Source organism: Bombina bombina, chromosome 6 (assembly GCF_027579735.1).
Source record: "Bombina bombina isolate aBomBom1 chromosome 6, aBomBom1.pri, whole genome shotgun sequence".
Taxonomy (NCBI): domain Eukaryota; kingdom Metazoa; phylum Chordata; class Amphibia; order Anura; family Bombinatoridae; genus Bombina; species Bombina bombina.
Window position 1 is genome coordinate 259,661,067 of NC_069504.1, and position 283,677 is coordinate 259,944,743.

Here is a 283,677-nt window from a genome sequence, read left to right on the forward strand (position 1 = left end):
ACATGTATGTCCAAAACACATCATACCTTGTCTAGGATTGACTACTTCTTAACGTCCCCAGGAGCCTCACACCCCTTATTCCCCTGAGCACAATACATCCCATCACTATCTCAGATCATGCAAAAATCTCCCTGTTGCTCAATCCCAATCCCGCAGATAGTACACGCAGAGCATGGAGATTTCCCTCTTACCTTTACAACAATGCTGACTTTCGTCAGCAATTACTTTCTAACTGGCTTGACTATACTGTGGAAAATGCACAGCATCTACACAAACCTAATCTCTTTTGGCATGCATCAGAAGCTGTACTGAGAGGTAGGATCACAGTATACATTGTCCACCACAAATTCCAGGCCAAACAAATAACTATAGACAAATGGTTGTTCCACTGGCTTGTGAGTATCCGTGCTGCTATCGGTCACTGAAAGAAATCAAGATATTTCCTCTCACCTCTGTTCGTCTCATCCGTCTTACCCCTCCCGTTGAATCTCTCCGCTCTGCGCTCTGTCCCTCCGCTCCGTGGCGGTTGCGGGATTCTTCCGTTGGCGTCTGACGTCACTCCCTCGTGACCGATCCTAACCAATGGGGGGGGCAGACTCGGCGAACAGTCGTCCAGGCAACTATCAGTTTACATCGGTCTTGGCAGCAGAAAAAATGCAAGTGAGTGCCCGTAGCTCCCTCGAGCAAACCCGGGCCCTGTAGCAGCACACAAAAGGCCCTCTCCTTGGCCGAAATTTTCAAAAAATATGCAAGAGTTGCCGCTTGGGTAAAAATGTGAAAGCTTTATTCAATCAATAAAATCCTTATTGCTAACGTGCAGTATACTTTAAATGGAATAAATCATTACCTAATACAAGTGTTAACAAGCACTCTAACAATTGCTAACATTCGGGACAGAACTGTGAGTAGGCATTGAGTAACCAAATTAAATTTGCACAGATTAATAAAGGTGCAGCTCAGTAAATAGAGTGGTTTCTATAGCCTAATACGCAGTATTTGTCCCGAAACTAATCAATAATTATTGCTTTATGCAGCATTCTGGATGCAAGAGGCAACATACTAAAATGAGTGCAAAGAGTTAACATACAGCTGAGATACTCAGCTGTTGTTCAGATGAGACCGGGAAGGGGAATGTGTCAGGAGGTGTGTTGGTGGAGACATATAACAACCAATGATAGACAAGTAGGAGGGAGGAGAATAGAAATTCACAGCAGTAGGCAACCAATGAGATTGTGAGGGGGCATTTAAAGCCCCACAGGAAGATTGAGCAAATGTAGTCTATGAATAAGGCATAAGAACCGAAACGCGTCAGACTCACCTAATTCTGAGATGATTTATTCCATTTAAAGTATACTGCACGTTAGCAATAAGGATTTTATTGATTGAATAAAGCTTTCACATTTTTACCCAAGCGGCAACTCTTGCATATTTTTTGAAAATTTCGGCCAAGGAGAGGGCCTTTTGTGTGCTGCTACAGGGCGTTCGGCCCGGGTTTGCTCGAGGGAGCTACGGGCACTCACTTGCATTTTTTCTGCTGCCAAGACCGGAGTAATCTGATAGTTGCCTGGACGACTGTTCGCCGAGTCTGCCCCCCCCATTGGTTAGGATCGGTCACGAGGGAGTGACGTCAGACGCCAACGGAAGAATCCCGCAACCGCCACGGAGCGGAGGGACAGAGCGCAGAGCGGAGAGATTCAACGGGAGGGGTAAGACGGATGAGACGAACAGAGGTGAGAGGAAATATCTTGATTTCTTTCAGTGACCGATAGCAGCACGGATACTCACAAGCCAGTGGAACAACCATTTGTCTATATTACACAGTCTCTTCAGGTTCACAGGCTGAGAGTCCAGATATTCGAAAGTTAATCACACTAGAACGGCAAGTACCTTACTCTTATCATAGAAGGTTGCTCTACATATATGTGTGACATAATTCGTACAATGCAAGTGTAAAGTTAAATGAGCTCCATAAATATACAAATGTGTACATACGTTAATGTTACAAAGTGACAAAGTAACAGCTGATAGCTTTATTCATTCTGTTGTTGCACTATAAAAGTTGACAATAAAATAAGTGTATTCAACAGCTGCAATTATGGATGACAGATTAGCTACGTGCAGTAACTTTTACTCCCTGACAAGTCTAGAAGACATTGAGAGACATAGACCAGCACTCAAAGACATCTTTAATCCTGAGACCCAGACCAAAGATATTTCAGATGTATTTTTACTAATGGAAAAGACACTCACAAAAGAATATCAGATTTGGTGGGATAAAAGATCTTTAGAGAAATACATAGATATGAAAATGGTACCAAGGGGTCTAAGGATCAGGAAGTATCCCTCTTTTCATGTAACAGAAGAATGGTTTATAAGTGAATGGAATGAGATTCTAACCGAATGTTCTATCAGGTTGATGAATGTAATAATAAAGTACAAAGATCAGAAATTAGAGGAAACCAGGAAATTCATTAAAAACATTCAGAAAGACCTTAACAGATTTACTGATCATGAACAATATGAACAATTAGATTCTATGCTGAGGATGACGATAGATGACCTGAAAAAAGAGGTGGATAAATTGAAGTATCGCAAATACTTAAGGGATACTGAGGACTATACTAACAATAGGGTATACCAGTGGAACTCACAGAACTCTAGGAGAATGAGGCAGTCAAGGAAGAATAACAACAAGAGAGGGACTGTAACAGGAGCAAAGGGACAAACATTGGAGCAAGGAAAGAGACAAGTGACTTTCATTGACACTGATTCGAGTGAAGATAATGACTTAAGAGACTTTGTTGATTATGCCATAAGTGGGGGTTCCTCTGAAGAAGAGGGACCCCAACATACATTTAATGAGAGTTCAGCTCCAAATACATCTTTTGGCAGTGATAGTACCCCACATCAACCTACATATAGTAATCTCTCCACAGGGGTAGTGGGTATTCTAAAGAACAGAGGTAGAGGAGGTAATAGAGTAAATAAATATTCACTACCAGCAGATGCACCATCTATGTCCAATCCATCTTCTTCAGAATCTCAGGTTTTTCAGGAGGACAGAGGACAAGGTGGAGGGACAGTAGGAGGAAGGGGAAGAGGAAAAGGCAAAGATCAACAGGCCAGGCAGGAGCACTATTCTCTAAGGAAAGGCAAACAAAACAAATACAAAATATGAGAGTCATTAATTTAACAAGTCTAGAATTGAGCTCTGAAGAAATGAAAGTTTTAGAACTAGGCTTAAACTTTGTTCCTGCTACTGACTTTAAGGTATTTGATACACTCTTGGACGTTAACAGGTTTGTACGGAAGTTAACCATCAAGAAATTTTATCATAGTGAAGAAATCCAAGAGTGTACGGATACATTAGAGACCGAGAAAAGAGAGGTGTCCAATGACTGTTTCCTCTATAAAGATACTGTAGATTTCCTAACATTGAGCCATCTGGAAAGAGAGAGTATGGGGGTTAATTCTGGTAAAGGCAGCCATACAGGATTTAAGAATAAATCCAAATTTTATCCCATCCATTTCAGAGGGGAAGTGTTGGAAAGCTTCCATAGGAGGGTAGAGGAAGATCTGGTCAAATTAAAAGTAGACTGCAGTTCCCAAAGGCATAATCTCACACATGCCGAACAGAAAGGCCTGAGGAGCCTAAAAGATAGGAAAGGCATAGTGATAAAAAATGCCGATAAGGGAGGCACAATAGTGGTCATGGAGGAGTCCATGTACATACAGGAGGCTAATAGACAATTAAGTGAGGAAGAGGTATATAAGAGATTGCCGTATGATCCGACTAATAGGTTCCAGAAGGAGCTGAAGGATCTACTTGATGACGGAATGGAGGAGGGCCTGTTGGACTTGTGCACCTTTGAGTATTTATATGTGAAGGATCCAGTAACACCTATTTTCCATCACTTACCAAAGGTGCACAAGTCCATCAAGGACGTTCGGGGGAGACCGATCGTGTCCGGGATCGGATCTCTCTTAGAAAATCTGTCAAATTGGGTAGAATCTCTGTTACAACCACTAGTGTGGAAACTGCCAACTTTCCTCCGTGACATGAAACATCTATTGAATATTGTGGAAAAAGTCACTTGGTTACCTGAGTATTGTTGGCTAACAGTAGATGTGGTGGGATTATATTCCGCCATACCACACGATAAAGGATTGCAGGCCGTGCAACACCTTTTGGACTATCTGAGTGATTATACGCAGGAGCTAAAGGACTACATTTTGCGAGTCATTGAATTCCTGCTAACTCACAATTTGTTTTAGCTTCAGTGGACAATTCTATCTGCAGAGGCGTGGGACAGCGATGGGAGCTAAATTTGCACCAGCCTATGCGAATTTGTTCATGGGCTGGTGGGAGCTGTCCCACGTCTTTGCGGATGGTAATCCTTATGGGGAGCAGATAGTAGGTTATAAGCACTATATAGATGACCTGCTGTTCATATGGATGGGCAGCGGGGAATCTAGCGAAAAGTTTGTGTCATACCTTAATAGCAATGAAGTAGGCCTGTCCTTCACTTCTTGTTTTGATAAAAATCAGGTGGACTACCTGGATATAACATTAATTGGTGATGTCATTGCCAGTGGGGTCAAAACTAAACTTTATACAAAACCCATCTCAGCTAACTCTCTAATCCATGCAAGGAGTAGCCATCCACACCATTTGCATTATGGTGTGGCAAAAGGTCAACTAATCAGAGCAAAATGTAATTGTACAGAAGACTCTGATTGTGTGACCGAAAGTACAAAACTGGTTCAGAAACTGAGAGAGAGGGGCTATCCGGAGGGCCCAATAAATAAAGCTTTAAAGGAAGTCAATGGCATACCGAGAGGTATGCTGTTAAAACCCAAATCCCCCAAACAAAAAGATAAAAGTGAAATCACATTTGTAACAACTTACACCAGTCAGTTTAATGAAATCTGCAATATTATAAAAAAGAATTTGCGGATACTGAGAGGTGATGATGTATTGAAAAATGTGGTTGATAAGGGGTGTAGATTTGTCTCAAGAAGGAATGTCACAATTGGCAACATGATATCACCCAGTATGTTGAAAAAACCTAAGAAGGAAAGTAGCTGGCTAAGTTGTAAAGGGCACTATAGATGTGGCACAGGGAGTTGCACGGCTTGTAAATATACAACAGTCAGTAAGGTATTTCAATCCTCAAAGACGCATAAAGTTTATGAATGTCAAAAGTGTACAAACTGTAGAACTGAATATGCAGTGTATTTGGTGACATGCCAGCAGTGCAGATTACAGTACATAGGGTGCACCTCTAGGGAGGTACGAGCGAGAATTAGGGAGCACCTTAACGACATTGATAAAGAGAGGACCCCTACTGGGGTGGCTAAACATTTTTTAAGTGTCCATCAGGGAGATGTTAGTGCCCTTAAATGGACCGTAATAGATGTGATAGACAAAAAACCCAGAGGAGGTAATATGACAAATGAATTGTTCCGTAGAGAGGCATACTGGATTTTCACCTTAAGTACACGCAGACCAGCAGGTCTCAATATTAAAGATGATGTAATAAATTTCTGGCAATAATCATATTGGACATGGATACAGGCACATACCTGACCACAGTATATCAACTATCATAAGTTAAACACTGATATATATACTTCGATATGTGGTGGGTTGCTTCTGGTTCCATGACCAATTAAAATCAAAAAATGAATAATTTTGTACGAAAACATGATGTCCATTTACACTTAAGAAAATCATTACCTAATACAAGTGTTAACAAGCACTCTAACAATTGCTAACATTCGGGACAGAACTGTGAGTAGGCATTGAGTAACCAAATTAAATTTGCACAGATTAATAAAGGTGCAGCTCAGTAAATAGAGTGGTTTCTATAGCCTAATATGCAGTATTTGTCCCGAAACTAGTCAATAATTATTGCTTTATGCAGCATTCTGGATGCAAGAGGCAACATACTAAAATGAGTGCAAAGAGTTAACATACAGCTGAGATACTCAGCTGTTGTTCAGATGAGACCGGGAAGGGGAATGTGTCAGGAGGTGTGTTGGTGGAGACATATAACAACCAATGATAGACAAGTAGGAGGGAGGAGAATAGAAATTCACAGCAGTAGGAAACCAAAGAGATTGTGAGGGGGCATTTAAAGCCCCACAAGAAGATTGAGCAAATGTAGTCTATGAATAAGGCATAAGAGCCGAAACGCGTCAGACTGGCCTAATTCTGAGATGATTTATTCCATTTAAAGTATACTGCACGTTAGCAATAAGGATTTTATTGATTAAATAAAGCTTTCACATTTTTACCCAAGCGGCAACTCTTGCATATTTTTTCAAACAAATAACTAACCAACTACTCCAAAAACTTTCGGAAGCGTACAATAATTATCTGAGTCACCCCACACCCCAGACTCGACAACCCTACTATAACCTGAAACAAGAAAGGGACACCCATATACAAATGGTAGACAACACACGCGCAGCACATTGACAGGGCAGGTTCTACAGGTATGACAAAAAAGCTGGTAAGCTGATGGCCAACATGGTCAGTACTATTGCACCTAAATCTACCGTCCCAGCGATTATGTCAGAGGGGGGTTTGAGTTCAGACACCCCTACAATCATGAAAGGGTTTATGTCTTTCTACACTAAGCTATACTCCAAACAAGATATCTCAGAACCTGACAAGCACTCTTTCTGGAACAATGTAGCCATCCCTACATTAACACAGGATCAGCAATCCTCCCTCAATGCCCCCATTCACGCGCAAGACGTAGTGAATGCCATTAAGCATGCCAAACTGGGCAAAGCGGCGGGACCTGATGGTCTCCCTGCAGAGCACTACAAACTTTTATGCACTGAAATAGCGCCCACCCTAGCGACACTATTCTTTGAATACCTCTCAGGCCTGTCAATGCCCGATCCCAGATTCACAGATGCCTGCATTTGTGTCATACCGAAACCGGATAGGGATCCCACTCTGCCCTCGTCTTACAGGCCAACCTTGCTATTAAATGGAGACTATAAACTGTTTACACAAATATTTGCTGATAGACTAGCAGGGGACCTCCCATTGTTGGTGCACCAGGATCAGACTGGGTTTGTTAAGCAGAGCTCCTCAGTTGTTAATTTGTTTAAAATGTTTGCAGTTATTTCACATTATCACCATGTTTGCTGCAGCTCATCCGATTATCCCTTGGCGGACGCATGCTTGCTCCCTGTCGATGCCGAAAAGGCATCCGACAGGGTGGAGTGGGATCACTTGTATACCTCCCTGCTAAAATTTGGTATCACGGGCCACTTCTTTGACGCAATACAACAACTCTATTCCATGCCCTCAGCATCCTTAATCATCAATAATGGCCTATCCTCCCCCTTCAAGCTAGAGAGAGGAACGAGGCAGTGTTGCCCGCTGTCCCCTCTACTATTGACCTGGCCATTGAGCCGCTAGCATGCTACATACATCAGCATTGTGCTGGCCTTCAGATCCATACACAAACACTGCACCTTTCCCTGTTCGCGGACGACCTGTTGTTGTACATTGGCGAGCCTGCTCTAAATGTTCCAAAACTACTAGATATCTTGGCACGATTCAGAAGATTCACTGTATACAAAATAAATGTAGATAAGTCGGAGGTGATGTGGCTCCAAAACAAAAGAGGCACAAACCTCTCTGATACCACTCTTAAAATAACGTCTGGCTCTTTTAAATATTTGTGCAGATTTGTTAAGATGCTTCCCCTCCTCCTTCATAGCAAAGATATACAAACTCTCTCATCCATCTTCGCCTCATTTGTATAGAACAAAAAAAGCATAGAATCAACATGACAAAATTGTCTATGCCGCTAAACGCGGGTGGTCTCAGGTTCCCTAATATATAATGGTATAACTGGGCAACACTTGCTAACATAGTCCTGGGATGGTTGATTGGCTCTGAGTACTTCTGCCCCTTAGTGGAACTAGATATTACTGCACAAATACATCTAGCCTACCTCCCACATGCCAACCTATCTGCTCTCCCCCGCCATGTCTCCCAAAACATACTGTTTCGGGACCCCTTGAGAGCTTGGCATAAGCTATTTAGATTCTGAGGTTTAGATAGGACGGTAACCAGATACTTGTCCATACAAGGCAATCCAAAATTCATCCCTGGCTACACCCGACCCTTTCAACATTGGAAGGCCCAAGGTTTTACCTTTATCACTCAACTATTTAACCCCATTACATTTCAAATCCTTCCCTTCCACAGCCTGCGAGATACCTACCATATACCTGCTGGCTCCATATTTTCCTATTTCCAATCCAGACACTACGTCCAGGCCCTCATCTCATCTGACATGCTGAGAAACACAAACTCCAACATTGACAAACTATGCCAAATCATGAAACAGGGGTCTCATTCTATCACTCACACCTATAATCGGATCTTAGCCCACCTAGAACAATCTGTTATGCAAACGATACACGTTAAGTGGCAGGGGATGAGGGACATCTCAATTAATTCACTTAGTTTTTCTAAGGTCCACAGGGCTACACTCTCTGCTTATTCGAGATAGTCACACACTAAGCTACTCCACCAGGCATATATTTTACCAAAATCAAGAACGAAATGGGTTCCACAAGCACTAGAAGTATGCAACAAATGTTCAGCAGAGTCTCCTGATCTTATTCACCTTATGTGGGATTGCCATAAATTGAAGAGATTATGGGGCAAGGTCAACTATTGGCTCCAGAAAATTCTGCAAGAGACTGTGACTATGACGGCCTCCAATGTTATTTTTTTGCATGACATGGGTATTGCACCGCAGCGCCAGAAATTCTTACATTCTGTCATTCTGCTTACCAGAAGGCTCATCCTATAATATTGGATATCTACTAGAGCCCCTCCCTTCAAGAAACTTACGAACACAGTGAAAGCCCAAATTCTTATAGAACAGGCTGACGTGCAGGGTGATTTAGACAAGAGATTTAAAGCTTTTGTTCACAAATGGGAACCTTACCTATTGTACATCCCTCCCAGCTTGAGACATAGAATACTCCACCCCTTCTGCAAATCATTATTTATTCTTGAGGAAAATTTGGCTGGCAGATGGTGCCCCCCTTCCCCCTCCCCCCCACTCGCATACTTAGACTATACATGATTCAGACTATGATCCACTATTTACTATCCATGCATTTGTGCCGGTAGGTCTCCGACCCCCCGGAGCAGAAGACCCTAACGGTGTGGTTCTTGTTAGGGCGCTATGCTATGTCATGTTGTTTATGTTTATTATGTTTTTTTGTTTTTTTATGTTTATGTAGTTTAAGAAAAAGATAAAACCAGATTTTCATCTAGGTGTGGAGATGGCCTACTTTTGGCTATACTCCTCTGCCCTGCGGGGTAGGAGATGTGTCGCATCCACTGTACTTTTATATGTGAACATGCTACTTCTGTAAATGTTTCTTCCATGCCATGATGTATCTGGACTCAAAATAAAGTTAAAAAAAAGGAAAACCTAGAGTCACTCACTTTCAGACTAGGTCTATGACAGACAATGAGTCACCCGGCCTGCGCGGGTATGATGATGTTACCATATGCACACCCTGAAATATAGGTAACTCTGAACACTGCTACTGAAACTAGTACACTGAGCAAACGTCATGTTGGAGACTATTACATAAACGTGTGCGCAGCACATTATGATTACATGTTAAACATGGTGAAGGCATTCTAGTTTGCAAACAAGCAACTGTATATACAGCAATTATGTGGGCAATACTTTAGAATAATTTGATTACATTGCAGATGCAAATATTACAAAATTAACATCAATTATATGCGGAAATAACTTCATGCACACATTAAAAAAAAACACGTTTATAGAGATTTCTTTTGAGCGCGTGAACAATGTTCCAAACATATTCACATTGCGCGCACACAAATATTTTTGCTATAAAGCACAAAGAAATCACCTCTATGTAAATACATAGGTCACTACTTGGGAAGGTTCTGTTTAAAGGGAACGTGTAATAGAATAACTGCACACATCCTATTATAAATTTTCATTCAGTAATATTACATTGAATTGGATTATTTTAAATATTTAAACATTATCATAGTGTTATATGTTATTACTAAAATATTTTATTCAAATTGCAAGATATAGCCAAATATTTTTCTTTTATTAAAAAACTAGTTGGTAACCCTGCCCAGGCTTATGTTAAAAATGTAACCCCCCCCCAAGCTACAGAAAATAAAAAAGTAAAAATACAGAAAAAAATAAACAAAGCTATCCAAAATAATAAAATTAAACCTAAACTAATACCCCTATAAAATAAAAAATCCCCCCAAAATAAAAACAAACCCTAATCTAATACTAAACTACATTAAAAGGGCATTCAGCTCTTTTTGAAATTTTAATTTAAAAAAATATCTAAAAAAAAAACAAAACTAACACTAAAGCCCCAAATAGGTACTCACGGTTTCAGAAGTCCAGCGGAGAAGGTTTTCTTCCAGACGGGTCCATTATCTTCATCCACAGTGGGGAAGCGGAGCGGAGGTCCGGAGCGGTCTTCCCAGATGTGACGATCCTTGGCGGTGGTCATCTGTGGTGGCGGCGGAGGTGGTCCTCGGCGGCATGGAGGCACCTCTTCATCCGATGTCCGTTTATACTAAATATTGAATGCAAGGTACCGCAATCAATTTGGGGTACCTTGCATTTCTATTGGCTGAATTTTTCAAAACAGCCAATAGGATTAGAGCTACTGAAATCCTATTGTCTGTTCAAATCAGTCAATAAGATTTCAGTAGCTCTCATCCTATTTGCTGATTTTGAAAATTTTAGCCAATAGGAATGCAAAGTACCCCAAATTGATTTAGTGTGCAGCAGACGATCGCATGAAGAGGAAGGTCCAAGCCTTCACCGAGGACCGCCACCACCAAGGAGCGCCGCCATAGAGGATCGCTACATCTGGGAAGACCTCTCTGGACCTCCGCTCCGCGCCGCCGTCGCTCTGTGCACATCTGGGAAGACCGCCACATCTGGGAAGAACACTCCGGACCTCCTCTCCATGCCGCCTTCGCTGTGGATGAAGATGATAAACCCGCCTGAAAGAAGACCTTCTTCGCCGAACTTCTGAAACCGTGAGTACCTATTTGGGGCTTTAGTGTTAGTTTTTTTTTAATTTTTGGGGGGGTTTTGTTTTTTTAGATTAGGGTTTATATAATTTCTAAGCCCTTGATGGCCGCCTCTAATCACATGCTTTTTTATTTGCTTTTCACAACAGGGGAGAGCTAGTTCATGTAAACCATATAGATAACATTGGGGTCACGCCCGTGGATTGTGGCAGACACTGCACTAATTAGCTAAAATGAAAGTCAATAGATAATAAATAAAATTTCATGTGATCAAGGGCTGTCAGAAGATGCTTAGATACAAGTTAATCACAGAGGTAAAAAGTATATTAATATAACTTTGATGGTTATGCAAAACTGGGAAATGGGTAATAAAGGAATTATCTATCTTTTAAAACATCAAACATTCTGGTGTTGACTGACCCTTTAACTTCAACTAGGCCTCTTCTAGAATTATTGGATGCAAGGATATCTCAAGATACTCCCAATTGCTAGTGATCATGATTTAATTAAAGGGACAGTCTACACCAATATTGTTATTGTTTAGAAAGATAGATAACGTCTTTCCTACCCATTCCCCAGTTTTGCACAAATAACATTGTTATATTAATATACTTTATAACATTTTAACCTCTAAATTTCTGCCTGTTTCTAAGCCACTACAGACAGCCTCTTATCACATGCTTTTTTTTTAGCTTTTCACAACAAAAGACTGCTAATGCATGTGGGTCATATAGATAACATTGTGCTCTCTCCCATGGAGTTGTGCATGACTCTGCACTAATTGACTAAAATGCAAGTCAATAGATAATAAATATAGATAACATTGTGCTCTCTCCCATGGAGTTGTGCATGACTCTGCACTAATTGACTAAAATGCAAGTCAGTAGATAATAAATAAATAGCCATGTGATAAGTAAGAAGAGGCTTTTATACAAGGTAATCACAAAGGTAAAAAGTATATTAATGTAACCGTGTTGGTTATGCAAAATTGAGGAATGGGTAATGAAGGGATTATCTATCTTTTTAAACAATAACAATTTTGAAGTAGACTGTATTTGTGTGCATCCCCCCCCCTGGTTTTTGATGTGCTTGGTAATTGTCTGTTGCTCTTATTTTGTGGTTTTATAATCCATAAGCGACATTTGTATAGAGTCGTTTGTTGTCTTCACTAATAAAATATATGGTCAGTCTATAGGTATCTGGCATTAGCATAATGAAATATAATTCATTTGCCGTTCTAACTGCGCCACTCTTTTCAAACAATCACAAATTGTTAACAAAACACACGTCAACCATCATTCAGTGCAAAGTTTATTTCAACACAAACACAATTATCATCTGTATTAACAGCCAATGAGAATTTATAACACATTTTATTAATTGCATGACAAAAAAATATATAAATTGTACCATTTAAATCTAATTAGTCTTGAAAAATATTGTCATGGTGGCATCACAAATTTACCCTTGAAGAAAATAAAGTGCTTGTGGCTGCCTTACAGCCACCATGAGGCCCATTTATCAAGCTCCGTATGGAGCTTGAAGGGCCGTGTTTCTGGCGAGCCTTCAGACTCGCCAGAAACACCAGTTATGAAGCAGCGGTCTAAAGACCACTGCTCCATAACCTGTCCGCCTGCTCTGAGGAGGTGGACAGAGATTGCGTGAAATCAACCTGATCGAATATAATCAAGTTGATTGACACCCCCCTGCTAGCGATTGGCCGCAAATCTTCAGGGAGCGGCGTTGCACCAGCAGTTCACAAGAGCTGCTGGTGCAATGCTGAATGCGGAGAGCGTATTGCTCTCTGCATTTAGCGATGTCTGTCGGACATGATCCGCTGATCGGATCATGTCGGGCAGACATTTCATAATTAGGCCCCCATATATCTACCTAATGGGATTGCGAAGGAGGGAGAAGAGCCCACATGAAAGGGATATTGTCAACTTGACTGCGCAGAATGAGAAATCTGTTCCGCAATGTCGGAAAATAATTTCTGACATCAAAAGAAAGGTTTTAAGGAAGAAAAAACAATTACCGGTAGACAAATTTAAAAAACTAAAAGCCAAAAACGTAATTGGAAAATTCAGCAAACAAAATGTATACAGTATGAAAAACAATTCCTGATCAGAAATTCCAGTTTCCGACATTTCGCAACAGATTAATATTTGTTCTGAAGACCCCTCACATCCCTTTCATGTTGGTTCTATGTTGCCTTCCCATTACGCGAATAATGGAAAAAATGTACACGGCGAAGATGAGCGTTCAACAGGTAAAATGTCCATTGTCAAATGATGTACAAATCATTTGGCTTCAAAAAAATCTTTAAGTTATATTTCAGACACTCTGGATTATGTAAAATATTTTTCAGGACTCATTTGTGCCAGAAATGCCAGATTTCACTATACTGATATCTAAATCCTCAGGTAACTTTATATTTAATGAACTATTTGCAATGTAAAATTTAAAACATTAACAAATAAAAATATAAATGTATTTAAAGATTTAGACATATATTTATATTTTTATTTGTGAATGGGAATCTTTGGTAATGAACACTTTGTTTAAAAAATTATATTTCCATAGATGAAAAATCTGAGCAGAAAGAAATAACAAAGGATGAAGGTATGCAAAATATTAACTATTAACAACTATATCATACTACCTATGAACTACTTACTATTAACTATTTACAAATCTAACTCATAGCTATGAACTATTTCTTATTAACTATGAACTACTTACTTTTAACTCTTAACTATTTACTAATATATATGGACCACTAACTAATCTATACTACCAATATCCTTCTACCAACAAATAATTTAGGGTACTTTTCCATTACCAGACCGCTACTGCCAACAAATTGCACTATATATTTTATGTCCGTTATTGCCAAAGTACAGAAGCTGAAATTCCCCTGTCTCCACCCTGGGGATTCAAGGGGGGCAAAGCGTCAAGCCACAAGTTTCACTTGGGGTCGATGCCAAAGGATTGGTGCATTCTAAATTCATGTCACTCATTTGCAAAACAACTATGCATGAGGTTATTATTAATCCTTTTAAAGTCAGAACTGCAATGTATAATAAAGAGTAATATTATTTGCAAACATCATTTTTGCAAACGTCATAAATTTATCGTTACAGATAATCCTTCAGATTTAACTTTTTTTGAGAAAATTTGCAAATTAATAGACGGAAGAGCGACCTTTTGATAAGGCACACGTTTTTGCTATGAAAGGTAAATTTAAAGACTTTTAAAAGTCTTTAAAATTATTACATATATAGCATTAACCCATTTTTTAACATTTGCAGATGTTGTGAAAAAGGATGAGATTGTTGACATTCAAGTGGCGCCTACAAAATCTGATGCGTGTATAGAAACTGAATTAAAAAAAAAGGCTGGTATAAAAGAGACTCTGGGTTTAAGTTTGAAGTGGCAGGCATCTACTATGTGATTATCCGGGTACCAGGAATCAGAGACATTAAATGCTAAATTAATCACACCTTTATTACAAAATAACAAAATTATAACGAGTCCAAAATCCAAATGACAAGCCAGAAATCAAAGCCAGAGCGGATAGTCATATGAGCCGGGTTAGGAACCAAAGCGAGTAGTCAAACGAGCCGGGGTCAGGAACACGAAGATCAGCAAAGTCAGGAACAAGCCAGGGATCAGGAACCAGCAAGGGCAATAGCAAACAAGACTGAGGCAGTTAAATAGAAGTGATGACATCATTATGGGACTGCAACCTGTCTCTCTTTGATGATGTTCTCCAGTTTGGCCATAAGATGGAGCCTGGGAGTAGTGAGCAGCGTTACAAACTCTGCTACAGACAAGGAGAAAAACAGGTGAGTCTAAAATGACAGCCAAGATAAAAAGTTGCACATAACTAGTGAAACCCTGACAGTCATATTGGTTTAGGAACAATACCCCTATTGATTTTCCTATTACAGTTAATATTAAAGGGACAGTCAAGTTAAAAAAAACTTTCATGTTTCAAATAGGGCATGTAATTTTAAATATCTTTCCAATTTACTTTTATCACCAATTTTACCTTGTTCTCATGGTATTCTTAGTTGAATGCTAAACCTAGGACTCATATGATAATTTATAAGCCCTTGAAGGCCGCCTTTTATCACATGCTTTTTATTTGCTTTTCACAATAGGGGAAAGCTAGTTCATGTAAACCATATAGATAATGTGATCATGCCCGTGGATTGTGGCAGACACTATACTAATTGGCTAAAATGAAAGTCAATAGATAATAATTAAAATTTCATGTGATCAGGGGGCTTAGATACAAGTTAAAGGGACACTGAACCCAAATTTTTTATTTTGTGATTCAGATAGAGCATGCAATTTTAAGCAACTTTCTAATTTACTTCTATTATCACATTTTCTTCATTCTCTTGGTATCTTTATTTGAAAAGCAAGGATGTAAGTTTAGATGCCGGCCCATTTTTTGTGAACCTGGGTTGTCCTTGCTGATTGTACAGCACAAATAAACAAGTGCTGTCCAGTGTACTGAACCAAAAATTGGCTGGCTCCTTAGCTTAGATGCCTTATTTTTTAAGTAAAGATAGCAAGAGAACGAAGAAAAATTGATAATAGGAGTAAATTAGAAAGTTGCTTAATATTGCATGCTCTATGAATCACGGAAAAAAAATTGGGTTCAGTGTCCCTTTAATCACAGAGGTAAAAAGAATTTTAATTTAACAGTGTTGGTTATGCAACACTGGGGAATGGGTAGTAAAGGGATTATTGATCTTTTAAAACAAGAAAAAATTCTCGTGTTGACTGTCCCTTTAAGGAGGTTCATATGGAAGAGTTGTCTAAATCTGAGAAATAGCTGCATGTTATGTAAAAAAAAAATTGATATTTTCCTCTACCAAAATATATAAATTATTTTTTAATCCTCTTAACCCCTTAGTGACCAGAGCACTTTTCCATTTTCTGTCCGTTTGGGACCAAGGCTATTTTTACATTTTTGCGGTGTTTGTGTTTAGCTGTAATTTTCTTCTTACTCATTTACTGTACCCACACATATTATATACCGTTTTTCTCGCCATTAAATGGACTTTCTAAAGATACCATTATTTTCATCATATCTTATAATTTACTATAAAAAAAATGATAAAATATGAGGAAAAATGGAAAAAACACACTTTTTCTAACTTTGACCCCCAAAATCTGTTACATATCTAAAACCACCAAAAAACACCCATGCTAAATAGTTTCTAAATTTTGTCCTGAGTTTAGAAATACCCAATGTTTACATGTTCTTTGCTTTTTTTGCAAGTTATAGGGCCATAAATACAAGTAGCACTTTGCTATTTCCAAACCATTTTTTTCCAAAATTAGCGCTAGTTACATTAGAACACTGATATCTTTCAGGAATACCTGAATATCCCTTGACATTTATATATTTTTTTTTAGTAGACATCCCAAAGTATTGATCTAGGCCAATTTTGGTATATTTCATACCACCATTTCACCGCCAAATGCGATCAAATACAAAAAATTGTTCACTTTTTCACAATTTTTTTCACAAACTTTAGGTTTCTCACTGAAATTATTTACAAACAACTTGTGCAATTATGGCATAAATGGTTGTAAATTCTTCTCTGGGATCCCCTTTGTTCAGAAATAGCACACATATATGGCTTCGGCGTTGCTTTTTGGTAATTAGAAGGCCGCTAAATGCCACTGCGCACCACAAGTGTATCATGCCCAGCAGTTAAGGGGTTAATTAGGGAACTTTTAGGGAGCTTGTAGGGTTAATTTTAGCTTTAGTGTAGTGTAGTAGACAACCCCAAGTATTGATCTAGGCACATTTTGGTATATTTCATGCCACCATTTCACCGCCAAATGCGATCAAATTAAAAAAAACGTAAAATTTTTCACAATTTTAGGTTTCTCACTGAAATCATTTACAAACAGCTTGTGCAATTATGGCACAAATGGTTGTAAATGCTTGTCTGGGATCCCCTTTGTTCAGAAATAGCAGACATATATGACTTTGGCGTTGCTTTCTGGTAATTAGAAGGCCACTAAATCCTGTTGCGCCTCACACGTGTATTATGGCTAGCAGTGAAAGGGTTAATTAGGGAGTTTGTAGTGAGCTTGCAGGGTTAATTTTAGCTTTAGTGTAGAGATCAGCCTCCCATCTGACACATCCCACCCCCTGATCCCTCCCAAACAGCTCCCTTCCCTCCCCCACCCCACAATTGTCCCCGCCAACATAAGTACTGGCAGAAAGTCTGCCAGTACTAAAATAAAAGGGTTTTAAAAAAAAAATGAATTTTTTTTTTAGCATATTTACATATGCTACTGTGTAGGATCCCCTCCTTAGCCCCCAACCTCCCTGATCCCCCCCAAAACCGCTCTCTAACCCTCCCCTCTGCCTTATTGGGGGCCATCTTGGGTACTGGCAGCTGTCTGCCAGTACCCAGTTTACAATAAAAAGTGCTTTTTTTTTCTTTTCTTTTTTTTTTCTGTAGTGTAGCTTCCCCCACCCCCCACAGACAAACCCCCACCACCTTGCTGATTATTTTAATTTTCACTTTTTTTTATCTTTTTTATTTGCACATTTTCTGCAGTGTAGCGGTTCCCACCCGCTCCCTCCCCGTGCACGCGCCCGCCCCCACCCTCCCGTGCACGCGCGCGCGCCCGTGCGCGCCCCCAGCCACCCCCGCCCACGATCCCGCCCCCCTTCACATCCACAGGGCCATCGATGGCCGCCACCCGCCTCCCGGTCCGGCTCCCACCCACCAACACAGGGAGCAACCGATCTCCGGTGCAGAGAGGGCCACAGAGTGGCTCTCTCTGCACCGGATTACTTAAAAAGGTTATTGCAAGATGCCTCCATATCGAGGCATCACTGCAATAACCGTAAAGCAGCTGGAAGCGAGCAGGATCGCTTCCAGCTGCTTTCCACACTGAGGACGTGCAGGGTACGTTCTCAGGCATTAACTGCCTTTTTTCTGAGGACGTACCCTGCACGTCCTCAGTCGTTAAGGGGTTAAAGTAGATGCTGCTATTACATGTCTTTCCAATAAAATGATTTTTTCTCACAGATTATTCTGTGACTTTCAGAGATGTTTAAAAAGAAAAATATAGAACAACATTTAAAAGCCTTTTTCAACAAGATAGAATGTTCTATTCCATTCTGACTATGTTTTAAGTTATTACTACTACTCACATTTAGCCTTCTGTATTAGAAAGTAATCCTCCTAAAATGCCAGAAGTGCAAAAAGTTATTGCATTTCAGATTTTGTTTCAAGTGAACAGAAGCAGCTATAGAACTGTTAAACCTGAACGACAGGAATACGGTGACACCAAATCTAAATATATAGGGCTAGATTACTAGCGCAATCATGTTTTTGCAAGCCATTTTCATTTTGCTAATATTACAAGTGGATCGAGCGCAATCGCCCTTTTCACTTCAATCCTTTCCACAATCTCAGAGCTGTGGTTAACTGTTTTCCGAAACTAAAAAGTTGCACAAAACACTTCAAAAATACATTTCAAAGTACACTCATATTTACACTGTCTAATAAAAATTATTTAAAAACCAAATTGCACAAAAAAACTATAAGGGCTCAAAGATATGAGATCTCGGGTGTTAGTAAAAAAAGGCAGGCAAATTGCTTTAAAGGGACAGTCAAGTTAAAAAAAAACTTTCATGTTTCAAATAGGGCATGTAAATTTTAAACAACTTTCCAATTTACTTTTATCACCAATTTTGCTTTGTTCTCTTGGTATTCTTAGTTGAAAGCTAAACCTAGGAGGTTTATATGCTAATTTCTTAGACCTTGAAGGCCGCCTCTAATCTAAATGCATTTTGATAGTTTTGTTACCACTAGAGGGCATTAGTTCACGTGTTTCATATAGACAACATTGAGCTTATGCATGTGAATTTACCATGGAGTTAGCTCTGATTGGCTAAAATGCAAGTCTGTCAAAAGAAGGGCAGTCTGCTGAGGCTTAGATACAAGGTAATAATTATAACTGTGTTGGTTATGCAAAACTGGGGAATTGGTAATTAAGGGATTATCTATCTTTTAAAACAACAAAAATTCAGGTGTTGACTGTCCCTTTAACATTGAGACACATACATACATACATATACATGTCTAAATATGTATTTGTATGTATATATATATATATATATATATATATATATATATATATATATTTATGTGTACATATATATTAAAGTATTTATATTTGTATATATGTATTTGCAGTCATATATACACATATAAAAACATTAATATATATGTACACACATATAAACATATATAAGTGCATTAGAACCCTTGCCATTAAAGGGCCATGATACCCAAATGTTGAAGCACTTGAAAGTGATGCAGCATAGCTGTAAAAAGTTGACTAGAAAATATCACCTGAACATCTCTATGTAAAAAAGAAAGATATTTTTCCTCAAAAATTCCTCAGTAGCCACATCCCATTGTAAAGCACTTTAAGCAGCAAATCAGTATGTCTGTCCCGGGACAGCTAAGGGAGTGAGCTTACGTGCACACTCATCTTATTTCCCTATTCAGTTTAAGGAAGTTTACTATGAAATCTCATGAGAGTTAAGTCAAATCTTAAGAGATCACAGTAAAAGAGTTCATGACCTCAGCACTGCTGATGCTGATTGGCTGCTGTTCATTTCTTCATTTTTTTTTTACCTGCAGCTGAGCAACAGCTGACTATAACTTTTTACACAGAACTTACTCTGCTGAGCTGAGGAAATTGTGAGGTAAAATATCTTCTTTTTTATACATAGAGATGCTCAGGTGATATTTTCCTGTCAGCTTTTTACAGTTACAGTATACTGCATCAGTTTCAAGTGATTTAGCATATGAGTATTATGTCCCTTTAAGCAGATAAAAATATGATAAAACAAATTTATGCAAAATTCATATTTAATAAAGATTTTAACTATGTATTTACTGTAAATATTTCACATTTACTAATGCGAATATGCTACGTTGTTTGCGTGATGGGTGTTTGTTTTTTTAAATAATTTTTTTTATTGACTTCTATGGGGAATGTTAAAAGGTGATGGAGTTTGCGCGATCTCGGGTGTCCCCCCCCCCCCCACTTTTTTCTCTTTTGATCTCTATGGGGGAATGCATGCACGGGAAAACTTAAGTTTGGTTTTTCAAGCTATTCAGGTTAACGCTAGCACAAAATATGTTTTTTTGGAACTTGTAATTCAAACGCAACCCAAAAAGCGCAAAAATGAAAATCTTAGCAGAGATTTCGCTTACGCAAAAAAAAAAAATACAGCACCACTTAATATAGTCCATATATATTATCATATATACAATCTATGCTATCTGTTTCTTGAAACATAGAATTTCTTAGTAAAGAAAGTCACTGCTCTTTCAGTTATTACAGGAATTAAGTGGCTGCAAGAGGCTTTGGTCATACAGTTTATTGAGGCATTACCTTATATCCCTAGTACAAAGAGGTCTGTTACATCTCCTTGGGATTCCAGAATTTTTATCTAAGGTTGTTTCAGATTTATTTGATTTATTTACATCAATCTACACTCCATAAACCATAATCATAAAGCAAAAGTCAGATTTTTAATAACTGCAAATTTATTAAAATGGGGAAAAAAAGGAAATATCACATTGCCATCAGTATTCTTTTGTCAGCGATTACAGCCTCAAGTCTTTTTGGATATGATGCAACAAGCTTTGCACACCTGAATTTTGGGACTTTTTGCCATTTTTCTATGCAAATCCTCTTAAGCTCTGTCAAGTTGGATCTGGATTGTCGCTGGACAGCCATTTTCAGGTTTCTCCAGAGATGCAATGCTTGATTGTGTTCAATTCCAGGCTCTGGCTGGGCCACTCAAAAACATTCCTAGAGTTGTCCCTAAGCCACTTTTAAATTGTCTTAGCTGTTTTCATTATCTTGTTGGAATTGGAAACTTCGGCCCAGTCAGAGGTCCTGAGCACTCTGGGCCAGGTTTTCATTAAGGATATCTCTGTATTTTTCTGCGTTCAGCCTTTCCTCATCTCTGATCAGTCCCCCAGTCCCTGCAGCTGAACCCCCCCCACAGCATGATGCTACCACCACCATGCTTCACCGTATTCCATAGGTGATGAGCAGTGCATGGTTTCCTTCAGAATTGAGGCCAAACAGTTCAATCCTTGTTTCTCACAGTCTTTAGGTGCTTTCTTGCAAATTCCAAGGAGATGCTTCCATCTGGCCACTAATATAAAGCCTAGATCGGTGGAGTGTTTTGCAGTGAAGGTTATCCTTCTGCAAGTTTTTCCCATCTCCACACATGATCTCTGGAGCTCAACCAGAGTTGGGTTCCTGGTCATCTCTCTTACCAGGGCCCTTCTCCCCTGATTGCTCAGTTTGGGCGGCGGCCAGCTTAACAATTATGGAGGCCACTGTACTCTTGGGAAGCTTTAAAGCAGCAAAAAAAATTGTATTCTTTCTCAGATCTGCGCCTCGAGACAATCCTGACTCTGAGCTTTGCAGGCAATTTCTTTTGACCTAGTGACTTAGTTTTTGCTCTGATATGCATTTCCAGACGTAAGACCTTATATAGACAGGTGTGTGCCTTTCCAAATCATGTCTCATCAATTGAATTTCCAACATGGGGACTCAAATCAAAGTGCAGAAACAGCTCAAAGATGATCCAGAAAAATGGGATGCACCAGAGCTAAATTTCAATTGTCATAGCATGTAATACTTACTTGGATACAATGGCATAAGTTGCTGTTCCTTTAAATCACCTTACCCAAGACAGCATAATGGATTCCACAGCTGAGTAGGAACTGGGATGTCAGAACTGCTATTTAACCCTCCCACTTTGCTTTAACTTTGCTTATTTCTTTAGCAAAGGTGGTGGTTATAGCTCTTAGCCACTGAAGCTCATTACAGTTACATAAATCAACATAATGTTAATTATCCTCTGAGTCCCAGCACCTTTATCCTGCCTACTCATTCAACGTCTGATTCATAAATTGCACCCTTACGTCATCAGAGATACAATTAGCAAGCGGCATTCAACGGACACAGCTGCCTCCACACCTCAACGGGTTACTCTGTGTCAGCTGGATTAAGCACCACTTTTGAGTTCAAGTCAGCTACTCTGCTGCTACTGTGGCTATATACTTAAGTCCTCCGTCATCAACTGCATACTGAAAACCACTACTTATCATGGCGCTGCCAGAACAACATCAAGTTATCTGCAGAACTTGAGTTCAGCCTATACCAAGCACAGTCAGGCACAGGTAGAAGGGGTTTATTCCGTGTCCAGCTCAGGATCCACTACAATTTGCGGACTTGTGTAACTCCTTCCCCCTCTACATGCTGCATATTTTGGAGCTAGAACTCTGTTTAAAGGGACAAAGTGTATTGCTCTCTCGCTTATATAATCTGTATTTGCTGAAGATAAACCTCCCTATTAAAGAGGTCTTGCAATAAGAGACTTAAGGGAATATTCATTCCTAAAACTATACCATAATTAACAAGTCTTTATTTTTTTATTTATAAGTTAAAAATCTAAAAGTTATAAAATATATTACTAAATTCATGAACTTCCATAAGCTATACCTGAGATGTTATCAGGGTTATTTGAATTGCTACTTCATGTCTACCTGAGACGCCATCAGGAACCTTATCATCATTTTTCTTATTAGTAACTACATAAGACAACATTTATTTTATCGGTTAATTTGTTTTGTGATATATACTTCAAAAAGAAACTTATTTACTACATAATAGTTACAAGTCTTTCAACTTTGGAATTACGTTCAGTTGTGTTAGCTACCTTATCACAAAATTAAGGAACTGATCCTTGCATCCTGCAGTTGTGGTTCACCTATAATAATACTCCTAAAAGCCTGACATAGCAAAGGGTCTGAATACTTACAGTATCTCACAAAAGTGAGTACACCCCTCACATTTTTGTAAATATTTTATTATATATTTTCATGTGACAACACTGAAGAAATGACACTTTGCTACAATGTAATGTAGTGAGTGCATAGCCTGTATATAACAGTGTAAATTTGCTGTCCCCTAAAAATAACTCAACACACAGCCATTTATGTCTAAACCACTGGCAACAAAAGTGAGTACACCCCTAAGTGGAAATGTCCAAATTGGGCCCAAAGTGTCAATATTTTGTGTGGCCAGCATTATTTTCTAGTACTGCCTTAACCCTCTTGGGCATGGAGTTCACCAGAGCTTCACAGGTTGCCACTGGAGTCCTCTTCCACTCCTCCATGATGACATCAAGGAGCTGGTGGATTTTAGAGACCTTGAGCTCCCCCACCTTTCATTTGAGGATGCCCCACAGATGCTCAATAGGGTTTAGGTCTGGAGACATGCTTGGCCAGTCCATCACCTTTACCCTCAGCTTCTTTAGCAAGACAGTGGAAGTCTTGGAGGTGTGTTTGGGGTCGTTATCATGTTGGAATACTAACCTGCGGCCCAGTCTCCAAAGGGAGGGGATCATGCTCTGCTTCAGTATGTCACAGTACATGTTGGCATTCATGGTTCCCTCAATGAACTGTAGCTCCCCAGTGCCGGCAGCACTCATACAGGACCAGACCATGACACTCCCACCACCATGCTTGACTGTAGGCAAGACACACTTGTCTTTGTACTCCTCACCTGGTTGCCGCCACACATGCTTGACACCATCTGAACCAAAAAAGTTTATCTTAGTCTCATCAGACCACAGGACATGGTTCCAGTAATCTATGTCCTTAGTCTGCTTGTCTTCAGCAAACTGTTTGCAGGCTTTCTTGTGCATCATCTTTAGAAGAGGCTTCATTATGGGACGACAGCCATGCAGACCAATTTGATGCAGTGTGCGACGTAGGGTCTGAGCACTGACAGGCTAACCCCCCCCACCCCTTCAATCTCTGCAGCAATGCTGGCAGCACTCATACGTATATTTCCCAAAGACAATCTCTGGATATGATGCTGAGCACGTGCACTCACCTTCTTTGGTCGACCATGGCGAGGCCTATTCTGAGTGGAATCTGTCCTGTGAAACCGCTGTATGGTCTTGCCCACCATGCTGCAGCTCAGTTTCAGGGTCTTAGCAATCGTCATATAGCATAGGCCATCTTTATGTAGAGCAACAATTCTTTTTTCAGATCCTCAGAGAGTTCTTTGCCATGAGGTGCAATGTTGAACTTCCAGTGACCAGTAAGAGAGTGTGAGAGCGATAACACCAAATTTAACACACCTGCTCCCCATTCACACCTGAGACCTTGTAACACTAACGAATTACATGACACCGGGGAGGGAAAATGGCTAATTGGGCCCAATTTGGACATTTCCACTTAGGGGTGTACTCACTTTTGTTGCCAACGGTTTAGACATTAATGGCTGTGTGTTATTTTTGTGAGTTATTTTGATTGGACAGCAAATTTACACTGTTATACAGGCTGTACACTCACTACTTTACATTGTAGCAAAGTGTCATTTCTTCAGTGTTGTCACATGAAAAGATATAATAAAATATTTACAAAAATGTGAGGGGTGTACTCACTTTTGAGGGATACTGTATGTCAATGTGATATTACATTTTTTTCATTTTAATACATTTTCAAACGGCTAGATTACGAGTTGTGCGTTAAGGTAAAAAAGCAGCTGCTTTTTTACGCCCGCTGCTATTACGAGTCTTGCAGGTACCTACCTACATTTATTAATTTATGTCATTTAGTGTTTGTTTGTTTTTTGTAATTTAGCTAATTGTATTTTATTTATTTAATTGTATTTAATTTAGGTAATTTATTTAATTGTAGTGTAGTGTTAGGTGTTTGTGTAACTTAGGTTAGGTTTTAAATACAAACTTGCCTGTAAAATAAAAATAAACCCTAAGCTAGATACAATGTAACTATTAGTTATATTGTAGCTAGCTTAGTTTTTTTTTTTTATAGGTAAGTATTTAGTTGTAAATAGGAATTATTTAGGTAATGATAGTAATTTTATTTAGATTTATTTAAATTATATTTAAGTTAGGGGGTGTTAGGGTTAGGGTTAAACTTAGGTTTTGGGGTTAATACATTTTGAATAGTGGCGGCGACGTTGGGGGCGGCAGATTAGGGGTTAATAAATGTAGGTAGGTTGCGGCGACATTGGGGGAAGGAGATTAGGGGTTAATAAATATAATGTAGGTGTCGGTGATGTTGGGTGCAGCAGATTAGGGGTTAATAAGTATAATGTAGGTGTCGGTGATGTTGGGGGCGGCAGATTAGGGGTTAATAAGTGTAAGATTAGGGGTGTTTAGACTCAGGGTTCATGTTAGGGTGTTAGGTGTAAACATAACTTTAGTTTCCCTATAGGAATCAATGGGGCTGCGTTACTGAGTTTTACGCTGCTTTTTTTCAGGTGTTAGACTTTTTCTCAGCTGGCTCTCCCCATTGATGTCTATGGGGAAATTGTGCACGAGCACGTATAACCAGCTCACCGCTCACTTAAGCAGCGCTGGTATTGGAGTGCAGTGTGGAGCGCAATTTTGCTCTACGCTCACGTCTTGCCTGTTAACGCCGGGTTGATAAAAACCCGTAATACCAGCGCTGTAGGAAAGTGAGCGGTGAGAATAAACTGCAAGTTAGCACCGCACCCTGTGACCACACAACTCGTAATCTAGGCGAAGGGTATTCAAAAAGCTGACTAAATAAAATAAAAATAAAAAAATCTTTTTTTTTTGCATTATGGGGTTTGCAGTGTAGATTGATGTAAAAAAAAAAAAAAAGCCATTTTAGCATAAGGCTGCAACAATATGTGAAAAAAGTGAATACTTTTTGAATGCACTGTAGATTGAATGTCATTGGATGTTTGTATGTTTGTGTCAAGAGAAAAAAATAACTAGTAGGGAGGGCTCTTTCTCCATCTCCAGCCTAGGCTTACCATTTAAAGGGACAGGAAACTCAAAAATGTTCTTTCATGATTTGGATGGAACATACAATTTTAACACCTTAATGACCACAGCACTTTTCCATTTTCTGTCCGTTTGGGACCAAGGCTATTTTTACATTTTTGCAGTGTTTATGTTTAGCTGTAATTTTCCTCTTACTCATTTACTGTACCCACACATATTATATACCGTTTTTCTCACCATTAAATGGACTTTCTAAAGATACCATTATTTTCATCATATCTTATAATGTACTATAACAAAATTATAAAAAAGGAAAAAATGGAAAAAAAACACACTTTTTCTAACTTTGACCCCCAAAATCTGTTACACATCTACAACCACCAAAAAACACCCATGCTAAAAAGTTTCTAAATTTTGTCCTGAGTTTAGAACTACCCAATGTTTACATGTTCTTTGCTTTTTTTGCAAGTTATAGGGCCATAAATACAAGTAGCACTTTGCTATTTCCAAACCACTTTTTTTCAAAATTAGCGCTAGTTACATTGGAACACTGATATACCAAAGTATTAATCTAGGCACATTTTGGTATATTTCATGCCACCATTTCGCCGCCAAATGCGATAAAAAATTTGTTCACTTTTTCACAAATTTTTTCACAAACTTTCGGTTTCTCACTTAAATTATTTACAAACAGCTTGTGCAATTATGGCATAAATGGTTGTAAATTCTTCTCTGGCATCCCCTTTGTTCAGAAATAGCAGACATATATGGCTTTGGCGTTGCTTTTTGGTAATTAGAAGGCCGCTAAATGCAGCTGTGCACCACACGTGTATTATGCCCAGCAGTGCAGGGGTTAATTAGGGAGCTTGTAGGGTTAATTTTAGCTGTAGTGTAGTAGACAACCCAAGGTATTGATCTAGGCCCATTTTGGTATATTTCATGCCACCCATTTACCGCCAAATGCGATCAAATAAAAAAAATCATTCCCTTTTTCACCAACTTTTTCACAAATTTTAGGTTTCTCACTGAAATTATTTACAAACAGCTTGTGCAATTATGGCACAAATGGTTGTAAATGCTTCCCTGGGATCCCCTTTGTTCAGAAACAGCAGACATATATGGCTTTGGCGTTGCTTTTTGGTATTTCGAAGGCCGCTAAATGCCGCTGCGCATCACACGTGTATTATGGCTAGCAGTGAAGGGGTTAATTAGGTAGCTTGTAGGGAGCTTGCAGGGCTAATTTTAGCTTTAGTGTAGAGATCAGCCTCCCACCTGAAACATCAGACCCCCTGATCCCTCCCAAACAGCTCTCTTCCCTCCCCCACCCCACAATTGTCCCTGCCATCTTAAGTACTGGCAGATAGTCTGCCAGTACTAAAATAAAAGGTATATTTGGGGATTTTTGGTGGGGTTTTTTTTAAGCATATTTACATATGCTGCTGTGTAGGATCCCCCCCTTAGCCCCCAACCTCTCTGATCCCCCCAACAGCTCTCTAACCCTCCCCCTCTTCCATAATGGGCGCCATCTTGTTGTCATCTAGCTGTCTGCCAGTACCCAGTTTAGAAAAAAATTGTGGTTTCCCCCCCCTTTTCTGTAGTGTAGCTTCCCCCCCAAAGACCAACCCCCCACCCCTCCCAGATCCCTTAGATTGTGTTTTAAATAGTAAATACCCCCTTTCTCCCACTTATATTATGCTTTTTTTTCCTGTAGTGTAGCGGTTCCCACCCGTCCTGTGCACGCGCCCACATCCGTGCGCGCGTCTGTCGGTCCCGCCCCCCTCCACATCACACGGCCCATCGATGGCCGCCCACCCACCTCCCACATCGGCTCCCACCCACCAACGATACCGGCCATCGCTGTCCGGTGCAGAGAGGGCCACAGAGTGGCTCTCTCTGCATCGGATGGCCATGCAGGGTTATTGCAGGACGCCTTGATATCAAGGCATCACTGCAATAACCGGAAAGCATCTGGAAGCGAGCAGGATCGCTTCCAGCTGCTTTCCAGACCGACGATATGCAGGGTACATCCTCAGTCGTTAACTGTATTTATTTTAGAGCACGTACCCTGCACGTCGTCGGTCATTAAGGGGTTAAACAACTTTCCAATCTACTTCTGTTATCAAATTTGCTCCATTATCTTGTTATCCTTTACTGAAGAAACAGCTTTGCTAAACACATCTAGTTAGCCAATCTCAAGAGACAAATGTGTGCAGGCACCAATCAGCAACTAGTTTGACTAGTGTAGGATATGTGTGTATTCTTTTTCAACAAGGGATACCAAAAGAAAGAAGCACAATTAAAAATAGTAGTGAATTTAAAAGTGTGTTTTTAAATTACATGATCAAACTGAATCATGTAAGTTTCATTTTGACCTTCCTTTCCCTTTAAAGAGAGTTCCAGTTTCAGAAGGGCTTGCGCAATACTCATTCTTCAAGAGCAGTTTCAACCTTTTGGAGGCAGCTGCATTACTTTCTGAGTTTTGGAAAGTGCCTAACTTTCTCTTTGGGTATTCCACAGAAAATACTTAATTATGTTATTTCCCATTTAAAATGTTTTGCAGTATCTTTTTCTTTTCTTATTCCTTTTTCTACAAAACTTTGTATTACTTTTGTATCTGTTTCACCGGTGAGTATTTGTCTAGGTGAGCCAAGATAACTAAAAATTAAACCCAAACTACAGAAATGTATATATATCAGCTTTTTTCTTTCCTTGTTTGCCCATGCACTAACATTGGCAGTATACATTTCTGCCCATTCCGTCCTAAATAGAGGCAACTTTTACTAGTGAGCATTGTCTAGGAATACAGGTGGCCCTCGTTTTACAACGCTTCAATTTACACCGTTTCAGAATAACAACCTTTTTTTCCAGTCATGTGACTGCTATTGAAAAGCATTGAGAAGCAGTGCATTTATTAAAATAGCCAGTAGGTGGAGCCGTCTGCTTGTGTTGCAGCAAAGCCAAGCAAGCTGAAATTAATTTAACCAGACCTGAGCTATCGAGCAGATTTCAAAGGAACAAGATCTTCCTGTCTATAACTCAGTCCAGATTGGAATGCATAGAAAGAACTGTTTGCAGAAAAATGCAAGTGAAGTCTGTGTTGTGTGATTACTGTATTAGGTTTATAATGCTGTTTAGCAAATGTTTTTGTTCATTTAACTTAGTTTAATTATATATTCTGTGTTGTGTGATTATTTTATTAGGTTTATAATGCTGTCTAGCATTTAAAGTCTTCATTTCAAAGCTTTTAAAATAATGTATTAGGTGTTACTTATGACAATTTTGAGAGGGGCCTGGAACCTATCTCCCTCACTTCCCATTGACTTACATTATAAACTGGGTTTCAATTTACAACGGTTTTGATTTACAACCATTCCTTCTGGAACCTAACCCCGGCGTAAACTGAGGGCTACCTGTATATAGAAATGTCTGTGTTTTAGATTTAATTAAGTCAACTAATAGTATGTTTTTAAATAATGTATATGAAGCTGGAAAAAATGGTAGTGAACACTCAGGTGTATTGGTTTCTTACAGTTTGGAAATTTTATACTTTAAATGTTTGGTTCAGAATTTAAACTCTAATTTATATATAATTATTATTATTATCATTATTATTATTAATAATATTAATAGCATTTTTTTGAGGCTGGTAAATTCCACTAGCTCCAGACTAGTAAAACAAATTGTAGTGGACAATCAGAAAACACATCTGACCTATATGTATTGGTATCTTACATCTCATCTATTTAAGGTACAGCACTTATCCAGGTAGTCATTATTTCTAGAATCTATGACATTATGTTCTTCTGAGCAGAAGCTGTGGCCAAGTGTTTATAAAAGAAAATGCAGACAGACCATCATTAAGGTTTTAGTGACCTCTAGTTGCCTACTGAGATATCTTGGTCAATGGTGTTCTTTGGATGGCAGGTGGCTATATAAATATAGAATAAGAAAGAGAAGGATCAGCAGCTGTTGAGTGTTTTTCCCAGCACAGTCTCTGATGTAACTGACAGTGTACATTTGCACAAACAAGCTACAAGAGAGAGTCTAGCTACCCCTGTGCCTGTCAGTCTGGTCACCAGGGACTCCTCCATGTGCAATAAGAAAAGTCCTTGATTTCCAGAACCATATGCTATGAACAACCAGTCCTGAACTGTTACCGAGTTCCATCACCCTGAGAGCTTTCTAAGGATTTATTTTCGTTCTATCAGGTTGGTTAATCATTGTGATGTCAGTATCTACAAACTCTTTATTGTTTACTTACAATTTAAAACTCTGTCAAAGTTTGCTTTTTTAATTTTTTAAGAAAAGCAAACAAAAATCTTTAAATATAAATGTTTTGCACTATAATACATTTACCTGGATGAAACAATTTCATATACTATCAGTTTAAGTTAGACATTTTTGTAACTTAGACCTCCTTGTAATATAAATGTATACAATTACAGGGTGTAATTACATTAATAGTGTCAATAAAATATTTATCTGACTCTTTTTTTTAAATTCAGTACAGCAGTAATTACAATAGTCTCTAAAATATTTAAATCATTATTATAATTTCATAAGATCACAGGAAAATGTATATTTGTATACAATGTAAGGTCAGTATAACCTTCATTGTTCTAGTCTGACCTTTATGTGCCAAAAATTGTTTTGTTTCAGTCTGTAAAAACAGCAACAGAAACTTATAAACTTATTTATGTTTTAAAAACTGTATAAGGTCCCTAAAAGTGATGACATGGAATGATGAATGAACAGTATGATGAATAAATATTCTTTTAGAAGTTTAAAAAAAAAAACCTGTTGATTACAAAAAGATAATGACTGACATTTTAAAAAGTCCAGGGGATGTTTTTACTAACAGAATAGAAAGAGAGTAAATATATTTCAGAAAGATTGGCAAACACATAAGGTTATACTTAGTATGAATTAAGTTGTAGTTTTTTATGTAGATATTAACTTGTGTAAATGTACAATATAGCTATAGGTTTCGTGGCTACACATCATACTCCATCCCAGTATATTGTGCATACGTTGCAAAGGGATAACTTTGTACTTTTCAGTGGCATGTTCAGATCTGCACCAGCTTTGAGAAAATGGAGCATCTTGGTGTCAATCTGATTTCTATATTTAATGTTCCCTATAGTCAATAGATGTTGTTTGCTGTACAGTTTTTTTTTTAACTTTAAAGGGACACTACAGTCAAAATGAATATGATCTCAAACAAATTATTTTGTGATTCCGACAGAGCATATAATTTAAAAAAATGTTTCTAATTTACTTCTATTATCAAATTTGTTTAATTCCCGTGATATTCTGTGTTGAAGAGATACCTAGGTAGGCATCTGGAGCACTAGATGGAAGGAAATAGTGCTGCCACCTAGTGTTCCTGCAAATGGATAACATCTTTGCTGCAATATAGTGCTCCAGTAATGGGCTGTTTCCTGGGCATATGTCCCTGTTTTTCAAGAAATGATACCAAGAGAACAGAGAAAATATGATAATAGAAGTAAATTAGAAAGTTGTTTAGAATTGCACAATCAATTTGAATCATGAAAAAACAATGGGTTTCCTGTCCCTTTAAGCTTTCAAGATTCAGATAGACCATTCAGTTTTTAACAAACTTTCCAATTGACTACCATTATCTAATTGAGCACAGTCTTTTCATATGTACACTTTATTAGGCAGCAGCTCTGAGCATGTGCAGGAGTTCACAGTGTCTATATGAGTCTGTGATGTATTGATGCTCAGAGCCGTCATGAGCACTCTCCCACCTTGAGGGAGATCTGGGGGCTCCTTACTGCTCCTACCCCGGCGATCGTGCCTGTAGAGTGACAGGCATCGCCGGGGCTTCACGTGATGCACGGTGACGTCACGCGCAATTACATGATGACGTCACCACGCAACTTTATTTATACTTAACAATGTTAAGTATAGGAGGAGGGGGCATGCTGCTTAGAAGCCTGTATCTCAGGCATCTAAGCAGCTACAGACCCCCAAGACCCATTGTTGGAAAGGTAATCGCTTAACCTTTCCAACAGTGTAAGTATTGGGGGTCTGTAAAAAAACAATAAAACAAAAGTTAAAAAACATGTTTTCAAACATTTCAAAAATAAAAAAAATAAAATAAAATATTAGCACAGAGGTGAGAAATGGCTTAGCAGCCAAAAGGTTAAAGGGACACTGAACCCATTTTTTTTCTTTCATGATTCAGATAGAGCATGCAATTTTAAGCAACTTTCTAATTTACTCCTATTATCAAATTTTCTTCATTCTCTTGCTATCTTTAATTGAAAAGCAAGAATGTAAGTTTAGAAGCCGGCCCATTTTTGGTTCACAACCTGGGTTGTCCTTGCTGATTGGACAGCACCAAAAAAAACAACAACAAAAAAAACAAGTGCTGTCCAGAGTCCTGAACCAAAAATTGTCTGGCTCCTTAGCTTAGATGCCTTCTTTTTCAAATAAAGAAAGCAAGAAAAAATACGATAATAGGAGTAAATTAGAAAGTTGCTTAAAATTGCATGCTCTATCTGAATCATGAAAGAAAACAATTGGGTTTAGTGTCCCTTTGAGCGTTTTACTACTCTTGAAGTTGGGCACTTTCTGAGATTTACAAAGATTAATACATTTTTCTTATCAAGTTTACATGCCTGCTTCTGCTTGCTTTCATTTATGTATGGAAGCATAGTTTTAGTACATTTATATTACATAAAAAAGTATTCTATATATGTTTCCTTTTTAGTTTGCACTCGTCACCAATGGCTCTTTGTATTAACAAGTGTAAATGTGAGTAAACAATGTCAAATGGTAATCATGACTAAACATATTTCATTTTAAGCCAAGTCTTACAGGACTAGACTGTTGGGGTAGTGGGAAAGTTTACAATAGGCCTACCTTACTAGACCCAGGTATAGCCTTTGGGATTAATAGCAGACCTTGGAATTCATCTTTCATTTGTATAAACAAATGCTGAATATGGCAGCAGGTAGTGGCATTTTGCTCTTTTCGGAGCCAGATTTATTTGTATAATAGTGCAACAAACAAAGATCTGTGCAAATCCAGATGTTTGTGTGTTGCTATATAAAACAAATGAATCTGTTTCTAAAAAGGGCCTAATGCCGCTACCCATAATCATATTTGTAAAAACAAATGCCGAATTTACGTCTAATCAATCATTTTTTCTTTTTTTTTTATCTCTTTTCAATGATTTCCATATCCCCCAGCAGGCCCGGATTGGCCATAGCGCATACACGCCGAATGCTCAGTGTGCCGGGCTCTTACGTGTGCCTTGCTGCTAAATAGAAGCCCCATCCTCTCTTAATATGGGTAACAATAGGAACGCTGTTACAGTCTGCCTATTTTGTAAAGCAGAAAGTACATTTTCTGTCTGGTTGTTAAGCAGAGGCGATGCATGACGAGAGAGCTGGTGTATTATGGCTACCTAGCTGACGGAGGTCTAACTAATGTGGGCTTCTTCTCCATTAAATGTTCTGGCCTATTTATGGTCCCAGTCCAGTCCTGCCCCCCAGAATAAAAGGACCCTTGCTAACACATAACAAACTAATGCACATATACAGGTTTTGTGCAGTTAAAGAAAGAGATTCGGGCTGTCCTATCCTAGGGTCTGATCATCAATAACTTGCTGAGTAAAATTGTGCATAATCTTAGGGATTTTTTTTACACTTTTATCATAATGTAGACGTCTGTGCTTCATATTCAAAACTCTGTGTAGTGAAAATAGCATCTCTCAAACTAAAATTTGTATTTCTAAAATGCTTTGAGAGACTTCTTGAATCAATCATCTCGCCTGAATGAATAGCTTTAGATCATCAGGCCCCTATTTTCTTTCTTTTAAAGGGACATGACACCCAACATTTTTGTTTATTATATTTCTTCATTCTCTTTGTATCCTTTGTTGATGGAGCAGCTATGAACTTCTGTAAGCTAGCTGAATACATAGTATGAGCCAATGGCAAGAAGCATACTGTAAATATACAGTAATGCATTGCTGCTCCGGAGTCTACTTAGGTATGCTTTTAAATAAAGGATACAAAGCAAATTAGATAATAGAAGTAAATGGTAAATTTCTTTAAAATTGTATGCTCTATCTGAATCATAAAATAAAAATGTTGGGTTTCATGTCCCTCTAACGTGGTTTAGCGCCAATAAATTGTTAACAATAAATTAAGATTAATCAAGCAGGTATTTAAACAAACAGGCATACATTTCTTTCTAATCACAATCTATTAATACACAATACACAAATAAACCCAAAAATGCAATTTCTCATGCATTTTAGGCTCTGCAGCTGGTATAACAAGTCAATGAAAATACATTAAGGGAAAAAAATTTACATTATACTGTCCCTTTAATAGAGCAAATGACTAGAGATAGTATTTGAGGTAGAGGAAGAAAACAATAGTTTACAGAAGATAACAGTAGATAACAGTATTAACCCAAGCCTCCCTGGGAGAAAGTGGAACAACCACTATTTTGAAATCTTTTTTACAGCAAAGTAAATGATAAATGTATATTGCAATAATGTTATACTTTTAATAATGAAACATTGTATGCATTGTAAAGTGTAAGCTTAATGGCCCTGTAACTGTGCTACTCACTTTGTGTTATGTGGGGGCAATCTGAAGGCAGCAATACAAATGTATGCAGCTGTGTACAGTTTCTATGGTATAGGTATCAGAAGTGGCCACAGCTTTATAAGTTAGGTATGTTAATTGCATATATTCACTATATGTTATCAGTTTAACGTGTTAGCATCGGGCAGTTTTTGAAGGAAGACCTTGTAGACTTTCATTTTTGCCCCATCCTATCTTATGTGTAGTTTTGTTTTATAGCCCACTAGTACCGGAATACTATGTGGCCACAAGTGTATTAAAGAAACAAGATTTACACTTATTAATAAGTCAATTTCTTCACATGCAAAATAGTGACATATGAAGACACCACCAGCCACTTTGTTTATTTTGTATGACTTGAGTCTTGTATTTCCTTCAAAGAATTTGACTTTGAGCACAACTCTTGGCACTTGTGCTATACGTAGGTGTCTGAAAGTAAGTGGTGGACTTTGTATACAATAAGTAAAATTACAGTAGTTGCCAACGGGATATTAATTTTCTCTAAGAAAGAGCCAATACATGAACAATAAAACATAGTGTACAGTTCAGCACTGCCAATGTGGATGATGTCATGTGTGACATTACTGATCACGTGTGGCTAAACTGGCACGTTCACTTACCTTACTTGGCTAAGGCCTAGATTACAAGTGTAGCATTATTCATAGTGCAGGGTGCGCTATCAATATCGCTGGTGCGTTCTAGGATTAGTGTGCAATGTGGTATTTAAAATCCTTGGTAAAACAGGATAACCAGAGGAATGTTTATTGCGGCTGATATTCCTTTAGTGCAACCTATACTTTCAATAGATATCGCTCATAGAAAGTGCAACACGTAACAGCGCTAAAAAAATGCAACTTGAGATGTGAAGTAAAGTGTTAGGGCTACAAGAAAAGTATAATTCATATGCATATTAAAATAAAGTATTATATATATATATATATATATATATATATATATATATATATATTAAATATAAAATATGTTTATTATAAAAAAAAAAAGTGTTTAAAAGGGATATGGTATATGTCAATGTGTTCGACTGGGAAGGGATGAAAGGTGTATATAAATGGGTATATATTTGTATGTGTGTATTTATATCTGTGTATATATGTGTTTATATGTGCACACATACATACTGTATGTATGTATATATATATATATATATATATATATATATATATATATATATATATATATATACACATATACACATTTATGTACACCTTTCCGCCCTGTCAAACATCTTGACATATATAATATCCTTTTTAAACAATGTAAATATTTTTTTATAGAAATATTTCAAATATATTGTTCTTCACTTATGTTATTGTTATGTTTAAATATTTATATATTCGATAGATAGATCGATAGATAAATAGATAGATAGATAGATAGACGGACAAGGTATTTGAAGATTTGGCTTTAGCGCAGTTGTTGTAAGGCACCTTTGGTTCGGCACGCTAGCAAAACCCAGAGGAGGCTTTTGTATAGTGCTTCAGAAGTCTATGGGGAAAGGTAGTTAGCGCAACCTTTAGATGTTAGATGTTGGGGAGCCTGAGTCTTTTGCTTGTGCAGACTTTTTACTTTCAAACTGTAATGCAAGAGCAAGAATAGGAGCGCTATTGATTTAACTTGAGTGCTAATTATTTTGCACTCCACTTCTAGGCCTATATCAGCAATTTGTATTGTGTTAAATAGGATGTTTAGTTACAATACCTTATTGTGAGATACTGCTTGGTTTTAGGGCATTTCGGACAATCTTTCTTTTGTTTGTTAAAATCTTATAATAAGCAACATAAATACATAATAATGCATTTAAATGTGTCAAACAATTAAACCATCACAATGCTTAGCAGGCCAAAGAAATCCCTGACTTGCCTCTGCTTTTTGTGCAAACATTCATTATTTTATTGTATGATGTTAAAATCCTTTTGGATCAATATTGGGACATTTTAACCAAAGCAATTAAAGTGACATAAAAGTGCAAACAGAAAATGCTCTAATGTTTTAGTATTGCACTGTTGCTTGCATTTAACTATATAGCTATGAGTTTACCCCTACAAAAGGGATTAAACAGCTCCACACCCCTCTGAGGAAGCGTTTTTTGTGAAACGTACGTCAGGGGTCCTGGGGATAAGCTTTGTCTTTCCCCTTCCTTTTAACTGGCTCACCTTAGTTGATCTGGTAAAAATGCAGCTTTAATAAATTGTTAAAGTTAAAATTTAAAATAGCCCTCGGATTGTAAGGGCTTAGCTTACTACTATAATCTCTGCTGCTTGATACCAGTGATACTGATTTCAGATTAAAATTTAAAAATCTTAGTTCAACTTAGGTGCAGTGTTTTTAATCTTTAGCTTCTGCTAAGTGTATGTGTGGTTAAACTTTGATTTAATAAACTTTAGTGTGTGAATGATGGAACATTTTTTTCTAAAGTAAAACTACTTAGCTTTGATTCAGTTAGGGCAATAGTGGAAATTTTCCTTCACAGATTTAAGTTACCTACCTCTACTTGTAAGCCTATTTACAATTATTTATTAGTTGTGTTCTGTCCTTAACTTCAAATCTGTGGCAGGAGATCTCTGTGGTTAGGAGACTATAAAACTCAAATTGGGCCACCTGCCCTTAACCACTGAATCTCTTGTTATACTATACTTTGCCCTACCCCCACCCTCTCACTCTAAACTGTTCTAAACAAGGAGAATATACCCAGATTCTTATTCTGGGTTTAGCCTTTTTTCTAGGGGGTTTTTTCTTTCTACATTTAATTATGAATATTCAAGGCGATATAGCTAATCGCCAACAAAAAAGGTTACAGGAATTAAATTCACTGTTTAATACAACTAATAGTGATAACATACAAATTAATGAAGAAGAGTTGAATAATGTACTGTGCAAACTACATCAGACTTTACATAAGCAGTCCAAAAGGTGGTGGAACTGGCACTTTTTCGAAAAGTATGCCGAAAAAAACCTAATACCCAGGGGTCTAAGAATGAAAGTGTTCCCTGCATTCACTTTAAACAATGAAGATCTAGTAAAACAATGGGAAACTGCATTAACTGAGTGTTCGCTTAAATTAATCCAAATTCTAATAAAACACGACAAATTAGAGCTCACTAAACTGGACACTGAAATAGAGGAATATAACACCCAGTTGTCAAAGTTTGATGAAAAATTTGATTACAAAGCAAAATATGATAAATACCAACATGAACTAGACAAATTAGAAATGGAAGTAGTAGCGAACAAAAAACAGAAACTCCAAAGAGATATAGAGGACTTTCAAAATCAGAGAATATACCGTTGGCGCAGTAACCATACATCTAGACATAGATCCAACAGATATATAATACAACAATCTGACAGCAGTGCTGATAGTGAATCTGATATCTCTGACAATGAAACAGAGATAGGTAATTCTAACCAACACACCAATCAGAGAAGCAATAACAGTGATAATGCTTCCCAATCCACCAGACCTAAGACACATAGTGCAGCACAGTCACTAAATACATCCTCCTCTTCTTTTTTAGTTCAAACTCCACACAATCCAACTCCTCCAACATTGCAGACCAATCACACAATACCCAATTCACGGGGGAACAAAAGGAAATTTACTTGTCCAACACGTCAATCCACCAGGAGGAGGGAACTAAGTCCCTTCTCCAAAATCAGGATGACAAACTAAGGGTCATCAATCTGTCAGATCACACACTGAACCAAGATCATATAGATGTATTATCTAAGGGATTATCTTTTTGTCCTGTTAATTCTCTCAATAAATTTGAATTAATAAAAGACATACATTTATTTTCACGCAAGTTGATGCTGAAAAAAATATATGCCTATAATCCCAATATATTAGACGCAGAAGATCTAAGTACAGTTGATCTATTAGAACAACTCAGTGACGGGAATATGACTGATACTAATGATGTTACCCCACCTGATTCCAGTACATGGAAATCCACACTGAAACCTAAATCCAAATATGTTCCCTCTATGTCAAATTCACCTGAAATTCAGGTATTCTGTAAAATGGTCTGTAATCAAATTGAGCAATTGCCTGTTACTCGAAAGAATCACAATTTGACAATATCAGAATTTAAAGCTCTGAATGAGATTGAATCTTGGAAAGACATCACTATAAAGCCGTCTGACAAGGGTGGGAACGTGGTATTGTGGCCATCCAAAATGTATATAGACGAAGCCTCCAGACAGCTATCCAATTCTACCTGCTATAAACAATTGATCTTTAATCCTCAAAGCTCATATCTGACACAATATAACAACTTAGTCAAACAAGCCTGGACAGACAATATTATTACCAATACTGAGAAAAAGTATTTAACTGTAGATCACCCTAAAGTCGCTACGTTATATTTCTTACCAAAGGTGCACAAGAACTCCCAAATACCCCCAGGCAGACCTATCGTTTCTGGGAATGAAAATCTAACAGAAAAGGCCAGCAGATATGTCGACCAAAGATTAAGAGAGTACTTAAACACATTACCTTCATATGTCCGTGATACCATGGAGGTATTGCAAATATTACAAAATATTCAGCTCTCTGATGACATGTGGCTTGTAACTGCAGATGTAGAATCACTCTACACTAATATCAGACACACAGATGGAATAGCAGCCATCAAGTATTTCTTGTCAACAAATACAAATGACAATGATGATCATAATAATTTTGTAATCCAACTACTGCAGTTTATCTTGACACACAATTTCTTCACCTTTAACGATAGGTACTATTTACAGACGCAGGGTACCGCGATGGGTACGGCCTGCGCACCTACATATGCCAATCTGTTTTTGGGGTACTGGGAGCTCTTTAATGTATTCTCAACTGAACTACAACATCATACTGATCACATTCCGCTATGGATAAGATATATAGATGATGTCTTATTCATATGGCAAGGAACATCTGTGGAATTAGATCAATTCATGAACAAAATAAACATGAATAATAAAAATATCAAATTAACATATTCAGCCGATCAACATAAAATTTCCTTTCTGGATATAACCATATTCAAGAAAGAAGATGGTTACATTAACACCACCATTTACCGAAAAGAAACAGCGACTAACACTCTATTACACAGGTCTAGTGCTCATCCACCATGTACCCTTAAGGCTATCCCCTTCGGGGAATTTCTGCGCCTAAGACGTAACTGTTCCAGCACTGACATATATCTCACGGAAAGCAACAATTTAATGGACAGACTTATGGCACGAGGCTATAGCAAAAAAGCAGTCAAACGAGCCAAATATAAGGCCCTAAATACCCACAGAGAAAATTTACTCATTCCCAAGGTCAAAAATACTAGTGAGTCTAATCCAAGATTAATCACTACATATAACCCACAAATGTCAGAAATAACTAAAATAATTAACCAACACTGGAAAATTCTGCAAAATGATCCCTCTCTGAAGGAAAACATTGGTGACAGAATTTCAATTGGGTACAAAAGACCCACAAATCTCAGGGATAGACTCGTCTCTAGCCACTATGTAAGAGCCTTTAAGAAAAAGGACACTGATCCAGGGATGTTCCCATGTGGGACTTGCTCAGCATGCCCATACGTAATGAAGTCAAAAACCATTCAAGACAAAGATGGCCAGTTATATAATTTAGCTTCCCATTTCTCCTGTAGAACTATTGCGGTTGTGTATGCTCTTTTTTGCCAATGCAAAATGATCTATGTTGGCATGACAACCCGGGAGATCAGAGTACGTATTCTTGAACATGCTAACAACATAAAAAATGCCAACAAGGATGAAGCCCGTGGCAAAAAGTTAACTTCTGTAGCAAAACACTTCCAAATACATCACAAGTGTTCCACTAGCAATCTGAAATATATGGTCATTCAGAAAGCCTCACTGGGAATACGAGGAGGCAATCTGGAAAAGACATTACTCAAACTTGAATGTAAATGGATTTACCGTTTAAACTCTGTAAAACCTAATGGCATGAATGACTTCAACAATTACTTTGTATATTTATAAATGAAATGGGGTATCACTTTTCATCACTGCTGTATCTTATCACGTTCTCAAAAATTTTCTGGCTTATTCCAGATTTCACTTATAATGATCTAACAATCACCACACTACCCTAATGTCTAGGCTAAGGGTACTACTCTTTAACTCACATAAAGGTACACTTGTCACTCTGTACACTTCGTATAAGCTAAATTCATTTAGAGTTATAATCGACTTGTTTACTTATTCACACACGGTACACAGGTTAGTCTATACATCTTGGATAAGCAGATTTTATCCAGTGAATATATACACATTAGATTAGGCATGTCTCAACTTTGTCTCTCCCCTCCCTTGTTATGTTAACTTTATTTTGTAACTTTATTTTTTCACACACTATAGCACTCTTCACATAATTTTTGTTTTATTCTCACGTCTATTTTTGTTTATGATAATTTTTTCACCTAGTAATGATAAAGTGATCTGACCTGAACATTATATACAAAATTAGCATTTGTATTACTGAGAACAATAATATCCCTTTATAATTAAGTATACTATTCACTTTTAATAAACCCAAGTATACCATTCCACTTTGGAAATATAACCGAATAGGTAACTAATATGAACTAACTGAATAGGTAACTAATATGAACTAAAGGCTATTTCGGATATAGATGTTCCAATAAGAGGCATCATACCATATTTGTGCCTACAATAATAATAACATCTCCATAATTCATCCCTGGTATCTGTTCATTCTCCAACAAATAGTGGTGCCTTTTATGTAACCTTTCTTTTCTTTTTAGAATTCTACATGGGAATTAAAAGTATAAGCAGTTCACCCAGATTAGACTAAGTAATTGGTTTTCGTGTAGATATATCTTATTCCTATATATCACTCACATAAGCCTACAGCGGACTAAAACAAAATCAAATCTCATAGATCATAATACACGCTTAGATTTGTCAACAACTACTCCATGTACTAGATTCATGTGTCAACATATGTTATAAGTGATCAGCCAATAAGATCGTTACTACAGAAGTGAATATAAACAAACACGCCCACTCCAGACATAACACTAATGTTAGCGTATATAGCAGTGCACTTGTATACACGGAATAAATGCTATTGAGCAGATTCATCACATCCATCAATAATAACCACCGCTGCATACTGTGTAGTAATATCTAATAGGAGATATGATATGCCGATTTTCATTTATATGCATTTATATGCACTATCTCCCGTATCCAGATATGATTATTCCGGACAGCAATTTCACTAAACGTATTCCCTAAGTGCAATGTTTGTTTATATATAAGGGATATATTAACATGATCTATCCATTTATGGTAAGCGATCTAACTTGTTAAGTTACTGCGGTATACCTCGCATTGACATGTCAGTTAAGCAACGACAGACATCAGCATAACATACCATGTACTAGATTCATGTGTCAACATATGTTATAAGTGATCAGCCAATAAGATCGTTACTACAGAAGTGAATATAAACAAACACGCCCACTCCAGACATAACACTAATGTTAGCGTATATAGCAGTGCACTTGTATACACGGAATAAATGCTATTGAGCAGATTCATCACATCCATCAATAATAACCACCGCTGCATACTGTGTAGTAATATCTAATAGGAGATATGATATGCCGATTTTCATTTATATGCATTTATATGCACTATCTCCCGTATCCAGATATGATTATTCCGGACAGCAATTTCACTAAACGTATTCCCTAGGTGCAATGTTTGTTTATATATAAGGGATATATTAACATGATCTATCCATTTATGGTAAGCGATCTAACTTGTTAAGTTACTGCGGTATACCTCGCATTGACATGTCAGTTAAGCAACGACAGACATCAGCATAACATATGGTGGATCAATCCTCCAATGAGATTTGTTCAATAAATGTCAATGTAAACAACAACGCCCACTTTTGGACGCAGCGTGACGTTTTGAATTCCAATCCTTTTATGCACCCTATCACCAGTTACTTCTGTGACTGACATTTGTATGAGCCAATGAAAATGTAACTCTGGCAATCAAGGGACATCCACTCCAACACCGGAGGAGAGTCTTAATGACTCATAAATAGAGCATTTTGCAGCAGCTCCACACCCCTCTGAGGAAGCGTTTTTTGTGAAACGTACGTCAGGGGTCCTGGGGATAAGCTTTGTCTTTCCCCTTCCTTTTAACTGGCTCACCTTAGTTGATCTGGTAAAAATGCAGCTTTAATAAATTGTTAAAGTTAAAATTTAAAATAGCCCTCGGATTGTAAGGGCTTAGCTTACTACTATAATCTCTGCTGCTTGATACCAGTGATACTGATTTCAGATTAAAATTTAAAAATCTTAGTTCAACTTAGGTGCAGTGTTTTTAATCTTTAGCTTCTGCTAAGTGTATGTGTGGTTAAACTTTGATTTAATAAACTTTAGTGTGTGAATGATGGAACATTTTTTCTAAAGTAAAACTACTTAGCTTTGATTCAGTTAGGGCAATAGTGGAAATTTTCCTTCACAGATTTAAGTTACCTACCTCTACTTGTAAGCCTATTTACAATTATTTATTAGTTTTAAACATCTTGACATATATAATATCCTTTTTAAACAATGTAAATATTTTTTATAGAAATATTTCAAATATATTGTTCTTCACTTATGTTATTGTTATGTTTAAATATTTATATATTCGATAGATAGATCGATAGATAAATAGATAGATAGATAGATAGACGGACAAGGTATTTGAAGATTTGGCTTTAGCGCAGTTGTTGTAAGGCACCTTTGGTTCGGCACGCTAGCAAAACCCAGAGGAGGCTTTTGTATAGTGCTTCAGAAGTCTATGGGGAAAGGTAGTTAGCGCAACCTTTAGATGTTAGATGTTGGGGAGCCTGAGTCTTTTGCTTGTGCAGACTTTTTACTTTCAAACTGTAATGCAAGAGCAAGAATAGGAGCGCTATTGATTTAACTTGAGTGCTAATTATTTTGCACTCCACTTCTAGGCCTATATCAGCAATTTGTATTGTGTTAAATAGGATGTTTAGTTACAATACCTTATTGTGAGATACTGCTTGGTTTTAGGGCATTTCGGACAATCTTTCTTTTGTTTGTTAAAATCTTATAATAAGCAACATAAATACATAATAATGCATTTAAATGTGTCAAACAATTAAACCATCACAATGCTTAGCAGGCCAAAGAAATCCCTGACTTGCCTCTGCTTTTTGTGCAAACATTCATTATTTTATTGTATGATGTTAAAATCCTTTTGGATCAATATTGGGACATTTTAACCAAAGCAATTAAAGTGACATAAAAGTGCAAACAGAAAATGCTCTAATGTTTTAGTATTGCACTGTTGCTTGCATTTAACTATATAGCTATGAGTTTACCCCTACAAAAGGGATTAAACACCTAGTTAAAGCAAAGCCCTACTGGGAGCTAGCTGAACACATCAGGCAGGCGTGCTAATGACAATAGTGATGTGTGTGGAAGTTTATCACAAAAGCTCCCAGTAGTGCAGCTCAACATTGGATAAGAGAACAAATTAAATTTGATAATAGAAGTAAATGTAAAGTCTCTTGAAATTCTGAAAATCTAAGCTATCAAAGTTTTCCTTTGATTTTCATGTTCCTTATATACATTATATTAATAGAATAAATAATATTAGATTTTTACCTATAATACTTGATTAAAGTAATATTAAAGTATTTTTTTCTATATCTGCTCAAAAGCCAAAGGGACAGTAAAGTAAACATTAAACTTTCATGATTCAGATACAGCATGTAAACAACTTTCCAATTTACTTCTATTATCAATTTGCCTTGTTCTTTTGATATCCTTTGTTAAGGAGTAATTCTGGCTAGACTCATATAAGCTCAGGAGCATGCATGTGTCTTTAGTACTCTATAACAGCAGTGTTTTGCTACATTGTATGAAGCAGTGTTATAAATTGTTACAATCACTTCTGCTATAGAATACTAAAGACCTGCGGCTCCTATGGCGAAATAACAAAATGTGCCCTCCCTTCTAATTCTAAAGTACAACTCTCTCATGACTAGGTGACCACCTAAGGGCACCCCTGCAAATTTGGTGCATGATATAATTTTTTTTTATGTGTATATTAATTTTTTTTGCTGCCTAACTTGGGCTTTATAATAGGGGCCATATGTGGTAGCAAAATGGCTAGAATGAGAGGGGACTCCCCTGAAACATAGGGATGTAGAGAGTGCAGGTCAACCAGAACAGTTAGAAGCATCTGGCTGAAATATTTCACTGCATAGCCCCTGCAGTCTCTTGGTGGAACTGGTAACAGCAGTGGGACTTGCCTCCACCCACAGCCTAATTGGTTTTACTTGGGCTTATGGGCACTTGTAGGACCACTGACAATACTTCAACTTTTGATGTACTGCAAGACAAAAGTACACTATCTTTTCCTGCAATATGTCTGATATATATATTTATTTATTTATTTATTTATATATATATATATATATATATATATATATATATATATATATATATATATATATATATATATATGGGACAAGAGACGAGGGAAGGGCGCACAGAGACAAAGATACCCTCTGGTCTAGTATGTCAGGAAGAAATCATAAAAATGCAGAAAAAAAGCCAAATTCACACTCACATGTACAGACCTCCACATATATGAGGTATGGTAGCAGCAGAAGTGGCGTTAAGCCTGTTCTTCTCTCAAAAGTTTCCTGGTGTTTTCAGTAGATGTTGAACCGGTGTGCAAGTCCGGTCCTCAGTCCTGGTATGAACCGCAAATCTTTGGCTGGGGGAGGAGCAAAAACAGGGCAGACAGCCGGTGCCAGTACAAAAGAAACTTTAATAAAAAGTATAGTAAAAAAACAGCACCTGTACAACAGAACAAGCTGGTGCCTAAAACAGTTGTTTAAAACTCTCACACAGGAGAGAATACAAGCTAGAGCATGCCGTAGCACTGCACAGTAACACACTCGAGTGAGGGGGCGTGGCCTGATCGTATATACATATATATATATATATATACACATACACAATTTAATGTTGTCTGTTTATTGAAAGGGCTGCTTGCCCCCCAAACAATAATAATAATAAAAAAAAAATCTTAAAAGGTAGAGTCTTTGATTTATGAAGCTAGACATTGGCCAAGATTGATCAAAGTCCCACAGACAGGGGCGTATACACCACATAACAGGTCAGTTAAGAATCTGCAATCTAATTACCAATGCTTCTTAATGAGACAGTCTAGTCAGAATTAAACTTTCGTGAATCGGATAGGGCATGCAATTTTATACAACTTTCCAATTTACTTTTATCATAAAATTTGATTTGTTCTCTTGGTATTCATTTTTGAAAGCTAAACCTAGGTAGGTTCGAACAGTTTTCTAAACAGTTGAAAACCGCCTCTTATGCCAGTGCATTTTGACAGTTGTTGTCAGTTAGACAGTGCTGTGTGTGTCATTTAGATAACATTGTGCTCACTCCCATGGAGTTATTTAGGAGTTACCATTGATTGGCTAAACTGCATGTCTGTCAAAGCACTGAGATAAGGGGGAAGTCTGCAGAGGCTTAGAAAACAAGGTAATCACAGAGGTAAAAAGTATATTAATAAAATCGTGTTAGTTATGCAAAACTGGTAAATGGGTAATAAACGGATTATCTATCTTTTTAAACTATAAACATTTTCAAGTAGGCTGTCCCTTTAACTCTAGGCTGCAAGTTCACTCATGCGAGCCTGCAGCTGGATCTTTTGATAAATCTGGCCTATTGTGTATGTTAATGTGTATCTATATTTTAGTGTGTGTGTATATATGTGTATATATATATATATATATATATATATATATATATATATATATATATATATATATATATATATATATGGTTGTGTGTTTGTCATTTTATGTATTTGTGTATATGTGAGAGAGTGTGTTTGTGTGTTAGACTGAGTGTGTGTGTGTGTGCCCACCCATGCATGTAGAACACATGAAAGTCACAATATCAGATCAAACATGTGTGTACCATCTCCTGCAAAGATTAACTGTTTTCCGGTGCTATTCCACCATGTTTGGATATGTAATTGTAGTAGACTGTTAAATAGACTCTGTATTTTCTGTGATGATTTTTGTATTGTCTTGCAATTTGCTATGTGATGTTCAGGCCTTGTCAATACTTGCTATAATTACTAAATGTATAAGTTGACTAGTGGCATAACTTCAGCCGCCTCCAAATTCTATTGTCTGTTTATTTTAACTTATCTCACCCTGACATGGCCTGAACCAGACTTCTCCAATTGGCCTTTTTGAATGTCTGGGATCCTGTTGTTAGATTATTTAGTAGACCAAGCTGACTGCTCAGCCCTATAAATGTAACACTAGTTTGGGGAATGCATTGCAAGAGGTTTGCATTGCAGGGTAGTTTCTTTATTCTTAATATCAGATGCTCTCATTTCTGAAGTGAGCATTTTATAAGTGATGCATTACAAATTAGGCAAAATAATTATACAAGACTTGGAGACAGAAGGCAAGTGCTGTTGTAATTACTGTATTTTGTGTGTTTCACTGTTTACCTCTTTGTAAAAATGCTCAATTTCTTCATATTTATTTACTCCTTTCCCCTTACCACCTGCTATATTCATTGGCCCATCCCTTTTATCCTCACCTCACTTTTGATCTCATGAGCTTCACACATTCCTAAACACTCTCTCTCCTCCCTGCACCTCATCCTAAAGACATTCTCCATACTACAAATCTGTATCTCATCTTATGTCACTCTCCCTCTTGCTCATACTAGCTACTGATGATATCTCTCCCAATCTTGGTCCTAACAACTACCCAGTCTTTCCATAGACCTGGAAACCAGAACCCTGGAAACCTTACTCAAATCCCACTTATATCTAAAGCATTCACCCCCCCCCCCCTTACTTGTACACTCTGGAACTCTCACTCTGTGTGTAACAAGCTCACTTCTTTCCATGATCTCTTCATCACCGATTCCCAACACCTTTTGACTCTCACAGAAACCTGGCTTTCTCCTTCAGACACAGCCTCAACTGCTTCATTGTCACATGGGGATCTTCACTTCAGCCACATCCATAGGTCTCAAAACCTACAAGGAGGTGATGTAGGTATTTTACTTTTCCTCTCATTGCACCTTTCAGCAAATACAACCAATCTTTTCCCTCACATTCTCTTCCTTTGAAACCACATGATTAGCTTATTCTCTCCTCTCTCTATTCATGTTGCGGTTATATATCGCCCCCTGGCTCTTCAACTTAATTTCTTGATCATTTTGTTGCCTGGCTACTTTATTTACTTTCCTCAGAAACCCCTGCCCTCATTCATGGAAATTTCAACCTTGACAATCGAACTGCCTATGCTGCAACAAGATTATCCAGCTCACTACTTCTAACGGTCTGTCACAAGGGACCAAATTTCCCTCTAACAAAGATTGACACTCCCTTGATCTGATTTTCAGTTATCTATGCAGCTCTCAAACGTCAAAAATTCCCCTTTTCCCTCTTCCTGACCACCATCTCCTCACGTGCAACATCACAGCACTTCCTACTTCCTCCACAGAATCTTAAAGTCACTAGATCAGCAATATCTCTCAAACTCTCTCAAAGCACTGCTCTCTTCCATCTCCTCTTTTTCCTGCCCTGACCAATCTATCCATCACTACATCGCCACTCTGACATCAGTCCTTGACAATTTGACCCCTCTCACCATAGCTCGTAATTCACACTCATCCTCAGTCCTGGCATACTCTTCTGACATGCTACCTATGCTGATGTTCAGGATGAACTTGTAGTAAAGAAAGTCAGCTGAACACATTTTCTCCAATATTGCTCAGCAGTGAACTTCTATTACTGGGCCCTTAACCTCTCTAAACAGGATTACTTCTCTACTCTTATCTTTATTATTTTTTCAAACCCAAAACATCTGTTCTTCACTTTCAATACCCTTCTCTACCCACCCCCACCACCCCACCTCCTACTACCTCTTCTCTCTCAGCTCAAGATTTTGCCAGCTACTTCAAAAACAAAATTACCCCATCAGAAACAAAATAATCCCTCAACACATTAGCAGTCTCCAATCCCCTCAATCGCTTGCTATCATCGAAAACCCACACAGCCAAAAATTGAGTTATTTTGCCCATGTTACTGAGGAAGAAGTTTCTGCCCTTATATCTTCCTCTCACCTCACATTAAAATCCCTCCTTGATCAATTGCAATTTGGATTTTGCCCCCAACACTCCACAGAGACAGAAATAGTTAAGGTTACTAATGACTTACAGCAAAATCAAAAGGCCACTTCTCTATATTAATCCTTCTCGGTCTGTCTGCAGCATTTGATACTGTTGACCACCCTCTATCGGTCCAAACCTTCAAATCCTATGGCATTTGTGACAAAGCCCTCTTGTGGCTCTCCTACTACCTGTCTAACTGTACCTTTAGTGTAGCCTTCTCTGGCTCATCCTCTGCCCCTTTTCCACTTTCTGTTGGGGTACCACAAATCTCTGTCATTGGTCCCCTTCTCTTCTCAAGCTATACGTCATCTTTAGGTTCCTCAATGAAATTCTATGGTTTTCAGTATCATTTGCATGCTGATGACACCTAAATCTACCTCTCTGCACTGAACCTATCCCCTTCATTGCTAACTTGTGCCTCTAACTGTATTTATAATATTTCATCCTGAATGTCCTCTCACTACCTTAAGCTAAATTTCTAAAACTGAGCTCCTTATTTTACCCTCCTTCCAAAATCTACAACCCCCCCATTTTCTCTAATTTTTCAATAATAACCTCATTACCCCAACCTTGTATGCCAAGTGTGTTGGGGGTCACACTTTACTCAGATCTTTCTTTACGCCTCACATCCAGTATTTAGACAATTCCTGCCATTTACACCACATTTTCACACAAGACAAGATTTCTCTCATCATTTCCTGCCTTGAATATTGCAGCTCCATCCTCTCTAGTCTCCCTAGCTGCCATCTATCTCTTTTACATTCCATAATGAATTTCTCCACCAGGCTGATCTTCCTCACACTTTGCTCTTCATCTGCTGCACCTCTCTGCCACTCTAGCCTCCAGAATTAAACACAAAATGCTGACCCCGACATTCGGTCAAATATGGATTACAATCAAGTGCAATTTACTCTGTTCCACTTATAATATAGGCCTTTATGGGGATGCAAATTTTTTATTTAATGTCCCCTTAACTGCCATTAACAAGGAATAAATCATTATTAAGTGTTAGCAAACACTACTAGAATATATATTTCAATTTAACTAATTTGTTAACAGATTATTCCAACCATACCATAAAATATTTAAAAACAGTTAAAAGAATGTAAATACTTGATTTATGACATCCACCTCATTAACAATATATATTTTATTCAGTTGCGTGTGTTTTCTTTCCCATGCTTTTAATGAGGTATATACACAAGATTGCCCATGTTTCCACTGGCAAACACAAATATACATTTTCCATACAAGACAAGGTGCTCTCACTTTGTAGCCATTAGTGGTAAGTCCTTGAGACACTTAGGAAAAAGATCGTTCAACCTCTGAATCTATTTGCTCCACAGGGACACTTTTTTTTAAATATAAGAATGATTTATCTTGTTACAAAACTAATTTTAACCAAATTGCCACTTTTAAATCTTCACAGACATCTATATGTTTAATAAGGTACAACAAGAACTGTAAGTTACAAGATTTTTACATCATGAAACATATTTTGCTATATTTTTTTGCAATCAGAGACATTTGCAGTTTTGAAACTAGTGAAGCTGAAGAGGCTGGGTAGACTTCTTAGTGAAAGCAGTTTTTTACTGTATTGTATTAAGTAGTTTTAGGGTACAGCTGCATCTAAGAAGAGTATTATCACTCATCTCACCTGACCATTAGAAGGCAGTATGTTTTTTTGGGTTTTTTTTCAGGTTACCTTCCATACTTTCTACTCTTGATTCAGAAGGGATTAGCTTGTCTTGGCAAGGCTCCTTTACAAAGATGAGTGTCCCTTTTATAATAGGTGTCATCAGAAAGAAGGGACACTGCACTGATTGGCCTTGTAACACATACACTATCACATCATTCTGGTGGTGGAAAAGTCACTGTCATGTTTCTAAATTAAGAAGCCATTGTTGGTGAGCAAGAAGAATAGAAATATGTGTGTGGGGTTTTCTGGGAACTTTTGCAACTGAACAGTATTCCAGAGTAAAGAAAACTCTCCAACAACTTTATCAACTTTAAAGGGCCCATGTGCCTGTTTATTGTATGAAGATACCAATACTGCAGCAAAGTGAGCAACCAGATCATTTTCAAGCAAGGCACTTCCTGTAAACAAAAAAGACTGTACATACATCTGTTCAATGGTGCTGCCTGTGTTATCCCACATGTTTAGGGTATTGACTATGCAGAATCCTGGGTACTAAAAATACACCATTTATGACTTGCCACTCTGTTAAAAATACTTTAAACCCCTCCCACTTTTGTTCCCTTGCTGACCACTAAAATACTAAATATGCTCTCAATTTTTGTTGTCAAACAAGGACTTTCAATATCTATTGCAGCATTATCACAAATGTGTCTTATATTGTACTAAATACTTAATACCTAAAATATGCTATAAATGCACCATTTAATCTGTTAAATCTGTTGAAATATTATGCGGTAAACTTCCACCCTGACTTTAATGCATAGTGAGAATTTTCCTAAAATAGATCCTGATTAATAGACAAAATGAAAACAACATAACAAATACACGCTAACAGCTTTCCTCCATTTATACCACAATCTGATGAATAGGCAAATATTCATTTTTTTTATAAATGATCTTTGTTTTGGATAAAACACTAAGGGTTAGGTTACAAGTGGATTGGTATTTAGCGCTCCCGTGCAAGCGTAAACACAGATAAAAATATAATTTATGTGTGCGCGGGTTAGCGCGTGTATTACAAGTTAAAACTAAAAGGTTAGCGTGTGAGCGAAATCTGTCACTCGCTAACTTCAGGACTTCAGATATCGCAACTGTGCAAACTTTTTCTCCACATAGACCTCAATTGAAAGTGCAGAAGAAAAAAAACTTGCATCCTAACCGACAGGAGTTATTAATATTTCACATTCAAATGTTCGTCACATACAGGAAAAATGTATTTTTATTTTAAATACATATTTCTATATATATATCTATATATCTATATCTGTACATCTGTTCCTATAGATATATAGGTATAGATATATATTTCACATTAACATTATCATATATATAGAAATATATATTTAATTTAAAAATGTGAAAAACATTGGAATATAAAATATGCCTAATGCGCTTCAGGTTTCGCACTTTAGATCTAACGTGGTGTTGGGTTAGCACACATGCAGAATTAGTTATTTTAAGGCGCTTTATTGAAATATTAAATTTGAAATATTGATAAAAAACCAAATTTATGCTTACCTGATGAATTTCTTTCTCTTGTGGTGTATCCAGTCCACGGGTTCATCCATTACTTGTGGGATATTCTCCTTCCCAACAGGAAGTTGCAAGAGGACACCCACAGCAGAGCTGTCTATATAGCTCCTCCCCTAACTGCCACCCCCAGTCATTTGACCAAAGAAAAGCAAGAAAAAGGATAAACTATAGGGTACAGTGGTGACTGTAGTTTAAAAATAAAAAACACCTGCCTTAAAGTGACAGGGCGGGCCGTGGACTGGATACACCACAAGAGAAAGAAATTTATCACGTAAGCATAAGTTTTGTTTTCTCTTGTAAGGTGTATACAGTCCACGGGTTCATCCATTACTTGTGGGATACCAATACCAAAGCTTTAGGACACGGATGAAGGGAGGGACAAGGCAGGAACTTAAATGGAAGGCACCACTGCCTGCAAGACCTTTCTCCGAAAAATAGCCTCCGAGGAAGCAAAAGTATAAAATTTGTAGAATTTAGAAAAAGTATGAAGTGAAGACCAAGTCGCCGCCTTACAAATCTGTTCAACAGAGGCCTCATTTTTAAAAGCTCATGTGGAAACTACCGCTCTAGTGGAATGAGCTGAAATTCTTTCAGGAGGCTGCTGGCCAGCAGTCTCATAAGCTAAACAGATTATGCTTCTCAGCCAAAAAGAAAGAGAAGATGCCGAAGCCTTTTGGCCTCTCCTCTGTCCAGAGTAGACAACAAACAACGCAGATGTTTGACGGAAATCCTTAGTAGCTTGTAAATAAAACTTTAAAGCACGAACCACGTCAAGATTGTGTAATAGATGTTCCTTCTTTGAAGAAGGATTAGGACACAGTGACGGAACAACAATCTCCTGATTGATATTCTTATTAGATACCACCTTAGGAAGAAACCCAGGTTTGGTATGCAAAACTACCTTATCTGCATGGAAGATCAGATAAGGGGAATCACACTGTAAGGCAGATAACTCTGAAACTCTTCGAGCCGAAGAGATAGCTACCAAAAACAGAACTTTCCAAGATAAAAGCTTGATATCTATGGAATGCAGAGGTTCAAACGGAACCCCTTGAAGAACTTTAACAACTACATTTAAACTCCATGGCGGAGCAACAGGTTTAAACATAGGCTTGATTCTAACTAAACAGTGGAGTGAGCTGAAATTCTTTCAGGAGGCTGCTGGCCAGCAGTCTCATAAGCTAAACGGATTATGCTTCTCAGCCAAAAAGAAAGAGAAGATGCCGAAGCCTTTTGGCCTCTCCTCTGTCCAGAGTAGACAACAAACAACGCAGATGTTTGACGGAAATCCTTAGTAGCTTGTAAATAAAACTTTAAAGCACGAACCACGTCAAGATTGTGTAATAGATGTTCCTTCTTTGAAGAAGGATTAGGACACAGTGACGGAACAACAATCTCCTGATTGATATTCTTATTAGATACCACCTTAGGAAGAAACCCAGGTTTGGTATGCAAAACTACCTTATCTGCATGGAAGATCAGATAAGGGGAATCACACTGTAAGGCAGATAACTCTGAAACTTTTCGAGCCGAAGAGATAGCTACCAAAAACATAACTTTCCAAGATAAAAGCTTGATATCTATGGAATGCAGAGGTTAAAACGGAACCCCTTGAAGAACTTTAACAACTACATTTAAACTCCATGGCGGAGCAACAGGTTTAAACATAGGCTTGATTCTAACTAAACAGTGGAATGAGCTGAAATTCTTTCAGGAGGCTGCTGGCCAGCAGTCGCATAAGCTAAACGGATTATGCTTCTCAGCCAAAAAAAAAGAGAAGATGCCGAAGCCTTTTGGCCTCTCCTCTGTCCAGAGTAGACAACAAACAACGCAGATGTTTGACGGAAATCCTTAGTAGCTTGTAAATAAAACTTTAAAGCATGAACCACGTCAAGATTGTGTAATAGATGTTCCTTCTTTGAAAAAGGATTAGGACACAGTGACGGAACAACAATCTCCTGATTGATATTCTTATTAGATACCACCTTAGGAAGAAACCCAGGTTTGGTACGCAAAACTACCTTATCTGCATGGAAGATCAGATAAGGGGAATCACACTGTAAGACAGATAACTCTGAAACTCTTCGAGCCGAAGAGATAGCTACCAAAAACAGAACTTTCCAAGATAAAAGCTTGATATCTATGGAATGCAGAGGTTCAAACGGAACCCCTTGAAGAACTTTAACAACTACATTTAAACTCCATGGCGGAGCAACAGGTTTAAACACAGGCTTGATTCTAACTAAACAAAACGCCTGAACACCTGGAACATCCGCTAGACGCTTGTGCAAAAGAACAGACAGAGCAGAAATCTGTTCCTTTAAGGAACTAGCTGACAATCCCTTCTCCAATCCTTCTTGGAGAAAAGATAATATCCTAGGAATCCTGACTTTACTCCATGAGTAACCCTTGGATTCACACCAATGAAGATATTTACACCATATCTTATGATAGATTTTCCTGGTGACAGGCTTTCGAGCCTGAATTAAGGTATCAATGACCGACTCGGAGAAACCACGTTTTGATAAAATCAAGCGTTCAATCTCCAAGCAGTCAGCCGCAGAGAAATTAGATTTGGATGTTTGAATGGACCCTGGAGTAGAAGGTCCTGTCTCAGCAGCAGAGTCCATGGTGGAAAGGATGACATGTCCACCAGATCTGCATACCAAGTCCTGCGTGGCCTCGCAGGTGCTATCAAAATCACCGAAGCTCTCTCCTGCTTGATCTTGGCAATCAGACGAGGGAGGAGAGGAAATGGTGGGAATACATAAGCCAGGCTGAAGGACCAGGGCACTGCTAGAGCATCTATCAGCGTTGCCTGGGGATCCCTGGGGATCCCTTGACCTGGACCCGTAACAAGGAAGTATGGCGTTCTGACGAGACACCATCAGATCCAGTTCTGGTTTACCCCATAGTTGAATCAGCTGGGCAAATACCTCCGGATGGAGCTCCCACTCCCCCGGATGAAAAGTCTGCCGACTTAGAAAATCCGCCTCCCATTTCTCTACTCCTGGGATATGGATAGCTGAGAGATGACAAGAGTGAACCTCTGCCCATAGAATTATCTTTGAAACCTCCAACATTGCCAGGGGGCTTCTTGTTCCCCCTGATGGTTGATATAGGCTACAGTCGTGATATTGTCCGACTGAAATCTGATGAACCTAACCACAGCTAGCTGAGGCCAAGCCTGAAGAGTATTGAATATCGCTCTCAGTTCCAGAATGTTTATCGGAAGGAGGGCTTCCTCCTGAGTCCACGAACCCTGAGCCTTTAGGGAGTTCCAGACCGCGCCCCAGCCCAGAAGGCTGGCATCTGTCATCACTATAGTCCACTCTGGCCTGCGGAAACTCATTCCCCTGGACAGATGGACCCGAGATAACCACCAGAGATGAGAATCCCTGGTCTCTTGATCCAGATTTAGCAGAGGGTTGAGCATGCAAAGTTGTAGTGGTCTGAGATGTAGGCGGGCAAATGGAACTATGTCCATTGCCGCTACCATTAGGCCAATTACTTCCATACACTGAGGCACTGACGGCCGAGAAGTGGAATGAAGAGCACGGCAGGAAGTTAGAAGCTTTTATTACCTGACCTCTGTCAGAAAAATTTTCATTTCTACTGAATCTATCAGTGTTCCTAGGAAGGAAACTCTTGTGAGAGGGGAGAGAGAACTCTTTTCTTCATTCACCTTCCACCCGTGAGACCTCAGAAAGGCCAGAACAATGTCCGTATGGGACTTGGCGATTTGAAAAGTCTACGCCTGTATCAGAATGTCGTCTAGGTAAGGAGCCACTGCTATGCCCCGTGGCCTTAGAACTGCCAGTAGGGACCCTAGAACCTTCGTAAAGATTCTTGGTGCCGTGGCTAACCCAAAGAGTCACAAACTGGTAATGCCTGTTTAAGAAGGCGAACCTGAGGAACTGATGATGATCTCTGTGAATCGGAATGTGGAGATAAGCATCCTTTAAGTCCACGGTAGTCATATATTGACCCTCCTGGATCATAGGAAGGATGGTTTGGATAGTCTCCATCTTGAAGGATGGGACCCTGAGAAATTTGTTTAGGATCTTGAGATCCAAGATTGGTCTGAAAGTTCCCTCTTTTTTGGGAACCATAAACAGATTTGAATAGAAGCCCTGCCCCTGTTCCTCCTTTGGAACTGGGTGGATCACTCCCATAACCAGTAGGTCTTGAACACAATGCAAGAATGCCTCTCTCTTTCTCTGGTTTACAGATAATTGTGAAAGATGAAATCTCATCTTTTGGAGATAAAGCTTTGAAGTCCAGAAGATATCCCTGGGAAACAATCTCTAATGCCCAGGGATCCTGGACGTCTCTTGCCCAAGCCTGGGCGAAGAGAGAAAGTCTGCCCCCTACTAGATCCGGCCCTGGATCGGGTGCTACTCCTTCATGCTGTCTTAGAGGCAGCCACAGGTTTCTTGGCCTGCTTCCCCTTGTTCCAAGCCTGGTTAGGTCTCCAGACTGGTTTGGACTGGGCAAGATTTCCCTCTTGTTTTGCATTAGAGTAAACTGAAGCTGCGCCACTCTTGAAGTTTCGAAAGGAACGAAAATTATTCTTTTTGGTCCTTAACTTATTGGACCTATCCTGAGGAAGGGCATGACCTTTTCCTCCAGTAATATCAGAAATGATCTCCTTCAGGCCAGGCCCGAATAGGGTCTGTCCCTTGAAGGAGATGTTAAGAAGCTTAGACTTTGAAGTAACGTCTGCTGACCAGGACTTAAGCCATAGCGCCCTACGCGCCAAAATGGCAAAACCTGAATTTTTAGCCGTTAGCTTGGCTAAATTAAAAATGGCGTCAGAACTAAAGGAGTTAGCTAACTTAAGAGCTTTAATCCTGTCTAGAATATTGTCTAGCGGGTTTTCCACCTGTAGAGCCTCCTCAAGAGATTCAAACCAAAAATCCGCTGCAGCAGTAACTGGGGCAATGCATGCAAGAGGCTGGAGAATAAAACCTTGATGTATAAAAATTTTCTGAAGGAGACCCTCCAATTTTTTATCCATAGGATCTAGGAAAGCACAACTGTCCTCGACGGGGATAGTTATACGCTTAGCTAGGGTAGAGACTGCTCCCTCCACCTTAGGGACCGTCTGCCACGAGTCCCGTATGGCAGCATCTATGGGAAACATCTTTTTGAAAGCAGGAGGGGGAGAGAACGGCACACCTGGTCTATCCCATTCCTTAGTAATAATTTCCGAAAACCTCTTAGGGACTGGAAAAACATCAGTGTAAACAGGTACTGCAAATAATTTGTCCATTTTACACAATTTCTCTGGAACCACAATGGGGTCACAGTCATCCAGAGTCGCTAAAACCTTCCTAAGCAATAAGCAGAGGTGTTCAAGCTTAAATTTAAACGCTGTCATTTCAGAATCAGACTGAAGTAACGTCTTCCCTGAGTATGAAAAATCACCCACCGATAGAAGCTCACCTGCCTCGGCTTCTTAGCATTGTGAGGGTATATCGGACACAGGCATTAAAGCGTCAGAAAGCTCTGTATTAGTTCTAGCCCCAGAGCTGTCTCGCTTTCCTTGTAGCCCTGGCAGTTTGGAGAATACCTCTGAGAGGGTAGCATTCATAACTGCCGCCATGTCCTGTAAGGTAAAAGAATTAGACGCGCTAGATGTACTTGGCGTCACTTGAGCGGGGGTTATAGGTTCTGACACATGGGGAGAGTTAGATGGCATTATCTCCCTCTTTTCCGTCAGAGAATCCCCTGGAGATAAATTTTTAAGCGCCATAATATGGTCTTTATAGTTTATAGAAATTTCAGTACATTTGATACACATTCTAAGAGGGGGTTCCACCATGGCTTCCAAGCATATTGAACAAGGAGTTTCCTCTATGCCAGACATGTTTAACAGACTAGTAATGAGACAAGCAAGCTTGGAAAACACTTTAATAAATGTGAAACAATAATTAAACAAAAACGTTACTGTGCCTTTAAGAGAAAAAAACTAGCACTTAAACTGCAAAACAGTGTAAAAATACAGTAAAGTCTTTGAAATTTTTACAGTGTGTGTAAGGGACTAAAGCAACATTGCACCCACTTGCAAATGGATGATTAACCCCTTAGGCCCCAAACCGGATTGAAAAACGTTAAAAAACGTTAAAAGTCAATTGAGCACCTTGCCACAGCTCTGCTGAGGCTCCTATCTGCCCTTAAATACGATTTTGTGCAGAAATAACCCCTTTGAAATGGTCCTCAGATGCCAGAGGACTCCTATATGGAAGCTGAATGTCTCAGTCTGAATTAAAACTGCGCAGTTAGAGTGCTAAAATAGGCCCCTCCCACCATGTGCTGGATGTCAGAGGGGCCTTAAGAAAATACTCCTGGGAGTATCTGACTAGCCATGTGGAAACTAGGCCCCAAATAAAGACTTATCTCCCTCAGAGAAAAAACGTCCTATTTATGAAGTCATGTAAACGCTTTGCCACTAAGTAATATGAATATTAACATGAGTATTACCCTGTTTTGTAAGCATGATCCCAGTCACTGTTAAATCACTGCATCAGGCTTACTTCAAATACACAGGCTCTGTCAGCATTTTCTAGAACTTCTCTCTAGAAATAAAAATACTGAACATACCTCAAAGCAGGTAAACTGCAGGCCGTTCCCCCAACTGAAGTTTTCCCATATTCATCAGTTATGTGGGAGAACAGCAATGGACCTTAGTTACAAACCGCTAAGATCATCAAACCTCCAGGCAGAATTCTTCTTCTAATTTCTGCCTGAGAGTAAAACAGTACAACGCCGGTACCGTTTAAAAATAACAAACTTTTGATTGAAGGTAAAACTACACTAAGTCACCACATATCTCTTGATACTTCCTTTCTTGCCGAGAGTTGCAAGAGAATGACTGGGGGTGGCAGTTAGGGGAGGAGCTATATAGACAGCTCTGCTGTGGGTGTCCTCTTGCAACTTCCTGTTGGGAAGGACAATATCCCACAAGTAATGGATGAACCCGTGGACTGGATACACCTTACAAGAGAAATAATAATTCTAAATAATTATACATATTGTAATATATATATATATATATATATATATATATATATATATATATATATATATATATATATATATATATATATATATATATATATTCAAAGTATGTTTTAGAATATTTTATTATGTCTATAATAATTATTTACATTAATTATTAATATTCTTCAATATTTTATATTTAATAAATACATAACGCACCTTAAGATAACTCATGACAGGTTAGCGCACATGAATAATTAGTGTACTCCTGTTGGGTTTAGGTGCACATTAAATGTGATTGCGCTCTAGCGAACGCGTTTACTTTTCACTTGTAATACGTGTGCAAATGAACGTGCCCCCGACAATTCTGATATTGTTTGCACGCCACATTAGCCCTACATATCTGTTCTCTGTAACTGACATTATTGACTATAAATTGTCTCTTTCTGTAAATAAAATTACAATTAAATTATATACATTTTCTTATCTTGCCGGATTATATGCTATATCAACTTCAGCTTTCACCAGGTGCCACTGGATATTATTGTACATGATTAATGCACTTTAACTTCATTGATAAAAACAATTCTTTTAATGTATTATTGTACTCCATTGCACTGTTTATGCAAGTTAATAAAGACAAGTTTATAGCTTTAGTTCTGGCACAGTCTTGGATCTTTTTGTGTATAACGCCTATCTATTAAAATTAAGCATACAATTTAAGTGAATGTTGTACTTTAATATTTAACCACCCACCTCGCTGTACTCTCTGTAGTGTATTCAGTTATTCTGACATAACAACACTTGGATTTCTTTTTAGTAATTCACATTGTTTTACTCTTGTCTTTTAGAAAGAACCAATAAGATGACAGTCACTTATTCCAGTAAAGTAGCCAATGCCACTTTTTTTGGGTTTCATCGACTACTCCTCAAGTGGAGAGGAAGCATCTACAAATTGCTATACAGAGAGTTTTTTCTGTTTGTAAGTTTGTATACTGCGCTCAGCATTACATACAGGTAATAGTCAAAGACTTTAATATGCTTATCCCCATGTTACATAAAAATGGTACAGTAAAACAAAGGCAGCTAGATTTTATGCTTGGGAAGCAATATTTTTGTGTGCTATACTATTTTTATTTCTAGTAGCAATTGTACTGCCCTTCTATGTGATTACAATTTTAATAGACATCATATAAAAAGCAGAAAAAGTTTTTGGAATTGTACTCCATGAAAGTATTCTTACTGCTTCAATATGACCCTCAGATCAAATTATTTCTGTTAATTAAACACACTGAAACATAACTGGAATTTGAGAAATTTTTATATTGACAAATCATAGATTGGGTGAAATTTAGAGCCCTTGGCCTAGATTATGTGAAGATCCCTACCAGTATCCACAGTTATCTAACAATGGTACAAAATTGTTGCTAAAAGCTGGTTGTAATTTATTATATTTAGGCCACTATAATAGTATGAGGTAGACGCGTCACAACAGTTTGTGACAACTGATTGCTTACACCAAGCCTGGACTGGCCATAGGGCATATAGTGCATTTGCAAGGTGGGTCGGGCCTGCTAGCCGTAGCTCCTCCCAGTCACCAGGATTATTATTTGTGCACAATACAGGACCAGCCATGGCCTGCCTCTAGCTGCTTTGCTGTGCCTGGGATCCAGTCAAAGAAATGCCTGTGGGTGCAAGTTTTTGTGTGATTGTGGATGTCTGAGGTACTTTGTATGTGCATGTGGGTGCTGACTGCCTGTCTGCTAAAAATCATTAGATATGTTTTTCTAAAGGATTGTGTCTGTGGTCAAACCCTGAAACATGACAGAAACATCTTGGGTTTCATCTCCCTTTAAAGTCTATGGGAACTTTTGTAGGTTTATCATTTGATGGGCTAAAGGATCAGAATATACACCATAGTTAGAGGCATGCATTTTAGCAATAATAAAATACTGTAATGCTTTAGTTCTTCTGATAGAAATGCCTTTCTTTCTAAGTGAAATATTCATGAAAATGCTAAGACCTGTGGAAGTATTTAAGGAAGTTTTGTCTTATAGGGACATTAAACCCAAAATGTTTATTTCATGATTCAGATAGAGAATACAGTTTTAAACAACATTCCAAATTACTTCTATTATCTAATTTGCTTTATTCTTTAGATATCCTTTGTTGAAGAAATAGCAATGCACATGGGTGAGCCAATCACACAAGGCATCTATGTGCAGTCCCCAATCAACAGCTACTGAGCCTATCTAGATATGCTTTTCAGCAAAGGATATCAAGAGAATGAAGCAAATTCAAATTAAATAATAGAAGTAAATAATACAGTTGTTTAAAATTACATGATCTTTCTAAATCATGAAAGAACAAATTTGTGTTTCATGTCCCTTTAAATAAACACATTTGGGTGTGACAGAGTGACCAACAAAAATGATAAGTAGCTCAGTTGTGCTCGTTTGTGTGCGAGCAATAAGGGGTTTATTGCGGGTGTTTGCGTGTGACGGGTTTAGCACTCTAATTACAAGTTGAAATTAAACGCGATCGATTAAGCGCAATTCAAGCTAAATGCGCGTCGGTTTAGCATGTCCCCATAGGTCAGGTTAACTGTTTTGCAAAACAAAATAGTGGCACAAAACACATCAAAAATAAATTACAAAGTACAGTTACACTCATAATAACACCAGCTAATAAAAATTCTTAAAACAAATATTGCACATAAAAGTTATAAGGGCTAAAATATATAAGATCTCAGGTGTTAGGAAAAAAAGCAGCCAATGGGCTTTAACATTGAGATACATACATATACACCTCTAAAGATATATATTATATATATGTGTGTCTATATATGTCTATATATATATATATATGTGTGTGTGTGTGTACATATGTATTTATATGTGTATATACACATACAGATATATAGAAATATTTATAAGTGCATTGGAGCCCTTTACAGTTCAATAGATAAAAACTTGTCTTGGCCACTCACTTCTTCTTTGGCATATGAGTTGGTAGAGGACTAACTCAGTGACTTTGTTAGGTGGACTCATCATAAATTTGAACTCTTTGGCAGAGTAGAGTAATAACTGGACATACCAATGTACAGATCAATATATCTCAGGCGATTTACCTCAACTACCTCTTCCAATGCTATGTACCACCCTCTCAAGACAAGTGAATGTAAACAAAATATATATTGTGTACTATTTGTTGTTGTAATAATTGTTATGACAATTCCAACATAATAACAATAAAAAAACATAAAAATATATATATATTTATGCAATATTCATATTTAATAAAGGTTTTAATAACATATTTACTGTAAATATTTCACATTCCAATGTTTTGCACATACCAGAATATGCTGTAAGTACAGTATATATATATATACAAACCCAGAAGCAGAATTTTTTTTTTTCTGCAATGAGATTTTTTTAGTGAAAATTTGTCTGCAGTGTCTCACTGCGCACGCACACACACACACATATATATATATATATATATATATATATATATATATATATATATATATATATATATATATATATATATATGTCAATTCTAAGAAAAAAATGTAAACCTTAGCCAGCACTACACATATATCAATACTGTTTGAATTCGGAAGAAACTGTGAGGTTCTAAAAGCTAAACATATTATCACAGTAGTCAAAAGGTAAAGCAACACAATTTATTACTATATAAGTGCAAAGTTATTGTGCAACTAATAGAAACAAAATAGATACAAATCGTCTATCCTAATATCAATATAAGTAATTCATTCATTACCTCACAAACATACTAATAGAGCTCTTTAAGGTTAACATACAGTGCGTCCACTGTTAAAGAAAAAAATGGAAATCCTCAATATAAATTGGTACCATCAAGGTTTGAAAAAAATATCCCTCTATTAGAATGCAGCTTGACTGGACAGTAATTGAAAAGCAGTCCTACGTGGTATCGAGCGTGTTAAACTGTTACACTGTCGGGGCAGACTTGTATGTAAAGTTCTTCTACCGGGTCCCCCACCACTTACTCTAATTTGGAGCAAGCTGAACTAAAGCCAAAGGGAGCCCGGTGTATAACACAGTGTTGATATAAAAGTCCTTGTCAGTTCTCAATGCAAAGTCACTCTGTATTACTTGTTTAGCCTGCGGCAGATATGCATCTTATGCCGGGTCCCCCACCACTTACTCTGTTGGTACGTAAGCTGAGCTAATGCCAGAGGGGGATATACGTTATTTGCATTACCTGATACAGGACTGTATGTTAACCTTAAAGAGCTCTATTAGCATGTTTGTGGGGTAATGAATGAATTACTTATATTGATATTAGGATAGACGATTTGTATCTATTTTGTTTCTATTAGTTGCACAATAACTTTGCACTTATATAGTAATAAATTGTGTTGCTTTACCTTTTGACTACTGTGATAATATGTTTAGCTTTTAGAACCTCACAGTTTCTTCCGAATTCAGACAGTATTGATATATGTGTAGTGCTGGCTAAGGTTTACGTTTTTTTCTTAGAATTGACATATTAATTATTAAACCTCCTTGCACCTGTAGCCTCATCTGACATTGCTAATATATATATATATATATATATATATATATATATATATATATACACACACATATATATACACATATGTACAGACACACACACATATACACACACACATATATATATATATATACATATACACACATATATATATACATATGTACAGACACACACACATATATACACACATATACACACACACATATACATACATACACACACACATACACAGACATACACACACACACATTTATTAAAGGAAAATAAATCTGGCTCCTAAAAGTATTTTGGTTCTCTCCTAGACTTAAAATTAATTTGTTACGCCCTGACTTACCTTTTCTGCAATGTGCTATTACCTGTACCACACTGGATTTCAGGAAGGGGGAGGAAATTGACACACATACACACACACACACAGATACATACACAAATACACACACACAGATAAATACGCAAACACACAGATACATACACACACAGAGATACATACACACACAGAGATACATACACAGACACAGATACTTACACGTACACACAGAGATATACACACACACAGAGCTACATACACACACACAGATACATACACACACACACAGATACATACACATACACACAGATACATACACACACACAGATACATACACAAATACACACATACACAGATAGACACACACAGATACATACACACACACACACAGATACAGACACACACATATACACACACACAGATACATACACACACAGAGATACATACGATACACACACACACACACACACAGATACATACACACACAGAGATACATACGATACACACACACAGATACATACACACACAGAGATACATACGATACACACACACACACAGATACATACACAAATACACACATACATACATACATACACGCAGATACACACACACACACAAATACATACACACATACAGATACATACATACACACAGATACACACACACATACATACACACAGATACACACACACACAGATACATACACACACAGAGATACATACACACACAAAGATACATACACACAGAGATACACACACACACACACACACACACAGATACATACATACACAGATACATACACACACAGAGCTACATACACACACACACACACACACACACACAGATACATACACACACAGATACATACACACAGATATACATTCACACACACAGATACATACAGATATACATACACACACAGAGATACATACACACAAAGATACATACACATACACACAGAGATTATACACACACACAGATACATACAGAGATACATACACACACACAGATTAGGGCTGGGCGATATGGGCAAAAAAAAATTGTGATTGCGATTTAATCGCGATTTTCTTATAAATGACTAAAACACCTTCATTTTGCATTATAAAGTTTATTTAACACTACAGAATCTTAATGTACATGTTTCTCAATGTCCAATACACTATTGGAGCATAAAAATACAAACCACAAAATAGTTAAAATAAAATTTGCTGCCTGTGATGTGATTAAATAGTAGCCACTAGCCAGTTATTAGATCTTATGACACACAACATTGTCATGTTTTCTTGGACAGTCATTCTAACTGTGGACAGTGGTATGATTAACAAATGAAGCAGTGTAAGCCACATACACACACACACACACACACATATATATATATATATATATATATATATATATATATATATATATAATATTTTTTTTTCTTCTTTTTTAAAATTTTTAATTTGACTGAAAATGAGCCCTGCTCCTGTCCAGGAATCCATTACAGGCATATAGCAGTAGGGGTGGGGGGCTGCTCCTTTCAGAAATGCTGTGCCTTGCTGATATAAAATACATTGTAGATGCAGTTAAGTTAACCCAGCAGCAGAGGGGACTGCAGTTTTAGCCTTTTTGGGAGCCGTGGGGTTAACTGCATCTGCTATGTATTTAAGCCGTTTCTCAGAGAGTGGGAGATTGTGTGGGAGGTTCCATAATGTTTACATACCCTAAGTTTTAGACTGCAGACGTCCCTAGGGGGAAATATAAGTAAGTGGCTTTCTCTGCTCTTCATTCCTGCATGGGCTCTGCTTTTAGATTTCTAGATTGATCGGATGCTTATGAGAACAGAAAATGAAAGTAAAAGAGCCATTTTACAAATGTGTGCTAAAAGCAACCACCAGATGAAGCTGGTTTGCAAGAAATCACAAATAAATTAATGCATTACAGCAATTTCTAAAGGATTTTTTTATGTAGGAAGAAATTGCGACTCCTTGCGGTTTTAAAATTGCACGATTAATCGCGGCTTTAAATCGCATATGCGATTAATCGTGCAGCCCTTACATAGATACATACACAAATACACACACAGAGATACACACACACAGATACATACACACACACATATACACACACACACAGAGATACATACATACACACAGATACACACACACACAGATACATACACAAATACACACATAGATACACAAATACACACACACATACATACATACATACATACATACACGCAGATACTTACACCCACAAACACACACACAGATACATACACACACACACAGATACATACACACACAGATACACACACACATACATACACACACACACAGATACATACACACAGAGATATACACACACAGACACAGATACATACACATACACACAGAGATACACACACATACACACAGAGATACATACACACACACAGATACATACAGAGATACATACACACACAGAGATACATACACACACAGATACATACACATACACACAGAGATACACACACACAGATACATACAGAGATACATACACACACAGATACATACACACACACACAGATACATACACACTCAGATACATACACATACACACATAGATATACACACACACAGATACATACAGAGATACATACACACACACAGACACAGATACATACAGAGATACACACACACACACACACACACACAGATACATACACAAATACACACACATACAGATACATACAGATACATACACACACAGATACACACACATACAGATACATACACAGATACATACAGAGTACATACACACACACACACACACACAGACATACACAAATACACACCCACACAGATACATACACATACACACACACACACAGAGATACATACACACACACAGATACATATATATGTACACACGCATATACACACACACATAAAAGAACAACAAAAAAAAATCTAGCTCCTAAGTATTTTGGTTGGATCCTAGACTCCTAGAGTAAATTTGTTAAGCCCTGACTTACCTTTTCTGCAATGTGCTGTTACCCTGTACCGCACTGAAGTTCAGGAAAATTAACCTTTTAACACCATTATGCCATTCTATTCCGTCATAATTACACTAGGCTTTAGAGCCGTTATGACAGAATAGAACGCCATAGCCAACGGCTGTCCTGAAGCCTTCTGTGCTTCCTGGATTTGATCGCTGTCTGGAGGGCGATCCTAGGGTTATAGGGACGCCCCCAGACGCGATCCAATAATTTAAATTGTTCCGATGTAAACACTTTAACCCAGTCATGAAAGGGTTAAAGAGATAGTAAATATTTACATTGAGAGAGAATGGAACAGTGACACCTGCAGGCAGAAATTAATAATTGCAGGCAAAAAAATGTTCTGCAGAAACTGTACATTTTCTGTGATGAGATCGCACATCGCAGTATATTCTGCCTTGGGATATATATATATATATATATATATATATATATATATATATATATATATATATATATATATACATATATATATACCGTATATATATATATATATATATATATATATATATATATATATATATATATATATGTATATAATGTACCAAAATACCATCAGATATATGTAGAAATATTTATTTATGAATTAATAGAATATATTCTGTTATGTAAAGAACATTAAAATGTGAAATATTAATATTTTCATTTCGGTTTAGCGCACATGAGAATATGTGAACGAGTTTGCGCCCGAGTAAGGTGTTAGATTTTTTCCCCACTTTTTTTTCTCCATTGACTTCTGTGGGGGAATACGTGAACGTGCATGCAATATCCTATGTTTGCCTTTTTATGCTCGTCGGGTTAGCACAAGAACGAAAACAGTGGCCCTTAATACCTTTAAATGTTTGTTAATTTAAAGGAATACTGAACACATTTTTATCTTTCATGATTCAGATAAAGCAATTTTAAGCAAATTTCTCATGATCTCCTATTATCAATTTCTCTTCGTTCTCTTGCTATCTTTATTTAAAAAAGCAGAAATCTAAGCTAAGGAGCCAGCCCATTTTTGGTTCAGAAACCCTGGATAGCGCTTGTTGATTGGTGGGTACATTTAGCCACCAATCAGCAAGCGCACCCAGGTGTTGAACCAAAAATGGTCCGGTCTCTTAGCTTAGATTCCTACTTTTTTTTTAGCAAGAGAACGAAGAAAAAATGATAATAGGAGAAAATTAAAAAGTTGCTTAAAATTGCATGCTCTATTTGAATCGTGAAAGAAAATAATTTGGGTTAAGTGTCCCTTTAACATTTAATAAAATCAATTCTCCTTTACCACCACTTATCCTACACGTTATACTCCTAGCTTGGAAGCCATTTTTATTTTCTCTCAAAACACATGAAAAACCACATTTAGCCTTGCAGGGACGTTCTTGGTGCAAAATATAAAAGAAAATTGTCTGTCTCTTTGAATGGCGAGATGTCTCCCATAGAAATAATAAGAGCTCTCTGCCATGTAAACGTTTGCAATGGAGGATGAAGTAAACTGGAAGAAACCGGCGCATGTTTAAACTTTAATATTACGCCTAATACAAATCAGTGAACTGTACCTTAAATTTGCTGTTCTTTTCATATGCATAAGTTTCCCTTTCCCAGTAATATTTTCCTTTTATTTATTTAGCAGGGAGCAGGGACCAGTGTTAATTTTGTCGACTAAAACTAGACTAAAATGACTATAAAACTAAAGAAATTCTGATGACTAAAATACAAATAAAACTAAAATGACATTTTAGTCAAAAGACTATGACTAAAACTAAATCAAAATGACATTTTAGTCAAAAGACTATGACTAAAACTAAATCAAAATTTGCTGACAAAAAACATTTTATGCAAGGTGTTATAATCAATCCATATCCAATTACTTCTCTTTTGTAAAATTTACGAAACTTCATTTTATTAAATTTTAAGATAAATAAAGACATGTTATATACCACAACAGCTAAATCTGTTATATCTGTATTGCATGTTCAAACCTTAAAGGGACATTAAACACTTTGAGATGGTAATATAAAATGATAAATTGTATATATAAAACAACTCTGCAATACACTTTCATTATTTATTTTTTCCTATTTGCCTGTAATTCCATTCTGAAATTGTGAACTTGTCAGTTCCTAGAAATGGAAGTGCAGAACACTGTTAAATCCAGCACAACCATTGGCTGCACACTCTAATGACCTATGTATAACTGTCCCTAATTGGCCACAGCAGAGAAGGTAACACAAGTTACAACATGGCAGCTCCCAGTGTTTTATAGACACTAAAACTTTACACTTATTTTGTCACTTGTTAAACAACTAATGAAACTTTAAAAAATACATCTACATGTTAGTCATGGACTAATCTTTTCTTTGAATGCATCATTCTATCTAGCATGTATTTAGTGTTTAATGTCCCTTTAATACCACAAATAAAAACAGGTTAATAAACCTTTACTCCAGGAGTATATAATGAGTTTGGAAGTTCTAGAGCAGTGCTAATATCTTTGCCGAAAATTTTATGAATCTGTGAACAATCAATTGATTCTTCCTATAGAAATAAGCATAAACCACAAATATGGGTTTGTTATGCTGTGCCTGTGCTAACTGCAGAAACTTTTTGTTGTGTTGAGTTACTTGATACTTGTTTTAATTATTAACAGAGAACTGTTAAAGTTTTTATATTAGGTAATATGTGCAATACAGCCAATACAGTTTACAGTTTTGTTTTTTTATATTTTAAAGTTGCACTTCTGTTTGTTTATGAAACTTGGTTTTATTTATTTTAAGTTTAATAAAGATGTTGCATATCACAACGGCTAAATCTGTGTCTGTATTGCAAGTTTAAACCTTAATACCATAAATAATAACAGGTGTTATGTTTACTCCTGGAGTATATAATCAGTTTGCAAATGATAGAGAAATGCTTAAATAATGCATTACACTTTAACTAAACCCCTTAGATTTTAGTCGACTAAAATCTACTGGAGATTCAGTCGACTAAAACTAGACTAAAACAATTCAGATGACTAAAATACGACTAAAACTAAAATGGCATTTTAGTCAAAAGACTAAAACTAAGACTAAATTGAAATTTGCCGTCAAAATTAACACTGGCAGGGACCACACTAAAAATTAAATACTGTAGCCAATAAAAATGAGATTACCCAATTTTTATCATATACTTTATTATTTTACAATCTCCTCTATTTTTGTATGCGTGTGTTCTTTCTATTAGGGTAATAAGAATTTTGCAAATTTTCACATAATCTCACCAACTTTCAGTTTGTGAGGTAAACCTGAGATTGAAATATGCCAGTCCTGAGAGAACTGTCAGGTACGCCCATGGGACGCCCTTGTTCAGTCCACTAGCAGAGGTGGAGAAACTTATTTTACAACAATGAACATTATATTGTACTTATAAGTACTAATTTCACAGTTTAATTATATCTACTGTGTATATTAGTTTTTTTCCTTTGTAATTTCAATACAAATTTTCATTATTCCCTAATATACGATTTTTGCAGAACAATTTTGCTTTGGCTTTGAATTCAATGTAACAATGCAATTTTCACATACTGATTATTTATACATTTAAAATCAGTCTGTCTTGCATTTATTTAGTTTTGAATGTCCCTTTAACAACTTACAGTTATGTTAGGTAAGTATAAAATACTTTCAAAATCTCACTGCATCTTTACAAAACAATACTATTTAAAGGACTATTGAATTCTGTAGAATTGCATAACCAACAAGTATGTAATAAAAAGACAATGCAATAGCACTTACTCTGAATTTAAAATGAGCAGTAGATTTTTTTCTGGCTCATTTCAAAATCTACTTCCTTTTGCCGGCCTCTTGTGTCATGTGACAGCCATCATCCAATAACAAACATATATTTGTATATACTGTGAACTTTTGCACATGCTGGTGAATTTAAAAGGGAGCATATCAAAAGACTGTTCACAATTTGATAATGGAAGTAAATTGGAAAGTATCTTAAAACTGAATGCTCTATCTGAATCATGAAAGTTTAATTTTGACTTTAGTGTCCCTTTAAATATGTAATATATTTACCTTTAGAATATTTTACTATAAGTAGTACATTTAAAGTGCTATGTTGAAGCAAATGTACATTTTCAGATTTATTTTTATAGCCTGCGTGCCAGTGTAGTAAAATGCTTTACATAATAACCTTTGGTCATGTAACTTTCCCTCATGCACAGAATGTACTCTAGCACATATAGGATTTCTTGCTGATGCATGGTTCCTCCCCCAGCATTCCTCAGCAGTGTTTATGCTAAGCAACTGCTAAGCTAAGCGTCATGTGCTTATTTACCTTCATCATACATCAGTCATCTGATCTTCCCCCTGTTTGATTCAGTGCCACTTGCCTATAAAATGCATGTCATCTTTTATAGTTACGTTAACACAGAAAGACAAATATTTATTGACTTTTCATTTCTTTTCACTTGCTATGTTTCCTTATGTTTTCCATATGATATATATATATATATATATATATATATATATATATATATATATATATATATATATATATATATATATATATATATATATATATCAATGTAAATATTTGCATAGGAAATTAGCACATCTAGGCAAGTATCCCCGCCTAGATGTGCTAATTTCCTATGCAAATATTTACATTGATTTAATTTTGAGACATGGAGGATTTTAATTTCAGTTTTTTATCTCCCCCCCATAATTTTAATGAATTTTGGTGTATATATATATATCAATCAAAATAACAAGAGTATTGCATTGAGCAATGATACTTTTTTATTGGACTAACTATACATTTATAAGTTGACAAGCTTTCGGAAGAGTTCCTTCCTTTATCAAGTCTGAAGCAATACTGACCAATTCAATGGAATTTATATCTTAAAACACAGAATAGCTAAGAAGACAGAAAGTGCAGGGAGAGGAGGAGGTGTCGTAAAAATGATGAGGGGGGCTTAGGTAACAGGCAGACAGTGTCCAGTGTAGGAGAACAGACAGGGGAAATATATAGCTATACATAGAGCATATACTGACATAAAGTTATATATCAACATTGAATCAATATCTATAAAGATGTGAAATTGTATATACAGGGGGAATGCAAAAGTTAAAAAAAGACAAAAGTGTGGACATAGGTTTACCAGTGTATCTATGTATAAAGAATGTGGAATATACAATGTAATTGACTAAATTAAAATTTTTGAGAATGTGTTAAGAATCTAGAGTCCACATTTAGTCCAGAATTAAACAAGTTGAAGTGCATTATCATTTTCATTTCAACAGGTTTTCCTTTCCATGGTGTTTTTGAAGTTGCCTCTGATAATTTTGATTTTGAGGTTTTGGATGGAGTGGTCAGGTTGGGTGAAATGGTGACCAACAGGGGTGCAGTATTTTGTTTCACAGTGGTTTTTGAGTGTCTGTGTAAGTTCATCCAAAGGTGCAGTTTTTGGCTTGTTTCTCCAATATAGCATCCCACTTCACATGCAGTGCAATGTATCATGTATACCACATTTGCAGATATACATGAATATGCCCCTTTAATGTTATAGGATTTATTATTGTGATTTGCTGTGCTGCTTTCACAAATGTGTTGACACAGTTGCAGAGAGCTTTATAGCAGCACTTGGTTCCATTCTGAGTGTTCTTTATCTCAATATCTCAAGGGGTAGCTTCCTATGACCAGTTTCTGCTTTAGGTTAGGTGGTTGTCTGTATGCCAGGATTGGGGTTTTTGAAAAGATCTTTTTGAGTGTGGGATCCTCTAGGAGCAGTGGCTGTAAGTCTTTTATGATTTTTCGTATCCCATCCACACCAGTGTTGTATTTGACTACCAGTGGGATACGTGATATGTTTTTCTTCTCCCTGTATTGTAGTGTAAGTGTTCACGTGGAGTATTGAGGGCAGAGTTAATTTTTTTTATTTATAATCCTTGTTTTGTAACCTTTTTCTCTGAATCATTGGGACAGTGTGATGAGGTGTTTGTCACGGTCCTTGGTATCTGAGCAAATTCTGTGGTATCTTGTAGCCTGACTGTAGATTATGGATTTTTTAATGTGATTGGGATGGGAGCTGGAGCTGTGGAGGTAGCTGCATCTATCTGTTGGTTTCCTGTATACAGATGAGTTCAGTTTGCCATTTGTGATGGATATCGTTGTATCCAGGAAGCTGACACAGTCTCTAGAAAAATTCACTTTAAGCTTGATTGATGCATGAAATAGATTAAATGATTTATGAAAATGTTCAAGGTTTTTTTCTCCTTCTGTCCATATGATGAAAATATCATCTATGTACCGATAGTATTTGAAGGGTTTGTTAGGGTGAGTGGCTAGTAATCTCTGTTCTAAGTCAGCCATGAAGAGGTTTGCGTACTGTGTTGCCATTTTGGTGCCCATGGCTGTTCCCATGGTTTGTACGTAGATGGAGTGGTTGAAGATGAAATAATTGTGAGTAAGTATAAATTCTGTAAGTTGATTGACTGTAGAAGCACTATATGTCTGGTTAGGGATGTCGGAGGAAAGAAAGTTTAAGCAGGCATCAATACCATCTTTATGTGGAATATTGCTGTACAGGGATTTCACATTCAATGTCACACATATAGTATACTCTGGCAATTCTGTTATAAAAAAATCTGTTAAAAAATCAGTGGTGTCTTTTATAAAGCTAGTGGTGTTAATAACTAAAGGCTTAAGAATATTCTCCACTAGGCCCGATATTTGCTCAGTCAGAGTGTCCATGCCTGTTATTATTGGTCTTCCTGGGTTCCCTGGTTTGTGGATTTTTGGGAGCATGTAGAATGTACCTATGCTAGGGTTAGAGGGCACCAGTTTGTCCAGTTTATGTTGCGTGTGTTTAGGGAATGTTAATTAGTTTTCTAAGTTGCAAAGTGTAATCCTGGGTGGGGTCCTTTTCCAGTTTTTTGTAATAAGTTTGATCTGCTCCTCCCTTGTCCGCAGGCTTAATGGTAATATTTTCATTATTTATAGTGTATAGGTTATACATTATTTTTTTCTGCTGTGTGTTGAGCAGAGATGCAGTTCTCAACCGGAAGCTTTCAATATAGCTGTCCAATTTTGTGTTGCGTCCTGGTGCAGGTGTGAAGATTGTGTTCTTTTTCCTTCCATTGTAGTCCTCCATAGTGCTGGTATTTTCTTTGTCATAGAAGAATTATTTTAGCCGCAATCTACTAAAGAATTCTTCTAAGTCTGAGTACAGTTGGATTTTGTCTAGATTTGTACTTGGACAGAATGATAATCCTTTAGACAGTACTGATATCTCTGGTTCTGGTAGGTGGTAGTTTGAAAGGTTCACAATCCCTGAGTTTTCTGTGTGGTTTTCTTGGTTGGTGACAGTTTGTGTTTTGAATGATGTGCTGTTATTGTCTGTGGACGTTTGGTCATTTGTTGTTGAAGTTGTAGTTGATCTGTCACCTGGAGCTCTGGTTTCTTGCATTTGGTGTTTTATTCTGTTTTGTGACATGCATACAAGTTTCTTCTTTTTCTGCTTGATACAACTTTGTTGTTGTGCTTTCTGGAAGTGTTGCATTTCTTTTTTAATTTCTTCATTGTACCCATTATTTTCTTGTAGTTTTTGTAGTAGGAGCTGCTTTTGGTCTTTTATTATTTGCTTTTTGCTGTATAGTTGATGAATTAGGTTATTTCTCAGTTTTTCACTGGTACGTATGCAAAGTTTTTCAGCATACTCACAGTTTTGAGTGGTTGCAAGTGGATTCTTAATTTTCAGTCCATTTGGAATGAGATTCATTTTTTGGCAGGATGATAGGAAGTATATATCACTGTTGATCTGTGTTTCTTTTGTGATCAGTTTCATGATTTGCTTCTTATTTTGGCTATATTCAGTATCTTCCATAGTCACGTTGATTGGAGTAGCCGTGTTAGTCCAGAGATTTAGATATCAAAATAACAAGAGTATTGCATTGAGCAATGATACTTTTTTTTATTGGACTAACTATATATTTATAAGTTGACAAGCTTTTGGAAGAGTTCCTTCCTTTATAAAGTCTGAAGCAATACTGACCAATTTAATGGAATTTACAGATTATATCTTAAAACACAGAATAGCTAAGAAGACAGAAAGTGCAGGGAGAGGAGGAGGTGTCGTAAAAATCATGAGGGGGACTTAGGTAACAGGCAGACAGGGAGAAGAAAAACATATCACGTATCCCACTGGTAGTCAAATACAACCCTGCTGTGGAAGGGATACGAAAAATCATAAAAGACTTACAGCCACTACTCCTAGAGGATCCCACACTCATAAAAATCTTTGCAAAACCCCCAATCCTGGCATACAGACAACCACCTAACCTAAAGCAGAAACTGGTACATAGGAAGCTACCTCTTGAGAAAAAGAACACTCAGAATGGAACCATGTGCTGCTATAAAGCTCTCTGCAAACTGTGTCAACACATTTGTGAAAGCAGCACAGCAAATCACAATAATAAATCCTATAACATTAAAGGGGCATATTCATGTATATCTGCAAATGTGGTATACATGATACATTGCTCTGCATGTGAAGTGGGATGCTATATTGGAGAAACAAGCCGAAAACTGCACCTTCGGTTGAACTTACACAGACACTCAATCAAAAACCACTGTGAAACAAAATACTGTACCCCTGTTGGTCACCATTTCACCCAACCTGACCACTCCATCCAAAACCTCAAAATCAAAATTCTCAGAGGCAACTTCAAGAACACCATGGAAGAAAAACCTTTGAAATTAAAATGATAATGCACTTCAACTTGTTTAATTCTGGACTAAATGTGGACTCTGGATTCTTAACACATTATCAAATTTTTTTTTATTGTACTTTCATTTAGTCAATTACATTGTATATTCCACATTCTTTATACATAGGTACACAGGTAAACCTATGTCCACACTTTTGTCTTTTTTTAACTTTTGTATTCCCCCTGTATATACAATTTCACATCTTTATAGATATTGAGTCAATGTTGATATATAACTTTATGTCAGTATATGCTCTATGTATAGCTATATATTTCCCCTGTCTGTTCTCCTACACTGGACACTGTCTGCCTGTTACCTAAGCACCCCTCATGATTTTTACGACACCTCCTCCTCTCCCTGCACTTTCTGTCTACTTAGCTATTCTGTGGTTTAAGATATAATCTGTAAATTCCATTGAATTGGTCAGTATTGCTTCAGACTTGATAAAGGAAGGAACTCTTCCGAAAGCTTGTCATCTTATAAATGTATAGTTAGTCCAATAAAAAAAGTATCATTGCTCAATGCAATACTTTTGTTATTTTGATATCTAAATATCTGGACTAACACGGCTACTCCAATCAATGTGACAAAGGAAGATACTGAATATAGCCAAAATAAGAAGCAAATCATGAAACTCATCACAAAAGAAACACAGATCAACAGTGATATATACTTCCTATCATCCTGCAAAAAAATGAATCTCATTCCAAATGGACTGAAAATTAAGAATCCACTTGCAACCACTCATAACTGTGAGTATGCTGAAAAACTTTGCAGACGTACCAGTGAGAAACTGAGAAATAACCTAATTCATCAACTTTACAGCAAAAAGCAAATAATAAAAGACCAAAAGCAGTCTCTGGACTAACACTGCTACTCCAATCAACATATATATATATCTCCACCAGCTTTACTTTAAGTCCTCTTTATTTTTTTTAAATTTTATATTAGAGATTCCATAATTGAATTTGTTTTACACTTGAAAAGCTGGCATTTTAGAAGCCGTATTGATTGAAGCAAATATATATACCTCCATAAAAAAGCTAACTTTAAACATAAACAATCCATATACTGTACATAAAAAGTACCCGAAATATATCCACACAGAAATGATGGGAAGCTCGCAGGAAGCACAGGAGTAAGCAAGATGTGCAAATGAGTTGTCAATGAGAAAATACAGGAGAGTAGTTTGACATAAAGAATGTGATGGACAGTTGAAAATTGCTAGAGGGTCTCATTGTGGTCATGTTTATTTAGGTTAAATATTCCTGATTTAGAAATATGAATGCTTTTTATACCAAATACCATAGCAGTATCTATGGTCACCAAATAAAACAATATAGGCTAGATAACAAGTGAGACGCAAATCGTGTTTTTGCAAGCAATTTTATTTTCGCTGATATTACAAGTGGAGTGAAATCGTGATTGGGCTAGAGCAATCCCTTTAACGCTTCAATTCTTTCCGTGATCTCAGAACTGTGGTTAACTGTTTTCCGAAACTAAAAGTTGCACAAAACACTTCAAAAATACATTACAGAGTACAGTTACACTCATATTAACACCATCTAATAATACTTATTTTTTTTAAAAAAAATGGCTCAAAAAAGTTATAAGGGCTCAAAAATGTGAGATCTCGGGTTTTAGAAAAAAAAAAAGGCAGGCAAATGGCTTTAACATTGAGACACATACATATACATGTCTAAAGATATATTTATATGTATGTATATATATATATATATATATATATATATATATGTGTGTGTGTGTGTGTGTGTGTACATATATATTAATTTATTTATATATGTATCTATGTATTTACAGTCATATATACTCATATAAAAACATTAATATATATTTACACACATATAAACATATATATAAGTGCATAACAGCCCTTTGCCATTAAGCAGATAAAACATATTTATGCAATATTCATATTTAAAGGGATATTAAACACTTTGAGATCGTAAAATTAAATGATACATTGTATATATATATATATATATATATATATATATAAAAAACTCTACAATATACTTTTAATAATTAATTTTGTCCTCTTTTCTTGTAATTCCATTCTGAAATTGTGAGCATTTCTGTTCCTATTAGAAATTGAAGTGCAGAACACTGTTATATCCCACACAGCCATTGGCTGCACACTCTAGCAAACTATTTGTAACTGTCCCTAATTGGCCACAGCAGGGAAGGTAACACAAGTTACACCATGGCAGTTCCCATTGTTTTATAGATATTGAAACTTTACACTTATTTTGTCACTATTTAAACAACTAATGAAACTTTAAAAAATACATATTTATGTTATTCTCAGACTAATCTTTTCTTTGAATGCATCATTCTATCTATCATTTATTTAGTGTTTAATGTGTTTTTAATAAACATTTTAATTATGTATTTATGTAAATATTTCACATTTACTAATGTGAATATGCTATGTTGTTTGCGCGATGTTTATTTATTTATTTATTTTTTTCAACAATTTTTGTTTTCCATTTACTTCTATGCGGAATGCGAAAAGACGATGAAGTTTGCTTGATCTCAGGTGTAAGGTTTTTTCCCCCACTTTTTTTTCTTTATTGATGTCAATGGGGCAAATACATGAATGCACACGCAAACTTTCTGCGCTATTCGGGTTAACGCTAGCACAAAATACGTTTTTTGGGAACTTGTAATACGAACGCAACCGGAAAAGCGCAAAAATAAAAATCCAAGCAAAGTTTTTGCTTATGCAAAAAAAAAAACAAATACAGCGACACGTGTAATCTAGCCCTATGTTCCTTTAAACATTTTAAACAAAAAGTGTGGCTTAATTTCATAACCTCTCTAGAACTATAAAGACAAAGGGCCAGATTACAAATGGTGTGCTAATGATATCACGGACATGATAACCAATATCGCTTGACCATGCGACCATTAGTGCGCAACTTTGATATTACAAGTCTATTGAAAAGCTTGTTAATCAGAGAAACGATATATGGTGTATGGCAAAGTGTTTGACTGGGAAGGGCTCCAATGTGTGTGTATATATGTATATACACCTGTGTGTGTGTATGTGTATATATATATATATATATATATATATATATATATATATATATAAACTTAGGAATTTAAAGTTTTTCTATTTCACTTCAGTTTTAGTGAAGTTTGTTTAACGTGGTGACGGGTTAGTGCGTGATTGCGCCCCCTTGAAGTCTATGGGGAGAAGCTATTGCTGTAGTGGGTTTCAAAGTCCTTAAAGGGACAGTCTACTCCAGAATTGTTATTGTTTAAAAGATAGATAATCCCTTTATTACCCATTCCCCTGTTTTGCATAACCAATACGGTTATATTAACATATTTTTTACCTCTGTGATTACATTGCATCTAAGCCTTTGCAGATTGTCCCCTTATTTCGGTTCTTTTGACAGACTTGCATTTAGCCAATCAGTGCCCTCTCATTTGTAACTCTACAGGCATGGTCACAATGTTATCTGTATGGCTCACATCAACTAATGCCCTCTAGCTATGAACAACTGCCAAATGCATTGAAATAAGGGGTGGCCTTCAAGGGCTAAGAAAAGTGAATTGGAAACTTGTTTAAAATTGCATTCCCTATCTGAATTATGAAAGTTTAATTTTGACTAGACTGTCCCTTTAAGTTAGTGCGCATCAGTGTTTCGCTTGCTCTCTAACTCTTTACTTTCAACTTGTAATACGAGTGCTAACCCAGTCGCTATCAAGCAAAAAAGTTATTTAGCGTGCCACTTGTAATCTGGCACAAAGCCATTTATATAGCAGATCTGATTTAGACTAATTTCTACAATTATTAGTTAAACAAATAATGAAACTGTAAACCTTAATCAACTGGAATATTTGTAAATAGAGTATCAGCATATTACTAGTGCATTTCATGTCTTCAAGCATAATTTTTGTAATGATTTTCTATATGGAGCTAAACCTTTGTTTTTGTTTTTCCTTAAAAAAAATGTTTAAAATAGTTTTCAATGAAACAGGCTGCATTACAACTAGAGCACAGTTTTTATTTTTACACTCAAATCACAAGTTGAACGTTATATTTTAGCATTCTTGCGAAAGTCTAGGGCAGTGATGACGAACCTTGTCACTCCAGATGTTTCAGAACTACATTTCCCATGATGCTCGACTGGACTGCAGAGAGCCTAAGCATCATGGGAAATGTAGTTTTGAAACACCTGGCATGCCAAGGTTTGCCATCACTGGTCTAGGGCGTCCTAGCATCTTAATTTGGGATAGAGCAGATGCGCTTAATCCCTCAGATAATAGGGTTTTATAGAAGTGCACTGAAAAACTAACGTGCTAAATTGCCTAAGTGCTAAGCCCAAGGGCAAATAGTGGAGTTCTTCACTTTTTTTTTTTAAACTATGGTTTTCTATTGAAATATAAGTTTAAACCACTGCACACATACAAAATCCTCCCAAATGTCCCTATTTAAGAGGTACAGTCCCTGATCCTGAGCTCTGTCCCACTGTAACTCTGAGACAGCCATATGTCCCCATTTGCAGACTTTTTCTTAGCCCCACCCACAGAGCACCCAGCCACACTCACTGACCACACTCACACTCCCTTAATCCCACCCACTAACCACCCACTATCCCGCCCCACCCAACATGGCTGCTCCCACAAAACGGCAACAGGTCCCAACAACCTGATACATATCCACAAATTTTGGGTATGCACACATAAATCTACACACATGCAAATACTCACAAGGATATACACATTTGGGCCCTTCTCAGTCCAACACCTGATCATAGACCATATCCCTTTAAATCACTGTTAAAATATATATATTTAATATATATATAAATATGAGTGAAATACTTTACCTGGATATATTTGACATGTTTTGTTATGTATATTTTTAAAAGTTAACACTTTATTTCAAGTCTCCAAAAGTGCTAAATTTCCCAGTGCTATTTTGTGCTGTTCTCAAGCTTAAAACTTAACTCACCACTTGTAATATGAAGAATGGCAGCACACTCTATCCAGTAAAAAGTATAGCGCACACTAAAAAATGTCAGCCACATTAAGTTTCTCTGTTAAATCTTTTTTTATCATGCACTTCTAACACCAGTATTGTACACTATTCTTTGTACAAAATTATTATTATTATCGGTTATTTGTAGAGCGCCAACAGATTCCGCAGCGCTAAAATTGCACTAAAGATAACGCACACTGTGCTATTAGTTGCGCTCCAGTTATAATCTAGCCCATAGTAGGGAGCAATATTAAAGGGTTATTCTAGTGAAAACAATTAATGCTTTAATTCACTAATTTTAGCCCTAGTGATGCTGCAAGTCTATGGGATCAATTTATTAAATGCCGGGTGGACATGATTTGCTGTTGGCATTTAACATTGCACAAGCACAATCGGCCGCTAGGTGGTGGACAAGTTAAGAAGAAGCAGCGGTCTTATGGCCGCTGCTTCTTAACTTAAATTTCAGGCGGATCTAAAACTTCAGGGGTAGAAAGCAGCATGCGCTGCTTGTTAAATCTACCCCTATGTGTTTAATTCATGCAAATTGGTTAAACAAACATTTAAAATACCACTGCTTTTCCTGAGCAGAAATGGCTCACCAGCTGTTTCCACTTTGGCAGTAGTCCAAAGTGGCTCCAGAGTAGTATTTTAATTATGTATTTACCCCATTTTTGTTGGTTCTACACAACGGGGGTCACTTGTCCTAAAGTTACATGCTGTAAGAATTGTAGTTTTCTCACTAGAATGATCCTTTAACTTTAACTTGTTGATATGCATCAACACCCATTATTTTTTCTTCATGTAGGCAAATATTATTGATAAATGCACCTCTGGTACACTGAGAATCCCTAAGCTGAATTCTAACCTGTAAATGTCAATTAACAACTGCTACTATAACTGCCATGACAGCAGAGAATACTTCAGTAAAGGTTCCAGAGCAAGGGTTATGGGCATGGGCGTCCACAGACATTACAGAAAAATAGACAAAAATCCCCTAAGTATAATAATATTAGTGGCAACATGTGTAGCAGAGTTGCTTGTTGTATTCATGAGATGCACAATTTCAAATTTAAATATAAATATATTTAACCCCTTAACGACCGCAGCGTCAGTCATGAAACCCCAAATTTTTCTTTTTTGTTATCAAATTTCCTTCATTCTCTTGGTATCATTTGAATTTGAGTTTTAACAAAGGGATTGGAACAGTGCTAGTGCAGCAAGAAAAATCAACCAGCGGGAAAAAAGAGTTTAAAACAAACTCGCCTAGATTTAGAGTTCTGCGTTAGCCGTCAAAAGCAGTGTTTAGGGGTCCCAATGCTGCTTTTGGCCGCCCGCTGGTATTTAGAGTCAGGCAGGAAAGGGTCTAACGCTCACTTTCAAGCTGCGACTTTTCCATACCGCAGATCCCCTTACGCCAATTGCGTGTCCTATCTTTTCAATGGGATCTTCCTAACGCTGGTGTTTAGAGTCTTGGCTGAAGTGAGCGGTAGACCCTCTACCGACAAGACTCCTAACGCCCATGGAAAGGCTGTAGTTAAGAGCTTTATGGACTAATGCCGGTATATAAAGCTCTTAACTACAGTGCTCTAAAGTACACTAACACCAAAAAAACTACCTATGTACCCCTAAACCGAGGTCCCCCCACATCGCCGCCACTATAATAAATATTTTTAACCCCTAATCTGCCGACCGCACATCGCCGCCACCTACATTATCCTTATGAACCCCTAATCTGCTGCCCCTAACATCGCCGACCCCTACATAATATTTATTAACCCCTAATCTGCCCCCCCAACGTCGCCGCCACCTAACTTCAAGTATTAACCCCTAATCTGCCGACCGGACCTCGCTGCTACTATAATAAATAATAATTTTTATCTAACAAAATAAATTAACTCTTATTAACTAAAGTATTCCTATTTAAAACTAAATACTTACCTGTAAAATAAATCCTAATATAGCTACAATATAACGAATAATTATATTGTAGCTATTTTTGGATTTATATTTATTTTACAGGCAATTTTGTATTTATTTTAACTAGGTACAATAGCTATTAAATAGTTATTAACTATTTAATAGCTACCTAGTTAAAATAATTACAAAATTACCTGTAAAATAAATATTAACCTAAGTTACAATTAAACCTAACACTACACTAACATTAAATTAATTAAATAAATTAACTAGCAATAACAACAATTAAATACAATTAAATAAACTAAACTAAATTACAAAAACAAACACTAAATTACAGAAAATAAAAAAATATTACAAGAATTTTAAACTAATTACACCTAATCTAAGCCCCCTAATAAAAAAAAAAAACAAAATAATAAAAGTCCCTACCCTATTCTACATTACAAAGTAATCAGCTCTTTTACCAGCCCTTAAAAGGGCTTTTTGCGGGGCATGCCCCAAAGTAATCAGCTCTTTTGCCTGTAAAAAAAAATACAACCCCCCCAACATTAAAACCCACCACCCACATACCCCACCCAAACCTCCCTTAAATAAACTATACCCCCCTGAAGATCTCCCTACCTTGAGTCGTCTTCACCCAACCGGGCCGAAGTCTTCATCCGATGGGGCAGAAGAGGACATCCAGACCGGCAGAAGTCTTCATCCTATCCGGGCAGAAGAGGACATCCGGACCGGCAGACATCTTCATCCAAGCAGCATCTTCTATCTTCATCCATCCGACGAGAAGCGGCTCCATCTTCAAGACCTCCGGCACGGAACATCCTTCTTCACCGACGACTACCCGACGAATGAAGGTTCCTTTAAGGGACGTCATCCAAGATGGCGTCGGTTGAAATCCGATTGGCTGATAGGATTCTATCAGCCAATCGGAATTAAAGTAGGAAAAAATCCGAATTCGAGGGACTCCATCTTGGATGACGTCACTTAAAGGAACCTTCATTCGTCGGGTAGTCGTCAGTGAAGAAGGATGTTCCGCGCCGGAGGTCTTGAAGATGGAGCCGCTCCTCGTCGGATGGATGAAGATAGAAGATGCCGCTTGGATGAAGATGTCTGCTGGTCCGGATGTCCTCTTCTGCCCGGATAGGATGAAGACTTCTGCCAGTCTGGATGTCCTCTTCTGCCCCATCGGATGAAGACTTCGGCCCGGCTGGGTGAAGACGACTCAAGGTAGGGAGATCTTCAGGGGGGTAGTGTTAGGTTTATTTAAGGGGGGTTTGGGTGGGTTAGAGTAGGGGTATGTGGGTGGTGGGTTTTAATGTTTGGGGGGTTGTATCTTTTTTTACAGGCAAAAGAGCTGATTACTTTGGGGCATGCCCCGCAAAAAGCCCTTTTAAGGGCTGGTAAAAGAGCTGATTACTTTGTAATGTACAATAGGGTAGTGACTTTTATTATTTTGTTTTGTTTTTAATTTTATTAGGGGGCTTAGATTAGGTGTAATTAGGTTAAAATTCTTGTAATATTTTTTATTTTCTGTAATTTAGTGTTTGTTTGTTTTTGTAATTTAGTTTAGTTTATTTAATTGTATTTAATTGTTGTTATTGCTAGTTAATTTATTTAATTAATTTAATGATAGTGTAGTGTTAGGTTTAATTGTAACTTAGGTTAGGATTTATTTTACAGGTAATATTGTAATTATTTTAACTAGGTAGCTATTAAATAGTTAATAACTATTTAATAGCTATTGTACCTAGTTAAAATAAATACAAAATTGCCTGTAAAATAAATATAAATCCTAAAATAGCTACAATATAATTATTTGTTATATTGTAGCTATATTAGGGTTTATTTTACAGGTAAGTATTTAGTTTTAAATAGGAATACTTTAGTTAATAAGAGTTAATTTATTTCGTTAGATTAAAATTATATTTAATTTAGGGGGGTGTTAGGGTTAGACTTAGCTTTAGGGGTTAATACATTTATTATAGTAGCGGCAAGGTCCGGTCGGCAGATTAGGGGTTAATACTTGAAGTTAGGTGGCGGCGACGTTGGGGGGGGCAGATTAGGGGTTAATACTATTTTTTCTAGTGTTTGCGAGGCAGGAATGCGGCGGTTTAGGGGTTAATACATTTATTATAGTGGCGGCGAGGTCTGGTTGGCAGATTAGGGGTTAATAAATCTAGGTAAGGTAGCGGCGACATTGGGGGGCAGATTAGGGGTTAATAAATATAATATAGGGGTCGGCGGTGTTAGGGGCAGCAGATTAGGGGTTCATAGGGATAATGTAGGTGGCAGCGAGGTCCGGTCGGTAGATTAGGGGTTAATACTTGAAGTTAGGTGGCGACGACGTTGGGGGGGGCAGATTAGGGGTTAATAAATATAATATAGGTGTCGGCGATGTTAGGGGCAGCAGATTAGGGGTTCATAGCTATAATGTAGGTTGCGGCGGTGTCCGGAGCGGCAGATTAGGGGTTAATAATATAATGCAGGTGTCAGCGATAGCGGGGGCGGCAGATTAGGGGTTAATAAGTGTAAGGTTAGGGGTGTTTAGACTCGGGGTTCATGTTAGGGTTTTAGGTGCAGACTTAGAAACTGTTTCCACATAGGAAACAATGGGGCTGCGTTGGGAGCTTAACGCTGCTTTTTGCAGGTGTTAGGTATTTTTTCAGCCCAAACTGCCCCATTGTTTCCTATGGGGGAATCGTGCACGAGCACATTTTGCCAGCTTACCGCTACCGTAAGCAACGCTGGTATTGAGGGTTGAAGTTGCGGTAAATTCGGCTCAACGCACCCTTTTTGGAGCCTAACGCAGCCCTTCAGACAACTCTAAATACCAGCGTTGTTTGGAAGCAGTGGTAGGAAAAAAAGCTGCGTTAGCTACGGGGGTCTTTACCGACAAAACTCTAAATCTAGGCCACTATATCTTAAGTTACAGTAATTTATTAATAAACACAATATTTAAATACAATATGTGACCGGTCGCTATAAAATCTCATATAAAATCTCATATAAATCCTTAAAAATCTTTAACAGGTAAAGTGCATAGATCGTTCTCTAATTTGAATTAAAACATCAAGTCTTCTATGTAGAGCAATAAATAAACCAGTAAACACTGTGTAAAAAGACTCTAAGTTAGGATGTATAATCCTGGTGACACAGTTTAGACTGATTATACAGTCCGTATAAAGTTAATAAGTCTCTCCTCTTCACAGACCTGGTAGCTGTGTTAATACCCTGCTACTTAGGCCTCCCACATTGGTGGATGAAGGGGGAAATGAAGCTCCGTTTTGTTGGTAACGATATCAGGTATACAAATCCTCACCTTAATTTTCCTCTGGAGTAACGGTTCTTTAGACGCTTCCGCATCACGTGTTCTGTGAGGTCGGTTTGTAGTGATTACCTGTTCTGTTTACTCCTGCGTCACATGTGGCACTCCAGCCATTAGTTGCTGTTTCTGTTTCCTCCGTGTCACATGTGACGGTCCAGGCAATGGCTGCTTCTCAAAGTCGGCTTGTAGAAATGAGCCCACGTAGGGTATTTAGGTTAAATTATACTTTGCGCAGAGGTTCTAAGTCACTTAGACAGACACAGTTCTTCAATCGATGTGTTTCACCTTATTACAAGGCTTTTTCAAGATGAGTGACTAGTGTCTGTTTGATCTTTAAATACCCCACCTCCTGGCTCTGATTGGTCAGTTCATTCCTTCATCTCATCTTAAGGTGGACTTATCTTTAAAGGTGGAATAGTCTCAATGTGTTTCAATGATTGTTATTCTTCCTTCTTTTGGGTATCGTTTTTTTTTTAAATTTGGACAACACTCCCCATTCACCTTGTGTTGTTAATTGCATTGGACATTACATCCACTGTTTTCCATTGCTTATATATGCACGAATATATAAATAATTAAAATCCTATAAATCTATATATCTAACACAGTCTTAACTGTAAAAAGTGCCATAATATATAAAAAAAAATAAAAAATAACACACCCTTAAAAAAGATATATGTATTTTAATAGGAGCTATAGTACAGTTCTAGGGGAACTTCTTCAATTTATAATATTTACATTAATCTAGAATGAAGGGGGTCAAGTCAAATTCAGAATTTAGACCTGGAGGGTATAGTGTTCCTAATTCATGTATGAGTTCTGCTTCTTTTCTAAAGATTAGTTTCTCATAATTCCCACCTCTCCAATTATTTTTTACTTTTCTCACAGCCCAGCAAGTGATGTCTTTCGTGCTGTTTTTGTGTACTATTTTAAAGTGATCATACAGGCGGGATTCCAACTTGCCTTTCTCTATATTGTACAGATGTTCTCTTATTCTGTGTCTGTATGGTCTTGTTGTTTCACCTAAGTATTGTAATTTACACGGACACTGTAGGATATATAGTATACCCTTATCTCTACATCAAATATATCTAGATAAACCAATCAGCAAAGGATAACAAGAAAAGGAAACAAATTAAATAATAGAAGTAAATTGGGAAGTTGTTTAAAATTGTATGCTTTGTCTGAATCAAGAATGTCTAATTATGATTTTATTGTCCGTTTAAAGGACCAGTTAACACAGTAGATTTTGCCTGAAGAAACAGTCTGAGACTGAGAAACGCGTTGCAATTTTTTATTATTTTATTAAAGTGATTTTAACTTTTACTAAAAACACTTGCTGCCTTTGAATTGGTTTTTATCTGAGGATATAACTGACCTATAGACCACCAAGAGGATTATTGCATGCTGTATGCCACGAGTTAAGTCTGTTGGGTGACCGAATTAATCCCAGCCTGTCTCTATAGCATCATTGGGGATGCTTCACCAAATGTGAGTTCAAAATCTTATACTACTATTTGGTGTGGAATCACTCTAGTCATACAATACTAGGCCATATAGGCTTTTTTGTGTTTTCTATTTTACACAGACCCTGCAATAACTCGAGAGGCCGGTCTGCTGGGTGACTGTTATAGATCCCAGACTGTGTCATTTGCACCAATTGAGGTGCTCCAATACATGTGAGTGCAACTATATAGTAAAATCTACATACATTTGGAAACTACAATATTGGGCCATGTGGCGCATCTGTTTCTGTTTGATAACACAGTAGATTTGCATAACCAACAAATGCAAGATAACAAGACAATACGATAGCATTTACTCTGAATTTCAAATGAGTAATAGATTTTTTTCTAACAAATTTTAAAGTTATGTATATTTCCACTCCCCCTGTACCATGTGATAGCAATCAGCCAATCACAAATGCATATACGTATAGTCTGTGAATTCTTGCACATGCTCAGTAGGAGCTGGTGACTCAAAAAGTGTAAATATAAAAGACGCACCACCCAACTAACCCCCAAAATAAAACCCCTAAAATTTTAAAGTTATGTATATTTCCACTCCCCCTGTACCATGTGATAGCAATCAGCCAATCACAAATGCATATACGTATAGTCTGTGAATTCTTGCACATGCTCAGTAGGAGCTGGTGACTCAAAAAGTGTAAATATAAAAGACGCACCACCCGGGAGCGAGCGGCCGACCATGATGGCCGCAATACACTGAAGCTCTCAAAGACACACTGGGCTTATACAGCATTCACTCTGACCCATTCAGCCCAACCTCTAGTTATGAAGCGGTTCTGATCTAGTGATAAGGATCGGAACCTGAAACTACCGAAGGAGAGGTGCCTAAGATATGCGCATTGGGAGCTTGCCTGCTAGAGCCGATTCTGAGGCTTGCAGATGATAGCGCATAGTGGAATAACAGCGGACATGCTGATTACCACTCACTTACACTGACTCACACCCGGAGAGGAGAACAAACCTGCTAGTGATCAGGGAGGAGGTGTAGAGGAGCCAGTACCAGGTCAGTGTCCTGAAAGATCCGTGTAACACAGAGAGACACTACACTACAGATCCGGTAAGCCCAGCGTTTCCATCCCTGTCACCAATGTTGTAGAACTGTGTAAGCCACATAGGATGTAGCATCAACATGGCGCCATAAAACTGCTGCGCAGTTATTAATCTAAAAGACAGTGAATAACTTCCTCAATCAGAGACTTAAGTACTGGAAGCTGGAAAGGCATAAATTGCTCTACTGATATTAAGGGGCCGCAATATATTAGGAAGTGACATTTTCATGGATCGTTACATACACATCTGAACCCTTTTGTTTTTTTGCTTTTTCCTTTCCTTCTCTGCTAACTCCCTATTTACATGATTAAATAGACAGGGCCTATACTGAGGAGGAGTGTGACGCAGCATACTATTTCTGTGTCAGCAGTATCATGAGAGAATCCTATTAAGGACATTATTTCTTAAAGGCCCAGGGAGTACAAAGAGAAGTCAACTTATTCTAGATATTGCTGAAGGGAGTGTGGCAGCTTATAATTTGTCACATTTGCTCAGAGACCCTCTCAGGCCCATTTGCTATTGGAGTGGTGAATTTCCGTATTTCTGTTTTTCTGTTGTCCTGCTAGTGCTTCTCTTGCTTGACAGCTCTGAAACCAAGAGAATTACACAGGGCTAGCCCGGGCTTAGCCAGACACCTATAATCATACTGCAGGAGGAGTGGAGGCCCTGAAGCCTATATCTGAAAGTACCTGAGTCTATATATAACATTTGTTATAGCGCCTTATTCTACCCCGCTCCACCCCCTTTTCCCGCTGCACTTAGTGGCAGTGGGTCATACCCACCTCCCCTTTCCCGTGATCGCTCTGTGGGAGCACAAGTCCTGGGGAGTGGGGACTATCAAGTTGAAGTGAAGCTGTCTGTAATAATTTGATCACAGCAGGGAAAATTAAGATGTCACAGAGGAAGGCGACAAAATCCGACAAGATGCACAAAATGCCACAAAAATCCCATGAGGGGGTCAAGGCCTTCTTTAAGCAGACGGAAAAGAATAAATATAAAATAAGTGCTACACCCCCACAATCTAATACTACTGCAGATAAGAATGATAGCCCGGATAACTCTAGAAGCTCATCTCCAGAGATAAATTACATAGAAGAAGAACCTCCAATAACTTATAGAGCTATGGAAGCCTTAATTGATCAGGTCAAGTCATGCATCAAAAAGGAATGTGCAGATCTGAAAAAGGACATTACTGATTTAGGTCGCAGAGTTGACTCCTTAGAGGAGCATGAATTTGTCTTTTCCCAAAAAATGGCAGACATGTCCACTAGGGTGTCCCATCAGCAACAACACTTCACCGAACTTGAGGACAAGATAGACGACCTCGAAAATCGCACTAGACGCAATAACTTGCGATTTCGAGGAATACCAGAAACCGTTCAGAACAACGAGATACGAGACTTCTTGCAAGGCTTATTTTCTGAAATGGCTAATGATGATGACATGGAGTTAGATAATGTTGTATTGGACAGGGCCCACAGAGCTCTGCGCCCAAGACCGGATGCGGACTCACCACCCAGAGATATTATAGTCCGATTCCAATCCTATCAGCAGAGGGAGGAAATATATAATCTGGCTAGGAAGCAGCAAAATGTGATGTACCAAGGTAATCGAATTCAGGTCTTTCAAGATCTATCGGCAAGAACTTTGCAAAAAAGGAGAGACTTTCTGATTCTAACTCTTCATTTATGTCAGTTAAAGATCCCTTATAGATGGGGATTTCCCACCTCAGTAATATCTGTAAAAAATGGAAGCCGATGTGAATGCAAATCTCTTAACGATATTGAGAAATTTTGCAACCTACTGGGAATCTCCACTCCAAGCAAGGAACCTGCACAACCACCGCAAAATCATCCCAAGAGCAAAGTGGCTACGAGGCCACCGAAGACAATTGGATCAGAAAAGGCGATCAACCAGCTCAAACGAAAGCAGCCTGGTCTCCTAGATCCAGTCATGACGCATCCAGGCTGAACAAGTTGGCATCTTTTTTCTATCTATTTTTTTTTTAACACCATTTCTACTTCCTTGAAACGGACATTTTCTTTGTGGCTTGCATTTGTAGAGCCATCTTGGGACAGATTTGGACAACATGCTGTGACATTGGTGCTTGCCTGAATCCCGCAGGAATTGTAAGGTCGCTGGGCAAGTATATAAAATGATACTGAGATGCTAAGATTGTGTGAATTTAATGTTAATTACGTTCAGTTATTTCAAACTGTTATTTTCATGTCTAGTGTAGAAGTCATTTATAGTATGTTATGCAGATTCAAGGATGTGACTTCTTATGTATTAATATATGTCACCCCCATGTACGAGTTCTCTCTAACTGGACGCCTGGGCCCCCAAGACGCACGGTCCTCCACTACTAGATCCAGCTCATGTGTTCCTCTGGCTGTTCCTCAGAGGTGGGCCGTGTGGGGTGGGGGACACAGGATCCAGAGACCCCTGTTTGCTGGGATGAACCTACAAGTTCTATTAGTTATTTGAAATTTAGGTCCCTTTTCTTATTTTCTCCCTTTTCTGTTTTTTTTTGTTTTTATTTTTGCATGTGGCATCCGATCATGGGAGACTTAGTACAAAAGGTTATGTATTAATAGTTTATGGTTTAGGGTTATGTATGTCATCTGAGAGACTCAACCATAGATAATGCTGAAAATGTGTAAAACTGATTTATGTATTGAAATGTTTATTTTATTTTCTTCATATAGATAGTTACTGCATGCTCCTGAAAGTATGAGATATTGTACCCACCGTTAAATACTAATACTTTAGATTGAATCGTCTAGAGGGCATTTACACTATTCGGACTAAGCTAAAAATCTCTTCCTAGATGTAGGTAAAATCTGGGTATATCACCCCTTAATAGAAGAACGGACACATAATACCTCAGATTGTAAGTTATGATGAGGTGGTAAGATTAGAGTCCCCACGAGACTTGGTTGAATGTTTATTAACGGCATACAGTAAAAGCCCGGTGTGTTATTATGCCTCACTAGTTGTAAGTTTATTGCTTTGTTCTTATTTGATTTTTTTCACTGTGTCCTGCTACCTAGTTGGGTAGTTGGATTTTTCTGAGATAATATATATTGCCTAATAACAAATAGTCTATTACACTCTTTTCCCCTACTTTCTTTCTTCCCACTTTCCTTTTAACACTACAACTTGCTATTGCAAATCCTGAGCCTCTTGACGTTCGAGACATACTACGGACTCTCATAAGTTTTAATCTGACTCTCGGTGACTGACACTGCAGTTAGGGATGAGTACACTTACATTGGCCACTCAGAATGTTAAAGGGTTTCTGTCAGCTGAAAAGCGCTCTATCGCGTACTGTGACTTCCACAAAAAAAACATAGATATAGTGATGCTACAGGAGACCCATTTTAAAAAACGTCACGAACCTCAACTAGCCACACGGTATTTTGACAAACATTATCTTAGTTCAGGCACGGGCAGGAAAAATGGTGTCTGCATTTCAGTCAGACGAAATGTCCCTTTTGAGCTCCTCCAGAAATACACAGACAAAGAGGGCAGACTCCTGATTGTAGTTGGGTTATATTATGGCTCACCGGTCACTCTGGCCAACGTCTATGCCCCAAACAGGCCGACAGCTCTTTTTTTTAAGTCAGTTGTAAATGCTATACTAGACATATCCAAGGGCCCTATCATTTTGGGGGGTGATCTTAACTTTACTATGCACCCTTCACTTGACAACTCGACAGGGAAAACATATATTAATACCAAAACACTAAAAGCTAATTGTACGGTCTTAGACACTTTAACCCTATTTGATACTTGGAGAATAGCACACCCCACGCAGAAAGATTTTATATTTTTCTCGCATCCACAACGCTCTTATTCTCGGCTGGATTATGTTATGTGTAGCCAAATGCTCTTAACTCAGTTGAAACAGTCTAAAATCACCCACACACCATGGTCTGATCACAGCATGGTATTGACAGTATTTAATTGGCCTACTAGACCCAAGAACACACTGAATTGGAGACTTGATGAGTCCATCTTGACTAACCAGACAACATTAGAAGGACTGATTAAAGCATCTAATGAATTTTTCTCGCTGAATAAACCAGAAGACACTTCAGTGGTAAATAATTGGGAGGCGTATAAGTGCTTTATTAGGGGCCACTTGATACAACACACCGCAGCGCTTAGAAAGATGGGAGCGGCTACACTCCTATCCTTGACTGATACTTTAAATATTGCAGATAGAAGACATAAAGGGGACCCGACTTCCGAGCATGCACTTGCAGATCTTACCTTAGCAAGGGAGTGCCTGAATAACTACCTGACCCAGAAAGCACACTTGAGAGCTCTCACCACTAAGGCAAAGTTTTTTGCCGAGGGCAACAAAGCAGGGAAGCTATTGGCTAGGACGCTTAAAAAACAAAAATATACTTCCTTTATCAAGTCCATTATGCACCCCTCGGGTAAACTAGTTAGTACACATGAGGATATAGCAGACACCTTTGTTTCCTACTATTCCAAACTCTATACTCTTCACCCTAACATATCCCAGGAGAAAGTCACTAATATAACGAATTATCTCTCTACCGTTAAAATCCCGAGAATTTCGGAAGACGATAGGCACAAGTTAGACTCACCAATAACATTACAAGAAATCCAGAACATTATTAAAGAACTCCCCAGTGGCAAATCGCCCGGACCAGATGGTCTAACAGCCAAATTCTACCAATTATTACAGCCTCAATTGAGTACACCATTGCATAAGTTATTCATTTCGATAGATGAGGGTGGGAGCTTTTCTAGCTCATTATTAGAGGCTGTTATTACAGTCATACCTAAGGCTGATAAATCGGGCACTCTGGCGGGTAACTATAGACCTATTTCGCTCTTAAATCTAGATGTGAAAATATATGCTAAAATATTATCTAATCGTTTAAACACCATTCTACCTAAAATTATACACCCAGATCAGGTGGGGTTTGTCAAAGGACGGGAAGCGAAAGATAATACAATTAGAGTCCTACATTCTTTACAAGCAGTGCATAATAATAAGACACCTCTAACGCTCTTGTCAACTGACGCCGAGAAGGCTTTTGACAGGGTCAACTGGCATTTTATGTGGGAGACCCTGTCGAAATTCGGCTTTCCCACTGCGTTCATATCCAAAATTCAAGCACTGTACTCAAGCCCGCAAGCTAGGGTCCGGGTAAATGGGACTATCTCACAGCCGTTCCACATAACTAACGGTACCCGCCAGGGTTGCCCATTGTCGCCACTCTTATTTGCAATCACTATTGAGATTCTTGCTACTAAAATCAGGGATAACATGGATATAGTAGGTTTACAATATAATCATATAACCCAAAAATGCTTGCTGTTTGCAGAGGATATCATCTTTACGCTGCAATCACCTTCCTCTACTATCCCTGCTCTAATACAGACTCTGGACGGGTACGGACAGGTCTCTGACTTCTCTGTTAATATGGAGAAATCAGGACTACTACTGGTAAACACACCTCAACAGGATATTGACTACATAAGATCACACACAAAATTTCAAATTACGGATAAGCTTAAATATCTAGGTCTGACAATCCCATGCAATTATCTGGATCTATTTAAAGTTAACTATACTAGTCTCCAAGGCTCGGTGAAAAATCTTTTAGAGGGTTGGCATAGACAAGGCCATTTATCTTGGAGAGGGAGGATAAATACAGCTAAAATGATGGTGATACCAAAGTATTTGTTTCTGTTTCAGACGCTACCAATGGCTGTGCCTAACTCCTACTTAAGATCCCAACAAAGAATGATTAATTCATTCATCTGGTCGTATAAGAGACCCAGGGTCTCTCAGAGCACTCTCTACTTGCGGAGGGAGGATGGAGGACTGGGCGCATCAGATATTATGAACTACTACAGAGCTGTTCATATGACTAGAGTGATCTCCTGGTCTCATGCTTGTCATTCGGCTTTATGGGTGCAAATTGAAAGTTCGCTGCTCCAGATTGACTACATGAGAGATCTTGCTTGGTTGCCCAAAAATCATAGACCTATACTTGCTTACCAAAATAGCTATATTAAGGCCACATTGGATGTGTGGGACTATGTGATCACACATTTTTCAGGAATTTCCTCTCCGGTCTCACCCTTGACCCCATTATTGGGTAATCAGATTTTTTTTCAAGACACGACTCTGGATCATACTAAGGACAAGAAGCATTTAGGTAGTTTACCCGTATACTTAGTGTTGGAGTCAGGTGAGATCAAAGATAGATCAGTATTATGTGAGGAGCTGGGAACTCCCTTTCAGAAATGGTACGCGTACTTTCAAATACGACACGCACTTTACAAAAGTACGCATAGAAATAATGTGTCAAGACAATTGACGGCATTTGAACGACTATGTGTAAACCCAGAACTTAAAAAAGCACATCTTTCAATATCCTACAAATCACTTAGAGGCTCCTTTCCAGGCAAACAACCCGCTTTTGTAGAGAGATGGTCTTCGGAGCTATCAGAGACTATTACTGATGATGATTGGAAGCTTTGCTTCAAGATGACACACTCAGCCTCTCCATCTTTGTCCCTGTCTGAACTGAACTATAAAATCCTTGCACGTTGGTACCTGACACCTCACCGTCTTAGGTGCATTTTCCCCTCTGCTTCTTCTGCATGTTGGAGGCGGTGCGGTGGGACGGGTACTATGCTACACGTATGGTGGGAGTGCCCCCTGTTGACTGCTTACTGGACACAAATAGAACACAGCATTTATAAGATCATAGGCCTCCACGTAGTTCTTAGCCCCAAACTTATCTTACTAAATATCCCACCACCTATATTTTGCTCCTACCGCAAGAAACTGCTTCAATTAATGCTTACATGCGCGAAGAGACTAATCCCAAGGCTTTGGAAGACACAAAAGATCCCCACTCACTCACAATGGATCGCTGACATTAAACACATCTTGACCCTAGAAAAACAACACTACTGCTACTTAGGCAAACAGAATTATTTTGCGGACCTACTCTTTATCTGGGAGCAAGGTCTTATACATCTCGAATAATTGGACTTGACTATAAAATTAGAGCCTGAGATCTACCCTATATACCCTCCTCTTTTTCTACTTTTTCTCCCCCCCCCCCCTTTTCTTCTCTTCTTCTCTTCTTTACTTCCTTTTTCTCTTCTTTTCAAATCTTGATTGAAAATTTTTGGGCAATATATTAGGGAATTAGTTATTAGTTTAAACTGAATAAAAATAAAACTGTTTGGGATCATTTGAAATATTCATACACTTATAATGTCATTTTCTGACCATATTGTTAATGACTATGGATGTTTTACTGTTATATCTTGCAATTGAAACCCAATAAAAATTATTGAATAAAAAAAAAAAAAAGACGCACCACCCAACTAACCCCCAAAATAAAAAACCTAACTCTAACAAAAACCTAAGCTGCCCATTGCCCTGAAAAGGACATTTGTATGGTCATTGCCCTTAAAAGGGCATTCAGCTCTTTTTCTTTTAAGAAAAGCCCAAACCCTAATCTAAAAAAGAACCCACCTAAAAAAAGTTTAAAAAAACCTAACACTAACCCCTGACGATCCACTTACAGTTTCTGAAGTCTGGACATCCAGGCAGTGAGAAGTCTTCATCCAGACGGTGAGGTCTTCATCCATGCAGGCGGCGTTTTCTATCTTCATCCAGGCGGCATCTTCTATCTTCATCCTGGCAGCACGGAGCGGGTGCATCTTAAACATATCTGGCGCGGAGCATCCTCTTCATACGGTCGCCGCCATATACTGTATCTTCAATGCAAGGGAGCCTTTCCCAAATGGCGTCCCTTGCATTCCTATTGGCTGATTTGATTTTTGAAATTCAAATCAGCCAATAGGATGAGAGCTACTGAAATTCTATTGACTGGTTTGAATAGCCAATAGAATTTCAGTAGCTCTCATACTATTGGCTACAGGTGTGCTACGGAAAAGTACTATTTGTACTGACTGTGTTGTGTGTAACATGAATGTATAGGTTAAGGGCTAGATTACAAGTGGAGCACTAAATTATTGCTGGCCTGCAAACGGGAGCATTATAGTTTTTTTTATTAAAAAAAGTAGCATTTAAAAAAAACAAAAAACAACTGCACTAGGTAGTTTTTGGGGTCTAAAGTTGGTGGGAGTGGAATTTAAATGTCTTTACATTGCGGACTAAGGGAACTGTGTGTTCTCAGTAAATATAGAAATGACTATATACATATATATTTACAAATGCTGCAATTGCTGCGCTACTTACCCCATTCTGACGACATCAGAACGAGGCTCCCATTGGAGCCTATGGAAGTGCACTCTCATGAGCGCAATGCTTCCCAGCAATACAAACGCAAGTTCGCATTTGCATTGCTGACAACTTGTAATACCAGTGCACATTAGCGTGCGCTGGTATTACACAGTGGAGCGCAAATATTGCTTTCTTGATAGCGATATTTAGCGCTCCACTTGTAATCTGGCCCTAAGTGTGGCACCTATGGTGGTTTGTGCATATTCAAGACTCAAGCATTTTAAATGACAGGTTGAAAATTATGTTAGTCAAAACAATATTTAGCGTTAGGGTTGGATACATAGAGGCCTACAGTGCTTTGTAATGCTACAGCCTGTTTGGAAACCAAGGCCTTAATTATAGCAACTTCCCTACCCTAACCATGCGCACTGTTTTGATGTTATTTTCAAACTATCATTCATATCTTTTATTTAACATTGTACTCTTTTGATTGGTGCCATTTCACCACCATTATTTATTTAGGGCTAGATTACGAGTGGAGCGCTGTTTTGCACTCCTGCTCGTGTGTTATCTTCACTAGACAGAGGCTTTTTGCGCGTGGAGTTGAAAGTAAAAAGTTTGTGAATGAGCGCAAACCAACGCTAACACAAAGCCTTTGTCTAGCAAAGTCCCGTTTGCGTTACTGTACTCCCCCATAGACTCCAATGGATATCGCAAACTTAAAATAATTAACACCTATACTCGCACGCTAACCTGCATCACAATAAGCTCCCTACACTATTTACCCCTAAACTGCCACATAGCCCACCACAAATTACCCCGTTAAACTATTAACCCCTAAACTGACACATAGCCCACCACAAATTACCCCTCTACATTATTAACCCCTAAACCATTGTTTATCAACTGTGGTCCTCAAGTACCCCAAACAGGCCAGGTTTTCATTATAGCTGAACCAGTGCACAGGTGAAATAATCAGCTGATGGGTGAGAGCAGGTTAGTAACCTTAGTGTTATGATCAGCTGATTACTTCACTTGTGCACTGGTTCAGCTATAATGAAAACCTGGCCTTTTGGGGGTACTTGAGGACCGCAGTTGAGATACACTGCCCTAAATGACCACATATCCAACCGCTATAAACGCCCTAACCTATTAATCCCCTAACCAAACCTCCATAGCAAAATACCCCCTAAACTATTAATCCCCTAACCAAACCTCCATTGCAAAATACCCCCTAACCTATTAACCCCCTAACCGCCACAACCCCCATTGCAAAATACCTCCTAACATCTAACCCCCCAACACCCCTAACCTAACACCCCCTAAGTTACAAAAAAATAAAAAAGTTACCATAACAAAAATAAAAAACTACTATTACAGAAAATAAAAAAATTACAAAAAAAACAACCAGTAAAGACCTATCCTAAAACTAAATAAGGAACCACAAAATATTGGAAAGACTACACAAAAAAGCAGTATGGGTGACAATGCCCTTCAGTAATCACTGACAATGTTTAGGGATATAGTGCAGCAGCCTGCAATGTGTAATCAACAGCCCTGTGTGCTAGAGTTGCACTTATCTGACAACATTCTGATTCTAACAGTTGCAAGGTAAAAAACAGAAGTTTTACGATTTATGTTTCCTAACCTATCCTCCACCCCAGAGATGGCAGTTAAATCATACCTCACACTTCATCTATCACTTACCCTCTCTGTCCTACTATATCTCCATCTAGTACTCTACTGCTCTCTCATCCTCTCACTAAACCCCTCTTATCATAATTAGGGATGGGCGAATGTGTTTATATTTGAATTTGAATGTTAGAACGAATGTTATTGTAGAAATTTGCATAATAGAATGTTGATAAGAACGAATATTCTTAAAAATTCTATTATCGAATGTTATTTACAGTTTTCGAATGAATGTCACTTTCGAATTCGAATGTGACATTCAAATTCGAATATGACATTCAAATTTGAATGTGACATTCAAATTCGAAAATTACATTTATAAAACACAGTTGTAGACTAGAAATACTATTTTGAATTTGAATGTCACATTCGAATTCGAATATTACATTTATAAAACACAGTATTAGACTAGAAATACTATTTTGAATTTGAATGTGACATTTGAATTTAAATATTACATTTATAAAACACAGTTGTAGACTAGAAATACTATTTTGAATTTGAATGTCACATTCGAATTCGAATATTACATTTATAAAACACAGTATTAGACTAGAAATACTATTTTGAATTTGAATGTGACATTCGACTTTAGCATTCGAATATTACATTTATTGAACACAGTTGTAGACTAGAAATACTATTTTGAATTTTAATGTTAAATTTGAATTCGAATGTAGCATTCAAATTCAAATATTACATTTAAAAAACAGTATTAGACTAGAAATACTATTTTGAATTTGAATGTGACATTTGAACTTAGCATTCAAATTCGAATATTACATTTATTAAACACAGTTGTAGACTATAAATACTATTTCAAATTCGAATGTTACATTCAAATTCGAATATTACATTTTCGGAATTGAATGAATACATAGCTAAACATTCTATTATTCGAATGAATATTTTTGAATTTTATTATAAAATTTGAAAACGAAAATGTGAAAATATAATGTTAGAATGTTATATAAACATTTGAAATTCGATTAGAACGAACAAATGTATCAAAATTCATTTTAAATTTCGAATTTTTAGAAACATTCGCCCATCCCTAATCATAATGCAAAATTCTAAAAATAAATTAAACATTCACAGCTATTTTTTTCTTTAGAAAGCTAGCTAGCTTCTCTCATTCATAACTTCATAGCTAAAATGCATCTAATTACCATGAGAGTATAAACATTTGTCAGATTTGATGATGCAGATATTTCCTATTGGCTTGTCCTAGCAACAAAAAAGCCATGAAGATTCACATTAAGATTCACATTAAAGGGACATGACACCCACATTTTTTCTTTCAAGATTTAGAAAGAGAATGCAATTTTAAACATCTTTCTAATTTACTTATATTATCTAATTTGTTTTATTCTCTTGATATTCTTTGCAGGAAAGCATTTCTAGATATGCTCAGCAGCTGCTGATTGGTTGCTGCACATAGAAGCCTCGTGTGATTGGCTCACCATGTGCATTGCTTTTTCTTCAACTAAGGATATCTAAAATATGAAGCAAAATAAAAAATAGAAGTAGATTGTAATGTTGTTTAAATTTCTATTCTCTATCTGAATCATGAAAGAAAGATTTTGGGTTTAGTGGCCCTTTAAGCATGCAGTAATGTCATGCAGTAATGTCATTAACTCACACACATTCATGTGTGGTTTTACTAATTCAAATGATGACTCTTCTAATGGATTGGAATGACATAGAAAAATCATTAAACAGCATAATAGTGGGATTTGAGCTATATTTACCTTCAAATTAAACAAAATAAATCTGGTTTATTAACATTTGAATTGAGCCTGTGTAAGAAATGTAACATTATTATTATTATCATGTATTTACATAGCACCACAAAATCCCATAGCTCTGAGTATAGAGATAGGAGTATACAATGCAAGGATTTGTGATAAGATAAAAAAAGATAACAGACTAAACAAATCTACTACAGGAGCAAAAGGGCCTTGCTCCAAAGAGCTTACAGTCTACAGGTTGAGAGTGCAGATACATAAGGTTTGGTGTTGCTTGTCACATGGATAGATTTTTTTTGGGGTAAGATGAAAAACAGAAGATAGATGGTAAGCCTCTCTAAATAGGTGGGATTTCAAAGAGCTTCTGGAGCTATACAAGGTTGGAGACAGACTTATGCAGCAGGGTATAGAGTTCCATAGCACAGGAGCAGAATGTGAGATGTCTTGGAGGGGGAAGAGGGACATAGATTTAATAGGAGTAGAGATACATAGGTCACAGATTGATTGAAGTGGACTGGTCAGGGAGTATTTGGAGATGAGAGAGGAAATATAGTTGGAAGTGAGGCTGTTGAGTGCTTTATAGGTTTGGGTTAATACTTTGAATTGTATTCTGGAGCCGAGTGTAGGGGAGCCAGTGTAGAGACAAGCTGAGCGGAGCAGCTGATGTAAACCAGCTACTTAGGTGGATGAGAATAATAGATTGGAGGGGGCAGAGGTGGTGTTTAGGAAGGTCATTTAGAAGTAGTTTGCAGTAGTCAATGTGTGACAAAATGAGGGACTGAATTTGTATGTTTTTAGTTTCTTGAGTAAGGGAAGGTTAAGAAAATGTTCCGTAGGTGTGCACAGCAGGATTTGGTGAGCGCTTGTATATGTGGAGGGAATGTGAGTTCAGAGTCAAGTCTTGACACCAAGACAACGGACCTGGGATGAGGTGTTGAAAATAGATTCTCCAACTGTAAGAGAAATATCAGGTGTTGGATTTCTTGAATGGGGGGGGGGGGGGATAAGAAGCAGCTCAGTTTTAGACAGATTGAGTTGGAGGTAGTGCAAGGACATCCAAGAGGAAATTGCAGAGAGGCAGTTGATAATCTGGTTGAGTAAAGAGGGAGAGATATCAGGAGGAGAAAGATAGATTTGGGTATCATCAGCATATAAGTAGTACTGGAATCCAAAGGAGGCAATTTGGCATATCTTTCAAGTTCCGTATGGAGCTTGAAGCCCTGTGCACCAGTTATGAAGCAGCGGTCTAAAGTCCGCTGCTCCATAACCTGTCCACCTGCTCTAAAGAGGCAGGAAAAGAGATTTCCGCAATTCAACCAGATCGAATAAGATCGGGTTGATTGACACCCCCTTGCTAGCGGCCGATTGGCCGCAAATCTGCACGGGGTGGCGTTGCACCAGCAGCTCACAAGAGCTGCTGGTGCAATACTGAATACGGAGAGCGTATTGCTCTCCACATTCAGCGAGGTCTGTCGGACCTGATCCGCACTGTTGGATCAGGTCCGACAGACCTTTGATAAATATCCCCCTATATGTTTTCCAAGGGAGCATGTATAGAGAGAAAAAATCAAGGGACCCAAGACAGAGTCTTGTGGTACTCCAGCTGTGAGACGCAAACAATAAGAGGATCTGCTGTTAAAGGAAACTGTAAGCGAGCGGTTTGAGAGATATAAAGCAAATCAGGAGAGGACTGTGACTCGATTGCCAAATGAATGTAGGATTTCTAATAGGAGAGGATGATTAACTTTGTCAAAAGCAGCAGACAGATCCAAAAGAATTAGTAAGGAGTAGTATCCATTTGCTTTAGCTGATAGCAGATAATTTAAACATAAAAAACAAACAGCCAAGAATATTAGTTATAATAAGTTTCCTGTAAGTCACAAGTGTAGAATTTGAAAAGGAAAAGAATGTTTGGAAAAACAGAGGAAAACAAGTTATCTGACTGATTGGAATAGTGGTATCAGATTGTCTTAATAATAGATTAATAAGAGTGTTTTAACCTGGGCCAAATGCATTTGATAAACATTACATAAAAGGAGTTCACAAGTGGATTGAAATGGGCTAATTCAAAAACTAATTTAATAAATGTGGTGCTGCCATTTGGATGGATTGAAATCCAGACCAACTTTTTTTCACAAGGCAAACTGCAATGGGTTTGATTGTGGAGCACAGATGAACCAACTTAAAGGAAGAATTGGTTAAAATATATATTATGCCATTGTTTTATTGTGGGTTAAAAACTGACAAAGTACATTGATACATTATACAGAATATGGATTTAATGAAAACATGAAATATAATTTCATTTTATAAAAGTTAAAGTTTAAAAAAGAAAAAAATTGTTTTTTATTGTTAGTTGTAAAAAGCCAGTGGCTACTTTAAATAGTTTGTTTTAAGAACTTTTGTTCAATTTAGCAACAATTTAGCAAACATATTTGCATTTTAACAACTAGTCATTGAAAGCATCTTTAGCATAATGTCGAGGTAATTTCAGTGTCCCACCTCAGGGCTTTAAACAAAAATACAATTAAAGCAATCTGGTACACTGACTTTATTTCTGCCACAGATTCTTTCTTGCAGATGCACAAAAACGTTACTTTGAGAAAATTTCAATATACTGTGACAGATATGCTGAGCAAATCCCAGTAACATTTGTGCTAGGTAAGTAGCAACTATTTCTGAGATTTAGCCACAAAGCAGTATGCATGCAGCTGGTTCCGAGCACGTAATGCTGGGCTCTGAATAGCCACTAACCTTTCTTGCATAGAAGTTGTTTATACTTAACATATTAATGCAATGTATTTCTATAAATAGTTTTGGTGTCCAATTTGTAGTATTAAAAATGACCTTGTTTTTAGTTGCTGACACTTTAAACACTTTTGTATCAGTTTGAAGCAAATGTGATTAATATTTTACTTCTGTTGCACTTTGTACTACATAAAATAAATATAACACTTTTTTTCTATTTCTTAATAATAAACTTTCCCTCTAGCTGGAATTGGCCTGCCCTCAACTATTATCTACACTTATTATTTTAATAAACTGAGTAAGGCTAATGTCTATAAAAATTTTTTTGCTGGGCTGTAGTGTCACAAGCTTATATCCAGTAATTCTTTATTTTGTCCCTATTCCCAAAAACAGGCATTTGAATACAATTGCTGCTGCTGGCAGGCTGCATCTGCTTTAAAACTTTATTTAAAAAAAAAACAAACAAATTAGTTAACTGTATATCTTTTTAAAAAAAAAAAAAAAAAAAAAAGTAAGTGAAATGGAGATGTATCGATGTCAGTGCATATTTTTTTTTTCCTTTTAAAGAGTCATAAAACTGTAATAATAACCTATAATTAATTATTAGACAAATGTTTATGTTTAACCTCTGCAATACCAATTTGGTTCCCAGGAGTACTTGCTTGTATCTATCTAAAGCTATCTATCTATCTATCTATCTATCTATCTATCTATCTATCTATCTATCTATATATATATAAATTGAGGATTAATCAAGGCATACGAACAAGAGATTTTAATAAATACAGTTTCATCACTATATCATAAGCTGAATACATTCCACATTATGCAACGTAACAAAAAGGACACATTTGGAAACTATATCAATAACATTTGAATAATATATGGTCATGGCCCAAAAAATTGGAACCCCTGCATTTCTGTCAGATAATGCACCACTTCACCCAGAAAATTATTTATTTTGTTTGTATTGGTACGACACAAAAAAGTAGAGAAAAAAAGCCAAATCTGACACAAAATTATTGACACTTTCTCAAAAATGTAAGAAATAATTGCATTTCAAGTTTGGGATGCTCCTGTAATTTGTAATTAAACTCACCTGTATCAATTAACAGGTGCTAACAATATAGAAATCATACCGGCAACCAGCTAAAATGATGAAAAATTGACTCAACCTTGCTGTTGTGTGTCTCTGTGTGCCATACTGAGCATGGAGAAGAGAAAGGGCAACAAAGTCTGAGGATTTGAGAACAAAAATTGTGAAAAAGCATGGACAATCTCAATGTTACAAGTCCATCTCCAGAGATCTTAATGTTCCTGTGTCCACTATGCGAAGACATTTACAGCCCATGGCACTGTAGCTAATCTCCCTGGACATGGACAAAAGTTTGCAGCAACGGATTGTTCGAGTTGTGGATAAAGAACCTCGATAAACTTCCAGACAAATTCAAGCTGACCTTCAGGTTCAGGGTACAAATGTGTCAGCTTGCACTATATGTCGCCATCTGAATGAAAATGGACACTATGGTAGGAGACCCAGGAGGACCCCACTGCTAACACAGAAACATTAAAAAAGCCTGATTGGAGTTTGCCAAAACTTACATGAGGAAGCCAAAATCCTTTAAGGAGAATGTGCTGTAGACAGACAAAACAAAATTACAGCTTTTTGGTAAAGTCCATCATTCTACTGTTTTCAGAAAAAGAAATTAGACTTTTAAAGAAAGGAATACAGTCCCTATAGTCTAACATGGTGGATGTTCACTGATGTCTTGGGGTTGCTTTGCTGCTTCAGGCACTGGATGTCTTGACTGTGTGCATGGCATTATGAAATCTGAAGACTACCAAATCCAATCTGAGAGACCTGGAGCAGTTGGCGAAAAAAGAGTGGTCCAAAATTCCAGTAGAGAGGTGTAAGAAACTCATTGATGGTTACAGGAAGCAAGTGATTTCAGTTATTTTTTCCAAGGGGTGTGCTACCAAATATTAAATTGAGGTGCCAATAATTTTGTCCAGTCCATTCTTGAAGTTTTGCGTGGAATGTGTCAGATTTGGCTTTTTTTCTCCACTTTTTTGAGTCATACCAATGCAAACAAAAGAAATAAACATGAGAATGCCCAAACATTTGTAATTGCAACAATGTTTTGGGCAAAGTAGTGCATTATCTGACAGAAAATCAAGGGGTGCCAACAGTGCCAATATCTTTGGCCATGACTCTATATTGTAAACCTTCTGAAATATTCAGGAGGTCACTTTTGGACCTTAACATCTAAAGCAAGAAATATAACTGAAGGTATCCTGAACAGGGCCGGACTGAGAATAAAAATCAGCCCTGAAAAAATATGAAGACCAGCCCTATTTTCTGTTGAATCAGTAGGGGATTACTGGGATACTTGTTCTCCAAATATTTTTTTCAGAATTAAATTATATTACTTTGTATTAAATAAAAGTGCCAAATTGTTGTTATATAGGCACACAACAACCCAATTCCATCAGTTAATCACCCCTTTAAATTGTAGCTTTCCAGCCCCAGTTGCTGCAGCCCACCAATCTCCTGGTATCCTGGTAGGCCAATCCGGCCTTGATCCTGAAACAAAGGAGACCACTTGTGAATCTCATTCAATAACCCTCATTTTTATATTTAATTCCCTTTTAGTGTCTGAAAAAATAACATATAATATCCTGTTACTAATTATAGTGGCCACACTAGGGGGAGAGAACATAGGGGGCACTTATGGACACAGGAGAAAGAATTGTATATAAATTATATATAACAATACAACAACTATAAACTGAATATATATGTGAGCAGGAAGTCTTTATTTTTTGAAATGTGTAACATATAGTAAGCACCACATAAATACATAAGTAAAGCTCTAATGGTCAAAACTACACAAGACCTTTAATTACATCATAGGGACATAAAATACTAAAACTCAACTATAAAATGTAATTTGAAACTGAAATTGTTGTGCAAACTATGAGCCAATCTTCTTGTTTATTTTTTGTTCTTCATATGAGATTAAAATCAATATTTATTGCAAAGAAATTGTAACCTGCAGTCAGATAGTGGTATGGTTTTATAGCAATAATCAGTCATTTTTACTGAAGGGAATAAGAGATCTGAGATAATTTTACATTAACATTAGAATAATATGTAAAGTATGCAGTAAAACTTTATCTGTACATGATTTCACAATATTTCACCCTGACTGCAAAACAATTTTTTGTTGTTTTACTATTAAATGTTGTGTCAGACTTGCAGTAAATATCTGTTTATGTAGGGGACACAGAACCTGAGTAATGGTACAAGCACTATCCTAAAAAACACAGGACTGGACCCAAGATGTGACTCACTAGAATTGATATAAGAGGGAAATCACAAAAACGCAAACCTAGTCAGACAGGGAGGATCAGCAACAGTCAGGCAGCACAGGTCAAAGAGAGGTCCAGAAGAAGGATCAGGGGCAGGCAAAGGTCAGACAACTCACAAGAAGAATCAGAAGGCAATGTAGATAGTAAGGAAGACTGCAAGGATCAGAAAACAGAAATTAATCATTAACAATACAAGTGTACAGAGGAAAACAATTCAACAAATAGACAACAATGGCCACCAGGTTTAAATAATGCCAGTGGGGGTAAAGGGCCACCAATTATATGCAGTGTAGTATGACACAGATCAATGATGTGGGAGATGAAAACAACAGACAAGTTTCCAAGCAGAATGGCAGACCCCTGAAAGGGACTCATCTCTTGGCCTAACGATGCTTACAGGCACAGTGATAGGCAGAAATTAAAGCAGGGGCATGTAGATTATGAGCAGACACACAAGGGCACTGTGTAATTAGATACAGACCATCCAACAGGAGACAAATAACAAAACTGTGGCGTTGCCTTTGGCATTGTCAGGATCAGTAACAAAGTCCATAACAAGGTGTGTCCAGGGATTTTAAGGAAATGGGTTAAGAGGGCCTGAAGGTTGTTTCCTAGGGACTTTATTTGAAGCTCAGATTATATGTGCTGCCACATACTCCTCTGTATCTTTAGACCACCATAAATGAACAACCATAATTGTTTCTTTAAATGTTTAATACATACCTTGATGTTTAATACTTACCTTGATCTCGGAGTTCAGCAGATTTTCTTCATTACAAATTCATCTTGAACGCCTACTATTCTGCCCTTAATCTCCATAAGCAACACTACTTCTCTACTCTTATCTCTAATCTTTCTTCAAACCCAAAACGTCTGTTCTCCACTTTCAATACTCTCCTTCGCCCTGCCCCACCTCATAATACAACTTCTCTGTCAGCTCAGGAATTTGCCAGCCACTTCAATAACAAAATTGACTCCATCAGAAATGAAATCAGCTCTCAACATAATTCCATTCTCTCACCCCCTCAAATGCTCTCACTCAACCACAATCCACATAACCTTAAACTTAGCTCATTCTCCCCTGTTACTGAGGAAGAAGTTTCGGCACTTATACTGCGCTCTCACCTCACTACCTGTCCCCTTGACCCTATCCCCTCAAAGCTACTCCCCTCCCTCTCTGATACCCTTACCTCACCCCTATACTTACACACATTTTCAACCTCTCCCTCAGCACCGGTATATTTCCCTCATTGCTGAAACATGCACTGGTCACACCTATCCTCAAAAAACCTTCCCTTGATCCTACCTCCCCATCCAACCACCACCCTATTTCCCTCCTCCCTCTTGCCTCAAAGCTTCTCAAAAAACTAGTATATGCACGCCTATCCCATTTCCTTACGTTAAACTCCCTTCTTGACCCATTGCAATCTGGATTTTGTCCCCATCACTCCACAGAGACAGCTCTTGTTAAGGTTACCAACGACCTACCTACAGCAAAATCAAAAGGCTGCTTCTCTCTGCTCATCCTCCTTGATCTGTCCACAGCCTTTGACACTGTTGACCACCCTCTCTTGCTCCAAACCCTCCAATCCTTCGGCATCTGTGACACAGCCCATTCGTGGCTCTCTTCCTACCTGTCAAACCGTACCTTTAGTGTAGCCTTCTCTGGGGCCTTCTCTGCCCCGTCACCACTTTCTGTCAGAGTACCGCAAGGCTCTGTCCTCTGTCCCCTTCTCTTCTCAATCTACACGTCATCACTAGATTCCCTAATAAAGTCCCATGGTTTCCAATATCATTTGTATGCCGATGACACCCAAATCTACTTCTCTGCACCAGACCTATCTCCTTCCTTGCTAACCCGTGTCACTAACTGTCTTTCTCACATCTCTTCCTGGATGTCCTCTCACTACCTCAAGCTAAATCTCTCCAAAACTGAGCTCCTCATTTTCCCCCTTCTTCCAAAATCTCCACCCCCAATCTCTCTATAACTGTAGACAACTCCATCATTACCCCTACCCCGCATGCCCGATGTCTAGGGGTCACAATTGACTCAGATCTTTCTTTCACTCCTCACATTCAGTCCTTGGCTAAAGCCTGCCACTTCCTTACACATGACACAACTAAGATCTTAATCCACTCTCTCATTCTTTCCCGCCTCGATTACTGCAACTCTGTCCTCTCTGTCTCCCCACCTGCCACCTAGCTCCTTTACAATCCATATTAAATGCCTCTGCCAGGCTCATCTTCCTTACACGTCGCTCTTCATCTGCTGCACCTCTCTGCCAATCCCTTCACTGGCTTCCTCTTGCCTCTAGGATCAAACACAAAATTCTCACTCTGACATACAAAGCCCTCAACTGCACTGCTCCCCCCTATATCTCATACCTTGTCTCATACCTTGTCTCCAGATACTCTCCCTCCCGTCCCCTTCGCTCTGCTCATGACCTCCTATTCTCCTCCTCTCTGGTTACCTCATCGCACTCCCATTTACAGGACTTCTCCAGACTGGCTCCCATCTTGTGGAACTCTCTGCCTCGCTCCACAAGACTCTCCCCTAGTTTTTAAAGCTTCAAGCTAAAGACTAAAGACTCTACTGTTCAGGGATGCTTACAACCTATGCTAACCTTACTTTATACCAGTTCCATTCATCCATCGCTATCCCCTGAACCCCATTAGCATGTAAGCCTAAGAGTCCAGCTGTTTGTAGATCAACTTCTTAAGAGCTGACTACAATAGTGCAACTCTTGGCAGGGCCCTCTACCCATTGATCTCTATATTTGTTTGTTGTACTCCCCCTTTGTTTATAGAGCTGTGGAATCTGTTGGCGCTGTACAAATAACCAGTAATAATAATGCCAGGATGCCCATAGTAAAGGCTGTCCTTGTGCAAAAGATATGGCAACAAATAGGTGGTTTACTGCACATTCTACTATTTTTGGAGAATGGATATCTTAATTTGAGCCACCACTTAATGTGCAGTCATTTTTTGTTTTATGTCCTCTGGGGGAATTAGTAGCATGATAGAAAGTTAATCTTGGAGAGGAGCACAATGATTTTGCCTGGAGTAAAACCTTCTTGCAGACTGGATATAAAATAGGTTTTATGGTCTATGGGGACCAGGAAGTGGATAGTAGTGCCTTTAAAAAGATGACTCCATTCTGGGGGGGGGGGGGGGGGGTTATCAAACAACATTTTAGTGGCTAATAGTTATTTGTTGTCAACATCATGGTTTAACTCAAGTTTATATTATATATTTTTTTTTACTTGGGTGAACTTTCAGAGACAGGGTTTTACGGACACGGACAAACCATTTTCTGAATATATTTTTTTTCCCCAGGTTATTAAAATAGCAAACATGAATACTTCTCATTTCACTTTCGGTATGATAAATTGTACTTTAGTCACTCTTTGTGAATATATTTGATGATTAGATTTTACACTGCTGATTATATATGTTTGTTGATACCTTTGCACCAATTGTATAGTTGTCTTATTTTATACTTGGTGAATAAATACATACATATGATGCGTTAATATACTAAAATTCAGGATCAGGTTGCAAGAAAATGGGTGCTGAACAAAAGGCTTCCTTTAGTATTTGAAATGCATTATTGTAATCCTCAAGCCAGACACTGTAGAACTAATATTTCACATGATGTTGATGTTCAGACATAGAGCTAGATTACGAGTGGTGCGCTAATAGTTGCACATTTGTGATATTAAAAGTTCACTTTTTTATAAGGGGAGGCGTGGGGCGCTGTCTTGTAAATTTCTTTAGAGGGGAGGCCCACTGACTAAGACTTTGGAAACCACCTAATCTACAGGAATAGATCTGCAAGTATAGGTATATAAAGATATATTTAGAAATATTTATTTACAATAAAAAATGACATTATCCTGTATTTGAAGAACATTGAAATGGGAAATATTCATAACTTTTCTCGGGTTAGCGCATGTGTGATAGGTGTTAGGTTTTTTTCTTCTGCGCTCTCTATTAAAGACTATTGGGGACGATATGTTAACACGGCCGTGATATTTTAAGTCCTTTGGTTAGCGTGCGCCAGGTTTTGCTTTCGCTAAAACTTTTTACTTTAAACTTGCGAGCTACCAGACGTGTACAAAATGCTTACTTCTAGAGAAAGCACTAAATAAATCTAGCCCAAAGTAACAATGTCAAAGTGCAATATTTCTGCAAATTCCAACTGTGAAATGTAATAGAAGTGGTTTCAAAATCATTAATATCTGAGCCAAGGGATTGCATGTTCTTGGTAGAAACTCTGAGAGGGTTTTTCTTCCTCTGTAGATGAAAGTCATAATGCTTGGCAAATGTAATGTCTATGAATATTCCAAGGACAACAGAATCAATAAGAGCTTCAGAGTGGACAGACTGAGCACTAACAGAGAGATTGAAGCAAGTTTTTTTTTACTGAAGATTGGGAATGGAGGGCTCTGGCTTCATTCAATATTCCCTAACAGACACCTAGATTACAAGTTTTGCTTTACGGTTTTAACACTGAAAAAAATGTCAATTTCAGCGTAAAAAATGTAACGCAGCCATTACGATTCTTGTCGGTATAGCTATATATGCGTAAGCATTTTAGCCTGTAACGCAACTTCAATCCCGCACTCAAAACAATGACGTTTTTGCGTGGGATTTCCATAGCGCTGGTATAACAGGTTGTGCGGTCTGGCTAAAATGCTTGCGCTCTAGCCTATACCGACAAGATCCGTTCCACCACCTGAGACTAGTAGTTATGAGTTTTGCGCAACAAAACTGTTACACAAAACTCATAACCCCTATTCCGCTGCCCTCCCACATCACAAACACTATATTAAACTTATTAACCAATAATCTGCCGATCCCGACATCGCTGCCACTAATAAAAGTTATTAACCCCTATTCCACCGCTCCCCAACATCACCACCACTATAATAAAATTATTAACCCCTATTCCCCCGCACCCCAACATCGCCGACACTATGATAAAGATAATAAACCCTATACCGCCGCTCCCTGACATAGCCACCACTAAATAAAGTTATTAATTCCTAAACCTCTGGCCTCCCACGAAATAAACCTATTAACCCCTAAACCGCCAGCCTCCCACATTGCAAAAAACAAAATTAAACTATTAACCCCTAAACCTAACAACACCCTAACTTTAAATTAAAATTACAATATCCCTAACTTAAAATAAATAAAAACTTACCTGTGAAATTAAAAAAAAACTAAGTTTAAACTAACAATTAACCTAATATAACTATTATACTAAAATTAAAATAACTAAAAATTAAATAAACTAAATTACACAATAAAAAAACCTAACACTACTAAAAAAATGTAATTCTAAAATGACAAAAAATAACAAATACTAAAAATAAGAAACACTAAATAACGAAAAATAACAAATGAAATTATCCAAAATAAAAAGAATTACACCTAATCTAATAGCCCTATAAAAAAAAAACAATAAAAAAAACAAACAAACAGCCTACAATAAACTACCAATAGCCCTTAAAAGTGCCTTTGTAGGGCATTGCCCTAAAGAAATTAGCTCTTTTACTTGTAAAAAAAATACAAAGACCCCCCAACAGTAAAACCCACCACCCAACCAACCCCCCAAAATAAAAATACCAAGGAACTTGTACTTAGGCATTGATTTTCAGTAAACTGTAGGGCCCCTACTTCCTTAGGTTCTTGTACACGGGAGAAAGCCTCAGATGTAGATTTTGGATACATTTTCCAGTGGAGGGCAAGGTGTATAGGTGGTTTACTAGTCACCCATGCTCTGTCCCTTTCTAGTTCTCTCTTAAAGGACCAGTCAACACAGTAGATTTGCATAATCAACAAATGCAAGATAACAAGACAATGCAATAGCACTTAGTCTGAACTTCAAATGAGTAGTAGATTTTTTTCTGACAATTTTAAAAGTTATGTCTTTTTCCACTCCCCCTGTACCATGTGACAGCCATCAGCCAATCACAAATGCATATACACTTATTGTTTGAATTATTGCACATGCTCGGTAGGAGCTGGTGACTCAAAAAAGTTTAAACATAAAAAGACTGTACACTTTTTTTTTTATAGGAAGTAAATTTGAAAGTTGTTTAAAATTGCATGCTGTATCTGAATAATGAAAGTTTAATTTTGACTTGAGTGTCCCTTTAATATGCAGGGCATCATGTTTTATGTACAAGTCAATGAAAGCTAGAGAATCAGCAATTTCTTGGTAGATAGATATATCCATCTTTCAGTCTGTCTAAAAGTTATTTACAAAAAATCAGCTTTAAAGGGATACTGAACACAATTTTTTTTTAATGCTAAATGCAGCCACCAATCAGCAAGTGGTATCCAGGGTGCTGAACCAAAAATAGGCCTGCTCGTAAGCTTACATTCCTGCTTTTTTCAAATAAAGATACAAAGAGAACAAAGAAAAAAATGATAATAGGGTTAAGTTAGAAAGTTGCTTATAATCGCATGCTTTGAAAAAGAAAAAAATGGACGTTATCATTTCTGAAGTGCAGACAGCACTGGTTAAAAAAAAGCCATGACATTCCTCCGAATTGCTGGAGGGACACAACTCCGCCTCATTGATGAACTCATAAAGGCTAAACATATGTCTGGAATTGGCTTTTTCTTTCATTCAGATGATAACTGCCAGGAATTGTGATCCTGCACTGTTGTTTTGGAGGAAAGGAAAGAAGCTGCGCCATGATTATTACTTTTTAGTTTTACGCCAGTCTAGTGGTTCCATGCCCAATGATATTGAGTCTTAGAAAATGAAAATATAGATTTGGCTATAGTAGTGCTCATTTCCCTTAGGACCCTGCAGTATATTCTATCTAGATCTGGAGGTTTATATTTTAGCTAATTTTATTGTCCATTTTTATTTTATACTTTCAAAGATGAATCAGTGCCATGCTCCTTGAATAAATGTAATACGTTTTTATTGAGTGGCATTGGTTGAATTTTTATTTTTCATTTTATCTGTGTGTGCATATTTATCCAACAAGTAATCAAAGAGACTGACCTCTATTTATCAAGCTGTCAACCACAAATACACTGGAATTCCACAGCGTATTTGTGGCGAGCCTGATTCGCCTTAGTTATCAAAGGCTAGAGACCAGCAAAAGTAGAATTTTGTGACGTAACATATGATCCGCCGGACTCAGTCCGACACAGATCAATGGTTACGTCACTCCAGATGTTGCGAACGCAAGTTCGGCACAATCTTACTACTTTTGGAAGTTATCAAGATCCTACCAGGTACGCTCGGCACTTTTCCGGCCCAGCGTACCTGGTTTTCAATCCGCTGCCCTGGAGGCGGCGGATGCCATAGGAATCAATGGGAGTCTGACAGCAGCGAAAGCTTATGTTCGCTGCTGCCCGATATCCCATTGATTCCTATGGGAAATGTCTACACCTAACACCCTAACATGTACCCCGAGTCTAAACACCCCTAATCTGCCCCCCCCTACACTGCCGCCACCTAATTTATACTTATAACCCCTAAACCGCTGCTCCTGGACCCCGCCACAACTAAATAAAGTTATTAACCCCTAAACCTAAGTCTAACCCTAACCCTAACACCCCCCCTAACTTAAATATTATTTAAATTAATCTAAATAAATTTACTATTATTAACTAAATTATTCTTATTTAAAACTAAATACTTACCTATAAAATAAACCCTAAGATAGCTACAATATAATTAATAATTGCATTGTAGCTATTTTAGTTGTTTTTTTTTAATTTTACAGTCAACTTTGTATTTATTTTAACTAGGTACAATAGTTAATAAATAGTTATTAACTATTTAATAACTACCTAGTTAAAATAAATACAAATTTACCTGTAAAATAAATCCTAACCTAAGTTACAATTACACCTAACACTACAATTAAATTAATTAAATTAATTAACTACAATTACCTACAATTAAATACAATAAAATAAAATAAATTAAAGTACAAAAAAAACAAACACTAAATTACAGAAAATAAAAAACTATTACAAGAATTTTAAAATAATTACACCTAATCTAAGCCCCCTAATAAAATAAAAAAGCCCACCAAAATAATAAAATTCCCTACCCTACACTAAATTACAAATAGCCCTTAAAAGGGCTTTTTGCAGGGCATTGCCTCAAAGTAATCAGCTCTTTTACCTGTAAAAAAAGAAATACAACCCCCCAAACATTAAAACCCACCACCCACACACCCAACCCTACTCTAAAACCCACCCAAACCCCCATAATAAAACCTAACACTAACCCCTTGAAGATCACCCTACCTTGAGCCGTCTTCACCCAGCCGGGCACAAGTGGTCCTCCAGAGGGGCAGAAGTCTTCATCCGATCCGGGCAGAAGAGGACCTCCAGACGACCAGAAGTCTTCATCCAGGTGGCATCTTCTATCTTCATCCATCCGGAGCGGGTCCATCTTCAATCCATCCGACGCAGAGCATCCTCTTCCATCGACGTCCTAACGAAGAATGAAGGTTCCTTTAAATGACGTCATCCAAGATGGCGTCCCTTGAATTCCGATTGGCTGATAGGATTCTATCAGCCAATCGGAATTAAGGTAGGAAAAATCCTGTTGGCTGAAGCAATCAGCCAATAGGATTGAGCTCACATTCTATTGACTGATTGGAACAGCCAATAGAATGCGATCTCAATCCTATTGGCTGATTGGATCAGCCAATAGGATTGAACTTCAATCCTATTGGCTGATTGCATCAGCCAATAGGATTTTTCCTACTTTAATTCCGATTTGCTGATAGAATCCTATCAGCCAATCGGAATTCAAGGGATGCCATCTTGGATGACGTCATTTAAAGGAACCTTCATTCTTCGTTAGGACGCCTATGGAAGAGGAAGCTCCGCGTCGAAGAAATACAACCCCCCCAACATTAAAACCCACCACCCACACACATAATAAATATAATGTAGGTGGCGGTGGGCTCCGGGAGTGGTGGCTTAGGGGTTAAACAATTTATTTTGTTACGGCGGGGTCCGGGATCGGCAGGATAGGGGTTAATAACTTTATGTAGGTGGCGGCGGTATAGGGGGCGGCAGATTAGGGGTTAATAGGTATAATGTAGGTGGCGGCGGGCTCCAGGAGCGGCGGTTTAGGGGTTAAACACTTTATTTAGTTGCGGCGGGCTCCGGGAGCGGTGGTGTAGGGGTTAAACACTTTATTTAGTTGCAGCGGGCTTCAGGAGTGGCGGTTTTGGGGTTAATAACTTTATTTAGTTGGGGGGGCTCCGGGAGCGGCAGTTTAGGGTGTAAACAGTATAGTATAGTGTGAGTGCTTAGTGACAATATAGCAAGAAAGCTGTGAATAAGCCGAAGAGCAGCGAGATCAATTACTGTTAGTTAACAACAGTCCGCTGCTCATCGCACCGTACTTGGTGCGCGGCTTTTTGACAGCTTTCTTGATAAATTTGGCGAACGTATTCAGGTCCGCAGCGGCGATGTTAGCCGATCTTAGGCAATCGTATTGGGTCCGTCGAATGCAGGTAATTAGGCAGCTTGATAAATAGAGGCCACTGTGTACTTGAAAATGTTTATTGTTTAAAAATATAGATAATCCCTTTATTACCCATTCCCTAGTTTTGCATAACCAACACTGCTATATTAATACACTTTTTACCTCTGTAATTACCTTGTATCTAAGCCTCTGCAGACGGCCCCTTATCTCAGTTTTTTGTTGCAAACTTGCATTTTAGGTAGACAGTGCTGACTCATAAACAACTCAACGGGAGTGAGCACAATGCTATCTATATGGCACACATGAACTAGCGCTATCTAGCTGTGAAAAACTGTCAAAATGCCTTGAGATAAGAGACGACCTAATTAGCATGTGAGCCTACCTAAGTTTAGCTTTCAACAAAGAATACCAAGAGAACATTGAAAATTTGATGATAAAAGTAAAATGAAAAGTTGTTTAAAGTTGCATGCCCTATCTGAATCATGAAAGTTTAATTTTGACTAGACTGTCCCTTTAAACATTCTTCATTTATCATTAGTAGAATTTTTTTTCTCAATTTGTGTTTCCGCCATATATATTTTCAGGGTTGAATGCATGCTGTGCTTGAGAAATAAACACATCTGTGAGAATATATATATATATATATATATATATATATATATATATATATACTGTATATACCGTATATCTATATCTTTATCATAAGTGTGCACAAAAAAAGTTTTTGGATGAATTGTTTTTCATGGTAACCATTTTCTTTCATTTGATGCAATGTTTGCTCAGAGTCGTTCAAAAGCTGTACGTCTGCTACTTCTTATAGGGAACAAGCTGCAGCGGAGCAGCTGGACAGCAACTTCAATTTTAAGGGACAGTCAACACCAAAATTGTTATTGTTTAAAAAGATAGACAACCCCTTAACTACCTATTCCCCACATTTGCACAACCAACATTGTTATATTAATATAATTTATAACATTTAAACCTCTAAATTTCTGCCTTTTCCTAAGCCACTACAGACAGCCTCTTATCACATGCTTTTTTATTTGCTTTTCACAACAGCAGACTGCTAGTCCATGTGGGCCATATAGATAACATTGTGCTCACGCCCATGGCTTGTGGAAGACACTGCACTAATTGACTAAAATGCAAGTCAAAAGATAAATAAATAAAAAGTCATGTGATCAGGGGGCTGTCAGAAGATGTTTAGATACAAGGTAATCACAGAGGTAAAAAGTATATTAATATAACTGTGTTGGTTATGCAAAACTGGGGAATTGGTAATAAAGGAATTATCTATATTTTTAATAACATTTTTGACGTTGATTGTCCCTTTAAATAAATTTAACGAACAAGCCAGCAGGAGCTCATAAAAAACTTTTTTTAATTTTTCATCGGATCAATATTGTCAAAAACAAAAGTGAAGTTAACAAACTAATTGGCTGACAGGGACATTTCTGTATTGTTATTGAATAGTAATTACAAATCTATATGAATGGTTAGTGGCGTCCATGTCTTTTTTTTTTGTTGTTGTTAAAAAGCCCACTACAAAACAACTTGTTTTCTCAATATAACATAGTAGAAAAAAAAAAAGCACGGCCTCTCTGGGCTTCCGTAGAATATGGAATAATTCAAAGTTAATTTTTAGATTTTTCTGAAAACTGAATTCAAATATTTAATAATTATAAATAATAAAAATTGGTGATAAAAAATTATTTTGGCAGACCATGAGTACAAATAAGCATCTCAAAACATTCTATTATTATCCTTTTAATTATAACAGTATACTGGAAATTGTGTGGTTTGAATGTGATCCTGAGCGACTTCACAAAGTTCAATGGCTTTTACAGAGTAGCCTCTTAGCAGGGCATTTAAGCTTCAGATGTCCCTCTTTCAAATCAGGGAGATACATATCCTTAAGAGGCCTATTTATCATAGGTCTTGCGGACCTGATCCGACAGTGCGAATCAGGTCCGCAAGACCTTGCTGAATGCGGAGAGCAATGCGCTCTCTGTATTCAGCATTGCACCAGCAGCTCACAAGAGCTGCTGGTGCAACGCCGCCCCCTGCAGACTCACGCCAATCATCCGCCAGCAGGGTGGTGTCAATCAATCCGATCGTACTCGATCTGGTCTAATTGTGTGCTCAGAGCAGGCGGACAGGGTTATGGAGCAGCGGTCTTTGGACCGTATGGAGCTTGATAAATGGGCCTCTAAGTGTAAGAGTAATGATGAAGCATGAAATTAGTTGGTCTGTTATCATAATTTATTCTCAGGTCTATTGGTGAATTTATGTATATGAATAATCTAGATACAATGGCCTCTACTTAACAAGCTCCGTATGGAGCTTGATGGCCCCTGTTTCTGGCGAGTCTTTAGACTCGCCAGAAACAGCAGTTATGAAGCAGCGTTCACAAATACCACTGCTCCATAACCTGTCCGCCTGCTCTGAGCATCGCCAGAAATCAACCCGATCGAGTACGATCGGGTTGATTGACATCTCCCTGCTGGCGGCCCATTGGCCGCGAGTCTTCAGGCGGCGTTGCACCAGCAGCTCTTGTGAGCTGCTGGTGCAATGCTGAATACGGCGAGCGTATTGCTTGCCGTATTCCGCGAGGTCTGTCGGACCTGATCCGCACTGTCGGATCAGGTCCGACAGACCTTGATAAATTGGGGCTAATGGGTCAGATTACGAGTGGATCAGTAGTTTGCACTCACATTAAAACTGCTAGAAGTACTTTTTTGTGCTCAGAGACTCGTGCTCATATTACGAGTTGAAAGTAAAAAGTTTGCAAAGTCGTGTTAACAAATAGACTTTGAGAGGTCACAAATGCAAAATCTCATTCCCCTCGTTTAGACTTCAATGGAGCCGAAAAAGTTGAAAAACACCCACAAGTCATGCAAACACGATTGTAGTTATTTAAAAGAGAAACATAAGAAGATAATATTGCATATTTCATAATCCAATGTTCTGTACTTAGCAGAATATGTTCTATTTATTCTTAAAGATAAACATATATCTGATGTATTTTTGCATAAATATATATTTATATATATATATATATATATTTATACATATATATATATATATATATATATATATATATATGATTATATAAAGATATAGATATATAGGAATATATATTTAAAAATATTAAAAGTTAATAGAAAATGTCCCCCCTATGCGCCAAACATTGAAATGTGAAATATTTACAGTAAATATTCAGTATAACACTTTATTAAATATGATTATTGCATAAATATGATTTTTCATGTTTTCATCTGCAAAGGGCTCCAATGCCACTTTATTAGGTACACCTGTTCAATTGCTTGGTAACACAAATTGCTAATCAGCCAATCACATGGCAGCAACTCAATGCATTTAGGCATCTAAACGTGGTGAAGAAGACTTTCTGAAGTTCAAACCAAGCATCAGAATGGGGAAGAAAGGGGATTTAAGTGACTTTGAACGTGGCATGGTTGTTGATGACAGACGGCTGGTCTGAGTATTTCAAAAACTGCTGATCTACTGGGATTATCAGTTTTATCACACACAACCATCTCTATGGTTCACAGAGAATGGTCTGAAAAAGAGAAAATATCCAGTTAGCGGCAGTTGTGTGGATGAAAATGCCTTGTTGATGTCAGAGGTCAGAGGAGAATGGGCAGACTGGTTTGAGATGATAGAAAGGCAACAGTAACTCAAATAACCACTCGTTACAACCAAGGTATGCAGAATACCATCTCTGAATGTACAACACATCGAAACTTAAAGCAGATGGGCTACAGCAGCAGAAGACCAAATCGGGTGCCACTCCTGTCAGCTAAGAACACAAAACTTAGGATCCAATTCGCACAGGCTCACAAAAATTGGACAATAGAAAATTGGAAAAACGTTGACTGGTCTGATGAGTCTCAATTTCAGCTGCACCATTCAGATGGTAGAGTCAGAATTTGGCATAAACAACATGAAAGCATGGATCCATCCTGCCTTGTATCAACGGTACAGGCTGGTGGTGTAATGGTGTAGAGGATATTTTCTTGGCACACTTTGGGTTCCTTAGTACCAACTGAGTATTGTTTAAGCACTGCAGCCTACTTGAGTATTGTTGCTGACCATGTCCATCCCTTTATGACTACAGTGTACCCATCTTCTGATGGCTACTTCAAGCAGGATAATGCACCATGTCAGATAGCTCAAATCATCTCAAACTGGTTTCTTAAACATGACAATGAGTTCACTCTACTCCAATGGCCTCCACAGTCACCAGATCTCAATCCAAAAGAGCACCTTTGGGATGTGGTGGAACGGGGGATTTGCATCATGGATGTGGAGCCGACAAATCTGCAGCCACTGCATGATGCTATCATGTCAATATGGACCAAAGTGTCTGAGGAATCTTTCCAACACCTTGTTGAATCCATGCCACAAAAAATTAAGGCAGTTCTGAATGCAAAATGGGGTCCAACCCAGTACAGCAACGTGTACCTAATAAAGTGGCCAGTGAGTGTATATGTCTATATATGTATACATAAGTATATATATGTTTATGTGTGTATATATGTCTGTGAATACATAAATACACATATAAATGTGTGTGTGTGTGTATATATATACTGTATATACAGGGAGTGCAGAATTATTAGACAAATGAGTATTTTGACCACATCATCCTCTTTATGCATGTTGTCTTACTCCAAGCTGTATAGGCTCGAAAGCCTACTACCAATTAAGCATATTAGGTGATGTGCATCTCTGTAATGAGAAGGGGTGTGGTCTAATGACATCAACACCCTATATCAGGTGTGCATAATTATTAGGCAACTTCCTTTCCTTTGGCAAAATGGGTCAAAAGAAGGACTTGACAGGCTCAGAAAAGTCAAAAATAGTGAGATATCTTGCAGAGGGATGCAGCACTCTTAAAATTGCAAAGCTTCTGAAGCGTGATCATCGAACAATCAAGCGTTTCATTCAAAATAGTCATCAGGATCGCAAGAAGCGTGTGGAAAAACCAAGGTGCAAAATAACTGCCCATGAACTGAGAAAAGTCAAGCGTGCAGCTGCCAAGATGCCACTTGCCACCAGTTTGGCCATATTTCAGAGCTGCAACATCACTGGAGTGCCCAAAAGCACAAGGTGTGCAATACACAGAGACATGGCCAAGGTAAGAAAGGCTGAAAGACGACCACCACTGAACAAGACACACAAGCTGAAACGTCAAGACTGGGCCAAGAAATATCTCAAGACTGATTTTTCTAAGGTTTTATGGACTGATGAAATGAGAGTGAGTCTTGATGGGCCAGATGGATGGGCCCGTGGCTGGATTGGTAAAGGGCAGAGAGCTCCAGTCCGACTCAGACGCCAGCAAGGTGGAGGTGGAGTACTGATTTGGGCTGGTATCATCAAAGATGAGCTTGTGGGGCCTTTTCGGGTTGAGGATGGAGTCAAGCTCAACTCCCAGTCCTACTGCCAGTTTCTGGAAGACACCTTCTTCAAGCAGTGGTACAGGAAGAAGTCTGCATCCTTCAAGAAAAACATGATTTTCATGCAGGACAATGCTCCATCACACGCGTCCAAGTACTCCACAGCGTGGCTGGCAAGAAAGGGTATAAAAGAAGAAAATCTAATGACATGGCCTCCTTGTTCACCTGATCTGAACCCCATTGAGAACCTATGGTCCATCATCAAATGTGAGATTTACAAGGAGGGAAAACAGTACACCTCTCTGAACAGTGTCTGGGAGGCTGTGGTTGCTGCTGCACGCAATGTTGATGGTGAACAGATCAAAACACTGACAGAATCCATAGATGGCAGGCTTTTGAGTGTCCTTGCAAAGAAAGGTGGCTATATTGGTCACTGATTTGTTTTTGTTTTGTTTTTGAATGTCAGAAATGTATATTTGTGAATGTTGAGATGTTATATTGGTTTCACTGGTAAAAATAAATAATTGAAATGGGTATATATTTGTTTTTTGTTAAGTTGCCTAATAATTATGCACAGTAATAGTCACCTGCACACACAGATATCCCCCTAAAATAGCTATAACTAAAAACAAACTAAAAACTACTTCCAAAACTATTCAGCTTTGATATTAATGAGTTTTTTGGGTTCATTGAGAACATGGTTGTTGTTCAATAATAAAATGAATCCTCAAAAATACAACTTGCCTAATAATTCTGCACTCCCTGTATATATATATATATATATATATATATATATACACATACATACATTTACATATTTATTTATTTATATATATATATATAAATATATATATATATATGTTAAAGCCCTTTGCCTGCCTCTTATTTTTTTAACACCTGTAACCTCATATCTTTGAGTCCTCATAACTTTTTTATGCAATATTGCAATATTTTTTAGTGTTATTATAAGTGTAACTGTACTCTTAAATGTATTTTTGATATGTTTTGTGCAACTTTTTATTCAAGTGTAACAGTTAACCAGAGCTCTGAGGTTGCAGTAATCATTCTAGTGGAAATCATGATTATGCTCACGCGTTCGCATTTACTTTCACTTTGTAATATGAGCAGAATTTAACTTGCCTTTAAAACCCGATATTGTTTGCATGCAAACAATTGCGCTCTACTCGTAATCTAGCCATATATATATATAAATATATATATACGTATATAAATATATATATATATATATATATATATATATACACACACACAACACACAGAGGAAGTCTGGCACTCACTTGCAAGACCACAGCTAAGATTAAAAGCAAAAATGGAAGAGTTAGTTACCGCATCTGGCCAAATGGGTCAAGCCCAGAAACCACGCCAAAGTCTTTTCCATCTTGGGTCCCTAATACTGCCAAACAATGCATGCTCTCAATCAAACAAACTGAAAACCACCCAAGGGTGCACAGGCCTTATGTTATCTCCCTAGATACATACAAAATACAGTAATGGTCTACACACTTAAACTGGACCGGGTACACATCCTATGACCCTGCAAAATGCACAGCCCTGGGTTCTCAACAGCACTCACAGGCAGCTGCACAGCCTCCAGAGACACAGGCAGTTAACCCCAGACAAGTCTGAGTTCAAAGCCCATATGAAAAATTACAAATAAATTAACACAACACACAGAGGAAGCCTGGCACTCACTTGTAAGTACACAGCTAAGATTAAAAGCAGGGATGTTGGTTTCTAGTTTGTTTGATTGAGAGCATGCATTGTTTGGCTGTATTAATGGGTTTTAATCTCAAAACCCACAAAATCATATGCAATGCACTTAGCAAGGCAATTCTGTTTGATTGAAAGATTGCAATAGAGTCATATATATATCCATGATGACCTATAATGAATTAGCACATCAAAAATAATTATGTACAAACATTAAATCATAAAGATCAAACATTACATAAAGCTTGAGGGTTCATCTTTACTATTATTTGCCCTCACGCGTTTAAGAAAAGTGAACCATTTAGGACGCATCTTTCTGACCGTTCTCAAAATATTTTTTACTATTTCTTATATTGGTTATATGAAACGTTATTTAATGACTTATTCTGCTGATTGTGTGTCAGTTGTCATATTTTTATACTAAACCTTGATAGGTTAAGCAAAAGCCTTTGTAAAACTGATTGCCTCTATGTAATACCGGCATCATCTCCAGGGCTACTTATGCTTGATAATATTAGGTAGCATATAATGAAGTATATAGGTACATAATGATAACAGCTTGGTGCGTGTATGAACGCATAAGGCTGTGGAAGCCTGTTGTGTTACAGCCATAGGCCTCACCAGAGCGTCTGGAGTGGAGACAAATTGATACGCTTTATTATTTCCTGTATTTATTTATAAGTTAAACAGTGATTATACAAATAAAATGTCACGCTATAATTTGTTACTGTATGTCATTTTATCAATAGCTATGCTGCAACTCCAGGGGGTAGATTTATTATGGGTCGAGCGGATATGATTCGCTATAGCATACACTGTTGACATTTATCATTGCACAAGCATTTCTAGACAGAACAACCGGAATCCTCGCACTCAAAAAGGGTTGGTTGAAAAGGGTGAAAGTGAATAAAGTACCGCCAGGCTAAGGCTTAAAAGTAGAAAGCTCCTTTATTAGAAAATACATAAAAGGCATACACGCCAGCAAGGTGACAAGGTACTTTATTCACTTTCACCCTTTTCAACCAACCCTTTTTGAGTGTGAGGATTCCGGTTGTTCTGCTGATTTTTCTATTGAGGGAAAAAGGTGAAGTTCCCTGTACACATCCTATTTGCACCAGTCGGACCGGAACCTTTGTTTTGATCACAGCTCCCGTGGGGAGCGCTGAGGAGGTGAGACGCAGTAGTGCTGCAGCGACAGTGAAGACACAGCACAGTGAACGAGAGAGAGAGGTGAATGGAATTTTCCTACACACTGAGCGCCTGCTAACGGAGTCTGGCACAAGCATTTCTAGTGCTCACTCGCAGCGGTCTTAACTTACGTTTCAGGCGGATCTGAAACTGTTTTTGTAGATAAATAATTTTAAACAGTTTTCTGAAGGATTGTGATTGACCCCATGGTTAAATTACTGCTTGGAACTCATAGTTCACTGTGGGTCCCAAGAGGAAACTGCTGCTGATTCAATCAGCAGCACATAGTGTATTTTAGCTGTGCCACTAGCACTTTCGCTCAGGACCAACAGTGCTCTGCGGGTCCTGAGTGTTACTTTTGCTATGTCTTTAACCTAACATAGCATTATAGCGTCACTAGTGATAAAATTACATACTCTAATGAATTATATCATGTAATATTATCATTTTATTGACCTTTTAAGGCTGACTATTTTGGTTCAGTTTCATAATAGATGTGGCAACATGGAAACATAGGGAAACACAGGAAATGGAAGGATCTGGGCAGAAAATGATGGAGTACAAGGGTGAGGGAGTGTACAACTTTTTCACTGTTTCTACCTAGTAATGACCCAGATTATATGTAGAGCGCTAACAATGCTCAAGTTAAATCAATAGCCCTCCTATTCTTGCGCTCATAATATTACAAGTTGAAAGCAGAAAATGCGCACATGCGAAAAACATCTGTAAGTCGAATAATCGCATCCTCCCTTACTCATTTTCCCCATAGACTACTATGAGACGTGCTAAAAAAGCTTCTTCTGGCTTTTGCTTGCTAACCTGAAGGTGCGCTAGGCCAACTGCGCTAAAGCTGAAGGTGCTTTAAGAAATAATTCAAATAACTTTATATACAGTATGTCTGGAAGTTTTCAGGACTGTGGTGTCACAGTGACTTAGGATGTGTAGCCTGTCCAGTCTGAGAGTGCAGTCATTTCTGTGTTTTGTATATACTCAGGGAAATTATAAAAGCCTGTTTCACCCTGGGTAGTTCCCAGTTGATTTGTTTGAACCATGCATTGTGTGGCTGCTTGTTTAAGTTCCCGGGAGGGGAAAGACCTTGATGTGGTCCTGGGCTTATACCGTGTGCTGTAAAATGATTTAAAATGATTTAGAAAAGTTTATAAAATTTTTTTATCCTTTACACATTTTGTTTATTCTGTGATGTAAATATACCTTAATCCTTATGTGCTGAGTAAAGACATAATTAGCTGTTTCTGAATACCATAAATAGTTAACGAAAAAGACTGAAATTCAAAAAAGGAGAGAAACCAATCCCTGTTAGCTATGAACTAGCTAAGCTCCAAGAGTGGATGATTAATCAGCCAATCAAAGGATTACACATTTGTAACAGGCTATATAGTGTCTGGTTCATAGAGTGAGCATCTTGATAAAGGCAGGGAACACTGCTGAAACGCGTAGATTTGCTCACATACACTAGTGGAGTTGATAAGGTTAAAAGAGCAGGACGGGTGCATCGGTCACTTTGTGAATATACGAGTGATCCGTGTATGTACAAGCTGTTGTGGCGCTCACACTAAACCATTTTCACAACACTCCTGACTACTTTGTTTGCCAATTATAGTGATCAGGACGGGTTATAAAGGACTTCACCTAGTCTGTTGAGGTGCTCACTGGCAGTATGGATCATTATATCAATTGACTGCAACTTTGTTTCATTCTTTTTAACTCGAAGAATCGAATACTGAAGGCACCTTTTAAGATCCCTCTGATTGGATCATCATAGGTCATGTGACTGGAAAGACAAACACGATTGGATCACGTCACCAAAGAACAACAGTTAAGCGTTTTATAGCTTGGTTAAGGTACTTTTACTAAAAAATTCACATCCACTAAGATATTTTATATGTTCATATTATAAGCTTCAAGCAATTTGATCCACACATGATTTAAGTGCATCGATTAGCAACTCCCACCTTTTATTGAGGTTAAGCACAGACTTTGAAAAGACACAGGTTTCCCATAGATGATATTTGTGTTGTGTTTTTTGTGCTGCAGCTTTAACTATAAGTTTTTATTATTTGTATAGGTACTTATTACTGCTCATTCTATATTATTGTATAGATGCCGGCATCTTACATGTTCTGTTCCATTTACAGATTTTTATTAAAGGGACATGAAACCTAATTTTTTTTCTTTTATAATTCTGATAGAGAATACAACTTTCCAATTTACTTCTATTATTTAATTTGCTTCCTTCTCTTGTTATCCTTTGCTGAAAGGTTTATGTATGAAAGCTCATGAGCAGCAAAGAACCTAGGTTCTTGCTGCTGATTGGTGACTGCATATATATATATATATATATATATATACCGATTGTCATTGGCTCACCCATGTGTTCAGTTAGAAACCAGTAGTGCATTGCTGCTCATTCAACAAATGATACCAAGAGAATGAAGAAAAAATTATAATAATTTATACATTAGAAAGTTGCTTAAAATTGTATGCTCTATATTAATCATGAAAGAAAAAAATTGGGTTTCATATCCCTTTAAATATATTATTCATACTAATACCCATTTATTAAATCTTTAGTATCTTTCACTACACTATCATTGATTTTTTTTATGGCAGTCAGCTTCTCCTATCACTGCATTTGTTTCTCTTTCACATTTTGTTAGATTTATGTGAACTTTTTTGGAGTCCAGCAGGCCAATGTCACTAGAGAGCTATCACAACATGTTCTTCTTTGTCACTTAAACCGTGTGCTGCCAAATGCAACTGACTCTCCCATTTTTGCTTTAAATATGACTTTGTGCCTGCTTGTGAGTGCCAGGTTTTCTGTGTGTTGTTTATATATTTATATTAAAATAGCATTTTGTTCTAAGTGAAGAACAAAGGTATTTGAAGTATTTAAAAAAATTCCCTTGGTTTAAAAGGGATAGTTTATAAGTCAAGGTGTTTGACTGGAAAGGGCTGAAAGGTATGTGTGTATATATATATATATATATATATATATATATATATATATATATATATGTATATATATATATGTGTGTGTATATACTATGTTTATATATTTATGTATGTGTGCATGTGTGTGGTAACTCACTACTGAGCTGTTGTTTGTTCCTGGTAGAGTGCTTCTCTTTCTGTTTGCGTTTGTATTATGACCCTGGTGAGATCTCCCTAAGGGTAATGAGGGAATCCAGACTTTGACTCCTTACTCAGTGTGTTCAGGGGAATATGGCTGCACCTCACTGATGAGGCCCACAGACGGCCAAAATGATCCTCTGGGGTTGTTATGTTCCTTGTTCAGAAGAGAATCGCCTGCACTACCAATAGTGCTCCCCTTATAATATAGGCCAATGTCTATTTGCCACATACAGGTTGATCAAACAGTTCTGTTTCAATCAACATTCTTATCACATTCACCCTCTTTTTATCCCCCCCCCCAACTTTCTTCATGGCTACCTACTCTTATCTTTCTTGTCTGCTCATTTTTCCACCTTGCTTATTTCTGTTTTTCTCTAATTTCTTACAACTCTTTCTTCTAAGGCAATTCTTGTTTTACCTGTAATCCCACATTTCTCATACACTTTACCAAATCTTCTCTCTATGATATCTCTGTATGGGTGTTTTTTATTGTGTGAGGCTTTGGAATTCTGTCTTCATTGCAGCCTATATGCGACTTTCATATGTGGGCCTTCAAGTATAAAATGCCATCTCTTTAGTCTCTACTATTCTCTAGGGCACATAGCATTTTTTTTTACACATTTTAAAGTGAAATAAGACAATCACACCACCAGTGTAAACAATATTATTCCTCCTAGTGTACAAAAAGTATCATACCAAAGTTAATTCATAAAACAACACCCAAAAAATAAACACATCAAAATACAACCATTAAACTTTTCATAATTAAACAATTCTGATCTTGTTGAATGTTTACGAACACAGAGCATATATTTAATTATTGGATTGTAGCTCAAATACATTTGACTATTAAATATATATTAGTGACAAATATTCTCAAAATTGTATTGCTCCTCTTTTAGTTTCTTGCACCCTGGATTCCCTAGAGACAGTTAAGATCGGCCACTACAGTGGCATCCACTATACAGCTGTTCAGACAAAACACATCTGTGCAGGTCAAAGCCAGTAGCAACGTGGGTTTTACTGAGTAGTTCTTTCATATATTTTAATGCATTTACATATTTTTGCCCGGAGCTATAAAACGTTTTTTTTTTTGTGTGATGAAGTTTGTAACATTTTCAGTTATATTGTTTTGGCCCCACTTTTATTTTTTCCTAGCATTATGTGCCTTTACATATTTTACACTAGCGTTTTGTTCATGTCTACTAGGTATCCTGCAAATCTAAAGTGTCTTCTAGTTTGATTTTATTTTGGGGGTGGGTTTGTTTTGTCCTTGTTTAGATCTCAAGAAGCAGAGGATCCTTTTTTTCTGTTGCCCCTCTAGATGTAATCTAAGTTAAATAATCATCTTCTAGAATTAGATATTTTGCATCTTGACAAGCTGTATAGAGACCTGCTATAATATATATGATATTTTTCCTTGTGCTTCTGGCCCCTCCAATTATCTAGATTTAGTCATCTTAGTGTTGAGAAGTCTATTAGTTATCCACCAAGTAACCTTTGCAGGAAGCATTAGTATTAATCCAATTGGGATCTGAGGAATTTTTAAAATGCAAGGCATGTGGAAACTGAGGGCTATCAGGTTTTGTAATGGTATCAAGTGCCAGACCTTTATAGGCAATTAACATATTTTTTTAATAAAGGTCATCTTAATTATGAAGTATGATGTTATCAAAGGTATTACTCTAACAGAATACGTCTGGAGTTATATTATTGATTCCTACTATCTGTAAAGTCAGTCCCAGAATCAAATGCCTTAATGTGGACTAAATACCCTTAAAGTAGGTGGAGCTGTCTCCTGGATAATTACACAACTACATGGTTTTAATTTGTCATTCATCTTTTTCCAGATATCCTAATAGTAGAATATATGAAATCTGTGTTTTTGGCCGGACAGACAAGGGTGGACATCTCTTCTCCTGTCTCCCAGCATCACGCACGGCCAATCGCATGCGAGCAGTCACCTCGGTCAGAGAAGTCTGGAGGGATTAAAAAATACAAATTTAGAGTTGGCGTAGTGCATTTTAAGCTTCTTAAATGGAGTCCTATTTCACTTGCTATTCAGGTAGAAATAAAGAAAGCAATGTATTTCTCTGTGGACATCCAAACATATGCTTAATGGGACATAGTACACTAAATTTTTCTTTGCATAAATGTTTTGTAGATGATCCATTGATATCGCTATTCTAGTGTGTTTTGGAAAAATCTATAGTTTTGCCTTTTTTTAAATAACATTGTGCTGATTTCCAGACTCCTAACCAAGCCCCAAAGTTTTAGATGTATACTGATGTCTACAATCTCCAGCTTGCTCCTGTTTGTGTAAAGGGTCTCTTCCTATGCAGGGGAGGGGGGAGTATCTGCTGTTCCTGCTTTACCAGCCCCTTTCACTGGGTGTCCCAGCCTAACCTTATCAACAGTGCTAAACTGGGAGCTTCTAAGTACGTTTTTAAAAGGTTTTATACTGGATATTTATATTGGTATCTGGGCATATTCTTATTTATAGTATTATCTATTAAATGCAGTTATGAAATTGGTGTATACTGTCACTTTAAGTTATAAGAATGGTTTAATTGCTGAAGTTCCGAATGTTTCATACAAGTTCTAAGTCATGCATGTTTACTATACTAAAAGGTCCACATTAAATTTTAGTCTAAACCTGAGTTTTTGTATAGCTATTTGAGCAATATTATCATCATTGGCTATGAGAATATAAGTAATCACCAAACAATCTTGGGTTCTTGGTCTGCAATCCTGATCTACATTTTGGACACACCTGATCTAATCTTTGAGTGAACTGGGGCAGCAAAATGAAGACTTCTGATACTGCTTCATGTTCTGCAGTATCCTTTAAGAAAATAGCATATGGGGGTAGCATACGCTGTCAGCATTTAACATTGCACAAGCATTTCTAGTGAAATGCTTGTGCAATGCCGCTCCCTGCACATTCACGGCCAACCTAGCAGGGGGCTGTCAATCATCCCAATCTTATCTGATCGGGATGATTGCTGTCCGTCACCTCAGAGGTGGCGGATGAGTTAAGGCGCAGCGGTCTTACCACCGCTGCTTCTTAACTTAAGTTTCAGGTGGGTAGCATCACCTGTTAATAAATTTACCGCATAGCATTAAACTGAGAAGTGTAATTAGATTATTCTGTTAATGAATGTATAATATATAATATCATACCAAATGGAGCTATGAAATCTCATCAACTTTATGAAATTCAGAAAAGTTAAAATGCAATCACTGTAGTAGTGCAGCAATGATAAGATGTCATTGGCCAAATTAGTATTTGCAGTGCTAAAATGGAAAAAAAATAATGGATTGGAATGGCCTTGAATTTAAAACCCCATTTTAAACCACCATAAATCACTTTGCACTGCTCTTTGAATGGTTTGGAATGGACCCACTTTTATAACTTAAAGCACAGTGAAAATGATATATTGTCATACTGGCTGTATGTATTACTGCTAACTTAGGCCTAGATTTGGAGTTTGGCGTTAGCCGTGAAAACCAGCGTTAGAGGCTCCTAACGCTGGTTTTAGGCTACCTCCGGTATTTGGAGTCACTCAAAATAGGGTCTAACGCTCACTTTTCAGCCGCGACTTTTCCATACCGCAGATCCCCTTACGTAAATTGCGTATCCTATCTTTTCAATGGGATTTTTCTAACTCCGGTATTTAGAGTCGTGTCTGAAGTGAGCGTTAGACATCTAACGACAAAACTCCAGCCGCAGGAAAAAAGTCAGTAGTTAAGAGCTTTCTGGGCTAACGCCGGTTTATAAAGCTCTTAACTACTGTGCTCTAAAGTACACTAACACCCATAAACTACCTATGTACCCCTAAACCGAGGTCCCCCCACATCGCCGCCACTCGATTAAATTTTTTTAACCCCTAATCTGCCGACCGCCACCTACGTTATACTTATGTACCCCTAATCTGCTGCCCCTAACACCGCCGACCCCTATATTATATTTATTAACCCCTAACCTGCCCCCCACAACGTCGCAGCCAGCTACCTACAATAATTAACCCCTAATCTGCCGACCGCAAAGCGCTGCCACCTACGTTATCCTTATGTACCCCTAATCTGCTGCCCCTAACACTGCCGACCCCTATATTATATTTATTAACCCCTAATCTGCCCCCCTCAACGTCGCCTTCACCTGCCTACACTTATTAACCCCTAATCTGCCGACCGGACCGCACCGCTATTATTATAAAGTTATTAACCCCTAATCCGCCTCACTAACCCTATAATAAATAGTATTAACCCCTAATCTGCCCTCCCTAACATCGCCGATACCTAACTTCAAACATTAACCCCTAATCTGCCGACTGGAGCTCACCGCTATTCTAATAAATGTATTAACCCCTAAAGCTAAGTCTAACCCTAACACTAACACCCCCCTAAATTAAATATAATTTATATCTAACGAAATTAATTAACTCTTATTAAATAAATTATTCCTATTTAAAGCTAAATACTTACCTGTAAAATAAATCCTAATATAGCTACAATATAAATTATAATTATAGCTATTTTAGGATTTATATTTATTTTACAGGTAACTTTGTATTTATTTTAACCAGGTACAATAGCTATTAAATAGTTAAGAACTATTTAATAGCTAAAATAGTTAAAATAATTACAAAATTACCTGTAAAATAAATCCTAACCTAAGTTACAATTAAACCTAACACTACACTATCAATAAATTAATTAAATAAACTACCAACAATTACCTACAATTAACCTAACACTACACTATCAATAAATTAATTAAATACAATTCCTACAAATAACTACAATGAAATAAACTAACTAAAGTACAAAAAATAAAAAAGAACTAAGTTACAAAAAATAAAAAAATATTTACAAACATAAGAAAAATATTACAACAATTTTAAACTAATTACACCTACTCTAAGCCCCCTAATAAAATAAAAAAGACCCCCAAAATAAAAAATGCCCTACCCTATTCTAAATTACTACAGTTCAAAGCTCTTTTACCTTACCAGCCCTGAACAGGGCCCTTTGCGGGGCATGCCCCAAATAATTCAGCTCTTTTGCCTGTAAAAAAATAAACATACAATACCCCCCCCCAACATTACAACCCACCACCCACATACCCCTAATCTAACCCAAACCCCCCTTAAATAAACCTAACACTAAGCCCCTGAAGATCTTCCTACCTTATCTTCACCCTGCCAGGTTCACCGATCCGTCCTGAAGAGCTCCTCCGATGTCCTGATCCAAGCCCAAGCGGGGGGCTGAAGAGGTCCATGATCCGGCTGAAGTCTTCATCCAAGCGGGAGCTGAAGATGTCCATGATCCGGATGAAGTCTTCATCAAAGCGGGAGCTGAAGAGGTCCATGATCCGGATGAAGTCTTCTATCAACGGCATCTTCAATCTTGCAGACCTCCGACGCGGAACATCCTCTTCTCCCGACGCCTACTAGCCGAATGACGGTTCCTTTAAGGGACGTCATCCAAGATGGCGTCCCTCGAATTCCGATTGGCTGAAAGGATTCTATCAGCCAATCAGAATTAAGGTAGGAATATTCTGATTGGCTGATGGAATCAGCCAATCAGAATCAAGTTCAATCCGATTGGTTGATCCAATTAGCCAATCAGATTGAGCTCGCATTCTATTGGCTGATCGGAACAAGGTAGGAAGATCTTCAGGGGCTTAGTGTTAGGTTTATTTAAGGGGGGTTTGGGTTAGATTAGGGGTATGTGGGTGGTGGGTTGTAATGTTGTAATGTTGGGGGGGGGTATTGTATGTTTATTTTTTTACAGGCAAAAGAGCTGAATTCTTTGGGGCATGCCCCGCAAAGGGCCCTGTTCAGGGCTGGTAAGGTAAAAGAGCTTTGAACTGTAGTAATTTAGAATAGGGTAGGGCATTTTTTATTTTGGGGGTCTTTGTTATTTTATTAGGGGGCTTAGAGTAGGTGTAATTAGTTTAAAATTGTTGTAATATTTTTCTTATGTTTGTAAATATTTTTTTATTTTTTGTAACTTAGTTCTTTTTTATTTTTTGTACTTTAGTTAGTTTATTTTATTGTAGTTATTTGTAGGAATTGTATTTAATTTATTTATTGATAGTGTAGTGTTAGGTTTAATTGTAGGTAATTGTAGGTATTGTATTTAATTAATTTAATGATAGTATAGTGTTAGGTTTAATTGTAACTTAGGTTAGGATTTATTTTACAGGTAATTTTGTAATTATTTTAACTAGGTAGCTATTAAATAATAAATAACTATTTAATAGCTATTGTACCTGGTTAAAATAATTACAAAGTTGCCTGTAAAATAAATATTAATCCTAAAATAGCTATAATATAATTATAATTTATATTGTAGCTATATTAGGATTTATTTTACAGGTAAGTATTTAGCTTTAAATAGGAATAATTTATTTAATAAGAGATAATTAATTTCGTTAGATGTAAATTATATTTAACTTAGGGGGGTGTTAGTGTTAGGGTTAGACTTAGCTTTAGGGGTTAATACATTTATTAGAATAGCGGTGAGCTCCAGTCGGCAGATTAGGGGTTAATGTTTGAAGTTAGGTGTCGGCGATGTTAGGGAGGGCAGATTAGGGGTTAATACTATTTATTATAGGGTTAGTGAGGCAGATTAGGGGTTAATAACTTTATTATAGTAGCGCTCAGGTCCGGTCGGAGGCGACGTTGTGGGGGGCAGATTAGGGGTTAATAAATATAATATAGGGGTCGGCGATGTTAGGGCAGCAGATTAGGGGTACATAGGGATAATGTAAGTAGCGGCGGTTTACGGAGCGGCAGATTAGGGGTTAATAATAATATGCAGGGGTCAGCGATAGCGGGGGGCGGCAGATTAGGGGTTAATAAGTGTAAGGTTAGGGGTGTTTAGACTCGGGGTACATGTTAGAGTGTTAGGTGCAGACGTAGGAAGTGTTTCCGCATAGCAAACAATGGGGCTGCGTTAGGAGCTGAACGCGGCTTTTTTGCAGGTGTTAGGTTTTTTTTCAGCTCAAACAGCCCCATTGTTTCCTATGGGAGAATCGTGCATGAGCACGTTTTTGAGGCTGGCCGCTTGCGTAAGCAACTCTGGTATCGAGAGTTGAAGCTGCGTTAAAAATGCTCTACGCTCCTTTTTTTGGAGCCTAACGCAGCCTTTATGTGGACTCTCAATACCAGAGTTATTTTTATGGTGCGGCCAGAAAAAAGCCGGCGTTAGTTTTTCGGGTCGTTACCGACAAAACTCCAAATCTAGCCGATAAAAAGTAATCAATTACCCAGGCAGGCAACACATTATTGTCTAGATTACAAGTGGAGAGTAACAGATAGCACGGGTGCAGGGACCGTTATTAGTGGTGCATCGTGAAATTGAACACAATGCAAAATAGCACTGTAACATTTTTGTGTTTTTTAAGATTTGAAAAAAAAACAAATTTTTTATTATAATTCTCATGTTTCTGGTCATATTTCAAAATGAGAATGGGGCAAATATATAGACTTTGTTAAATCAAGAAATACGTAGGGCGCGATCCGATATCGATTGCAGTTTGCGGCGCAAGCGAGGAGACCGGCGTCGCCCGCAGTTTCAGCTCGCAACTCGAGCCATCCCATATAGGTCGCCGTCAGATGCTAACGTGCCGTAAGTCTCACAAACCAGCGATGTCCAGAAATCTGCGCAAGTACAAATTTCTGGCGTCGCCAGTGACTTGCGCCACGTTAGAATCTGCCGGCGCCTATAAAACCTGACTAAAGTTTAAAACACCCGCACTGTCTAACACGCCTCCCTAACATAGCCCGCACTGTCTAACACGCCTCCCTAACATAGCCCGCACTGTCTAACACGCCTCCCTAACATAGCCCGCACTGTCTAACCCTCTATCCGCTATCCCCCCTCACTATCCTAACAATAAAAAAGCTATTAACCCCTAAACCGCCGCTCCTTTACCCCGCCGCAACCTAATAAAGTTATTAACCCCTAAACCGCCGCTCCCGTACCCCGCCGCCAGCTATATTATATCTATAACCCCCTAAAGTGAGCCCTTAACACCGCCGCCATCTATATTAAAATTATTAACCCCTAATGTAAGCCCCTTACACCGCCGCCATCTCTATTAAAATGATTAACCCCTAATTTAATCTACCTACCCTGCCGCCAGCTATATTATCTATATTAACCCTAAGTATATTATAGTTAATATAGGTATTACATTATATATATTAACTATATTAACCCTAATTATATTAGGGTTAATATAGTTACTATAGTATTTATATTAACTATATTAACTCTATCTAACCCTAACTACATTTATATTAAATTAATCTAATTAATTTATAAACTAAAATATACCTATTTAAATCTAAATACTTACCTATAAAATAAACCCTAAGATAGCTACAATATAATTAATAATTACATTGTAGCTATGTTAGGGTTAATATTTATTTTACAGGTAAATAGTTAATTATTTTAACTAGGTATAATAGATATTAAATAGTTATTAACTATTTAATATCTACCTAGTTAAAATAATTACCCAATTACCTGTAAAATAAATCCTAACCTAAGTTACAAATACACCTACACTATCAATAAATTTAATAAACTACAAACATCTATCTAAAAATACAATTAAATTAACTAAACTAAATTACAAAAAAAACAAACACTAAATTACAAAAAATAAAAAAAAGATTACAAGATTTTTAAGCTAATTACACCTATTCTAAGCCCCCTAATAAAATAATAAACCCCCAAAATAAAAAAAAAATCCCTGCCCTATTCTAAATTAAACAAATTTCAAAGCTCTTTACCTTACCAGCCCTTAAAAGGGCCTTTTGTGGGGCATGCCCCAAAGAATTCAGCTCTTTTGCATTCAACAAATACAATCCCCCCCCCATTACAACCCACCACCCACATACCCCTATTCTAAACCCACCCAAACCCCCCTTAAAAAAGCCTAACACTACCCCCCTGAAGATCTCCCTACCTTGTCTTCACCACACCGGGCCGAACTCCTGATCCGATCCGGGCGATGTCTTCCTCCAAGCGGCAAAGAAGAATTCTTCCTCCGGCGACGTCTTCCTCCAAGCGGCAAAGAAGAATTCCTTAATATAGTTAATATATATAATGTAATAACTATATTAACTATAATATACTTAGGGTTAATATAGTTAATATATATAATGTAATAACTATATTAACTATAATATACTTACGGCTAGATTTAGAGTTCGGCGGTAGCCGTCAAAACCAGCGTTAGAGGCTCCTAACGCTGGTTTTGGGCGCCCGCTGGTATTTGGAGTCAGTGATTAAAGGGTCTAACGCTCACTTTACAGCCGCGACTTTTCCATACCGCAGATCCCCCTACGCCATTTGCGTAGCCTATCTTTTCAATGGGATCTTCCTAACGCCGGTATTTAGAGTCGTTTCTGCAGTGAGCGTTAGAGCTCTAACGACAAGATTCCAGCCGCCTGAAAATAGCAGGAGTTAAGAGCTTTCTGGCTAACGCCGGTTTATAAAGCTCTTAACTACTGTACCCTAAAGTACACTAACACCCATAAACTACCTATGTACCCCTAAACCGAGGTCCCCCCACATCGCCGCCACTCGATTAAAAATTTTAACCCCTAATCTGCCGACCGCCACCTACGTTATACTTATGTACCCCTAATCTGCTGCCCCTAACACCGCCGACCCCTGTATTATATCTATTAACCCCTAACTTGCCCCCCACAACGTCGCCGCAAGCTACTTAAAATAATTAACCCCTAATCTTCCGACCGCAAATCGCCGCCACCTACGTTATCCCTATGTACCCCTAATCTGCTACCCCTAACATCGCCGACCCCTATGTTATATTTATTAACCCCTAATCTGCCCCCCACAACGTCGCCGACACCTACCTACACTTATTAACCCCTAATCTGCCGAGCGGACCTGAGCGCTACTATAATAAAGTTATTAACCCCTAATCCGCCTCACTAACCCTATCATAAATAGTATTAACCCCTAATCTGCCCTCCCTAACATCGCCGACACCTACCTTCAATTATTAACCCCTAATCTGCCGACCGGAGCTCACCGCTATTCTAATAAATGTATTAACCCCTAAAGCTAAGTCTAACCCTAACACTAACACCCCCCTAAGTTAAATATAATTTTTATCTAACGAAATAAATTAACTCTTATTAAATAAATAATTCCTATTTAAAGCTAAATACTTACCTGTAAAATAAATCCTAATATAGCTACAATATAATTTATAATTATATTATAGCTATTTTAGGATTAATATTTATTTTACAGGCAACTTTGTAATTATTTTAACCAGGTACAATAGCTATTAAATAGTTAAGAACTATTTAATAGTTACCTAGTTAAAATAATAACAAATTTACCTGTAAAATAAATCCTAACCTAAGATATAATTAAACCTAACACTACCCTATCAATAAAATAATTAAATAAACTACCTACAATTACCTACAATTAACCTAACACTACACTATCAATAAATTAATTAAACACAATTGCTACAAATAAATAAAATTAAATAAACTATCTAAAGTACAAAAAATAAAAAAGAACTAAGTTACAGAAAATAATAAAATATTTACAAACATAAGAAAAATATTACAACAATTTTAAACTAATTACACCTACTCTAAGCCCCCTAATAAAATAACAAAGCCCCCCAAAATAAAAAATTCACTACCCTATTCTAAAATACAAATATTACAAGCTCTTTTACCTTACCAGCCCTGAACAGGGCCCTTTGCGGGGCATGCCCCAAGAATTTCAGCTCTTTTGCCTGTAAAAAAAAACATACAATACCCCCCCCCCCAACATTACAACCCACCACCCACATACCCCTAATCTAACCCAAACCCCCCTTAAATAAACCTAACACTACCCCCCTGATGATCTTCCTACCTTGTCTTCACCATGCCAGGTTCACCGATCCGTCCTGGCTCCAAGATCTTCATCCAACCCAAGCGGGGGCTAGACATCCACTGAAGAAGTCCAGAAGAGGGTCCAAAGTCTTCCTCCTATCCGGCAAGAAGAGGACATCCGGACCGGAAAACATCTTCTCCAAGCGGCATCTTCTATCTTCTTCCATCCGATGACGACCGGCTCCATCTTGAAGACCTCCAGCGCGGATCCATCCTCTTCTTCCGACGACTAGACGACGAATGACGGTTCCTTTAAGGGACGTCATCCAAGATGGCGTCCCTCGAATTCCGATTGGCTGATAGGATTCTATCAGCCAATCGGAATTAAGGTAGGAATTTTCTGATTGGCTGATGGAATCAGCCAATCAGAATATAGTTCAATCCGATTGGCTGATCCAATCAGCCAATCAGATTGAGCTCGCATTCTATTGGCTGTTCCGATCAGCCAATAGAATGCGAGCTCAATCTGATTGGCTGATTGGGTCAGCCAATCGGATTGAACTTGATTCTGATTGGCTGATTCCATCAGCCAATCAGAAAATTCCTACCTTAATTCCGATTGGCTGATAGAATCCTATCAGCCAATCGGAATTCGAGGGACGCCATCTTGGATGACGTCCCTTAAAGGAACCGTCATTCGTCGTCTAGTCGTCGGAAGAAGAGGATGGATCCGCGCTGGAGGTCTTCAAGATGGAGCCGGTCGTCATCGGATGGAAGAAGATAGAAGATGCCGCTTGGAGAAGATGTTTTCCGGTCCGGATGTCCTCTTCTTGCCGGATAGGAGGAAGACTTTGGACCCTCTTCTGGACTTCTTCAGTGGATGTCTAGCCCCCGCTTGGGTTGGATGAAGATCTTGGAGCCAGGACGGATCGGTGAACCTGGCATGGTGAAGACAAGGTAGGAAGATCATCAGGGGGGTAGTGTTAGGTTTATTTAAGGGGGGTTTGGGTTAGATTAGGGGTATGTGGGTGGTGGGTTGTAATGTTGGGGGGGGGGTATTGTATGTTTTTTTTTACAGGCAAAAGAGCTGAAATTCTTGGGGCATGCCCCGCAAAGGGCCCTGTTCAGGGCTGGTAAGGTAAAAGAGCTTGTAATATTTGTATTTTAGAATAGGGTAGTGAATTTTTTATTTTGGGGGGCTTTGTTATTTTATTAGGGGGCTTAGAGTAGGTGTAATTAGTTTAAAATTGTTGTAATATTTTTCTTATGTTTGTAAATATTTTATTATTTTCTGTAACTTAGTTCTTTTTTATTTTTTGTACTTTAGATAGTTTATTTAATTTTATTTATTTGTAGCAATTGTGTTTAATTAATTTATTGATAGTGTAGTGTTAGGTTAATTGTAGGTAATTGTAGGTAGTTTATTTAATTATTTTATTGATAGTGTAGTGTTAGGTTTAATTATATCTTAGGTTAGGATTTATTTTACAGGTAAATTTGTTATTATTTTAACTAGGTAACTATTAAATAGTTCTTAACTATTTAATAGCTATTGTACCTGGTTAAAATAATTACAAAGTTGCCTGTAAAATAAATATTAATCCTAAAATAGCTATAATATAATTATAATTTATATTGTAGCTATATTAGGATTTATTTTACAGGTAAGTATTTAGCTTTAAATAGGAATCATTTATTTAATAAGAGTTAATTTATTTCGTTAGATAAAAATTATATTTAACTTAGGGGGGTGTTAGTGTTAGGGTTAGACTTAGCTTTAGGGGTTAATACATTTATTAGAATAGCGGTGAGCTCCGGTCGGCAGATTAGGGGTTAATAATTGAAGGTAGGTGTCGGCGATGTTAGGGAGGGCAGATTAGGGGTTAATACTATTTATGATAGGGTTAGTGAGGCGGATTAGGGGTTAATAACTTTATTATAGTAGCGCTCAGGTCCGCTCGGCAGATTAGGGGTTAATAAGTGTAGGCAGGTGTCGGCGACGTTGTGGGGGGCAGATTAGGGGTTAATAAATATAATATAGGGGTCGGCGATGTTAGGGCAGCAGATTAGGGGTACATAGGGATAACGTAGGTGGCGGCGGTTTACGGAGCGGCAGATTAGGGGTTAAAAGTGTAATGCAGGGGTCAGCGATAGCGGGGGCGGCAGATTAGGAGTTAATAAGTGTAAGGTTAGGGGTGTTTAGACTCGGGGTACATGTTAGGGTGTTAGGTGCAGACGTAGGAAGTGTTTCCCCATAGGAAACAATGGGGCTGCGTTAGGAGCTGAACGCTGCTTTTTTGCAGGTGTTAGGTTTTTTTTCAGCTCAAACAGCCCCATTGTTTCCTATGGGAGAATCGTGCACGAGCACGTTTTTGATGCCGGCCGCGTCCGTAAGCAACTCTGGTATCGAGAGTTGCATTTGCGGTAAAAATGCTCTACGCTCCTTTTTTGGAGCCTAACGCAGCATTTGTTTGAACTCTTGATACCAGAGTTAAATTTATGGTGCGGCCAGAAAAAAACCCGCGGAGCGTTAACAGCCCTTTTACCGCCGAACTCTAAATCTAGCCGTTAGGGTTAATATAGATAATATAGCTGGCGGCGGGGTAGGTAGATTAAATTAGGGGTTAATCATTTTAATAGAGATGGCGGCGGTGTAAGGGGCTTACATTAGGGGTTAATAATATTAATATAGCTGGCGGCGGGGTAGGTAGATTAAATTAGGGGTTAATAATTTTTATATAGGTGGCGGCGGTGTAAGGGGTCAGATTACGGGATAGATAAGGTAGATGGCGGCGGTTTTAGGGGCTCACAATAGGGGGTTAGTTTATGTAGATGGCGGCGGGGTCCGGGAGTGGCGTTTTGACAGGGAGATAGACATTGCGCATGCGTTAGGTGTTAGGTTTATTTTAGCAGCCAGTTTAGGAAGTTACGGGGCTCCAATAGTCAGCGTAAGGCTTCTTACGGCTGCTTTTTGTGGCGAGGTGAAAATGGAGTAAGTTTTCTCCATTTTCGCCACGTAAGTCCTTACGCTGCATATTGGATACCAAACTGCGCGGGTTTGGTATACCTGCCTATGGCCCAAAAAACTACGGGCGACGGCAGAAATATACGCGCGTAACTTCTAGCTTACGCCGTATATAGGATACCAAATCCGCGCAATTATTGGCGTCGCCGGCTTTTGCGGGCGACGATTTTTATCGGATCGACCCCGTAATTTCTCTCAATATTAGCTCAAGGATGTCAGTGGCTCTGCAAATATAATGTGAAGGTAACCAGCTTAGTTTATCTCACCAAGGATGTGTATAACTGTAACAACTTACATTTGTTTTCTTTCCTACAGTATTCACCAAAACAATAGGAATCAAAATTGTAAAGCGAATATAACTCACATTATCATTGCAAAATGTATTCATATGCAGCATTAAAGGGACATGAAACCCAATTTTTTTTTCATGATTTAGAAAGAGCATGAAGTTTTAAACAACTTTCTAATTTACGTCTATTATCTAATTTGCTTCATTCTCTTGCTATCCCATGCTGAAAAGCATATCTAGATAGGCTCAGTAGCTGCTGATTGGTGGCTGCACACAGATGCCTTGTGTGATTGGCTCATCCATCTGCATTGCTAGTTCTTCAACAACGGATATCTAAAGAATGAAGCAGATTAGATAATCAACGTAAATTGGAATATTGCTTAAAATTGTATTCTCTATCTGAATCATGAAAGAAAAATTTTGGGTTTACTGTCACTTTAATTCACTTAATAATATGGATTCATATTATATTTGTAAATACAATAGGTATGAAAAAGAATTTAAATAGTGGAATTATACATATAACTGTTCCTTGGGTGTGTTTAGGGTTTATAGCTTCTGCAGTAACATTTCAAAACCAGCAACATTTATTCAAATAAATATATCTTTTTTAAACAAAAATTCATACTAAATATAGACAATTTATCTTTTTAATTTTTTTTCCAATTGTATAATATCTGGAGATAACAGTAAGATGAATTTAAAGGGACAGTATACACCCATTTTCATATAACTGCATGTAATAGACACTACTATAAAGAATAATATGCACAGATACTGATATAGAAATCCAGTAACAAAAGTTTTAAAACTTACTTAGAAGCTCCCAGTTTAGCTCTGTTAAAAAGGTAGCTGGAACACCCAGTGCAAGTGGGAAATAGCAGACACTCCCCCCTCCCCCTTCTTCTGCATATGAAAAGACCCTTTACACAAACAGGAGCAAGCTGGAGAAGGTATACATCAGTATTCTCCTAAAACTTTGGAGCTTGGTTAGGAGTCTGAAAATCAGAGCAATGTTATTTAAAAATAAGCAAAACTATACATTTAAAAAAACAAAAAACCTATATGGGCTATATAAATAGATAATCTACAAAACATTTATGCAAAGAAAAATCTAGTGTATAATGTCTCTTTAAAGAGAGAAGGGTGTGAGATCCAGTCATTTCTGTGGGGCTAAGCCTATAACTCTGTGAAGTTACAACCCTTTTCGTAGTAAAGCTTACACTCAGCTGTATAGTCTGGCAGATATAATCATTCAAGAGCTGTGGGTTTTATTAAATCTAGCTAAATTCTCTGATATTAACTTCAGACGTGTGTAAAACATAATTTATGTAAGAACTTACCTGATAAATTCACTTCTTTCATATTAGCAAGAGTCCATGAGCTAGTGACGTATGGGATATACATTCCTACCAGGAGGGGCAAAGTTTCCCAAACCTCAAAATGCCTATAAATACACCCCTCACCACACCCACAAATTAGTTTAACGAATAGCCAAGAAGTGGGGTGATAAGAAAAAAGTGCGAAAGCATAAAAAATAAGGAATTGGAATAATTGTGCTTTATACAAAAAAATCATAACCACCACAAAAAAAGGGTGGGCCTCATGGACTCTTGCTAATATGAAAGAAATTAATTTATCAGGTAAGTTCTTACATAAATTATGTTTTCTTTCATGTAATTAGCAAGAGTCCATGAGCTAGTGACGTATGGGATAATGACTACCCAAAATGTGGATCTTTCCACGCAAGAGTCACTAGAGAGGGAGGGATAAAATAAAGACAGCCAATTCCGCTGAAAAATAATCCACACCCAAAATAAAGTTTAAATTATAAGCAGAAGATTCAAACTGAAACAGCTGCCTGAAGTACTTTTCTACCAAAAACAGCTTCAGAAGAAGAAAACACATCAAAATGGTAGAATTTAGTAAAAGTATGCAAAGAAGACCAAGTTGCTGCTTTGCAAATCTGATCAACCGAAGCTTCATTCCTAAACGCCCAGGAAGTAGAAACTGACCTAGTAGAATGAGCTGTAATCCTTTGAGGCGGAGTTTTACCCGACTCGACATAAGCATGATGAATTAAAGATTTCAACCAAGATGCCAAAGAAATGGCAGAGGCCTTCTGACCTTTCCTAGAACCGGAAAAGATAACAAATAGACTAGAAGTCTTTCGGAAATTCTTAGTAGCTTCAACATAATATTTCAAAGCTCTAACAACATCCAAAGAATGCAATGATCTCTCCTTAGAATTCTTAGGATTAGGACACAATGAAGGAACCACAATTTCTCTACTAATGTTGTTAGAATTCACAACCTTAGGTAAAAATTTAAAAGAAGTTCGCAACACCGCCTTATCCTGATGAAAAATCAGAAAAGGAGACTCACAAGAAAGAGCAGATAATTCAGAAACTCGTCTGGCAGACGAGATAGCCAAAAGGAACAAAACTTTCCAAGAAAGTAATTTGATGTCCAACGAATGCATAGGTTCAAACGGAGGAGTTTGAAGAGCCCCCAGAACCAAATTCAAACTCCAAGGAGGAGAAATTGACTTAATGACAGGTTTTATACGAACCAAAGCTTGTACAAAACAATGAATATCAGGAAGATTAGCAATCTTTCTGTGAAAAAGAACAGAAAGAGCAGAGATTTGTCCTTTCAAGGAACTTGCAGACAAACCTTTATCCAAACCATCCTGAAGAAATTGTAAAATTCTCGGAATTCTAAAAGAATGCCAGGAAAAATGATGAGAAAGACACCAAGAAATATAAGTCTTCCAGACTCTATAATATATCTCCCTAGATACAGATTTACGAGCCTGTAACATAGTATTAATCACAGAGTCAGAGAAACCTCTTTGACTAAGCGTTCAATCTCCATACCTTTAAATTTAAGGATTTGAGATCCTGATGGAAAAAAGGACCTTGCGACAAAAGGTCTGGTCTTAACGGAAGAGTCCACGGTTGGCAAGAGGCCATCCGGACAAGATCCGCATACCAAAACCTGTGAGGCCATGCTGGAGCTACCAGCAGAACAAACGAGCATTCCTTCAGAATCTTGGAGATTACTCTTGGAAGAAGAACTAGAGGCGGAAAGATATAGGCAGGATGATACTTCCAAGGAAGTGACAATGCATCCACTGCTTCTGCTTGAGGATCCCTGGATCTGGACAGATACCTGGGAAGTTTCTTGTTTAGATGAGAGGCCATCAGATCTATTTCTGGAAGTTCCCACATTTGAACAATCTGAAGAAATACCTCTGGGTGAAGAGACCATTCGCCCGGATGTAACGTTTGGCGGCTGAGATAATCCGCTTCCCAATTGTCTATACCTGGGATATGAACCGCAGAAACTAGACAGGAGCTGGATTCCGCCCATACCAGAATTCGAGATACTTCCTTCGTAGCCAGAGGACTGTGGGTCCCTCCTTGATGATTGATGTATGCACGGAGTTCCAAAATATTGATCGGTAATCTCACCTCCTGAGATTCCCAAACCCCTTGTGCTGTCAGAGACCCCCAAACAGCTCCCCAACCTGTCAGACTTGCATCTGTTGAAATTACAGTCCAGGTCGGAAGAACAAAAGAAGCCCCCTGAACTAAACGATGGTGATCTGTCCACCACATCAGAGAGTGTCGTACAATCGGTGTTAAAGATATTAATTGAGATATCTTTGTGTAATCCCTGCACCACTGGTTCAGCATACAGAGCTGAAGAGGTCGCATGTGAAAACGAGCAAAGGGGATCGCGTCCGATGCTGCAGTCATAAGACCTAGAATTTCCATGCATAAAGCTACCGAAGGGAATGATTGTGACTGAAGGTTTCGACAAGCTGATATCAACTTTAGACGTCTCTTGTCTGTCAAAGACAGAGTCATGGACACTGAATCTATCTGAAAACCTAAAAAGGTTACCCTTGTCTGAGGAATCAATGAACTTTTTGGTAAATTGATCCTCCAACCATGATCTTGAAGAAACAACACAAGTTGATTCGTATGAGATTCTGCTAAATGTGAAGACTGAGCAAGTACCAAGATATCGTCCAAATAAGGAAATACCACAATACCCTGTTCTCTGATTACAGACAGAAGGGCACCGAGAACCTTTGTAAAAATTCTTGGGGCTGTAGCTAGGCCAAACGGTAGAGCCACAAACTGGTAATGCTTGTCTAGGAAAGAGAATCTCAGAAACTGATAGTGATCTGGATGAATCGGAATATGCAGATATGCATCCTGTAAATCTATTGTGGACATATAATGCTCTTGCTGAACAAAAGGCAGGATAGTCCTTACAGTTACCATTTTGAATGTTGGTATCCTTACATAACGATTCAATATTTTTAGATCCAGAACTGGTCTGAAGGAATTCTCCTTTTTTGGTACAATGAAGAGATTTGAATAAAACCCCAGCCCCTGTTCCAGAACTGGAACTGGTATAATTACTCCAGCCAACTCTAGATCTGAAACACATTTCAGAAATGCTTGAGCCTTCGCTGGGTTTACTGGGACACGGGAAAGAAAAAATCTCTTTGCAGGAGGCCTTATCTTGAAGCCAATTCTGTACCCTTTTGAAACAATGTTCTGAATCCAGAGATTGTGAACGGAATTGAACCAAATTTCTTTGAAAAAACGTAATCTGCCCCCTACCAGCTGAGCTGGAATGAGGGCCGCACCTTCATGTGGACTTGGGAGCTGGCTTTGGTTTTCTGAAAGGCTTGGATTTATTCCAGACTGGAGATGGTTTCCAAACTGATACCGCTCCTGAGGATGAAGGATCAGGCTTTTGTTCCTTGTTGTGACGAAAGGAACGAAAACGATTATTAGACCTAAATTTACCTTTAGATTTTTTATCCTGTGGTAAAAAAGTTCCTTTCCCTAGTAACAGTTGAGATAATAGAATCCAACTGAGAACCAAATAATTTATTACCCTGGAAAGAAAGGGAAAGCAGAGTAGACTTAGAAGACATATCAGCATTCCAAGTTTTAAGCCATAAAGCTCTTCTAGCTAAAATAGCTAGAGACATATACCTGACATCAACTCTAATGATATCAAAGATGGCATCACAAATAAAATTATTAGCATGTTGTAGAAGAATAATAATGCTATGAGAATTATGATCTGTTACTTGTTGCGCTAAAGCTTCTAACCAAAAGGTTGAAGCTGCAGCAACATCCGCTAAAGATATAGCAGGTCTAAGAAGATTACCTGAACACAAGTAAGCTTTTCTTAGAAAGGATTCAATTTTCCTATCTAAAGGATCCTTAAAGGAAGTACCATCTGCCATAGGAATAGTAGTACGCTTAGCAAGAGTAGAGACAGCCCCATCAACCTTAGGGATTTTGTCCCAAAATTCTAATCTGTCAGATGGCACAGGATATAATTGCTTAAAACGTTTAGAAGGAGTAAAAGAATTACCCAAATTATTCCATTCCCTGGAAATTACTTCAGAAATAGCACCAGGGACAGGAAAAACTTCTGGAATAACTACAGGAGATTTAAAAACCATATCTAAACGTTTAGATTTAGTATCAAGAGGACTAGAATCCTCAATTTCTAATGCAATTAGGACTTCTTTAAGTAAAGAACGAATAAATTCCATTTTAAATAAATATGAAGATTTATCAGCATCAACCTCTGAGACAGAATCCTCTGAATCAGAAGAACCAATATCAGTATCAGAATCATGATGTTCATTTAAAAATTCATCTGAAAAATGAGAAGTTTTAAAAGACTTTTTACGTTTACTAGAAGGAGGAATAAAAGACATAGCCTTCTTAATGGATTTAGAAACAAAATCTCTTATGTTATCAGGAACACTCTGAGTATTAGATGTTGACGGAACAGCAACAGGTAATGTAACAGTACTAAAGGAAATATTATCTGCATTAGCAAGTTTGTCATGACAAACAGTACAAACAACAGCTGGAGGAACAGATACCAAAAGTTTACAGCAGATACACTTAGCTTTGGTAGCTCCAGCACCAGGCAGGGATTTTCCAGAAGTATCTTCTGACTCAGCTTCAACGGGAAATAGCAGACACTCCCCCCTCCCCCTTCTTCTGCATATGAAAAGACCCTTTACACAAACAGGAGCAAGCTGGAGTAGGTATACATCAGTATTCTCCTAAAACTTTGGAGCTTGGTTAGGAGTCTGAAAATCAGAGCAATGTTATTTAAAAATAAGCAAAACTATACATTTAAAAAAACAAAAAACCTATATGGGCTATATAAATAGATAATCTACAAAACATTTATGCAAAGAAAAATCTAGTGTATAATGTCTCTTTAAAGAGAGAATGGTGTGATCCAGTCATTTCTGTGGGGCTAAGCCTATAACTCTGTGAAGTTACAACCCTTTTCGTAGTAAAGCTTACACTCAGTTGTATAGTCTGGCAGATATAATCATTCAAGAGCTGTGGGTTTTATTAAATCTAGCTAAATTCTCTGATATTAACTTCAGACGTGTGTAAAACATAATTTATGTAAGAACTTACCTGATAAATTCACTTCTTTCATATTAGCAAGAGTCCATGAGCTAGTGACGTATGGGATATACATTCCTACCAGGAGGGGCAAAGTTTCCCAAACCTCAAAATGCCTATAAATACACCCCTCACCACACCCACAAATCAGTTTAACGAATAGCCAAGAAGTGGGGTGATAAGAAAAAAGTGTGAAAGCATAAAAAATAAGGAATTGGAATAATTGTGCTTTATACAAAAAAATCATAACCACCACAAAAAAAGGGTGGGCCTCATGGACTCTTGCTAATATGAAAGAAATTAATTTATCAGGTAAGTTCTTACATAAATTATGTTTTCTTTCATGTAATTAGCAAGAGTCCATGAGCTAGTGACGTATGGGATAATGACTACCCAAGATGTGGATCTTTCCACGCAAGAGTCACTAGAGAGGGAGGGATAAAATAAAGACAGCCAATTCCGCTGAAAAATAATCCACACCCAAAATAAAGTTTAAATTATAAGCAGAAGATTCAAACTGAAACAGCTGCCTGAAGTACTTTTCTACCAAAAACAGCTTCAGAAGAAGAAAACACATCAAAATGGTAGAATTTAGTAAAAGTATGCAAAGAAGACCAAGTTGCTGCTTTGCAAATCTGATCAACCGAAGCTTCATTCCTAAACGCCCAGGAAGTAGAAACTGACCTAGTAGAATGAGCTGTAATCCTTTGAGGCGGAGTTTTACCCGACTCGACATAAGCATGATGAATTAAAGATTTCAACCAAGATGCCAAAGAAATGGCAGAGGCCTTCTGACCTTTCCTAGAACCGGAAAAGATAACAAATAGACTAGAAGTCTTTCGGAAATTCTTAGTAGCTTCAACATAATATTTCAAAGCTCTAACAACATCCAAAGAATGCAATGATCTCTCCTTAGAATTCTTAGGATTAGGACACAATGAAGGAACCACAATTTCTCTACTAATGTTGTTAGAATTCACAACCTTAGGTAAAAATTTAAAAGAAGTTCGCAACACCGCCTTATCCTGATGAAAAATCAGAAAAGGAGACTCACAAGAAAGAGCAGATAATTCAGAAACTCGTCTGGCAGACGAGATAGCCAAAAGGAACAAAACTTTCCAAGAAAGTAATTTGATGTCCAACGAATGCATAGGTTCAAACGGAGGAGTTTGAAGAGCCCCCAGAACCAAATTCAAACTCCAAGGAGGAGAAATTGACTTAATGACAGGTTTTATACGAACCAAAGCTTGTACAAAACAATGAATATCAGGAAGATTAGCAATCTTTCTGTGAAAAAGAACAGAAAGAGCAGAGATTTGTCCTTTCAAGGAACTTGCAGACAAACCTTTATCCAAACCATCCTGAAGAAATTGTAAAATTCTCGGAATTCTAAAAGAATGCCAGGAAAAATGATGAGAAAGACACCAAGAAATATAAGTCTTCCAGACTCTATAATATATCTCCCTAGATACAGATTTACGAGCCTGTAACATAGTATTAATCACAGAGTCAGAGAAACCTCTTTGACTAAGCGTTCAATCTCCATACCTTTAAATTTAAGGATTTGAGATCCTGATGGAAAAAAGGACCTTGCGACAAAAGGTCTGGTCTTAACGGAAGAGTCCACGGTTGGCAAGAGGCCATCCGGACAAGATCCGCATACCAAAACCTGTGAGGCCATGCTGGAGCTACCAGCAGAACAAACGAGCATTCCTTCAGAATCTTGGAGATTACTCTTGGAAGAAGAACTAGAGGCGGAAAGATATAGGCAGGATGATACTTCCAAGGAAGTGACAATGCATCCACTGCTTCTGCTTGAGGATCCCTGGATCTGGACAGATACCTGGGAAGTTTCTTGTTTAGATGAGAGGCCATCAGATCTATTTCTGGAAGTCCCCACATTTGAACAATCTGAAGAAATACCTCTGGGTGAAGAGACCATTCGCCCGGATGTAACGTTTGGCGGCTGAGATAATCCGCTTCCCAATTGTCTATACCTGGGATATGAACCGCAGAAACTAGACAGGAGCTGGATTCCGCCCATACCAGAATTCGAGATACTTCCTTCATAGCCAGAGGACTGTGGGTCCCTCCTTGATGATTGATGTATGCACGGAGTTCCAAAATATTGATCGGTAATCTCACCTCCTGAGATTCCCAAACCCCTTGTGCTGTCAGAGACCCCCAAACAGCTCCCCAACCTGTCAGACTTGCATCTGTTGAAATTACAGTCCAGGTCGGAAGAACAAAAGAAGCCCCCTGAACTAAACGATGGTGATCTGTCCACCACATCAGAGAGTGTCGTACAATCGGTGTTAAAGATATTAATTGAGATATCTTTGTGTAATCCCTGCACCACTGGTTCAGCATACAGAGCTGAAGAGGTCGCATGTGAAAACGAGCAAAGGGGATCGCGTCCGATGCTGCAGTCATAAGACCTAGAATTTCCATGCATAAAGCTACCGAAGGGAATGATTGTGACTGAAGGTTTCGACAAGCTGATATCAACTTTAGACGTCTCTTGTCTGTCAAAGACAGAGTCATGGACACTGAATCTATCTGAAAACCTAAAAAGGTTACCCTTGTCTGAGGAATCAATGAACTTTTTGGTAAATTGATCCTCCAACCATGATCTTGAAGAAACAACACAAGTTGATTCGTATGAGATTCTGCTAAATGTGAAGACTGAGCAAGTACCAAGATATCGTCCAAATAAGGAAATACCACAATACCCTGTTCTCTGATTACAGACAGAAGGGCACCGAGAACCTTTGTAAAAATTCTTGGGGCTGTAGCTAGGCCAAACGGTAGAGCCACAAACTGGTAATGCTTGTCTAGGAAAGAGAATCTCAGAAACTGATAGTGATCTGGATGAATCGGAATATGCAGATATGCATCCTGTAAATCTATTGTGGACATATAATGCTCTTGCTGAACAAAAGGCAGGATAGTTCTTACAGTTACCATTTTGAATGTTGGTATCCTTACATAACGATTCAATATTTTTAGATCCAGAACTGGTCTGAAGGAATTCTCCTTCTTTGGTACAATGAAGAGATTTGAATAAAACCCCAGCCCCTGTTCCAGAACTGGAACTGGTATAATTACTCTAGCCAACTCTAGATCTGAAACACATTTCAGAAATGCTTGAGCCTTCGCTGGGTTTACTGGGACACGGGAAAGAAAAAATCTCTTTGCAGGAGGCCTTATCTTGAAGCCAATTCTGTACCCTTTTGAAACAATGTTCTGAATCCAGAGATTGTGAACGGAATTGAACCAAATTTCTTTGAAAAAACGTAATCTGCCCCCTACCAGCTGAGCTGGAATGAGGGCCGCACCTTCATGTGGACTTGGGAGCTGGCTTTGGTTTTCTGAAAGGCTTGGATTTATTCCAGACTGGAGATGGTTTCCAAACTGATACCGCTCCTGAGGATGAAGGATCAGGCTTTTGTTCCTTGTTGTGACGAAAGGAACGAAAACGATTATTAGACCTAAATTTACCTTTAGATTTTTTATCCTGTGGTAAAAAAGTTCCTTTCCCTCCAGTAACAGTTGAGATAATAGAATCCAACTGAGAACCAAATAATTTATTACCCTGGAAAGAAAGGGAAAGCAGAGTAGACTTAGAAGACATATCAGCATTCCAAGTTTTAAGCCATAAAGCTCTTCTAGCTAAAATAGCTAGAGACATATACCTGACATCAACTCTAATGATATCAAAGATGGCATCACAAATAAAATTATTAGCATGTTGTAGAAGAATAATAATGCTATGAGAATTATGATCTGTTACTTGTTGCGCTAAAGCTTCTAACCAAAAGGTTGAAGCTGCAGCAACATCCGCTAAAGATATAGCAGGTCTAAGAAGATTACCTGAACACAAGTAAGCTTTTCTTAGAAAGGATTCAATTTTCCTATCTAAAGGATCCTTAAAGGAAGTACCATCTGCCATAGGAATAGTAGTACGCTTAGCAAGAGTAGAGACAGCCCCATCAACCTTAGGGATTTTGTCCCAAAATTCTAATCTGTCAGATGGCACAGGATATAATTGCTTAAAACGTTTAGAAGGAGTAAAAGAATTACCCAAATTATTCCATTCCCTGGAAATTACTTCAGAAATAGCACCAGGGACAGGAAAAACTTCTGGAATAACTACAGGAGATTTAAAAACCTTATCTAAACGTTTAGATTTAGTATCAAGAGGACTAGAATCCTCAATTTCTAATGCAATTAGGACTTCTTTAAGTAAAGAACGAATAAATTCCATTTTAAATAAATATGAAGATTTATCAGCATCAACCTCTGAGACAGAATCCTCTGAATCAGAAGAACCAATATCAGTATCAGAATCATGATGTTCATTTAAAAATTCATCTGAAAAATGAGAAGTTTTAAAAGACTTTTTACGTTTACTAGAAGGAGGAATAAAAGACATAGCCTTCTTAATGGATTTAGAAACAAAATCTCTTATGTTATCAGGAACACTCTGAGTATTAGATGTTGACGGAACAGCAACAGGTAATGTAACAGTACTAAAGGAAATATTATCTGCATTAGCAAGTTTGTCATGACAAACAGTACAAACAACAGCTGGAGGAACAGATACCAAAAGTTTACAGCAGATACACTTAGCTTTGGTAGCTCCAGCACCAGGCAGGGATTTTCCAGAAGTATCTTCTGACTCAGCTTCAACGTGGGACATCTTGCAATATGTAATAGAAAAAACAACATATAAAGCAAAATTGATCAAATTCCTTAAATGACAGTTTCAGGAATGGGAAAAAAATGCCATAGAACAAGCTTCTAGCAACCAGAAGCACAAAATAATGAGACTTAAATAATGTGGAGACAAAAGTGACGCCCATATTTTTTTAGCGCCAAAAAAGACGCCCACATTATTTGGCGCCTAAATGCTTTTGGCGCCAAAATGACGCCACATCCGGAACGCCGACACCTTTGGCGCAAAAAAACGTCAAAAATGACGCAACTTCCGGCGACACGTATGATGCCGGAAACAGAAAAAAATTTTGCGCCAAAAAAGTCCGCGCCAAGAATGACGCAATAAAATGAAGCATTTTCAGCCCCCGCGAGCCTAACAGCCCACAGGGAAAAAGACAAATTTTTAAGGTAAGAAAAAATGATTTATTCATATGCATTATCCCAAATATGAAACTGACTGTCTGAAATAAGGAACGTTGAACATCCTGAGTCAAGGCAAATAAATGTTTGAATACAAATATTTAGAACTTTATATAAAAGTGCCCAAACATAGCTTAGAGTGTCACAGAAAATAAGACTTACTTACCCCAGGACACTCATCTACACGTAGTAGAAAGCCAAACCAGTACTGAAACGAGAATCAGTAGAGGAAATGGTATATATAAGAGTATATCGTCGATCTGAAAAGGGAGGTAAGAGATGAATCTCTACGACCGATAACAGAGAACCTATGAAATAGACCCCGTAGAAGGAGATCACTGCATTCAAATAGGCAATACTCTCCTCACATCCCTCTGACATTCACTGCACGCCGAGAGGAAAACCGGGCTCCAACCTGCTGCGGAGCGCATATCAACGTAGAATCTAGCACAAACTTACTTCACCACCTCCATAGGAGGCAAAGTTTGTAAAACTGATTTGTGGGTGTGGTGAGGGGTGTATTTATAGGCATTTTGAGGTTTGGGAAACTTTGCCCCTCCTGGTAGGAATGTATATCCCATACGTCACTAGCTCATGGACTCTTGCTAATTACATGAAAGAAAAGAGTCCATTCTTAGAATTAAATAAATATAGAAATGTTTTTTTAAGCTTTACTATAATACTGCATTTTACAAATCATAAGTTATGGCCAAATATCCTTATTTCTGTTGTTAGTTGTATTTCTCTTTTTTTAACTACGTTAGTGATGGTGACTGTATGGAACAACAGAGCACAACATAGTGCACCATGTGAAGTTAGGCAAACTACTGATGAGTTTCTTTATAAATACAAAAATGTTTTTGGGAGGGGAGAGATTGCGTGTTTTTTCACCTATAGTGAAATACAAAAAATTATTTGTTATATATAATTAGATGTAGTCACATCTCATGGTGCAGACCCTGTTTACCTGTATGAGTCGTTTCCTGATTTCAATTGCCGCTCAGCTGACAACTTCCGAGGCTGTAATGGTGAAGGACGAATGAGTGGCTGGTTTGGTAAATTCTGAAAGCATCCCCAAAGAGAAAGGGAATAGACACCACTAATCGGCAAAAAAACGAAAGCTGACCGGAACAAGAGTGGAAGTCTGGAGTACACCCTGATATAGTTCACAGCCTGGATCTGTGCAATTTTGCTTTCCAAACACTGACCGCGGATGGCATACAGCCGAGGAGGGGCGTAGTAGCGCTGAATTAGGCGCGGTTTGTGTTACATTGGAAGGATTTGAACAAATAAGGAGGAAAATACAAGTACACGACTCTACAGATGACATGGTAACATTTATTCTCTGCTTTTAAACTCAACAGCTTACCCTTACTTTGCAACATATTTACGATATACTTGTTGCTAAGCAATAACAGTTTCTTGTATTACTTTTTGCCTTCAGTGTTATGTGCCGTAGAAACATATTCTCTAATTGGTTTAATTGTTTTTCATACCAATTTTTTGAATAAGGTATTTTTAGATGAGACTGGTCAGTCTAGTGTGGTTAATGCATCTTTTTAAATGTGTGTCTATGATGTGTAGGATTTCTGCTGAATAGGGCTGGAGTCCGCTGTTTTTGGATTTGATCCTGAAATAAATTTATATAAGACTTTTTCTAAAAAGAGTGCTGTATTCCCTTATCTTTATACACGATTTGTTGAAATTGTGTAACCATATCTATCTTTTTTGCCTATAAAAAAAAAAAAGAGTTTCTTTATAACTCGGTGAGTATAAAATTGTAGCAAATTGTAGCAAACCAAAGGCATATTTGTGTAACTTGGAACTTCATTATGAAAACCCTTTTATATCAGCAACAAATTAGTTGTACAGAAACCAGTGTAGAAGGTGGATGAAAGCAACTGTGGGGGGCTTGTAACCAATGAGGAACCAATGGTCACACATAAGTGACAGGCACAGGGCCTTGGTAAGGAACCAATAGTCATACGTAAGAGATCTATGTTCAGTGGCAGGCACAGGGCTTTGGTGAGGAACCAATAGTCACACATAAGAGATTTATGTTTAGTGATAAGCACAGGGCTTTGGTGAGAAATCAATAGTCACACGTAAGAGATCTATGTTCAGTGACAGGCACAGGGCTTTGGTAAGGAACCACTGGTCACACATAAGAGATCTATGTTTAGTGACAGGCACAGGGCTTTGGTAAGGAACCAATGGTCACACATAAGAGATCTATGTTCAGTGACAGGCACAGGGCCTTGGTAAGGAACCAATAGTTACACGTAAGAGATCTATGTTCAGTGACAGGCACAGGGCTTTGGTAAGAAACCAATAGTCACACATTAGAGATCTATGTTCAGTGACAGGCACAGGGCCTTGGTAAGGAACCAATAGTCACACATTAGAGATCTATGTTCAGTGGCAGGCACAGGGCTTTGGTAAGGAACCAATAGTCACACATAAGAGATCTATGTTCAGCGACAGGCACAGTGCTTTGGTGAGTAACCAATAGTCACATGTAAGAGATCTATGTTCCGTGACAGGCATAAGGCTTTGGTGAGGAACCAATAGTCACACATTAGAGATTTATGTTCAGTAACAGGCACAGGGCTTTGGTGAGGGACCAATAGTCACACATTAGAGATCTATGTTCAGTGGCAGGCACAGGGCTTTGGTAAGTAACTAATAGTTACACGTAAGAGATCTCTGTTCAGTGACAGGCACAGGACTTTGGTGAGAAACCAATAGTCACACATTAGAGATCTATGTTCAGTGGCAGGCACAGGGCTTTGGTAAGTAACAAATAGTTACACGTAAGAGATCTCTGTTCAGTGACAGGCACAGGACTTTGGTGAGAAACCAATAGTCACACATTAGAGATCTATGTTCAGTAACAGGCACAGGGCTTTGGTGAGGAACCAATAGTCAACATTAGAGATCTATGTTCAGTGGCAGGCACAGGACTTTGGTGAGGAACCAATAGTCACACGTAAGAGATCTATATTCAGTGACAGACACAGGGCTTTGGTAAGGAACCAATGGTCACATATAAGAGATCTATGTTCAGTGACAGGCACAAGGCCTTGGTAAGGAACCAATAGTTACACGTAAGAGATCTATCTTCAGTGACAGGCACAGGGCTTTGGTGAGAAACCAATAGTCACACATTAGAGATCTATGTTCAGTGACAGGCACAGGGCCTTGGTATGGAACCAATAGTCACACATTCGAGATCTATGTTCAGTGGCAGGCACAGGGCTTTGGTAAGGAACCAATAGTCACACATAAGAGATCTATGTTCAGCGACAGGCACAGTGCTTTGGTGAGGAACTAATAGTCACACGTAAGATATCTATATTCAGCGAAACGCACAGGGCTTTGGTGAGGAACCAATAGTAACATGTAAGAGATCTATGTTCAGTGACAGGCATAAGGCTTTGGTGAGGAACCAATATTCACATATTAGAGATTTATGTTCAGTGAAAGGCACAGGGCCTTGGTAAGGAACCAATAGTCACACATAAGCAATCTATGTTCAGTGACAGGCACAGGGTTTTGGTGAGAAACCAATAGTCACACATTAGAGATCTATGTTCGGTGGCAGGCACAGGGCTTTGGTGAGGAACCAATAGTCACACATAGGCGATCTATGTTCAGTGACAGGCACAGGGCCTTGGTAAGGAACCAATAGTCACACATAAGCGATCTATGTTCAGTGACAGGCACAGGGTTTTGGTGAGAAGCCAATAGTCACACGTAAGAGATCTATGTTCAGTGACAGACACAGGGCTTTGGCGAGGAACCAATGGTCACACATTAGAGATCTATGTTCAGTGACAGACACAGGGCCTTGGTGAGGATCCAATAGTCACACATTAGAGATCTGTGTTCAGTGGCAGGCACAGGGCTTTGGTGAGGAACCAATAGTCACACATAGGCGATCAATGTTCAGTGACAGGCACAGGGCCTTGCTAAGGAACCAATAGTCACACATAAGCGATCTATGTTCAGTGATAGGCACAGAGTTTTGGTGAGAAACCAATAGTCACACGTAAGAGATCTATGTTCAGTGACAGGCACAGGGCTTTGGCGAGGAACCAATGGTCACACATTAGAGATCTATGTTCAGTGACAGACACAGGGCCTTGGTGAGGAACCAATAGTCACACATTAGAGATCTATGTTCAGTGACAGGCACAGGGCTTTGGTGAGGAACCAATAGTCACACATTAGAGATCTATGTTCAGTGACAGACACAGGGCTTTGGTGAGGAACCAATAGTCACACATAAGAGATCTATGTTCAGCGACAGGCACAGGGCTTTGGTGAGGAACCAATAGTCACACGTAAGAGATGTATGTTCAGTGACAGGCACAGGGCTTTGGTGAGGAACCAATAGTCACACGTAAGAGATCTATGTTCTGCGACAGGCACAGCGCTTTGGTGAGGAACCAATAGTCACACGCAAGAGATCTATGTTCAGTGACAGGCACAGGGCTTTGGTGAGGAACCAATAGTCACAAGTAAGAGATCTATGTTCAGTGACAGGCACAAGGCTTTGGTAAGGAACCAATAGTCACACATTAGAGATCTATATTCAGTGACAGGCACAGGGCTTTGGCAAGGAACCAATAGTCACACATTAAAGATCTATGTTCAGTGGCAGGCACAGGGCTTTGGTAAGGAACCAATAGTCACACATTAGAGATCTATATTCAGTGACAGGCACAGGGCTTTGGCAAGGAACCAATAGTCACACATTAAAGATCTATGTTCAGTGGCAGGCACAGCGCTTTGGTGAGGAACCAATAGTCACACGCAAGAGATCTATGTTCAGTGAAAGGCACAGGGCTTTGGTGAGGAACCAATAGTCACACGTAAGAGATATATGTTCAGTGACAGGCACAAGGCTTTGGTAAGGTACCAATAGTGACACATTAGAGATCTATATTCAGTGACAGGCACAGGGCTTTGGCAAGGAACCAATAGTCACACATTAAAGATCTATGTTCAGTGGCAGGCACAGGGCTTTGGTGAGGAACCAATAGTCACACATTAGAGATCTATGTTCAGTGGCAGTCACAGGGCTTTGGTGAGTAAGCAATAGTCACACATTAGAGATATATGTTCAGTGACAGGAACAACTCCTGTGCACAGGATTGTAAAGGTGCCTCTCTAGCCATGTTTTATTTTAATCTTAATTAGTTCATAAAACAAAAATTAAGAGAACCGTGTTTTGTGGTAATATACTTCTAAATAAGTTAGGGATAAGAACGCAAACTGGACTAAATAATAAGAAACCTTTTTAATTGAGTGCTGCATTTTAATGATAGAATTGTGGGAAATTTAGAAATTGAAATGTAAACTTGGTGGTCATTAACTGAGAATATGAAAATTAGCTGTTTTTATGCTACATAACATTTTTTAAATGCTACATAATAACAGTTGTTTCAATTATTTGATTGTCAGCAGCTATAGTCTGGCATATTAATTAATAAAGTATTACAACAATTATCAATACAATTAGAGGTGTTACATTTATAATAAATTGTCTAAATACTATAAGCAGGGTAAGATATGTAGAGACAAAAAGGAACAAGAGAAGGGCGCCTCCTAGTTTAGCCAGTACAAAGTGTGGACAAAATAAAATAAGAAGATGGTGGGTACTCACAATATAAAAAGGCAACGATAATGCCTAGGAGAGTGCTCTAAGAACTCTCAATGTCTCAGCGAACTGTGCACCAACGTAGGCTGCCCTTCTGGAACCAACAGGGAACTCAATGATCTAGATGAAAAGAATAAAGGGCAACTCCTGGTGCAGATCAATGATGCTTTTGGAACCCAATATTGACACAAGTATAGAAGGGTACTCACATTTATCAGAGCACCCAATGGTGCATATGACACCTACTGGACTATTTTAGTGGCCCAGTGCACATAAACAGCGGTATCCTTGGTGTATTATTCCAAAAGGCCTCCAGTAATCATAGGAGGTAGGTAGAACAAAGAGACTCATAAAAAGTGCTTGATTAATAATAAAAATAGAGTTTGTATTTAAAAAAGCAGAAAAGTGTACAATGTAAAATAAAAACAGAAATACTATTTGCTACGCGTTTCTCTGCATCCACTGCGCCGTTTCTTCAGGCATATATTACTCACAGCACTTTGAGTCTCAAATATACAATAATCCTACCAATTGTAAACAAGTACCCTCCCCCATTAGCAGGTGTCTAATTAGCAAGCAGTATTCACAGCATAGGTCAGAACTAAATATATAATGTGATGATGTTTAAACAGTCCAATCCATATAAACAAAGACATTACACATATTGTGATCCTAATAAGTAAATGGAAAACCGCTTATAATCTATTTATAATAGAATCACCTACTTGATTAAAGCGACGACTAATATAAGATCTAAAGTATAAACACTACAATGTTCATATATACACGTATCAATAATTGCAAATGCTAATTAAAGCCTATTATACATAATAACACTCTGTGCCCATATTACTCAAGGACAAGATCTTATATTAGGCGCCGCTTTAATCAAGTAGTCTTAGCGCTCTCTGCGCAAACCTGCACTTACTTTTGTGCAGGTCCTGGAAGCTGAACGACTAAGCCTCCTGTTAGCGCGGTTAGGGAACAAAGCAAGCAAGATAATAGAAGTACATTGTAAGATTTAATGTCTGTCTGAATTATGTTTAATTTTACTTTACTGTCCCTTTAATAGGCATATTATACAACTGTCTGATCTCCCTATTTGTAAATTCAGCTATGAACAAACACACTCTGCAATATACTTTCATTATTTAGTTTGTCCTCTTTGCCTGTAATTCAAGTCTGAAATTGTGAGCTTTTCAGTTCCTGTTAGAAATGGAAGTGCAGAACACTGTTAAATCAAGCACAACCATTGGCTGCACACTCTAGTGACCTATTTATAACTGACCCTAATTGGCCACAGCAGAGAAGGTAACACAAGTTACAACATGGCAGCTCCCAGTGTTTTATAGACACTAACGGCTAGATTTGGAGTTTTGTCGGTAACGACCCGAAAAACTAACGCCGGCTTTTTTCTGGCCGCACCATAAAAATAACTCTGGTATTGAGAGTCCACATAAAGGCTGCGTTAGGCTCCAAAAAAGGAGCGTAGAGCATTTTTAACGCAGCTTCAACTCTCGATACCAGAGTTGCTTACGCAAGCGGCCAGCCTCAAAAACGTGCTTGTGCACGATTCTCCCATAGGAAACAATGGGGCTGTTTGAGCTGAAAAAAAACCTAACACCTGCAAAAAAGCAGCGTTCAGCTCCTAACGCAGCCCCATTGTTTGCTATGCGGAAACACTTCCTACGTCTGCACCTAACAGCCTAACATGTACCCCGAGTCTAAACACCCCTAACCTTACACTTATTACCTTATTGACCCCTGCATATTATTATTAACCCCTAATCTGCCGCTCCATAAACCGCCGCTACTTACATTATCCCTATGTACCCCTAATCTGCTGCCCTAACATCGCCGACCCCTATATTAAATTTATTAACCCCTAATCTGCCCCCCACAACGTCGCCTCCACCTGCCTACACTTATTAACCCCTAATCTGCCGACCGGACCTGAGCGCTACTATAATAAAGTTATTAACCCCTAATCCGCCTCACTAACCCTATAATAAATAGTATTAACCCCTAATCTGCACTCCCTAACATCGCCGACACCTAACTTCAATTATTAACCCCTAATCTGCCGACTGGAGCTCACTGCTATTCTAATAAATGTATTAACCCCTAAAGCTAAGTCTAACCATAACACTAACACCCCCCTAAGTTAAATATAATTTACATCTAACGAAATTAATTAACTCTTATTAAATAAATTATTCATATTTAAAGATAAATACTTACCTGTAAAATAAATCCTAATATAGCTACAATATAAATTATAATTATATTATAGCTATTTTAGGATTTATATTTATTTTACAGGTAACTTTGTATTTATTTTAACCAGGTACAATAGCTATTAAATAGTTAAGAACTATTTAATAGCTAAAATAGTTAAAATAATTACAAAATTACCTGTAAAATAAATCCTAACCTAAGTTACAATTAAACCTAACACTACACTATCAATAAATTAATTAAATAAACTACCTACAATTACCTACAATTAACCTAACACTACACTATCAATAAATTAATTAAATAAACTACCTACAATTACCTACAATTAACCTAACACTACACTATCAATAAATTAATTAAATACAATTCCTACAAATAAATACAATTAAATAAACTAGCTAAAGTACAAAAAATAAAAAAGAACTAAGTTACAAAAAATAAAAAAATATTTACAAACATAATAAAAATATTACAACAATTTTAAACTAATTACACCTACTCTAAGCCCCCTAATAAAATAACAAAGCCCCCCAAAATAAAAAAATGCCCTACCCCTATTCTAAATTACTAAAGTTCAAAGCTCTTTTACCTTACCAGCCCTGAACAGGGCCCTTTGCGGGGCATGCCCCAAAGAATTCAGCTCTTTTGCCTGTAAAAAAAAACATACAATACCCCCCCCCCAACATTACAACCCACCACCCACATACCCCTAATCTAACCCAAACCCCCCTTAAATAAACCTAACACTAAGCCCCTTAAGATCTTCCTACCTTATCTTCACCCTGCCAGGTTCACCGATCCGTCCTGAAGAGCTCCTCCGATGTCCTGATCCAAGCCCAAGCGGGGGCTGAAGAGGTCCATGATCAGGCTGAAGTCTTCATCCAAGCGGGAGCTGAAGAGGTCCATGATCCGGATGAAGTCTTCATCCAAGCGGGAGCTGAAGAGGTCCATGATCCGGATGAAGTCTTCTATCAACGGCATCTTCAATCTTCTTTCTTCCGGATCCATCTTGCAGACCTCCGACGCGGAACATCCTCTTCTCCCGACGCCTACTAGCCAAATGACGGTTCCTTTAAGGGACGTCATCCAAGATGGCGTCCCTCGAATTCCGATTGGCTGATAGGATTCCTATCAGCCAATCGGAATTAAGGTAGGAATATTCTGATTGGCTGATGGAATCAGCCAATCAGAATCAAGTTCAATCCGATTGGCTGATCCAATCAGCCAATCAGATTGAGCTTGCATTCTATTGGCTGTTCCGATCAGCCAATAGAATGCAAGCTCAATCTGATTGGCTGATTGGATCAGCCAATCGGATTGAACTTGATTCTGATTGGCTGATTCCATCAGCCAATCAGAATATTCCTACCTTAATTCCGATTGGCTGATAGAATCCTATCAGCCAATCGGAATTCGAGGGACGCCATCTTGGATGACGTCCCTTAAAGGAACCGTCATTCGGCTAGTAGGCATCGGGAGAAGAGGATGTTCCGCGTCGGAGGTCTGCAAGATGGATCCGGAAGAAAGAAGATTGAAGATGCCGTTGATAGAAGACTTCATCCGGATCATGGACCTCTTCAGCTCCCGCTTGGATGAAGACTTCATCCGGATCATGGACCTCTTCAGCTCCCGCTTGGATGAAGACTTCAGCCGGATCATGGACCTCTTCAGCCCCCCGCTTGGGCTTGGATCAGGACATCGGAGGAGCTCTTCAGGACGGATCGGTGAACCTGGCAGGGTGAAGATAAGGTAGGAAGATCTTCAGGGGCTTAGTGTTAGGTTTATTTAAGGGGGGTTTGGGTTAGATTAGGGGTATGTGGGTGATGGGTTGTAATGTTGGGGGGGGGTATTGTATGTTTGTTTTTACAGGCAAAAGAGCTGAATTATTTGGGGCATGCCCCTCAAAGGGCCCTGTTCAGGGCTGGTAAGGTAAAAGTGCTTTGAACTTTAGTAATTTAGAATAGGGTAGGGCATTTTTTTATTTTGGGGGGCTTTGTTATTTTATTAGGGGGCTTAGAGTAGGTGTAATTAGTTTAAAATTGTTGTAATATTTTTATTATGTTTGTAAAAAAAATTTTATTTTTTGTAACTTAGTTCTTTTTTATTTTTTGTACTTTAGCTAGTTTATTTAATTGTATTTATTTGTAGGAATTGTATTTAATTAATTTATTGATAGTGTAGTGTTAGGTTAATTGTAGGTAATTGTAGGTAGTTTATTTAATTAATTTATTGATAGTGTAGTGTTAGGTTTAATTGTAACAGGTTAGGATTTATTTTACAGGTAATTTTGTAATTATTTTAACTAGGTAGCTATTAAATAGTTATTAACTATTTAATAGCTATTGTACCTGGTTAAAATAAATACAAAGTTACCTGTAAAATAAATATAAATCCTAAAATAGCTATAATATAATTATAATTTATATTGTAGCTATATTAGGATTTATTTTACAGGTAAGTATTTATCTTTAAATAGGAATAATTTATTTAATACGAGTTAATTAATTTCGTTAGATGTAAATTAATAACTTAGGTGGGGTGTTAGTGTTAGGGTTAGACTTAGCTTTAGGGGTTAATACATTTATTAGAATAGCGGTGAGCTCCGGTCGGCAGATTAGGGGTTAATAAGTGTAGGCAGGTGGAGGCGACGTTGTGGGGGGCAGATTAGGGGTTAATAGAATATAATATAGGGGGTCGGGCGGTGGTTAGGGGCAGCAGATTAGGGTACATAAGGAAAACGTAGGTGGCGGCGCTTTGCGTCGGCAGATTAGGGGTTAATAAGTGTAGTTAGGTGGAGGCGACGTTGTGGGGGAAGGTTAGGGGTTAATAAATATAATACAGGGGTCGGCGGTGTTAGGGTAGCAGATTAGGGGTACATAGGTTAAACGTAGGTGGCGGTCGGCAGATTAGGGGGTTAAAAAATTTTTATCGAGTTGCGGCGATGTGGGGGGACCTCGTTTTAGGGGTACATAGGTAGGGTGTTAGTGTACTTTAGTAGCAGCAGAGTATTAAGAGCTTTATAAACCGGGCGTTAGCCCAGATAAGCTCTTAACTACTGACTTTTTTCCTGCGGCTGGAGTTTTGTCGTTAGATGTCTAACGCTCACTTCAGACACGACTCTAAATACCGGAGTTAGAAAGATCCCATTGAAAAGATAGGATTACGCAATTTACGTAAGGGGGGGGGGGGGGGGATCTGCCGGTAATGGAAAAGTCGCGGCGGAAAATTGAGCGTTAGACCCTATTTTGAATGACTGCCAAATACCGGCGGTAGCCTAAAACCACGTTAGGAGTCCTCTAACGCTGGTTTTCACGGCTAACGCCAAACTCCCAAATCTAGGCCTAAAACTTTACACTTATTTTGTCACTTTTTAAACAACTAATGACACTTTAAAAAATACATCTACATGTTAGTCATGGACTAATCTTTTCTTTGGAATGCATCATTCTATCTAGCATGTATTTAGTGTTTAAATGTCCCTTTAATAGCAATGTCTCAAAAAGATTATAGAGCTCAGTGGAAGACTTATTGCTATCTTTATTATGTGCCAACAGAGTTTATATACAGGGGTGTAGACTAAATAGAAGATAAGGTGAGGATAAGCAGACTGGGGTCCTGCTCCCTATGGAGTTTTAAAATGTAAAGTTGCTGTTGGAGACAAAAAGTAGGGTGAGTAGCTTGCAGGTGAGCTGATTTGTAGGTATGGCTCAGACAAGGATCACAAGTGAAGAATTGGTCATAGATGTTTTTAAGGAACTTATTTTTTGAAGGAAAGAGGATACTTATCTATAAATACGTAGATGCAAAAGGATGATTTGAAGCTTTGAGACATGGAGGGTGGGGGGCACCTCTCAGATTGTGAAGTTGAGGTCCAAAGGATAAGTGCAGCACTAGAGAATTTCTGAAGGCACGTGTGGGATGTTGTGATGATAGGGTCTTTGACACTGTGGTCAGACACATGTGAAGTAATTGGCTAGGAGGAGTATATAGGGATAAAGTGAGAGGTGCTGGGGTGGGGGGGGCAGGGGTAAATAATTTGAATTTGGAAGCCAGTGTAGGTAGGAACTGGAGTAAGGATGTAAAGAGGTAGGTTCAATGAAGAAAGTTGCTGGTGTTCAAAAAAGAGATATAATAACTGAGTGGGCCGGAATTAGAGTTTTTATGTGTTTTGTGGAGTTACTACCACCTCTGCCATATTATAACAGCTAATATTTATAATCATCATGTAAATACTGTAGTTTGACAAGAGGGGTCTGCTAAATATATCAAGCAATGTATATAACCTTGTTCATTTTGCTTTTCTTCAAGGTCACTGGAGCACAGTATATGAATCAATGAGTACTAGCACTTTTTTTTTTTTACAAAATAGCACTTTATATAAATATATATATATACACAGAGAGAGCTACAGCGGCTATGAGAAACAGAATCCCTGAAAGGGGAGGTCACCAGTTATTGTACTGTATGTTTCAGTCCTCCTATTGTGTCAGAGACAATCAGTTTCCTTGATATAGAGGCCAAAGGATCCCCAGGTATATTTAGCCAGCCTAATCCCAGAGGGCAGGTCACCCCGAAAAAAGGAAGTCCCAATGAAATCTAGAGTAAACAGAAGAGGGAAGGGGCGCACAGACAGACCGGGTCCTATATGGTGTAGTATGTAAAGATCCGCAGAAAAGCACAATATAAGATAAGCCAAATGGTCACTCACTTGTATAGAACCTTAACAAAAATGAGGTATGATGAGTGGCAAGGAGGCTGTACTCAGCCCAATGATCCCTCACCGCATACGTCCCTGTGATACTCCAACAGAAGGTAAACCATTTAGGAGAAAGAGACTCCCCAATTCCTGAAGATCCTTGATTAGGGTACATAAAGGGCTGACTCAAATTGATCAAGAAAGACCAGGGGATATACAAATGAGGATTTTATTAGGGTTTTAACATATAAAAAAACACAATATCCCTTGAGGTAATACATTAAAAAGTCAAAAAAGATTAAAAAAGTCTCACACGCGCAGTGTTGTGAGCAACACAAGCTAAACACGAGTGAGGGGACGTGGCATGAGTACAGCCTCCTTGCCAACATCATACCTCATTTTGTTGAGGTTTATACAAGTGAATGACCATTGTGCTTTCTGTGGGTTAATGTTTACATACTACACCAGATAGAACCCGGGTTTGTCTGTGCGCCCTTCCCTCTTCTGTTTGTTTGCTCTCTCTCTCTCTCTCTCTCTAATATATATATATATATATATATACTATATATATATTATATATATATATATATATATAATAAATATATAATATATATATAATTTTTTATATATATATATAAAAATATATATTATGGATAATATTAAGACTGGCATTTATAAAATGCTGGTCAGACAGTGGTTTGCTCTTGTGAACCTGTCTGCCTAGAATCGCAGAATGCGGGTGGCGTAATTACAGCAATACTCTACCCGTATTTAACATTGCACATGTGTTTGCTTGTGCCGTGCCACCCCTGCTTACACTATCCCAATAGCACTCAAGTAGGGGGTTGTAAATCACCCAGAGCGAGACGAACAGCTAAGAGGTAGTGTACTGGTTAGGACGCTGTGGTCTGATGACCTCTGCATCCTAGCTTTTGCTGTACGGCTCGCTCATGCAGCTTGATGAATGGGGGCCTAAGACTGTATTTGTTATGCTGTTTATGTGGGTGTTGTTGATTTTTTGGAAATCTTCCAAAACTTTAAAAGATAGGGAAAATATCTGAAAGGGCAGGGTTTCATATATGTGGCATGCTTTATTAATTGCTGTGGATATTTATAAGTAAATGATTGTGCATGCAAAACTCTCTCTCTCTCTCCTCTCTCTCTCTCTCTCTATATATATATATATATAGTATATATATAATATATATATATATATATATATATATATATATATGTATATACAGTATATACTCTATATATATATATATATATATATGCATGACTGCATGACTGCAACAGTTTGTATATCCATGATTATGTTTGTTCTTCTCATATAATTGGTATACACAGTGTGTATTTAGAGATCTTTGTTTACTTCCAATTCAGTATGTAAAAACAAAAACACAATGTATTCAGAAAGAATTATCTGTATGCATTTAGGAATGGTTTAGGTGCATATACATTAGACAAGGATTTGTGGATTCAAGAACACAGAAGAAAAAAAAGGAATATATTTAGTGTAGAGAATATATAGAGAAATATAGTATATTATATATACTATGGGGCCTATTTATCAAAGCATCATTATGTTGCATTCTCCGCGTCAATGACGCTCACGGAGACTCGATGCCACGGATCTGAATACAATCTCCTTATTTAGCAAAAAAGCCGTCAAAAACCTGCGGGTTAAGTACGGTGCGAAGAGCATCGACTGGTGTTAACTAACAGTCATCGATGTCGCGGTTATTCAGGTTTTTCCCAACTTTATTTATACCATTTCATTACTGTCCATAGACAAGCACATTTCCCTAAAGCTACTCTTCTATTTTTCATCTGTTAATGTCCAAGAAATAGATTGATTTATATCTCAACAAACAATATCTCATAGAAAGTTATTTTAATATTGATTTGTTATATGATTACTTTCACACATAAATGAATGTGTATTTGTATTTCTAGAAGTCATATTTTTTTATTTATCTTTTTAAATTATTATTATGCTAGAATTTGTACATCTATCCTTGCACATACTTTTTTTTTATATATATATATACTTTTTATATATATATATATATATATATATATATATATATATATATGTTTGTGTGTGTGTGTGTGTTATGTCAGAAATCTTTTGCAAACATATTTACATGTCCCTAAGTTCCTTTTTTTGTTCTAAACAATGTTGTCTGTCATATCTCTGTGTTTTAAAAGGAAAGGTCACTCCAGCCCAATATGTAAATCATCAGACCTTTATTGCTTCATGGTCCCAAAACACAGACATGAGACATGACTAAGGACCTGCGAGAGGTCTGAAACGTTGTTGTTTTTGGGACCATGAAGCAATAAAGGTCTGATGATTTACATATTGGGCTGGAGTGACCTTTCCTTTTATACTTTGCATTTAGAAATTGGCTGACCCTTTGCTCCGTGCCCTCTGTTGGCTGCTGTTCCCTACCTTGTTTATATCTCTGTGTTTATTTATACCGCTATATGTATATATTGTAAATGTATTATTATTCTGAGCAGGAATAATTGCGAATATAACATGTAATCAGAGTATCATATGTATTTATTTGCAATCAATGGATATTTTAAAGGGAAGGAAAGTAAAAAATTAAGATGCATGATTCAGATAGAGCATGTAATTTTAAAACACTTTAAAAATTCACTTCTATTTTCAAATGTGCTTTGTTCTCTTGTTTCCCTTATTGGAAAATAATATGCACATATCCTACACTAGTGGGAGGGAGCTAGCTGCTAATTGGTACCTGCACCACATTTGTCTCTTGTGATTGGCTAAATAGATGTGTTCAGCTAGCTGCCAGTAGTGCAATGATGTTCCTTCAGCAAATGATAACAAGAGAATGAAGCAAATTTGATAACAGGAGTAAATTTGAAAGTTGTTTAAAAATTGTATGTTCTATCCAAATCATGAAAGAATATTTTGGGGTTTTCTGTCCCTTTAAGAGCTGGGCCAGTTTTCTTTCTGCACCTGTCTAACCCCTCCTGATTGCAATCTATTTTTTAGAAGCCACCCCTACACAGGTGTTATAAAATGGGCTGGCATATAAGATGACATTTCTTACTGAAAATGAAATTCAAGAGAAGGAAGAAATACACTGAAAATAGTATGCCAGTAAAGAGGTGATTTTAATTTCTGCTGTATCTGAATCATGACAGTTTAAAGTTAGGTGGGCTATCCCTTTGAACTATCATTTTAAGATTATATTGAATCAAACATCAATTCAAATTTTAAAATCCTTGTCTAAAATATTACACTGTGTGTCCTAATGTCAGCATCAATGTTTATCTTTAATACTAATTTCACATATAAGTACTAAGTATCAAGCAATTTGATTAGTTAGTGATAGTTTATAATGTGTATTTGAATCAGATTGGCTGATGTCATAAATCATGTGATTATGCATATTCCAATCAAAAGTGGTGGAAAAATTCACTAGTGTGTAGGTTGTTTAGGAGTTTGCGTTATAATTGGTGAGAAAAGTGTGGAGTCAAATATGGCACGAAGTGGAGAGTGAGACTTGTATTACATGGCTAAAACATGGTGCCCATAGATTTTTCAAAAAAAATAAAAAGGAAGTTAGCTATATTATGTTGTGTATTTATTTCATTTTTAACTCTATATCTATTAGTACAACAAGTTTGTGGCAAAACTTTTCAACAAATTTGTAGAAATAATATTGTCCCCTTGCTTTGTAATGAGAGACACATTTGTAGCATAATCCATAAGTAGTAATGTATTTTTCATTTTTATCCCTATATCTATTAGTGCAACAAATGTGTAGCAATAATATTGTTTGATTTACTGTAGAAAGGGTATGCAATTTTAATAGAGTTTCTAATTTACTTTTATTATGTAATATACTTAATTCTCTTGCAGCATCGAGCATAAGATTTCTGTGTTTTCAGACTCCCATTGAGTTCTAGTGCATCCACGACCTCAAGGGTGGCGGATTGAAAACTATGTACGCTGAGTCGGAAAAGACGCAAGCGGTAAATGTAGAATTTTTGATAACTTAGTGAGAGCTTCAAATAGTGGTCAATTAGGAGGGGTGAATGAACAGAATTCCGCTCAAATACCACTGTTTTCTTCTTGCATCGATGTTGGTCGATTGAGGATCGCAGGATCGTATTTTACGTCACAAATTTCAACATTTGCCGATCTTGACAACTACAGCGGATCAATCTCGCGACAAATACGACGCGGAATTCCAGCGTATTTTCAGTTGACACTTTGATAAATAGGCCCTTATAAACTTACATACTAAATAGCATGTAACCATAGCACATATAACTGAAGAAACAATCAGTAACACTAAGGGTGTGTTACTACTAGGGGGCGCACAGGACCCTATATAATTACTATGTAAATAGGCTAAGAGAGAAGAGAACAAGAAATTACATGAAATAACTAGAATGAAATATACTATATGAAATAATGTAAACAAATAAGAAACAATTCTTATAAATATGGGACTATGAGAATCATAGGATACAACACAAATAATAACAAATACAGTAATAAGAAATTCCTGAAAGGTTCTTATCTGGAAATGCTGTTTTCTTCTGCAATGTTATATAGATGGTAAATGTCCCAATTGGGGTGGGAATAGTCCCAAATGATGAATATGATCAAATACCAGGATGATCAATGATCAGGAACACAGATGATGACTGGAGTCAGCTGCTTTGTCAGGGAAATCAGGATCTAAGAGCAAGTTTTCTCTGTGAAAAAAATCACAAAAAGACAAAGGCGCCTCCTGGTGTAATACAGTTGGTGAAAGAGATTTGTTAGGTTATCAAAAAGGTACTCACAAGTGGAGCAGCACCCAATTGTGCTAAAGCAAACAGACTGGGATCTCACAGTGTCCCAGCTCACTGACACTGCAAGGAAACTGGTTTCTCCAACGTCAATGATACAATGAGAGTACTGGCTTAAATAAAAACATATGACCAATCCCAGTACTCTCATTGTATCATTAGAAGCCTGATTAAACAGACAGCAGTCTGAGAAACGCGTTGTTTGTTCTTTTAATATCTAGTGTCATGAGACACTGAGATTTTTATTTTATTAATAAAAGTTGGTTTTATTTAAACCTCTTTGTGAGAGTCTGAGCTCTATCAGTCCGGCAAGACGTTGGAGAAACCAGTTTCCTTGCCGTGTCAGTGAGCTGGGACACTGTGAGATCCCAGTCTGTTTGATTTAGCACAATTGGGTGCTGCTCCACTTGTGAGTACCTTTTGATAACCTAACAAATCTCTTTCACCAACTGTATTACACCAGGAGGCGCCTTTGTCTTTTTGTGATTTTTTTTTGTCACAGAGAAAACTTGCATATAGCTGAAGGTATGAATAAACTTCTCATTGGTGCTTGTGGGGTTAACCTAATACTATTTCTATATTTCATTTTGCAGGTTTTTATGTTACACTAGTGGTGAACCGATGGTGGAACCAGTTTGTAAATCTTCCTTGGCCGGACAGACTTATGTTCCTAATCTCCAGCAATGTCCACGGCAGAGATGAATATGGACGTTTACTCCGAAGGACACTCATGCGTTATGTAAACCTTACTTCTTTGCTGATCTTCCGTTCTGTCAGTACTGCTGTTTACAAAAGATTTCCAACTATGGATCATGTAGTAGAAGCAGGTATAGTATACAGACAGATTAGTTCTTACTCATATAGGTTTTAATGGTTTGCCTTATATATACTGGGATGGAATTAAGGAAAAGGTCTGCACAGCCTAAAGGTGGTAAGGTTTTATAATTAGTGGTTTATTTGTCTGTCTATACCTAGTAATGCTAACCCCATTCCTTCTACCTATTACTATGTAGCTAAAGGTGGCTGATTAACATAAAACAAATCCACTGATATTTAGAGTGGTGCCAGTATAGAAAACTAGTATGACTGTGCTGTGGGGTCACAATATGTTTTTTAAACTTTAAAGAGGATGTTTATGTGACTAAAAGTAGTTAGTGTACAATTAGGGATTACTGTGGCAAAGGATACTAAAGGTTGGGTAACTATTAAGAGTAAGTAACAAGGGTGATGCTCACTAACAATAAGCCCTATGTACAAAGACAGCAGTATATAGGTATGTCATTACAAAGACAGAACATTCTGACAAGCCATAAGAAAATATGTTAAAATATTTGCCCCAAAAAACTCTTCATACTGCAGTTTTTAAAGTGTTAGTAAATTTGAGCTTTCTGGAATAGCTCATTATATGTTACATCTAGGGGCCGATTTACCGAGCCCTGTATTAGCCCCAATGCCTCTGTTTCCGCGCGAGCCTTTAGGCTCACCAGAAACAGGAGTTAAGAAGCAGCGGTCTTAAGAACACTGCTTCTTAACTCATCCGCTACCTCTGAGGCGGCGCACAGCAATCTGCCCGATTGCCAGACACCCCCCTAGTATGTATTTTAAAGTCGCTGAATTTTTTTTTTTTTAAATTTATCCTCAACTTTTTAAAAGTTATATTTTATAGCTCACTATTCATCAGTATTTCCTCCGCCCCCATTCTGGGTTTCCACTTCCTGCGACGTAGATGCACTATTTATAGACGGCAACTAACGGCCTGTATTTTCATAGGTTTAGAGCAAAAAACGTCATATTAAACGAAAAAAGAGAGACGAGGATTTACACAGACCAGCGGTAATAACGTTAGTATTGGGGGAGACAACGAATAAAAGTCCTGTTTATTTTAAACACTTTTTTACATGCAACTTTCCAGATGTCTCAAGTTTGCAAACACTTTTTTTTTAGTAAATTAAGAAAAATAAAATCATGTCTCATTGTCTAACGATTACATAACTACATAACATTTACAAAAACACTGTTGCAGATAATGTAAAGAATAACCCTCTGTAATTTTAAATTAAAAATACACCAGGTGTTCCATTTATGAAGCAGTGGATGCTGCTCCGGAGCCCCATTGTTTCAGGTCTGCATAAAATGGAAGTTAAGAAGCAGCGGTCATAAGACCTTTCAGGTGGCGAACTGAAATCATCCCGGCCTGATCGGGCTGATTGATGGTCCCTGCTAGCGGCCGATTGGCCGCCAGTGAGCAGAGGGCAGCATTGCACAAGCATTTCACCAGAAATGCTTGTGCAAAGTTAAATGGCGACAGCGTATGCAGTCGGCATTTAGCGAGGTCAAGAGCACATGATTCTCTACAGCAAATCATGTCCGCTCGACTTTTGTTAAATCTACCCCCTAGTGTTCTGCAGGATAAGTTAACATTGTTAAATTACATACTAAAGAGCTTAAAGCGACAGTCTACACCAAAATTGTTACTGTTTAAAAAGATAACACATTTACTACCCATTCCCTTGCTTTGCACAACCAACATTGTTATATTAATATACTTTATCACATTTAAACTTTTAAGTTTCAGCCTGTTTCTAAGCCACTACAGACAGCCTCTTATCACATGCTTTTTATTAGTTTTTCACAACAAGAGACTGCTAATTCATGTGGGCCATATAGATAACATTGTGCTCCCTCCCATGGAGTTGTGCAGGACACAGCACTAACTGGCTAAAATGCAAATCAATAGATAATAAATAAATAGCCATGTGATAAGGGGGCTTTAAGAAGAGACTTAGGTACAAGGTAATCACAGAGGTAAAAAGTATATTAATATAACCATGTTGGCTGTGCAAAACTGGGGAATGGGTAATAAAGGGATTATCTCTCTTTTTAAACATTTTGAAGTAGATTGTATTTTTAATATGTAACAGTTGAGAGCATAAATTAAAAATCTAAAAGCTTGATAGAAGGAAATCTATACCACGGCTAAAATATGAGAAAATACCAGTTAACAGGAGTAGGACTTGGGCAGAGTGCGGGGGGCAAGTGTGCCAAGAAGGGCATTGCATGGCATATTGTAGTATTGCTGGGTAGTGATGACATGAACCTAAAAATTTCGGTTCGCGAATGGCGGACTCGAACTTCCGCTACTGTTCGCGAACCGGCGAACCGCCATTGACTTCAATAGGCAGGCAAACTTTAAAACCCACAGGGACTCTTTCTGGCTACAATAGTGATGGAAAAGTTGTTTCAAGGGGACTAACACCTGTACTGGGGCAATGCCGGAGGGGGGATCCATGGCAAAACTCCCATGGAAAATTACATAGTTGATGCAGAGTCTGTTTTTAAGCCATAAAGGGCATAAATCACCTAACATTGCTAAATTGTTTGGAATAACGTGCTTTAAAACATCAGGTATGATGTTGTATCGATCAGGTAGTGTAAGGGTTACGCCTGCTTCACAGTGACAGACCAAACTCCCCGTGTAACGCACCACAAACAACCGCAAACAGTCCATTTGCACAACCACGAGATAGATAGATTTTATAGATTGATAGATACATAGATTACATAGATCAATAGATGCAATATACATATGATAGATACAAATTACATAGATCAATAGATGCAATATACATTTGATAGATACGAATTACATAGATCAATAGATGCAATATACATTTGATAGATATGAATTACATAGATCAATAGATGCAATATACATTTGATAGATACAAATTACATAGATCAATAGATGCAATATACATTTGATAGATACGATTTACATAAATCAATAGATGCAATATACATTGATAGATACAAATTACATAGATCAATAGATGCAATATATATTTGATAGATATGATTGATAGTTAGATAGATTCGATAGATAAATAGATAGATTTGATAGATATATAATTTCCCTGACAGAGAATTACAATAAGACATGCGGCTTGGGACCCATGGTAAGGTTCACACACAGGCTGGCACTAGTGGCAGGCTGGCCTGGCAACTAAAATTAAATAACACTAGCAGACTGATGTAAAAGTTTTTTTTTAAAAAAAATTACACTATGTTACAACAGATATGAGTGGTAGCACTGAGGATGGGAAGTAGGCACAGTATATGCTGGGAGCCTGACACAGACACATGCTGGCACTAGTGGCAGGCTGGCCTGGCAACTAAAATTAAATAACACTAGCAGACTGATGTAAAAGTTTTTTTTAAAAAAATTTACACTAATGTTACAACAGATATGAGTGGTGGCACTGAGGATGGAAGTAGGCACAGTATATGCTGGAGCCTGACACACAGGCTGGCACTAGTGGCAGGCTGGCCTGGCAACTAAAATTAAATAACACTAGCAGACTGATGTAAAAGTTTTTTTTTTAAATTTACACTAATGTTACAACAGATATGAGTGGTGGCACTGAGGATGGAAGTAGGCACAGTATATGCTGGGAGCCTGACACACAGGCTGGCACTAGTGGCAGGCTGGCCTGGCAACTAAAATTAAATAACACTAGCAGACTGATGTAAAAGTTTTTTTTTTAAAATTCACACTAATGTTACAACAGATGTGAGTGGTGGTACTGAGGATGGAAGTAGGCACAGTATATGCTGGGAGCCTGACACACAGGCTGGCACTAGTGGCAGGCTGGCCTGGCAACTAAAATTAAATAACACTAGCAGACTGATGTAAAAGTTTTTTTTTAAAATTTACACTAATGTTACAACAGATATGAGTGGTGGCACTGAGGATGGAAGTAGGCACAGTATATGCTGGGAGCCTGACACACAGGCTGGCACTAGTGGCAGGCTGGCCTGGCAACTAAAATTAAATAACACTAGCAGACTGATGTAAAAGTTGTTTTTTTTTAAATGTACACTAATGTTACACCAGATATGAATGGTGGCACTGAGGCTGGCAGTGGCAGGCTGGCCTGGCAACTGAAATTTTATTACACTAGCAGACTGATGTAAAAGTTTTTTTAAAAAAAATTACACTAATGTTACACCAGATATGAGTGGTGGCACAGAGCAATTAGGCACAGTATATGCTGTGAGCCTGACACACAGGCCTGCTGGAAAATAAAATTAGATTACACTAGCAAACTGATGTAAAAGTTTTTTTTTTTTTTAAATTTACACTAATGTTACACCAGATATGAGTGGTGGCAGTGAGCAAGTAGACACAGTATATGCTGTGAGCCTCACACACAGGGCGTTTTGGGGTGCAGTCCTTACAGCAGAGATCAGATGAGTCCTTCAGGACTGTAGTGGACACTGAATACACTAGCCTAGCTATCAATTTCCCTATAAAATCAGCAGCAGCAGCCAGCAGCAGCACTATCCCTCCTCTCACTAAGAATGCAGGATCAGAATGAATCTAAAATGGCTGCTGCCCAGGAGCTGGGAGGGTCTGGGAGGGAGTGTCTGCTGCTGATTGGCTGAAATGTGTCTGCAGACTGTGAGATACAGGGTCAAAGCTTACTCAATGATGACGAATAGGGGGCAGATCGAACATGGCATATGTTCGCTAAGATCGCCGGGAACTGTTCTCCGGCGAACTGTTCGCAACGTCACTATTGCTGGGGGTTCTGTATGCTGAAGTCAAGATTTTCTGAGAAACAGGGATCGGTACAGCGCCAGAAGGCCAAGGGACCAAATATACAAAACTGCCGATACGTTTAAAAATGTGGATTTATTACAATCAGATAAAATAATAAATTGTACAATAAGATAAAACCAAGTGGTGTAGTGGCAAAAATTGCCAAACAAGTATTAAAACATATATAAAACCATAGGATGGTAAATGGATTTAAAAAACTTTAAAATCAGAAATAACTTGGCATTCATGTAATTAACGTAGAAGTCTAGGGTACATAAAAAGGTTGGTAGCGCTGTCTGAGAATTCAATGGGTGTGATATGGTGTGGTTCGTGGAGTAGGTTATGGATCCATATATAGTGTACACTGTGGTGAAGTGTGGGGAGGTGCGTGCAAAGTTGTGCAAAATTATGAGAATAACCCTTTTCAGAGTAGACCTGGATGTGGATGCTTGAAAGCTACCAGTGAACGAATACAATGTAGCAAAATACAACACAGTAAAAATGGTTACAGGTGGAATGTGACAGAGTGCAACACAGTGAAAATAATAAAACTGGATGTAAAATCACAAGTAAAAAATACCGAATGGGAACTAGGACTCCGACATAAAAACAAAAGATATCCAATCAAAAATAGTGAGGGGGTCCTAAAAAAACAAATAGGATGAAAATTGAAAGTCAAATAAATAGTCAATGAAAAATCCAAACATTGATGCTCAACAAAGGGGGGATGGAGAACAAAGTCAGTGCAAAAATCGGTGGAAAAAAGACGAAAAAAGCAGGCAAAAAAAGTTAATCCATTTGTTATCCAAATTGTGACCAATAGGTGATCCAAATATATCGCAGTGGTGATAAAAAATTAAAGTCTAATCACAACAAAGCCAGGTGAAAAAAAGAAATATAAAACAAAGTGTAATGGGTGAGACAAGATAAATTCCAGGGATCCCAATGAACTTTAGGCAATCAGCGGCTCAATATTGTCGTCCCTAGTAGATTCCTGCAACCCAAAATAACAACATAGCGTAATACAGTAAGAAATAGTAATAATCGAGTTGAAAAGATGCTTACCAAAGGGTCTACGCGTTTCGGTCCTCAAAAGACCTTTTTCAAGACTGATCCAGTGGTAAGGCAAAGCATCTTTAAATAGGGGGTTTACTGGAATACCCGGATGTGGCTTACAGAACATTCCACTTCCGGTTCCGCTCGTTCACTGAAACACCCCTTATATGACATGAAATATATTGACAAATAATCCATATATCTGACAAATTAAAGCAATTTATTTCCAAAAAACCGAGCGGAACCGGAAGTGGAATGTTCTGTAAGCCACATCCGGGTATTCCAGTAAACCCCTATTTAAAGATGCTTTGCTTACCACTGGATCAGTCTTGAAAAAGGTCTTTTGAGGACCGAAACGCGTAGACCCTTTGGTAAGCATCTTTTCAACTCGATTATTACTATTTCTTACTGTATTACGCTATGTTGTTATTTTGGGTTGCAGGAATCTACTAGGGGACGACAATATTGAGCCGCTGATTGCCTAAAGTTCATTGGGATCCCTGGAATTTATCTTGTCTCACCCATTACACTTTGTTTTATATTTCTTTTTTTCACCTGGCTTTGTTGTGATTAGACTTTAATTTTTTATCACCACTGCGATATATTTGGATCACCTATTGGTCACAATTTGGATAACAAATGGATTAACTTTTTTTGCCTGCTTTTTTCGTCTTTTTCCACCGATTTTTGCACTGACTTTGTTCTCCATCCCCCTTTGTTGAGCATCAATGTTTGGATTTTCATTGACTATTTATTTGACTTTCAATTTTCATCCTATTTGTTTTTTTAGGACCCCTCACTATTTTTGATTGGATATCTTTTGTTTTTATGTCGGAGTCCTAGTTCCATTCGGTATTTTTTACTTGTGATTTTACATCCAGTTTTATTATTTTCACTGTGTTGCACTCTGTCACATTCCACCTGTAACCATTTTTACTGTGTTTTAATTTTGCTACATTGTATTCGTTCACTGGTAGCTTTCAAGCATCCACATCCAGGTCTACTCTGAAAAGGGTTATTCTCATAATTTTGCACAACTTTGCACGCACCTCCCACACTTCACCACAGTGTACACTATATATGGATCCATAACCTACTCCACGAACACACCATATCACACCCATTGAATTCTCAGACAGCGCTACCAACCTTTTTATGTACCCTAGACTTCTACGTTAATTACATGAATGCCAAGTTATTTCTGATTTTAAAGTTTTTTAAATCCATTTACCATCCTATGGTTTTATATATGTTTTAATACTTGTTTGGCAATTTTTGCCACTACACCACTTGGTTTTATCTTATTGTACAATTTATTATTTTATCTGATTGTAATAAATCCACATTTTTAAACGTATCAGCAGTTTTGTATATTTGTCCCTTGGCCTTCTGGCGCTGTACCGATCCCTGTTTCTCAGTAATACTTTTTTCTGGGGGAGGTTAGACCCCATTTTTCGGTCACAGCTTAGGGCACTCTTAGCGCTAGAATACCACCATTATTATCTATGAAGTCAAGATTTTCAGCATAGGTTATGTGGAGTAACAGAGTAAGAGGAAACCTTGTAAACAGGACATTATAAAATAAAGAACTGTGTAGCTAGCAGCATATTCAGAGAAATCAGGAAACTAGTTTTTCCTATAGAAATCCTCAGAACACAGAGTTTTTAATGCATAAAGAGATTCTGGGATAGGCCATTGCAAGTGCTTACAAACAGTGCAAAGATAAGCATGCTTGTATTTTTGATTGCTCAGTGCAAAGATAAGCATGCTTGTATTCTTGATTGCTCAGTGCAAAGATAAGCATGCTTGTATTCTTGATTGCTCTTTAAATAGCATTCCAAGTCAATGTGGCTGCCAGAAATGTGAACTATTGCAGCTGTGTATATTTAGCTGAAACATTTCACCTATTATCCAAGGAGCTGGGTATATCAGCCAGACTGCTAGATCTTGAATACTGCCTCCTAATTTTGAGGCAAGTTTTGATGCGAATCGGCAGGTTTGCTTGATTTTTAATATGGAATAGTGTTGGAATGAATGGGAGAACCATCCTCTGTACTAAAATTATAGTGTAAGAAAAGAGGTATCTGCAGTTCATTATTACTGGGTTCTGTAATTTTTATCATGCTAAAATGACTACTTTGTCTTCCAAATGTAATTTTTATCTAATGCAAATCTTGTAATGTTATCCTTCGCCTGCACTATTTTGCAAGAGTAATACATGGCTAGATTATGAGTTTTGCATTAGGGCTTAAAAAGCAGTGTTGTCCGGTCCCAACGCTGCTTTTTAACGCCCCGCTGGTATTACAAGTCTTGAAATGACAGGCTCACCGCTCACTTTTTTGGCCAGACTCGAAAATACCGCAAATCCACTTACGTCAATTGCGTTTCTTCTTTTGTCAATGGGACTTGCATAACGCCGGTATTATGAGTCTGACCAAAAGTGAGCGGTAGACCCTCTCCTGTCAAGACTGGTACCGCATTTTAAAGTCAGTAGTTAAAGGGACAGTCTACCATAGAATTGTTATTGTTTTAAAAGATAGATAATCCCTTTATTACCCATTCCCCAGTTTCTCTTGTAAGATGTATCGAGTCCACGGATTCATCCTTTACTTGTGGGATATTCTCCTTCCCAACAGGAAGTGGCAAAGAGAGCACACAGCAGAGCTGTCCATATAGCTCCCCCTCTAGCTCCACCCCCCAGTCATTCTCTTTGCCGGCTCTAAGCAATCGGAAGGGTAAAGTGAATGTGGTGTTAGAATTGTAGTTTTATTTTCTACAAGCAAGAGTTTGTTATTTTAAATGGTACCGGTGTGTACTATTTACTCTCTAGCAGAAGGGAGATGAAGATTTCTGCAGGGAGGAAGATGATTTTAGCATGTTGTAACTAAAATCCACTGCTGTTCCTACACAGGACTGAGGAGTACAAGAGATCTTCAGTTGGGGGGAACGGTTTGCAGGTTAGGCTGCAATAAGGTATGTTCAGTCATTTATTTCTAGACAAGACTGTGATAATGCTAGAAAAGACTGTTAATATCCCCATGAGGGAAGGGTAAGCTATATTCAGAGACTAAGTATGGAATTTCAAGCTTACATAACAGGGCTAGTTTATGCTGGTTGACACTACTCAATGATCCAGGAGGGTCAATATATGACCACCGTGGATTTAAAGGATGCGTATCTGCACATTCCTATCCACAAAGATCATCACCAGTTTCTCAGGTTCTCCTTTCTGGACAAGCATTACCAGTTTGTGGCTCTTCCTTTTTGGTTGGCCACTGCTCCCAGAATTTTCACAAAGGTGCTAGGGTCCCTCCTGGCGGTTCTAAGACCGCGGGGTATAGCAGTGGCGCCTTATCTAGACGACATCTTAATTCAGGCGTCGACTTTCCAAAGAGCCAAGTCTCACACAGAAATCGTATTGGCCTTTCTGAGGTCTTACGGGTGGAAGGTGAACATCAAAAAGAGTTCTCTCTCCCCCCCTCCTAGGAACTCTGATAGACTCGGTAGATATGAAAATATTTCTGACGGAGGTCAGAAAGTTAAAACTCTTAACCACTTGCCGAGTCCTTCATTCCATTCCTCGGCCATCTGTAGCTCAGTGCATGGAGACAATCGGACTAATGGTAGCGGCAATGGACATAGTCCCTTTTGCACGGATACACCTCAGACCACTGCAACTATACATGCTCAAACAGTGGAATGGGGATTATGCAGATTTGTCTCCTGAAATACAGCTGGACCAGGGGACCAGAGATTCTCTTCTCTGGTGGTTGTCTCAGGATCACCTGTCTCAGGGAATGTGTTTCCGCAGACCAGAGTGGATCATCGTAACAACCGACGCCAGTCTGTTGGGCTGGGGTGCAGTCTGGGACTCCCTGAAAGCTCAGGGCTTATGGTCTCGGGAAGAAGCTCTTCTCCCGATAAACATTCTGGAACTGAGGGAGATATTCAACGTGCTTCAGGCATGGCCTTAGCTAGCTGTGGCCAAATTCATCAGATTTCAGTCGGACAACATCACGACTGTAGCTTACGTCAATCATCAAGGGGGAACAAGGAGTTCCCTAGCAATGACGGAGGTAACCAAAATAATCAGGTGGGCAGAGGATCACTCCTGCCATCTCTCAGCAATTCACATCCCAGGAGTAGACAACTGGGAGGCGGATTTTCTAAGTCGTCAGACTTTTCACCCGGGGGAGTGGGAACTCCACCCGGAGGTATTTGCCCAGCTGACTCAGCTATGGGGCACTCCAGAATTGGATCTGATGGCGTCCCATCAGAACACCAAACTTCCTCTTTACAGGTCCAGGTCCCGGGATCCCCAGGAGGTACTGATAGATGCTCTAGCAGCGCCTTGGTCCTTCAATCTGGCCTATGTTTTTCCACCGTTTCCTCTCCTCCCTTGTCTGGTTGCCAGAATCAAGCAGGAGAGGGCTTCGGTGGTTCTGATAGCACCTGCGTGGCCACGCAGGACCTGGTATGCAGACCTAGTGGACATGTCATCTGTCCCACCATGGACACTACCAGTGAGGCAGGACCTTCTAATTCAAGGTCCTTTCAAGCATCCAAATCTAATTTCTCTGCGTCTGACTGCTTGGAGATTGAACGCCTAATTCTATCAAAGCGTGGTCTCTCTGAGTCGGTTATTGATACCCTGATTCAGGCTAGAAAGCCTGTCACCAGGAAAATCTACCATAAGATTTGGCGAAAATATCTTTTTTGGTGTGAATCCAAAGGTTACTCATGGAGTAAGATTAGGATTCCCAGGATTTTGTCTTTTCTCCAAGAAGGATTGGAGAAAGGATTATCAGCTAGTTCCTTAAAAGGACAGATATCTGCTTTGGCTATTCTTTTACACAAACGTCTGGCAGAGGTACCAGACGTTCAAACATTTAGTCAGGCTTTAGTCAGAATCAAGCCTGTTTATAGACCTGTGGCTCCGCCATGGAGTCTGAATTTAGTTCTTTCAGTTCTGTAAGGGGTTCCGTTTGAACCTTTACATTCCATAGATATTAAGCTTTTATCTTGGAAAGTTTTGTTTTTGGTAGCTATCTCTTCTGCTCGAAGACTATCAGAGTTATCTGCTTTACAGTGTGATTCACCTTACCTGGTTTTCCATGCAGATAAGGTAGTTTTGCGTACCAAACCCGGTTTTCTTCCTAAGGTTGTGTCTAATAAGAATATTAACCAGGAAATTGTTGTTCCTTCTCTGTGTCCTAATCCTTCTTCGAAGAAGGAACGTCTGTTACACAATCTTGATGTGGTTCGTGCTTTAAAGTTTTATTTACAAGCAACTAAGGATTTCAGACAAACACCTTCATTGTTTGTCATCTATTCTGGTAAGAGGAGAGGTCAGAAGGCGACTGCTACCTCTCTTTCCTTTTGGCTGAAAAGCATCATCCGTTTGGCCTATGAGACTGCTGGCCAGCAGCCTCCCGAAACAATTACTGCTCATTCTACCAGTGCAGTGGCTTTCACATGGGCTTCCACATGGGTTTTTAAAAATGAGGCTTCTGTTGAACAGATTTGTAAGGCAGCGACTTGGTCTTCGCTGCATACTTTTTCTAAATTTTACGAATTCGATACTTTTGCTTCTTCGGAGGCTATTTTTGGGAGAAAGGTTTTACAAGCAGTGGTGCCTTCTGTTTAAGGTACCTGTCTTGTTCCCTCCCTTCATCCGTGTCCTAAAGCTTTGGTATTGGTATCCCACAAGTAAAGGATGAATCCGTGGACTCAATACATCTTACAAGAGAAAACAGAATTTATGCTTACCTGACAAATTACTTTCTCTTGTGATGTATCGAGTCCACGGCCCGCCCTGGCTATTAAGTCAGGTAGTGGTTTTGTTTAAACTACAGTCACCACTGCACCCTATGGTTTCTCATTTTTCTTCCTAACCTTCGGTCGAATGACTGGGGGGTGGAGCTAGAGGGGGAGCTATATGGACAGCTCTGCTGTGTGCTCTCTTTGCCACTTCCTGTTGGGAAGGAGAATATCCCACAAGTAAAGGATGAATCCGTGGACTTGATACATCACAAGAGAAAGTAATTTATCAGGTAAGCATAAATTCTGTTTTTGCATAAACAACATAGTTATATTATTATACTTTTTACCTCTGTGATTACCTTGTATCTAAGAACCTTCTTCCAGCCCCCTGATCACATGACTGTGACTGTTTATTATCTATTGTCTTGAAGTTAGCATTGTGCTGGGCTAGATCTTAAATAACTCCCTGTGCCTGTACACAGTGTTATCTATATGGCCCACGTGTACTTTTAGTCTCTTTGTGATGAAAAGGATTTTAAAAAGCCTGTGATAAGAGGCAGCCCTCAAGAGTTTAGAAATAACCATATGACTCTGCCTAGGTTTAGTTTCAACTAAGAATACTAAGAGAAAAAAGCAAATTTGATGATAAAAGTAAATTGGAAAGTTGATTAAAATTACATGTCCTATCTGAATAATGAAAGTTTAATTTTGATTAGACTATCCCTTTAACTCTTAACTAAAGTGCTAAAAAGTACACTAACACCCAAAAACTACCTATTAACCCCTAAACCGAGGCCCCCCCAAATCGCAAACACTAAAATAAATATTTTAACCCCTAATCTGCCGAACCGGACATCGCCGCCACTATAATAAATATATTAACCCCTAAACCGCCGCACTCCAGCATCGCAAACACTACTTAAATATTGTTAACCCTTAATCTTCCGTCCCTAACATCGCCGCCACTTACCTACATTTATTAACCCCTAATCTGCCGCCCCCAACGTCGCCGCCACTATATTAAATGTATTAACCCCTAAACCTAAGTCTAACCCTAACCTCCCCTAACTTAAATATTTATTCATCTAGTGTGTATATACCTTTAGTGAACTAAGTGAGAATATAGTGAGTACGGCCTATCTCCGAAACTAGACCCAAATAAACAGTGATGTAATCTTAAATTAACCCCTTACTGCATATACTCTAGATATGCTTTAGGAAGCCGAGTTTACAGGAAATTCTCTGGAAATGTTTCTAGGTTGTAAAGATTATGCAGTCAAATTTACCAGCCAATATATGTATATATATATCTACACAGTCTAGAGCACTGCGTCCCTTACTACTACAAACTCCACATATTTAGGCTTTATCTCTTAAGCTCTAGTGCTTTGGTGTGAATACTAGTAAAGGTTGGTCTCTCTGTATTTCCACCTAAGTAAACTTTAACAGATTAGTTGCTTCCCCAAGTAATCAAAGAAACATCCAGCACTATTCAGACTTTGTTTTATACAGGAGGGGACACTGTATCATTTACAATAAGTAGTGATCAGACATATTGCATAAGTATCTAGCTCTCATATATATATTGCTGTCTGCTAGCTGCTTATATATATACCCTTATGCGTTTAAACTGATAAGTAACTCAGTGTTATTATATTCCTACATAACTATTTTCATTCTAAGTCAGCTTCAACCTCCTTATAGACAATGGGAGCGCTTCATATCAACAATAGTAACAAGAATAACCAGGAAAAAGTCCCCCTTTTTCTCCCTTTTTTTCTTTTTCCCTTTCTTTTTCCTTCTTTCCTTTTCAGTTTAGATCCCTCTGAAAAGGGTTCCCCCTAACTTTAAATATAATTACAATAAATCTAAATAAAATTACAATTACCTAAATAATTCTTATTTAACCCTTTAAGGACACAGCTTTCAGTTTACTCAATTGTTTTATGACGGAAAAATTCCGTCATATGTCCTTAAGAGGTTAAAACTAAATACTTATCTATAAAATAAACCCTAAGCTAGCTACAATATAACTAATAGTTACATTGTACCTAGCTTAGGGTTTATCTTTATTTTACAGGCAAGTTTGTATTTATTTTAACTAGGTAGAATAGTTACTAAATAGTTATTAACTATTTAATAACTACTTAGTTAAAATAAAGACAAATTTACCTGTAAAATAAAACCTAACCTAAGTTACGCTAACACCTAACACTACACTATAATTAAATAAATTAACTAAATTAAATACAATTAAATACAATTAATTACAATTAATTACAATTAAATAAAATTATCTAAAGTACGAAAAAAAACACTAAATTACAGAAAATAATAAAATAATTACAAGATTTTTAAAATAATTACACCTACTCTAATCCCCGTAACAAAATAAAAAAGCCCCCAAGAATAAAAAAAAAAAACCCTACCCTACACTAAATTACAAATAGCCCTTAAAAGGGCCTTTTGCGGGGCATTGCCCCAAAGTAATCAGCTCTATAACCTGTAAAAAAAAGTACAAATACCTCCCCAACATTAAAACCCACCACCCACACAAACACTCTAAAACCCACCCAATCCCCCCTTAAAAAAACCTACACTAACCCCTTGAAGATCACACTACCGTGAGACGTCTTCACCCAACCGGGCAGAAGTGGTCCTCCAGACGGGCAGAAGAGGTCTTCCAGATGGGCAGAAGTCTTCATCCAGACGGCATCTTCTATCTTCATCCATCTGGCGCGGAGCAGGTCCATCTTCAAGACATCCGACACGGAGCATCCTCTTCATCCGACGACTGAATGAAGGTTCCTTTAAGTGACGTCATCCATGATGGCGTCCCTTCAATTCCGATTGGCTGATAAAATTCTATCAGCCAATCGTAATTAAGGTAGAAAAAATCCTCAATCTAGAGTTCAATCCTATTGGCTTATCCAATAAGCCAATAGGTTTGAGCTTGCATTCTATTGGCTGTTCCAATCAGCCAATAGAATGCAAGCTCAATCCTATTGGCTGATTGCATCAGCCAATAGGATTTTTTCTACCTTAATTCCGATTGGCTGATAGAATTCTATCAGCCAATTGGAATTGAAGGGACGCCATCTAGGATGACGTCACTTAAAGGAACCTTTATTCAGTCGTCGGCCGTTGGATGAAGAGGATGCTCCGCCTCCGATGTTTCGAAGATGGTCCCGCTCCGCGCCGGATAGATGAAGATAGAAGATGCCGTCTGGATGAAGACTTCTGCCCGTCTGGAGGACCTCTTCTGCCCGGCTTGGATGAAGACTTCTGCCCGTCTGGAGGACCACTTCTGCCGGTTGGGTGAAGACGTCTCACGGTAGGGTGATCTTCAAGGGGTTAGTGTTAGGTTTTTTAAGGGGGGATTGGGTCTGTTTTAGAGTAGGGTTGGTTGTGTGGGTGGTGGGTTTTAATGTTGGGGGGGGTATTTGTACTTTTTTTTTACAGGTAAAAGAGCTGATTACTTTGGGGCAATGCCTCACAAAAGGCCCTTTTAAGGGCTATTTGTAATTTAGTGTAGGGTAGGGCTTTTTTATTTTGGGGGGCTTTTTTATTTTGTTAGGGGGATTAGAGTAGGTGTAATTAGTTTAAAAATCTTGTAATTATTTTATTATTTTCTGTAATTTAGTGTTTTTTTTTTTTTGGTACTTTAGATAATTTTATTTAATTGTAATTAATTGTATTTAATTTAGTTAATTTATTTAATTATAGTGTAGTATTAGGTGTTAGTGTAACTTAGGTTAGGTTTTATGTTACAGGTAAATTTGTTTTTATTTTAACATTCGCCTAGATTTAGAGTTTTGCGGCCAAAGGGGTGCGTTAGCTATGCGTGGTTTCCCCCCCCCGCACCTTTTAAACAGCGATGGTATTGAGAGTTCTCTGAAGGGCTGTGTTTGGCTCCAAAAAGGGAGCGTACAGGCATATTTACCACCACTGCAACTCTCAATACCAGCGTTGCTTACGGACGCGGCCAGCTTCAAAAACGTGCTCGTGCACGATTCCCCCATAGGAAACAATGGGGCAGTTTGAGCTGAAAAAAAACCTAACACCTGCAAAAAAGCAGCGTTCAGCTCCTAACGCAGCCCCATTGTTTCCTATGGGGAAACACTTCCTAAGTCTGCACCTAACACCCTAACATGTACCCCGAGTCTAAACACCCCTAACCTTACACTTATTAACCCCTAATCTTGTGCCCCCGCTATCGCTGACCCCTGCATATTATTTTTAACCTCTAATCTGCCGCTCCGTACACCGCCGCAACCTATGTTATCCCTATGTACCCCTAATCTGCTGCCCCTAACACCGCCAACCCCTATATTATATTTATTAACCCCTAATCTGCCGCCCCCAACGTCGCCGCCACCTACCTACAATTATTAACCCCTAATCTGCCGACCGGACCTCACCGCTACTCTAATAAATGTATTAACCCCTAAAGCTAAGTCTAACCCTAACCCTAACACCCCCCTAAGTTAAATATAATTTTATTCTAACGACATAAAATAATTCTTATTAAATAAATTAATCCTATTTAAAGCTAAATACTTACCTGTAAAATAAACCTATTATAGCTACAATATAAATAATAATTATATTATAGCTATTTTAGGATTCATTTTTATTTTACAGGCAACTTTGTATTTATTTTAACTAGGTACAATAGCTATTAAATAGTTAATAACTATTTAATAGTTACCTAGTTAAAATAATTACAAAATTACCTGTAAAATAAATCCTAACCTAAACTACAATTAAACCTAACTACACTATCAGCCAATCAGATTGAGCTTGCATTCTATTGGCTGATCGGAACAGCCAATAGAATGCGAGCTCAATCTGATTGGCTGATTGGATCAGCCAATCCGATTGAACTTGAATCGGATTGGCTGATTCAATCAGCCAATCAGATTTTTCCTACCTTAATTCCGATTGGCTGATAGAATCCTAATCCGGATGGAAGAAGATAGAAGATGCCGCTTGGATAAAGATGTTTGCTGGTCCGGATCTCCTCTTCTTGCCGGATAGGATGAAGACTTCGGAGCCTCTTCTGGACCTCTTCTTGCCGGATAGGATGAAGACTTCGGACCCTCTTCTGGACGGATCGGTGATACCCGGCGTGGTGAAGACAAGGTAGGAAGATCTTCAGGGGCTTAGTGTTAGGTTTTTTAAGGGGGGTTTGGGTTAGATTAGGGGTATGTGGGTGGTGGGTTGTGGGTTGTAATGTTGGGGGGGTATTGTATGTTTATTTAAATGCAAAAGAGCTGTTTTCTTTGGGGCATGCCTTTTAAGGGCTGGTAAGGTAAAAGAGCTGTTAAATTTTTATTTTAGAATAGGGTAGGGCATTTTTTTATTTTGGGGGGCTTTGTTATTTTTTTAGGGGGCTTAGATTAGGTGTAAGTAGCTTAAAATTGTTGTAATATTTTTAAAATGTTTGTAACTTATTTTTTTATTTTTTGTAACTTACCTTTTTTTATTTTTTGTACTTTAGTTAGTCTATGTAATTGTATTTAATTGTAGTTATTTGTAGCTAATTTATTTAATTAATTTAATGATAGTGTAGTATTAGGTTTAATTGTAACTTAGGTTAGGATTTATTTTACAGGTAATTTTGTATTTCTTTTAGCTAGGTAGTTATTAAATAGTTAATAACTAGCTAAAATAAATACAAAGTTACCTGTAAAATAAATATAAATCCTAAGATAGCTACAATGTAATTATTAATTATATTGTAGCTATCTTAGGGTTTATTTTACAGGTAAGTATTTAGTTTTAAATAGGAATAATTTATTTAAGTATAGTAGGTGTAATTAGTTTAAAATTCTTGTAATCTTTTTTTATTTTTTGTAATTCAGTGTTTGTTTGTTTTTGTAATTTAGTGTTTGTTTTTTGTAATTTAGTTTAGTTGATTTAATTGTAGATAATTGTAGATAGATTATTTAATTAATTTATTGATAGTGTAGTGTTAGGTTTAATTGTAACTTAGGTTAGGATTTATTTTACAGATAATTTTGTAATTATTTTAACTAGGTAACTATTAAATAGTTATTAACTATTTAATAGCTATTGTACCTGGTTAAAATAAATACAAAGTTGCCTGTAAAATAAGTATTAATCCTAAAATAGCTACCATATAATTATTATTTATATTGTAGCTATATTAGGGTTTATTTTACAGGTAAGTATTTAGATTTAAATAGGAATAATTTATTTAATAAGATTTATTTTATTTCGTTAGATTTAAATTATATTTAACTTAGGGGGGTGTTAGGGTTAGGGTTAGATTTAGCTTTAGGGGTTAAAACATTTATTAGAGTAGCGGCGAGGTCCGGTCGGCAGATTAGGGGTTAATACTTGAAGTTAGGTGTCGGCGATGTTAGGGAGGGCAGATTAGGGGGTAATAAATATTATGTAGGGGTCGACGATGTTAGGGGCAGCAGATTAGGGGTACATAGGGATAATGTAGGTTGCGGCGGTGTGCGGTTGGCAGATTAGGGGTTAAAAAAATGTAATAGAGTGGCGGCGATGTGGGGGGGCCTCGGTTTAGGGGTACATAGGTAGTTTATGGGTGTTAGTGTACTTTAGAGCACAGTAGTTAAGAGCTTTCTGGGCTAACGCCGGTTCATAAAGCTCTTAATTCTTGTTTTTTTCTGCGGCTGGAGTCTTGTCGTTAGATTTCTAACGCTCACTTCAGCCAAGACTCTAAATACCAGCGTTAGAAAGATCCCATTGAAAAGATAGGATATGCAATTGACGTAAGGGGATCTGCGGTATGGAAAAGTTGCGGCTGGAAAGTGAGCGTTAGACCCTTACCTACAAGACTCTATATACCAGCGGTAGGACAAAACCAGCATAAGGACCCCCTAACGCTGGTTTTGACGGCAAACACAGAACTCTAAATCTAGGCGTAAGTAGTTATTAAATAGTTAATAACTATTTAATAACTATTCTACCTAGTTAAAATAAATACAAACTTGCCTGTAAAATAAAAATAAACCCTAAGCTAGCTACAATGTAACTAAAGTTTACGCTGCTTTTTTGCAGGTGTTAGGTTTTTTTTTCAGCCAGCTCTCCCCCATTGATTCCTATGGGGAAATCGTGCACAAGCACGTTTTACCAGCTCACCGCTAACGTAAGCAGCGCTGGTATTGAGGTGAGATGTGGAGCTAAATTTTGCTCTTCGCTCACTTTTTTTGCGGTTGACGACGGGTTTCTAAAAACCCGTAATACCAGTGCTGTCTGTAAGTGAGCGGTGAGCTTAAACTGCTTGTTAGCATCGCACCCCATCTAACGCAAAACTCGTCATCTAGGTGACAGTGTTTAGAGAACCTCAATTATTTGATGGTTATGCTAATAAATTACAGAGAGCTCAAAACTGTTACACTGTATTCTGAGTGTAATCTTGTAAAGCTTTGTGAGATTTTTAAGTACTTCCAATTGACTTAAACGCAGAAATGCCTGGTTAAATAATTATATAAAAGGCCAAAAAGCATCCCCATTGCTATCCTAATTCATTTGTGCTACTAAATGAAATAAGAAAATCTGTAGTAAATAAAACATGAATTGTGTATTGTTATCAGCATTTTGATACCTGAGCAGACATACTACTATCATCTAGCTGTTACATTTATTATCCTAGATATAATACTGATTATTTCTGTAATTATTACATAACAATTTACAAATGTGGTGTAAAAATATGTAAAATGTCCTTGTTTATAATTAAATTCCTATTTTTCCCCAATAGGGTTTATGACTTCAGATGAAAGAAAGCTGTTTGATAGTCTTAAATCTCCTCATCTTAAATATTGGGTGCCGGTTATTTGGTTTGGAAACTTGGCATCAAAAGCTCGAACTGAAGGAAGAATTCGTGACAGTATTGATCTGCAGATGATAATGGATGTGAGTAGAAAATAATTAAAGAATGTCTTGTGCTAGAGACTTCAGTAGCAAACAATACTCAAAAATGCAACTGTTTTGCACAAAAATGTGTTCCACACAGGATAGTAACTCAGAAAATGACCTTAAAGGGACATTAAGCACTTTGAGATTATAATATAAAATGTTAAATTATATGTAGTTAACCATCATTGCAGTATACTTTCTGTATTTATTTTGACCCCTTTCACTGTAATTCAATTCTAAAAATTGTACATACACCTAGGCCAGGTGAGAGACATGGTGGCGGTGTTGGCATCTTACTCTCCCCTTCCTGCTCCTATCAGTACATATCTTCATTTCCATCTCTCTCCTTTTCTTCCTTTGAAGTCCACTGCATCCGCCTGTTCTCCCCCCTCTCTCTCAGAGTGGCAGTTATCTATCGCCCCCCTGGACCAACCTCCCAATTCCTTGGCAACTTTGCTGCCTGGCTTCCTCACTTTCTCTCTACAAATACACCTACCCTAATTCTGGGGGACTTCAACATCCCTATTGACAACCCATCTGCCCCTGCTGCCTCTAAACTTCTCTCACTCACTAACTCCTTCGGCCTCTCACAATCCACCCTATTCCCTACCCACCGTGATGGACACTCGATTGATCTGGTATTCTCCTATCTCTGCTCTCTCTCTGATGTTGCCTGTCGACCATTAATCCCAATATAGATGCTAAACCTACTTCCCCCTCTCGCCCCCGCACCAGTAGAAATCTGCACACTGTGGACCCTCCCCAACTCTCCAATCTTATTAATATACCCCTCTCCCACACTTCCACGATATCCTGCCCTGACCTTGCTATAACCCACTATAACAATACTCTCTCCGCTGCACTTGACACTCTCGCTCTGCCCCAACTTCGCAAAGCCCCACGTCGTCAGCTCCAGCCCTGGCACTCCCTACAAACACGCTACCTACAAAAATGCTCACACACTGCTGAAATTGCCTGGAGGAAATCCCGCTCTGAACCTGATTTCCTGCACTATAAGTTCACTCTTTACTCTTACACCTCTGCCCTTTGCTTAGCTAAGCAAACCTACTTCTCTTCTCTTATATCCACTCACTCTTCAAACCATAAAAGACTCTTCTCCATCTTCAACTCTCTCCTCTACCCACCTGCACCACCCCCCTCATCTGCATTCAGTGCTCAAGACCTTGCTGACTATTTTTTCAATAAAACACTTGCCATCCGAAGAAACATTGCAACACAAACCTGCAATCTCCCAACTTCACTCCCGGTCACCCCCTCTGCCACTCTCTGCACCCTCCTCCCAACCACTAAGAGCAAAGTGGCTTCCCTTTTATCTTCCTCTCACCTCACTACCTGCCCACTTGACCCTATTCCTTCACATCTAATTCCCCCTTTGTCTCCCACCCTCACTCAGGCTCTTACTCACATATTCAACCTATCCCTTTCTACCGGCTCATTCCCTGCCTCCTTCAAACATGCAAAGGTCACCCCCATCCTCAAAAAACCCTCCCTTGACCCTAACTCCGCTGCAAACTACTGCCCTATATCACTGCTCCCGCTAGCGTCAAAATTACTTGAAAAACTAGTTTTCAATCGCCTAACCCAATTCCTGTCCTCCAACTCATTGCTCGACCCCCTGCAATCTGGCTTCCATCCCCAACACTCAACTGAGACTGCCCTCACCAAGGTTACTAACGTTCTCCTTTCTGCTAAAAACAAAGGCTACTACTCTATACTCATCTTACTGGACCTCTCTGCTGCTTTTGACACTGTTGACCATCCCCTTCTCCTACAGACTCTCAGCTCTCTTGGGGTCTGTGACACTGCCCTCTCCTGGATTCACTCTTATCTCTCTAACAGATCCTTCTCCGTCTCTTCTGCTGGTGACTCCTCCTCTCTTTTGTCTCTGTCTGTTGGAGTACCTCAAGGCTCTGTCCTGGGTCCTCTACTCTTTTCTATTTATACTTCTTCACTGGGTAAACTTATCAACAGCTATGGCTTCAGCTATCATCTCTATGCTGACGATACCCAGATCTACCTTTCCACCCCTGCACTCTCTCCTTCTGTCAATTCTCACATCAGCAACTGCTTATCTGGCATTTCCTCCTGGATGGCCTCTCACCATCTAAGTATAAACATGTCCAAGACCGAACTACTTCTAATTCCTTCCTCTAATTCTGCTCCAGTTTCTAATTTTTCCATCACTGTTGGCGGCACCACTATCTCCCCATCACCCCAAGTCTGCTGCCTTGGAGTCACGCTTGACTCAAATCTGTCCTTCATTTCCCACATCCAATTGCTCTCTTCATCCTGCCACAACCACCTACGCAATATCTCCAAAATTCGTCTGTTTCTAAGTGCTGAAACTACTAAACAGCTAATCCACTCCCTGGTAATTTCCTGACTTGACTACTGTAACAACTTACTAACTGGCCTCCCTCTCTCCCGCCTCTCTCCCCTCCAATCCATCCTTAATGCATCTGCCAGACTAATCCACCTCTCTCGATGCTCTGTTTCTGCTGCACCTCTCTGTGAGTCCCTTCACTGGCTCCCCATTCACAACAGAGTTAAATTAAAAATTCTCACCCTGACCTACAAAGCCCTCACCAATGCTGCCCCACCCTACCTGTCCTCACTTAACAAATACACTCCTGCCCGCCCCTAAGATCCAACAATGGCCTGCTTCTTGCGTCCTCTACCAACACCTCCTCTCATGCTAGACTACAGGACTTCTCTCGGGCGGCACCAACCCTCTGGAACGCACTTCCTCGTGCTGTCAGACTTGCCCCTAACCTCTCCTCCTTTAAACGTTCCCTAAAGACCTTTCTGTTCAGGGAAGCTTATCACCCGACTTATTAACATACTAACTTCACTTAACTAACAGCTGCCCTCTATCTCCTCACTAATATCATTCTCACCTTTGCAGTCCCCACCTCCTGTTTCCCATTCTACCCATCTAGATTGTAAGTTCCCATGGGAATAGGGCCCTCAATTCCCCCTGTTTTTGTCTGTAAAATGTTGTCATATTGTTTCTCCATTGTACTGTTATCCTTGTACCCATGGGCAGCGTTGCGGAATCGGTTGGTGCTTTATAAATAAAGAATAATAATAATATTAAAAATAATAAAGTACAAGTGCAGACATTAGATCTAACATTGCTATATTCCACACAGTCATGGGAGACTATTTATGAAATGTCTGTTCGACATGATCCGATCAGCGGATCATGTCTGACAGACATCGCTGAATGCGGAGAGCAATACGCTCTCCCAATTCAGCATTGCCCCAGCACACCAGCAGCTCTTGTGAACTGCTGGTGCAATGCCGCCCTCTGCAGATTTGCAGCCAATTAGCCGATATCAAGGGGTGTCAATCAACCCGATCGGGTTGATTTAACATGATCTCTGTCCGCCTCCTCAGAGCAAGCAGACAGGTTATGGAGCAGCAGTCTTTAGACTGCTGCTTCATAACTGGGGTTTCTGGTGAGTCTGAAGGCTCGCCATAAACACGGCCCTTCAAGCTCCATATGGAGCTTGATAAATGGACCCCATTGGCTTCAAAATGTAGTGATCCATTTATAACTATCTAATTGGCTTCAGCAGAGATGGAAAACTAGGTTACAACATGCACGCACCCATTGCTTTATGGACACTAAAACTTTACATTATTTTTTTCAATATAACTAATACAATTTAAAAAAAATGAATTTCCATATTATTCACAAGCCAAGCTTTTCTTTGAATATGTCATTCCATCTAGCATTTATGTATGTCCCCTTAACAGACTTTTTAAATATGCACCCACAACATTTAAAGTGATGATAGATTCTAGCGTTTTCGAAATACTAGGATTTACCAGCACTATAAATAAAGGGGACTTTCAATCATGAAGTAAAAAAACTTCATGCTGGACGTTCCTTTATTTGCAGCAATTTTATGCTGCAACTATTTCTTTCCTATGGCATGGAGAGTCCACAACATAATTCCAATTACTAGTGGGATATTCAACTCCTGGCCAGCAGGAGGAGGCAAAGAGCACCCCAGCAACGCTGTTAAGTGTAACTTCCCTTACCCGTAATCCCCAGTCATTCTCTTTGCCTCTGTTAATGGAGGATGTGCGAAGATGGTGTCTGAAGATATTTAATACTTTTATGGGTACTTTTCCCTGCAAGCAGAGATTGGGGTCTAGCTGTATCCATGTCAATCTCTTTAGTAAGAGTAATGGTGGCTTTTAGCAGTTAGAAGGCGGCAAGGTGGTCTTTGCTTTACTTCTAACACTTTTGCTACCCCTTTGCAGAAAGCCAGGGATGTTTACTCTGTTCTTTCTTTTACAACAGGTCCCTGACAGGGAGTGAAGTACTGGTCACACCTTAGTAGCTGTTATCTGCCCTGCAGCTGGATCCTAGGTACTGAAGGACAGCACTTTTGAGGTTAAGCCTCAAGTGGATATCTTTTGGGACTCAGTTTATCCTTATATGGTTAAGGGTACATTCAGGGGCAACTTTATTGGCAACAGGGTTAATCTACAGGCACTGTTTAAATGAGACAGTTAGAGAGACTTATGGGTTAATGAAAGCTTGCTTGCATTTCCCCTTAATTACTTGGCAAGGTTTTTTTTTTACTTATTTTGGCTCAGCTTTATTTTAATGGTGTAAGGTGTGTTAAAGACTTCCTACTCGCAGGGTACTTTATATGGGTCGTTTTTCATTAACTTATTAGCTGTGGCGCAGTTTTTTTTTGGCCGCTCGCCTGACTTCTGCATTTCCACTGTGTCGGAGCGGAGCTTCGTGATTTTAGAAGTGCCGGCTTTTGCAACATTTGCTGATTGGATTGTACGCTGGAAAGGATCTCTGCTGGAGAGTCTCACTCCCCTTACTAGTGGGATGCTGATTCCGGTCCTGGTAGGAGCCTCAGACAAACGCTTAAGTCTGAGGTTGGATCTTAGAGTGTTGATATATTTTTTTGCCATCAGTAGATTTAGCCTCTGTTTTAAAAGTCTTCACATTTTTCTTTGAACATATTGTTTATTTTTTGGGATCAAATTATTATAATTTTTCTCATTTTTATTTTCATTCTAATTAGTCTTTTTTTAGTGGGGACTAATTTCGGTAGCTATAGACTCAGAACAGGATCAGTCCATCTCTATGGATAACTGTTTATTATGTTTAGAGGCCCAAATTGTTTTGCCTATGCAATTTTGTTCCTCATGCTTAGCTAAGACTTTGAAAATCAAAGACAAGTTACTCCCTTCTGAGCCAAGGATACTGCTGTGCGTGACATGCCTCAGCTTTCTCCTCAAATATCCCAAGCTTTAATTGTTTCTCATTCTATGCCTTCTGTTTCCTCTCAACCTCCTGGGGGTGTTTATTTACCAGAGGATTTTTCCGCACAGATAACTTCTGAAGTATCTGCAGCTTTGTCTACTTTGCCTACTTCCCTACTTCGGGTAAGCGTAAGAGGAAATCTAAACCCTTGTCTGCTAGTAAGGTTTCTGACTCCTCTAAATCTGCGCTAGTCTACCTTTCTCAAATGTCTCATGAGAGGATACTTCAGTAGCTTCTGAAGGTGAGATCTCACACTCTGACACTATGGGGAAAAGATCTTCTGAATCTGAAGAAGTTAATTTCCGATTTAAGCTTGAACATCTCCGGTTGCTTCTTAAGGAGGTTCTAGCTACTTTGGACGACTCTGAACCTTTGGTTGCTGTCAACCCCAAGAAGTCCTCTAAACTTAATAGAGCTTATGATTCTCCAACATCTGATGATGCTTTTCCTGTTCCAGACAAGATGTCTGAAATTATTGCTCAGGAATGGGATAAGTCAGGGGTTCCCTTTTCACCTTCCCCGTTTTTTAAAAAGATGTTTCCTGTTGCTGACTCCATTCGGGACTCATGGCGCACTGTGCCTAAAGTAGAGGAAGCTATCTCTACTCTAGCTAAAAGAACTACCATTCATATAGAGGATAGTTTTTCTGTTAAGGATCCAATGGATAGAAGTTAGAGGCTTACTTAAAAAAGATGTACATCCATCAAGGATTACAGTGGCAACCTGCGGCTAGTATTGCTACAGTTGCTGGAGCGGTATCTTTTTGTTGCGATGCCCTGTCTGATCTGATATCAGAGGAGACTATGATTGAGGAGATCCAAGATAGGATTAAGGTTCTTAAATTAGCCAATAGCTTTATCTGTGATGCCAACATGCAGGTAATTAGACTGGGAGCTAAGATCAGGAAGGTTAGTTCATAAGTCTAGCTTCACTGTTCTAGCTCGTAGCTCTGTGGTTAAAATCTTGGTCAGCTGATGTATCTTCAAAGGCCAAGCTTTTGGCTTTACCTTATAAGGGTAAAACCCTATTTTGTATTAAGAAATAGTAATTCCCCTAAGACAAAGGGGATTTACGTGTGGGAACAGGTCAAAAGCTCTCAGACGATATCCCAACAGGGTAAGCTTATGTATCCCTGGAGAGCAGTGCCTGATACCTAATTATATATCATAGAAATATAGAGGGAGGAAAAGAGGTATCTTGTGGCACACTTAAGTAGAGAGCTTTTATCTTCAATTTTTACCATTATTCTATTTGGTTAACAATAAATATATAGAGAAGCAGAGCGAACGCCTGTTGCGCGTTTCGCCTACTGCTTTGTCAAATGACCTTCTTCATTATATAAGTTACATCCAAAAGTGAAGGTATTACCTATTAACCCTGTGTGATCCTAGACACAGCATTTTTAATATTTTTTGTACGTTAGTCTTTAAAACTCACAATCAATGTATGATGAGATGGATCATCGTTAGGGGTATTTGACACAAGTAAGACCACGTATATTCTTAACAAAATAGGGAAAGAATTATGCAAATTTATACAGTTTTCTCTGTCTAATATAATGGATAATTAGCTTTTCCTATGAGCTTCATGGGTGATAACCCAGCATAAATTGGATTATACTGCTTATTGTGTAAACACAAATATCCCCTATTTTAATTCTTATTAACCACACTTTATGTTCTTATTTTTAATGAACCTAATAAAAGTGAATTTTTATTTAATCACTTCCTAAATGCCTTTTTTATGTAAAAATTGAAAATAAAAGCTCTCTACTTAAGTGTGCCACAAGATACCTCTTTTCCTCCCTCTATATTTCTATAAAAACCCTATTTTGGCCTGGTCTGGTGGAAATCATTTCAGAGATTATGGGTGGAAAGGGATCTTTCCTACCTCAGGACAAGAAGGGTCGACAGACTTCTAGTTTTCGTTCCTTTCACAACTTTAAAGGACAGAAGTCCTCCTCTTCTTCTTCCAAACCAGACCAATCTAGGTCCACTTGGAAATCCAGCCAGCCTTGGAATAAGGGAAAGCAAAACAAGAAGCCTTCTGCTGACTGTAAATCAGCATGGTCAACCCTCAGTCCGATTTTGGATCAGGTGGGGAGCAGGCTTTCTTTTTATCGACAGGCTTGGATTCACAATGTACCAGATCCGTGGGGCTGTGGACATAGTATCCCAGGGTTACAAAATACGGTTCAAGTCTTGCCCTCCAAGGGGCAGATTTCTCCTGTCAAGACTATCCTCAAACCAGGTAAAGAGGGAGGCCTTTTTAAATTGCATAGAGGACCTATCCTCCCTGGGAGTTATTGTACCAGTTCCTCAAGAGGAACAAGGTCTAGGATTCTATTCAAATCTATTTGTGGTTTCCAAAAAGTAGGGAACTTTCCGTCCCATCCTAGATCTAAAGTGTCTCAACAAATTCCCCAGGGTTCCGTCCTTCAAGATGGAACTATTCGTACCATTCTTCCATTGGTTCAGGAAGGTCAGTTCATGATGACCATAGACCAGAAAGACACGTATTTACATGTTCCCTTTCACAGGGATCATCACCAGTTTCTAAGATTTGCCTTTCTGGACAAGCATTTCCAGTTTATTGCTCTTCCGTTAGGTCTTGCCACAGCTCCCAGAATATTCACAAAAGTTCTGGGAGCTCTATTGGCAGTGATCAGATCCCAGGAAATTTCTGTGGTGCCTTATCTAGATGACATCTTGGTTCAGGTGTCATCTATTCAACTAGCAAAATCTCATACAGAGATGTTGTTGTCTTTGCTACGTTCCCACGGGTGGAAATTGAATCTTGAAAAGAGTTCTCTAGTTCCAACTACAAGAGTGTGTTTCCTAAGGACAATCATAGATTCCCTGTCCATGAAGATTTTCCTGACCAACGTCAGAGAGTCCAGACTCCTTGCTTCTTGCCTTTCTCTCCAGTCTGCTTTTCGTCCTTCAGTGGCTCAATGCATAGAGGTGATTGGTCTGATGGTGGCCTCCATGGACATCATTCCTTTTGCTCAGTTCCATCTGCGACTGCTGCAGTTTTGCATGCTCAGTTAATGGAACAGAGACCATTCAGATTTATCGCAGAGGATAAATCGGGACCGCCTAACAAGAGACTCTCTCTCGTGGTGGATTTCACTGGAACATCTGTCTCGGGGCACTTGCTTCCTGAGACCTTCCTGGGTGATTGTGACTACGGATGCCAGCCTGTTAGGCTGGGGAGCTGTTTGGGGTTCTCTGAAAGCTCAAGGCCTGTGGTCTTGGGAAGAGTCCTCTCTTCCCATAAACATCTTGGAGTTGAGAGTAATCTTCAATGCCTTGACAGCTTGGCCTCAATTATATTTAGTCCGGTTTATCAGATTCCAGTCAAACATCACCTCAGTGTCTTACATCAACCACCAGGGAGGAACTCTGAGTTCCTTGGCCATGAAGGAGGTGACTCACATTCTGCAGTGGGCGGAAGCTCACGATTGTCTCCTACCTGCCATTCACATTCCAGCAGTGGACAATTCAGAGACAGATTTCTGAGCAGACAGACTTTTCATTATGGGAAGTGGGCTCTCCATCCGGAAGTGTTCTCAAGGATAACCCTCAGGTGGGGGGTTCCGGAGTTGCATCTGATGGCGTCATCAAAATTCCAAGCTTCCACAGTATGGTTCATAAGATAACAATTTAATATATAAGGAATGCATAGGCTCAAATGGAGCCCCTTGAAGAACTTTAAGAACTACATTCAAACTCCAGTCAGCTTCAGAGAAACTAGATTTGGGTGAAGGAAGGGCCCTTGAATTAGAAGGTCCTTCCTCAACGGAAGTCTCCAAGGTGGCAGAGATGACATGTCCACCAGATCTGCATACCAAATCCTGCGAGGCCAAGCTGGTGCAATGAGGATCACCAATGCCCTCTCCTGCTTGATTCGAGCAATGACCCGAGGAAGAAGAGCAAACAGAGGAAATAGGTATGCTAGACTGAAGGTCCAAGGAACCGCCAGAGCATCTATCATTTGCGCCTGGGGGTCCCTGGACCTCGATCCATATCTCGGGAGCTTGGCATTCTGTTGAGATGCCATGAGATCTAATTCCGGCTGACCCCACTTGCGAATCAGGCTGGAGAACACTTCCGGATGGAGTTCCCACTCCCCCGGATGAAAGGTCTGTCTGCTCAGGAAGTCCGCCTCCGAGTTGTCCACCCCTGGGATGTGGATAGCTGACAGACAGCAAGAATGTGCCTCCGCCCACTGAATTATTTTGGTTACCTCTGTCATCGCTAAGGAACTCCTCGTTCCTCCCTGATGATTGATGTAAGCCACTGAAGTTATGTTGTCCAACTGGAACCTGATAAACTGGACTGAGGCTAACTGGGGCCAGGCCAGAAGTGCATTGAAGATAGCTCTCAGCTCCAGAATGTTTATAGGAAGAACAGACTCTGACTGAGTCCAAACTCCCTGAGCCTTTAGGTAGCTCCAGACCCTGCAACATTGGAAAAGCAGACAACGCATCAGAAATTGTAAAAAACATGAGATAAGCAATGTCCCTTAAAGTAACTCCAGCGGGAGTTAGCGAGGAAGCGCAGGGCACTGCTTGTGAGGGCGGTAAAATTTGGGACGCTTGAGGAAAAAGCTGCGGCATATATTGAACCTCGTTATTAGACCCCTGAACAACATCCGCTTTAGAAAAAGTTGGCTCAGAATTTTTTTTCCCCTATAATTTAAAGTCCTCTCAATACATGAGGAACAGAAAGGGATTGGTGGTTCCGCATTGGCATCAAAACACAAGGAGCAAGTTACATCTTGCAAGTCCCCTTGGTCCATACTGAATCACAATAATACAATTATGAATTAAAAACTTTAATTTTGTTACAAAAAAATGTACCACCTCCTTGCTCTTAACGTAGGCAAAGAGAATGACTGGGTTGGGAGTGAAGGGAGGTGATATTTAACAGCTTTGCTGTGGTGCTCTTTGCCGCCTCCTGCTGACCAGGAGGTGAATATCCCATTAGTAATTAAGATGATCCGTGGACTCATCGTGTCATTAAAAAGAAATAGTTTTTTGCTGTTGGGGGCCGAAAGCACTCAGCTCGGCATAACCTTGCTGCAAATAAAGGAACTTTTATCATGATTTTTTTTTATACTTCATGACTGAAAGTGCCCTTTTTATAGCACTGGTAAATCCTAGAGTTTTAAAAATGCTAGGATTACCATCACTTTAAAGTAAGATCATTCATAGGTATAATAGGCAAAGGTAGCAAATGGGTAGAAAACTCTGCCAAGAGTTGCCAACTGTTGTAGATCACCTTCCATGAAGGTTATTTACAGGGCAGCTGGGCTTGTAGGCCTACATACTAAGGGGGTTTCAAGAGGATGACAAAAGAAGTAGAGGAACTGTGGTAAGAAAGGGTTAGCATACATTGTATACACCCCTGAGCAGCAGAGTTTTAAGGAGCCCTTGAAACTTTGAAAACTAGCGGAGAGACTTGTGGAGTAAGGCAGAGAGTTCCACAATAATTGAGCCATTCTGGAGAAGTCCTGTATACGGGAATGTGGGAAGGTAACAAGAGAGGAGGAGAAAAGGTGTCATGAGCAAAGTGAAGAGGGATGGGGAGAAAGTATCTGGAGACAAGGTCTAAAATATGGAGGAGCAGTGTTATTGAGGGCCTTGAAAGTTAGGGTAAAGATTTTGTGTTTTATTTTGGAGGCAAGAGGAAGCCAATGAAGGGATTTGCAGAGAGTCGCAGCAGATGAGCGACGAGTAAGAAAGATCAACTTGGCAGAGGTATTCATTATGGATTGTAAAGGAGATAGATGGTAGCTAGGGAAACCAGAGAGAATGAAGTTGCAATAGTCAAGGTGGGAAATGATGAGAGAGTGGATTAAAATCTTAGGGCTAGATTACAAATGGAGCAGAAATTACCTGCTGCTGCATCCCGAAGGAACTGGATTCAAGATGGAAAGGCTAAAGTTTGGGGTTTAGCATAACTAAAGCGCTAAGATCACTTTTTTGCAAAAGAGCTATAATTACTTAAACTAGGGCAGCACCCGACAAATGCCCTTTTTAGGGTGATTTTTAAGATTAGGTTTTTTAAAAATGTTTTTTTTTTTTTTTTTTTTAGTTATTTTAGTTTTAATAAAGTTTTTTTAGGGGGGTACTTTAGTTTTATGAAAGGGCTTTTTTCTAGTGTTTTTTTTTTTAATGTTTGTTAAAAAAAATTTTTACTGCTAGTGTTTTTCTATTTTTTTGTAATTTAGGGGGTCTTAGGAAAGGGTTCTTAGGGTGTTAGCTGTTAGGAGGTTAAGTAGTGTAAGGGTTATTGCGATGGGGGTAATGGAGGTTTAAGGGAAAAGTAGTGTAGGGGTTATTGCGGTGGGGGTTGTGGCAGTTAATAGTGTAGGGGGTTAATAGCGTAGGGGCATTTATGGTGGATTAGGTGTTAAAAGTGTAGTGGAGTAGTAGTTTATGTTAGAAGATGTGGTGGATTAGGGGTTAATAGTGTTGGGGTAGATAGTGTAGGTCGTGAAACTTAATTTTAATGTTTTATTTAGTTTAGTGTTACTTTTTTCAAGCGCAAATTATATTGAAACCTGTGGAACTTTATTAAAAGTCAAAGAACAGAGCCTTGTGGTATCCCAACAAAACATGGTAAAAGGGCAGAGGATACAATATAGGTACAATTAGACAGGTAGGAGGAAAACCATGAAAGAGCACATTGCCAAAGGTGTGGAGAGTTTGGAGCAAAAGAGCATGGTCAACAGCAATGTTCACTCTAATAATTTTTTTGAGCAGTGTGCGCAAATTTGTTTTGGCTATGAAGTGACTAAAATGTGTGCACACTTTATTCTTAAGTGTAGCCAAACTTTAAAACTGTTGTAAAGGTAGTAACACGCATACACAAACAAAAGCAAATTCACACACTCTCACACACAACACACACACTCACACACAAACCTTCACATATACACTGCAGAATTTAATGTGGCTGGGTCAAAATAATACATGAGAGTGATTGTATGCAAAAGTTATCAGCGCTACAGCTGGACTGAAGATAAAATAAAAAATAAATGTTGTGATGGCTAAGCCTATCTGCCCAGCCGTGACTATGGGGAGAGTGTGAGCATGAAGGGGTTAATAGCACTCAGCCTCTGGTTCCCTTACACCTTTTCCTCTACAAGGATATAAAGAGACACCAAATTAACCCCCAAAACCTGCCTAAACCACCCCAGATTAATGATACTGCCACCACCAAGAGTTTTGAATAAGGGTGTCTTGGGAACCTAATAACTCACATGAGTAACAATTAGGTAACATGACTTTAACCTTATCTCTACAGAGTGTCAATTCAGATAATAGCACCCAAAGACAGAATTAGCTTTTTAATATTTTAATAACAAAAGACAAATACAGGTGCTAAATTACAAAAACAGAATACATACAAAAGAACAATAATAAATGCAAAAATACAGTTCTTGAAAATAAAATTATTCATAATCTAAACACAATACCTTCACTTTGCACATGTCAATTAGCTTTCAATAGGTTTGTGGGAACATTCTTTCAGATGTTTTCACATGTCAAGACCCCAGCCACTTTGTTAATTATGACCATCCAGCCCCATCTTGCAAGTCCTTAACCCACAGTACCAAGAGATGCCAGGCACCAGGAGGAGGAGCAAGAAGAGGTGGGAGAGGAAGGGGGGTCTTTAGATCAATGCATTTTATAGCAAAAACATATGTTACAAAAAGAAAGGACAATTCAGATTAACCTTGGCAATACTGCGACACCATACCACCTCTGCTGGGTGTCTATTTCAGGTATTAACTACTCCTCATGTGGTTATTATGACAAATATATATATATATATATCTATATATATATATATATATATATATAAAACATAGAAAATAGATTTTGATGGCAGATAGGAGCCATAGGCCCAGCAAGTCTGCCCGATATTCTGTGAAAGTATAAACTTATCTAGCTCATATGATAGCATTATGCTTATCCCATGCATTCTTAAAGTCCCCCACAGAGTTTGTCATTACCACCTCTTGTGGAAGTTTATTCCATGAATCAATCACCCTGTAAAAAAGTGCTTCCTCAAATTACTCCTGAATATGCTGCCCTTCAGCTTGAGATCATGACCCCTTGTTCTTGAATTTTTCTTTTTATGTAAAATACTCACAGCCTCATCTTTACTAAGCCCTTTAATATTCTTGAAAGTTGCTATCATATCACCTCTTACCCTTCTCTCCTCTAAGCTATACATATTTAGGTAATTGAGCCTCTGATGGTATGTTTTATTTTTTAGATCATGTACCATTTTGGTAGCCCTCTTTTGCACATATTCCAGTTTGTTTATATCATTCTGGATATATTTATAATTGTATGCTCAGTTGAAATTAAATTAAAAAACAACAACATTTTTTTAAATAAAAAAAATCCCCCTTCTTTGATAGGGTCAGTTGGGGCTTTCTCGGCTCTGTCTTAAAACAGATGAATATTAGTGACACCTTTATCTTAAAAAATTTTGCTTTATATACTAGTCCCACCGCTAGAGTGAGGGTAAACGACATTCTGTCGGATTCATTTCATATCACTAACGGGACGAGACAGGGTTGCCCCTTATCTTATTTGCTCTGTCGGTCGAAGCTCTAGCACACAAGATCAGGCTTAACCCTCTGATTTCTGGTATCAAGGTTAATAACTCAGAACACAAATTGGCCTTATATGCCGACGATATCTTGTGCACGCTGTCAAATCCCGAAATCTCATTACCAACACTTCTAACAGAATTTGAAGAGTATGGTAGGTTTTCCTACTTTCACTTAAATGCATCTAAATCAGAAATACTTAACATTACCGCATCCTCAGAAACCTTACTCAGATTAGAAACTTCTAGTCCCTTGGTCATTCAACCTCAAAAAATGAAGTATCTAGGTATCTACTTAACGGCAGATGCCAAAGAATTATTCACAGTCAATTATAAGCCCTTACTGGAACAAATAACAGCGGATCTCTCTGGATGGAGCAACAAACAGATCTTGTGGCTGGGCAGAGTTCAAGTTATTAAGATGAACATCCTACCCCGAATCTTGTATATATTGCAGACACTGCCCATCCCGTTACCTAGGCATTATGTCACGAACCTTCAGAACGCCATAGGGCAATACATTTGGCAAAAAATCAGACCACGTACTCCAAAAGCCACTATGTTCCTCCCTAGACTCAGAGGGGGATTGGGGGTACCAAACATTGAAGTGTATCGACAAGCCACTTTGCTGCAGCGCATGGTAGAATGGTGCCATAACTCAGCTGACAAGAGATGGATCCAGCTAGATAGGGAGCTTCTTGGTTCTGAGAATATGGGCATTTGGGCCTGGATTTCTCCAGGGTCGAGGACCGCTGAGATCTCTCGCTATCCGCTATGGCGGGAAGTGTTCGATACTTGGGATAAAATCCTCAAAACATCCACTCATGTCTCCACCTCGCCCTCTCCTATGACTCTGTATATCTGTAACCCGGATATACCAGTAACGGGTTTCCCCATACCAGTAAGCCCATGTCCACAAGCGCTGGAGTTCGCGATAAAAAAAGTACTGGAGGAAGGGAGTTCTCTCCCCCCTTGGTTTTCCTATACTCAACTGGCACACATTATACAGACTAATAAAAAAAGGGAGGAGTTTGGTCGTCCATTGACCAGATTCGAGTCCCTATGCTCACAGCAACACCAGCCTAGTCACACTATATCTAAAATCTATGACATTTTACTAACTAGGAGTGGAAATGAGTACCCCCTCATTCACTCATAAATGGGCTGAGGATCTAGACAGAGAGATCAGCCAAAAGGAGTGGGACAGGGTTCTCGAATGCCACAAGAGGGCCACTGTTTCCTCCAATATAATGGAAATGAATTTCAAATTGTTAGCGAGATGGCATTTAACACTCGCTAGACTGCAATATATCTACAAAAAAAGTTATGGGAAATGCTGGAGGGGATGTGGGGAAAAGGGGGACTTGCTTCACATTTGGTGGTCTTGCAGAGAGTTGAACACCTTCTGGTCAGATGTACTCCACGAGATAAATACTAAACTTGATATTCATTTACAAATTGACCCTGGGGTAATTATTTTCCTAGACATGCCTAGGATTCGAAACAAACCCAAAAAACTTTTATTGTACATTTTATTGAATAGCGCAAAGGCCCTTATCCCACAGAGATGGAAATCTTGTGAGGTTCCAACATTAGCCATCTGGAGAGGCCAGGTCTCTTCTCTTCTTCAGATAGAAAGATACCAATACATGAAAAATGGAAATATGGAAATATATGAGGCAATGTTGGAGCTCTGGAATCCTGTCTCTCTGGCCATAGGCTAGACTTAGTTACCAACTAAAGCTGAAACCCCCTCCCCCATTCAAACTACATTGGGACCCCCCCTTTTTTTCTCTCCCCTTTCCTTCCCTCTTCTTTCCCCCTTCTTGCACCTCCTTTATGTCTCTCCCCTTCCCCCTCTTTCCTTGCCCTACCACAACTTTACTTAACCTCTACTCAACATTTTACACAATACACTGACAAATATACCTTGAACACTCATAATGTAACAACTTGATGTACTACTTTATAGGCCCGAGGCATAGAGCTGGGCCTCTGCTTTTGTTTTCTATTATAATTTACTAGTATGTTGTTGTTAATTCTAAAAAATTAAAAATGAGCTGTACTGATATAGCAGGAAAGAGCTACAAAGGACTTGTTAAAATGATCAAAACGTGGTTTAGAAAGGAGCGCCAAATCTTGGCGAGGTCTGGTGCGGTATAGGTGTGAAAATATGGTATTCTGTCTGAGAAATTGTATAGCGCTATAGCTCAGCTACAATTATGGTAGTTGTGCTGTATAGATGTGTAGGTTTTGATATCTAGATATAAGATCTAAGAGTGGCACAGTTGATACATAAAAGCATTTAATACATATTAAACATATAAAACACTTGTTAAAATGATCTCCTCTGACAACCATGGAGCTACCAATTCACCAAGACATCGTTTTAGTCGTTTTCATCTTGACTATTATGAAAGTTTGTTTTGCTTTTTGACTCTGTGTGATCTCTCCTTACGTTTTTTTTTTATTTCTGCTGTATGTTAAACGCTCAATAAAAACCTTTAAATATAAAAAAAAAATAAAAAAATATCCCCCTTAAATTGATGTGTGCAGTTTTTGTACACACCTTAGAGAGAACGGTGGTCAACAATATCAAAAGCTGCAGCCAGATCGAGAAGGATTAATAGAGAGAAATAGCCTATAGATATTACAATAGGTTATTAGTAACCATAATGACTGCCGTCTCTGAGGAGTTTTGGGCCAAAATTCAGATTGCATTGGATTGGATTAAGGAAAGAGTTTGATGTAAGAAAATGTGATATATGTGTATATACTAGCCTTTCCAGAAACTTTGAGGCCAGGGGAAGCAGGAAAATAGAACGATAGTTAGAGGCAGAGGTTGGATCAGTGATAAGGGAGAAATTAAAGATTTGTGTGAAGACTGGAGTAAGAGTAAGAGAGAGTGAGATCAGCATTTGTGCGGGGATGGAATCAATGGGACAGGTAGTAAGGTATGAGTATAATATAAAGGCAGAATCTTCATACTAACAGGGACAAAAGAGCTGAATTTTTGGCTATGAAGATTTTCAATGTTTGCAAACTGTTGAGGGGGCTGGAGATTGGTAGTTTGTTGAGAAGTGGCAGGCAAAATCTTGAGCTGAGAGAGAAGTGATAATAGGAGGTGGCAGTGGGCAGAAAAGGGAGATGAAAGTGGTGAACAGATGTTTTGGGTTTGAAGAAAACATAGAGATAAGATTATAGAAGTAATTCTTCATAGAGAGGTTAGGGGCAGAATAGTAGGAGTGCAAGTTGAACTTGTAGTGAAGAAAGTCGGCTGAACAGCAAGAATGTCTTCAGTGTCACTCAGCAGTGCAGGAACATCTGCATACTCAGAGGACGATGCCAGGGCTGAGGATTAGGGCATCATTTTCAAGCTATGGTAGGAGCTGCTAAATTATAAAGGATCAATGTAATAGCGGAGTTGTAGTGACAGATAGATTAGGGTGGGGAAAACGAAGAAAACGAAGAGAGCAGAAGTTTGAGAAGTGTTGCAGATCTAATGACTTCATTTGAAATTGGTGTTGGGGTTAGTTGGTGGGAGAGAAGTAGGGAGTTTTGTGATGGTGCAAGTGAGGAGATGGTAGTTAGAAAGAGGAAATATATATGGTAATATGGCTATAGTACCACATTGTTTTTTTAAGCATAATATTAATAAAAGCAATTATAATTATCATTCTATTGTGTTTTTAACAAGTATATTTAACCTGTGCAATATTTGAATTATCAACCCACCAGCTATATTTTTTCCCACATACCCAAGTACATTTGGACACAGAAGAAGCTTTGCAAGCTATGATTATACATGTGTTGTTTATTACAGGAAATGAACCGCTTTCGGTCCTGGTGCAGTCTTCTCTTTGGATATGACTGGGTTGGCATTCCTCTGGTTTACACTCAGGTATACATTTGTTACGTTATTGGATACGTTTGTTAATCCCACTTAACGCAATTGTAACAGAAATTCTTACCAATATATCTTTATTGGTGAATTAATCATTTTATTACAGTACTAGAGTAGGGAAAAGTAGAATACTGACTAAAAGTGAAGAGATCATGGTTCTGTAAGCAAGGTTAAAATTTCAGAAAAGCGATTATATCAGATAAGATCATAATAGTGTGTGGCTGTAGAACAGATATGAAATACAATAGACATGCAAAAGGCTTCAAAATTAATCAACTTTTCAGTGTAAGCGGTAGAAAGCTCAGCCCTTTTTAAAGGGTCGTCCTGGATCATCTTTAAATACAATGAACCCTTTACTGCTGCGTGCTTTAGTACACAGTCCCATCAAAAACATAAATCTCACATTTGGAAAGAATTAGACTGACTTAAAAATGAACAATTTATTTCAAGTATATTATAGATACATTCTTATGCTATACATCGATTTACAGAGTTACTACAAATTTTACAAAAGCTCTTACAGTGCATGTGGCATATCAAAACTGCCTTTTTCCTGGAGTAGTGTTGTAGAGATGTCTAGAATGATACCAGCCCTCAGAGCCGGGACAGTATGTGAATATATTTGTCTGTTGCATCCAATGTCAGAGTTTTCACAAAACCTGGGATACCTCTTGCTAGAAGCTTTTTTTCCAAATCAATATATATTGCATTAGGTTAGATATCAGATAATCAACTGGAGACATCTGGACTTTTTAAGTTATTTATTTGTGGTTGTCTCTTGCAGTTTCCCAAAAATACAGAGTTTGGTATCTATTGAGCATTTGCATCTGTACTTTCTTGTTGTTTCCTGTGGATGCAACAATTTTCTTGCATTTCTTAATTGCAGTCTGTAATTGTTTAGTATTTGCATTACTTTGAATGAGCGAGTTACCTGAATCCTATTATATTTATAGATTATCATGAAGCAAATAGTAAGCACTTAAAATGCAATACTAACTCTACCATCCACCTTATAATTAAATATATGTCAGAGTAAACCTATACTTTCTATTTTTCCTCTATATACAAAGGGCCAGATTACAAGTGGAGTGCTGTTTAATGCTCCCGCTCAAGCGTTAACTCTGCTAGAAGTAAGCTTTTTGCGCACATTGGCTTACGCTCCTATTAAACTGTTTTCAACCCGATGCAAGTAAAAAGCCGTACTTAAAATATAATGCGCCCAATAACCTATTCCGCCATAGAAGTTAATGGAGCAAAAAAAGTAGGGAAAACTCATGTGTGAACTCGATTTCATATTCTCAAGTGCGCTAACCTGACATGAAAACATGAATATTTCACATTCCAATGTTCTTTACTTAGCAGAATATCTTCAGTATTATGGCCTAGGCCACCAAGGCCGGTGCCTATGGCAGCAGATTTGGGAGGGGCAGCATATCTGCCCTATTCTCTCACAGTACAGTGAGTGATAAAGTGCAGGCTTTTACAGAGAAGACAATGCACATGCGCTGATTAAGGTCGCTCTTTACAGGCAGTGCTCCTTTAAACTGTTACTTCATTTAGAGCTGCCAGCATTTTTGCAGTGGAAGCGTTCTTGGCGAGAAACTTGCCCGGGGATATGCTTACAAGGTGAGGCTGGAGGAGAAGACCTTGTGCCTATATGCTGCCTCCCCTTGTCAGCTGTGGTGGGTCTGCGAGTACAGTGTTTATTGCAGGTCTTAGCAGCTAACAGACTGGATGCGTCTGTGCACTGCTAAGATCAGCTTGTGATGTCTAATCATAAACTCTCAGCGCTAATGTATGTTAGCTATTAATAGCTAGTTTTCTCTGCATTCATGAACCCACGGAGAAAATAGTAAACGGACACTTAAAAAGTTTCATTACTTGAATGATGGTAATGACTGTATGTTGTTGCATGTGAAGGGCAGTGATTGTTTCAAAGTGTATTCTTCTTTCCCTCCCTCCTCTCTCCCTTCTTTCCCTTTCTCCCTTCCTTCCTCCCTCAACTCACTGCCTCCCTCCCTTCTTTCTTTCAACTTCCTCCCTTGCTCCCTTCTTTCACTCCTTTTGTTCCCTCCCCCCCTTTTCTCCCCTCGCTTTCTCCCATGGTATGAGATGCATGCAATTCAACCCACCTGTATGCAAGTGTTTTGCTAGCCCATTTTCTTTTTAATTTTATGGAAAAAAAAAAAACATTTTACACACTGACCCAAAATAATATTAAGGGGAAAAAAGGCAGAAGAATTTTGAATGCCTAGGGCAGCACAAAATGTAAATACGCCACTGATCTGATGGTATTTTGCACAAATATATATCTATACCTATATATGTATATATATAGATGATTATCTATTTAGAAATACATAGAGCATAGAACATACTCTGCTCTGTGCATAACATTGGAATATGAAATATTTACAGCAAATGCACTGTATAAAACATAATTAAAAACTAATATTGCATAAATATGTTTTTACATGTTTTCCTCTACTTAACTGCAAAGGCTCAAGAGCACTTATAAATATATAAATATGTATCAATATGTATTTATACACACATATTCATCTTTAGACATGTATATGTCTGTATCTCTATGTTAAAGTCCTTTGCCTGCCTTTTCTGTTAACACCTGAGACCTCATATCTTTGAGCCCTTATAACTTTTTTGTGCAATTTTTTTAAAATATTTTTTTATTAGATGGTGTTATTATCAGTGTAACTGTACTTAGTAATGTATTTTTGATATATTTTGTGACACTTTTTTTGTTTTGCGAAACATTTAACCAGCAGGGCCGGACTGGGAAATCAGACCAGCTCTGGAAATTTGTGTAGACTGGTCCGGCCCCGAACACACCCATGGTTACGCCCCTCCTCATCCCAGTTAAGTCTCCACCCAGCCCAGCTAACCTGCCACATAGTAAAACTTCATGTGTGCCAGCCCCGTGGCCTCCAGTCCAATCCAGGTTTCACTGTCTGACAGGCAGGGCAGGCAGTACAGTAGCCGATCCCCCCCCAACCCCTGTCCTTAACTTACTAAATTGAGTTGTGCTCTTTTGAGTGGTGTGTGTCATGCTCCTCTCTGTGCCGCACCTGCAGTACTGGCCAGCGTGGCCTCCTGCTCGGCTCCCTCCTGTCACTTGTGCTGTGCAGTCCTACATGATGATGTCCTCCACTTGCCCCACCCACCTTCACCTCCCTGTTGTGCAGTGCTAATGCCTATTGGTGTGGAGCGGCCACCTATGCAAGCTTGTTTGAGTCTCTGTGCACTTAAAAAGAAGGTCGTTTCACTCCCTCACCTGCTCACTATACTGGGCTTTATTTGCCAGTGTGGCCCACCTGAGTTTTCCTGGTATCCCGGCGTTCCAATACAGCCCCTTTAACCTGAGGACCCACTAACCCAGGCTTTCATATGAAGGTTTGTAGCTGCTATGGGAGCTGAGATCAAGGGGATTGAAGAACTTGCCCCCATCCAGCTACACTGAGATTCTCCATTTTGCCCCCTTTGTGGCATCACCACATGCATACGTGGTGATGTCACTAGAATTTCCATGAAGCCTAGGAGTGCCACCCACTAGGCCACCAACGATCCCCGGCCTGTAGTGAGGGAGATCGTTGAAAACAGTATTTGACGAGTAGGGCTCATAATGCTCATACAGGTAGCGATGAGCAATGCAACAACAAAAATGACATGTTTTTCTCTTCCAGGTAGTGACGCTTGCTGTCTATACTTTCTTCTTTACCTGTATTATTGGACGCCAGTTTTTAGATCCTAAGCAGTCATATGCGGGACATGACTTGGATCTGTACATTCCAATATTCACTCTGTTGCAGTTCTTTTTCTATGCCGGTTGGCTTAAGGTAAATATGCATAATCAATAATATACACTTACACATATAACTCTCTTGTGAATCCTTTTTCACTTTATTCTTTTCATGGTTGGTATGTTAAGTACAATAAATTAGCATATCAGCCAAGGATGGAGAATTTCTGAATACATTAACATCATGCTTGCAGCAGTTGTTTTTCAATGGCCAAACCCCCTCCCCCCACCCCCCCCACACACAACTTTCTTTAATTTGAATAGCCAATCCAGACTTGCTACTGGAGTAGACAAGGTTAGAAACAATAAATTGTTAGCAAAACTTACATTGTTTTGCAGTATTATCTCCAAAATAAGACCAATAAGGGAGAGATATGTAGTAAGGTCAGGCTTTTGAAGTTTGTAGAATGCATTTCCTATTCTCAGAATTGGAAAATCCACAATTTTCAGAATTAAATAACACGAAAAGTGGGAAAAATAAATAATGATTACTGTATATTTTCCAAAGCTTTTTTTACTATGCATAATTTGACATTATATATATATATCACAATTTCAAAGTATTTATTGTTCCTTTAAGGGTTATGACATTTAATACAACTGCCTAGGGAAGGTGCATTAATTGTATGCAAGTAGAGAAATGAGACAGTTTATTTTTAATTTATTTAGCATTGCAAAAATAAGTATGTTAAAAAATTACCCTCTTGATAAATTACTCCAGCAACCAGGTACTAAACATGTCTGAGTTTTACAACATCTTTGTGTGGGTCTAACACGCAAATCATTTATTTATATCTTTATACAGTTGGACATTATATTAAAAATACAAATTATTAATCAAAATGTAATTTAATAATATGTAATAGCCTTATTACCAAATAGATCAGTAATATAGCCGGTATCATCAGTGCGGATCATGTTGATGCAAAATAAATATCTATACCTATATATCTAAGCCAGTGCTTTCCAAACTGTGCGTCGGGACACACTAGTGTGTCGGCAGCAGTGTGTAGGTGTATCCCTGCTTCAGCACAAATTTTTTTACATTTTTTTTTTTTTTTGGTTTCTGACTTTCCGCCTGCCTGCTACGCATATCACATGATTGATACCTTGTGGATCACAGATCATCTTAACCAATTGGCGCAGCTCAGTGGGAACAAACTATTCCCATTGGCGGCACATTGGCTCCTGACTGCACGTGTAGTCTGCTTAATTGGCTTGTGACTGCAAGTGTAGTCAGTGAGTGGGGCAGCAGTGTGTTTGTAGTGTGGGCAGTAGTCAATCAGACTCACCGAGCTCTGAGGGCGGCAGCTTAAACGCTGAGCTGAAGTCAGAAGTCAGTGGGTTTTTTTTTGCAACTAGCTCCCAGTAGTGCATTGCTGCTCCTGCTCTTGATATATGAATAGGAAGTGGAAACTTAAAAATGCTTGATGATGAAATGTGAGTGTCTTTATCTTATATTCCACCAAATATTCAGAAATTGTGTTCATCCCATCAACCTCATGCATCCCATTAAAATAGTAAGTAGCTATTAGTGATATTAAACTTTTTTTTAATTCTTGCACATACATACTGTTACTTGTAAATACATTTAGTTATTATATAATTTATGTATGTGTCCGTATCTCTTAAAACAAGTTAGTTTAACCTCCTATTTGCTAGTACAACTGAATTAATTACTGTGTCGCGAAATGATGTAGGTCTAAAAAGTGTGTCACCAACATGAAAAGTTTGGAAAGCTCTGATCTAAGCAATAGATTTGCAGGTATAGGTATACACAGATACATATAGAAATATGTATTTACAATAAAATAACATTGTCCAGTATGTGAAGAACATTGGAATGTTAAATATTTACAGTAAATACACAGTGAAGTACATTATTAAATATTATTATTAAATTATTATTTAGACACACATATATCTATCTATCTATCTATCCTTATAATACGCACACAAATTAATGTGCCCGCAATATTCTTAGCGCACCACTTGTAATCTAGCCCCTAATAAGTACATTTCCTTTGCTGACAGAGGCCCCTAGAACAACCCATCAACATTTAAGTGCAAAAACATCATATTTAAACTCAGCAGATTTTTAGCTTTGTTTACTAATCCAGTAGAACTTCTGTTTGCATTAGATATAGCAGGACTGGGTATACACATGAAAACTATATGAAACAGGTGTTTTGCCCACTTTTCATAGGGAAAGCTGCAGAGGTTTTCTCAGACCCTTAAAGGGACAGTCTACACCAGAATTTTTATTGTTTTAAAAGATAGATAATCCCTTTATTCCCCAGTTCCCAGTTTTCCATAACTAACACAGTTATAATAATATACTATTAACCTCTGTGATTATCTTGTATCTAAGCCTCTGCAAACTGCCCCTTTATTTCAGTTCTTTTGACAGACTTGCAGTCCAGCCAATCAGTGCCTGCTCCCAGATAACTTCTCGTGCACAAGCACAGTGTTATCTATATAAAATACGTGAACTAACACCCTCTAGTGGTGAAAAACAGTTAAAATGCATTCTGAAAGAGGTGAGCTTCAAGGTCTAAGAAATTAGCATTTCTTCAACTAAGAATACCAAGAGAACAAAGCAAAATTGGTGATAAAAGTAAATTGGAAAATTGTTTAAATTGACATGCTCTATCTGAATCATGAAAGTTTATTTTGGCCTAGACTGTCCCTTTAATAAAGCAAAGTAAAGAATTCTGTTGGTCTGATATTAGTTGTGTGATTTGAGCTTTTTATTAAACAAGTTTAGGTTTACTGGTATAAGACATGAATGTAGGGTTGCCAACAATTTTTTTAATAAAATACATGAGACTAAAGAATTTACAAATTTCATGTAAGAAATTGACACATTAAACAATAGACTTTATTTTACAATTTGATACAGTATGGTATAAGGAAATTCTTCATACAAATCATCTTTATTTACACAGCCCAGCTGAATACATTCAACAACTCGGCAAATAAGAAACCCAAATGTTTTTCCTTTCATGATTCAGATAGAGCGTGCAATTTTAAGGAAATGTCTAATTTACTCCTATTATCAATTTTTTTGTTCTCTTAGTATCTTTATTTGAAAAGCAGGAATGTAATCTTAGGAGCTGGCACATTTTTGGTTCAGCACACTGGATAGCACTTGCTGATTAGTGGCTACATTTAAGCTTACATTCCTGCTTTTCAAATAAAGATACCAAGAGAACAAAGACAAATTGATAATAGGAGTAAATTAGAAAGTTAAATTAAAATTGCATGCTCTATCTGAATCATGAAAGAAAAAAAATTGTGTTTCACATCCCTTTAAGTCACAGTCAGGTAGATTACGAGTTTTGCGTTACGGCTTTTAACGCTGAAAATGTTTCAATTTCAGCGTAATGGTAGTAACGCATTATTACGAGTCGTCTCGGTATAGCTATACCGCAAGCATTTTAGCTTGTAACGCAATTGTAATGCAATGTCCATTCTGCACACAAAAAAATGACGTTTTTGTGTGGGATTTTCATAGCGCCAGTATTATAGGTTGTGCGGTCTGGCTAAAATGCTTGAATTACAGCCTATACCGACACAATCCATACCATCATCTGAGAGCAGTAGTTATGAGTTTTGCGTAACAAAAATGTTTCACAAAACTCATAACTAAAATGTTAAAAAGTACACTAACACCCATAAACTACCTATTAACCCCTAAACTGCCGCCCTCCTGCATCGCAAACACTATATTAAACTTATTAACCACTAATCCTCCGCCCACCCACATCGCTACTATTAAATAAATTTATTAACCCCTAATCTGCTGCCCCCGACATCGTCAACAATATAATAAAGCTATTAACTCCTAATCCGCTGCTCCCCGACATTACCGACACTAAAATAAAGTTATTAACTCCTAAACCTCCAGCCTCCACATCGCCGCCACTAAATAAACCTATTAATCCCTAAACCCCCGGCCCCTCACATCACAAAACACTAAATTAAACTATTAACCCCAAACCTAACACCCCCCTAACTTTAAATTAAAATTACAATATAACTATATTTAATTAAATAAATAAAAACTTACCTCTGAAATAAAAACAAACCTAACATAAAACTATAAATTAACCTAACCTTACTATTCTAAAAAACTTACAAAAAATAATAAACACTAAATTACGAAAATTAAAAAACAAAAAAATTACAAAAAATAATAAACGAAATGATCAAAAATAAAAATAATTACACCTAATCTAATAGCCCTATAAAAATAAAAAGCCCCCCAAAATAAAAACACCCCCTGGCCTACAATAAACTACCAATAGCCCTTAAAAGGGCCTTTTGTAGGGCATTGCCCTAAGTTAAACAGCTTTTTTACCTGTAAAAAAAAAATACAAAGTCCCCCCCCCAACAGTAAAACCCACCACCGAACCAACCCTCCAAAATAAAAAAACCTAACTCTAAAAAAAACCTAAGCTACCCATTGCCCCTAAAGGGGCATTTGTATGGGCATTGCCCTTAAAAGGGCATTCAGCTCTTTTTCATTGCCCTTAAAAGGGCATTTAGCTCTTTTTCAAATTGCCCAAACCCTAATCTGAAAAAAACACCCAAAAAAATAAAAAAAAATAACTTACACTAACCCCAGAATATCTACTCACGGTTCCTGAAGTCCGGACATCCATCTCCATCTAGGCGGCGAGAAGTCTTCATCCAGGCGGCGACATCTTCATCCATCACAGGGGACGTCTTCTATCTTCATCCTGGTGGAGCAACGAAGGCTTGGACAATTTGAAAAAAGAGCTAAATGCCCTCTTAAGGGCAATGTCCATACAAATGCCCCTTTTGGGTGGTGGGTTTTAATGCTGGGGGGACTTTGTATTTTTTTACAGGTAAAAAGAGCTGTTTAACTTAGGGCAATGCCTTACAAAAGGTCCTTTTAAGGGCTATTGGTAGTTTATTGTAGGCTAGGGGGTGTTTTTATTTGGGGGGGCTTTTTTATTTTTATAGGGCTATTAGATTAGGTGTAATTATTTTTATTTTTGATCATTTCGTTTATTATTTTTTGTAATTTTTTTGTTTTTTAATTTTCGTAATTTAGTGTTTATTATTTTTTGTAAGTTTTTTAGAATAGTAAGGTTAGGCTAATTTATACTTTTATGTTAGGTTTGTTTTTATTTCAGAGGTAAGTTTTTATTTATTTAATTAAATATAGTTATATTGTAATTTTAATTTAAAATTAGGGGGTGTTAGGTTTGGGGTTAATAGTTTAATTTAGTGTTTTGTAATGTGAGGGGCAGCTGGTTAGTGGTTTTTATTTTTCGTAATTTAGTATTTATTTTATGTAATTTAGAGTTTTTAATTGGTAGTTTTTTTTATTTTTTTAGAATAGTTATGTTAGGTTAATTTATAGTTTAATGTTAGGTTTATTTTTATTTCACAGGTAAGTTTTTATTTATATAAATATAGTTAAATTGTAATTTTATTTTAAAGTTAGGGGGGTGTTAGCTAGGTTTAGGGGTTAATAACTTTTATTAGTATCAGCGATGTCGGGAGCAGCAGATTAGGGGTTAAAAATCTTTATTTAGGTGTCAGTGATGTCGGGCAGCAGATTAGGGGTGTTTAGACTTGGGGTTTATGTAAGGGTGTTAGGTTTAAACATAACTTTTTTCCCCCATAGACATCAATGGGGCTACGTTACAGAGATTTTTCATTCCGCGATTGCAGGTGTTAGGTTTTTTTTCTAACACTCTCTCCCAATTGATATCTATTGGGGAAAGCGTGCATGAGAACATCAAAGCAGCCCTTGGATTTTATGCGGTATGGAGCTTAACGCCACCATATCGCATGCACAAGGAGGCTTTTCAGTAACTCGTAATGGCAGCGCTATGGAAAGTGAAATAACGCAACTTTTTTGGCGTTAGTTTCACACCCTGTTTAGTGCAAGGCTCGTAATCTAGGTGATAGGGAGTAAACACATTAAACTGTCAGATACATTAAAATGATTAAGTACATAAAAGTACAAGGGTGCAATATAACATGTTTGAAATTAAGATTTTACATGTGAAAATAAGGGCGAAAGAAAGAGCAGATATACAGTATAAGAAAGCCTGGGAGACTGGAAAAATGTTTGGGCAAATAAGGGAGATTTTTGAAAATATGGGAGGATTTGCAACCTTACCTGAACGTGAATAAAAATGTTATTGTTTGGCCGGAGGAAAAAAAAAATGTTTTAACCAATTTGCGATAGACACCATATCCTATTTTTCCGTTGTGGTCTAGGGCTGTAGGAGAACTATTTCTGCATGCCTCACTGATGAGGTCAAGACTGTCAAATTAGAAAAGTCCAATAGTCATGCAAAAATCTGCTATAAATGTGCTATCTGATAAGCTGGAATACCCCTGACAAATTCATTTAGTATGGGTATGGGTTAAATTAATGCACTGAGATCCCACTGGTAAATCACATGATCATTGGATCTTCCATCTTTATTTTAATAGATTGAAATGTCCTTAAATTTTAAAACCCCACCAATAGCCACACAAGAGATGTCAAACATACTTCAAATGTTGAGCAGACACAAACCATGCCAAATGTTAGAAGAAACATTTCTTGCAACTCTATATTCTACACATCATTTTGCAAGGTTCAAATCCACTCTCTCTCTTTTTTGCTATACATTTTGTGCCTAAATTTCCTGCAGGTTTTTCTTTCTACAACTATATATGATCCATACAACTTAGTTTCCTTTCTCCTAAATCATAACCAGGTTATCCCATGAAAATCTGATACACTGATAAATCTTAAAGATGATGCATAGATTCATCTGTCCTCACCAGAAGTATTCTTCTCTCTACTAACTTGTATCACCATCTACCCATCTGGTATGTTCCTTAATCACTTAAAACATTTTGGGCTAGATTACAAGTGGATCGGTTATTATCACTCCTGTTCAAGTGTTAACTTTCATAGAAGTTAACTTTTTGTGTGCACTGGGTATTACAAATTGAAACACGATGCGCGCAAAAAGTTAGACTTCCGATATCGTGATTGTGATAACACATCCTCCCCATAGACTACCATGGAACTGTGAAGTCAAAGAAAAAAACCCTACACTTGCGTGCTAAACTGCCACAACCTCCATCGAAAAACCCCCGCTACACTACGTTATCCTGAACCCGCCACAACACCCCATCGCAAACTCCCGCTACACTACATAACCCCTAAACTGAAGCAATCCCAATTACCATAAAACCCCTACTCTATTAACACCTATACCACCAAAAACCCCATCGCAATAAACCACCTACTTTATTAACTACTAATCTGTCACAACCCCATCACAATAAACCCCCCTACTTTATTAACCCCTAACAACCCCTCAAAACCACTAACTTAAGACCACCTAAAAAAACACTATTATTGCGATGGGGGTTGTGGTGGTTTAGGGTTTAATACAGTGGGGGCTTTATTGCGATGGGGGTTGTGGTGGTTTAGGGGATAATAGAGTAGGGGGTTTATTGTGATGGGCTTGTGTCAGTTTAGGGGTTTAAAGAATAGTGAATATTTTGTGATGGGGGTTGTGGCAGTTTAAGGAATAAGTAGTATAGGAGTTAAAAAGTATTGGTAATTTTTTTAATGTAATACTTTATTTTAATGTATTTCTGTTGTGTTTAGTGCAACATTTTTTTAAACCCAAACCCTTTACTCATTCTTTTAAGTCTCGCAAAAGATTTGAGCATAAATGCAATTGGGTTCGTGCAATTGCATTTACTTTCAACTTGTAATATGAGCACAAGTTAAGACGATCATTATATTGCAATATCGCGCTCTCATTCTTGTAATCTAGCCCTTTGTAATGTAATTGTGATAGTGAGACTGTTGGTAATATATGAAATGTGATGTTTATTTTCTGTATTTCTCTATAGACTTGGTTTACATAACTACAAAATTAGACAGGATAACCTAATTCATGAATTTGTTTCAGGTTGCTGAGCAACTTATTAATCCATTTGGTGAAGATGATGATGATTTTGAAACTAACTGGTGCATAGACAGAAATATACAGGTCAGTACCCTATGTGTTATTAACAGCAGTATATTTTTTTAAGATTCTAGCTAGAAGTAGCTAATCTAGTCCAGCATTTCCAATTCGTAATTATTTGTACTGTGATATGTTTTTTTTTTATTTGACTGTAAGAGATCCCCTCTTCCTCAGGTCTATTTAGTGAATTATTAAATATTCCTTCAGACCTGAGAAAACATAATTTATGTAAGAACTTACCTGATAAATTCATTTCTTTCATATTGGCAAGAGTCCATGAGCTAGTGACGTATGGGATATACAATCCTACCAGGAGGGGCAAAGTTTCCAAAACCTCAAAATGCCTATAAATACACCCCTCACCACACCCACAATTCAGTTTAACGTATAGCCAAGTAGTGGGGTGATAAAGAAAGGAGTAAAAAGCATCAAAAAAGGAATTTGGAAATAATTGTGCTTTATACAAAAAATCATAACCACCATAAAAAGGGCGGGTCTCATGAACATGAATTTATCAGGTAAGTTCTTACATAAATTATGTTTTCTTTCATGTAATTGGCAAGAGTCCATGAGCTAGTGATGTATGGGATAGAAATACCCAAGATGTGGAACTCCACAGAAGAGTCACTATAGAGGGAGAGATAAAAATAATAACAGCCATTTTTCGCTGAAAAAATTAATCCACAACCCAAAATATAAGTTTATTCTCATAAATGAAAAGAAAAAACTTAAACATAAGCAGAGGAATTAAACTGAAACAGCTGCCTGAATAAGTTTTCTACCAAAAACTGCTTCCGAAGAAGCCAATGCATCAAACGGTAGAATTTAGTAAATGTATGCGAAGAAGACCAAGTTGCTGCTTTGCAAATCTGATCAACTGAAGCTTCATTTTTAAAAGCCCATGAAGTGGAGACTGATCTAGTAGAATGAGCTGTAATTCTCTGAGGTGGGGCCTGACCCGACTCCAAATAAGCCTGATGAATCGAAAGCTTTAACCAGGATGCCAAGGAAATGGCAGAAACTTTCTGACCTTCCCTAGGACCAGAAAAGATACCAAATAGACAATAGAGATAAAAATAATAACAGCCATTTTTCGCTGAAAAAATTAATCCACAACCCAAAATATAAGTTTATTCTCATAAATGAAAAGAAAAAACTTAAACATAAGCAGAGGAATTAAACTGAAACAGCTGCCTGAATAACTTTTCTACCAAAAACTGCTTCCGAAGAAGCCAATGCATCAAACGGTAGAATTTAGTAAATGTATGCGAAGAAGACCAAGTTGCTGCTTTGCAAATCTGATCAACTGAAGCTTCATTTTTAAAAGCCCATGAAGTGGAGACTGATCTAGTAGAATGAGCTGTAATACTCTGAGGTGGGGCCTGACCCGACTCCAAATAAGCCTGATGAATCGAAAGCTTTAACCAGGATGCCAAGGAAATGGCAGAAACTTTCTGACCTTCCCTAGGACCAGAAAAGATACCAAATAGACAAGAAGTCTTTCTGAAATCTTTAGTAGCTTCAACATAATATTTCAAAGCTCTGACAACATCCAAAGAATGTAAGGATCTTTCCAAAGAATTCTTAGGATTAGGACACAAAGAAAGAACAACAATTTCTCTATTAATGTTGTTAGAATTTACAACCTTAGCTAGAAATTTAAATGAAGTCTGCAAAACTGCCTTATCCTGATGGGAAATCAAAAAAGATTCACAAGAAAGAGCAGATAATTCAGAAACTCTTCTAGCAGAAGACATGGCCAAAAGGAACAACACTTTCCAAGAAAGTAGTTTAATATCCAAAGAATGCATAGGCTCAAATGGAGGAGCCTGTAAAGCCTTCAAAACCAAATTAAGACTCCAAGGAGGAGAGATTGATTTAATGACAGACTTGATACAGACCAAAGCCTGCACAAAACAGTGAATATCAGGAAGCTTAGCAAACTTTCTGTGAAATAAAACAGAAAGAGTAGAGATTTGTCCCATCAAGGAACTTGCAGACAAACCTTTATCCAAACCATCCTGAAGAAACTGTAAAATTCTAGGAATTCTAAAAGAATGCCAGGAAAATTTATGAGAAGAACACCATAAAATATGTCTTCCAAACTCGATAATAAATCTTCCTAGAAACAGATTTACGAGCCTGTAACATAGTATTAATCACTGAATCAGAGAAACCTCTATGACTAAGCACTAGGCGTTCAATTTCCATACCTTCAAATTTAAGGATTTGAGATCCTAATGGAAAAAGTGACCTTGAGACAGAAGGTCTGGTCTTAAAGGAAGTGGCCAATGTTGGCAACTGGACATCCGAACAAGATCTGCATGCCAAAACCTTTGAGGCCATTTGGAGCTACCAGCAACACAAACGATTGTTCCATGATAATCTTGGAGATCACTCTTGAAAGAAGAACTAGAGGCGGGAAGATATAAGCAGGTTGGTAACACCAAGGAACTGCTAACGCATCCACTGCCTCCGCCTGAGCATCCCTGGACCTGGACAGGTATCTGGGAGTTTCTTGTTTAGATGGGAAGCCATCAGATCTATTTCTGGAAGACCCCATATCTGAACAATTTGAGAAAACACATCTGGATGGAGCGACCAATCCCCAGGATGTAAAGTCTGACGGATGAGATAATCCACTTCCCAATTGTCTACACTTGGGATATGAACCACAGAAATTAGACAGGAGCTGGATTCTGCCCAATAAAGTATCCAAGATACTTCTTTCATAGCTTGGGGACTGCAAGTCCCACCCTGATGATTGACATATGCCACAGTTGTGATATTGTCACAGCAGATGATTCTAGGGTGTGAGGCTTGTGATTATCTTAATTTTCATGATCTTGCCTTGGAAACTTCTATAGATGAGTATTTTCTTAAAATCACTCATGGAGGTTTCAGACCTAAGTCCATTTTCTATCCGACTAGAGAGAGAGGACCCTTTCTGGAAGCATTCCATCGTAGAATTGAGGAGGAACTTATTAAGCTCTCTACTGAGAGTCGCTACCCTCGTCCTAACCTTACTGCAGCACAGTCATTAGCCCTAGAAACTTTAAAGAAAAGGGATAACATTATAATCAAGCAAGCTGATAAGGGGGGCTGTGTAGTGGTGCAGGATAAGACAGCTTACATACAAGAAGTTATGAGACAACTCAGTGACACTGAGGTTTATCAGGTCTTGGCATATAATCCTACTGTTGAGTTTGGGAGACGCTTGGTATCAATTATTGATGATGGTCTCGATCTGGGGATCCTTGATCAGGATACGGTGGATTTTCTTTATGTGACGAGTCCCATTACACCAATCTTCCATCACCTCCCCAAGGTACACAAGTCCCTTGAGGAGGTGAAGGGAAGACCTATTGTGGCAGGTATCGTTTCCCTATTCGAGAACATGTCTACCTGGGTTGAGTCTCTACTTCAACCTATAGTTTATAAACTTCCCTCTTATTTGAGGGATACCAAGCACCTCCTAAACTGCGTGGAACAAATAGTGTGGAATGAGCAAACAGAATGGTTAACGGTTGATGTGGTTAGCTTGTATTTTGCCATCCCGCATTCTTGTGGCCTAGAGGCCATTTCAAACATGTTGGATAAGTTTAGTAACTATGATGAGGCTCTTAAAAAGTTTTTGTTACAAACACTTGATTTTCTCCTCTCTCACAATTTCTCCCAATTTGATGGAGTTTTCTATCTCCAGAGGTGTGGCACAGCCATGGGGGCAAAGTTTGCCCCAGCCTACTCCAACCTGTTTATGGGTTGGTGGGAGGTGTGCCACGTCTTTGGAGAGAGAAACCCATTTCAATCTGATATATTGATGTACAAAAGATAAAGATGTACAACCTCCTGTTCATTTAGAAGGGGGGTCGTCAGAGGATTAGTGATTTTGTCCACTATCTGAACAATAACAACATCAATCTTCAGTTTACTTATGAATGTGATCGACTTTTGATACCTTATTTGGATCTCCTCTTGATAGGGGACACTGACACTTGCAGTGTTAAAACAACTTTGTATGGTAAGCCGATTGCTACCAATGCTGTACTTCATGGCCGGAGCAACCACCCCAAATATACGGGGTTTGGAGTTGCCAAAGGCCAGTTCATCTGTGTGAAAAGGAATTGCATGGATGAACAAGACTTTGAGAAAGAAAGTTCGCTACTGATGAATAATCTGTTAGAGAGAGGTTATAAAAAGAAAGTGCTCAATCGTGCAGAGGTTGGTCGCATGGACAGAAAACAGCTTTTAGCCTAAACAAACATGAGGACACAGAGGGGAAATAGTTTCAATTCCTCTAGACCTACATTCATTACTACATATAGTGCCCAATTTGACGATATCTGTGATATTGTGAAGAAGCATCTTTCAATCCTTACAGCAGAAGACAGCCTTAAAGATTTTGTATCACAAGGCTGTAACTTTGTACCAAGGAGAGGCTGTACTCTTGGTAATACATTGTCTCCAAGTTTGTTACGCCAGTCTCCCACCATGAGAAACAGCTGGTTGGAAGTCAAAGGGCATCATAAATGCCATTTTAGCAACTGTATATCATGTGGTTTTACCCAAATTTCACGTAACTTTCAGTCATATGCCACTCAGAAGGTTTTTGATCTTGAATCTTATACCAATTGTCAATCAACGTTTGTGATCTACTTGGTGGATTGCACTCAGTGCAAAAAACAGTATGTTGGGTGTAGTACCCGTGAGGGTAGGAGTAGGATCAGAGAGCACCTTAAAAACATTGAAAATGGCACTGAGTGCTCGGATTTGGTTAGGCACTTCATACATATACACGATAAAGCGGTTGCTACTTTCAAATGGCAGGTGATTGATCATATCAGACCCTCCAATCGTGGAGTAGATCGAACAGCTAAACTGCTATATAAAGAAGCCTTCTGGATTTTCAAGTTGCAGACTAGAAGACCAAGGGGCTTCAATATAGATGGTGACATCATCAATTGTTGGTGCCACCATCATTAACTTGACTCTTTAGATGTTTTTTACTGTAATTTAGGGTGCCTTTTTGGCATCCTATTAATACATCTGTAAGAGCTCCTATTCTATTTGAATATCTGCCTTGTCAATATGGTTGGCAGGCCATTCCATATCTGTTTATTATCTTACCATATTGCATTGAGGAGAGTGTCCTCTTTTATCCCCCTCGGCCAATAATTAATGCCAGGCCATAGGGTGTTAGACATTAACTAAGTTAATCTGTCCAGGTTGTCTCTGAGTAGACTAAGCCCAAATGATTAGTATTCCTAGGATGTATTTCTCAAGTTACATCTACCTATACCCATTTAAGTGTTCAGTTATGTGCATAAATACATGTTTTTTTTAACATACTACATATTCTCACTAATCAGTGCTGGCTACATTAAAGGGTTTACTGTTTGCCCATTATCATACCTCTAATATCAATTTTGATTCTCATATCTGCTTTTCTATAATGACTTTACATTAGACATAAGATAATGGTAACCATACAGGGTGTTCACCTATATATATTTTTATTTGTTGTTGGGTCACCATCATCATCTATTCTGATTACTTAAAAGATGATCGTAGTCATTTAATATTATATCCGCCTACTATCCAGGCCAGTGTCCTCCCATATCCTTTGGCTAATAACTTATGTTAGGCCTCTAGGGTTTATATGTTAGCTCCTTTTTAGAAGCAAGAGGTCCTGTGCTGTAGCAAGGTTGAATTATAGATAAGATTTAACAGTATGTATATGAGGTCATATTTGTGGTTTATGAACAGTTTATTAGATTAGACTTGATCCTTGGTGTATATTCCCTAGATAAAAAACATAATTTGCCTATGATGTTTCATGGAATTAACAATAATGAGTGATTATAACTGTTCAAACTATACACGAAGTTAAGCATTTTAATAGACAAGGAAATCCCAGGATATCTTTAGGAAGTTATTCATATTAGCACATATCTAAGGGTTTAGACTTGTATAAAAATATGTATGGTCTTTTATATACTATATCCTAATGTATAAGTGCTAGTTATGTTGTCTGGGTTAACCGTTTGCTCATTTCCACACTATAATATTAGTATTAAGGTTGATGTTTACATTTGCTTCTTATCAAGCTTTTGTATCAGCTTTCAGTACCTTAAATTTAATTTTAATGTGATATTATCTAAATGCATTAACTGACATGTAGATTAGTACTTTATTAGAAATGAGTTCTGTTAACTTTGAGATTAAATTTTGTTTATTATTATTTATTTTTTATTTTTTCATTCATTTAATCTCTTGACCATGCATAACTGTAAATATCCATGTCTGATTGTCGACTTTGTTTCTCATAATTGGCCATGTCCCTTTAAATATGCAATCTATGGGGTTGCTTACACCTGGGGGCTAAGGTGTATTTAAGGAGCTTAGAAACTTCAATTTGTAAGTCCATGAATAAGGCAGAGGACTGCCGAAACGCGTAGGACCTGTTATTCTATCCTAGATTGCTAGGGCTACAAGCTTTGATGCTGTTTTACATTTTCTCCAATAAAGAACTTTTATGAATCTTTACGCCTTGAGGCTTGCTGGGTTTTCTTGCTGTTCTATTGTGATATTGTCTGTCTGAAAACAAATGAACGGTTCTCTCTTCAACAGAGGCCACAGCTGAAGAGCCCTGAAAATAGCAAGGAGTTCTAAAATATTGATTGGTAACCTCGCCTCTTGAGATTTCTAAACCCCTTGTGCTGTCAGAGATCCCCAGACAGCTCCCCAACCTGAAAGACTTGCATCTGTTGTGATCACAATCCAGGTTGGACGAACAAAAGAGGCTCCTTGAACTATACGATGGTGATCTAACCACCAAGTCAGAGAGAGTCGAACATTGGGATTTAAGGATATTAATTGTGTTATTATTGTGATATTTTTGTATAATCCCTGCACCATTGGTTCAGCATACAAAGCTGGAGAGGTCTCATATGAAAACAAGCAAAGGGGATTGCGTCCGATGCTGCAGTCATGAGACATAAAACTTCCATCCACATAGCTACTGAAGGGAATGATTGAGACTGAAGGTTCCGACAAACTGAACCCAATTTTAGTCGTCTCTTGTCTGTTAGAGACAGAGTCATGGACACTGAATCTATCTGGAAACCTAAAAAGGTGACCCTTGTCTGAGGAATCAAAGAACTTTTTGGTAAATTGATCCTCCAACCATGTCTTTGAAGTAACAACACTAGTTGATTCATGTGAGTTTCTGCAGAATGTAAAGACTGAGCTAGTACCAAGATATTGTCCAAATAAGGAAACACCGCAATACCCCGTTCTCTGATTACAGAGAGTAGGGCACCGAGAACCTTTGAAAAAATTCTTGGAGCTGTCACTAGGCCAAATGGAAGAGTGACAAATTGGTAATGCTTGTCTAGAAAAGAGAATCTCAGAAACTGATAGTGGTCTGGATGAATCTGAATATGAAGATATGCATCCTGTAAGTCTATCGTGGACATATAATGACCTTGATGAACATAAGGCAGAATAGTCCTTATAGTTACCATTTTGAAAGTTGGTACTCTTACAAAACGATTTAAAATTTTCAGATCCAGAACTGGCCTGAAAGAATTTTCTTTCTTTGGGACAATGAATAGTTTTGAATAAAACCCCAGACCCTGTTCCTGAAACGGAACTGGTATGATAACCCATGAAAGCTCCAGGTCATAAGCACACTTCAGAAAAGCCTGAGCATTTACTGCATTTGCAGGGATGCATGAGAGAAAAAAATCTTCTCACAGGGGGTCTTACTCTGAATCCTATTCGGTACCCTTGAGAGACAACTCTGAATCCATTGATTTTGGACAGAATCTGCCCAAATGCTTTGGAAGAATCTTAATCTGCCCCCTACCAGCTGAGCTGGAATGAGGGCCACACCTTCATGCAGACTTGGGGGCTGGCTTTGGTTTCTTTGATTTATTCCAACTTGAAGAAGGTTTCCAATTGGAACCAGATTTGGGGGAAGGATTGGGTTTCTGTTCCTTATTTTGTCGAAAGAAACAAAAACGGTTAGAAGTTTTAGATTTACCCTTAGGTCTTTTATCCTGAGGTAAAAAATCTCCCTTCCCCCAGTGACAGTTGAAATAATTGACTCCAACTGAGAACCAAATAAATTATTACCTTGGAAAGAAAGAGATAGTAATCTAGATTTAGATACCATGTCAGCATTCTAATATTTAAACCACAAAGCTCTTCTAGCTATAATAGCTAAAGACATATATTTAACATCAATTTTGATGATATAAAAAATGGCATCACAGATAAAATGATTAGCATGTTGAAGCAAGTGAACAATGCTAGACAAATCAGGATCTGTTACTTGTTGCGCTAAACTTTCCAACCAAAAGGTTGATGCAGCTGCAACATCAGCCATAGAAATAGCAGGCCTGAGAAGATAGCCAGAATATAAATAAGCGTTCCTTAGATAAGATTCAAGTTTCCTATCTAAGGGGTCCTTAAAGGAAGTACTATCTTCCATAGGAATAGTAGTAAGTTTTGCAAGAGTAGAAATAACCCCATCAACTCTGGGGATCTTTTCCCAAAACTCCAAACTAACTGCTGGCAAAGGATACAATTTTTTAAACCTTAAAGAAGGCATAATAGAAGTACCAGGCCTATTCCATTCCTTAGAAATCATATCAGAAATAGCATCAGGAACTGGAAAAAACCTCTGTAGTAACACCAGGAGGTTTATAAACAGAGTTTAAATGTTTACTAGTTTTAACTTCAAGAGGACTAGTTTCCTCAATATCCAATGTAATCAACATCTCTTTTAACAAGAAATGAATATACTCCATTTTAAATAAATAAGTAGATTTGTCAGTGTCAATATCTGAGGTAGGATCTTCTGAGTCAGATAGATCCTCATCAGAGGAGGATAATTCAGTATGTTGTTGGTAATTTGAAAATTCACCAACTTTATGAGAAGTTTTTAAAGACCTTTCACGTTTATTAGAATGCGGGATAGCAGGCAAAGCCTTCTGAATCGCATCAGTAAAAAAATATTTTATATTCACAGGGATATCATGTACATTAGATGTTGAAGGAACAACAGGCATTGTACTATTACTGATGGATACATTCTCTGCATGTAAAAGCTTATCATGACAACTATTACATACCACAGCTGGAGATATAATCTCCACAAATTTACAACAGATACACTTAGCTTTGGTAGAACTGTTATCAGGCAGCAGGGTTCCAACAGTGGTTTCTGAGACAGGATCAGATTGAGACATCTTGCAAATGTAAGAGAAAAAAACAACATATAAAGCAAAATTATCAATTTTCTTATATGGCAGTTTCAGGAATGGGGAAAAAATGCAAAAAGCATAGCCCTCTGACATAGAAAAAGGCAAGAGGCATATAGTAATGGGGTTTTAAATAATGAAATTATTTGGCGCCAAGTATGACGCACAACGCAAACTGAAATTTTTTTTTGGTGCTAACAACATCCGGAAATTGACACACTCGCGTCATTGCAGATGCACCTTGTACAAGGAACTCTAAGTTGACGCCGGAAATGACGAACTTGCGTCACCGGACGTACCTTTGCACCCAAAAAATTCTCGCACCAAGAATGACGCAATAAATATCAGCATTTTGCGCCTCGCGAGCCTAGTTTTGCCTGCGAAAATATAGTGAAAAAGTAGTCATTTTGAAAAAAAGACTAAACCCCAGGTAAGAGAAATATTTTCCTAAATATGTTTTTTCCCAAATATGAAACTGAATAGTCTGCAAAAGGAAATATACATAAACCTGACTCATGGCAAATATAAGTACAATACATATATTTAGAACTTTATATTAATACATAAAGTGCCAAACCATATCTGAGAGTGTCTTAAGTAATAAAAACATACTTACCGAAAGACACCCATCCACATATAGCAGATAGCCAAACCAGTACTGAAACAGTTATCAGTAGAGGTAATGGAATAAGAGAGTATATCGTCGATCTGAATAAGGGAGGTAGGAGATGAATCTCTACGACCGATAACAGAGAACCTATGAAATAGATATCCTGCGAGGAAAACCATTGCATTCAATACTCCCTTCACATCCCTCTGACATTCACTGTACTCTGAGAGGAATTGGGCTTCAAAATGCTGAGAAGCACATATCAATGTAGAAATCTAGCACAAACTTACTTCACCACCTCCATAGGAGGCAAAGTTTGTAAAACTGAATTGTGGGTGTGGTGAGGGGGTGTATTTATAGGCATTTTGGGGTTTGGGAAACTTTGCCCCTCCTGGAAGGATTGTATACTCCATACGTCACTAGCTCATGGACTCTTGCCAATTACATGAAAGAAACTTCTTTGAATATTTGTCATAATATGGATATGTTAGTCCTATATAAAGATATCCCTGTATAATACACCTCATGATGTTACAAAAGACCGTTCTTTCAGTGTCCGTGTATTGAACGCTAATACTACACTTTTACACTGACACAGAAAGTGTGTAGGCAAACGTTTTCATACATACACCTTGACTGACATACTCAATGATTCACACTAAAAAATTTTAGGAAATCTCCTGTAGAAGACAGAAGAAGAGAGGCGCCACAATAGAGCAATATCATCTGAAACAAACAGGCAACAGAAGAAAGAGCACCCCAACCATTTCAGTAGTGCTACTCACAGGAGCGGCGACACAGCCAGAGTGCTAGACACAGCAGATCGGGACAATAATGAGTCGCCCGACAGACACGCTAAAGCGTCAAATGCGTCAACCTGTGCAGCGGTTGCTGGTTTCCTTGGCGGATCTCTGTCAGTGTAGGATTTGGCTGATTGGTGATCACTTGGGCCGGCTGATCTTCCCTGACGACATCGGTGACGCATTTGATGATCTAGCGTGTCTGTCGGGCAACTCATTATAGTCCCAATCTGCTGTGTCTGGCACTCTGGCTGTGCCGACGCTCCTGTGAGTAGAACTACTGAAAGGGGTGGGGGGCTCTTTCTTCTGCTGCCTGTTTGTTTTAGACGACATTGCTCTATTGTGGTGCCTCTCTTTTGTATTCTACAGAAGATTGCATCACGTCTATTTGCATTGGGAGTGCTGCTGCACCACCTGAGGACTCATTCACACTTCACACAAGCGCACCTCATTAGGGCTATTTGCTCTACTGACACTAAAATTTGTAAACATTTTCATCAGCGTGGAAACGTTCTGACACCCAGATTGTAGACTGAGCTTTGTTAATGCAAGAAGAAGAATTTAGGGGAGACAAATAAATTTTTTAGTTGCAGGAAAGGGGAAAAAAGTTCCATGTAGATCAAAGCACAAGTGTGTAACTCCAGAGGCAATGCAGTATTTATTTATTTCTTTTTAAAGGGCCAGATTAAAAGTGGAGCGTAAAATATCACTTACGCAAGCGCGATATTTGTGCTCCACTCAGTAATACCAGCGCAAGCAAATGTGCATTGTCCAACCTGATTGTTTTTCACCTTGTGGGACATGATCAGTGACTTACATAAGCATGAATGGACCAGGGAGCTGGGTGACTGCAGTTGTAGTGTAGGAGCTTTTCCAGGGGATCACAATGTGACCTACATACTAATGATGTGTATGATGCATTTGTGGGAATGTTTTTTTATCTCTCTGATAAGTCAGTCTTGTATTTTAACAACAAATAAAGGCCTAGATTTGGAGTTTGGCGGTAGCCGTGAAAACCAGCGTTAGAGGCTCCTAACGCTGGTTTTAGGCTACCGCCGGTATTTGGAGTCAGTCAAAAAAGGGTCTAACGCTCACTTTTCAGCCGCGACTTTTCCATACCGCAGATCCCCTTACGTCAATTGCGTATCCTATCTTTTCAATGGGATCTTTCTAACTCCGGTATTTAGAGTCGTGTCTGAAGTGAGCGTTACAAATCTAACGACAAAACTCCAGCCGCAGAAAAAAGTCAGTAGTTAAGAGCTTTCTGGGCTAACGCCGGTTCATAAAGCTCTTAACTACTGTGCTCTAAAGTACACTAACACCCATAAACTACCTATGTACCCCTACCTAAACCGAGGTCCCCCCACATCGCCGCCACTCGCTTAAATTTTTTTAACCCCTAATCTGCCGACCGCCACCTACGTTATACTTATGTACCCCTAATCTGCTGCCCCTAACACCGCCGACCCCTATATTATATTTATTAACCCCTAACCTGCCCCCCACAACGTCGTCGCCAGCTACCTACAATAATTAACCCCTAATCTGCCGTCCGCACGCCGCCGCCACCTACATTATAGCTATGTACCCCTAATCTGCTGCCCCTAACACCGCCGACCCCTATATTATATTAATTAACCCCTAATCTGCCCCCCTCAACGTCCCCTCCACCTGCCTACACTTATTAACCCCTAATCTGCCGAGCGGACCGCACCGCTACTATAATAAAGTTATTAACCCCTAATCCGCCTCACTAACCCTATAATAAATAGTATTAACCCCTAATCTGCCCTCCCTAACATCGCCGACACCTAACTTCAAACATTAACCCCTAATCTGCCGACTGGAGCTCACCGCTATTCTAATAAATGTATTAACCCCTAAAGCTAAGTCTAACCCTAACACTAACACCCCCCTAAATTAAATATAATTTAAATCTAACGAAATTAATGAACTCTTATTAAATAAATTATTCCTATTTAAAGCTAAATACTTACCTGTAAAATAAATCCTAATATAGCTACAATATAAATTATAATTATATTATAGCTATTTTAGGATTAATATTTATTTTACAGGTAACTTTGTATTTATTTTAACCAGGTACAATAGCTATTAAATAGTTAAGAACTATTTAATAGCTAAAATAGTTAAAATAATTACAAAATTACCTGTAAAATAAATCCTAACCTAAGTTACAATTAAACCTAACACTACACTATCAATAAATTAATTAAATACAATACCTACAAATAACTACAATGAAATAAACTAACTAAAGTACAAAAAATAAAAAAGAACTGTTACAAAAAATAAAAAATATTTACAAACATAAGAAAAATATTACAACAATGTTAAACTAATTACACCTACTCTAAGCCCCCTAATAAAATAACAAAGCCCCCAAAATAAAAAATGCCCTACCCTATTCTAAATTACAAAAGTTCAAAGCTCTTTTACCTTACCAGCCCTGAACAGGGCCCTTTGCGGGGCATGCCCCAAAGAATTCAGCTCTTTTGCCTGTAAAAAAAACATACACTACCCCCCCCAACATTACAACCCACCACCCACATACCCCTAATCTAACCCAAACCCCCCTTAAATAAACCTAACACTAAGCCCCTGAAGATCTTCCTACCTTATCTTCACCTCACCGGGTATCACTGATCGGTCCTGGCTCCAAAATCTTCATCTAAGCCCAAGCGGGGGCTAGACATCCATCATCCGATGGCTGAAGAAGTCCAGAAGAGGCTCCAAAGTCTTCATCCTATCCGGGAAGAAGAGTAGATCCGGACCGGCAACCATCATCTTCCAAGCGGCATCTTCTATTTTCATCCGATGAGGACCGGCTCCATCTTGAAGACCTCCACCGCGGACCCATCTTCATCCTCCGACGTCCAACTGAAGAATGACGGTTCCTTTAAGGGACGTCATCCAAGATGGCGTCCCTCGAATTCCGATTGGCTGATAGGATTCTATCAGCCAATCGGAATTAAGGTAGGAAAATTCTGCTCGGATCAGCCAATCAGATTGAGCTCGCATTCTATTGGCTGATCGGAACAGCCAATAGAATGCGAGCTCAATCTGATTGGCTGATTGGATCAGCCAATCGGATTGAACTTGATTCTGATTGGCTGATTCCATCAGCCAATCAGAATTTTCCTACCTTAATTCCGATTGGCTGATAGAATCCTATCAGCCAATCGGAATTCAAGGGACGCCATCTTGGATGACGTCCCTTAAAGGAACCGTCATTCTTCAGTTGGACGTCGGAGGATGAAGATGGGTCCGCGGTGGAGGTCTTCAAGATGGAGCCGGTCCTCATCGGATGAAGATAGAAGATGCCGCTTGGAAGATGATGGTTGCTGGTCCGGATCTACTCTTCTTCCTGGATAGGATGAAGACTTTGGAGCCTCTTCTGGACTTCTTCAGCCGTCGGATGATGGATGTCTAGCCCCCGCTTGGGCTTAGATGAAGATTTTGGAGCCAGGACCGATCGGTGATACCCGGTGAGGTGAAGATAAGGTAGGAAGATCTTCAGGGGCTTAGTGTTAGGTTTATTTAAGGGGGGTTTGGGTTAGATTAGGGGTATGTGGGTGGTGGGTTGTAATGTTGGGGGGGGGGTAGTGTATGTTTTTTTTTACAGGCAAAAGAGCTGAATTCTTTGGGGCATGCCCCGCAAAGGGCCCTGTTCAGGGCTGGTAAGGTAAAAGAGCTTTGAACTTTTGTAATTTAGAATAGGGTAGGGCATTTTTTATTTTGGGGGGCTTTTTTATTTTATTAGGGGGCTTAGAGTAGGTGTAATTAGTTTAACATTGCTGTAATATTTTTCTTATGTTTGTAAATATTTTTTATTTTTTGTAACTTAGTTCTTTTTTATTTTTTGTACTTTAGTTAGTTTATTTCATTGTAGTTATTTGTAGGTATTGTATTTAATTAATTTATTGATAGTGTAGTGTTAGGTTTAATTGTAGGTAATTATAGGTATTTTATTTAATTAATTTATTGATAGTGTAGTGTTAGGTTTAATTGTAACTTAGGTTAGAATTTATTTTACAGGTAATTTTGTAATTATTTTAACTATTTTAGCTATTAAATAGTTCTTAACTATTTAATAGCTATTGTACCTGGTTAAAATAAATACAAAGTTACCTGTAAAATAAATATTAATCCTAAAATAGCTATAATATAATTATAATTTATATTGTAGCTATATTAGGATTTATTTTACAGGTAAGTATTTAGCTTTAAATAGGAATAATTTATTTAATAAGAATTAATTAATTTTGTTAGATTTAAATTATATTTAATTTAGGGGGGTGTTAGTGTTAGGGTTAGACTTAGCTTTAGGGGTTAATACATTTATTAGAATAGCGGTGAGCTCCAGTCAGCAGATTAGGGGTTAATGTTTGAAGTTAGGTGTCGGCGATGTTAGGGAGGGCAGATTAGGGGTTAATACTATTTATTATAGGGTTAGTGAGGCGGATTAGGGGTTAATAACTTTATTATAATAGCGGTGCGGTCCGCTCGGCAGATTAGGGGTTAATAAGTGTAGGCAGGTGGAGGCGACGTTGTGGGGGGCAGATTAGGGGTTAATAAATATAATATAGGGGTCGGCGGTGTTAGGGGCAGCAGATTAGGGGTACATAGGGATAATGTAAGTAGCGGCGGTTTACGGAGCGGCAGATTAGGGGTTAATAATAATATGCAGGGGTCAGCGATAGCGGGGGCAGCAGATTAGGGGTTAAAAAGTGTAAGGTTAGGGGTGTTTAGACTCGGGGTACATGTTAGAGTGTTAGGTGCAGACGTAGGAAGTGTTTCCCCATAGCAAACAATGGGGCTGCGTTAGGAGCTGAACGCAGCTTTTTTTCAGGTGTTAGGGATTTTTTCAGCTCAAACAGCCCCATTGTTTCCTATGGGGGAATCGTGCACGAGCACGTTTTTGAGGCTGGCCGCGTCCGTAAGCAACTCTGGTATCGAGAGTTGAAGTTGCGTTAAATATGCTCTACGCTCCTTTTTTGGAGCCTAACGCAGCCATTCTGTGGACTCTCAATACCAGAGTTATTTTAAAGGTGCGGCCAGAAAAAAGCCAGCGTTAGCTACGCGGGTCGTTACCGACAAAACTCTAAATCTAGCCGAAAGTGTCTCATAAATACAGGGAGTGCAGAATTATTAGGCAAATTAGTATTTTGACCACATCATCCTCTTTATGCATGTTGTCTTACTCCAAGCTGTATAGGCTCGAAAGCCTACTACCAATTAAGCATATTAGGTGATGTGCATCTCTGTAATGAGAAGGGGTGTGGTCTAATGACATCAACACCCTATATCAGGTGTGCATAATTATTAGGCAACTTCCTTTCCTTTGGCAAAATGGGTCAAAAGAAGGACTTGACAGGCTCAGAAAAGTCAAAAATAGTGAGATATCTTGCAGAGGGATGCAGCACTCTTAAAATTGCAAAGCTTCTGAAGCGTGATCATCGAACAATCAAGCGTTTCATTAAAAATAGTCAACAGGGTCGCAAGAAGCGTGTGGAAAAACCAAGGCGCAAAATAACTGCCCATGAACTGAGAAAAGTCAAGCGTGTAGCTGCCAAGATGCCACTTGCCACCAGTTTGGCCATATTTCAGAGCTGCAACATCACTGGAGTGCCCAAAAGCACAAGGTGTGCAATAATCAGAGACATGGCCAAGGTAAGAAAGGCTGAAAGACGACCACCACTGAACAAGACACACAAGCTGAAACGTCAAGACTGGGCCAAGAAATATCTCAAGACTGATTTTTCTAAGGTTTTATGGACTGATGAAATGAGAGTGAGTCTTGATGGGCCAGATGGATGGGCCCGTGGCTGGATTGGTAAAGGGCAGAGAGCTCCAGTCCGACTCAGACGCCAGCAAGGTGGAGGTGGAGTACTGGTTTGGGCTGGTATCATCAAAGATGAGCTTGTGGGGCCATTTCGGGTTGAGGATGGAGTCAAGCTCAACTCCCAGTCCTACTGCCAGTTTCTGGAAGACACCTTCTTCAAGCAGTGGTACAGGAAGAAGTGTGCATCCTTCAAGAAAAACATGATTTTCATGCAGGACAATGCTCCATCACACGCGTCCAAGTACTCCACAGCGTGGCTGGCAAGAAAGGGTATAAAAGAAGAAAATCTAATGACATGGCCTCCTTGTTCACCTGATCTGAACCCCATTGAGAACCTGTGGTCCATCATCAAATGTTAGATTTACAAGGAGGGAAAAAAGTACACCTCTCTGAACAGTGTCTGGGAGGCAGTGGTTGCTGCTGCTCGCAATGTTGATGGTGAACAGATCAAAACACTGACAGAATCCATGGATGGCAGGCTTTTGAGTGTCCTTTCAAAGAAAGGTGGCTATATTGGTCACTGATTTGTTTTTGTTTTGTTTTTGAATGTCAGAAATGTATATTTGTGAATGTTGAGATGTTATATTGGTTTCACTGGTAAAAATAAATAATTGAAATGGGTATATATCTGTTTTTTGTTAAGTTGCCTAATAATTATGCACAGTAATAGTCACCTACACACACAGATATCCCCCTAAAATAGCTATAACTAAAAACAAACTAAAAACTACTTCCAAAACTATTCAGCGTTGATATTAATGAGTTTTTTGGGTTCATTGAGAACATGGTTGTTGTTCAATAATAAAATTAATCCTCAAAAATACAACTTGCCTAATAATTCTGCACTCCCTGTAATAGTAAGTTTGTCTACCTTCCCACTCACACTATGGTTTTACAGTGGCTGAGCAAGGGCGGGTTGCCCCTACAGCACATGCTCTCTGACTTACGTGATCTGTTCTTACATACTGTAGATATAATTGGCAGGTGTAGTTAATTGTGATTTGTCAGTATGTTTTTATTAATCATATTAATAAGAACCAAAGCCTCCTGATTCATTTTTAATATTGGCAAGGCTACTAGTATTTAGCTGATCAATTGCAAAATAGTTACAAAAGGATTATAATCTAGGCCCAAATCTGGGGTAATACAAATTTACCAGATAACAGAAGATCATACCATAAAATCCCCTAACTATAAGCATTGATTTATTTTTCTTACAGTTTTACAGTGAATTAACTAAACATGTTATGTGCCTGTTTAAAATATCTGTAATTACTGTTAAATGTTATTGTGTGCAGGTCTCCCTTATGGCTGTAGATGAAATGCACATGAATTTACCAAAGATGAGTAAAGATATTTATTGGAATGACTCTGACGCCCGACCACCATACACTCTAGCAGCTGCTGATTACTGTATTCCTTCATTCTTGGGATCAACTGTTCATATGGGGTAACTATCAATAAAAGCCTTTCAATATAAGGATGTCACCTATTTTAACTCACTATTGGCATACAAAGTGGAATATTCTCCTGGAACATAACCATCCAAACCTAACCAAAAGGACAATTTAGATCAGATATAATGGTAAAAAAAAGAAACAGTTTATACCAAATATACATTTTGCCTAACATGCTTTGACAGTGAAATGTAAATTATATTTCTAGATAAAGTAGATAGAAATTGTACTTCTGTATTTCAGAGTTAAGACATAAATTTAATTGGTATGTTCCTATAGAATGTCAGAGGAACTCCACTGAGAAATATCACATGCTACAACCTGAGCAATAAAGGGGATATCAAAGATGTTATCATTATTACCATGTGACTAAACATATTTTTGTGATGCAGTACATCTTTATTTTGTATTTTCAGTGTATTGGGAGGTTTTCTCCAGACACATTCATGTCTAGGCTATTCATTACAAAAGACATTTCATTACAAATATACCTTCCCTGTACGATTAAAAGCAGTGGAGTAGATTTACAGCAGAACAAAATGTGACTGTTCCCCCAAACAGGGAATTTTGGAATTTGTGTGGGAATTTGTGTGTTGCCTGAGCATTTGATATGTTCTAAATTTTATATTTACATATTCATCATTAAAAATGTGTTTATTCTTTTAAAAACATACAAGTAAGCAATTGACAATGTATATGTCTTGCAGGCTAGCTGAATCTGTATTTCTTCATGAAGATTGGCTACTGGAGGAAGAGAAGCACAGACGACAGAATTCAGTCATGAAAAGAGTGAAACGATTCTTGAGTAGTCACGAGAATCCAGACTCTCCTAGTCATGGTGGTTTCAGCCGCCAAGGAAGTGATACTTCTAATCTGTTTTTTCCTGGTGGTGATACAAATTCTTTCAGAGGCTACCATGATATTTCATCCAGAGGAAGACTCTCCAGAAGGCGTGAATCTTCAGAAAGGAATGCAAAGCATAATACACCTAAGGGAGATCTTTCCATAATTCGGGAGGCCAGCAGGTCAAATACCTCAGAGAGGCAACTATCTAATGACAATGAATTGTTACCTAAAATAACTTTGCAAGTCCCTCATGTAATGGTCACAGAGGCTGATGACAGAGTGCAAGTCACATACAATAATACTCTTTTGCAATCAAAACCACCAACAATCAAAAATACAGTGGGACATATTGACATGACGCAGAAGGATCCTGATACTAAAGTTGATGAACAGCTTGTTGATTTAGATACCAAACAAGGTGAGCAAGAACAATCATTAGTTCAGCAACAACTTCAAAGAGATGAGCAACCCTTAGCCTCAGTAGCTGAAAGCCAACAAAAGGTGTCGCACAGATGCAGTGAGCCTACATTTCCAGGACAAAGTCAAGTTATACGTCCACATCCAAACAGAAGTTCTCTGAGAAGCATTCCCCTTTTGTTGACTTTAGACTCAGAAACAATACAAACAGATCAAAAGGACTCAAATACAAAACCCCATCTCCATATAAATGAAGAAATGCTTAACTTATTAAGAAATATAGATGACAAAGAAACAGATATTGTGGAATTTCACGATGAAAAGAAATAAACACTCAGAGAAAATTAAATTATTAATGCATTGTATAAAAGTGTTTATGCAATAGTGATTTTTGTACGACACTTTTCAACATAGAGAAAAGATATCACGCAGTTCCAAAGTATTTAATTTGATGTGGCTTCCCTATAAATAATTTAATTTTTCCACTGTGAACAGAGATTTTATAAGGAATGACCACCACAATAAGAAATTTTAACAACATTTTAACTGTCTATATATACCAAACTTTATACACTGAAGAAGCCATTTCAAGCTTTCAATCCTGAAGGTCTTTCTTGCAGTATTATTTTGTCTTCTGTCCTAGAGTACAGGTTGGTTAACAAATACTATCCTGCATGTCACTTGAAAGCTGAATTTAGACTCAATTTTGCCCATTTATAATCCTGATTGTGTTGAAGGATTCACCAAACAGTATTGTTAATAAAATCAATAACTAGAAGAGGAACCAGGAAGATCATTAAGAATGCGGCATAGTACATGATGAATAAGCACCTGTACTTGAAGAACAGTAAGAAAGTCAGAAATTTAATCCAAAATTTCTAGGCTCACATCCTAGTTAAGTTAGGAATGTGATTGCAGCAGAATTTGTATAACACCTATATCAAGTTGTACCACAATCTCAGTCATTACCTTTTGAGAGAGAACAGAGAGCGATATGGAGTGCTCAATTAATTAATATATACTGGTGTAAAATGTGGCAGTACCAGCAATACATAAAGGAAACAAAATTTACGCATTTTGAAATGTAATTGGAGAAAATAAAACATTAAACATAAAACAATTAAAATGTAAAATAACTATAACAATCATTCACCTATATTACGAGTTTTACGTTACGGTTTTAATTTTTAATGCTGAAAAAATGGGCATTTCAACGTAAAAACAGTAACACAGCCATTACAAGTCTTGCCGGTATAGCTATACCGCAATCATTTTAGCCTGTAACGCAACGTCAATCTCACACTCAAACAAATTAAGTTTTTGTGTGGGATTTTCATAGCGTCGGTATTACAGGTTGTGTTATGGTCCGGCCAAAATGCTTGCATTCCAGCCTATACTGACACAATCCATTCCGCTATCTGAGAGCAGTAGCTATGAGTTTTTTACCACAAAAATGTTTCACAAAACTCATAACTAAAGTGTTACAAAATACATATATTGGTAAGAAAAACTTGGGTAGTTTTCCCTGTTTAGGGTGTTCAAATTGTAATAGCTTAATTAAAGGGCCAACCTTTAATCATCCAAGGACTGGTAAAAAATATTCCATCAAAGGGCACTATACCTGTAACTCTGACTTCGTTGTTTATTTAATTAAATGCCCATGTGGGCTGGGGTACGTGGGGGAGACCTCACGTTGTGTACGTGAATGCATTGTCCAGCACAAAAGTTGCATTAGGACTAAGAAAATTGATGCCCCAGTAGCCCATCATTTTTTGTCTGCAGGCCATAACCTTAGTCAATTAAGGTTCCAAATAATTAAGCAGGTTAAATTCCCCTAGGAGGGGGGGTGATCGTGTCAAACTTTTAAAAAAACGTGAAGCGTTTTGGATTTATGAACTAGGTACGTTATTTCCAGGTGGCATGAATAAAGAATTAGACTGGTCAATTTTTCTATAAATATATTTTTGAACAATACATATTTCACCATTTGCATATATACTGTGAATTATACAATGTAGTATTGATCTAGGGATACATTATGTATTACATATATGTTTGCACTGCTTATATATATATTCTGGCTATGTGTAAATTCTCAGTTGCTTTAGAAAAAATATTTGCTTGTGATTTTTTGTATGACCACTAGGTGGTAGTATTTGGCAAAGGTATTGTACCTGTTATACACAGGTGATTTAATTAACTTGGAAGGTGGGACTTATTTAGGTATTTAAGAATGGAATCAGTGTCTGTTTAAGTATGCATGATTAAGGACACTTGTCCGAAACGTTGCTGATTTTTGGAATTTGGCTTAATAAAAGCACTTTATTTTTGGTAACTTGGTGGTGCGACTATCAATTGTTTGTTACAAAATACACTAACACCCATAAACTTCCTATTAACCCCTATTCTGCCACCCTCCCGCATCGCAAACACTATTTAAAACGTATTAACCCCTAATCTGCCGCTCCCGACATCACTGCCACTAATAAAAGTTATTAACCCCTATTCCGCCGATCCCTAACATCACCACCAATATAATAAAGTTATTAACCCCTATTCCCCCCACACTCCAACATCGCCGACACTATAATAAAGCTATTAACCCCTATTCCGCCACTCTCCGACATCGTCACCACTAAATAAATTTTATTAGCCCCTAAACCTCTGGCCTCCCACCTCATCGCCACTAAATAAACCTATTAACCCCTAAACTGCCAGCCCCCCACATCACAAAAAACTAAATTAAACTATTAACCCCTAAACCTAACAACCCCCTAACTTTAAATTAAAATTACAATATCCCTACCTTAAAATAAATAAAAACGTACCTGTGAAATTAAAAAAACCTAAGCTTAAACTAACAATTAACCTAACATAACTATTATACTAAAATTAAAATAACTACCAATTAAATAAACTAAATTACACATTAAAAAAACCTAACACTACTAAAAAAATGTAAGTCTAAAATTACAAAATAAAAAATAATAAATTACAAATAATAACAAACACTAAATTACGAAAAATAACAAACAAAATTATCCAAAATAAAAACAATTACACCTAATCTAATTAATCACCTAATCCCTAAAAATAAAAAAGCCCCCCCAAATAAAAAAACCCTAGCCTACAATAAACTACCAATAACCCTTAGAACGGCCTTTTGTAGGGCATTGCAATCAGCTCTTTATCCTGTAAAAAAATACAAAGACCCCCCAAAAGTAAAACCCACCACCCAACCAACCCCCCAAAATATAAAACCTAACTCTAACAAAAATCTAAGATACCCATTGCATTGCCCTGAAAAGGGCATTCAACTCTTTTGCATTAAACCCAAACCTTAATCTAAAAATAAACCCACCCAAAAAGATTTTAAATAACTTAAAACTAACCCCCGAAGATCCACTCACAGTTTCTGAAGTCTGGATATCCAGACGGCAAGAAGTCTTCATCCAGACGGCAAGAAGTCTTCATCCAGACGGCGAGGTCTTCATCCATCCAGACGGCATCTTCTATCTTCATCCAGGCGGCGCCTTCTATCTTCATTACGGCGGCACAGAGCAGGTCCAGCCTTGAAGGCATCCAGCGTGGAGCGTACTCTTCATACAGTCACCGCCATACACTGAATCTTCAATGCAAGGGAGCCTTTTCAAAATGGTGTCCCTTGCATTCCTATTGGCTGATTTGATTTTTTAAATTCAAATCAGCCAATAGAATGGGAGCTACTGAAATTCTATTGGCAGATTTGAATAGCCAATATAATTTCAGTAGCTCTCATCCTATTGGCTGATTTGAACAGCCAATAGGATTTCATTAGCTCTCATCCTATTGGCTCCCTTGCATTGAAGATTCAGTGTAGGGCGGTGACGATATGAAGAGGACGCTCCATGCCGGATGTCTTCAAGGATGGACCCACTCCGCGCCGCCTGGATGAAGATAGAAGATGCCGCCTGGATGAAGATAGAAGACGCCGTCTGGATGGATGAAGACCTCGCCACCTGGATGAAGACTTCTCGCCACCTGGATATCTGGACTTCGGAAACTGTGAGTGGATCTTCAGGGGTTAGTGTAATTTTTTTTTTTAGATTAGGGTTTGGGCTTTATGTAAAAGAGCTGAATGCCCTTGTAAGGGCAATGTAAAAGAGCTTAATGCCTTTTTCAGGGCAGTTGGTAGCTTAGGTTTTTGTTAGAGTTAGGTTTTTTATTTTGGGGGGTTGGTTGGGTGGTGGGTTTTACTGTTGGGGGTCTTTGTATTTTTTTACAAGTAAAAGAGCTGATTTCTTTAGGCCAATGCCTACAAAAGGCCCTTTTAAGGGCTATTGGTAGTTTATTGTAGGCTAGTTTTTTTATTTTGGGGGGGCTTTTTTATTTTTATAGAGCTATTAGATTAGGTGTAATTGTTTTTATTTTGGATAATTTCATTTGTTATTTTTCGTAATTTAGTATTTTTTATTTTTTGTAATTTTAGACTTAAATTGTTTTAATAGTGTTAGTTTTTTATGTGTAATTTAGTTTATTTAATTGGTAATTATTATTATAATTATAATAGTTTAGTACAATAGTTATGTTAGGCTAATTTTCAGTTTAAACTTAGGTTTTTTTAATTTCACTGGTAAGTTTTTTTTTTTTTTTTTTTTTTTTTTTTTTTTAAGTTTTAAATTTTTTCTTTATTAAGAACAAAAGGTACATACAGTTAGATAACCAAAGAAAGAAATTACTTTCCACAAGTACATCAAAACAATTACATAGCATTAACATATAACAATTAGGCGTATTGCAGAGTTATATAGATCTATATATATTGTAAGCAATATTTGTGCTTCTATTCAGTCAATGCGGGGAGTCTACTATGTATCTAGAAGTCACGGATAGCGGAGTATAACTCCAGAGTCGTAGTGATAGGGTTGAAGTGACAGTTGTAACCACGTTTCTCAATTACTTTGTCGGTCTGTATTTTAACATGGTCATTCAGTGGCATTGGGAGTAAGGGGTAGGTTATAGGGTTAGTAGGGAGGGAGTCATCGCATGGGAGGGGGAGGGGAAGTTCAGGTGAGAAGAGGTGAGGAGAGGGGAAGGGGTTAGGGTAAAGAACGCGGTAGTGGAGATGGAGACATGAAGAGAGTGAGTGGGGGGAAAAAAAAAAAAAAAAAAAAAGGGGGTAAAACTACTTGTGCGCGGTATCTCCTGTCCCAACTGCCTAGGGAGAGGAAAAGCGGTACGGGAGTCCGTATGGGTCTACTGGATCTGAATCCAGTCACCCCAAATTGCCCAGTAAACTTCCATTCGCTCTAACGAGCTATATGCAAATTTTTCCATGTTGGCTAAGTATTGTATTACCTCACAGACTTCCGAAATCGTGGGTGAGGTAACCTGTTTCCAGGCTCTAGCAATGCAAAGTTTGGTGGCCGCCATCACATAGATCACCAGTTGCTTGCTACATTTGGGGAGAGTATTATCCATGATGTGGAAGAGTGCCACCCTTGGCGTTAGCTGTATAGTCAGATTCATAGAATGCAAGAGTGTCTCAACATCTTTCCATAGGTCCTTTATTTTAGGACATGACCACCATATATGGGAATTGGAGCCTACCCTTCCGCACGATCTCCAGCAATCGGGAGATACATTAGGAAACATTCTCGACAGTTTGGTGGGCACTCTGTACCATTGTAGCATTAGTTTCATATAACTTTCGAAGATCGTTATACAATGGATCGTTTTTTTTGTCAATTCAATCGCTGCTTTCAGCTCTATATCTGATATGATTAAAGCCAACTCCTTGCACCACATTTTGATATGGCTTGGGAGGCCTTCTGAGTGATCTTGTAGCATGGCTTTGTAGTGGAATGTGAGGGGTTTCCACGTCCCCATCTCAAGCAGCCATCTTTCTTCCCATTTAGAATGGGGTCTGAGAGTCTGAGTGCCAAATTTCCAGGAGCGAAGTAAGCTGAGTACCCTACAGCATTCAAAGTAGAGCCATAAGGGAGAACCGCTTAGTAAGTCGAGTACTTGATGGACTGTCATAAGTTTACCGTTTGAAAACAGATGTTCCACCATGTCTATGTTGTGTTGTATCCAAAACTCAAGATGGATATTCGGTAGGTCCCAGAGAAGACCCCTTATCTGGTGAATCGGTGAGGGATGTGGGGCAATCTCCTTATGATGTCTAAGTACATGCCACATTTTGATATTTTGTTGTACTATGGGGTTAGGAACTCTATCTACCAGCTGCTTGTGTTCATGAACCCAGAGAATACTTGGTAAGTCTAGGCCTTCAGGTAGGTGTAGTTCCTCTATTTTGAACCATTTCGGTTCCTCTCTAGTCGGGCCCCAAGCCGTGATCTGTGATAGTCTAGCGGCTTCATAGTAAAGGAATATATTTGGAAAAGCTACTCCACCTTTGGAGAACTCTCTCTGCATGGTTTTGTAGCCAATCCTAGGCATCTTTTTCCCCCATACATACTTAGAGAAAATTCGGTGAATTTGTTGTAATGTGCCATGCGGGATGTTCAATGGGAGACATCGGAATAGGTACAGCGCTTTAGGAAGCAGTGACATTTTCACCGTGGCGATGCGGCCCATCCAAGAGATTTCTCTGAAATCCCATCTGTGTGTTAAGGATCGCAACTCAATGATGAGGGCGTCAAAGTTTGAAGAGAGGATGACGTCTAGGTCTGCACTTAAGTGAACACCTAGATGTTTGAGGGACGTTGTAGACCAGTGAAAGTCATACGTTTCACGTAGGCTCAGGAGTTGGTCTTCGGGCAAGTTAATACTGTATGCCTCTGTTTTTGAGACGTTTATTTTGTAATAGCTCAGAAGGCTAAACTGTTCTAGGGCAGTGAAAACTGCCGGGACTGAACTTTGGGGGTTTGTGAGAAAGAGAGTAACGTCGTCCGCATACAGAGCAATCTTTTCCTGACTGGTGCTTACTGGTAATCCCTCAATGACAGGCGACATCCGAATCAGTTCTGCCAATGGTTCCATGACCAGGGCGAATAGCAAGGGGGATAGTGGACAGCCTTGCCTGGTACCATTGGAAATATTGAAGGGAGGAGAGCAGAAGCCCAACCCTCTTACTCTGGCACTTGGATTAGAGTACAAGACTTTGATCATGGTTATGGCTTCGGGTGGGAAGTCAAACGTGTCCAAGACTCTCCACATATACTCCCATCTGACCCTGTCAAACGCTTTTTCAGCGTCTAGTGACAGGGCCAGAAGGGGGACAGCTCGTCTCTTCGCCTCGGAAAAGACGGAAATCAGTCGTCTCGTATTGTCCGGGCCCTGCCGGCCGTTCACGAATCCGACCTGGTCTGTGTTGATTAATCCCGGCAGCAGGGGAGACAGCCTTTCCGCGAGAATTTTAGAATATAATTTTGTGTCTACATTAATAAGTGAAATGGGACGGAAATTGCCACAAAGGGTCGGGTCTTTACCCGGCTTTGGGATCGCAACTATAGTTGCTTCAAGATATTCTTGTAGTATCTGTCCTTCAGTTCTGATTTCGTTGTATGCTTGACAGAGTACAGGTTTGAGTTGCGTTTGTAATTTTTTGTACAATTGCCCCGGAAACCCAGGGCCCGGGGCTTTATCAGTCTTCAACTGTTTAATTGCTATTCCGAGTTCCATTTCAGTAATAGGTTCAGTTAGCTTAACCTTGTCTTCCTCTGAGAGTTTGGGTAGGCCTAGTCTCTGTAAGAAGGAGGATATATCCGGAGGAGACATCACTCTGGGTGTCTCATGAGAGTTGATGTTGTACAGGCGTTCATAAAAGTCGGCAAAAGCCTTTCCTATGTCTTCAGGAGCATGTACTTTTTGACCTTCAAGGACGAGGTATGGTATTCGGGAGCTAGCTAGTTTCTGCTTCAGTTTATTTGCAAGCATCGAGCCTGCTTTGTTGCTTTTTGAGTACATAATCATTTTGAATCTCAAAAGGGCTCGCTTAAATTTTTCCACTTCCAGGTTTTTAATCTGTGATTTCAAATTCAAAATCTCAGTGGATAGGCTAGCTGTAGGCATTAGTTTGTTTTGCCTTTCTTTCGCCCGTAGGTCGCAAGTGAGCTTGCCTAGCGGGGCCCCCCATTTTTTTTTGATATTCGATGCCTTTGCAATACAGAATCCCCTGATGTACGCCTTTAATGCTGCCCACCTGATTTGGTGCGAAGTCTGATTGGGTCTGTTAGTGTCTAAAAATTCCTCAACCTTGTCGACCAATTCTGTGACAAAAGAGATGTCCTCCCAGAGAAACCTCGGGAGCCTCCATGACGGTCTAGCCAGTGCGGATCTCTCAATGTCAATAGACATTGTAACAGCGTCATGATCTGACCATGGACAGCTGCATATGCTAGAGTTTGTGATGTTGTTCATAGACCAGGAGTCGACAAAGAAGTAGTCCAATCTCGAGTATGATCGGTGAGGGGGAGAAAAATACGTGTAATCTCGTGAGTCAGGGTGACATGCCCTCCACACATCATAGAGCTCAGACTGGTATATCAGGTTTTGAAATTTAGGAGCTGAAGATCTAGAGTAGTTGTCTAAAACTCTATCTTTCGGGAGTTTTTTGTCCGTATGGGGGTCCCAGACTAGATTAAAATCTCCTCCTAGAATTAATGTGCCTTGCTTCAGGCCATCGATAAGATGCAGCATTGTGCGGAGGAAGGTTATCTGACCTTGGTTAGGGGCATACAAGTTTACTAGAGTGAAGAGGTGTGAATTCAGTTTGCAAACCACCAAAAGAAACCTCCCTTCTGGATCCATTTCTATATGTTGTGGTTGAAATGCAACTCTTGCACTGATGCAAATTGAGACACCTCTGGTTTTTTCATGGTAGGTCGAATTAAGGACCACCGGAAAGTGTCTAGATTTCAATATTGGAGTATTAGTTGAAGACCAATGCGTCTCCTGAAGGAAGGAAACATTGGAGCTTCCTTAAGTAAGTTTGTACCATGCTTCGCTTCTCTGGCGAGTTAAGTCCCTTCGTGTTGAGGGAGACAAATTTAAGACCAGGGTTCATCGCGAAAGAAAAAAAAAAAAAAAGGGGGGGGGGGATCTAAAGGGTGAGGGAGGAGGAAGAAGGGAAGTTAAATAGCCGTTGTTAGTAGTCTGAGAGCAGTAATGAGTGTGGGCTGGTGGTTATCGTCTGTTTATAAGTTATGAAAATATGAAAAGTAGGTCACTTAGTGAGTGCGATTGAATCTGTGTTCTTGTGCTTACTTTCGGTAAGCTATGGTGTTACCCTTGGGGGGGGTGGAGAGATACAGTCCTACGACTGCATTAACCAATGTCCAAAAGAGTAAGAAAAAAGAGAGAGAAAAACTGAAAATCGGGGAGAGGAGAGAGGAGATGGGGTTCGGGCCGAGGCAAAGTCTGTAAGCAGGGGGGGAGGGGGGGGAGGGGGAAAGAGAAACAGTAATGTGCATCGCTTCCCTGATAAGCAGGGTCAATTCTATGTATATTTATCGAGGTGTAACTGTATAAATTAGTATCATTCTATAGGTCATGAGGAAAGAAGAAAAAGGTGTTCCTGTATAGGGATTAACCGTAAATGATTAAAAGTGCAGATGTCAAGGAGAGAAAAATGAGATATTAATGGTTCAGTGTGCTGTCCTGAAGGTCATGTAAAAACTTTATCTGATCAAAACAATATCTTTCAATCATAAATGCGAGAGAAAATGGTGAAGGATCACAGTAATCATAATAGCTTCAGTCTGTGTAATTAGAACCTACCAACTATATTTTAGCACATAATGGTATCTTTGTTGCCTAGGTTAGGTGTTTCTGTTCTGATCTAACATCTGGTATGGGTCATAGTAGCTTCACTCTGTATAACCAAAACCTGTGAAACTACATTTAAGTGCATAATGGCATCTTAATTGCCAAGGTCAGGTGTTTCTGTTCTGATCTCGCATCTCTTATGTGGCTTATCTATTGATATTTAGGCTAATCCATACTCACAGGTGCAAAACTAATATATCTTAATTAATAATTAACTCATATAGGCAATAGAGAACTAGAGGGGATCTAGTAAAGCCTTTTTGTCAGATATGCTTAGGACTTGTCTTATAGCATTTACTTTAGGACTCAATAAGTTATGCCTTATCAAGCGAGACTCTCCGACTGAGGCTAACAGGCTCTTGTCATGTGATGAAACATATCCTTCCTATCACATCCATCTTAACATACCCATTTGCATGTTCAACGGCTTATGTGTCTCTATTAGTACCTAGTGGGTGTATGCTAGGTTTGAATATAATTGTAGGGTACTATGGGCTGAGAGCTATTAAAGCAAGTATGGGTGTCTAGGGAATAGGGTGCGGCAGTTAAGGTCCTGGGAAATGATACGTACTTTGGAACAGAGATAGTAATGTTTTATCTCTTGTAGAGACTGTTAGGTTGGTTAGGAATTACCTGTCTCAAATCTCTAGACAAATGTAACATATAATAAACATAGGGCTTGTGAGTTATGATAAACAGTGCATATAATCAGTGTCAAGAGTAGCACAGAATAACTGTAAACATTGCAAGAGAAAGAAAAAATTCAAGCATTTTCGTTATCAGCAATAGGGCAAAATGGGATAGTCTCTTATTGCGTGTCCATATCTTTGCAGCGTATCCCCATATATACCTTCCATATAGGATTCATTGAAATTTGCAACAAGTAACAGAGATGATAAGAAATAAACCTAAGCATTGCTAGAAAGGTATGTATTACTCTGACATTTTCACAGACGAAGCCAGACGAGGAGGATGAATCCTGAGGCAGAAGGTCTCTTATGACAGTACATGTAATCAATATCAAGAGTAACACATGAAAACTGTAAACACAGATAAAGAATAAACCTGAGCATTGCAAGAAAGGTATGTATTACTCTGACATTTTCACAGTCAATGCCAAAGCAGGAGGATGAGTCCTGAGGCAGAAAGTCTCTTATGACAGTACATGCAATCAATATCAAGAGTAACACATAAGGACTGTAGACACCGCAAACAATGAAAAGAATTCTAGCATTTACATTATCAGCAATAGGAAATCTAAGCATTGCAAGAAAGGTATGTAGTACTCAGATATTTTCACAGTTAAAGCTGAGTCAGGAGCACGGTTCCTGAGGTAGGAAGTCTCTTATAATATGTATGTGCCCATGAAACTTATCTTCAATCAGGATCCAATGTCTCTAGTCCTGTAGTTTAACATTCCCCCTTTCATAACAGTTGCATAACTAGGGAGCAAATAAAATATCCCCCCTGCAAAACAATATAACAAAAAACATTTAGTAGCAAAGGATATACTTATCAGTCTTCATCTCCTGAGGATTCTTCTACCCTATCTGATGATAGTTGCTGAGGTGCTAAGTTCTGTCTTTTAGAAGGGGTACTTCTCTGAGCAAGGGGCCTCCATTCAAATGCAGATGGTCTTAGGATAGAGGAGGGGGTAGTGTTGAGTTCCATATCCTGAGGGATAAGGGAGCTATTTTCTCCAAATTGGTTGGGGAACTTGGTCCATCCCTTGAGAAGGAAGAGGCCTTTGTCTGGGGTATCCGCTGTGTAGAATCTTCCATCTTTTTGAATCAGAAGTTTAGTAGGGTATCCCCACCTATATTTAATTCCCATCTGTCTCAATGTCTTTGTCACTTCACGGAATGTGCCTCTCTTTTGCATCGTAAATTGAGACAGATCTGGAAATATTTGTATAGAGGCAAATTTGGCTGGTAGAGTGGGGCGAAGAAACATGGCTCTAAGAATTTGTTCTTTGTATGTGAAGTAGTGGAATCTGGCTATCACATCCCTTGGTTTCTCTGCTGAGACATTCCTCCCCCTGGGGAGTCTGTGCGCTCTGTCTATCAGGGTCTCGTTGGGGAAACCTGGAGGGTGGAGTATTTCACACAGTTCAAGAAGGTATTTGCCAAGATCAGTTGGGGTAATCTCTTCAGGTACACCTCTAAATCTTAAGTTGTTCCTGCGGGAGCGGTCTTCCATATCCGCCATCTTAGCTTCAACTGTGTCTAGCATGTCCACTAGAACTTGAGAGTGGTTAGCCAAGTTTCCCTGTTCAACTGTTAAGTCCTCTTGTTTTTTTTCCAGGACATCAATGCGTTCACTAATAACGCCAATATCTCGCCTGAGGTCTGCCGTGGAGCTCTTAATAGCTTTTGTAAGGGAATCTTGGAGAGAGTTCATCCTCTGAGTAAGGGTAGTGACAATATCTGAGGCTACAGAGTCAGGGATACTGCTCTCAATGTTAGCAGCTTCGGCCATATCACAGCCGTTTCCTAGCAATTGCTGTGGAGTGTCAGGATCTGTTGCAGGCTTTCCCAGAGTAGGTTTGACTTTAAAGTGGTCTACCACCGATTTTCTATACTCTGAGGGATTAGCGGTTTTTCTTCTAGACCCTTGTGGCATGATAAAGGAAGTGGGGGTTCAGTAGAAGTACTCCAATATGAAATGATATGATTGGGTAGAGATCTCTTAGTTTCTTAGATCATATTCCTTTATGTTCCATTTTATGCCTCGGCCCTAAGGACCCCTGTCTCCTAGTGCATGTTGTGAGCCATGTGGATCGACTAGTTTAAGATTAGAACCGGCATATGGTTGTACTTCGCCCAGTGGCGGCTTATAGTGAGAGCCTCCTTTGTTTCAAGCAGTTTCAGGATGAGGAAAAAGCAATTAACAGAGTTAAGCCTTCTGCAACCACTGTCTCCCCCCCGGGGATATGCCTCCTATCAGCGAAGTCGGTAAAAGGTTGGGGGGTATGACCCACAGGTACCCCGCTCCTGCAGGAAAGGGTGGGGGGGGGGACTAGTGAAGAGCAGTTATAATAAGGATAGTGAGTAGTGCCGGGCCCTTATTGTGGTCAGTAGGTACTGAGAATTCTGTTAGTGCGGGCTTCTGAGGGGCTGCAAGTAAGCATGAGGGAGAAGTGAGCTGCAGCGAACTTCAGAGGTGTCCAGGGTATATAGGGCCGTGACAGTGTTAAAAGGCAGCTGTTAAAAAGTCTGTGTGAGCAATTGCCTGTGGACTGTATCTTAGAGGGGGGTAATATACATAGCGATTTGGATACAATAGTCACAGTCTATGTGTCTCTTATAGGAGCCGCAAGGAACTCACTACTTACAGGTCGCCACGTGGGATGCTGCGGGGGTCACCACATCTGCCAAAGTGGAAAAAAGCAGAATCCAGTCGGTGCTTCCCCTCTCTCCTAGGGTTATTGTAGGTCCGGTAAGTCTACAAGGTGTATTGTTGCCACCAGGTACACTTTTATTTCTTCAGGCCTGGTATCGAGTGCCGGTGTAGGCCGCAGCCGCGGTCTTTCCTGGGAAGCGGTCCGGTTCTCCTGGGCAGTCTAATTTTGCGGCCAAAATTGACTGAAAAATCGGACAGGGATCTGCTCCGGGTAGTGTCACTAGTTGCCCCAGGTGGTTTGTGAGCAAATTCGCTAGGTGTATCTAGCTAAAAAAGGCTAAAATACCGCTTTTGCAAGGAGAGCTCAGTCACTAAACGTCTTGCTAGTTATGCTGCTGGCTCCGCCCCCCTTCACTGGTAAGTTTTTATTTATTTTAAGATGGGATATTGTAATTTTAATTTAAAGTTAGGGGGTTGTTAGGTTTAGGGTTTAATAGGTATATTTAGTGGCGGTGATGTGGGAGGCCAGAGGTTTAGGGGTTAATAACTAACTAATAGGAGTTAATAGCTTTATTATAGTGTCAGTGATGTTGGGGTGTGGGGGAATAGGTGGTAATAACTTTATTATAGTGGCAGCAATGTCGGGGAGCGGCGGAATAGGGGTTAAAAACTTTTATTATTGGCGGTGATGCCCGGGAGCGGTGGATTAGGGGTTAATAACTTTAGGTGTCAGCGATGTCGGGGGCAGCAGATTAGGGGTGTTTAGGGGTGTTTAGACTTGGGGTTTATGTCAGGGTGTTTAAACGTAACTTTTTTTCCCCCTTAGACATCAATGGGGTTGTGTTACGGAGCTTTTCATTTCGTGCTTCAGGTGTTAGTTTTTTTTTCAAACACACTCTCTCCATTGATGTCTATGAGGAAAGCGTGCACGAGCACGTCAAAGCAACCCTTGGCTTTTGTGCGGTATGGAGCTTATCGCCACTATATCGCATGCACAAGGCGGCTTTTCAGAAATTTGTAATGGCAGCGCTATGGAGGGTGAAATAACGCAACTTTTGTTACGTTAGTTTCGCACCCTCTATAGCGCAAAACTCGTAATCTAGGCAATAATTTCTTGTATTCAAAGCAACAAAAGAGATCACTCGAACTTATAAAAGGCACAACTTTACTTCTGCCTATGGCAATTCACTTGTTATATAGTTTGTTGCTGAATCCTTTCCCCGTTCGATCTTGAATATAAAATAAAACCAGTTCAGTGTAGTCCAAAGGAAACAAGCCTTTCTGAGGAACCTCCAATACTTTATAAACCACCAGTGGCAGTCAAGTTGTCATTCAATTATGGTGATAATAAATTAACAAAAACTTGTAGCTTGTAAATAAAGCTCACTTTACAGAAATCTAGATGCAAAATGTGTTACATTTCCTTAGTTTTACTGAGATCATCATTTAAAATAACACATACTGACCTAGATTACAAGTGGAGCGTTATTATGAGTTAACATTGCTCAAGTGGACGCCATACCGCTTCAAGTTCAAAGATATTTTCAAATTTCTCGAGCGATAGTCTTGTCCATGCTAACATCTGCTTGCCGGTTAGCTTGAGGGCATGTATTACCTACCTCACATAAAAGACTTCTATGGGGACATTTAGTAAAATTCATGTCAGATATGTCACTTGAGCACTAAGCCAATTAAACACAAAAATCTGCTCTCGAGTATTGGAGTTTTTTTATGCAGTTCTGTGCTATACTATTTCAATGAGACTTAAGCATAAAACCCATTACGCATATATGGATAGCACACATACACCTATAACCCTTACAAGTCCTGCCCCTTGTCATATACCATATTCCTTTAATTTTCCTACATCAACTTTTATGTTCATTAATAAATCTTGGTTTTCTAAGTATTAAGTCTAAATATATCTTAAGTTCTTTTATATTAAAGCATTTTCATGTGTTTTGATATGCAACTTGACTATGCATTAATCTTTGCCCGAGGCCAAGCGCAAGATAACATAGCCTGTGCTATTGATTGCGCTCTACTTGTAATCTAGCCCATTATAGTTAAAACATTATAAGTCACTATAATATTTGGATGAATTAAAACATTTGAATTCTGTCCACTGAAGCATTATGATTTAGAAATATGTAAATAAACCACAAGTATCATACAATTTGTTACAAACCTCAATGATGACAGATTTGAAATAAAACAGGTCTATAAAAACAAATATACATATGTAGTTTAACCGTTGACATCTGGGAATATGTTTTACTAGGGGGTAGTAAGGAAAATAAAGGCACCAGCTGCAGGTGCCATAAATGTCAGATATTACCAGCTTTGAATGAGTGCAATCTCCATTGGATATATTTTCTCAGGAATTTATAAGATTAAAGCTTCCACAATGATCTCTAGCTCACGGTCACCTAGATTATGAGTTTTGCGTTACGGCTTTTAACGCTGAAAAAATGGAAATTTCAGCGTAAAAGCAGTAACGCAGCTATTTGCGAGTCGTGTCGGTATAGCTATACTGCAAGCATTTTAGCCTGTAACGCAACGTCAATTCCGCACTCAAAAAATGACGTTTTTGTGTGGGATTTTCATGGCGCCGGTATTACAGGTTGTGCGGTGAGGCTAAAATGCTTGTGTTACAGCCTATAACAACACGATCCATACCGCCATCTGAGAGCAGTAGTTATGAGTTTTGTGCCACAAAAATGTTTCACAAAACTCATAACTAAAATGTTACAAAGTACACTAACACCCATAAACTACCTATTAACCCCTAAACCGCCGCCCTCCCGCATGGCAAACACTATATTAAACCTATTAACCCCTAATCTGCCTCTCCCGACATAGCCGAGACTAATAAAAATGATTAACCCCTATTCCGCCGCTCCCCAACATCGCCGACACTATAATAAATATATTAACCCCTATTCCGCTGCTCCCTGACATAGCCAACACTATAATAAAGCTAATAACCCCTATTCCGCCACTCCCCGAAATCCCCTAATCTGCCGCTCCCGACATCGCTGACACTAATAAAAATTATTAACCCCTATTCTGCCGCTCCCCGACATTGCTGACATTATAATAAAGCTATTAACCCCTATTCCGCCGCTCCCTGACATAGCCAACACTATAATAAAGCTATTAACCCCTATTCCGCTGCTCCCCGAAATTGCTGACACTATAATAAAGTTATTAACCCCTAAACCTCTGGCCTCCCACATCTCTGCAACTAAATAAACCTATTAACCCCTAAACCGTTGGCCCCCCACATCGGAAAACACTAAATTAAACTACTATGAACCACTAAACCTAACAGCCCCCCTAACTTTAAATTAAAATTACAATATAACTACATTTATAAAAATAAAAACTTACCTGTAAAAAAAACAAAAAACCTAAGTTTAAACTATAAATTAACCTAACTATTCTAATAAAATAAAAAATACTACCAATTAAAATATCTAAATTACAAATTTAAAAAACCTAACACTACGAGAAAAAAATAAAAATAAACACTAAATTACAAAAAATAAAAAATCACTAAGCTTACAAAAAATTAATCAACAAAATTATCAAAAATAAGAACAATTACACCTAATCTAATAGCCCTATAAAAATAAAAAGCCCCCCAAAATAAAAACACCCCCTAGCCTACAATAAACTACCAATAGCCCATAAAAGGGCCTTTTGTAGGGCATTGCCCTAAGATAAACAGCTTTTTACTTGTAAAAAAATACAAAGTCCCCACAACAGGAAAACCCACCACCCAACCAACCCCCCAAAATATAAAAAAACTGTAAAAAAACCTTAGCTACCCATTGCCCCTAAAGGGGCATTTGTATGGGCATTGCCCTTAAAAGGGCATTCAGCTCTTTTTTATTGCCCTTTAAAGGGCATTTAGCTCAAACCCTAATCTGAAAAAAAAAACACCCCAAAAAATAATAAAATACCTAACACTAACCCCAGAATATCTACTCACGGTTGCTGAAGTCCGGACATCCAGGCGGCGAGAAGTCTTCATCCAGTCAGCGACATCTTCTATCTTTATCCTACCGGCGGTGTGGAGCTGAGAAGAGGGGGAGCAGCGGAATAGGGGTTAAAAAAAAATAAAGAGCAAAAAATATAGACACTAGGAAAAAAATGTGTAATAACATTTAAAAAAACACCAAAAAACAGGTTGGGGTCTCGTGGACTCTTACACCATGAAAGAAATTAATTTATCAGGTAAGCATAAATTATGTTTTCTTTCATAAAGGTGGTAAGAGTCCACAATCTATTACTCCTGGGAACCAATACCAAACTTGTGGAGAGTCCATGAGTAATAAAAAGATAAGGTGGGATAAGAAGCATCTTTTTTCTATAAGAAAACTTAAATCTACAACCCTAAAAAGAAAGCTATAATATTTTTATTGTCATGCACTTAAAACAACCCACAGGAAAAATGACACAGAAACATCAGCCTGAAACACCTTTCTACTAAAAGCTGCTTTAGAAGAAGTGAAAACATCAAAATGGTAGAATTTAGTGAAAGTATGCAAAGAAGACCACGTAGCTGCCTTGCAAATTTGGTCCACAGAAGCTTCATTCTTGAAATCCCAAGAAATAGCTACTGATCTAGTAGAGTGAGCAGTGATCCGATTAGGAGGAGCTTTAACCAAGAAGCCAAAAAATAACAACAGAAGCTTTCTGGCCACGTTTAGAACCAAAAGTGTACAAACAAGAAGTTTGTCTTAAATCCTTGGTAAAAAAAACAAGAACATAAAACTTAAGTAAAATAGAAATGTGACCTCTGATGGCCGGTGAGTAATTTAATCCTCCATAACAATAATACCACAGTCTACGCATATATATTGAGGCCAGTACAATATAGGTCATTATCTCCATTGAAACAGGTACAGCAACTAAAAATGCCCCCTGATCTCGAAGCTATAAGGTGACTCTTAACCCCTGAAAGGTCAAAGATAGTAGACACTCTCTATTCTGTCACCGTACAACTACCACAATTATTTTAAAAAGTTTGGGTATCTCCATACTATGGCCTAGATTTAGAGTTTGGCGGTAGCCGTGAAAACCAGCGTTAGAGGCTCCTAACGCTGGTTTTAGGCTACCTCCGGTATTTGGAGTCACTCAAAAAAGGGTCTAACGCTCACTTTTCAGCCTCGACTTTTCCATACCGCAGATCCCCTTACGTAAATTGCGTATCCTATCTTTTCAATGGGATTTTTCTAACTCCGGTATTTAGAGTCGTGTCTGAAGTGAGCGTTAGAAATCTAACGACAAAACTCCAGCCGCAGAAAAAAGTCAGTAGTTAAGAGCTTTCTGGGCTAACGCCGGTTCATAAAGCTCTTAACTACTGTACTCTAAAGTACACTAACACCCATAAACTATCTATGTACCCCTAAACCGAGGTCCCCCCACATCGCCGCCACTCGATTAAATATTTTTAACCCCTAATCTGCCGACCGCCACCTACGTTATACTTATGTACCCCTAATCTGCTGCCCCTAACACCGCCGACCCCTGTATTATATTTATTAACCCCTAACCTGCCCCCCACAATGTCGCCGCCAGCTACCTACACTTATTAACCCCTAATCTGCCGTCCGTACGCCGCCGCCAGCTACATTATCCCTATGTACCCCTAATCTGCTGCCCTAACATCGCCGACCCCTATATTATATTTATTAACCCCTAACCTGCCCCCCACAACGTCGCCGCCACCTACCTACAATAATTAACCCCTAATCTGCCGACCGCAAAGAGCCGCCAGCTACATTATAGCTATGTACCCCTAATCTGCTGCCCCTAACATCGCCGACCCCTATATTATATTTATTAACCCCTAACCTGCCCTCCCTAACATCGCCGACACCTAACTTCAATTATTAACCCCTAATCTGCCGACTGAATCTCGCCGCTATTCTAATAAATGTATTAACCCCTAAAGCTAAGTCTAACCCTAACACTAACGCCCCCCTAAGTTAAATATAATTTTAATCTAACGAAATTAATTCACTCTTATTAAATAAATTATTCCTATTTAAAGCTAAATACTTACCTGTAAAATAAATCCTAATATAGCTACAACATAAATTATAATTATATTATAGCTATTTTTAGGATTAATATTTATTTTACAGGTAACTTTGTATTTATTTTAACCAGGTACAATAGCTATTAAATAGTTAAGAACTATTTAATAGCTAAAATAGTTAAAATAGGAAATTGGTGTCTATCCACGGATCAGACCCGTGAGTGACCTGCATATCGAGGGAGGGGGGACCCGGAGGTACTCTGGGTAAGTATGGCTGCTATATGTTATATTTTTTTTTTTCTCTCTTTCTTTCTCTTCCTTTCTTCTCTCTCTTTCATTCTTCTTTGTATGTTATTATCTTTCTTCCTTGCTCTTAGCTGATATGTTTCCTTTCTCGATTTATCCTCTTTTTCTTTGGTTGATTGTAAAAAATGTTCTTAGAAAAAAGTTGAGTCCCAGGACATACATGATGATCACATATACTTATTGTATTCCTTTGCTGGTATGCTTTGATATAACATGCTCTGAAAACTGTTTTGTTCTGCAGGTGACCACTTTGTCACACCTGCATTATTATGACTGCATTTACCATGTATGACTCGGATTCTTTTCTATAAATAAAGTTTTAAAAAAAAAAAAATAGTTAAAATAATTACAAATTTCCCTGTAAAATAAATCCTAACCTAAGTTACAATTAAACCTAACACTACACTATCAATAAATTAATTAAATAAAATATCTACAATTACCTACAATTAAACCTAACACTACACTATCAATAAATAAATTAAATACAATACCTACAAATAACTACAATGAAATAAACTAACTAAAGTACAAAAAATAAAAAAGAACTAAGTTACAAAAAAAAAAAAATATTTACAAACATAAGAAAAATATTACAACAATTTTAAACTAATTACACCTACTCTAAGCCCCCTAATAAAATAACAAAGCCCCCCAAAATAAAAAAATTCCCTACCCTATTCTAAATTTCTAAAGTTCAAAGCTCTTTTACCTTACCAGCCCTGAACAGGGCCCTTTGCGGGGCATGCCCCAAGAAGTTCAGCTCTTTTGCCTGTAAAAAAAAACATACAATACCCCCCCCCAACATTACAACCCACCACCCACATACCCCTAATCTAACCCAAACCCCCCCTAAATTGGCTGATAGGATTCTATCAGCCAATCGGAATTAAGGTAGGAATATTCTGATTGGCTGATCAGAACAGCCAATAGAATGCGAGCTCAATCTGATTGGCTGATTGGATCAGCCAATCGGATTGAACTTGATTCTGATTGGCTGATTCCCTCAGCCAATCAGAATATTCCTACCTTAATTCCGATTGGCTGATAGAATCCTATCAGCCAATCGGAATTCGAGGGACGCCATCTTGGATGACGTCCCTTAAAGGAACCGTCATTCTTCAGTTGGACGTCGCCGGATGAAGATGGGTCCGCGGTGGAGGTCTTCAGGATGGAGCCGGTCCTCATCGGATGAAGATAGAAGATGCCGCTTGGAAGATGATGGTTGCCGGTCCGGATCTACTCTTCTTCCCAGATAGGATGAAGACTTTGGAGCCTCTTCTGGACCTCTTCAGCCGCCGGAAGATGGATCGCCAGCCCCCGCTTGGGTTGGATGAAGATTTTGGAGCCAGGACGGATCGGTGAACCTGGTATGGTGAAGACAAGGTAGGATGATCTTCAGGGGCTTAGTGTTAGGTTTATTTAAGGGGGGTTTGGGTTAGATTAGGGGTATGTGGGTGGTGGGTTGTAATGTGTGGGGGGGGGTATTGTATGGTTTTTTTTTACAGGCAAAAGAGCTGAACTTCTTGGGGCATGCCCCGCAAAGGGCCCTGTTCAGGGCTGGTAAGGTAAAAGAGCTTTGAACTTTAGTAATTTAGAATAGGTTAGGGCATTTTTTATTTTGGGGGGCTTTGTTATTTTATTAGGGGGCTTAGAGTAGGTGTAATTAGTTTAAAATTGTTGTAAGATTTTCCTTATGTTTGTAAATATTTTTTTATTTTTTGTAACTTAGTTCTTTTTTATTTTTTGTACTTTAGTTAGTTTATTTCATTGTAGTTATTTATAGATATTGTATTTAATTAATGTATTGATAGTGTAGTGTTAGGTTTAATTGTAGGTAATTGTAGATAATTTATTTAATTAATTTAATGATAGTGTAGTGTTAGGTTTAATTGTAACTTAGGTTAGGATTTATTTTACAGGTAATTTTGTTATTATTTTAACTAGGTAACTATTAAATAGTTATTAACTATTTAATAGCTATTGTACCTGGTTAAAATAATTACAAAGTTACCTGTAAAATAAATATTAATCCTAAAATAGCTATAATATAATTATAATTTATAGTGTAGCTATATTAGGATTTATTTTACAGGTAAGTATTTAGCTTTAAATAGGAATAATTTATTTAATAAGAGATAATTAATTTCGTTAGATGTAAATTACTATTATATACTATTTATTATAGGGTTAGTGAGGCGGATTAGGGGTTAATAACTTTATTATAGTAGCGCTCAGGTCCGCTCGGCAGATTAGGGGTTAATAAGTGTAGGCAGGTGGAGGCGACGTTGTGGGGGGCAGATTAGGGGTTAATAAATATAATATAGGGGTTGGCGATGTTAGGGCAGCAGATTAGGGGTACATAGGGATAATGTAAGTAGCGGCGGTTTACGGAGCTGCAGATTAGGGGGTAATAATAATATGCAGGGGTCAGCGATAGCGGGGGCGGCAGATTAGGGGTTAATAAGTGTAAGGCTAGGGGTGTTTAGACTCGGGGTACATGTTAGGTGCAGACGTAGGAAGTGTTTCCGCATAGCAAACAATGGGGCTGCGTTAGGAGCTGAACGCGGCTTTTTTGCAGGTGTTAGGTTTTTTTTCAGCTCAAACAGCCCCATTGTTTCCTATGGGGGAATCGTGCACGAGCACGTTTTTGAGGCCGGCCACGTCCGTAAGCAACTCTGGTATCGAGAGTTGAAGCTGCGTTAAATATGCTCTACGCTCCTTTTTTGGAGCCTAATGCAGCCTTTATGTGGACTCTCAATACCAGAGTTAATTTTATGGTGCGGCCAGAAAAAAGCCGGCGTTAGCTACGCGGGTCCTTACCGACAAAACTCTAAATCTAGCCGTTAGTCTCTTAAAAAAAAGGAGTGAGAGTATGTACAAAAAAAACCCAATATATAGTAACTCCAATGTTATTAATACTCACGGTCCCTTGACCAAATTATGGAATCTCACAACCCCATTATTATTTCACCAGGACATACAGAAGCCACATGGAAATGCCTGATGTTCGTTTTGCAAAATGCTTTTTCAAAGGCGAGTTGCACCTGAGCTTATAGGCTATTTAATGGAGTTACCGCCAAATTAAGCAATCCTTTTAACAAACACCCTCTTTATGACAAATCACAATAAGGGGGACATCTCAAGCACCCGTTCTAATGCGGCCTAATGTGTCTATGTTGACTTCATCTGATATGCTTATTAGTCACACCCCCAAAGAAGAAAAGTTTACACTCTCCATGCATAATTTTGTTAATGGAAGGTTTGCTGTAATATTTACTCCTAAAGTTTGCCTGCTTTTTCTTACGCTACATGTACAGTTATGTCTGCATCACATATTTTGACACAGATGACATCATAGTCATGTATCGCGACCATCTTATTCCTTCTGATGACATAAAGACTTGCCACAATAATCTTTATTATGAATAATTTCATAAAAAATGGGGAATGTTTATGTCAGTCTATGCATGGGTATTTCTCCTGACTGGAATCATATCATCTCTACCGCCCACCCCTCATTACCAACAAAAGCAAATTATACTTCCCATTTCTTATTCTTTTTAATACATTGTATAGGCATGAAGTAACTTAATCTGGTGAAGAGGATTAGTTCAAAATACCCCTTCCTTCATATCTCCACAGCAATACATAAATAGATATAATAATGATAATTTAAAGCATACGACTGCATTCTTAAAAGTTTGTTCAAAATGCACCAAAGATTAAGCATTAACATTTCTCATCTTGTCAATCACAGTAAAGGCTGTTTTTGCATTTAACCCAGAGTTTAAGTTATTTTAACGAAGAGTGTGTGTGTAATGTTTGGCTGGTCAATATTATTTTGTTCAATAAAATTAGTATGAATGTCTGCATGAAATGACCTCTTCTGACATATTCTCACCTTTATATAATATGTATTTAAGGTAAGGCAATCTTTTTTAGTGCAAACCCTATTTGCATTTTTGTAAAGTATTTACATACTATTGCCGAATACCCTCTAATTTAGCAGTCCACTATTTTTTGCAATATTGTTAGGCTGCTTTATAATTATATAAAAGGTGTATTAACCCTCACAATACTTTAGTCTAATCTTGCAAGTAGAATCTATCATTAAATACAAAAAAATGTGTGTTAGAACAAGTTTTAGCAAGTTCAAAATAAATTTATTTTTCTCAGTATGTTCTCTCGATTCCATTTCCAAAATAATATTTGACTGCATGGCAGCCCCATTTATGTTCATTAGATGTATATAATGACTATGCATCACAAGTTGCTAGAAAGGTATCACTATCTAGAACAATTCCTTCTATTTTGCTCAGCACATCCATTGTGTCTCTGACATAGAATGGGAGGATAAATACAATATCCCTAAGACTTGCATAAAAAATATTGTTGCTTGGGTGTTTCTTGATCTGCGCTGTGTATGTTGCAAATGGTTATTTTGCTCTAATTAGTTCCTCCTGATATATTTCAATGGCAGCTAGTTTCTGAATATTCCACTATCATCAAATGGAATGTGAAGGAAAAATGTATGGAGTTGAGTTTCAGAGTTCAGCGCACATAGAATGGAGAAAAACAAAACCAAAACCAAATTATGGTGCAGTATGTCAGTACCAGGCAATCAAAAACTAAAAGTGAGATTTAAATGTGCTCACCTTGTTTAACCTCAAACATGTGAGGTATGTTGGAAGCATGGAGGGGATGTAATCCCTATCTGTGGTAAAGATGTTTCCAGCTGGTATGCAGAAACTTTTAGCAGGTGGAAATCTTGATATCCCTGGAGTAGAAATATGTTGGTATTTCAGACAAACTTCTCCTCTCTGGTGTTAGGTAGAGAAACTTTAATTCTTTTTGCTGAATTTCTTTCCTTGTTGCTGTTTATTTCTTTTCCCCTTCTTTATACTTGAAAGGCTTCTCCTCTCTGGAGTATGGTATAAACTTTATGTATGCAAACCAATTAGTGCTCAGTTTACATACTATGAGATCAATTGTGGATATTAATTGCAGCACTCATGAGATGTGTATAAATGATGCTTGCAAGGACACAAAGTGAAATTTAAAATAAAAACACTTTTATTTTCCAATGTCCAATAAAAAATGATAAACAGAAATCCTCTTTAATAATAGTCCAGATCAGGAACAGAATAGGTGATCAGATGAAATATAGTATATTTCTTTAAATCCGGTAGTGAGTTTTTTTTATCAGGGCTGGTGCAAAAACAGCTAGCTGATAAAAGTTGGTGATATTGTGGTATAGGATGCTGTAAGTACAGCTGAAAGTAAATTCCTTGTGGTGTTTTTGAGCTCTGAAAAACTCCCAGAGTTCAGGTTGATAAGTTGGTGTTTATGGTGGAAAACCGTAATAAATAGTTACATGAACTGCTGTAAATACAGCTAGATGATGATTCCTTACGTTTTTTTGAGCGCTAGATAGCTCACAATATCCGGATGGATGTGGATTCTTAAGCCTGTCAGTGACAGGGTCCGTTGCTGAAGTGTTTGAAGCTTGGTCTCCCTGGACAGGGAGTGACGTCAGAAGTGGGCGTGCCCTTACGCGTTTTGTGAATTACATTCACTTCATCAGAGGGTATACCCACAGAGCACTGAGGAGCGCTTATATGGCGTTTCAGTGCAGATAATTGGCTTTAACTTAATTTGTTAATTGAATACAGGTACCCTATTGTATATTCATTGATTGGTGTGATTTATTTGTATTAGTCTGCATAAATTAGAAGCAGATTACTAACTGGCTTACACATATTTTGAAAGAAAAAGAAAAAAAGAAAACTTTTTTTCTTGTTAGTGATATTGGAATTTTATCTATGTGTTTAGACATAAATCTGGTGGGGAATCCTTACGTATTTCCATAGGGGTAATCAAAGGTAATAAAGCTGCCTAAAATTACTGTCACCCATATGATTTTTTGCCTAAAGTGATGGCTGCTTTACCTATGTGTTTATTTATTTTTTCGCATAAAAATATAATGAAATTAAAATAAGCGACCAATTTGGTGCATAACACAGGTGGAGCCTGCTAAGAGCAGTTCTCTGGGGAGTACTAATTGCTTAGGCGATCCTCTACCTCACTTTACCTATGTGTTTATCCATAAAAATAATTTATTATTTTTATTATTTGATTAATGAATTAGGGAATGGGTGGAGTTACCTTAAATGTCTGACCATGGACATAACTTTCTATGTGGAGGTATATTTTCTTAGGTGATCCTCTACCTCACTTTACCTATGTGTTTATCTATAAAAAATAATTTATTATTTTTATTTTTATTATTTGATTAATGGATTAGGGAATTGGTGGAGTTACCTTAAATGTCTGACCATGGACATAACTTTCTATGTGGAGGTATATTTGCTTAGGTGATCCTCTACCTCATTTTACTTATGTGTTTATCTATAAAAATAATTTATTATTTTTATTTTTATTATTTGATTAATGGATTAGGGAATGGGTGGAGTTACCTTAAATGTCTGACCATGGACATAACTTTCTATGTGGAGGTCTATTTGCTTAGGTGATCCTCTATCTAACTTTACCTATGTGTTTACTAATAAAATTTGAGAAACACAAGTTATTATTTTTATTTTTATTATTTGATTATTGGATTAGGGAATAGGTGGAGTTAACTTCAATGTGTGACCCTGGACATAACTTTTTATGTGGGAGGTCTATCTGCATAACTATGTTATTTAAATCATTTATAGTTGTTATCCACTCCTATGTCTTACTAATTAGCTTTATATTGTGATTAATATTACCAAGTGTTTCTACACCTAAATTATTCTCTATGTCCCGTTTCAAATAAACACATAGTTAAATCTGTGTATTTATGCAGATAGACCTCCCACATAAAAAGTTATGTCCAGGGTCACACATTGAAGTTAACTCCACTTATTTCCTAATCCAATAATGAAATAATAAAAATAAAAATAATAATTTGTGTTGCTCAAATTTTATTAGTAAACACATAGGTAAAGTTAGATAGAGGATCACCTAAGCAAATAGACCTCCACATAGAAAGTTATGTCCATGGTCAGACATTTAAGGTAACTCCACCCATTCCCTAATCCATTAATCAAATAATAAAAATAAAAATAATAAATAATTTTTTATAGATAAACACATAGGTAAAGTGAGGTAGAGGATCACCTAAGCAAATATACCTCCACATAGAAAGTTATGTCCATGGTCAGACATTTAAGGTAACTCCACCCATTCCCTAATCCATTAATCAAATAATAAAAATAATAAATTATTTTTATGGATAAACACATAGGTAAAGTGAGGTAGAGGATCACCTAAGCAATTAGTACTCCCCAGAGAACTGCTCTTAGCAGGCTCCACCTGTGTTATGCACCAAATTGGTTGCTTATTTTAATTTCATTATATTTTTATGTGAAAAAATAAATAAACACATAGGTAAAGCAGCCGTCACTTTAGGCAAAAAATCATATGGGTGACAGTAATTTTAGGCAGCTTTATTACCTTTGATTACCCCTGTGGAAATACGTAAGGATTCCCCACCAGATTTATGTCTAAACACATAGATAAACTTTCAATATAACTAACAAGAAAAAAAGTTTTCTTTTTTTTTCCTCTTTTTTTTTTTCTTTCAAAATATGTGTAAGCCAGTTAGTAATCTGCTTCTAATTTATGCAGACTAATACAAATAAATCACACCAATCAATGAATATACAATAGGGTACCTGTATTCAATTAACAAATTAAGTTAAAGCCAATTATCTGCACTGAAACGCCATATAAGCGCTCCTCAGTGCTCTGTGGGCATACCCTCTGATGAAGTGAATGTAATTCACGAAACGCGTAAGGGCACGCCCACTTCTGACATCACTTCCTGTCCAGGGAGACCAAGCTTCAAACACTTCAGCAACGGACCCTGTCACTGACAGGCTTAAGAATCCACATCCATCCGGATATTGTGAGCTATCTAGCGCTCAAAAAAACGTAAGGAATCATCATCTAGCTGTATTTACAGCAGTTCATGTAACTATTTATTACGGTTTTCCACCATAAACACCAACTTATCCACCTGAACACTGTGAGCTATTCAGAGCTCAAAACCACCACAAGGAATTTACTTTCAGCTGTACTTACAGCATCCTATACCACAATATCACCAACTTTTATCAGCTAGCTGTTTTTGCACCAGCCCTGATAAAAAAAACTCACTACCGGATTTAAAGAAATATACTATATTTCATCTGCTCAACTATTTCTGTCCCTGATCTGGACTATTATTAAAGAGGATTTCTGTTTATCATTTTTTATTGGACATTGGAAAATAAAAGTGTTTTTATTTTAAATTTCACTTTGTGTCCTTGCAAGCATCATTTATACACATCTCATGAGTGCTGCAATTAATATCCACAATTGATCTCATAGTATGTAAACTGAGCACTAATTGGTTTGCATACATAAAGTTTATACCATACTCCAGAGAGGAGAAGCCTTTCAAGTTTTAAAGAAGGGGAAAAGAAATAAACAGCAACAAGGAAAGAAATCCAGCAAAAAGAATTAAAGTATCTCTACCTAAATCCAGAGAGGAGAAGTTTGTCTGAAATACCAACATATTTCTACTCCAGGGATATCAAGATTTCCACCTGCTAAAAGTTTCTGGATACCAGCTGGAAACATCTTTACCACAGATAGGGATTACATCCCCTCCATGCTTCCAACATACCTCACATGTTTGAGGTTAAACAAGGTGAGCACATTTAAATCTCACTTTTAGTTTTTGATTGCCTAGTACTGACATACTGCACCATAATTTGTTTTTGTTTTTGTTTTTCTCCATTCTATGTGCGCTGAACTCTGAAACTCAACTCTATATATATATATATATATATATATATATATATATATATATATATATATATATATATATATATATATATATATATATATATATATATATATACACAATATATACCAACATGAGCTGCTCTGGCATAAAATGCCCGGGCCTATTTTTGGTCCCACTGCGGCCCTGGAAGCCAAGGAGGGCAACGTGACATTTGAGCCAGATCCGCAAACCAAACTCTATGGGGCCCAACTGGAGCAATTAGAATCACTAACAAATTATCCTGCCTGATCTTGGAAACTACTCTGGGAAGAAGTACCAGAGTTGGAAACGCATATGCCAGCTGAAAAGACCATGGAGCTATCTGAGCATCCAAAAACTCTGCCTGAACATCCCTTGTCCTTGCATAGTATCTGGGAAGTTTGTTGTTTAACCGAGAGGCCATCAGATCTACCTCTGGGAGATCCCAAAGATCTACAATCTGATTGAACACTTCCAGATGAAGAGCCCATTCCCCAGGATGAAGAAACTGATGACTGAGAAAATCTGCTACCCAATTGAACACCCCTGGGATGTGGATGGCTGAAATTAGACAGCAATTGGCCTCTGCCCAAAAGAGAATTAAAAAAACTACCTCATGGCTAAGGGACTGTGAGTCCGCCCTTGATGGTTCACATAAGCCACAGCTGTGACATGGTCTGACTGGAACCGGAGGAAAGATTCTCCTTTCAGAAAGGGAAAAAGCTTGAAGAGCTTTGAAATTTGCACAAAGGCAACCTTGGCTTTCAAGGACCCCAAACTCCCTGTGCTTTCAGAGACCCCCAAACAGCTCCCCATTCTGAAAGACTTGCATCTGTAGTGATCACAGACCAAATAGGATGAGCAAATCATGAGACCTAGAACCTCCATTCACATGAGCAACAGTGGGAAACTGTGGAGATTGAAGATTTTGACAGGCTAAAACCAATTTCAGTCTTCTTTGATATGTTAGAGACAATCTCAAGGAGACTGTATCTACCTGTAACCCCAGAAAAGTAAACCTTGTAGGAGAAACTAAAGAATTCTTTAGCAAATTGATTCTCCAAGCATGCTGATGAAGAAACAACAGTCTGTTGGTGTAAGATTCTGCCAAATGTAAATATGTAGCTAGTATCAAGATATGCAGGCCCATTTATCAAGCTCCGTACGGAGCTTGAAGGGCCGTGTTTCTGGCGAGTCTTCAGACTCGCCAGAAACACAACTTATGAAGCAGCGGTCTAAAGACCGCTGCTTCATAACCCTGTCCGCCTGCTCTGAGCAGGCGGACAGGAATCGCCGGAAATCAACCCGATCGAATACGATCGGGTTGATTGACAGCTCCCTGGTGGCCGCAAGTCAGCAGGGGGCGGCGTTGCACCAGCAGCTCTTGTGAGCTGCTGGTGCAATGTTAAATGCGGAGAGCGTATTGCTCTCCGCATTTAGCGAGGTCTTGCGGACCTGATCCGCAGTGTCGGATCAGGTCCGCAAGCCCTTTGATAAATGGGCCCCATGGTCTAGGTAAGGAAACACAGCTATTCTCTTACCTCTGATGACAGACAAATGAACCCCAGAACCTTTGTAAAGATCCTTGGAGTTCTAGCTAGACCAAAAGGAAAAGCAGCAAACTGAAAGTGCTTGTTTAGAAAAGCATCAGAAACTTGATCCTTGTGATTTAGAATATGGAGATAAGCATCCTTTAAATCTATTGTGGATTTAAACTGTCCTTGCTGAATGAAAGCCAGAATGGACTTAATAGTCTCTATTTTGAAGGTTTACAAACTTGTTCAAAGCTTTTAGATCCAATACAGGTCTGTATGTTCCCTCTTTTTTTGAGAACACCAAAGAGATATGAATAAAATCCCTTTCCCCATTCCATCAGAGGAACAGGAATTATCACACCCATGGATTCCAGATTTAGAACTAAATGAAGAAAAGCCTGAGCTTTTAAATGATTTTTTGGAACATTTGACAAAAGAAACCTTCCTCTGGGAAGTCTTACATTCAGAAATGATGTTCAGAGTCCAGGAATTTGACACATTGTGAAACCATGCTTACTGAAAGATACTTAACCTGCAATCTACCAGAGAATCTGGATTAGGGGCTGCACCTTCATGCGGACTTGGAAGCAGGAGTGGACTTTTTCGCCTGCTTAGGTCTGTTCCAATTAGAGCTTGGTTTCTAACCTGAGGGACTCTGCTTAGTTGAGAAAGAATCAGACGTTTGCTCCTTATTCTGACAAAAGCAACAAACATGATTAGAAGCCTTAAATTTACCCTTAGATTTTTTATCCTGGGGAAGAAAAGTCTGATTCTTCCTTACCACCAGTAACAGTGGATATAATAGGATCTAAATCTATTCCAAACAATTTATTTCCTTGAAAATAAATATTCAAAAGTCTAGACTTAGAAACTGCATCAGCAGACCAATATTTTAACGATAAGGCTCACCTAGAAAGGACAGACAAGGATATGCTTTTAACATTAATCTTAATGATATGCAAGATAGCATCTCCTATAAAGGAATTAGCACATTTAGGCAAACCCAAAAGTTTAAGAAAATTTTCACTATCGGAATCCTCAGAAATCTGATCAGAAAGACTATCCAACCAAATGGGAGCAGCAGCAGAAACATCAGCAACAGCAATAGCTGGTCTGAAAATGTAACATGCCTGCAGAAAAGCCCTTCTATCAAAGGATTCAAGATTCCTATTCAAAGGCTCTTTAAAAGAAGTGCTATCCTCCAGAGGTATAGTAGTAAGTTAAGCCAAAGTAGAAATGACACCATCCACCTTAGGAACAGTTTCCCAAAGCTCAATATTAGATGCAGGAAGAGGATATATTATTTTAAGCTTTGCAGAAGGATTAAACAAATTACCAGGTTTAGACCATTCTATAGAAATAACCCCAGCCACAGCCACTGGAAAAACCTCAGAAAAACCCTTAGCAGGTTAAAAATAATAATTGAAATTACTGGTAGGCCCCTCTTCAGTAACAGAAACTGCCTTAATTTCTAAAGTAAGCAAAACCTCAGCCTACTTGCAATAAACATATTTAATACAGGTAGAAAGGTGTTCAGAAATATCATCTTCCAAAGGAGGATTGAGGACAGATTGAGAAGATTCCATAGTGAACAAACAGAGAAATAATAACCCCCAAAAAACAAAAGAGCTCTAAGGGAATGAGTATACAATACCCCCTCCTAGGATCACAGCTATAGCTGGATAAGGTCTTAGAGGCTCCATTTAGCTTCCATATACTTTACACCCAATTGACCCACTTTTTGAACACCACCATCTATTACCACTTCTGCCATTCTGGCAACCTGAAATAATGACACAACACAGGAGTTTGGCTAAATATGGAAAGGTCACATTTAATAATTTAATTTAAATTCAAAAAATTTCTCACTGGGTAATAACATACCCTGGGTAATAACATACCCTGGGTAATAACATACCCTGGGTAATAACATACCCTTAATCAACATAACACTCAAAAATGCGTCAGCATTTGCATAACCTGAACTTGGATCCCACGTGTCAGGGGGGGGGACCACAAACCCCCCCTGTGGCAGAGCAAAAGGGGAGGAGCGAACCTGCAGCATATACCAGCCTTTAGCTAGACCACCGAATCACGACTTAGACTGGGTATGCTACAGGATCCCCTCCGCCCCTCGCAAGCCCTGCCTACGTGCCAGATCCCGATTTCACCGCAACAACTTATCAACTTTCTCCTATATGGCTGCTTGCTTATCTTAACGCTTTCAGCTAGCTTAGACCGCTCGAGTCACCCGCTAGCTTCCAGCTGCAGCTCTCTCGATCCCCTTATTAGGGGGCACGGGCGGTCTTACTGCGATCCAACTAAGTAGCTGACATCGTGCCCCTAACCATGCCAATTTCTCTCGATATCTCTGGTTGTGACCTCTCCGCGTAGTTGTCTTTACTGCTCTCTTGCATCTAGGGAGGGTGGGAGGGAAACAAAAAAGGTTAGTACTGAAGCCACTTCCTGTTGTCCCCCCTATATGTACCTTTTCCAACCCCCCTCTTCTATCTCTTGCTCTTCAGTCCCTCCTCTCATTCTTATCTTCTACTTCCCTATTCTCTAACCTAACTCCTTCCCCCCCCCCCCCCCTCTTCTCCCTTCCCCCCTGTCCTTCCAGCCAGGAGCCCAGCCCTTATGCCGCTCCGTTCTCATGCAATCCCTGCGCTCTTTTTAAGGTCTTAGAGGCTCCATTTAGCTTCCATATACTTTACACCCAATTGACCCACTTTTTGAACACCACCATCTATTACCACTTCTGCCATTCTGGCAACCTGAAATAATGACACAACACAGGAGTTTGGCTAAATATGGAAAGGTCACATTTAATAATTTAATTTAAATTCAAAAAATTTCTCACTGGGTAATAACATACCCTGGGTAATAACATACCCTGGGTAATAACATACCCTGGGTAATAACATACCCTTAATCAACATAACACTCAAAAATGCGTCAGCATTTGCATAACCTGAACTTGGATCCCACGTGTCAGGGGGGGGGACCACAAACCCCCCCTGTGGCAGAGCAAAAGGGGAGGAGCGAACCTGCAGCATATACCAGCCTTTAGCTAGACCACCGAATCACGACTTAGACTGGGTATGCTACAGGATCCCCTCCGCCCCTCGCAAGCCCTGCCTACGTGCCAGATCCCGATTTCACCGCCAACAAAGAAATACTCTTTCTGCCAAACACCTTTAAACTTTTCCCGTGACCTTTCCTTACCTTGATCATTTCCTCCAACATTCTCCTGATGTCCTCCAAAAACTGGTCATTACCGGCCTCGTTCAGGTGAACTCCGTCGCGCCTGAATATCTCTTCCCTTTTTGCCGCCAACAATGGGTGCTCCAGCACCGCTCCACCTATCCCCCTGACTGCTTTTGCCGCTACCAAATTAATCTTCCTCCTTGCTCTGTAGCCCGCTCTCTGCGTGTCAGTGTTCCTCCAAACCAACCTTGATATTATGTTTGACCATACTATCTTTACTCCTTGCCATGTTATCGCCAACCACCCCATTACACTTTTTATACTTTCTTCCAGTTCCCTCAGAGGGTATGCTCCAATATCATTCCCTCCTAAATGTATTATCATTACGTCCGGGCGCCCCCATCTCTGCCTTGCCTGCTGTATTGTGCTTACCAACTCTTCCCACCTCATTCCTCTCTTTCCTATCCACCTAACACTGGCTTCGGTGTATCTAAATCCCAAATGTGTCCCTTTTGCCAATGTCGCAGCCCTAACTTGCGCCCAGTATACGTATGAATGCCCTACCACCCATATCCTTAGTGCTCTTCCTGTAACAAATCACAAAGAAAAATGGAGAATTAAATTCATTCCGGTTGGCGCCATGACCTCGCATCCCTAATCGCAATCAAACGCCCCCTTTTGGCCTGATGTAGGACTTGTATGCTGCTGATTTCCACCTTCCCATTTTTTTAATCTGCTCGATCGAACATCCTCTAGATGCCGCACTGGTTGCTGCCCCTATTCTGAATGAGTGCGGCGCATAGTATGCATCTGACCAACCCAGTCTTTCTACCGTTCTTTCCAATACCTTCCTAAACTGAAAACCCGTGACGCCGGATCCGTCCCTATGCCTAACAAATTGCGGGCCCTCTGCCCTTGCTGTTAGCTCATAATCCCTTACTGCTGCCACCGGGCAAGTCGCGCCACCTGTCCTCCCCATTGACACCCATACCCCTTTTCCTTCCGTATCTGTTTTTGATTTCCGAATTAAAACTAGCACTGCTCGCACGCCCCATTTCACATCTTCTCGCCTTACACCACCGCCCACGTCTTTCCTATTCCTCGCCAGCAATTCCCCTATGCGCAATGCCCCATGGAAAGCCAAAGAGAAAGCTACCCTGAATACCAATGCCTCATCGTCGTTGAAACATACTTTGCTGAGCACTGCCAACATTTCCGCCAACCTATCCTCTGTTATCGGCTCCCTTCTATCGCCTTGCTTCTTCTCTCCTACGCTCCACCCCTTGAATACTTTCCTTACCACAAATCTCTTTGTTATATCCTTTCTCCCATATAACTGCGAAAAATACGACACCCCCGCCAGTACTGTGCCCAACTGCCCTTTCTTCACCCCCCCTTGCTTCAATACCCATAGCCATTCTAGAAAAACCGTTTCTTCCTCGCGACCTATAATCTTGTTAAATTCGCACCACCGCTCCCAATACTTCTTGTATACGGCCCACGTTTTTGGCGCCACGGACTTCTCTACCATCTCCCTGATTCCGTCTATTTGCTGCCAATCTGCCAAAGAAGAACAGGGCAGGGTTCACCTTCCTTCCTTGCCCTTGGAGCCACCTTCCTAAATATTTCCCATTTAAACCTTGACAGTGCGTCTGCTACAATATTCCTGTACCCTGGTATATGCTGTGCTTTAAAACAAATATTGTGCTTAAGGCACTTTAATACAAAATATCTCAAATACTTAATAACCGGGTTAGATGATGACGACAAATTATTCATTACATCCACTACTGCCTTATTATCGGACCAACAGATGATTCTTTTGTTCTCTAATACATGGCCCCACAGCTCTATCGCTACTATAATGGGAAACAATTCAAGCAAAGTCATGTTCTTTATCCACCCTTTCTCCTTCCAATCTGCGGGCCATTCGCCCGCGCTCCATCTACCTTGCAAATACGCTCCAAACCCCGCACTGCCTGCTGCATCTGTGAACAACTCCAATTCTTCCACTGACCTTGCCTCTTCCCATATCCTGATACCATTAAATTCATCTAAAAATGCCTCCCACACTCTGAGGTCTTCCTTCATTTCCTTATTGACGCGCACCATATGCTCGGGCAGCTTTGCCCCTTTTGTCCCCATTTCCAACCTTCTTTTAAATAATCTACCCACCGGTATTACCCGGCACGCAAAATTCAAAACCCCCAGCAATCTCTGCATTTCTCTAAGAGTCACCTTATTCCTTTTCAACATCGTTTTTATCATATGTCTCGCCTTCTCAATCTTATCCGCAGGGAGCTCGCATTGCCCCTTTGCGGAATCTATCATGATACCCAGGAAAACCAGCCTCGTACCCGGCCCCTCCGACTTTTCCGTTGCTACTGGCACTCCCAACTGTTTGAACATTGCCTCTAGCTCTTCCTTCCAGATTCTACATTCCCCTGTCTCTTTCCTGCCTACCACCAAAAAATCATCTAAGTAGTGAGACATACTCTCACATCCTGTTTTTTCTGTAAACAACCAATGCAAAAATGAACTAAACTTTTCAAAAACTGAACAAGAAACCGAACACCCCATGGGCAAACACTTATCTATGTAATAATCACCATCAAACTTACAACCCATTAAATTAAAACTAGCTGTGTTCAAAGGCAATAACCTAAAAGCAGATTCCACATCTATCTTTGCCATCAACGCCCCTTTTCCAAGCCGTTTCACTATTCTTACCGCACTATCAAATGATTGATATTGCACTGAAGAATCCAACTTGTCAATTGCGTCGTTGACTGAATTCCCCCTGGGGTAGGACAGGTGCTGTATCATCCTGTATTTACCCTTCTCTTTCTTGGGAACTACTCCCAGAGGGGACACAATCAAGTCAGCACACAGCTTCTCTTTGAATGGCCCTGCCATTCTCCCCAATTTAACCTCCTTCCTCAATTTTTCCGCTAGTACTCCTGGAAATTCTGCTGCAGATTTTAAATTTCTCGCCTGCATAGCCCCTTTAACTTCTGTTTTAACTGGGACCACAAAACCTACACGCAAACCGTTTGTTAACAAAATCCTTTCCTCTTTCAGCGGGTACATTGCCAATTCCTCAATGATCCTATCTACCCTCAGCGGTGTTTTGGCCATTACCCGCCATTCCTCCTCCGCTACCGTTGCCCCCGTGCCCTCGAAAGGAAAACTTGCTATTGTTATTGGCATTACCCTTCCTACAATCCACTCCTGGGTGCGCTCCGCCACAATGCCTACATGCGTGCTTATATTTACATGAATTCCCCCTGTCGCACCTCTTGTCATTAAACGCCCAGCATTCCTTTGCCTCTGTTCTGAATGTTTTCCCTTGCCCTATGGGCCTACCTTGTGCTTCAGGGACCTTCATCACCCTCGTCCACGTATCTAGTATTTTTACCCCAAAATCCTTCCTACCTTTACCTCCCAATTGTATATTTCCTTTCCTAAATTCCCTATCATAATCCTTCCATGCGAAACCCCCGTATGTGGTGTAGCATTCCGCTATTAAATGTATGTATCTCAGAACCCCTTTCATCTTATCTGGATTGGCCGTTAGAAAACATTCTGCATATATGACCATCCCTTTCACCCATTCTGGAAATGTCTGCTTTGCCTTTCTCCCCCTTCCCTCATTAGATTTGACCGCCAAAGCTTCCCTAGTCATTTCAAACACATCCACATACCGTCCTCTCTGCGCTTTCCTAACAACCTTCGCTTTTAAATGTGTGGGAAGGGGTAAGAGCTTGGTCGCTGCTACTTCATCGTCTAAATTCACCACATTATCACTGCTGTCCTCGTCCTCATACCCTTCCTTCACCACCTTATTTTTCTCTTGCTTAGCATATAACTTTCTTACAATTTTCAAGATTTTTCTATGCCCCCTCCCATTACGCTTATCATCCTCAAAGTCATCATCCGTGGAACTATCTGACGAAGATTCACTACTGTCACTATAATACATTTGCTTACCGTGTTTCTTATGGCTCACACGATGCCCGTCTTGTCCTTCCTTGTCTGCCGCCGCCATTCCCTGCGGCGCTGTCGTGCTCCCTTCGACCTCTTTGTCACCTGCTCCATTGTTCACTTTACCCACTTTGTCTCTCTTCTGCAACATATTCATATTTACATTAGTACCATCCCCCCCTTTTCTTTGAACCTGTTTCACAGACATGTGCTCTGCCCTCTTACTGCTGCGCCCCCCATTCCCTGTATCCCTAATGCTCCTTTCATCCTCCCCTTCTTCCTCTACCCTCACATATGTATACCCCTCCGTATCCCTAATCATCCTGGGGCGCTCCACACTATTCTCTTCTAACCTGACCCTTTTTGCTGCCCTCCTGCTATTCGCCCCTCTTCTGTACACTTCACAGTACTTTTTCCTTTCTTTACCCCCTGCTCTAGCTCTGTCCTGGCCTTCCCACTCCTCCCCTGACTCGCATGTGTGTGTGCCTGGACCACCGGGTCCCCAGCAATCTGCCTCCGCATTCCTTAATTCCTCCCTCCTTCTTGGTTCCCTGCTCGTCTTCCCACCCGCACCGCTTGATACCTTGTGCTTATTTCCCCTTCCCGGCGACTGACGCCCTCTCTCCACTACCCCTGCTGAAACGGAATCATCCCTGTCGCACCGTGCGGCCCCCGCCCCCCCCCTTCATGATGACGTCATCACGTAGCGCACGCCGTATCGGCGTGCGCATGCGCATATCGCGCTCACTGACTGGGGAAGAAGAGGGGGAGGGGGAGGAAGGGGGGATACTGCTGCGCCTATGGCGGCCACTCGCGCCCGCAACTGCGCCTCTATCAGACCGCTCACTGCTAAGCCAGACCCTGCCCCTGGACTGTCTGCCGCCTGCTCTACTACTATGGCCCTCATCTTCTAGGCCCCAATTACGCCGCCGCGCGCCCTGCTTGCTGCCCCCTAGAGGCGCCATTGCTTGCCGCCGCCTGCACCCCATACTGCCCCCCTGGCCTAAGGGAATCTCCGGACTGCTGGACCGGTCCGTTTCACTAAATAACGCCACTTCCCCCATACTCACATCAGAATTGGCCCCCTCCTCTGCCTCAGCCCTGTCTTTCATACTCACGTTACCCTCTTGCATCCGCTCTCTCTCAGGGGGGGTTACCGCTGCCTTCTGCTCCAAGACCGTCTCCTGCTTCTTCTGTTTCTCTCCCTGCCTTTTTTCCAGGAGCTTCAATCTCTTCTGAGCCCGGATTGCTCTCGTCTTCCAGAGGGTCTCATCATCTGTAAGGAACCGTTTGGGAATTCTCCTGCTTCTGGCCGTCATCTTCAGCAACTTCTTCTGCATCAGCTACAAGCAGCTCCTGAAACAAAAAAGGTTAGTACTGAAGCCACTTCCTGTTGTCCCCCCTATATGTACCTTTTCCAACCCCCCTCTTCTATCTCTTGCTCTTCAGTCCCTCCTCTCATTCTTATCTTCTACTTCCCTATTCTCTAACCTAACTCCTTCCCCCCCCCCCCCCCCCTCTTCTCCCTTCCCCCCTGTCCTTCCAGCCAGGAGCCCAGCCCTTATGCCGCTCCGTTCTCATGCAATCCCTGCGCTCTTTTATAGCCCAAAACGAATGTCAATGTAAAAATGTATAGATCATCCTGATAATGCATTTTTTTATAATTAGCGTCAAGCACTCTATAATCCATGAAGACCTGTAACACTTGCACCTTGATTCTCTTCAGACTACATTGCAGTGTTAGATTTTTGGTTGCACAGACATCTTGACAAATAAGCTTGACCCTGGGCATTCAGTTTTCTCCAAAATATCTGTTGTCAGGGAATAGGTGACATTATATAATATATATATTTACCTACATACATATATGATGTAGAGAAATAATTCATTTGTTTGTGAAAATCTGGCTAATGTAACCAACCTCCGTCTATAAAACAAAAGAGGGAGAGGCGCTTCTTTGTGTAAATCAACTGGATACAAACGGATAATAAGCTAAGTAGCTAAATACTCACAAAATAAGCAGCACCCAGTTGTGCTATCTGTGAGGAATCTGTTTCATGTTTTACCTGTTCCCTACTCTGATCACCTTTTCCCTACCTTACCCTACTTAAGTGATCACCTGACAACAAACAGGTGCTTAGTTATTTCACATAGTAGCTGTGCTGGTTAGTGAACCTGTGTTTTTGAAAAGCCTTATTCTTTGGATTACAAGCAATTCCTGCTATACCCCAAAGTTACAGGAATCTCTACAATACATTATCTACCTCTGCATCGGAAGCTGCAAAATCTTCAACTCAGATCTGCATGTGCATTCCATCCGCTCTACTCTGAGCTGACTGTCAGCTACTTCGGAACCCTGTTGTGTTTCCCTGCTTGCGTCACAGCTGCTTGCTCCGTGGATTCATACACAACCTACTCTCTACAATCTTACAAGATTACTATCCATTACTTCAAGGTACCTTTGTATCATTGTGGCTATTTACTGGGACTCCCACGATAGTGCCTCTGTCTAACGGCTTTTGCTTTTCAGCCGATTATTAACGCTTACGCTCCTGTGACTCCGCCCCCTGTCAACAGCTGACTCGAAGCCGAAAGCACTGCCACACAGCCCTCTGCAGTTTGCGGCTGTCACATCTACTTTGTCCTGTTACAGGGTGAGTCTCTTGTTCTAGCCATTAGAGGAAGCTATCTCAGCTGCAGGGAGAACAAGCAGTATTGGAAAACATTCATTTCAAGCCTCTACTTTATTTCGGCTCACTCTAGGTTAAGAGAAATATTATTTCTAATGTTGTAAACCCCACTCTGTGCTACATAAACAGACCTTGGAGTACATCTCTAAGACTTTAATTTACTGTTGCTTCAATAAGCAACCTAATCTCAATTATTATATTTCACTAAAGGCTAACTGGTCTATGCTATTACAATAGCCCATTACGCCCAGGTGATACAAGACTTCACTTCTTCCGTCCGCAGTTGCGATCCTTTACTCAAAGTACTCAGTGTACATAACACTATCAGAGGCAGAATGGAGTCTCACAGCGCTCCAGCTCGCTGAAACCATGGCTCAAGGGATCCAAACACAGCACACTTCAGAAGGGAACAGCTGCGGCACAGCTCGATCCTAGAAAACGTCACAAACACCTGACACCAATGCCAGCTGGCAGGCGATGAGCGGTGGTCGATATAGATCAAACAGTGCAAAGTGATAGGTAAAAACACACTTTAATAAAATTTGGTAAAACAATGTAGCACTCAAAAGTGCATTAGTGTGATATGCTATGCGTTTCTCGGTCCACTAACCGTTTCATCAGGCATACATACCTATCACTTTGCTAATGATTTAAACTAACCAAAAACCAATCACAGTACTAGGAATTTCCTACATCATAAGTTACAACAGTGATCCCACTCAATAATTAGTAGCTATGTGCTCAACCTAAACTGACATAATAAAGATGGTTTACACATTTGAATGATCAAATCTTTACACATATAAAGAACCACTAAATTGGATCTTTTCATATTACATATCATGGAAGAGTATAAATTAGTGTAATCAGCATAGCGGCATAAACCACACAATATGCATCCTTGCTAGTTTAAAGCACTAACAGTCCTTAACAAACCACAATGTGGATGAAGCAAATCGCATTCCCATCAGGTAAAACCTTCATATTTGTAATATGCCCAATAACCCCAAATAGCTCTATATATAGATGTTCAGGATGTGATATATATATATATATATATATATATATATCATCCAATATATAAAGCGGGAGCAATATATTATCCGAGATTGAAACTATCCTCACTAAGATACAACTATTATTTAATAAGGATGGAGACATCGATATAAGATGCATGAACAAGTATGTATTAGATGACCAGTAACTCTAAAAGGGATAAAGATCCCATGAGATGTTATCAGAATAATAAATGAGTGTGTAAATGCCAATTAAGAATATGCTACTATTACGATTCGAAACGAAAACAAGGAGCCCTTTGAATCCATGTTTGAGTCAAATGTGCCTATCATATATATAATGGGGTTACTATGTGAAATAATTATACGTGCATTATTCTATTAATGTGAGCTAAGTGGTCGATCTAAAAAAAAAAGTCTATGACAGAAGTACTATTTAATAACATAGAAAAGTATAGTGGTATATTGAAGAGTCTAAATCAAATAGATTATATTGAACCAAAATATGTGTGTGTGTATATATATGCAAAAGTAAAAGTGAAATCTTATATGTATAGAGTGTTAATAGTGAAATCTTATATGTATAGTGTATCAAAAGGCTGCCATATCAATATTTTCATTGAGACCAGAGGGAAACAAGGACCCAGATTTATAAATCCAAAATGTTTCCCTCTGTCTCAAACGAGACACCCTATTAGTGCCTATCTTCAATGGCATTGTTTCCAAAGGAGTTATGGACATTATGCTCCCAGATTGAATTATATATATATATATATATATATATATATATATATATATATATATATATATATATATATATATATATATGTGAATCTTCAAAACAACCCATATAAAGGTTGGCAAAACTGGGAGCAAACCTGGTGCCCATGGCAGTGCCCTTAATTTGGAGATAATACTCATTTAGAAATTGTGATGTAAAATAAACCGAATGGATTCCAATATGAATTGCTTCTGTTTACAGGGTAAGTAAATGTCTCTATCTAGAAATTGGTCTATGGCCATCACTCCTTCTATGTGTGGGATATTATAGTATAGGGCTTCTACATCACATGTAATCCATAGGTATTCCTGTTTTCTTTTAAAAAAATATCATTTTGATAAAACATTGGTTGTGTCCTTAATATATTACTTTAAATTTACAACATGTTTCTGTATAAACCTATCTATATATTTGGACAGATGGTCAGTAAGGCTGTTAATACCCGCTATGCTGGGCCTACCTGGGGGATTGATAGTACTTTTATGTACTTTGGGTAGATGATAATAGAAGGGGGTGTCTGGATGTTTAATTGTTAGAAAGTTTTTTCCTTCTTGTTTAGAATTCCCTCTATTGCATCCGAATTTAGTTAGTTAATCTAATTTCTTGGTGTATTGCAATGTGGGATCCCCTTTTAGTTTAATATATGTCGTATCCAAAAGGATGCAGTTTGCTTCATTGACATAGTTACAATAATCCTGGATCACAATCCTGCCCCCCTTGTCTGCTTGGCGGATCACGATATTGGTGTTTGTACTTAAATTCATCAGAGCTTTCCTTTCATTGGGTCACATATTATTTTTGCCCATAACGTGTTTCGGAATGGTCTCAAAAATCATCTGGTGGAGCCAAATCAGTGTGAATATAAGTTTCAAATAAATCTTCTGTTAGATTAGTGGGATCCAAATATATCAGATCTTCCCCAGTACCAAATTTATGTCCCAAGGTATCAGTCAATATAAATTTTTATTTGCAAAATATCTTTGTAAAGATAGTTTTCTCGTAAACTTATTTAAGTCAACGAATTAATCAAATACATTATGAGTATTCGATGGACAATAGGAAAGGCCTTTCCCCAAGATTCTCACCTCATCATTAGACAGGGAATGGGAAGAGAGGTTAAATATACCCTCTTTTAATTTCTGTAATTGTTCTTTTTGTGAGGTTTTCCCTCTCCATCTTCTTCCCTGTCTGTGTATGGTCTTTTTGTGCCAGTGTTTTTTATGGTGTTGGGGGGGATTTTGCTGGTGAGTTTGTATGTGTGGATTGTGATTTTGGGAAAACATCTGTCCTTTCGGAGGGTGATGGTGATTGTCTCGTCTCCATAATGGAGTTAGATTGACTGGTTTCACTAAAAAAATCCTCTGACGTGGAAGGTTTTTGATAGTCTCTATTAGGGCCCCTAGTATTATCTGAACCATTAGAAGGTTCTCTTTTGTTAAACTCAGTGGTGTATCTCTGTTGGAGGTATTTATACTCAGATTTCTATCACCATAATATGTAGAGGTTTGTGTTTCTCTATAGTTTTGTGCACTATTATTTCTACTCAGAAAATGACTATGATCATCGTTCTGTCTATGGTTATGTCCCATGTGCTCACTCCTATGTCTATGATTAAATTCTGTGTACCTAGTATGTGTATACTGATTTTTACGATGGCTGCTTGTTTTGTTTTTATTTTTATTCTTATTATTTTGTACAGTGATCCACTCATTTGTATTTGTCCTGTTATAGGTAAAGACTTCCCCCTTAGAGTAGTCCTCTTCATCTCTCTTAAATTTGTTATTCTCTCTAGCAATAATCTCCACCTGGTGATCATCAGTTACTTTTATAGTGTTTTTGTTTAATCTGATGTAATCAGTGTGGTCTTTCCAAGTTTCTAGCTCTTCTTGTGTTACCTCGATATTATTACCAACTTCATCTAAAAGTTTTTGTCTATAAGAGACGAGAAGGTCAATTAATCCAAAAGAGCGTGAAATAAATGTGATAACAAAAATCATAAAAGGAAAACCAAATAAAGTTATGAATAAAGGATATGTCTGTGTCCTCTGGATGAGTTTTTCAGCTTGTTAGCATTCCTCAGTGAGATCCCATAAAAAAGGAAACAGAAAATTGCA

General features: G+C 38.5%; 2 protein-coding genes across 7 annotated transcripts in view; one reads left to right on the top strand and one right to left on the bottom strand.

The window, feature by feature from the left end:
* Positions 1-29,973: 29,973 nt before the first annotated feature.
* Positions 29,974-242,354, top strand: BEST3 (bestrophin 3). 6 transcript variants are annotated; one of them, XM_053716798.1, is made up of 10 exons: positions 29,974-30,202; positions 60,001-60,166; positions 102,897-102,991; positions 171,303-171,536; positions 190,890-191,044; positions 208,830-208,907; positions 212,612-212,764; positions 220,698-220,778; positions 238,598-238,749; positions 239,464-242,354. In XM_053716798.1, exons 2-10 carry the CDS (start codon positions 60,015-60,017, stop codon positions 240,347-240,349), a joined length of 1,986 nt encoding a protein of 661 aa, XP_053572773.1. In that variant the 5' UTR covers positions 29,974-30,202; positions 60,001-60,014; the 3' UTR covers positions 240,350-242,354. The 6 variants fall into 6 exon arrangements, with proteins under 6 accessions (XP_053572773.1, XP_053572774.1, XP_053572775.1 ...); XM_053716799.1 differs by lacking the exon at positions 212,612-212,764; XM_053716800.1 differs by lacking the exon at positions 60,001-60,166.
* A 33,654-nt stretch (positions 242,355-276,008) lies between these two features.
* Positions 276,009-283,677, bottom strand: part of LOC128662825 (cathepsin E-A) — a 192,172-nt gene continuing 184,503 nt past the window's right edge. Inside the window, exons 1-2 of the mRNA XM_053716805.1 lie at positions 278,195-278,518; positions 276,009-277,218 (exon numbers count right to left, since the gene is read on the bottom strand). Coding sequence (XP_053572780.1) covers positions 276,202-277,218; positions 278,195-278,416 — 1,239 coding nt within the window. The 5' untranslated portion in view covers positions 278,417-278,518 and the 3' untranslated portion in view covers positions 276,009-276,201. Of the gene's footprint in view, positions 277,219-278,194 lie in introns of the transcript that reaches the window.

Excerpts from the sequence above, each read along its gene's own strand:
- BEST3 (XM_053716798.1), top strand. The coding sequence starts at position 60,015 with ATGACAGTCACTTATTCCAGTAAAGTAGCCAATGCCACTTTTTTTGGG. Across the intron at positions 191,045-208,829 it reads ATCTGCAGATGATAATGGAT|GAAATGAACCGCTTTCGGTC; the intron begins GTGAGTAGAAAA and ends TGTTTATTACAG. Across the intron at positions 220,779-238,597 it reads GCATAGACAGAAATATACAG|GTCTCCCTTATGGCTGTAGA; the intron begins GTCAGTACCCTA and ends TATTGTGTGCAG.